Source organism: Astatotilapia calliptera, chromosome 22 (assembly GCF_900246225.1).
Source record: "Astatotilapia calliptera chromosome 22, fAstCal1.2, whole genome shotgun sequence".
In the NCBI taxonomy this organism is placed as follows: Eukaryota; Metazoa; Chordata; class Actinopteri; order Cichliformes; family Cichlidae; genus Astatotilapia; species Astatotilapia calliptera.
In genome coordinates, this window is record NC_039322.1 from 33,265,888 (window position 1) to 33,554,245 (window position 288,358).

Here is a 288,358-nt window from a genome sequence, read left to right on the forward strand (position 1 = left end):
GTTTGGCCTGATTTTTCTGTCATAATTGGTGGTGCAGATAAGAAAAGTTAACATGTTTATTTACAAAAAAGTCAAGGGAAAGGTTAAGGAAAAAGACCCAAAGCTCAAACACAGACACACAGAATCAGCTCTCTGCAGGAATCTCCCTCTTGATTGTTCATCCAGGTTCCTGCGTAGAGGCATTTTTCCTCCTGTGGAGGAAGGATAGTCTCTAATTAATGGCGTGAATCATCTTGAACATTTATTCTTAGTTCTGACTCTGAAACAAAAGCGGTAGTTTTTGAGGTAGTTTCACATTTTTTTCTTTAAACACAAGACTGTGGCTCAGGGGGTTGGGAAGCGTATCTGTAACCGGAAGGTCGCCGGTTCGATCCCCGGGCTCTCTGTCATGGTCATTGTGTCCTTGGGCAAGACACTTCACCTACCGCCTACTGGTGTTGGCCAGAGGGGGCGATGGCGCGATATGGCAGCCTCGCCTCTGTCAGTCTGCCCCAGGGCAGCTGTGGCTACAACTGTAGCTGCCTCCACCAGTGTGTGAATGTGAGAGGGAATGAATAGTGGTATTGTAAAGCGCTTTGGGTGCCTTGAAAAGCGCTATATAAATCCAATCCATTAAGAAAAAAACTTGCTCGAGCTCATTGAGGAGAGGTAGGTTAGTCCAGGCAAGGCTGCCAAAGGCAATTTCACAATGTAATGCAAACAAAGGGATCTTGTAGATGAATGTCTCAGTTTCCAGCTGTGGGACAGTCTAAGCCAGTGTACTCTGAACCTATTCCATCAGGTGGTTTAAATAGTACACGGACAGATTTGGAGGTCGCTGAATTCCACTAACACAACTCGTCTCTGGTTTATTTTTCGCATATCAAATGATTTGTCCTTAAGCTCGCGTTGGTCTCACCCGCTCAGCTATATTATCTTTTTTATCCACTGAGATTTCAGTGTGACTGTCTCCTCTCGGCTGCCAGGTGCTCATGTCCTGAATTATTTGTTGGAGGTATGCACAGTGTCGGTCTTTCTCCTCTCAAACTGTGCGCACAGGCATGCGTCACAGTGAGTAACCATGGCAACAAGGGATTGTTCTGTGCCTATCGCTCTGAAGACAATAAAAGCTCTCAGGTTAACACGTCCATGTGAAACCAAGAACGCACTACAATCCTAAAACCTGGTAACATGTACTGTATATGTAGACAGTGTTTATTTCTGTTGTAGCAACAATAATACTGACTTCTTCTTTTCAACAGTCACTGTAAAGGAAACTGTGGCTGTCTGTGATGCGAGTTCATCTTGTGTAATTTCCCCTATTTACATTTTATTGTTCATTTTAAAGATATGCACATCTGCTTATTCAAAATGTAACATAAAGATGATAGATAGACGTTAATGTAAAATATTATGTTCCATGTTCACCGAGGATAAACTAGAGGACATTTAAAGACAATACAGAGAATTGTTTGCATGAAATGACACAAATGGTGACAAATATAGTGCACAAAAAAAACTATGGAAGGAAAATCCATCCATCCATTCACATCTGCTTCTCCTTTTCAGGGTCACGGGTGTTGCTGGAGCCTATCCCAGCTGTCATAGGGCGAGAGGCGGGGTACACCCTGGACAGGTCGCCAGTCTGTCGCAGGGCCAACACACAGGGACAGACAACCATTCGCACTCAAAGTGCATGTGTTTGGACTGTGGGAGGAAGCTGGAAGGAAAATGATCATTAAAAAAATGTAAAACTAGAAAACTGCAAATAATAATAAAAGAGGAAGTGATGTAGCTGTGATGACAGAATGCAGGAGGACTAAACAGCAGTTTAATGCTGATTGATGTACTGCAGATGAATATTGGCCTGTAACACACATTCAGCTGTGACTATTTAGATCTCATAGCATGAAATCTCCATCCAGCCTCTTCTGTTAGAGGGCTTGAGCCTATACTAGCTACCACAGGCCAGGCACAGCATTAAATTGTCCAATAATAATATTAATAGTTAGCTTTTCTGCAATCGGATATTTTTGTAACTGTATAAAATAAGTCGATAGCAAGGTTTCTCTCAAAGTTACAAAGCTGCACAAAGTATTCAAATCCAAATGCAGCTAATGTTTTTCATAAAACATTAAAATGTCTCAGTTTCAACATTTCTGTGTTGCACTGTGAATAAAATATGGGTTTATGAGAAACCATTGCATCCCAGTATTTTAAGAACTGGGTTTGCATATGTAACTTAGTTATGTAGTGTAAGGACTGTGGGTTTGTGCTTCCTGCATTCTTAAAACATATGTGTTCATTTCCAGCACATCAATGTGTCAATATACAGGCATACAAATTGTGTTATTAATACAGTTAAGTTATATATCTAAACACAGTGACTGTATAAACTAATTCAGTAAGTGTGGTCCTCATATTGACACTCGGCCCCAGGATGCCTGGGTTCAGCAGGGCCTGCAGGCAGCAACTTGGGCAGGGTAGGACCAGACAAGAGTCTTCAGGTTGACCAGGACACTGGTCTGACAGAAAGGACCAATCACATCAGACGGGTAAGATTCGCAGGATACTCGGGCTGGGACTATGCATGGCTCACAGCCTCTGAGGATGACAGTGGGTTCTCATGGTTGCTCAACAGCTGACTCGGGTTGGGATGTAGGCACAGGCTGCAGTGAATCCCTGGCTGGTGGTGACTTGGGTGAATGGGGCGCAAGTGCAGAACTGTAGCGCTGAGGAGCTGGTGAATGAAAAGCAATTAGGCTGAAGTGGCGAGGATGACAAACTGGAGGAAACAGGCGAGACAGACTGCCTGCTGTTGTAAAACCACCGTGTAGCAGGCAGAGCGTGGACCCAACGTGGAAACAGGACTAAACTCAAAAACAGACTTTTTGCTGTAATTCTCTGGGAAAAAATTACAATACAAAAAAATCGAGGCAGAGCTGGAGACAAGACGCAAAAACTGAAATCAGTGACAAAGTAGATAGAAAACCAAACCCTGGAAACAAAAATATACAGAAACGTCAGGAGATACTGACAAGAGACCAAATTCAAAACACTGGATCTCAGACCAAGTGCAGTTGTACTGGTTTATCTGGACCAATGGGGACTTGGTGGTAAACACACGCTGAAAAAATACAACAAAGTCATTTGAAAGAAAGAATTTTTTCCACGTTTAGTTTGTTTCTGTCTGGAAAACCACAAAACAACCTGAGGTCTGATCGTTTCGCCAGCACTTTGTGCTTTATAGTGCAAATAGAGTCATGACAATAAAAGAATATGACTTTAAGGACTTAACATTACTTCAGTTACACCAACATCTCTGACACATTAGCACTAAGGGAACACTGAGTGACCTGCTGGTTTCTGTCCATAAAACTACTCATCTAAGATGACCACAGAGTAAAAGATCTCTCAGCAACATTATGCAACATTTTAGGCACTGTTGCCCCGATCAAGTCAGTGAGCTGAGATTTTTTATTCTCAACATGAGCTACTGTTACAGCAACAGATATGGACTACATGCCCCACACAACAACTCAATGTCCACTATGTGAAGCAGCCAAACACATGCCTGCTCCTCTAGCATAGCCTAACGTTATTGTGACGGACACATTTTATGAGTGAACTTGACTTTAAGTGACTTTAAGTGACACCTGCAGCTTTAAGTGGCTGCAGGTGCCAAATTCCACCATTCTCGCCTCCCTCCATTGTGCCAACCATCTCACACAGACCCCGAGAGCAGAGCGTTTTGCAGATGTGTTCTCTCCTCTGCCCAATCATACCACTCTCAAAGAGCTCTAGTTCAAAACATGCCCAGGTGTGATGGTGCACTCACGGCCCTATCGGTTACCTGAACACAAAGACAAATTATTTAATGGGAACTGATGGAAATGCTGAAGATGGGTGTAATAGAGTCACACAGTGCGTGGTGTAGCCCCGTAGTTCTTGTGGTGAAGAAGGATGGGTCTATACCATTCTGTGTTGACTACCGCAAGGTGAACAAGGACCCACAATTTGACACTTATCCCAGGCTGTCCTGGACCAGTTAGGCACTGCTTGTTTTTTCCCTATGCTGGATTTAACCAGGAGCTAATGGTAGATTCCATTGTCTCCAGAGTCTAAAAGAAAAGCTCTTCTCCATCCCAACCACTAAGAAGTGTGTGTGCTCGTCCAAAGGGCTTTCAGCCTCAGTATTTACACTCTGGGTGTGCACCTGTTTACAGCCTGACCACCTGTTAGGTAACGTGTGTCAGTCACTGGTCAGTGCATGTAGCCCCGCTCTTTGAAGATCATCTTAGCTTCCCAGCAGTACTAGCTAGCTACTGTTTTTAATATGCTAAAGTGCTCTTCAGAAATAAAGCTTGAAGCACCTCAGACTGTAAATGGGTCCTTTTACATTTACACACAGTGTTATAACAATGACTGCACCCTACACCCATGAAAATCAAGATTAAACTGCTGTCTGCAAACACACCAGTGCAAATGTTACCACATAACTTTCTGATACGTAGAACAGAATAACTAGTTTTTGTCATTCGGAAAAACAGAACGAAATTTTAGTGCATTTACTCATCATTGGACAATTAAATAAATGTAAATCTGAATAAAAAAAGGATGTGTACCCGTAAGATTATGAGGGAAATTTGTCCACAGAATTTTAGGAAATCTAAATATGCTGCACAGCAGAAATAGCAGCAGAAGAAAAGTGCACAATCACCAGTCCATGTATGAAACTTCACTGCCCTACATATACAGTCATAATGTGCCGTGTGCATATTTATGGAGTTGGGGGCTGCAGTTTGGAGAAGACGCTGTTTTATTAATATACAAGAGTCTAATTGGATGGGAAACTAAACTGTTGCAGAACCTGGCAATCCTGGACCTGGCAGCAGGAGAACAGCGCATGGTGGAGGTGGGTGGAGTCTGTGATGATGATGCTGGCTCTGCCGTGACAGCGTCTGTGAACAACGTCATGGAAGGATGGAAGAGAAGTCCCTGTGATCTTCTCTGCAGTCCTCACCACTCTGCAGCGATTTCTTCTCCGAGGCCCTGGAGCTGCCAAACCAGACGGAGATACAGCTGCTCAGCACGCTCTCACTGGTGCCTCGGTAGAAAGTGGTGAGGATGGGAGGGGTGAGGTGTGCTCTCCTCATCAGGTGCAGGAAATTTAGATGCTGCTGAGTCCATTTGAGTAAATGATGAGAACCGAGAATTGAAAAAAGAACTGAAACAGGACGATTACAGCGGTAGCTGTCACACCTAGTGTTGCTGCCCTGTCAAGGCAAAGAGTAGAGATGACACTATTGCTTTAAATTCATTTGTTTTAATTACACCAGTACACTCGACAAAATGTGAGCTTAGATTTTTGAATATAAACAAACATTTAACTGCACATCCTGTCATCTGGGAGAGATGTATATGAATAACTTTTACAAGCCTGGAAGCTGAGGCACGGCTTAATCCTGACAAGGAGACAAAGTTCAGCGCTTTGCACAGACGTCACAACCTCCGTGCAGCACTTCCAGAGAGATCAACGACCGCTCATTAAGATCAGCCAGACATCTGTCCCTTTCTATAGCTGTAGCTGAGCAAAGCAAGATATCAGGGTGCAGACAAAATAATAAATACCTCAATTTTCAGGTAGATGATGAGACGTGTGGCAGTGGAGTTCACATCTCTGAGCAGCAAAGAAGTGATAAATCCACAGAAAAAAAATCCACTAAAACTGCAAGAAACTCTGCTGTCTGCAGCCCTGTTTCCAAGCAGCCATTTTACTTTTCATTTCACAGGTTTTATGCTTTGATATTAGAGTGTATTGTTTGCTAGATCGAGCAGCATCAGTGACTATAAAAGATATAACCCCACTGCACAAAAACACACACCTGCTGGATGTGACCACGAACACTTGTTACATAGAAAAAAGTAATCAGTAACTAATTATTGATTACTTCCCCCCAAAAGTAATCCCATTACTTTACTGATTACTTATTTTCAAAAGTAATTAATTACTTAGTTACTTAGTTACTTTTTAAAAACACGATTTACAACCTGAATAGGTGATAGAGCGATAGATCTTTCAGCCCAATTCTACTTTTTCTGCATAATCCATCATACAAAATGTAATCAAATGGAAAAGTGTCTTTTTAAACTTGTTTTATTAGTTTTAATCTTTTAACTTTATGCATCAAGCAAAAATTTAATTATATGCAACATTCTCTGACTGGAAGAAATTAGTTTAACATTTAAACCTATTTTCTGCACATTCCAGCTCATAAAATAAAATATTTTTTGTGTTTACACTCAGTCTTTCAAATAGATGCAAGTAAAACACAGCAGAAAATAAATAAAGTCAAAGACTCAGCGGTCCTTTTGCTCTGTTTTCACCTGTAAAGCAGGAGTGGGGCAGGCGGAGGTTTACCCTGGTGCAGGTGTGCCGCGGTCAGTGGAAGAATCCGCGAGTTTCTCTGTGAGTTTCCCATTACGTCGTAGCTACTCGGTGCTTGTTTGGAAGTTTAGGGGTTTTTTCGCTGTAAAAAGAAGTTTTCTTCCCACGCACAGCGGACACTAATGTTTTTGTCACTTTTTATGGAATCAAACTCAAAGTAAGGTCAGTACTTCCACGCTTTAAACGCTGCACGCTCATACTCTCTCCCACAATCGATATTGTGGCATGCAGAGGAATCTTTACAAAGAAGCTCACAGAGAGAGATTGTTATTCAACCCCAAGCTGGTAGGGGGAGCTCTTTATTACAACACACACTGATGCTACACTGTGCTTCGAGGGTCATCAACAGCACAACAGAACTCACCCATGGTTGCATTCATTCTATAAACAACACTGTAAGTGCCTTTGAACCGCAGTACAAACACAACACTCAAGACAATAGCCAAAAGCAGTGTAACCATAAACAACAAAACAAGAACATTCAAACAGCAGTCCCAAGGCATGATGGGAGAGAACTAGCCGCTCCCCCAACACGCCACAATATATTATCCATTGTTGATCTGCACACAGCTGTTGTCACGAACGGCGCACTCGCTTACGTCACTGTCATGAGACATTCTCGCAAAAAAATCACGGTTTTAGTAACGCAGTAACGCAGCGTTCCTATGGGAAAGTAACGGTAATCTAATTACCGTTTTTGCAATAGTAATCCCTTACTTTACTCATTACTTGAAAAAAGTAATGAGATTACAGTAACGCGTTACAAGTAACGCGTTACTGCCCATCTATGCTGATGACTAAATTAAGCTAAATACAACCATGTCACTACAATTAAAATGACACATAGCTTAGCATCTTATAGTTCTGCACAGCGTCCAACATCACTCTGTAGCATTCTGTTAGTTTGTTAGCTAGATTAGCTGTTAGCATACACTAATTCTGTTACCCTATATTCACAGAGATGACATCAACTGTACGCTCCACAGAGGCCCACATTTACACTTCATATCAGAATTATCTGGAAATTAAATTTAAAGTTTCACAGAGCGCTCTACAGCCTGGTAACATGGAAACTTTAAATAAAATGTTAGACTAAAAAACACAACAGCAGGAAGTTTAATAAAAGTGTAATTAGTTATTTTATGTAATAACAGGATAGCCAGGAGTCCACATTATTTTCAACAGCTACATTCACAGTGGACGTTAGCGTCAAGCTAGGTTTCCTCTTGGAGAAATACCCTCCCATTCTTTCATTACAGCTGTGCTGTGTCAGATGTTCTGTTGACCCACTGAGAGAGGCATATATATAGTGTGTGTGTGTGTGTGTGTGTGTGTGTGTGTGTGTGTGTGTGTGTGTGTGTGTGTGTGTGTCTACATACATGCTAATCGCAGGAATCAAGCAGGACTCGCAGTCTTCAGCCCCTGAAGATGGACAAACCCAGCACTTCATGAACAGTGTGATCGTGACCTTTGTGCAGTGTTACAAGTACTCAGATCATCGTCTATAGAGGCTCTGGACTTTTACGTAAATAGGATCAATTCACTCCTTGTATCAACAACAACAACATGTTATGAGACTTATTTCTGACCGTTCCCTTTACCCACGCTGCTACAGCTGAGAAACACCAACCAAGTCCCACTCTAAGCCTCCATCCCGCCACCATCAAAACATTAACAGCAAACTCATTACTCAGTTATGGAGACCATGGGAAGAGTTGTTTAGTGAAGTCATTCAGTCAATTAATGAGTCTACATATTTGTGAGTACTTTGAGGACCATTTTTATGTCTATGCAGTGCAAATAAAAGATTAATACAATGGCTAAAACAATTTTAAGCCTTTGTGTTTTATTACAAGATTTGACACTAGTGAGCTGTATTTAAACCCGAGGTACAAACTTAGATGCTGAAATGTTTTCCTGTTTCCAAGCAGCTCACTATGGTGACAACTGATGCTTTTTTAAAATGACATTCATGTGTTGTCTGGACATGATTATGTTAGTATAAATATGGTAAATTGTAGAAATGATTGGGTTTTGCACATTTAAAGAATCCAGAGAGTCGTTAAGTTTGCCAGATATGAACTGAATTGAATCCCTCAAACAGAAATGGAGCTGATGCAGACACACACACACACACATGGACTGAAGGAACAAATTCCAAACGATGTTTTTCCATAAAAATCCAGGGCAGATTGTTGCAAACAGCCAACATCACTACTCTCAGTAAATGTGTCATGCCTGGATGGGATCTGGTCAATGAGGAGAACTTCCCAGTCGCTCCCAGTGTGTCCTCAGATGCTGCCGAGACACAGTGAGGCATTGGTGCCGCCGAAGCCGAATGAATTTGTGAGGGCTACCCGTCGACCCCGAGTCTGCCATTGCTGCGCTGTGCAGGGAACGTAATTCAAGTCGAACTCGGGCTCTGTTCGGTCCAGGTTAAGGGTTGGGGGCAGGACTTTGTGGTAACAGGCCAGAGCGGTGAAAGCTGCCTCCAGAGCCCCAGCAGCCCCGAGCAGATGTCCTGTGGCCCCCTTGGTAGAGGACACAGCCAGGATGCTAGCACTTTGCTGGAAAAGTCTCTTGATGGCTGCATTTTCTGCTGCGTCTCCCAAAGGTGTCGATGTGGCGTGAGCATTTATATATGTGACATCAGCCAGAGAGACATCTGCATCTTTTAAGGCTGCGGACATGCACCTGTGGAGAGGGTACGAAAGAGGAAGTTTAAGGATAACTTGTTTCTTGGTTGTGTTGTTTTTGCTACCCTACAGATTCTTATTGCTCCATTTAAACAAAGACATGAATGTTTACATGTCAGCACAGATTTCAAGTCATTTTTTTCAGGATGTTGTCATATAGACTTCTCTGTAAAAGGAAACACCCAACATACCCATAACAATTGACTGAAACTGTAACCGCTATAAAGAGGACTTGGTTCTCTTTATATTCAAATTGTGAAAGAAGCCTTAGTGTTGCTTTGCCCCCCCGTTGTATCCATATAAGGTGAAATCATGGTATAGGCCAGATTTCTAATGTTCAAGTTATAAAATGTGAGGTCCAAAACTAACAGATGTTGTTATGATGGCTACATCCATGTTTTATACTGTGTGGTTTACACCAGTATCTGCTACAATGAAAGGATTGAGACTTTTAAGAGATAAAAGCATGCCAGCGTATTGACCCTAGTTTGTCACAAATGCTTTATGTGAATACTTCCAGGAAATAAACAGCCTGGACATAATATCACTAAGACAGAGAAGCTGTGCTAAGGGGACAGAATCCCTCAACAACCCCAAACCTCTGATAGAAAACTCAATTAACATACAGAACAGAGAGACCAGTCCAGGCTTGTTGGTGTTTTTAAAGCATCACAGGCATTTTAAGATTTTTTTATAGGAAGACAAGTAAATCTTTACTCATCTTCAACATTTCAACCTGGTAAAACACTCTTACCACCAAGCACAAAGCAACAAGCTTCCTGTATAACTAATTAGGCCAGCAAAATAACATGCTTGCTGGCTCTCACTCAGGCGGTACCCTTCTCCTGCCCCTTCATCCATCCTTTACGATGCTGCTACCAGGTGGATGCAACAAAATGTCAGTAGTCTAAAAAATGGAAAATATAAATTGTAACTAATCTTACACTCGTGTGTTTGTGACTAACATAAAAAAAGCAGCACACACAATTTGAACATGAGAAATAACAGCACATTAGTGTTTGTGCCTTACACATATCAGCATACAACACAGCTGATCAATGATGTTGTAAACCCGAGGTTGTTTCCAGAATAATATTTTCATAATCAACTGAAAAATGATATTTCAAAACTCTTTCTAAAGCACAGGTACTTTAACTTGGTAACGGTAATACAAGGTATGGATACAATTACATAGCAGCCTATATTCATCTCGTTCTCTACCATAGCCTACCTACAATTAGTGGTCCAGTCCAAAGACATGTGTCCATGTAATTTGTGACTCTAACATGGCTGAGATGAGAGTGAGTTAGATAAAGTGTTAAATTGCATAGAATAGAATAGAGTGCTGTATGAATCTAAAATAACATGTCTGTTATCCTGTCTTCTCTCACTCCAACCGGTCGCAGCAGATGGCCCCGCCCATACATGCCAACCCTCACGATTTTTCTGGGAGAATCCCGAATTTCAGTGCCCCTCCCGAAAATCTCCCGGAGCCACCATTCTCCCGAATATCTCCTGATGATTTTCCACCTGAACAACAAAACTGAAAAACCATATCCCAGAATTCATAGCGCGGCCCAGCCAATTCAAATTTCCAACAATGGCGGCAGCTAATAAGTTTTAATATTACTCTTATTTCTCTTTCTGGGTCACAAAATAAACTTTTAACATATTTTAAGACAAGAATGTAGCTGTGTAAACTTCAAATATCTGAGCCGGCGAGAACAGCCAACTCCCGGCACATCGTTTTCAAACCCCCGCGGTCTTTCGCTACTCAGGTTAAACATGATATATGAGTCACTCAGATAACTTTTATTGTTTGGCTTTTTTCAGTGTTTTATTTGTTCGTGAGTAAATTGGTTTGGCTGAGGTTAAAGTTATTAGATTAGATTAAATACACCGAGAGAGCTCGTGACGTAATTCTGAAGGCTAGACCGTCCAATTTCACAGTCGCTCACTTCCAGCCTACCCGGCCTTCGGAGGACCCGGCCCACTTAGACCACGAAGGACAGGTCCTCAGGTGGATGCAGCCTCTGAATTTGGACACCACCGCTGTTTCCAGCCACCCCCACAACAGCCCTTTTGAATGTGTCCTTAATTCTGAGGTCTCAAGGTTGGCAAGTATGGTCCCGCCCCTCCCTGAGCCTGGTTGTGTTGGAGGTTTCTTCCTGTTAAAAGGGAGATTTTCCTTCCCACTGTTGCCAAAGTGCTTGCTCACGGGGGGTGATATGATTGTTGGGTTTTTCTCTGTATCTATTATTGTAGGGTCTACTGTACAATATAAAGTGTCTTGAGGCGACTGCTGTTGTGATTTGGTGCTATATAAATAAAACTGAATTGTATTTATTTTCGAAAAATGTGGCTTAAACTCTGACATATAGTCTAATGTGCACTCATTTTCTTCCACTTACCCAACCCACATAGGAACAGACAACCATTCACATTCACAGCATGGTGAATTTAGATTTACAAATTGACCTAACCCTATGTATGTCTTTAGACTGTGGGAGTAAGTTGGAGTACCTGGAGAGAACCCGTGCAGACACAGGGAGAACCTGCAAACTCCAAACAGAAATGTCCTAGGCAAAACTAGAAACTAGAAACAAGAGTACTAACCACCACATCATCTGCCACCCATCAGTAAGACTACAAACATTACATGGAACTGCATGGTTGATATGTACCTGTTGCATCCCATCCATTTTTTTGGTCCTTCTATCTGGGATCCAGTTTTATAAATTCACAGTTTCATAAACACCACTTATGAAATTTTGGGCATATATTTCTGCATGAAGTAACTATATTTGTTCTTACCCTACTTTACTGATTATCAGTATATTTGAAAAATATATAAATAAAAAAACCAAACAAATAAGAAACAGCATCATCAAGTGAGAAAACTTTGAAATGAGTCACCTGAATGCCCCATCACCATCCACAGTAGGAGCAGTTATGTGAGTAGCGTCCCCTGAGAGCCCATAACCCAGGACCTCTGCGTAAATCCGGGCTCCTCTACTCACTGCATGGTTCAGATCCTCCAGCAGCAGCACAGCTGCTCCTTCTCCCATTACAAAACCTTCTCTTTCTGGATGAAAAGGCCTTGAAGCAAGTGTAGGGTTGTTATTCCATTTGGTCGCGAGGGCACGGGCCCTAGCAAAGCCAGCTAATGAAAGTGGCCCCACACAGGATTCTGTGCCCCCTGCAACCATAGCAACTGCATCCCCGTGAACGATGAACCTGGCTGCATCACCTACGGCATGTGCACCTGTGGTGCAAGCGGTGGACACGGCATGATTGGGACCCTTTAGCTTGTGTTTGATGCTTATGTGTCCAGCAGCCATGTTGACAAGGATGCGTGGCACAAAGAATGGACTCACTTTGTTGTAGCCCTTCTCTTGGAAGAGGGAGGCGGTACGAGCGATTTCGTCCAGCGACACCATGCCCATCCCAACAGCCACCCCTGTGCTGAGCTGCTGCTCTGGGCTTTTGGGACACCAGCCTGCATCCTCCAGGGCCAGCTGAGTAGCTCCAAGGGCCATTACGGTTGCTGATGACATGCTACTGATCTCCTTACGAGAAGCAAATGTTTCCTCTTCAAACTGACCCTCCTTGGTTCCTCTGGGCACCAGAGCTGCCACTCTACAGGGGAGAGTCCTGTACTCTTCTGAGTCCAGGGAAACTACCCCACTCTGACCTTTGATCAGACGGTCCCAGGACAGAGCAGTGCCTGTGCCCAGAGGACAAACTAACCCTATTCCTGTGATAACAACCCTCCTTCTTTGTTGCCGCCCAGAGCTGTGGTGCCTAGACTCCTGATTCGGACAAACACCGGCATTCTTGTGCAGAAGCGTCCTTATGTTCTGTGGTCTCAACCGTAGTTTATTCCAACAAAACAGTGAAAAAACAGACATCCTGCTGTCTGTGTAAGCTTTGACAGCTTCAGGCTTAGTTGGATTGGAGTTTTTACTGTAAATATCAGAGGAAAAAGGAAATATAATTTAGAAAAAAATATATAAATTACGGACTTACATAAACTAATTACAGAACAGACCAGACTAGAGTTAGCGGTTATTTATGATGTCCGTGTCCATGCCTTCCTTGTGTTTGTCTTCAGCTGTATTTAGGTAGTATTAGTAAAGGCCAGATCCATTTAAATGGCCAACAAAAATCAACCAACTCAATACCACAGGAAGAAAACATATAAAAGTGTTTAATTGTGGATAATTATGGCAAAAATATTCAAACACATTTTTTTAAGTCCTTCAGACGAATCAAACATTTATTCAGGCTGTGATGGGGCAGCTTCCTTTAGGACCCTAAAGTAGCTACTTAGCGTTAGCGCATTGAAAACTTACAAGACTTTTCCATTTTTTTTACAAGAAATATCAACATGGCTGTTTCACCAGCGGTCACGACGTTGTGTGAGAATCCAAATGAAGTCTTCTTAGATGTCACAAAGTTGTTACTTACATACGCGGACAACATTATAAGGTAAGGCAACGAAACGCTAGGAAAGCTTACCCAGCTGCAGTCGAGCCTCGGTGTTTTGTACGCTTGTAGCCGTTAATGTAATGCCCTTTAGCTTTTATGTCACTCGCCGAATCCTAGAAAATCAGGGCATAACTATTGAAATGGGTTTAAATGACTTAACAGAAAACAGTTTTTGGTTATGTAAAATACATTTATATATTTACACGTTGATTAAGCGATTTATTGCTACAAGGACAGTAACGCTAAATATGTCAGTGCAGGTGTCAATAAAGGTGAATGCTAGTCTACTCTAAACGACCACAGAAGTATGTGTCATAACCATAGGTGTCTTTGGTTTGCACGTGGGTCGTTTCATCTGAAAATTATGTTTTGGGGGTTTGTTGTTTGTTTGTTTGTTCGTTTTATTTTTCTGCTTGACCATCTGCTTATGGCTAACCAACCAGAGATATAGTGGCGGTGGACAAGAAAAGGAAGTCAGCTGTAATGATAGATGTAGGGATACCAAGTGATAGCAACGTCAGGAAGAAGGTACACGAGAAACCCGCCCCCACACAAACTCTCTTACTGTAAACGTGAAATCAGGATCTGTAAATTGAGGCGGATCAAAAAATGTCTGAGTATTGGCTTCTCAAAATATGAACTGCCCCGTGTTTGAGCACACTGAAACCAACTTAACACTGCAGAAGACAACGAGCAGCAGTTTCTGAATGGTATATCTATATACCTATTACTATTTTGTTTTTGTTGTACAACACGTCACAACTGTCACTGTATCGTGAAATTTAAATGAATAAAAATAAAACTTTCTAGTTTTTGTGACTATGAATTTCACATTTTCTAATTAGCATTCTTCATGTTTTGTTTTGCGTAATTGTAAAATGCAACCTCGTAGCATTCTGAAATATCTGTAATAGTTTCTGAGATGTTCATGTTCAAACATTGCCTCAGATATCTGGAAAAGTACTTTATATATGAAGCTAACATTTTATAGTGATCAGTGTACATGTGTAAACTTTGAACCATGATTTTTTTGGGGGTAAATTGACAGTTAGTGAAGCAGAGGGCCCACGATAATTTGCAATAGAGTAATCCATATATGTTGTCTGCTTAGCTGTGATGATACTTGTGTAGAAAAACAGTGGATTCAAGGCACATTATATCTGCTGGCAGATACTGGACAACTTAAATGCCAACACTGAAAATGTGCGATTGGTTAGTATCAGTCAGTATTCCTGATGATTACTATTATGTCATCTCTAACAGGTATCCCAATGAAGAGAAATACAGATCAATACGCATTGGGAATCCAACTTTCTCCACAAAGCTGTTGCCTGTCAAAGGTGCTGTAGAATGTCTCTTTGAGATGGGATTTGAGGAGGTAATTTATTCATTTCTACTGTACCAGGTGGCTTCTATTTTAGAAGCAAGCTGGTGTTTTTGCTGTGTAGAACTTGCCTAGAAATCCATTGGACATTTCTCACTTGCTTGACTGTGAGCAAACTACCTCTTGCCAGGCTGAGACTCACTTAGTCTTCCCCAAGTCTGCATCAGTGGAAAAGCTGAAGCTCATCAGGGAATCTATTGCCACAGAAAGGGACCAGAGGCTGCGTGAGGGATGTCCTGTCCAACCAGCTCCTGTGCCTGCTGCAGCTTCAGCAGCAGCGAGCTCTACTGCTGCGGCTAACCTATCGGCAGCATCACCAGCACAGCAGCCACCGTCCGTGGTAAATAAAGACACTCACTGATGAATCAGAGAGTAGAGAAACCCTGATTAAATTTGGTCATGCCAACTCTATCCTCTTTTTACAGAGCATAGAGACCTCCTTGGACAGATTTGTGACAAATAAAGAATATAACACAGAAATTAGCCACTTTGAACATTAGTTTGTAACTGTGTTGTGGATTTTCATCCAAGGATATTGGACAGCTGACCAAACCACCTGGCATTCCAGGGCTGGGACATCTTACAATGATTTAGCTGAAGTCATGTGATACAGTTATTAATTATGGGTAACAAGACTCACTCTATAAGCCAAAAACACAAAGGATCTTCTTTTTGTTACTTTTATTTTGAAAGGATCTTCAGTTTCCTGATCTGTACAGAGGATATTTTCTCTACAACGTGGACAGAGAACTGAAAAAATAAAGCAGTGTGACTTTATATCAGTTATGCTTTCAAGTTATAGGACATCATAGTTTCAGTAGTTAGTGAGGAAATTATTAATAGCACTATTTTAAGCTTCCGCCAAATGCCTGTACAACGCCTGAACAACATTCACTTCCTTGAATGACACATTGGAGACCTGTCTGTTTATTTGCCTCTGTGTCAGGAGAGCAGCATGAGCTTCTTTGTGACTCTTCAAACAAACTTCCAACATGTGCTGCTTTATGAAAACCCTGAGCTGCAGCAGAAAGCCCGGAGTTTGATCCCTCACCAGGAGCTGTACTCTGCTGCTCAACAGAAGCTGAAGGAGGCTAATGAGTCTGACCCAAGTAAGAAAATTTCACCCACAGAAAACTTGGATATGTAACGTGTGTGTGTGTGTGGTGAAGTTTTTGACTTGCTGTCCTGTTTTCAGAATGTAAAATTGGAATAGAAGACTTCTTGGTGCTGGAATTGCTCAGGTGGTTCAAAAATGACTTCTTCACCTGGGTGGACCGTTTGCCCTGCCACCTCTGTGGAGGACAGACTCAGAACGCTCCCTCTCTCAGTCCTAGCACCGATGACCTCCACTGGGGAGCCCAGCGAGTGGAAAACCACTATTGTCAGAGCTGCCGGGTTTCCACCAGATTCCCTAGGTGAGTGTAGGTTATACGTTTGCATTTGGTTGCAAAACAAGTACGGCGAGTTAGGCAGGGATATGTTGCTTTCCACTGCTCGCTGAACAATTTTCTATGTAGAGAACAAAACGAAGACATCAGCAGAATGTAGCATATGAAGGTATGTAGTTAACAAAGATATGGGCAGCGAAACATAAAACAACAAAAAACAAAACATGTTTTAACTAAAAACTGTTAAGAGAAGCAGAATTCTGTTTCACATTGTTCTTGGATCACAAAAAGTTTACAAAATGCAAGAAAAAGAAAAGAAATATTCAGATGTTCACTGTAGAAATCAAAGACCTACAGAGGCAGAAAATAACTCTAAAACCTAAAAACAACAAATGTTGGAATGTGTGTAGAAAGAAATACTGAAAATTAATAAACACAAATTTCAGAGAATATGGGATATATTAAACAGCATTATTAAAAATAGTTGTGAACAGCACAAGGAGTTCAATATCTTACTGATAACTACATCATAAAGGATGATGGTGCTGACGTAGTTTTAACAGTTAGTTTGTAAACGCTGGATCAAATCTGTCCTGAGCTCCTGCCATCTGAAGACTGGGATCAAAGCCAGATAGAAACACGTGTAAATACAGTAAAGCCACTGATTGTAGTGATAGAGATACAACTGTAACGAGCGTCACAGAAGGATCTCAGAATCTGTAACATTCACATCAGTGAAGTTCATAACAAAATGAGGTGTGTGTGTGTGTGTGTGTGTGTGTGTGTGTGTGTGTGTGTGTGTGTGTGTGTGTGTGTGTGTGTGTGTGTGTGTGGCTGGCATATTTTGGATGCCTCGTCTGTTCTTGTTAACACCAGGTATAACAGTCCTGAGAAGCTGCTGGAAACCAGGAGAGGGCGCTGTGGGGAATGGGCCAACTGTTTCACCCTGTGCTGCAGGGCTGTTGGCCTTGAGGCCAGGTACATCTGGGACAGCACAGGTATATACGTCATTGGACACCTTTTCTGCTTCTCTGCTCAAAGAGGAAAGATGTCAGTTTACTCTGCTCTGTCGTGCTCTTACATTTCTCAGCGTCACTGGATCATACAGACTGTTTAACTTGAGTTTGTATCATTTTAAGTAACATAAAAGATGAGCTTCAGTGTATATGTTGACAGGACAGGCTCATACCTGCTTGTACATTAAGAAAACGTTATCACATCTCCTAAGATTCCTGCGTGATGTGCTGGTGCACACGTGTGTAAATGAGTCGTGTTCCCTGTGTGTTTCAGACCATGTGTGGACAGAGATTTACTCTGTCTCTCAGCGCCGCTGGCTACACTGTGATCCATGTGAGAATATCTGTGATAAGCCTCTTCTGTATGAGGTCGGTTGGGGGAAAAAATTGGCCTATGTTCTGGGCTTCTCCAAGGACCAGGTACAAGAAATGGACACATGCTAGTACTGTTGTAACTTGTACTACTATTGTATTATTATTTAATACGAATGCTGTTATCTGCACTGTACTTTCTCACTTTGTGTTGAGGTATAGATGTTTCTGTGTTTAGATATCGACTCCCCCTCAAAGTCAAAGTTGAGTTAAGTGTATATATGAGATTATATTGCTGTCTTTGACACGGCCTCTTTCATGTTTATATCTTTGGGGGGGGATAGCCCTCACTAGCTTAAGAACAGCTCAGATAATTACAGCTGGTTGTTTGAACAGTTGTGGGTGTGTGTGGATTTGTGCTGTAGGTGGTTGATGTGACATGGAGGTATTCCTGCAATCATCCAGAGGTTGTGTTGAGAAGGACCAGGGTTCAGGAGGCCTGGCTGCTGCACACCATTAATAGGCTCTCTGCAGTGGTAAGACTAACTCACTTAACAGACTAATTACTGTGGTGTCTCTGGTGTAAAGCACTCACCTGCTGCTCTGTCATTAAAGCGGCAGCAGTTCCTGAGTCCAGAGAGGAAGAAAGAACTGACAGAGAGGCTGCTTGTCGAGTTGGTGGAGTTCATCTCTCCGAAGAAACCTAAAGCAGGAGAGCTAGGCGGGCGCAACTCTGGCTCTCTGGCCTGGAGAACAGCTCGGGGAGAGACCAGAGCGAGCAATGAAGAAACCTCCACAGAGGTACGGTACAACAAAATATGGCCTCTGGCATCGGTTTGAGCAGACATTTAAACAGGCTTCTTGTTATCAGCAATATACTAAAAATATCCTTTTGATTCTGCTGTAGCTATGGCATCAACATGTACAGAAAATGACACAACAATGCAATAAACACACAGCTTTCTCAGTAACACATTTTGATGATGCGGCCTCTCTTCAGTTGTTGAGTAGATTCACCGTTTGGAAGTGTACATTTTACTGAAAAAGCATGCGTTTTCTTTCCAGGCTGTAGGTTTTGTGTTCACTCCGACTGACAAAGAGAAGAGTGACAGGATGCTCCATATACGCTACAGCGCCTCCAAAGACCAGTACTGCCGAGTGTCCAATGGCTCTGAACTGATCCAGAGCTGGTCTCAGTGCGCGTGGAGCACGGAGTCAATTTTCAGAAAGGTGGAACATGATTGGCAGATGGTATGTTTGTTTTTGTTTTATAGCAGTGTCGTTATCTTTTACCTTTATTCTCTGTATATGTATAATTGTCAAGCACTAAGTGAACAAATGCTGGTCTCCTGTTCTAGATGGACAGTGCCAAACCTCTGTTAGAGCTCATTCTACTGAGTTTGTTTTAAACAGCATAGAAAAATACAATTATTTTTTCTGAGCAGCAGTTTAAAACTAAAATACAATTATCAGGTTAGAAAATGTTTAATAACAGTAGGTGTGGAAATGTCTCTTAATGCAAAATAGAGAAAATTCATTGAGTGAACGTGGCAAGAAAATCTGGATTTCCACGGAGTGGATGTGATTGCATTTCTTTAGGTGTACCTGGCTCGGACAGAAGGCTCTCCTGCAGGAGGAATCAGCTGGAAGTTTGACTTTGCTCCAGCAGGAATGAAGATAAAGTCTGTCTCTATCATGGCCAGTAGCCAGACCTACCACTCTGGGAAAGCCTGCTGGCATTTGCGCTCGGGCCCGTTTACTGCAGAGTTCTCCGGAGGTATCGGCATTTACATATATTCAGCATCCTGTTTTGTGTTGCCATGAAACCACCTGACTTCCTCCCCCACCTTTGAACTCTTAGATGGCAGTGCGCAGTCCTTTTCCAGTCTGTGTGGCTCTTCAGAGTTCATCGTTGCAGCAGAAGTCAGCGGGGGCACGGGGGAAACGGCATGGCAGCATTCTCAGCTGTTCAGACAGAGCTTGAAGGAGACGGAGGAGTCTACGTTTGAAGTCATCGTTCATCTTCAAGATGCTTAACACTTAAAAATACTTGATCACTCTGACATGCAGAGCTGTTTGGGTTGTAGTTTCAGTGCAATATAGAATTCCTCAGGATGATTGGACATGCATGGCCTAATGATGGACTCATTAAGATATGACTTTCATTCCTGTCACACAATTTAATCTCTTACTTTGACTGAAGGCCATTTAACATGAGACTTGCACAGTTTTAACCATAAAGCCATATAGTTTTGCAATGTTTCCCTCCACTGTAAATGTGTTTGCAATTTGTAGTGCGTGGAGACGTTTCACACTCTGTTCTGTTAGGGTCCGAGTACTGCAGGTCTGTTGTTACTAATAAACTGTTTGATGTTAAATCTGCAAATTAAAAATGGGCTGTTTACCTACAATATTCAGTTATGTGTCAGATAGTACATTTAATAATGCTGTGTTGCTCTCGTGGTAAGATTTGAATTAACGAAAACACGTGAGGGCGCGTGGTAACCCTGGAGTAAAGGTAAAACAACGTATTCGTAGCACTAATAATATTACGCTGCCTGCTGTGACGAAGCTCGAACGGACTTTTACCGCCATCTTGTGTTGAAAAAAGGAGGAAGGGTTACTATAAATGGACCTGTCCTATTGGTTGAAACGCCGGTGCGTTTGAAAAGCTTACACCTGATTGGTCGGCATATCTACGAGACGGTTCGGCGTATATCTTGCAGATGGCGGAGCCGGACAGCGGTAGCTGCGGTTAGCTAATACAGGCTTTATGTGTAAATGCAAAGTGTTTAATTAAATCAATTTTCAGAGCGTTTCAGATAAACTGCGCTTTTATTATGTTTCATTTTCACGTGAAATTGTAAACCTATTTAATGCGTGACTTTTGTACAGTATTTATTTGAAAGCCTGTAGCCGGTTAGCATCTTTGTTGGAAGTTTAGGCCTACTGTGCCAGCGCTTGTCGATTTTAACAATAGCTGCGATACGCAATAATCGTCTGCCTGTTTCGTTGCATTTTTAAGAGTTATCTTTTAAACGACCCAAAAAAGACATGGGATATAGACTGGTCTGGGTGTGTTTTAGCAAGTAAGACATTTTGTTATGTAGACGGACTTTGACTTGGACGGGAACTAAGACCTTTTGCGAGCTAGAAAAAAAATAACAATCACAAAGGAAGATGTCCAACGGCGCTACAGGAAGCGGGGATCTGGCTTGGATGGTAAGTTTGTTTGGCACACGAGTAACGAACTTGGCTTAAAAAAATAAAAAAAATTTTTTTTTAAGTAATAGCGCTATCGCAATACTTTACAATGTTGTTTCAACCCAAGGGCAGCGCGAACCTCGACTATTGCCTCTCGATGGCATTTAAATTTCATCGCCAGCCGGCTATTCATACAGTTGTTAAGGATGAGGCATCTACAGTCTGTTTTTAAATTCTAACTCGGGTACAAAGCAGTGAACTGGGTTGAGTCTTGTAGACGTGAAGGGCTGGGAGGTCAAACGCGACATTCATCCTTTTCTTTTTGTGCCCTGATGGTTCCTTGTTTATGTCTTCAAGCGAAAGTTGGAAGAAGCGTCTCATCGAGACTGGTTTACATGACTGTTTGTACCACTACATGTACGGCTAATACGTGATGAAAAATGCAGTAGGAGATGTATTGAAAATGATCACAAGTGCGAGCCAGCACAGCACTTCACACTACAGTTGTACGGTGATTCAGACCGCTCTCTGCCCTCCCTCAGTCTGACCTGTTCACACCGACCGTCTGGTGTGCAGCTACATTTAAACTTCTCTGCAGCATTAACATTGTTTTAATATCCGACTTTTGCTGTATGAGTACTACTGTAAGTAATACTGTAGTAACAGATTTGAACTAAAGTATTTAAAAATGCAGATGTTTACATGCGCTTCAAAAATCTTGTAACATAGCAGTTACCTGCTGTTGATACGAATAATTAGTTACTTCAAGCACTGCATTGACGAGGTGACTGTAATTAATGCTTTTCAAATCCAGGTCTGTGTGACACACTGTTTACATTCCGTACCATTAGACTTACTGTATGAGTATATTTTACTAATAGGCTGAACTTGAATCTTAGCATTTATGAAAGTGATCGGTGGTTATTATCTGTTGTTTAAGCCTGTGTAATTTATTAATTTGTTAAAACAAGGTGAATATTTTTTTCTGAGACCAACCCCCACCCCCTTGTTGTTGGGATTTCCTGCTTGTTAGTGTATGAGAATATATTTATTAGAATATCATCAATTAATATGTATTAAAGCGTATATAACACTATGAGCATAGTTATATTTATCACTTCATGACCAAAACATATGATTATGAACTACAGACAGAAATTAAACTTTTGTCCTTTTGTTGTTTATTGTCATTAATTCACCACTACTATGAAAAAGTTGTAACAGACAACTTACAATTAAAACTTGGCTAATTGTTATTTTCATTTTATCTGTTACTAACAGTCTGTCACTAAAGCATCTGTTCTTAGTGTGCTTGCACCAACAAGGTGTTTAGCATCGAGATTTTAACAAAACATTTTGCATGTCTCGGTACATTGTGCAGGGTCAGCTTAAAAAGTTTAGCAAATTGGTGGAGAAAATAAATGTTTCTGGAAGCCTCGTCAGAAATGCTCTCAGTGCAATGGTGGTTGTTAAGTAGAGGTTAAGATTATATCATATTATTTCAAGAAAATTAGAAATAATATTGCTGATGCTATGGAAAAATATACTGAAGTTGTTTTATTGATGTTTGGAGTTTGCAAAAAGAAACACAAGTGTGTGGCGATGAGCGAAATTATAGAGCACTAGAACTGATGAAGCATAATTCAAATATAAGCACACATTAGGTAGTTTGAGTATCGTTTTCCCCAGAAATGTTTAAGTGAGAGTACAAAATAACAATTTAACACTTTGGTTTAACAGTAACTGAAATAACTTCAGAAATCATCAGGAATCTGCATAAATCGTCACATAATAAAAAGCACTTTACACAACTTGCCTCATTCACAAGAGCACTAGTTCTACTATAATTACTTTCTATCTAACTTACATTCTCCCATGGATGCATCAGAGAGCAACTTGGGTTAGTAACTTGCCCAAGGATATTTGGCGTGCATACTGGAGCAGCCAGGAATCAAACCACCAACCTTTCAATAAGCAGATGACCTGCTCTGCTTCGTGAGCTACAGCCACCCTGAAGCTAATGTCAAGGTTGGAGCTTTTTAACCAGCAGCTTAAAGCTGCTTTTTCCACTATATAACTGCATCAGTAATTTCCATCCACTATTTACTTATCTTGTCATACGCAGTGCAACTAGCGATTACACTCCAATACTAGGCAGAGTCATTTGTTTACATTGGAGTCACACATCACCAGCTGCTAATATCTCCTCTTTTATAGCCTGGTTGTAGTCAAAGATGTGTTTTTGGCTCCAGGGGTGGAACATGTCTGTTGGTTCCTCGATCACAGAGAACGATTTTCTTGCATATTTTGAAAAGTGTCATGCTTTGCTGGAGGCTGTTGAAGTCGCTCTCTTTTTACGTGCTGATGCTTTCATTGTGCCTGCTTGTGTTGGTATTTACCTACGAAGAGCGTATTGATCCCAAAGAAGAGGTTTGTAATGTCCTTCAAGAACCCTGGAGAATTCCTGAGGAATGCTTCAAGAAATTAAAAGAAAACTTAAGAGACTTAAGGCTGTGTTGAAGGATAAAGGAGATCATGCCAAATATTTCTAACTTGTTAGAATAAAAAAAAAAAGTAGAATTGCCTGATTACGCTGTGCTATCCCATCTATGTTTCCAGATGTTTCAGTACTTTTGCTGCACCTATTTTCCATCTGCCTAGTAAAACATAAAGAGATGAAATGTGACTCAAGACGTTTCGACAGTAATGTATGTTCAGTAAAACTTAAAGCTGGTATTTTTCACAACTTTCAAACTAAAAATAAAACATGTCGTTTGGAATAAAGATGGTGGATTAGACCCCTGCCCTCCAGTAACAATGAAATTAAGTTCTGTGTATATCCTGTGTGTCTCATACAGCAATAAATGAACTCACAACCAAAACCATTCTGTCTAACAGGAGGCTGCGAACGGCAGAGGGGATGCTGGAAAAATGGAAGGGGCCAAGAAAGGATCCAAGTTATCTGTGGAGCGAGTGTACCAGAAGAAGACCCAGCTAGAGCACATCCTCCTCCGTCCAGACACGTACATTGGTTCTGTTGAGCCAATCACCCAGGTGGGTCCCAGGAGACTGCCTTCTGCTGGTGGCTACAGAACTACTTGCAGTACAACTTCACTGGCATTTTACAAAGAGGGCTTCAAGCTTATTTTTGTGTCAGGAGTTTATAGAATAACGATCTTTATTTTAATTTTTTTCTGAAAATTATCTGCTAAAATGATTCTGTCTTCAGGTGAAAATCTGTTTGGCTAGAGTAGCACATTAATGGTTGCCTGTAAGTGTGTCGTAAGGATCTCTGCTCACAGTAAAAGTCCTTTGGTTTTGAACTGTCTCCCATCTTTGCTGTTGTGTGTAGTACAGAGCCCATTGTCCTTTGGCTGTGTCATTTAGGAAATGTGGGACAAATTATCTGTCTTTTGCAGATTATGTACCAAAATGTTTGCCCAGTTCAGAAGAGTTAATTGACAAGTTAACACAAGTCCCCTCTCAGGATCTTCCAAGACAGTCCTGGTGCCCAGTGAAATAATACATACAAACGTCTGTCCACCAGTATAGCTATAGTTTAAACCATTCACATTTTAATTAAAGGAATAATCAGTAACTGAATCTATAATTGAAAACCTGTTTTAATGGCCAAATTTAAATTCAGAATCCTATTCCTTCTGTTACTTCCTGAGACTGTTCTGATGAATATAACCTCAACATTCCTTAAAATTACTATTAGAATTTGATTATTGTCATTATTTTTAATGTGTTTTGTTTTTTGCAACTCTTCCAGCAAATGTGGGTTTTTGATGAAGAGATCGGGATGAACCAGAGAGAAATCACCTATGTTCCTGGACTGTACAAAATCTTTGATGAAATTCTTGGTGAGTGATTCCAAACTGTTCTCTAATAAGTGTGTGGAAAAATGTTTCTGCCCCTCGATTAAAGATTCAAATTGTTTAAGAAAACTTGTTAATGTGTGATTAGAAATTTGGATTATTTAGTTTAAAGATGTGTGTGCAGCTGGGCCGTCATCATCGGAGCACATAGAAGATCTGTTGTTCAGTTTAAGAAAACACGAGTAAATCCCGAATATGTGTATGAAACATTTCAACATTTGTCTTTTACACACTATATGAGGCATTATCATTATAATGTTGGTATTATTCACTGAGTCAGGCTGTTGTTAGCACTGTTCTGTTAGCACCGTTAGCACTGGACTTGATGTGTACAGTATTTCTATGTGAGCCTATTTATGACCTATTCAAAGTCAAATGTGTTTGAGGTAGCACGCAGTCATAGCTGCGGCCTTAACTTTTTGATGATGATGTTTGCTAGTTCACCTTACATGCATTAATGTAATAACGTGGTTAGCCTACTCAACGTAAATTACACACGAACAACATGAAGCTACTCACGCAGAGAAGAACGGCTGCTGCTGCATCATCATCCTCATCATTTCTGCTACACTGGCAGGGCTAGGGGCCAGGACTCTCCTCTTTGGGTTTTTGGGGGATGTTGCTAACTCCGGGTCCAATAACAGGCACCACACCCGCAGTAGATGTGCTCGGTGTGAGGTCTCGCAGCAAGCTATCAAATACGGTGCATTTCCCGGCTTTTAAAAAAAGCGCTATGCGTCACCAGGTGTTTCATCAGATTCGAGGTGTTACCTCCTTTGACAGTATCACAGTATCAGCTTAAAGCACTTGTTGCTGCTGAGTTTGCATCTTTTGCTGTGAAGTACAGCCAGACTTTTGACCGCTTCGCCTTGGGCATTGTTAAGGTTCACATAATTGAGGAAGGAGAGTACAAACAACCAGGTCCAGAAGATCTTGGTCAAACAATTGATTTTAATGAAATTTTAGCGCTGCTCTAAAAGAACGTACGTACCTGGGCCCGCCTACTATCCTTGGAAAGGTAAAATGATTGGCTAGAATCCAAAGTGTGTGACATCTCAGGAAAAAAAAGCACCGAAATGTGCACTGCTTTTCGGTCTGGTTACTACCGTTTATGTCAGAACCGATATCACTACCCATCCGTATTCACAGGTCAACGGACAGTGATAAAGACTTAATAATAAAATGTGCGACAATCACATCAGTTCAGGGAGGGGATACATTTAGGCTCACAGACTATGTAGAACAGTGCAAAGGCTTCCAAAATTCCAAGATAACCACTCCAGAGGTGTGCTTACACAGCGTGTTTTTCAGATTTTGTAAGGTCTGTAACTCTTGTATGAAATATTGTACTGCAAAAGAGATTAAACTGATTAAACTTGTGATATATCTCTTGAATTAAAAACTGCTAAATGAGAGAGGCTAAACCTGAACTCACCATACACCAAAGAAACAACTCGTGTGTTTCTTTGGTGTATTAAGAGTTTTTTCATGTGCTTTGTGCAGAGGTATTTTTTTCTGTTCTCAAACTGATCTCCCTGTTGGAGCTCAGTCTGGGAGGAGTTATTTTTTCTCCTTATCTTTCCTCGTATGGTGCATTTTTCCATTGTTATACCTCTCTGACCTGTCTTCCCCATGTGATGCTTTGTGTAATGTATGTATGGTCGGAGGGTAAGATGGCGCCGCCATTGCGTGCAATAGGTCGGCAGCCTTATGAAATTTCCCCTTGTGGGACTAATAAAGGTATATCAAATCAAATCAAATAATTTTCATAATGGAGGGTTTTGTTCATCCCAAACTGGGTGTGACAGTGGACAGAGGCTTCCACTACAAACAACTAAAAACAATGTGAAAATGTGCTCCACACAGAAACACTGTTCTGGGTTTGTAGTCTGTGCTGTGTCTAACTATACTGGATGTGAAAGCATCAGGTAGTTGGTGCTCTCCATTAAAAAATGTACAACATTGTCCAAGTGACATTTTTCTCTTCCTTTCAGCTCTATCTGAAATGTGTCTGCTAACCACAAACTTTGTGTCTGTGGTTAGCAGACAGTCTGAAGACTGTTACTGTAAGAGAGGGTGGTCTTAAAGATAAAGTGAAGATTAAACCATGCCCCTACGTAAGATAAATAATTATTGATGTGAACTGTGAGTCGGTGAGCACGGAGTCCAAGGAAATGACGGATGACGAACTGCAGATCTTGATTTCGCGGACGACATTGCGCTGCTCGGATCTACTCAACGCTTCATTCGCAATTTGACCGCCATACTGGAAAATGATCGGACTGCAGATCAGCACTGCCAAAAACAAAGTCATGCAGTTCGGTTATGCCAGAGCGAATACTCCGGTACTTGTTGGCCACCGCCCGCTTGATGAAGTCGATCAGTTCATGTATCTGGGCAGTGTGATAACACCGGACGGTGGCTCGGACAAGGACATTGCCTGTCGGCTCGGAAAAGCAGCATCGGCCATGCGTAACTTGAATCCGGTTTGGAGATCGACCACCAACTCAATATCATCCAAAGTCTGTTTGTTCAATACGATAGTCGTAACAGTGGCTATCTATGCGAGTGAAACATGGAAGTCGACGGCAACAATCACCCGACGATGAATGTTTTCCAACAGCGCGGCCTTCGACGGATTCTCAAGATTTCATATCAAGATCGTGTTACCAACAAGGAGGTCCTTCAGTGCACTGCCTCACGACTGCTAGAGGACGTGGTATTGGAGCAATGATTTCGTTTCGCCGGTCACGTTCTTCGCCAACATCGGGAAAGACTACCAAAGATAGCCATGTCATGGAGACCCGCCCGGGGGTCACGGAGCCGTGGACGACTAAAACAGACGTGGGGACGGTCATTCATTGAGGACCTGAAAGCGGTCGATCTTTCATGGGACGAGGCTGAAGATGTGGCTGCAAACCGAGCTCGCTGGCAATCCCTTGCCGCCCAATGCACCATCCGGTGTGGGGGGAACTAAGTCAAAGTAAAGTGAACTGTGATTTATGCAAAACTGCTGTAGTGGACTCCCAGGAATAAATGTGTGGAAATTGATATTTATAATGCCTCTGTCAAAGGTTTTGACCATGTCCGATTACTAAAAATATCCCAAAATAGGTTTTTGAGATAAATTCTGAACACAAGCGTAAATCTTGCCGAAATAAAGTAAACTACAGCTCATAAGCCGTGGTAATGGACGGCTGCTGGGATACTTTTGTTCTTTCAACTTTGTGTTTTGATGTTTTGCGCTTGTTGACAGTCAATGCAGCTGACAACAAACAAAGGGACAAGAACATGACTGCCATCAAGATCACCATTGACCCGTGAGTACATCATTTTATATTTACCTCATTACATTAAAAATAATGCAGCTGATCTTAGGAAGCATGTATTTTTCTTTGAGCCAGTTTAAACAAGCTGCCTCCTGTGTCCTCCTGAAATTTATATCTGAGGCAGAGGAACTGGTTATGGGTCACTTTGTCAAACGGGGGAAGCTGAAAATGTTTTTTTTTTGTATAAAACACTCTGGAAAGGTTACATATAAGTGTGGAATAATACATTTCACTTATAAAAGATAAAAGGATTCACACTCCTTTAGTGTCAATGTTGAAACAATATTTTTGCAGCCATTACAAGAAAGAAATACCACAGGGTTATGACGTACAGTGAAAAGTGTAATACATTTCCCTGATGATGAGGTCAACATTTATCCTGTATTTAAACTTTTTATACTGGTTTCAGTGAATCCAACACCATTTCCATTTGGAACAATGGTAAAGGAATACCTGTGGTGGAGCATAAAGACGAGAAGATGTACGTCCCAGCTCTCATTTTTGGCCACCTGCTCACCTCCAGCAACTATGACGACGAGGAAAAGAAGGTCACAGGTGAATGCAGACAGTCTGACATCACTCAGTTGTTATTGTGAATGCAGAAAAGTTACTGAAAGCAGCGTTGCTGACTGTTTGATTGGTTTCAGGTGGAAGGAATGGCTATGGTGCTAAACTCTGCAATATCTTTAGCACCAAGTTCACAGTGGAAACAGCATGTAAAGAGTACAGACACAGTTTCAAACAGGTGAGATAACTACAGCAGTACCTTTCATGCTTTATTACCACACATATATATATTACTAATGTATATCCGGTTTCTGGGGTTTCATAGTAACCCTGTTGCATGTTTCATTATATTATCATTTCTCATTCTTTTGGATGAGAAACTTCACAAGTTGGTTTTGCAGATTTCTGATTTATTTATTTTTTTAACACGTCAACTTTTCTGACGATCAAAAGAATTTGATAATTTAGCAACATATAGACTTTGACACCACATTTGTATCTGTTAGGAGGCTGAGAGGTAATATTGGCGGCCGTCAGTATTTTTCCATCAAAGCTGCAAGTGCTGAACACGGCCCCAATTTTATAAACCTGTATATTTCTGAAGGTACTATTCACAGTGGTTCAGAAGCACTGAGTCAGTTCTCTTTCCTGTTCACGTGCCAAAACTGGAACATAATTAACATATGCCAGGGGTGAAATATAAAAAGTTACATTCAAATAATTTAGAATTAGTACAAATAGTAATTGTTTTTATAGCCTTTTTATTAAGTGGTCCAATAATCAATTTTACGTAAGATAGAGTATCATTATAGTAGTGTTTAAAATGAGGCTAGTGTATTTGCATTTGTGGAAATAAAATTGAGCTAAGATAGATTAGAAATACACTAAAGGTGTAAAGATAAAAGCACATAATGTTTACAAACATCAGAAGCAAAGGGACAAAGAACTGTGAGGTGTTTAAAACAAGGACGTTTATTTATCAAAAGCATTAATCAATCTGACATAACACTATTCACTATTTCACAATGAAAGTTCAACTTTAGTTCAACTTGTTCTTCATGTTTTTGGCCACCAGATGCCACCAAAGAGGGCCGTATTAAAAAGCTTTGAATAGTGAACCCCGTCTTTAACACAAGCTTCAGAAAGTTTCAGTTGGCCTCGTCACTGGAAACGATTGTATCTGCTGACTCCCAAGTCTTCCTGTAGCTCTCCACAGGTGCTCCTCAGCTCTTGGACAACGCTTCTGATAATTCTTTATATTCCTCTGTCTGAAACCTTGTGGGGAGCACCTGGCTGTGGACAGTTTATGGTGAAATGAGGATCTTTCCACTTCCAGATTATGGCCCCAACAGTGCTCCCTGGAACTTTCAGTAGTTTAAAAACTCTTCTGTAACCAATGCCATGAACAGGTTTTGCAACAATAAGGTTGTGAAGGTCTTAATTTTACCCATCATGAGATGTTTCTTGTGTTACATGTTGGCAATGAGACGTGTTTTTATTGGCCATCAGTTGGGACTGAACCAGCTGATAGTAATTTGCAGGACTGCTGTCTAATTAGTGACAGATTTCTGCTGGTGCCATGACTGTCCATGCCTTTTTACACCTCCCTTTCTTCATGTGTTCAACACCGTTTTCTGTGTTTCATTTCTCATTATTACATACAACTTAATTTAAGGACATCTGTGGTCACATGTGTGGATTGGATGGGTCGTTACAGACGTCTAGTGAGAATTTTCATTTCAGTAGCACTAATATATATATATATATATATATATATATATTTATTTGCCGCAAGGTCACAGTCACAGTCTTCCTTGTTTATAGACTAATATCTGAAATCTTGCCCACTGAAATCAGAGCTGTTTTCATATGATCATCATATGAAGTGATTCGGGTGAGAGGTGAAACATCTTTACAAACATAAAGAAGTCCACTTGTCTGGGTTTTACAAGCACAGTTATTAAGACACCAAATGTTTTCACATTAAGATTTTCAGGTTCACTCAATACAGCAAAGGGGGTCCAAGTTTAAGACTCCTGCACATGACCATGTCTAAATACCAGGTATGTGTATGTTATCATTTGCTTCATCCTCCTCAGACGTGGCAGAACAACATGACCAAAACCTCCGAGCCCAAGATTAAATTTTTTGATGGAGATGACTTCACCTCTGTGACATTCCAGCCGGACCTGTCCAAGTTTAAGATGGAGAAACTGGACAAAGATATTGTAGCACTTCTTACCCGCAGAGCATATGATGTAGCTGGCTCCTGCAGGGGAGTTAAAGTGTCTCTGAACGGCAAAAAATTACCTGTAAGTCTCATTCTATGTCTTCCCTTATCGTGCCACACTAGCTAACCATAAAGTAGTCATTTGTTGTGTTCGTGTGTAAAGATTTGTCACTGTATATGTTTGCATAAATATAGCAAAAACTGTACCATTGAGTGTAAACATCAATGCTGAGCACTGAAGGTGAAATTAGTATGTGTTTTGAGTTAACGGGATGATAATGGGTGTGAATGTTTAATTTTAAAGAACATGGATGTATCAGACTCTGATCTTCACATCACGCCAGTTTGGATTGTTTAAATGAGAAGTGTAATTTTTGGAGTATAAGGACTTTATAGCCTCCTCAGTACGTGGTTCTTGTGTCGTGGCTACTTCTACCAAAGTTTGCTTGAAGCAAAATAAAGAGAACTTAATTGCCATGTTGAATATCACATTATATGTTCAATAACCCTTCTCTCTTTCACTGAAGGTTAACGGGTTCCGCAGCTATGTGGACCTGTATGTGAAGGACAAACTAGATGAGACAGGCGTGGCCCTGAAGGTGGTGCATGAAACGGTGAACGATCGCTGGGAGGTTTGCCTCACCATGAGCGAGAAAGGATTCCAACAAATCAGCTTTGTTAACAGCATTGCCACCACAAAGGTATCTGCATATGAGTAGTAAGCTGCAGAAGTGTAAATGGCTGTCAGAAGTAAAGAAAGTTCTTTTAACGCTGAGACATGTACGTTTTAGGGTGGCAGGCACATTGACTATGTGGTGGACCAGATTGTAGCCAAACTTATTGAGGTGGTGAAAAAGAAGAACAAGGCAGGAGTGTCAGTTAAACCCTTCCAGGTGACGTCACTGGGGTTCTTATTTATACATTGGTTTCAATTCACAGCTTCATGCTGAAAAACATTTAATCTTTCTGTCATTTGTACTTCAGGTGAAAAACCACATCTGGGTGTTTGTGAACGCACTGATTGAGAATCCATCGTTTGACTCCCAGACAAAGGAGAACATGACACTCCAGACCAAGAGCTTTGGGTCCAAGTGCCTTCTGTCAGACAAGTTTATCAGGGCTGTAAGGACATTTCTCACTTCTTTTCAAGCCGTCACCATTGTTTGTACTTAATCTTTTCTCATGTAAAGTAGCTGGACTTCAAAGAAAAAACGTTTGTCACCTACAGGCAACCAACTGTGGGATTGTGGAGAGTATACTCAACTGGGTAAAGTTCAAAGCTCAGACACAGCTGAATAAAAAGTGTTCATCTGTGAAGCACAGCAAGATCAAAGGCATCCCGAAGCTAGATGATGCCAATGATGCCGGTATGTAACTAGTTTCATTATTTATTCAAGTCTAAAATGAGGAATGTCCACAAGCAACTACCTCTTAATGAAATCTTACAGAAGAGAGTTGCATGGTGCACTGTTGGGTCTGATTGGGTCATAGCGATGTCATTTTCACAGTTTTCCTGAGACTCTACACTATGCAGTAAACCTGCTAAAAATATGCACTTCAGGTGGACTACAAGCAGAGAGAAAAACAATAATGCATGAAAATATATTTTAAAAATATTAGTCTATTATTAGACGAATTCTCAGTTAAAAAGAATTTGCCATGTCCGACTGTGCGGCGTGGAGGGTCATCGCTTGTGGCTCTGCTGATGTGTTATTCAGACCCAGTTTGCGTTCACGCAGTAACAACTAAATTAAAAAAAACAAATTGAATTGAAAACCATGTGATGGTAGCTGTGGAAAGGTGCCAAGTCCTGGAAAAAGAAATCAACACCTGTTTACAGCATCATAATCATCAAAATGAAAAGTGTGTCAGATGTGGAGTAAATATAAAATGTTAGCCTTCTGAATTACGTTTGTGTTTTTCTGAGTTTCCTCTTAGTCTGGGACCGGGTGCTTTTGCACATTATGCTGTGAAGCCACTCATTTGTTATAGCTGCAGGAAAAACTCAACACGAAGCTGCTCACTGCAGCTAACTTAGTAATCCTCTTCATATCTCCATCTTAGGTGGCAAACACTCCTCTGAATGCACACTTATCCTCACTGAGGGGGACTCGGCAAAGTCTCTGGCCGTCTCTGGACTGGGAGTCATTGGTCGGGATCGTTATGGAGTATTCCCGCTGAGAGGCAAGATCCTGAATGTGCGAGAGGCAACACACAAGCAGGTACGAGCCTGAGAAATAATGACATTTCACATGTAGGAAACAAAAGCAGGTGAAACAGACAAATGCCAGTTCACGTGATAACAGGACATTGACTCTGTTCTGTGTTTTCGTCCATTTGCTCATCGTTTCATCCATGTTGTCAACAGATCATGGAAAACGCCGAGATTAACAACATCATTAAGATCGTCGGGCTCCAATACAAGAAGAGTTACGACGACCCAGAGTCGCTGAGGTCCCTGCGCTACGGCAAGATCATGATCATGACAGATCAGGTGAGCGGCCTCACGGACACTCGCTCACAGTTCTGGTAGGACTCGCAGCTGCTCAGAAAATAGCAGTAACTCTTCTCCTTGTGCACCAGGATCAAGACGGCTCCCATATCAAAGGTCTGCTCATCAACTTCTTCCATCACAACTGGCCTTCCCTGCTGAAACACACCTTCTTGGAGGAGTTCATCACACCCATTGTCAAAGTAAGGGAGGCACACCATTACCATTTTATTAAACCGATCAAGCAGCCTGAAACTTGAAAAATATGCAGGGTGATATTTGTGTGTTGGACTCAGATCATTCAGTCAATCACGTGTCTTGTTTTGCGTGTCGTGACAGCGGCGAATAGAGCGACTTGCAACACATTGTGATAAAGATTCCTCCTCATCATTTATTTCCAGGCTACTAAGAACAAACAAGAGCTGGCCTTCTACAGCATTCCAGAGTTTGACGAGTGGAAGAAACACACGGAAAATTATAAAACCTGGCATATAAAGTACTACAAAGGTTTGGCGTTTGAATCATTTCAGAAACGATTTTAGAGCGACTTTTGAAATCGCACGTTTTTGTCTGAAAAATTGTTCATTATAAAAAGATCAATTTTTTGTTGCAGGTTTGGGAACAAGTACAAGCAAAGAAGCAAAGGAATACTTTGCTGACATGGAGAAACACCGGATCACATTCAGATACACTGGTGCTGAGGACGACGCTGCCATCACTCTGGTGAGCACGCCGTACTGCTGCTAGGACAAACAGACTATGAAAGCAGCCAGTAATTATAGCATACATTTGTGCTCAGGGTCTGTTCAATGTGCTACTTTGATTCAGGCCTTCAGTAAGAAGAAGACGGACGACAGGAAGGAGTGGCTCACTAACTTCATGGAGGACAGACGTCAGAGAAGGATGCACGGCCTGCCAGAGGTTTGTATGGAAGAAGCTTTCATTTGCGTGCTCCTCTCACAGAATCCTGCTAACTCAGCAATATTTGATTTGGGTGAAATGGAGAAAACATAGATGAGTTATTGCTCTTTTCTCCCCCTCCCCTCATCTTCCCCACCACCCAGCAATACCTGTATGGAACTCATGCCCGACACCTCTCCTACAATGACTTCATCAACAAAGAGCTGATTTTGTTCTCCAATTCTGACAATGAGAGATCGATCCCGTCTTTGGTTGATGGTTTGTACACTTCCTCCATCTTTTAACTGTTTGGGTTTTTTAGCCGAGTTTTCTTTTTCACAGTGAAAGCATCCCTAACATACCAACAAACACATAACGTCAGTATTTTATAAATGTATGCGAGGTATAATCAGCCCTGGATATTTCAGCTTTGTAAATGTTGGTGTTTGTGTTGCTTTTAGGTTTGAAGCCGGGTCAGAGAAAAGTGTTGTTTACCTGCTTGAAGAGGAATGACAAGAGGGAAGTGAAGGTCGCTCAGCTGGCTGGTTCAGTAGCAGAGATGTCTGCCTACCATCATGGAGAGGTGCAGTCAAATCATTAAGAACGTTATGAACCATCGTACGCAGCACAGCGTGACATTTCTGTCCACGCATCTCTGAGTTTCTAACTATAAACTGATACCCGGGAAAATACTCGCTGCTCCTTTTCAACACCACAGAGAGGATATTGACCCCATCCTAAAAAATGGCTGAGAAGAAAACGTGTTCATTTTCAACAAACTTCTCATTCTTAATAGAATTTTAATGGAAGATGGGTTTTTTTTTAGTCTTGATGTTTTATTTATTGTACAGATTACACAGATACAATATAGTAAAATATATTTTCAAACCTACAAACAAACAAAGGATACACGGGAATATCTGAAAGCATATTAATAACAACTGAAACTTTTTAACCTTTAGATATTTACCCTGAGACTTTAACACTGCGACTACCCAAATTCATGTCTTTTTCTTTCGTTCGTGCTTCTAGCAAGCTCTCATGATGACCATAGTGAACCTGGCACAGAACTTTGTGGGCAGCAACAACGTGAACATCCTGCAGCCGCTGGGTCAGTTTGGTACTCGCATCAATGGAGGAAAAGATGCAGCCAGTCCTCGTTACATCTTCACCATGCTCAGGTACAAATGAGTCCTGCATGTCTTTTAATTCAAATGTATTTTTCTAAAAGGTTTCTCATCTGACACCTTTAGACAGAGTAAACATTTTTGGCTTCCACTGCATAATTTTCATAAATGTTGTCCAATTTCCCACAGTCCTCTTGCCAAGCTGTTGTTTCCAGCAGTGGATTCCAACCTACTAAAGTTTCTGTATGATGATAACCAGAAGGTGGAGCCAGAATGGTACATTCCCATCATTCCAATGGTGCTAGTGAATGGTGCCGAGGGCATCGGGACAGGCTGGGCCTGCAAGATTCCCAACTATGACCCCCGAGAGATTGTCAACAATATAAACAGAATGCTCAAGCATCAGGACCCACTGCCAATGGTAAACATTGTGAACAAATAAAAGCACGCCAAGTACGGAGACAGATGAAAGTATATTTTAAAGATGAAACTGCTGGTTCAGATTAGCACATCAGCTATATATCAAGCATATTTCCATATGTGCAGAGTTTAAAATGTCTTGTGGAATCTGGAGATGGCTGGAGCTGATTTGTACCACACACTTACTTTATATCACAAATCTTAGTAAAAGAAATTGACAAGTAGATAAGTCATAGTGTAAACTGCTTGTTCGCTCTACCTCTTAGCTGTTTACCTATACAGTGAAACTTGCCATATCTTAACTGATTGTAGTGGTTGAAGGTAGGTCGAAAGCAGCTTGATGTTTCTATGGTTCTGTCAGCCTCCCAAACAGGATCACAGGAGTGTCCACAGGGCACGTGCAGGAAGTGCCACAGAGTCCACCCCCCAGCTTGTTCACGGTTGTCAGCGGGGCACACGCACATGCTCATTCTGTGTCTAGAGGGCGACCGTGGTTCAGGGGGTTGGGAAGCTCATCTGTAACAGGGAGGTTGCTGGTTCATTCCCCCAGCTCTCTGTCCTGGTCGTTGTGGGCCATGAGAGGGCATCAAATTATAGGATGGGTGCAGAGAGTCAGAGATGTGAACAAACAGTCCTCATCAGCGCGCTGTGCTTCTGATTTCCACAAACTGCTGTGGTTTGTTGCTTGAAGTGTAGATAAAGGCTTTAACCTCCCTGTCCTGATTTCCTTCTACCCACAGCTTCCTAGCTACAAAAACTTCAAAGGGATAATCCATGAACTGGGTCAGAACCAGTATCTGGTCAGTGGAGAGGTGTCAGTCATAGACAAGAACACCATTGAGATCACAGAGCTTCCTGTTCGGACTTGGACACAGGTACAGTCCAGGTTGTTTTCTCGAGAGTGTAAAGAGTCACAAATGATCTGGAATATATTTTTATGTCTGTCTGTATGTTTAACCGTTTTGTATGCAGGCGTACAAGGAGTCTGTGCTGGAGCCCATGTTGCAGGGCACTGACAAGACGCCAGCTCTCATCAACGATTACAAGGAATACCATACAGATGCTACAGTGAAGTTTGTGGTTCGCATGTCTGAGGAGAAGCTGGCCCAAGCAGAGGCAGCTGGCCTTCACAAAGTCTTTAAACTGCAGTCTAGTCTCACCTGTAACTCGATGGTAGATATTCCCCTGGTTTATCTTGCTCTGCTTTAACCACAGCTGTTGTCTTAGAACTGTTTCATTTTTTTAACTACACCATTCTCAGGTGTTGTTTGACCACATGGGCTGTCTGAAGAGGTACGATTCAGTCCAGGACATCCTGAAGGAGTTCTTTGAGCTCCGCCTGCACTATTACAAACTGAGGAAGGACTGGTTACTGGGCAACCTGGGCGCTGAAGCCGCCAAACTATCCAATCAAGCTCGCTTTGTACTCGAGAAAATCGAAGGGAAAATTGTAATCGGTAGGAACGCAGAAAATCCTCCAACACCCACGTGGCAAACAGTACAGATTCCTTTTTTCTATCTCACCGTTTGTTTTTAACCCAACCAGAAAACAAGTCCAAGCGTGAACTCATCCGCATGCTGGTGCAGAAAGGCTTTGAATCTGATCCAGTTGCTGCCTGGACCAAGGCTCAGGAAAAGGTATCGCAGAGCTTCTAGAAATATTCACACATGATTGGTACTGAACACAAACACTGAAGGGAGAATCTCTACAACACACTATTTATTTTTCATGCTTTTATCCGCCAGTCTCAAGAAGAGGATTACAAGGACGGGAACGAGAGTGACGGTTCAGTGGACTCAGGGTCCACATCAGGCCCAAACTTCAACTATATCCTCAACATGCCTCTGTGGTGCCTGACCAAAGAGAAGGTGGACGAACTGCTTAAGCAGAGGGACCAAAAGGTATTCTATAGATCTCTTCACAGACTGACATCTGTCATCCTCACATGTAAGAATATGTAGACTATAACGTGTTGATTAACAGAGTGAATGTGCGTGTTTGTGTGCAGAGAGGAGAGCTGAATGACCTGCAGAAAAAGTCTCCAGAGGATCTGTGGAAGGAGGACTTGACGGTGTTCATCGAGGAGCTGGATGTAAGTTTGTTGTTGCCATTTATTGTTTTCTAAAGACGCACATCGTACGGGCAGGTGCAGAGCCGAACAATACAGAGGAGAAAGCATTCACCTGAAATGTGTTTGTCTTGTGTTGTTTAGGTCAGTAGATCCATAGAGTTTGAACTCTTGCAGCAACTGTCCTTTGTTTTTTTTGTGCAGGCTACTTTTGTCCAGAGTTATTTTATCTGGTAATCTGCTACATTTAAACCATGACTCATCTTTTTGTTCTGCCTCTCAGAATGTGGAAGCCCAGGAACGAGAGGAGCAGAGCATAGGCAAGGCCATCAAACTGGTGAAGGGTAAAGTGGGCAAGCCCAAAGTGAAGAAGATGAACCTGGAGGAAACTATGCCTTCACCGTTTGGCCGAAGGGTGGAGCCTCCAACGCAAGCAATTAAATCTGACGCAGCCAAAAAACTGATCAAAAAGAAGAAGGTAACCTTTGTGTTTCGGCTTCAAAGTTGACGTAGATTTCATGACAGCATTACTAGAACACAGTTACACAGGTGTCGTTCTCTTATAAAACCTAAAATACTTCCTGAGAAAAACAAATATGAGACTAAAACACTTTCATGTCCAAATAAAGGGAATAAAGGTTTGTTGCATTCTCCTCTCAGGGTGACTCAGACCCAGCACTGAAACTGGAGTTTGATGAGGATGGTTTGGGTGGTGAAGGCGGAGGTGGAGAAAACATGGCAGCCAAACCGAAAGCGCCACGAGTGAAGAAGGAGAAGAAGGAGCCCGGTCAGTGCAGAAATCATTCAGTTACACAGCGGTTAAGTCAGTGTGCTGCAGTGAAAATGACAAATCATGCTGTGTGATCTGGCCATGCATGGATGCTGTTTAACACTACAGGTTTCATCCCTGGTTGATGATTTACTGCAGTTTAAAAAGCACATCGAGGAGCTTCACTGTATTATGTGAACACTCCAACAGACAGGCTGGTAATCTTGTTCACTCTTATACAGGAGCTCCTAAAGTGAGAAAACCTCCTGCACCTAAAGGTACAGGTGCTCCTGCTAAAAAGGTAAAGAAGAGGAACCCATGGTCTGACGACGAGTCCAAGTCAGAGAGCGACCTAGAGGACAGCGAGCCCATCATTCCCAGAGAGACCAAGTCCCAGAGAGCATCGGGTACGGTTACAGTCACTGTGAACATTCACTGTCATCCCTCCGATCATCGTGTTCATTTCGTGTTCAGTGCAGAGCATAAATGCATTGTTAATGATGTCATTTATTTGTCTTTCTGTCATTAGCGAAGGAAACGGTTTAGACACCAAGAAAGTCTAAAGCAGCCTCTGGGTGGTTGATGGGATTTGTTTGAGTCAGACACAGAAAGAAAGTATTTATTAAATGTGCATTTCACTGCACCAAATGTGCAAAATGAAAATTCTCACACTGTGCATCATGCATTTATTTCCTTTTGTTTCTCTTTTAAATCCACTCAGTCTTTGCTTTATTCCCCCGTCTGCATCAGGTGGTTGCTTAGTGTGACTGGTTAGCGTTTCATTTCAATCTGAAGCCAGCTCCTTGATTTCAAACCACCCGGGGCTAAAAATATCACTCAGCTTCTGACAGGAGTCTGATGTAACTCAGCTAATTATTGTACATCAGAGTGGCATCAGAATCCCCGGCAGTTAGAATGTGGTTTCACACAGACCCTGCTCTCATCTTTCAGCTTCCAAACCAAAATACACATTTGATTTCTCGGAGGAGGAGGATGAGGAAGAGGCAGATGAAGAGGAGAACGCAGACGACGAGCCTCCTTCTTCTCCAGCGAGGTCGTTCAAAGACGACTTTGCTTTCCCTGGCGCTAAGGACCGCTATAATGACCATAATGATGACAATGAAGACGATGACAACGATGAAGCATACACGTCACCCAAACAAAAAGCCGTGTAAGGTTTAGGAATAGTTCACTACGTTCAATGATACTTTCAGCACCTGGATTTCCACCATTCGTGTTCTTGCACCCACCACACACACACACATCTGTGATTCATATCTTGTGGGGAGATTTAATTGACGTGATGCTTTCCCTAGCCCCCTACCCTAAAGCTAACCCTGTCACTAAAACCACATTTTGAGTCTCAAAAATGCCTTCAAAGGGTTGTTGGTCCCCACGAAGATATGAACACACACACACAATCTCTCCCTTCTGACTTGGGCAGTATTTTACTGTTGAATATGTTTCTCCTCCCTCTCTGCAGTTCAGCGACTGCAGCTAAAAAGAAAGACGCAGCCAGCATCTTCTCATCCAAGGTAGCTGCGTCTGAAAAGAGCAATGAAAGCGGTGAGTATCACTTGGGAGTCTGTGTCTTTGAGAACACTCCAGACTGAAACAGATGGGGGGCTACAGCTTCAGATGATCACGCCTGTGCTATTGTTGTCAGTGAAGAACAGGAAACAGGCTTCAGTTAACACAAGCTCACCATAATTGGACAATAGAAGCTTGTAGGGGGGAACGAAACACTGCCAGGTCTGATGAGCCTCGATTTCTTCGACACAATTTGAACTGCAGGGTCAGAATTTGATGTAAACAACTCAAAACATCCTGCTAGCATCAGTGGTTCAGGGTGTTGGTGTTACGGTGTCACAATATGTTTTCTTTGGGTCTCTTACTATGATTTGAGGATCAACACAGACCAACTGAGCATGTTTCTGACCAGTTTATCCCATTATCTTCTGGTGGATGCTTTCAGCAGGATAGCATGCTGTTACAAAGCTGCAGTCATTTCAGGACGACGAGTTCACTGTACTCAAATGTCCTCTGTAGTCCCCCGATCTCTGTCTAGTAGAGCTCCTGTTGGGAGGTTTGACTAAAAGAAGTCTGGAGCAGATTTGGATGATATACAAACGGCCTGATCTCTCAGTGACCTGCAGACACAACAGCAGCTGAATGCTCATGTTTTTGTTGTAGACGAAGCAAAGTCTGACAGCGACAATGACAACAGCCCAGTGTTCACTTACTCCAGCAGCTCTGCATTTGACAAAGCATCTCCAGCAAAGAAAGGTCAGTATGTCCAGGAGAGAGCAGTGCACTCCTTACCACACAGTGACAGTCTGTTATGTTGTGTCAAGATGCTGCTGATGCGTCAAAGCAAAGGCTCAAATGTGCCACAGTTACTCACTCATGCACGTGCAGCATTTGAAAACCAGGTGTTTGTTTTCTGTAGCAGCTAAGAAGCCATCTGATGCAGCTCCTAAACCTAAGAAACCACCAGCACCAAAAGCAAAAAAACCCGATAAATCCATTTGGGACTCTGACTCTGATACTGGCTCTAAGAAACCAGCACCAGCTCTTAAAGGTAAGGCACAAAAAGAAGAAGAAGAAATGTAAAAAAGTCACAGTGCAGGTTGTGAGCTTTTGTTACCTTGTTGCAGGTAAAGGCCGGGGGAGGAAGAGGAAGGGCTCTGGCTCTGAGGACGAGTACAGCCCCATGAAGAAAATGTCAAAGCCTCCGGGGAGAGTAAGTGCATAGAGACGACATTTTACTGTGTGATTCTGGCAGGCGGGGCCAGGCTGAACTGGTGACCTGTCCAGGTCATGGTTGACTTTGACCTGGACAGGTCACCCCACTTGTGTTTTTTACACCATCAGCCAAAATGGACTACCAAGTTTGTGACTGTAGCAGTTCAAATTCATTACGTAAAATATCAGGCGAGTGTGAATCTGGGTGATCTCAACCTCAAGGTCAGAGATCATGTTTGCTGATAACTTGAAGAAGAGGTAGCATCGGAATTTCAGGCTCCGTCCACACGTACACGGGTATTTTTGAAAACGGAGATTTTCCGTTTTCGTTTTAAAAAATAATCCCGTCCACACATAAAGGCAGAAATGAAGGAAAACGCTGCTATGAACATGCCAAAGCAGCAGGTGGCGCTAGATTCCTAACCGTGCAGAAATGTTGGCCAATCAGAAGTCTAGAAGCCTCGGTGGGAAATAGTAAACAAGGATGGGGCATAGAAGCAGAACCGAGTCGTATGTGTGGAGGGACAGTAACTGTGTGTATATGTAAGCATGTAAACACTGCAGAGAGTAGAATTAACAGTATTGTAGAAATTCATTGCACCGAAACAATAACGTGGCGCACAGTGTGACGTCCAAAAAGGCGCACACCTTTGACGCTGCGTTTTCTGCATTTTTTTCCGTTTTTCTCGTCCACACTTAAATGCAAAAACGGAGTTTTAGAAAATATCCACCCTGCCCGGAGTTTTTAAAAATCTCCGTTTTCAGTGACCGAAAACGCCGTTTACGTGTGGACGAAAGGTGCAAACGCGTAGAAAAATCTGTGTTTTCAAAAATACCCAGGTACGTGTGGACGTAGCCTCAAACTGACACCACACGTGTTTCTACCAAAGAAATCAGACAAGTGATGTCAAGGTCAGAGGTCGTGGTTTCTCAGTCTCGTGAATTTGATTACTTGAGAAGAAGGTGATGTAAGATGTTGCTACCACAGGTGCATGAGAGGGACTGCTGGCCACCGCCAGTATTTATATAGAGAAAAACCCTAGAAGGGATTTTAGTATCCTCAGTGCTAAAGTCATCCAAGCACAGAGGCCTGAAGTGCTTCGCTGATATACTGTGGGAGGCTGTTTTATGTGCGTCCACCTTTGGACACATCTGTCTGAAGTTAACACACATAATGCAGCCAGGGTGGAATAAATGAGAACTGTCATTTGAGTGAATTTTATTATGTTTCCTCTCTTCATTCATAACAAGTATCATGTAGTCGTGTTACGGTTTTGCTTCTTTAATAAAGCGTCCGAGTCTCGTGGTGACGTGAACGATTAACACGAGGGTTTGATTCTGTGCAGAAGCCTCAGAAACCTCCGTCAGACGACGAGGACGACAGCAACAGCATGAGCGGCCTGAGCGCTCTGACCCGCGACCGGCCAGGCCGCGCCAAAAAGGAGGTGAAGTACTTCAACGAGTCGGAGAACGAGGAAGAAGACGACGACGACATGTTTGATTAAAGTAGCCCGCCGTCACACAAACGCCACCTGTATAGAAATCTGCCCTTCCTCCTCCTCTTCCAAACAGACTTTTGTACATTTCCTGTTACATTTTCTTTTCATTAATGGTGATGTTCAATGATTTTTAACGTGTAGATGTTTTACACTTGTTATTATTATACATATACAGGTTTCTTTTTTATGCTCATTGAAACGTTCTGTATTTGTCTGAAGCAGCTTTTAGAAGTTTAGAATGCAGTGCTTTAGCACATTTTAATTGTTAAAATAATATGTACCTTTTGGAACATGAAGTTGAAAGTAAATGCTGAAATGTCCCCGAGTCTGCTGGTTTCATTCTTTTATTACTGAGCCGCTGCGTAAGAAGACAAACTGCTGATGTCAGTTTACACTGACGCTAACACATCTCAGTGCCTGCTCATTTTAATGGATACTTTATTGATCCCCATGGGGAAATTACTTGTTTTTCTCTGCATTTGACCCATTCACTCAGTGAAGCAGTGGGCAACCCACTAAGCAGGCGCCCGGGGAGCAGTGTGTAGGGACGGTACCTTGCTCAGGGGTACCTCAGGGTAGCCGTTAAGTGGATTCAAACCGCCGACCTTCCGATCATGGGGCGACCACTTTACCTACTGAGCTATCCCTGCCTATCTGCCTTGTCTCCAGTGCACACAGTTCAGTGTGGACTGGTTTATACGACAATGAGAGGGACTCAGAACAGGAAAAGTATTAAATAATGTTTTAAATGAGTAATACGAGGCTTGCTTCATCTTCGTCCTTCAAGCATCTGCACACACCAGTGTTTAAAATAAATATATTTTATTACTTTGCCAGGACAGTTCATGGTAAAGTTAAACAGTATATGAACATAAAAAGTATATGTTAATGTACAAAGACAATATTTATGATGGGAAATGGAAACCAATCAAAGCTTAAATCTCAAAACTTTCCATGGTCGCCTTCAGCCTGCAGCACAGGCTGGATAAATGTACAACACATCCCACAGTAAACTGTGAGCATATCGTCTCATATTAACACAAATATACAAGACTGCATATCGTCTATTGTCTGATGGAAAAGGTGGTGAACTCGTCTGTCCTGGAGGGGTTCCTGGCAGACAAACACGACAGACCTACTGTTATATGGCTGATGGTGAAGTTCACAGTCATGATTTCTGGCTCCTGATTAGCTTCATCTTGGGTTAGACTGATACTCGGGCACTCGTGGAGTTTTTAGACTCCTGTCTGGGTTTTATTCACAACAAGAAAGTAAATCTGTAAATGTACTCTGTACATCTGTAAATCAGCTCCTCGTGACTAACCAATCGTGATCTATCAGATCACCAGTGGCCCTCTCATGGTCAGTGTACAGGTTGGATTGTATTCTAACCTCATGCAAACCAAGTACATTTTCAGAAACCTATCTTCCAAATAAAGTCAAAGAGGAAACAAAAAACAATAAGTTAAAATAAATAAATTAGATGAAATTAAGCACAGAGAGAGAGATCCCACCCCTAAGCCTCACTACGTCACGGTGACCTGGAGTATGTACAGGGTTAACTTCCTAGCAGGGGACAGATCATCGTTGAGTGTCTGTAAAGGTCCGTTTGAACTTGAACTGATTGTTGGTACAGAATACTGGCCAGTGCTGATTAGTCTTCCCATATCAGTCGAACTCAAGTTCGTACCTCACCTGTGAACCAAGTAGCTGTCAGATGATTGATTCGATTGATTGATGACAGCTAGCTGGCTCCCTGGCTGAGGAATGGCAGATGGAGCTCTGCTGTTTGACATGAACACAAACAGACATCAAACATTGAGAGTTGAGGTGACTCGGTTGGCATTTGTCCCATTTGTCCTAAATGACACGCGTGTTGCATTTTCCTCCTGTCTCAGTGGGAGTTTACATTTCCAAGCACAAACACAGAGCGTCGTTTCCACAGAGCTGCCGACTGGAATGCAAAGCACACAGCATTTATATAACATCTCTGCAGTGAGCTAGATAGTAGAGTACAGTTACATCGGTACGACATTCAGTGGAGACTAATAAGTAATTCAGCACGGTGAGGTTCTTTCCTAAAAGGAACAGAGAACAGTCCCTGCTGCATCCAGGAGCCCGAGGGCTCGTCGATGCTTCGGGACAGGATGTGGACATTCTTCAGCTGTGAGGACTTTTCATGTCAAAATAAAAAAAGTCTCTCACCAGGAGAGCACGTCAGAGAGAGAACCACAGGAGAACAAGTCCTATGTTACATTAAGATAAAATTCCCTAATACTGCACATCATTCTTCTGTCAGACGCCAACACGTCACTCACATCCAAGCACACAAACAAAAAGTTAAACAGCTCAGGTATGATATGTATTTGCAGTGATAGAATCTAGATTTTTAGAACCTGTCCCCTTAAGTGCTGCTTTTTCTGTTTCCGATCAAAGTCACACATTAAGAGTTCCAGATGTGCTGCCACATGTTCCACACGTGGAAACCTGTTCTGAACTTTGGAGCCTTTTTTTGGGACAAATGTCATCCATGTATGCTGAGCGAGAGTGTGGCGTCACAGTTCACCTAATCCAAATCAGTCCACTGAGAATTCATTATTTTAATCTGATGTGAGCCTTCAATAAACTGTGGGAGTGTAAAATGTACAATAGGGAGTGATTTTGAGTCCTTTTGTTGTGCAGTACCAAAAACACATGACAGCTGATGTTGAGTCGATCTTTTTAAATGTCATTGTCAGCTGACGCTTCAATAAGAGCAATGACAACGCATGCAACAGCTGTACTCGCCCACAGTGGACATCACTTTAGCCTTGTGTGAGTGTTTTTTGGGGACTTTGTTTTGTGTTTGCTCGCGTAGTAATCTGTCATCACACACACACACACACACACACACACACACACACACGCACACACCATTTTAAGCATGTTTCATGTGCTATGCATTTGAAATGTAATTTCACAGGATGCAGTGACATGAAAAAGGATTCATGCTTCAAACTGCACCTGGAATGAGTTGGCGTGTTGACAGCAGGGACACGAACTACCAAAGTTTGCACCTCCAAACACAAGAATGTTACAATCTGACAGTATTGATTATGAATACAAGATAAATGTTGCTCTGTGGACCAGCATAGCTGTCACACACTTTCACAGTGTAACCTGCTGTGCTACACTTTCATACCTTTGAGTCACTTTACCAAAGGAATCAAGAATTCAGTTGGTAATACAGAAAATGAAGAAGTATTATTTTCATTTTTGTCTCAATGTAATAGAAAACAGATCACAGAGAGCTGTCCACATATCGTCTGACAAATCATGTGACTGCAGGTCTTCTTCACCGGACTGCAGAATCGTATGAGACTTGAACAGACTGAGTAACCTGTACTGAACACATTTACCATCATTTTCACAGTGTAATCATTTTAACGTCTTATTTGTTATGACTGTTATACTTTTTATAGAATTCTTACACTTGTTGCTCGAATAATGTTTCCAACTGAAACAGGTGGCACTTAGTCCATGCTGTGTGAAAGGAGCCCGGCTATAATGAACTAACTGGTGTCTCTCAAGATTCAGTCTGTCTAAAGAAGGCAAATTTAATGTTATAATGAATGAGGTTTGTTGTAAGACACACTTCTGTCTTCATGGTAAACTCAGTTATTGTACTTAAGGCTCTAGTTTCATTAACGAAAAGACACAAGGATGGTATTGCTGCTCTCACTTTGCTATCAACAAGAAAGCAGAAACTGCTATTGCCCCAAACTGAAAAGTTAGCCCCAAAGGTTCCACGTTATCGAACCCATGTTAGATAAGATGCAGCGTGTGCAGCGTCTGTGCGCTGATCAGGAAAAACTTCATGTCGCGTGTCAAAGCAAGAACTGTGAAGCTCTGCGTGCTTTTATTCAGAATGTGACAAATTAACTGCTCAGCTCAATGCAAACTTAAAGCTTTATTTAAACCTGTTTGACTTGAAATAATTTATTATTAATAATAATAATAATATTTAATTACAGTCTAGATGTAAAATCTGGTTTCAAAATGATCAATGCAGAGTTGTTTAAATCAAACCTGAAACTTGATTTTCTGCATGAATTTTGCCTGCTAGCACAAAACTCTGCCTGTAAACTGTATTTACTGCTGAAACTAAAACAAAAATGTCTTTCCATCTTTACTGCATCCTCTTTGAAATGAAGAAACACATCTTTTTCTTTAAAAAATTGTTATATACTTTTTGTACTTAATTGTTTTAAAGTTGAACATTGTGCTGTGTTTGTGTTTGTGGGGCGATCGTGGCTCAAGAGTTGGGAGTTTGTCCTTGTAATCAGAAGGTTGCCGGTTCGAGCCCCGGCTCCGACAGTCTCGGTCGTTGTGTCCTTGGGCAAGACACCCGTTGCCTACTGGTGGTGGTCAGAGGGCCCGGTGGCGCCAGTGTCCGGCAGCCTCGCCTCTGTCAGTGCGCCCCAGGGTGGCTGTGGCTACAATGTAGCTTCATCACCAGTGTGTGAATGTGTAAAGCACTTTGGTGTCCTTAGGGACTAGTAAAGCGCTATACAAATACAAATACAGGCCATTTAATCGTCGTTTTGTTTAGTTATATAGTTACAGCTACTCATCAAAGCTTCACCATGTTTATGTTCACAGTCAGTGAGATTAATATTGGATCAATTGTCTTTACTCTGCTGACTTAAGAGGGATGAAAGTCTATCAATGTAAAGAGCTCGGTCAGTGTTTGGGGTCTTTCCACAATTCACCCCACTGTGTGCTTTTTACATTAGTGTACAGTTGTCGTGTGTATAGCATTACCCCCGTGTGTCACTGATTCAAGCAAGGGACAGAAAAAGAGGTTATGGAGCTCTTCTCATAAGGCCATAATAGATGCACGCACACTTGGCAGTGCATGTTGCTAGCACTGGAGTCACTGATTAGGCTGACATTCAATCATTCATCGCTGCTAAGCTAATGTAGGCTGGAATCAAACAGGAGGGTTAAGCACAAATGTTAGCACAGCTTGCTGACGGGGAAAACAGGGACTGGCAAGAGACATTGGAAGTCTTATTAGCTTGTTTTGCACTGTGGTTCTTATTAGCTTATTTTATGACAATAAAGTAGGTATTCTATCCTATTTCAATCACCAAGTTACCTGCTAACACCTGACTTAAAATAAGTGGTCAGACGCAGGAATTACATTAAAATTAGAAGTAACATTATCATCCACAACTAAAGTCCAGTTAAGCAAGTAGTTTGTGTAGCTTTCCTATGCAATGAAAGGTCACTGCCAACATTTCGACTGTGCTAACTTTCAGCTTTAGCTCCAAATAAAGTTAGCAACAAAGCTAGTTATTTAAAGCATAACTTAATGACAGTAATTCTTTGTATTCTCAGATTTCATCAGTGAGTACAAGTTAACACCAAAATAAAATAATCTGTGATAGATTCTGTCCGGACTGACTTTCTTCAAATGTTCCTGGTATCTTGTTGAAGTATCTGAGGTGGAACTGCAGCCATAGACTCAGTTAAAGCCAGGAACTACCTCTCTGTTCTACACAGAAGGCTAATCTGACACTGTGGAAACAGATGGCGAGAACACATGGAATCTTTTTCCACGTTTTCCAGTTATTCTCTCCCAGTTCCAAAGTGCAAACAATAAAAGAGAATCTTGGTAAACCTGAAGTATACTGTAACAGGGAAAAGGATCTTATGTGATCAAACCTCTGGTATCTGTCATCAGCCTAATTTCCCCAATCAGTTCTGACAAGAGCCACAAAATGAGTTGATTTCATAGACTGGTGCATTCTCAATCTAACCTTCTACATTAGGTCTCAGCAGTTTACCTGGAAGGTTGAAGCAGAAGAGACATGACCGATCTGATCAGCGTGTATCTCCAGGCTTCTGCTCTTGTGCTTTCCTCCTTCGAGGAAACAAACGAACAAACTCGACGTCTGGATGTACACTTATTCACGGAGAAATGTGAACCCAAAACGGTTATAAAAGATAAAACGTTTTAAATATAATAAGAAATATAAAATATTAGACTTCCATGATGTCTATATGCTGTAACCTTCTAGATAACCTTTTGAAGGACTTAAAATGAGCCCCGCTTTAATCCTCGATGTGTCACCTCAGAGACAATGAATAAAGCACCACAAAATTCATCTTAGAAACAGAGACCTAACCATTCAATGATATGTACAATGCATATGTGACAACGATACAAGAGAAGAAAACAGATGACAGAGAAAGACCGAGCGAACCAGAGAAAACACTTATCAAACTCCCGTCATGCAGATACGAATTTACACAGGAGACCTGAGGAGTATTATCTCTGCTGGTTTGTGAGAGCGATGCCCTTCCTGTCACAGTCCCAGAGGCATGTCAAATAAGAGCTCGATTCAGAAATGTACACAAAGCAGGGATCCTTTGAGACCTCTGTGTTATATTCTTTTCAATGAAAGAATTTTGGGGAAATTGGAGAGAAAAATAGGGACAAAATGGACGGAAAATGGAATATCAAGCTTAGGAGTCAGGTTAGGTAGATTTTAAGGGATGTACATCTTGCCCATGTTTTTGAGCAAAGTAATGCCAGAGAGTTTCCCGGGGTGCCTCCTAGGGCTCGATTCTGGGTGGTGTGGCAGCACCCTCCTCGTTGTCTGAGGAATTAGGGGATTCCACAGTAGCAGCATCCTTGCTGCGACTTCCCTTGCTGTTGAGTCTGGGCCCCACCTCAGCTGAAGTACTGCTGCTGCTCTGGCTATCTTGGCCCTCTGAGTTCTCCAGCATCTCCTGGATTAGCGGTGGCATGGAACCTGGGATCTCCATTTTTAGAGAGATGACTCGCTCTGCTCCTGCAAGACCACGGTAGGAGAAAAACAGTTTTGAAACTGGAATATAAATCCTTAACATCTATAGTCCTTTTCTCAATATAAACCATATAATACCTAAAATACTAGCAGTAGGGATGTGCACAAGTAGTCGACTGATTGTTGCTGTTATGTACGAGTCGTTTAATCTGATGGTTTTACATTGTAACTGATGCCGATGCTGGTAGATTGTTGTTTCATAAATGTTATGCAGCCATTTGCTACCAGATAGAGCATCTATGTTAGGAAACGCCATAAATCTATTAATCCAGGCCTGAACATCATGTTAACACTGCTATCGTTCTCTAAAGGTGAAAGAATGAGATCGCTGATATAAGCAGCTGAAATTAGCTTTCTCCAATGGGTGGATGGGCTCTCCCTTATTAATAGTGTGAGGAGTTCAGTCGTGTGGGGGGTTCAGAGTATAGCTGCTGAGCCTCCACATAGAAAGGAGCCAGCTGAGGTGGTTGCCTCCTGGCCTCTACTAGCCAGGCATGTCCTACAGGAAGTAGACCCCAGGTAAGACCCGCAGATCCCATCTGGGTCACGCTGCATAAAAGTTATAAATTGACTTGCATGTAATTGACTGATAAATAAATAATCCCATTGAAACCAAGACTGATTGATGCCCCAATCTTATGGCATCAATCAATCAATCAATCAATCAATCAATCAATCAATCAATCAATCAATCAATCAATCAATCAATCAATCAATCAATCAATCAATCAATCAATCAATCAATCAATCAATCAGGGACAAGGAAACCTGCACAAAGTTGGAATGGGCTACTAAACAATCACTAAGCTCAGTGAAAAGGTGAGTGTTAACTGTAAATGCTTGTGCACTAAACCTTACTTAGCCATGGTCACGTGACACAGTGTTTCGAAATATCAGCACTTCAGAAGCTCAACACATTAAAAATGTCAGTATTAAGTGACCCATTCCCACAATTCCTGATTAAAATAGAAATAGCAGAAATACAAAATGCTGTTGGTCTGGAGCTCCATGCAGGATCTCACTTCATGGGGCGAAAGGTGGTGGACTAGCCCAAAACTACACAGTTGGAGCTTGTTAATGATCTGAAGGCAGTTGGAACCACAGTCACCAACAACACCTGATGTATTTTGTAACGTATTTTGAATACTTTGGATTACTTAATATATTATCATGCTTTTTACAACTACATGAATGTGCTATTGCTGTGTGATTTATTACTGAAGGTTACTCTCCACACCAACACCAGCTAGATGTTTAAATCTTAATATATATGAGTAACAGTAGGTGGACATTAGGTAAGGCTGCACTTTTTGCAGTGATCTCGTATAGAAAACTATTCAGCGCGTATATAAAACAGGTCAGCGGCTCCGAACCGTAGTAAAGGGACCTCTGGCTAATACGTCGGGTTCGTGTCGGGCTCGTAGCCGAAAACTAGTTTTACTTTGTTGTCTGGGTCAACTTTGCTAGCGAGAGACAGAGAGAGGCGTTGAAAGGCTGCTGTTGGACATACAGAAACTGTAACGGAATACAGTTACTCATATTTTGTATTTTAAATACGTAACGCCGGTACATGTACTCTGTTACTCCCCAACACTGGACACAGTGAACATCTAAATGATTCAGAGAAGGCTTCCGGTCAGATGAAACCAAAGTCAAGCTCTCTGCCATCAACTTGACCCGCTGTACAAATACACAAAGAACACCATCCCCACAGTCAAGCACAGCGGTGGAAACGTGCTGTAGGACTACTTCACCTCACTGAGGGGTCAATACTGGCTTTTTGTCTTTTCCTTTTAAAGGCCTAAACATATCTATTAAAAACCTTGAAGATGCACTGGATGAATGGATAATTTGGTTGTTTGTGAACATTTTTCTTTTTTAGCATGAGTCAAAAATCCCTTGTGATGGCCAAAAAAAGAGTGGCTTTATTGTCATTTCAAGGATGTGCAGTAGTACAGCACAGAGTGAAAAGAGACAACGTTCCTCCGAGACCCTGGTGCTACATATGACATATAACGGACAAACACAGGACTACGTAGAGTGTGAAGTTCAAAAATTGCAAGAAAACAAGACAAGACAGTGCAACACTAAACAGAACAGAATGATACAGACACAAGCAATGGAAATGTGCAAAATACTGAGTATTGTGCATAAAGTAACTTGGTGTCTGAAGGTGTGTGTGTGTGTGTGTATGAGATACTGCAGGTAAGTGCTTGGTAGTGACGTGTATGAAGGTATGAGTGTGTCAGTCCAGTCACTGAGTGTTCAGGAGTCTGATGGCCTGGGGGAAGAAACTCTTCCACAGTCTGGCATTGAGGGCCCGGATGCTCCGGTAGTTCTTTCCAGAAGGCAGCAGGGTGAAGAGTGTGTTTGAGGGGTGTGTGTACAACGCTGGTGGCTTGTAGGGTATTGCAATCCAATACGGTGCAGTTACCATACCAGACAGTGATGCAGCTGCTCGGGATGCTCTCAATAGTCCCTCTGTAGAAGGTGGTAAGAATGGATGGTGGGAGATGGGCTTTTCTCAGCTTCCTCAGGAAGTAGAGATGCTGTTGGGCCTTCTTAGTTATGGAGCTGGTTTTGAGGGACCAGGAGAGGTTCTTTGCCAGGTGGACACCAAGGAATTTGGTGCACTTGACGACCTCCACAGAGGATCCATTGATGTTAAGTGGACAGTGATCTCTCCGTGCTCTCATGAAGTCAACAATCCTGTCTTTTGTTTTGTCCACGTTCAGAGACAGGTTGTTGACTCTACACCAGTCTGTTGTGCGTCCTCTCCGTATGCTGACTCGTCGGTTCTTGCTGTTGAGACCCAACACAGTCGTGTCATTGGCGAACTTGATGATGTGGATCAAACTGTGCATTGCTGCACAGTCGTGACTCAGCACAGTGAACAGCAGTGGGCTGAGCACACAGCCTTGAGAGGCTCCAGTGCTCAGTGTGGTTGGAGATGCTGTTGCCGATTCAGACTGTCTGAGGTCTCTCCGTCAGAAAGTCCAGGATCCAGTTGCAGAGGGAGGTGTTCAGGCTCAATAGGCTCAGTTTTCCAATCAGGTGCTGAGGAATGATTGTGTTGAATGCTGAACTGAAGTCTATGAATGGCATTCATACAAACGTGTCCTTATTGTCCAGGTGGGTGAGGGCGAGAAGTAAGGTGGTGGCGATGGTGTCGTCAGTTGATCGGTTGGGCCGATAAGCGAACTGCAGTGGGTCCAGTGTGGATGGCAGCAGGGTCTTAATGTGCCTCATGATGAGCGTCTTGACTTCATTATGATGGGCGTGAGTGTAACGGGGCAGGTAGTCATTGAAGCAGGACACTGGGGACTTTGGCACGGGAACGATGGTGGTGGCCTTGAGGCACGTTGGGACAACAGAAGATGTCTGTGAGGACAGCTGTCAGCTGGTCTGCACATTCTCTGAGCACTCTCCCAGGGATGTTATCTGGACCAGCAACTTTCCGTGGGTTAACTCTGCGAAGATTTTTCCTCACATCAGCAGAGGTCAGACACAGAACCTGGTTTTTGTGAGGGGGGTGGACTTCCTTACCAACACATCATTCTGAGGGTCAAAGCGTGCATAGAAGTTGTTCAACGCATCTGGTAGGGAGGCGTCACCATCACAGGCAGGTGTTGTCTTCCTGTAGTTGGTGATGGCCTGGATGCCCTGCCATATGCGCCACATGTCGCCGCTGTCCTGGAAGTGGCTGTGGATTCTTCTGCCATGCACGCACTCTGATAGCTCAAGACAGTTTGGCCCTTGCTGTTACAACTAAAATCCTCCAGGAGGCACAGCACCAGCTGCTCAATGAATGAGTGAAACAAACAAATTTTACCATCGATGTGCTAAAATCTAAAGAGGAGCAGATCCAACAGAGACTTGCTTCGGCTGCAGTGATCGGATGCTGTACGCCCGATCACTGTCTGTCTGTCGTGGTGAAGAGAGAGCTGAGTGTAAAAGCGAAGCTCTCAATTTAACAGTCGATCTACGTCCCTACCCTCACCAATGCTGTGCTGAGCTGTGGGTAGTGAGCGAAAGAACGAGATCGCGAATACAAGCGGCGGAAATGAGCTTCCTCCTAAGGGTGAGAAGTTCAGCCATCCGGGAGGGGCTCAGAGTAGAGCCGCTGCTCCTCCACATCGAAAGGAGCCAGCTGAGGTGGTTCGGGCATCTGACAAGGATGCCTCCTGGGCGCCTCCTGCGTGAGGTGTTCCGGGCATGTCCCACCGGGAGGAGGCCCCGGGGCAGACCCAGGACACGCTGGAGAGATTATATCTCTCGGCTGGCCTGGGAACACCTTGGTGTTCCCCCGGATAAGCTGGAGGAGGTGGTGGATGGGTGGATGGATGGAACATTGCAGACGTGGAAACAGAGCAACTACGGGTGAAATTTTCAGCCTGTTGCAGTAATGCAAAGCCCCCAGCATCCAACAGGTGCGGGGGGCATCTGTTGGATGAACGAAGGCACTGACATCACTTAGTAATAAAACAACATCATCATCCTTCTGGCAGACAAGGGTAGGTGCACAGTTCTGTGAAGCATGTGGAGGGGTGGGAGTGCATAAGTGTTACTTCTTCCCACTGCTTTTTGAGCACCTGTTGTAGTAGAAGATAGTATTTTCCTTCCTGTGTGTGTGCTCTGTTTTGTATATATGCTTGAAAAAGCTTGAAGATATAAAATTGGATGGTTAGCTGTTTCAATTTAGTCCTGTTCAGTTTTATTTTATTTATTCAGCGCCAAATGACAACAGCAGTTGCCTCAAGGCACTTTATATTGTACAATAAAGACACAACAATAGTAGAGAGAAACCCCCAATAAATGATTCCTTTGAGCAAGCACTTGGCAACAGTGGGAAGGAAAAACTCCCCTTTGGCCAAAATAAAACCTGAGCAGAAGCAGAGCAGCTATCTGTCGTGACTATTTGGGAGTGAGGGGAGGGAGAAATAACAAAAAAACACATAGTGAGTAAAAAGGGTGAGTGAAGAAGTACTCAGTGCATCATGGCAGGCCACTAGCAGCATAAGCATACTGCAGCATAACTAAGGGAGGACTCGTGGTCACCTGATCAGCCCTAACTACATGCTTTAGCACAAAAGAAAGTTTTAAATCTTAAAAATAGAGATAGTGTCTGTCTCCTGAATCCAAACTGGGAGCTGTTCCACAGAAGAGGGGCCTGATAGCTGAAGGATCAGTTTTTCCTTTTCCTTTAAAGACCCTATAGTCTACAAGTAAGCCAGCAGAAGAGAATAAAGTGCTCTATTGGGACGCTATGGTACTACGAGCATCATAAGATGGGGCCAGATTGTTGAGGAGGATTTTAAATTAGATCCTGGATTTAACAGGAAGAAAAGCCAATATAGAAGAAATCTGTTATTTTTGTCGTGTATATGCAAAATAAAAAGATGTTCACAAACATGTTTACAATTTCCTAAAATATAGTTATTTGCAGCATTTCATCATTATGTTTAATTCAGTTCAATTTTATTTTTAAATGGCAGCAATTCACAAAAGCTCATCTCAGTGCAGTTTATACTGAAAGATAAAGACATCACAATATTAGACAATCCTCTGCTTCCTCTTTGACGTCCAACGTGATCCTGGAGACAACTAGCCGATGCTTCACATGTGTGCACATTCCTCCACTCTTGCACAGTGGGTGGAATAATTATTTGGAGGTGTGGAGAGGCCTACCCAGTGTCCAGACCTCAGTCTTTTAGAAAAATCAGCATGGGATCAAATAATTATTTCCCCTACTGTAAGCTGTATATATCTTTATATCTTTCCACCAAAGGATTTCAAAACTTTCCAAAGAGCTACTATCAAAGCTGTGTCGTGTAACAGCACCTCAACCCAGCTTTAATCATCATTGTCTCCAAAACAACAACAAAGCCTGAACCACCTTAGTGATGAAGAGATGGAGAGTGAGCAATCAGTTAATAACCTACCTTTGGACCGTTAACCATTTCGGCTCAAGCCTTTTAATTAGGTTGAATTTGTTTTATTATTATTATATTTTAATATACATAAGATGTAGGCTGGACATGAAACAGCATATGCATTATTCAGCAAATACTTCATATTCAAATACATTTATATGAAAGTAAAGCAGCTCAACCTTAAACATGTGCAGCAGTAATATGGGGAATCTTCTATTCTTTTTACTTTTCAGAGTTTTATGTGTCCTGAAGTGTTTTCATGATGTTTTATTTAAAACCACTTTTATTTCCAGCTAATTTTCAGCTAATAATAAATGATCTTTGGGGATATAGCAGATATTTATTTAACTACAGTGGTACTAATAATGCCTTCCTGTAGCTGTCACCACACAGCACTTTAAAAACATCACTTTGCTGATTGTAAGCTCAATCATCACCACACGGTACGCTAATGTCCACCCTACCTTTAGCACTGATACTGCGCAGGTCGGTGATCTTCATCAGGGTTTTGGGGAACATGTGTGGTTTACTTGGCCGACGCTTTCTCACATAGATCTTGAGAGCTTCAAGCAGTGGCTCCTGCAGCTGGTCCACTTTAGAGGGCTCCTCGAGATCCTGACGATCTGATACGCAGACAGATGCACAAAACACGTCAGACTTGAGGCTCAATTAGGACAAATTCATATATTGGTTTTATATGATATAGACAAAACTGAGGCGATTATATGTGATGAAGTTTGGTTTGATTTAGAAGAAAAACATTGCAAACAGAGCTGTTCAGTCGGGTTCAGTGTTGTCTTTCAATAGCAGCAATGATCTCAGTGTACCTTAAATTGCAAAGTTAAAAAACCCTTTAATATAAAAGAGAACAACTCAGCATTTGCTCTCACTTGCGTCCTTTTCCGGACATCCAAAGTTATCCTGCAGACTACTGTTCGATGCTGACTCTTCATATCACCTTGCAGTCTCCTGTCTTTCAGATTACACCGTCTGCATATGATGTAGTCCATATGTGTGCACCTACCTCCACTATACAGCGGGGGAAATAATTATTTGCAGGTCTAGAGAGGCCCAACCAGTCTGTAGACCTCAGTCCTACAGAAAATCTGTGTTGGTCATTGAAGCTTCAAGTTGCCCAGTGGCAGCCAAGAAAGGATTTAGAGTTCACCGACTCCTCGCTCCTGAGATGAGTGCAAACCTGGTGAACAACTACAAGAAATGCCTCACCAAGTACTCAATCGTATTCTGTTTGAGGGTTCAAATACTTGTTTGACTCAACAATAATAATATTTTGTTGTTGTTGTTTGTTTGGTTGATACAGTGTATCTGGAAAGTATTCAGAGAGCTTCACCTGTTCCACCTCTTGTCATGTTACAGCCTTATTTCAAAATAGGTTAAATTCATTTCCACCTCAAAATCCCATAATAACAGTGGAACTGTTTGTTTGCTCACTGTGTTGCAATTCTTGCAAATTCATTAAAGAGAAAAAACTAAAGTATAACATGTGCAGTATTCTACTGACACTGTAAGTTAACGATACCGCTGTGCCTGCAGTGCAGCCAAGGAATCTTTAACCTTTAACCTTTAACCTTCTATAATAGGTTTGTTAGTTTGAACAAAAGTGATTTTAGTTGATATTTTGTTGCTGTTTGGTTCTGTGTGTTTGAGTAATGTGATGGAACTCATTTGAAATATTTACAGTTACCTGAAACATTAGCGAGCAAACAAGATGAGATTACGTGGTATGTAAATAAAAATGTGAACGGATGTTGATGACCTGATGGTGTAATGTGTACTTCACAAACCAGTCATAAGGTGGCAGTGTTTACACTCAGATCTAGACCTGGGGAAACTGTAGTCAAGATATGTGATTACAAATGCGATCAGAGGTGTCTTGTGCCTTTCATGGGTTATGCAAGAGCCTGTAATATGTAGCGAGACCTTGTGGGTTGAGTATATACGTATAGAGCTCTGAATGAAAACCCAGCAGTGATGAAATCTGAGTGCTGATGGCGGGTGGGAGTGATTAAGACAACTGAAGCATGATTTTTGGTGGACATACAGTAAATGAAACATTATTACTCTCTAATTTCCTTCATGTGTTTGACAGTCTGATCGTTGCTGCCTTACTCAAAGAAACCTGTGGCTGACTTTCAGACTACATTCAGCTGGAGTCAATACGGGCTAACTGTGCTGAACGAATACGAGTCAGGCAGAGTTTAAATGTGGACTGAATCATTTTCTTTACGTACTCCAACATTTCACCATAAACTGCTTAGTGTATGTCTTTAGACTATGATGCAATCAGGCTGCAAACAGCATGTTATGTGTGGTCCTGTTGGTCTGGCAGCCTGTAATGTTTCACTTCGCTTCATGTGCTCAGTTGTATTTGTATTTAGCAAATAAAGCTGTGATTTGAGTTCTAGTCTGTTTGAGTCCTGCATCTGGATCCACTCAATCACCACGTGGTTTTTGACTAAAACGATCTAAGTATAGTTGTGACTACAGCCAAGATCTGATTGCTTAGATAACATTTGTGGGTAATTCCTTCTTTTGAGCAAGCACAAGCAGGTGTAACCATACAATCCCTCTGAGGACCGACAGAAATGTGATGAGGTCTGCTCAAAATTTGTGTCCTCGTGTCCTTATTTTTTGAGGTACACGTTGTCAGTTTCTCGTCATTCTTTGGTACCAACACTAATCAACACCAACGGTTCCCATTCTCACTAAACGCCTGATGCTCTGTCCTTTATTCACCTCCAGAGATGAGACAGATAGCGCTGAGGAGGCCTGTTTCTGTGTCATCCATCTCAATGGGCAGGAGCTGGTTGGCAAAAGTGAACACCAAGTCAGTAAGCGGGCCGAAGCCAGCATTGTGCATCTGCGTCCGGTTGAGGGTCAGCCCATCTGAAAAGGTCATGGTGTCCTGGTCAGGGGTGTATCTTGTACAGATGCGCAGGATCTGACAGAGAAGCAAACAAGGCAGAAACTGTGAGAGATTCACAGCTGGCAGGTTTTTAATGAAATGCAAGTTTAAAGGGGACCTATTCTGCTCACTTTCAGACTGCATCTTTATTCTGAGACTCCACGTGATTAGCTTTATATCACAATTTGTCCAATAATATAAACTGTAGTGGAGTGCAGTGTAGTGTAGTTTACTACCAGAGAGAAGGATGTTTCTCCTTGCAGTTAGTATTTATTTATTTATTTATTTTTTGTTTCACACATGGTACAGCAGTAATGCATTCCCATACACAACCTTCCTTTCAATTAAAGTAGCACTGTTTCCATGCATGAAAAGGAGCAGGAAGAAGAATAAATTCTTACTGACACCTGCCCCCTATCTGTGATAATACAAGTAGGCAACCAAAATTACACTATGACAATTTTCTGCACATAACAAAACAAAGCAAACAGAACAATATACTCAACAATGAGCAATACCACTAAATATCAAACTAAAAGGATCATTTTTCTACAATTAAATTCTATTATTTTCAACTTCTTCATATTGGTTCATCATTTTATTCTTATAGCAGATTTTAAATTGAGAAACATTTGTACAACACTTAAGATGATCACTGAGAGAACTCCAGTTTCTTATGCCTGTGACTGTTGGACACATTTGCCTTTGTGTGGTTCGAGCTTAAAATAAAACTTCCTTCTGCCGTCCCCATTTTCTGAACACAATACAAATAAACTTTGTAACTTGAGAGGTAGTGTTTTATTTTTCGCCCTAAACATAATAGTTAAAGTCTGTAATTTCACTATGTCTTCTAGTTTTAATAATTTAGATTTTATAAACAAACTATTAGTGTGTTCTCTATATTTAACATTATGCATCATTCGAAGCGCTCTCTTCTGTAATAAATATAATGGTTTCATATTAGTCACGTATGTATTCCCCCATACTTCAACACAATAGCTCAGATAGGGTAGAAACAATAAAAAACATAATATTCTCATTGTCTTGTAATCTAATATATATCTAACATTACCCAGGATATAAATACTTTTAGCCATCTTTTTTTTAACATGTTCAGTATGAGGTTTCCATGGTAACTTGTCCACTATTACACCCAGAAAACTGAATTCTGTCACTCTTTCAATTATCACTCCCTCTATAGATAATACTATCTCTTCCTCCTTTACACGGTTTCCGAATATCATAAACTTTGTTTTTTCCAAATTCAGCGATAACTCATTTACATCAAACCATTTTTTTATTTTTTTCATTTCAATAACCATAATTTTAGCCAATTCTTTCACAATAAAAATTTGTATCATCTGCAAACAAAACAAAATGTAACATTTCTGACACATCACAAATGTCATTTATATATAAATTAGAGACCACAGAGAGGGCTAAATGCAGACGAGATCCTAAAGACACTTGAAATGTTATAGTTGTTCTGTGTATTGTTGCTGCTGAACGAGCCAGTGATTTGCTGACATGTTCAACCTAAAACAAGGAGTTAAATGCACATTCATCTACCTAACACCTGGCTGCTGTTCTTATTTACAGACCATTATTTACCTTGACATGTTGCTCTGTTTGATTTTAATAGAAGTCAGCTGACTCTATGAGGTCTAACACATTTTACATAAACCAGCAGACACAATACACCAGAAAAACAGTGACCTTCCAAAGACCCAAAAGACACACACACACACAAACATGCAGTGCAACAGGGAGATCCAAAGGTTACTACCTTTGGATCTCCCTGTTGCACTGCATGTTTGTGTGTGTGTGTGTGTGTGTGTGTTCACCTAATGAAGCAACTGATGGTGGATGTGAAGCTTACAGTAGCCTTTGAAGCTATTTGAGTGGGTTGACTCTGACAGTGAGTGGCAGGCATGTCTGCAACATGAAAAAGAATAAAACATGGCTACTGGCGGTGACTCGCACCGGCTGGCCAGGCCTGCGCTTAGATACACACATACACACATCTACCCACAAAGTGTTTGATCTTTCTACTGACACTCCCTCACCCAGTCCTTGTGCATAATATCTACGCCCTTCACCATAAAAACGTGCGGGTGAGCGGATGTTGATGGTTGAGTCAGAGCCAGAAACTCATCGTGGTCGGCCTTCAACTTCTCACCTCGCGTGTGTCCCTGTGAGTTCATTACACTGCTTTGTCACACCTGACAAGTACGACAGGCCAGTACAAAGTCTCAAACTCAACTACAGCAATAGCCCCAAAACTAACCTGTTAACAAATACATATAAAGAATAATAAATAATGTGGTAGCGACCAACAAGTCCTGAAATCCTGTGTGATTTAGCTCTGTTGCAACTACATCAATAGCCATCAATGGTGGATTTTACATTCTCAGTTTAATTTACCACGTTTATGTTTATACTATAATGTTAGTTGGGTTTATTAGTGGTTAATAAAGACTATAGCAGATGTATTTGTATCAGTTAAGATCATACATTCTTGCTCTCACTTGGCGGAGTCACATGACAGTGTGGCAGCTTGCTGCTCTCAGATTCCAGTGGCTGGTTTGTCTTTTACGTTTGTTTACACTTGTGACTACATGGAAACCTCTATAGAGAAAAATGAAGGCAGCGCTGAAGTGCAGTTTGTCCACTGGCCACCTGAGGCTAAAAGCAAATCAGTCACTGCAGACTCATGATGAAATTGCTAACTTTACATAATCGACAAGCATATTTATTTTACAAATAGAAATAAAAAAAGACACATTGATTGTTTCTCCCTTCGTAAGTCTCAGCTGGCGAATTTTCTGATAACTCATCCAAATAGATCCTGGTGGAAGATGTCTGACCTCTTTGATTGACAGCTTCCAGGCACAGCTGGAATTGATCATTGCTCCAAAAACACCTCCTATCTTTCCTAACCTCTTACCCAAATTCTGATGGGTAGGAAAATCGATAAGGGCTTAGGAAAGAGGAGAGCGGAGCACTGAGAATTGGAACTACCTTACACTTGTCTCCTTAACAATGTGATGCTGGATATCCGCCTTGTTGAAATTACAATGTGCAGAAGATGGACCACAAAACTCACATCTGACTTCGCCACATGTTTGAACCTTGTTGTTCTACAAAGGTCATATAAACACAGGCCGGCCTGTGAAAAAATAAGGTTGGAATTTTAAAGGAACAATTAGGTCAAGATTTACTGAGGCACCCAAAAACCTTCTTTAAGCAGTAAAAAGCTACCTCGCTTTAAAGAGGCTCAGTGTCACAACTAGTATTTTTGGAGTATTTTTGCTGCTGGCCTCATGGTACCTGTATTTGTAAGAGTTTCACTTTCAGGAGGAGACTATAAAAATGAGTCAATGAGAAATGCAATGTCTGTGGCACACAATTTACTGTGCTGTTTGCTTTTACATACATGCCGTATGCCTACTATGGTTGTGAAAGTTGCTACTAGAAGAGTTTATGAATGCATAATCAGCACTGGATGGTTCAAACTGTTATCACAGAGCCAAAACTGTATGACTTAGAGCCTGTGCCTAGAGGTGAGCCACAACTATCATTCTTCAATAACGCCGGTATTTTCATCAAACAGTAGCAACGAACTGAAACAAGCTGCCTTTTTCTCAGCAGGGAACACACCGTGAGTGACGTCCCTCTGCTGAATCTGTAACAAATAAAAGTGTTAAATGTTGCAATGTGCTATTTAAAAAGAGTGAAACGTGGATCTGCTCAGTAACACAGGAACTGGAACAGCTTGTGATCTCTTATAGGAAATAAATAATGCATTTGTCCAGATCAGCTGTCCTACACAGATTTCAGGTTTATAGTCTCTGGTTAAATCCTGAATCCTAATCCTTCGAACCCTTCACATAAAGAAATTACAGCACATTGTTATTGTATTATTCTGCGATTGTGACATCACAATCATTTGTATTCAATTCAATTCAATTTTATTTATACAGCGTTCGATACTGTCGACCATAATATCCTATTAGAGCGATTAGAACATGCTGTAGGTATTACAGGTACTGCACTGCAGTGGTTTGTATCATATCTATCTAATAGACTCCAGTTTGTGCATGTAAATGGAGAGTCCTCTTCACACACTGAGGTTAATTATGGAGTTCCACAGGGTTCAGTGCTAGGACCAATTCTGTTTACATTATACATGCTTCCCTTAGGCAGCATCATTAGAAGACATAGCATACATTTACACTGCTATGCAGATGACACCCAGCTCTATCTGTCCATGAAGCCAGATAACACACACCAATGAGTTAAACTGCAGGAATGTCTTAAAGACATAAAGACCTGGATGGTCGCTAACTTTCTGCTTCTTAATTCAGATCAAACTGAGGTTATTGTACTCGGCCCTGAAAACCTTAGAAATATGGTATCTAAGCAGATTCTTACTCTGGATGGCATTACCTTGGCCTCCAGTAACACTGTGAGGAACCTTGGAGTCATTTTTGACCAGGACATGTCCTTCAACGCACATATTAAACAAATATGTAAGACTGCTTTCTTCCATTTGCGCAACATCTCTAAAGTTAGAAATATCCTGTCTCAGAGTGACGCTGAAAAACTAGTTCATGCATTTATTACTTCCAGGCTGGACGACTGTAATTCATTATTATCAGGAAGTCCTCTATACTCCCTGAAAAGCCTTCAGCTAATCCAAAATGCTGCAGCAAGAGTCCTGACAGGGACTAGAAAGAGAGAGCAGATTTCTCCTGTTTTGGCTTCCTGTTAAATCCAGAATTCAAAATCCTGCTCCTCACATACAAGGTCTTAAATAATCAGGCCCCATCTTATCTTAATGACCTTGTAGTACCATATCACCCTATTAGAGCACTTCGCTCTCACTCTGCAGGCCTACTTGTTGTTCCTAGAGTATTTAAAAGTAGAATGGGAGGCAGAGCCTTCAGTTTTCAGGCCCCTCTTCTGTGGAACCAGCTTCCAGTTTGGATTCAGGAGACAGACACTATCTCTACTTTCAAGATTAGGCTTCAAACTTTCCTTTTTGCTAAAGCATATAGTTAGGGCTGGACCAGGTGACCCTGGATCCTCCCTTAGTTATGCTGCAATAGGTGTAGGCTGCCGGGGATTCCCATGTAAGAAAGAGTATTTCTTCTTCACTCACCTTTTTCACATTGTGTTTATACAGCTCTCTGCATGTAATCATTACATATTATTAATGTCTGTCTCTCCTATATAGTTTCTTCTTTTTCCTCCCTCTCCTCATGACTGCCCCATACCTAGGTCTGGTTCTGCCAAGGTTCCATTTAAAGGGAGTTTTTCCTTCCCATTGTTGCCAAGCGCTTGCTCAAAGGGGATGTTTGTTGGGGTTTCCTCTCTTTTATTGTAGGTTCTTTATCTTACAATATAAAGCACCTCGCTATGATTCAGGTTCACAAACCAGAACACAATTTGTCCTACATTAAAGGAAATGCCAGTGCTCTATGTTTAGTGCTTGCTTCAGCTGCCTCAGCCCTACAAAAGTATTCAGAAGAATTTTCCACATTAGGAAATGAGAAGTATCTCCTGGACAGGGACACAGTGCCTATATTCTGCATATGATTTAATACAGAAACTGCAGTATTGTGTATAGGGTATACTCATCCTAGCATGCATCATATTTTTATATATAGACTGCAATAATAATAGGGTTTAATACATTTTTATATTTCTTTATCAATATTCATATTTTTGAATTTGTATCCCATATTTTTATTCTCTTTTTTCCCCATTTATAATTTACATATTTGTTTTGCACATTGTGAGACAGGAGATGATATGGTAGTATTGACAATAAAGCTGATCTTGGCTATATATTGTTGGCATCGAACAATGCCTCGTATATTAAGAAAATTATGATTGGCTGAGATGTATCCAAGTCTTTTCCACCTTGACAAAAGACGCATCAATGTTAGGCCAGTACAAAAGAAAGCATTGTCCAATCACTAAATAATAACGTTGCTTCTTCAAAATAAAAGCACCCACCAGAATGTCGAGACAGGCAGCTTTCAGTAGTGTGATCTGGTCTGCAATGGTCAGCCCCGTGAAGCCAGGCACTCGTTTGGCAAACTCCACAATCTTGATAATGCACTTAGTGGCCAGCTCGCTGAACTTGTCCCACAGTCCTAGGTCCAACCTCACACGGTGGTCTGCACTCGAGTTCTGCATCACACATATATACGCATACACAGAGAGCAGTGTCAGGCCAAGAGACAGCTACTGTCGTCATTGCTGCTAATGATCTCTTCACTCTGCTCCACATGTCTCAGACGTGCATATAGAATATATTCACCATAAAACCCAAGCTCTCAAAAACACAAAGATTGTTGTTGTGAATATGCTGTACTGAGCCTGGTGGCTAGGCCCTGCGATAATGAGCCTAACAGTGTCAGAGGGATGCTTTGGCAATGACGGGATGCAGCAATGGAGCAGTGACAGATAGTGCAGAGCAGTTTGAAGCCAGGGTATCATTAATACAGCTATATGGTGCAGAATCTATCCAAAGATGACAGGGAGGCAAGGATGGTTGGAATCCATAGAGCAATAAAAACAGGAAAGAGTAAAAGTGATTCAGGGGAGGAAAGAAAGAAAAGTAATGGCAAATGAAGGGCTAAAGTCGGGAACTGTAAGAGGGAAAGGCAATCCTGAGATAATTTCTCATGGACCAGTGCGTTAAAGTGAGAATCATTACAACAGATTGTTGATTTGTGGAATTTAACTTCAAATCATAACATAGTCTGTGACTTTCACCTCTGCTGTGATTTGTTCTGATTATTTCTTGAGTTATTGGCCAAGATGAATCCTAGACTCATTGTTTTTCTATTTTTCTTTAATTATTTTATGATTTTATTTTTTCTTGTTCAGTAGCAGAACTCTGTTTAGGGCTTAAATGCAGTCAAGTCAGGTTTAATATTTGAGATGAAAATGTGAACGAGTGATTGTCTCTCAGAGATCATGTGTGTTTGTTAAATATCATGACAGAGAATGTTTATTCACATAACGTCCACTATCAGATTTTGATCCACTGTGTAATATACAAACCCACATAGCAGACAGGTCTGGCCTGGATCCGGCATCAAGCTGGCACTTCTGACTGACCGGTGTCATGGCAGGGTGTCTGTCAACCAGATGTGGGCCAGGTCTGGCAATGATGGCACTATTTATGTTCCTATTTTAGTTAGAAGACCCAAATGCCATGTTGCAGTACTATACTGCTATGGTGGCCAACGTTTCAAATGCAGGTTTTACAGGTTTGTGAGTGTACACGTTATCCAAAACCTAGTGACAGTTTATTCATGTTTACCACCAGGTGGCTGAAGCTCAGGAGGTAGAGCAGGTCACCTACTGATCGGAAGGTTAGTGGTTCGATCCCTGGCTCCTCCAGTCTGCATGTCAAGAGTGTCAATGTAGTTAGGAAGCACTCAGTTTAGAGAAAGTGTGTGAATGTGGTGTGCTGTATAGAGCACTTTTAGTAATCCGGGAGAGCAGAAAAACACTATATAAGAATCAGTCCATTCACTGTGTGAACAGAGATTTGTCATGTTACTTTTGTACTATTGTGTTCCAGCACATGTTGTTATTACATGGCTTGATTAAGGTACACATTAGGCTGACATCTGGGGCCAGAGCTGAAACTGTTCTGGGCCAGCACAGGGCCACCATTGTGTCTGCAACAGGCTTGTGCTGGCCCATGTATGGGCCACCTCTGGCAAACCAGGTCTGGGCCACCAAAGGGCCATTGTTCTTTGCGGTATGTGGGCCATGTGTAAGCACATTGTGTGGGCCAGATCCGGACCATACCAATTTGCTATGTTGGAAAATGTTATTCGCCAGTATGACAATCAACCCAAATACACTGCCAGTGCAGTAAAAGGACACCTGGATAGAAAACACACACAATGAAACACTATGAGGAGTTGTGCCCCAGACCTTAACATTACTGAAGCAGTGTGAGATTACTGTGACAGAGAAAGGACAAAAGACAGTGAGCATCGAAAGAAGAGCTCTGGATTGTCCTTTAAGAACGGTCCTTGAAGAACTATGCCTGAATAATAATGACTAAAGAAAGAGAGTTCAGTCTGTGTTAAAGAATGAGGGTTTTTTTTACAGACTGGTTACATAATTCCCATTTCAGCAAAATGGAAAAAGAAATGAAAGGCAACTAAAGACCTTTGCACAGATTGTACCTGAGCAGGTGGCATTGAATGGAAGATGATTGAATGTACACTCAACAAAAATATAAACGCAACACCTTTGTTACTGCTCCCATTCCCCATGGGATGGACGTAGAGACCTAAAATTCATTCCAGATACACAATATAACTATCCCTCCCAAAAAGTGGTCACAAATCAGTCCAAATGTGTGGTAGTGGGCACATCTGCTATATTGAGATAATCCATCCCACCTCACAGGTGTGCCACATCAGGATGCTGATCTGACATCATGACACAGGTGTACCTCAGACTGCCCACAACAAAAGGCCACCCTGGAATGTGCAGTTTTGTCTCACAGCAAAATGCCACAGATGCCACAAGCAATGAGGGAGCGTGCAATTGGCATGCTGACAGCAGGAATGTCAACCAGATCTGTCGCCCGTGCACTGAATGTTCATTTCTCAACCATAAGCCGTCTCCACAGGCGTTTCAGAGAATATGGCAGCACATCCAACCGGCCTCACAACCGCAGACCTCGTGTAACCACACCAGCCCAGGACCTCCACATCCAGCAGGTTCACCTCCAAGATCGTCTGAGACCAGCCACCCAGACAGCTGCTGGAACAATTGGTTTGCACAACCAAACAATTTCTGCACAAACTGTCAGAAACCGTCTCAGGGACGCTCAACTGCATGCCCGTCGTCCTCATCGGGGTCTTGACCTGACTCCAGCTCGTCGCCGTAACAGACTTGTGTGGGCAAATGCTCACATTCGATGGCGTCTGGCACGTTGGAGAGGTGTGCGCTTCACGGATGAATCATGGTTCACATTGTTCAGGGCAGATGGCAGCTGAGAATGTCCCAGTTCTTGCATGGCCAGCATACTCACCGGACATGTCACCCATTGAGCATGTTCGGGATGTGCTTGACCGGCGTATACGACAGCGTGTACCAGTTCCCACGAATATCCAACAACCTCGCACAGCCATTGAAGTGGAGTGGACCAACATTCCACAGGCCACAATTGACAATCTGATAGACTCCATGCGACGATGTGTTGCACTGCATGAGGCAAATGGTGGTCACACCAGATACTGACCGGTTCTGGGTCCCCAGACCCCCAATAGCGCAAAAAACTGCACATTCCAGGGTGGCCTTTTGTTGTGGGCAGTCTGAGGTACACCTGTGCACTACTCATGATGTCAGATCAGCATCCTGATGTGGCACACCTGTGAGGTTGGATGGTTTATCTCAATATAGCAGATGTGCCCACTACCACACATTTGGACTGATTTGTGACCACTGTTTGGGAGGGATGGTTATATTGTGTATCTGGAATGAATTTTAGGTCTCTACGTCCATCCCATGGGGAATGGGAGCAAAAACAAAAGTGTTGCGTTTATATTTTTGTTGAGTGTAAATCATGAATGGCTGTTGATTGGTTTCAGAATTTTTGGATCACAACTTTTACATGGATAGGCAAACTGTGTGGCAAACCAATCAGGCGAGGAGCAGACCAGAAAACAGAAGACATACAAATGGAAACGGCAGGATACCAGCAAAGTGTGAACTGGTTGGCAGACTGAAAGCAAAGTGATGCAACCTGGAGCAGTAATCGCAAATGACGGGCGCTGAAACAAAGAGCGAAAGCAAAAATAACAAGGAAAAACAACGTGCATGATTATAAAACAATCATGAAGCCAGGCACTCGTTCGTCAAACTCCACAATCTTGATAATGCACTTCGTGGCCACCTCGCTGAACTTGTCCCACAGACCGAGGTCCAGCCTCACAACAACATGCATATTAATCAAACAATCATACTATGAGGACTGGTGTAAATGGTATGGGATTGTGGCAATGTCACTGTTTGCCCGTGAAGGAACTAACGTGGTGATCATTAATGGGCCACAAGCCATTATACTTTCCACGTCTGCAAGTCCAGCAGGGTACCCACCATAAGACAGGCGTGCAGACATCCACATAGAGCCTCGTCTGTTTTCTTTGCATTCTGTTTGCTTGTTTTCTGTTGTAAATTCATCCATGGAGAATTTAAATCTCAACGCACCAATACGCATGCGCTCCAGCTGGTAGACTTCAAAGAAGTATAACAGTATCGACTAGTAGGCTGTACTAGGAAACACTAACTGACAGCAAAAATGGGACATGGGAGTTTGACAGTCAAGAAAGAATGAGTGGCTATCCATCTATCTGGATTTTTGCTTCACACAACAGCTCGCACAACTGTGTTAAAAATGACACGTTAAAGATGTCTGTGTAGTTGCCCTGGCCTACAGAAGCACTGTGATGTGGCAGGAGTGCACACAGTGTGACTCACAGACCTCAGGAGATATGGACACAAAGCCTTTGTGTTACTGTAATTGACTGTTGCTGTTCCAATCACAAATGCAACTGCTCAGAGATGCTGACAGAGGGCTTTGTCTCACCAAGCAAACTCCTTGGACAATTAGCTTGTTTATTCTCCATAAATAACTATTATAAAGTCAAGAGCAGAAAGCATCTGAGTTCACATTAGATTTACAGACTAACCAGAGAGACTCATTATTGTGTATTTTTCATGTCAGTGACAGAGGTGATATTTAAAATGTTTGTTTGAAAAATAAAACCTACTTTCAGGTTTTGTTGTGCTCGAAGAAGGAAAAATGAACATTATATTACGTATGATAATATATTTAACAACAGCAACCTACAGTACAATAGAAGAATACTATTGAACTAGACAGTCACCAGGTTAAACCATGCGATGAACTGCTCGGGGTGCACACCATAACTTCATGAATTCTAGGTACCTTCTTTATTACCAATCCAATGCACACATATACACGAAGCAACATTCAAATCAGTTCAGAGCTTTTATGTAACGTGCTGTTTCTGGGTTTTTGGTTGATACTCTGTCTCTCGCTGTTAAAATTAAACTACTGTAAAAATAGAGACTGCTCATTTCTTTGTAAGTGAGCAAACAAATTTATCAGGGATCGAATAATTATTTCTCCTTCTGTATCTACCAAGAATAGCAGGAAATGAACTAAACAGAGAAATGTGCAGTCACTTGCTTAACTTCCTCTTTTGGGGATGTCTATAAAGAGCCCACAGACGAGCTGGAGTGATACTCGACTGGTCTTTCACCTAATGAAGACCCACTTCAGTGGCGAAAGGTGAGCAGTTGCTGCTTCGTGCGGCGACTATGGCAGATGTAGTGCTTCCCACGGTTACGTCAGCTTGGGATCTCTCCATCCCTGCTACATCTGTTCCAGCTGAAAGATTTTACTTCTGCTGCTGGACTTATTTGAAATAAACTGAGATCTCATCATTCATGTTGACATTTTGACCTGAACAAAAATGTTACTTCAGCTGAGGGAGTACACACATAAAACAAACAAACATACAAAAACCCTCTTAATCTAAGCCTGATTGTTTTTAATGGGTTTTCTGTTGTTACTCATTTTGAGGGATGATGATTCATGGTTGTGTTGCTGTTAGATTTAGTGCACTGTGACACACTATTAGTCGCAGTTGATTTGTTTTTCAAGTTTTACGTGAACATCGTTTGCAGTACTGCATTTTCACAAAGCACATGAAAGTCAGCTTATTTTATTTTTCCGCCTTGTGTTCGTTGTCTTTTTGTGTAATGTTCATAATGTGCGAATTGATGTGGCCCACAGTTAAGCGGCTTTTAAAGTGTGACATTTTATTAAAGAAAGCGATTAATGGTTTGAAATGCTGTTGTTCAGGGCTTTTTGGAGATTGTCCATGACAGAAATAAGTCTACCTACCTGTTTGCCAACACCCCACCTTCATCTTTATTGACAGTTAACTATGTCACACACTGTTCAGTCTTTTAATTCAGTTGATTTTTTAACTAATATTTTTATGTGTTTTTAGCTGATTTAGTTTCAGTGTTACTTGGTCCTCGCTGTCACCGCACACACTCATGTAAGGAGTATTTTGCTGAACATTAAACAGAAATGAAGAAAGTATTTAAAGTGAGCTCCTGCAGTAATATTAATCCATTTGACGCTGTTGGAGGACATTTTTGTACAGAATAATAATTCTTAGTTTTGATGTTTTATGCACATTTCAAATAGTAGACTTTTATGTGTACTGTGGTCTTTTCATGATGTTTTCTTGCTTCTTTTCCTAAGGGAATATTTTTCAAAATGACTCCACCATTGGTCATACTCATGTAATAATAACAACAGATATGTATTTAACTACATTGGCATTTATATTTTACAATCTTAAGCCAGCAAGGAATGCAGAAACATGTCTGCATGCTACATGTCCATGTATTGTGCAGACAAAGATCAGATTGTATAAATTAATCTGATGTTGTTTATCTTGTTAAATTGTTAAATAGTGATAGTTTTTGTTTGTCTGTTTATGGGGGCCCACAGATTAACTGAAGAACAGTGGGTGGAAGGGTAAGGGTGGTTAAAACCGAGCTCGATCCCAGGATGCCATTTTTGGACAGGTCACAATAATTTACGCTGGCCTTGTAGTTGCAGAAGTTAATGGTTTTAATATTACCGCTTCTCTTATTCAAATGATTACTGTCATAATAAGAGAGAAACTGCCAAGAAGGTGTATCCTCTGGACAGGAGAAAGACAGCAGAATTCATGGTTCCATCGACCACAGCAAGTCTTTCAGGTCCTGAAGCAGCAAAACAGCCCCAGACCATCACACTACCACCAACATATTTTACTGTTGGTTCGATGTTCCCTTTGCTGTGTTAGCTTAATGCCAGATTTAATGGAACTCAAACCTTCCAAAGAGTTCGGCTTTTGTCTCTTCAGAATATTTTCCCAAATGTCTTCAGCATTGTCTCGATGTTTTGGGCAAATGTGAGACGAGCCTTTGTGTTCTTTACTTTTCCAGCAAGTGTTTTCTCGTTGAACATAGATGCCATTTTTGCCCAGCCTCTTTCTTGTGGTTGAATTATGAACTCCGACCTTAACTGAGACATGTGAAGCCTGTGGTTCCTTAATGTTGTTCTCAGTTCTTTTTTTGACCTCCTGGATGAGTCTCAGTTGCTCTTGGAGTCATTTTGGTAGGCCAGCTTCTCCTGGAAAATATTCACCACTGTTCCAAGGTTTCTGTGCATAATGGCTCTCACCATGATTCACTGGACTCCCAAAACCTTAGAAATGGCTTTGTAACCCTCTTCAGACTGATGATTGCCAGTGACTCATGTGTTTCCTTCGATCTTAGCAATATTTGTTGCTCTTGAGATCTTTTAGCTTGCATCAGGGAGGTTCTATTTAGGTGATTTCTTGACTCAACAGGTCTGCCAGTAATCGGGCCTGAGTGTGTTTAGTGAAACTGAACACAGCTTTCCAAAAAATGTGGTTAATCACAGTTAATTCATGATTTAACAAGAGGGGCAATGACTTTTCACACAGGATTAGGCAGGGTTGGATAACCTTTCTCCCTTAAATAATGAAATCATCATTTGAAAAACACATCTATTTACTCTGGTTATCTTTGTCTAATATTACAGTTTGTTTGATGATCTGAAACATGTAAGTTTGATATATAGTGATTAGGGGTGGGCTTTGATGATTGATTTATCGATTAAAATCGATTCTAGCTTGGATAATGTAAAGTTGATTCATTAAAATCCTGAATCGACTTTTAAATCGCCAGAGCCTCAGGTTAAACCTCACAACATTTCAACAACCACCAAACAGCTAAACAGTAAATGAGAGCAGGAACACAGATTCTGCACAGAGACACAAACACAAAGCTCGGACCGCCGACGGATCAGGATCAGTGAGATGTGACTTTCTCACCCGACAGCACGGACACGGTCGGGGCTGAAAGCCGACAGCTCGCTGATTCTGATGTTTCGGCGGGTCCGCGCTTTGTGTTTACGTCCTTTTTGCGCTGATTCGGCTGCAGGTTTGATCTCTCTCCAAACAATATTGACTGAACCAGCAGCAAAAGAAGATCCAAACTACGCTTCACATAAACATCGTCATGAATTCCCTCTGACTTTTCCTGTTTTGCTTCCACCACACTTCATGCACAGCTCTCTCTCTCTCTCTCTCTCTCTCTGTACTTCAAGAACAGTTTCCCGTCTAAAAATCTGTTTTCTGCATTATTCGCTTGCTTGCTATCACAAGTCTGCCGTTGTTTACAGCGCTGTCGGCCGCTGTTTTTTCCTTTTACTTACTTCCGAAAAAGAAAACCTCATTTCTGCTGTTCAATACTGAACAAATTTAAACTTTTTAATTATGCAAAATTGCAAAACACTCAGCTGTGTCTCTCATTAAACCTCTGTAACTTTGCTCTGCATTACTCCAGCAGCATCAGGTAATGTTCATAAGTTGATTAAAGGTTTTCTTTCGTTTTTGATCTACTGCAGAATATTTTTATAAATCCCAGGCCAGGAAAATCACCTCCATGTTTTTCTGTGTTTTATCCTCAGTTACTTTGACACAAAGGCTGTGATGCTCACACTTTTGATAAAAGCTCACAAGTGTCAGCTTTCTTTTTATAGATATAAAAATATGGGAATGTACTGATGCATGATCTGATTTATAATATTTCTGACTGAGGCAAAATTTCCCTGATTCGAATCGAATCTTGGATTGAATCGATTCGGGACCTTGTGAATTGGAATCAAATCGATTCTAGAAATCAGCGACGATACCCAGCCCTACTTGTGATATATAATTTATATATGTATAGTGAGTTGTATGTAAGGCAAGACACCAAGGAAGGAGCAAAGGACATGTAGGCAGAGAGATCAGGCTGGAAAGGATGTGCAGCAGGTTAGAGTGATTGAGGACAAATGAAAATGTGCTACCAATTAGAGAAAATCTACTGAGAAGATGATTCAATTCAATTTTATTCAATTTTATTTATACAGCGCCAAATCACAACAACAGTCGTCTCAAGGTGCTTTATATTGTAAGGTACACCCTACAATAATACATACAGAGAAAACCTGATGAAAGGCTGAAGATCTGATGAATGAGAGCAAGAGGAGGACAAATAGAAAACAGTTAGTGAATCAGGAACTGCAGGGGATTAGTGAGGAGGAAGTGAGAGCAGCTCTCATAAGGAAGAGTGGAGTTCGGTTTAAGACGGCACAGACAACCAGAGGAATCTGGCTTTACAGCACATTCATTCGTCTGAGGTTGTATGAGAGGCAGTTAGCACAGATGCTGGACACCATCACAAGCAAGAAATCTATTCACAAGCCAATAAAGAGAGAGAGAGTCAGATAAATGGAGAGAGAGACCATTAAATATGATCTGGGGTTAAGTGAGCAGCACATTAGGGCTGTGCTTAAATCACAGACAATGAGCTCTAGTCCACACAACAGCATTACAGACACATAAAACTGACTGACATCCAGATTCATAGGGACGGAGGATGTGACGGTGCAACACACACGTGTGTGCATTTGCTCAGTGCACGTTGGGCTGATGGCCGATATTAAAACAACTTATCTTGCTCTTCCTTCTGGGTGTAAAGGGAAAGGCTAGAATAAGGGGAACTTGAGAGGACGGGAGAATAACACCCCCACCACCACACACACACACACACACACACACACACACACACACACACACACACACACACACACACACACACACACACACACACACACACGCACAGTTAATTACACCAGTCCCATAATTCAATAGGACCAAACAAGACAGTTGCTGGGGAATTCTGATTTAATTTACCAACATTTATCCAAAGACAGTTGCAACATTACAAAATACACTAGTAGTGTGAAAAACTGTACATCAGAAAAACTCATGTGCAGATGCAGAGATGGAAAAGGCAGTAAAAGCAGCCACCACATGTGAAGGATTGTGATAGCACGCAAAACTCTAAGGTGGCAAATATCATCAAGCTGAGCACTGTATTGCAGTGGCATATACCACCACCATCAGTGCCTGGAGCCAGTGTGGCTCAGTGCTTTATTTTGTCTTTGAAACTGCCAGGCTCATTTTTCATTACCATCACTGTCAATGAAGCATTATTCATTGTTGAGCTAAGCCCTCTCAATTGCACAGCTATCTCAGCTAACCCAGCAATGAACTCCTAAATAACTGCAGACCAGGATTTGAATATTTCACCACATAATTGGTGCTTTAACATAATCTAGGGGAGCGGGAGCTGGTCTACTTTTCAGACAAGCACGAATCAAAAGGCGCATCAGGATCCAATCGATTGTAATAATGAGGGATTTCTCGCAATCTATAAACAAGTATAATTAGCACGAACCACACTAACCACTCCAACAAACAGCAAGCGCTGCTTACACTGAGACAACAGAATCAGTATACAACTGCATACATTGGAGCAAAATTGCTGTACTATAAGCTGGTTTGTTCCCCTTTAAGATCTCATATCCAACCCAGAGGTTTATTATCACTTCCCCAAAAAGAGAGGCATATTATAACTGCCAGTGGATTTAAAAAAAATACTCACTTATGAAATCTGATGTGATGACTAAAACTAGTACTACCACTAGTTCATTAAACATACACCCCAATCTCCTGCCACCAAACGCTCTCTGTTAGGTTAAAAACAAACACAATCAAGTCAATATTGTCTCAACATGCTATGAATGTATCAGCTGTAATGCAGCTCCTACTGTTTGCCTGTGAAAGCATCACAGAATTTAGCTGACGTCAAGTAGGAGATGGTACTTTGGAGAGTTTCTAAACATTTCTATCACCTCTTACTTTTTTGCCATGTCACACTGAGTGCAGAACCTTCCCTCAGTGGGAAAGCTCATCTGCTTTCAGACTGGACAAACCAGGTCCTGATGTTTCTGATTGACAAGGCCCTTTGTGGATTAGCAGTCTCCAACTATCTGGCATTTCATTGCTTTTTAGTTTGGCATTTAAATAACTTTAAATAACTCTCGGCCTTGATGTCTACTGGCAGATGACAGAAGGGGGAGAAAGGCCTTGCGAGCACCCAGCTTAACTCAGTGCACAAATCTGTGGTTTAATTTACCCGAGGATAAAAGGACACAAGTTGGGTTTACGACATTTATTCCACTTTTCAGACATGTCAAAAACTGGAGGTTGGAGTGAGCCCCAGCCAGACGGATGGGCAGCTGCTGGTCTGCAAAAATCTCCCTGATGAGGATTTGCTTTTGACAATGGCTAAGTCTTCCAGTATTTACAGCTTTTGTTTAGTTTCTCCAATCTGTTGCATTCTATAAAAACTGCTGTAAACAAACACTATTACCATCGAACTCTGAGGCTAAAATCACGATGTGGTTGCTGCACTTTTATTCTACTCGTCACAATTTATATCGAATATATGGCTGCTGAGAGGGGAACAACAATTGTCACTGAGGTTCTGTGAGGACTATCAGAGGCATACATCTGAGGTCTCAAGTTGCATTACAGGGAGATTTAGAGTACAGTACAAAAGTATGATAATGAGCTCCTTCTGTTTGTCCTTATCTTACCTCTTTTCACTCGCCATGTATTATTGTAGGGTATTTACAAAGTGCCCCGAGGCAACTGTTTTTTGTGATTTGGTGCTTTATAAATAAAATGCACTTAAATTTGAATTGTACTGGTGCAGTAGCTGGATCAAACCACAGAAACACATTGCCATACAGGGATATGGCCATACAGGGGCATAAAGTCAAAGTAACAATGTAACATTTACTGCATAAAAAAATAATACAACTAAATGCTCGTTGCAGAATGACGTTGTTCAGGCACCTTGTTAAATCATACTTACCGTCGTGTACTTGCCAAGCTGGCAGAGGGAGGGGAACGTTTCTTGATGAGCCCTACGGATCTTTTCAATGATTGTCTCCAGCTCAGTTGTCAGCTCGTAGCTCTCTGCCAGATCCGGCTTTGGGCTCTCCTTCTTCTTCTTGTTCCGGTCATTTCTAACAGCTGGAGGAACACAAAAATTTGGATTATCCTCTAAACAAATGTAGCTCTTAGTGAAGCAAACAACATATAAGGCACCCCAACCAATCACAGCAGATGGCCCCGCCCCTCCCTGAGCCTGTTTCTGCCGGAGGTTTCTTCCTGTTAGAAGGGAGTTTTTCCTTCCCACTGTCGCCAAAGTGCTTGTTCATAGGGGGTCATATGATTGTTGGGTTTTTCTCTGTATGTATTATTGTACGATCTACTAACAATATAAAGAGCCTTGAGGCGGCTGCTGTTGTGATTTGGCGCTGTGTAAATAAAATTGAATTGAACTGAATTGAATAGAGGTAGAAATGTGTTGCTAGTAAGCATTTCTTTGATTACAGTTTAGAAATGTAGCCAGTCGTCAAATCAAACAAATCAGACCTTATATAAGGACAAAACCTTTCAGACTGTAGGCGACAGACCAGAAATGAGGTGAAAAATAAAGTAATTGTGGAAGTAACAGAAACTTCAAGGCCTCTAAGGCCACTTTAGGTTGGTTCCAAAAATGAGTCGGTCACCGTAAACCATGGTAAAATACACAACTCTAGCATATTAAAAACCACATTAACAGCCTAATACAAAAACAAGGTTTTAGATTCTAAAGATAGTGTCCCGCTTTATGAAAACTCTCAGGAGGAATAAATGGGCAAATAACTATTTGATCACTTTGTGAATTTGTAAGTCAGAAATGAACAGTCTCTAATTTAATGATTGCTTAATTTTAAGGGTGAGAGACAGAACAAAGGAACAGTAAAAGAAAAACTAAAATCCAGAAAACCCACATTAAAGAAAGGTTATAAAAGATAAAACATCTTCAAAAAGGTGTTAGGATGCCTGGGTCGTTGACCCAGGGGTTTTGAGTTTATTATATTATATTGGTTACAAGATGGCGCTGGAGTGACGGCAGCCTTTCCAAGTAGCTCTGCAACACCGCACCTTTTTTGTTAACTTTAACTTTTTTAGACTAGGCTTTTCAAACTTTTTTTCACCTTCCTCTACTTATACCTCTTAGATATAGCGATACAAGATGGATAATGCACTTTTTAAAACTTCTGGAACCAGTTCCGTCATCTATTCGAGAGCGGAGCTGCTGGCACTAAAAACAAAGGGACAGACCGGCATGCGACACAACATCCCGGCCGAGCTAAAGAGGAGCTACAGAGGCTGCAAAGCTGGAGCGAGGAGAGCGGATCACCGGAGGCGATTCAAACCATCAATCCCGACAGTGATCATGGGCAACGTGAACTCGTTACAGAATAAGATTGATGAACTGTGCGCTCTGAACAACCACAGACTATACCGTGAGTGCAGCTTGTTTATCTTCACGGAGACGTGGCTAACCGAGCTAACGCCGCAGGCTAACGTAGACCTATGCGGTTTCACATCCGTGAGAGCCGATAGGGACACGCAGGCCAGCGGAAAAAGCAGAGGTGGGGGACTCATTGTCTACGTTAACAACAGATACTGTAACCCTGGACACGTCTCCGTTAAAGTTTCGGTATGCCGTCCGGACCTGGAGCTGCTAGCTGTTAGCTTGCGGCCATATTATCTACCTCGGGAGTTCAGTCATGTGATCTGTGTGTGTGTTTACATCCCTCCGAGGGCCGACACAACAGCTGCCTGTGAGAAAATACACACAGTCACAGCAAGACTTCAGACACAAAACCCCGAGGCTTTCATTATTATATCTGGAGACTTTAACCATGCCACACTGGACTCTACTCTGGCTGCTTTTCACCAGTTTGTGAATTGTCCCACAAGGAGCAACAGGACAATTGACCTACTGTATGCTAATGTGAGAGATGCATACAGAGCCACCCCCCTACCCCCCACTAGGGAAGTCAGACCACAACCTGGTTTACCTACAGCCACAATACACACCCCTCGTCCAAAGGCAGCCTGTCACAACGCGCTCCATCCGGAGATGGACCCCAGAAAAGGAGGATGCTCTGAGGGACTGCTATGACACCACAGACTGGGATGTGCTCCTGAGCCCACATGGTGAGGACATAGAGGGGGCGACACACTGTCTGACGGACTACCTCAACTTTTGTGTGGACACAGTCGCCCCTGCTAAGACGGTACGGTGTTATCCTAATAACAAACCGTGGGTAACACAGGAAGTCAAAGCTGTCCTCAACATGAAGAAGAAGGCTTTCAGGAGCAAAGTGAAGGAGGAGATGAAAGCAGCACAGCGGGAGGTGAAACGCTGCCTGAGGGAAGCAAAGGACACCTACAGGAGGAAGGTGGAGCAGAAGTTGGAGAGGAACAATATGAGGGAGGTCTGGAATGGTGTGAAAACCATCACAGGCCACAACACCAAGAAAAGCACAGTGGGGGGGACTGTGGAGAAGGCAAACGAACTCAACAACTTCTTCAACAGGTTTGACCAGCCCACAACCCCCCCACCCTCACCCTCACCTTCACTACAGAGTCCAATCCCCACTCTCCTACCTCCCTCGCTTCCCCCCCTTCCTGACACCATGACACCCCCCTCCTCCAATCCCTCTCTCAGCAGCAAGACATCTCCCCCCCTCCCCTCCTCCCAAACATCTCCCAGTGTCACAGTGGATCAGGTCAGGAGACAACTGAGGAAGCTTCGCCCCAGAAAGGCAGCAGGCCCAGACAAGGTGTGTCCTAGGATGCTAAAGGCGTGTGCTGCTGAACTTGGGGAGCCGCTACAACGAGTCTTCAACCTCAGTCTGCGACTGGGGAGAGTGCCCGCCCTATGGAAGACATTCTGCATCGTCCCGGTCCCTAAAAGGAACCGGCCCAATGAGCTGAATGACTTCCGACCGGTGGCACTGACGTCACATCTTATGAAGACTCTAGAGCGGCTCTTCCTCAACCTCCTCCGACCACAGGTACAACATGCCCAGGACCCACTACAGTTTGCATACAAGGCGGATGTCGGAGTGGAGGATGCCATCCTGTACCTCCTACACAGAGCCCACTCACACCTGGATGGGGGAAAAGGCACGGTCAGGATCCTGTTTCTTGACTTTTCCAGTGCCTTTAATACCATCCGGCCCTGTATGCTTCAGGAAAAACTGAACAGGATGGAGGTGGACCCCTGCCTGGTGGCTTGGATCTCCGACTACCTCACTGACAGACCACAGTACGTCAGGCTGAAGGACATCACGTCTGACACAGTGGTCAGCAGCACAGGAGCACCACAGGGAACTGTGCTGTCCCCTCTTCTCTTCACCCTGTACACCTCTGACTTCTGCTACAACTCTGAATTATGCCATATTCAGAAGTTTGCAGATGACACAGCCATCATGGGGTGTATCTGGGATGATCAGGAAGAGGAGTACAGAAGTCTGGTGAGGAACTTTGTCGCATGGAGTCACACAAACCACCTGCAACTCAACACCTCAAAGACTAAGGAACTGGTTGTGGACTTCGGGAGGTCCAGAGAAGGTCCACTGCCGGTTCAGATAGAGGGGGAGGAGGTAGAGGTAGTCAACAAGTACAAGTACCTCGGGCTGTGGGTGGACAATAAACTGGACTGGTCATGCAACACAGAGCACCTGTATAAAAAAGCCCAAAGCCGACTGTACTTCCTCAGGAGGCTGAGGTCTTTTAACATCTGCAGGAAGCTCCTGAGGATGTTTTACCAGTCGGTGGTTGCTGGAGTACTTTTCTATGCTGTGGTGTGCTGGGGGAGCAGCACAGCAAAGAAGGACTCATCCAGGCTGGAGAAACTGATCAGGAGGGCTAGCTCTGTGGTCGGCATGAAGCTGGACACTCTGGTGATAGTGGCAGAGAAAAGGACACTAAAGAAACTGCTGGACATTATGAACAATGCTGGGCATCCTCTGCACACGGCCATTAACAACCAGAAGAGTCTGTTCAGTGACAGGTTGCTTCTCCCCAAGACAAGAACTAACAGACTTAAAAACTCCTTTGTCCCACACGCCATCAAACTGTTTAACTCCTCTCTGGAGGGGAGAGGGAGGGGAGACAGGAGGACAAAGGAGGGGGGAACAACTAAGCTGTAGTGCCTCTGCACCTCACTGTGCAATACCTTTTGTAAATAGTCAACAGTGCAATAGACCTCAATACTCGAAATGTGCAATTCATTCACTTGTATTTTTATTTTTTATTCCTATCTATTCTATTTATCCCCTTCGTATATTTTATTTATATTGTCTCTGTATTTATATGTGTGTGTGTGTGTGTGTGTGTGTGTGTGTGTGTGTGTGTGTGTATATATATATATATATATATATATATATATATATATATATATATATATATATATAATATTCTGTAACTCTGAAACTTCCGTCGGTGCTGTGCTTTTTGGAAATCGAATTTCCCAGAGGAACCCACCCGAGGGATTAATAAAGTTCTATCTAATCTAATCTAATTATTTATACTTTCTAGTCTTTGGTTTGTTTGAGTTCTCTCTTATAGTTTATGTCTCTGTCTTCTCTAGCTGCTCTGTCTCCCCTGTCAGCTGTATCCCCTTGTCTAGTTCGCGTCTCTGTGTGTCCTTAGTGGCTATATCCCCGTGTCCAGTCAGTGTTTGTGTCTGCCCTGGTCCCACGTCTCTGTTCCCTCTGTTGCAGTGCATGCGAGTCTGTGTCTTTGTTCAGTCTGTGTTATGTGTTTCCTGTTTTACTTTGAAAGTCCATGTCTGATGTTAATGTGTCTGGTTTTGCTTCCCCTTGTCTCGTTAGGCCTGATTTGCCCCAGCTGTGTTTCCCTCCTGTTACTCATTCCCTGATTGCTCCCTCTGTGTATTTAAGCCCTGTGTTTCTCTGTGTCCGTGTCGTGATCTACCGTTTATTTTGCTGTGTGTTTTGTCAATCCGCCGGTGTTAGTTTATTTTTGACCTTTTTCCCCCCCAGTTATGTTATGTTTGAGTTCAGCATTAAAGCTGTTTTGGTTTAAGTTCTGTCTCCGGAGTCTGCACCTTGGGTCCTATTCCTGTCTGCACACAGCCACACCTAACAGAAGATCGCAACCAGTACATGGACCCAGCAGCACTCGCCCCGTCTGAAGAGCTCAGGGAGGATATAATTTATTCAGTGGATAAATTATGTGACCTGGGCCCTGTTTCAGGAAGCCGGTTTAGTGGAAAAACTGAGTAAGTATACCCTGAGTTAACGAAAACTCTGGGTTTTCGGTTTCACAAAGCGAGTTCAGCTGCAGCCTGAGTGAGTCACTATGACGACACACTCCGTGAAGCTAACCTGCCCCCTAGCAGGTTTACTACAACTAACCCTGACTGTCTCCGCCCCTTTGTCGGAAACCTGACAGTAGGAAGTGTCAGACATGGCGTGCTCCTTCCTTGAAGAGCCAGTAGATCGTGAAGCCCAAATTCTCCGCAGAGCTCTCCGCCGGGAGAGAGTGATCAGAGCGCGTTTGGACATTTTATCATTTCCTGATGATTTTCTGTGCGAACGTTACCGTTTCTCAGCACAATCTATAATTTATTTGGATAACATCCTCAGGCCATATATTACGCATGTGACACATCGCGGACATGCTCTCAGTTCTGTGCATATTATTTGTATTGCACTTCGGTTTCTTGCAAACGGGAGCTTTCTGTATAATATTGGTGACGCTGAGCACGTTTCCAAGGCTACCGTCTGTCGGGCAGTCAGGAATGTTACAGTTGCACTGAAACGTCTCCTGTACTCGTCTGTGGTGTTCCCCGGTCATAGACCCACAAGATTTATCAAAGAGGGATGCCACAAAATTGCAGGTATCAGGATGACCAAAACTTAATTTATGATGTGGTGATACTTGAACTACTACTTAAATTTTACATTTATTTTCAGGGTTCCCAGGCGTGATTGGCTGTACAGATGGCACTCACATTCCAATCATTGCTCCTTCAGTAAATGAAGGAGACTATGTGAACAGGAAGTCTTTCCACAGCATTAATGTACAGGTACATAGTTCCCTGTAGCATGTCAAACTAACAAATTATTTCATTATAGTAATGGATGCTAATTTGTGTTCTCTGCACTGTGAAGATCATATGTGATGCTGCCAACATTATCACAAATGTGGAAGCCAAGTGGCCAGGCTCTGTCCATGACTCACAAATATTCCGTGAATGTACACTGAGCACAAAATTTGGACATGGTGAGTTGAGAATACTTTAAAATATATAAAGACCAATTGCTTCAGGGACATTTGAACTGAAGTGTATCCTTCTGTCTTAGGAGAGTTCACTGGCTACTTGCTTGGTGATAGGGGGTATCCATGTTTACCCTATTTGCTTACCCCTTACCCTGACCCTGAACCGGGCCCACAGCAGCGATATAATCTGGCTAATTGCAGGACAAGAGCCAGAATTGAAATGACTATCGGAATGCTTAAGGCCCGGTTCCAGTGCCTGCAAAGACTCAGGGTCACCCCAGAAAGGGCATGTGACATTATTGTGGCATGTGTGATTCTTCACAACATTGCCACAATTAGAGGAGAACACTGTCCTTCTGAACCAAACATCAGCAGTGATCCAAACCATGAACATCCTGACCCTCCCACGGACATACAAGATGGAAGAGCAGTCAGAGACACCATATGTCACAATCATTTCCTTTGACCCATCACCTCAACATGTTGAAAGAAGAATAAACAGATTTTTTGTTCAACTGGCTTTATTGGTCGCCTGTATTTCCTGTACACAAAGTATTAAAAGATGTAAACCTCATAAAGTGTCTCTGTTGCTTCCTCCTCTGTAACAGCTGTCAATGTTTCTTCATTATTTTCCTGTAGTAAAGAAATAAACAACATTGCTGTTCTACTGTAAACTCATATAATCTGTGGAGTATTACTCACAACTGCATGTTGGTCTGGCTCAACAGGAGGCTGCACCAGATGCAGTACACCACCACCATCAACTGATAGAATATGAGGTTTATACAGGTCACTTATAACTTACAAGGGACCAAATGGCAATTAACAAACATACCAATCACCTTACACTTCATTGTCATTATGCTCTCAAAGACAACCAAGACTGAGGGAAGGCAAAATCAGTAGGAAAATAACTTCACTACAAAATAATCCATTATGGTAAAGAGTTTATCAAATGAATGAGTAGCACTGCAAAGGTGACTGTGAAGAAAGGATGTATGCACATCATGTATTATTTTGAATTTACCCCCTATGTAGGCACTTGTGTCTTGCGGGGTTATTGCCTCAGAGGATGTCCCCGCAGAGATGCCTTCGGCCACAGGGCGCCCACTGTTTTGGCTGAGGGCCAACTGCTCAGCCTCTGTGAGTGGTGGTGGTGGAGGACCCCCACCTGTTTTTCGGGCCTCCGCTTTTTTTCTGTTGGCTATAACGGGCCACATTTGAGCATACAGAGTAAGCAAATATGTACTTGTAATGTGCTCAGATAATTTCAATAAGTGCTTACAGAAAGAAAATTAATGTAGCCTCTAACTGCAATTGATTTACATGGGACAAACAGACCAAGCACTATGGCTCATAATACAATTACACCTTACCTGTTTGGACTATATTTTTATATTTCATTTTTACTTGCTGCCAGGAACGTTTGGGGCCTGTTGGGTTGCACCTGCGCTCACATCACATCACAAAATAAAATGTATAAAATAACAAATAAAATAACATATGATAAAATAACGTGTTAAATGGGTGGAAATCCCTCGATCAATGTTTAAATTAACACTCACGCATTGACTCTGTCGGCTATGTTTTGCCATGCATGCTTTTGCAGCTGTGGCTGTGTTACTTTTTTCCGCGGAATTTGCATGTTATCGGCATATGCTGCCATCAGAATTTCGGCCTCAAGCGCTGTAAGATACATTGACCGCGCCTTCTTTCCCTCCGTCTCCATGGTGACTCGCTTAATCTGTGCTCCGCTTATCAGGGCTTTATGTATCCTCGTCCGCGCGCTTCACTTGGGGTTAAAGCAACTCCGCGTTGACTGAACTAATTGTTATCAGCCTTTCTGAAACGGAATATTCCGAGTTGGACAGTTCGGGGTTACTCAACCGTGAGTGTCGTTTTTCACTCTGAGTTTTCCAAACCGGCTTCCTGAAACAGGGCCCTGTGGCTGAATCATTCTGGGGAGGAATTTCAGCGTGCTGTAGCGAACCGGCTACGGCGACTGGTTTCTGGTCTCCCCTGGCTTTTGGACTCACTTCACCCACTCATACAGGAGTTTTTCCTTAATGAGCTTGATCTGCATCCCCCTGTTGCTACCGCTCACCTACCCAACTCGGAGAAAGATGTGCTGCCCAGCCCGCCGGACTTGGAGTTTCCCGGCCCATTGGAGCCATCACCGAGGAGGAAGCGGCGGCCGCACCACCGGCGTGTCACCCCACAGCTGGACCCCGGGATGTCAAAACAACCGGCTGTGGTGAGCAATAAGGACACTTTTTCTTTTTCTTCGGGCCATGGGACTATTTATTCTGGGGCTATATTTTTTGCATCAGCTGCTCAGCCACGGGGTCACTTAGCTGCTCAGCCATCTGTTCCCGCTGGAGGGTCCGAGGGGCCCGTTCAGCCGTCTCTTCCTGCTTGGAGGGTCCGAGGGGCCCGTTCAGCCACCTGTCTCCGCTGGAGGGTCCGAGGGGCCCGTTCAGCCTCTTGCCTTGTCAGCTGGGGGTCCGGGAGGACCCAGCCGGCCTCCTGATCTGCTCGGTCGCCGTCGGTGCCTCCCGCCTGGCCGGCCTCCTGACCTGTTTTCTGGGCTATTGGACCATCAGCCTCCGGGCCGCCCCCCTGAACTTTTTTGAGACTATTGTCTGGGCCTCTGCGCCTTTCATGAGCTCTTTTGTTTGTTTGCTTTTGGACTATGCCTGGGCCTTGGTGCTGTTGTTTTGGACGTTGTTCCTGTGTTTTGTTCTGTTGCTTTCCAGGCTCCGTTGTTTGTTCTTTTTTTTGTTTCTGGCTCCTTGTTTGGTTTGTCTATAGGAACAGGTTTGTCATGAGTTATATGTGAATCAGGACAGAATCGAATAGTTAGAGAGATCGAGTTGGAAACAATGTGCAGCAAGCAGCGTTGGTCAAGTTACTTGAAAAAAGTAACTAATTACTGATTACTTCCCCCAAAAGTAATCCCGTTACTTTACTGATCACTTATTTTCAAAAGTAATTAATTGCTTAGTTACTTTTAAAAACACGATTTACAACCTGAGTAGGTGATAAAGCGATAGATCTTTCAGCCCAATTCTACTTTTTCTGCATAATCCATCATACAAAATGTAATCAAATGGAAAAGTCTCTTTTATTTAACTTTATCAGTTTTAATCTTTTAACTTTATGCATCAAGCAAACATTTAATTATATGCAACATTCTCTGACTTGAAGAAATTAGTTTAACATGTAAACGTATTTTCTGCACATTCCAGCACATAAAATAAAATAGTTTTTTGTGTTTACACTCAGTCTTTCAAATAGATGCAAGTAAAACACAGCAGAAAATAAATAAAGTCAAAGACTCAGCGGTCCTGTTGCTCTATTTTCACCTGTAAAGCAGGCGCAAGTTTACCCTGGTGCAGGTGTGCTGCAGCGGTCAGTTGAAGAAGCCGCGAGTTTCTCTGAGTTTCCCATTACGTGGTAGCTACTCGGTGCTTGCTTGGAAGTTGTTCAATGTTTTTTTTCGCTGTAAAAAGAAGTTTTCTTCCCACGCACAGCGGACACAAATGTTTTTATCACTTTTTATGGAATCAAACTCAAAGTAAGGTCAGTACTTCTAAGCTTTAAACGCTGCACGCTCATACTCTCTCCCGCACTCGATATATTATCCATTGTTGATCTGCGCACAGCTGTTGTCACACTTGCCTACGTCACTGTCATGAGACATTCTTGCAAAGAAATCACTGTTTTAGTAACGCAGTAACGCAGCGTTCCTACGGGAAAGTAACAGTAATCTAATTACCGTTTTTGCATCCCTCACTTTACTCGTTACTTGAAAAAAATAATCGGATTACATTAACGCGTTACTGCCCATCTCTGGCAGCAAGTTGATGAGATGGAAATGTGCTAACAAGTGAAGAAAGTGTGTTGAGAAGAGTCCTTTGAGTAAATGATGAATGTAGAGAATGATGGATGGAGGACAGCTAGCGAAATCAGGAAGACGATGAGTAAGGAGGAAGTGAAGGCAACTATGAAAATGATGAAGAGTCAAAGGCACTGAGTTTTCAACAAAAGAGGCAGAAGATACCTGTGGAATGGAAAAGTATACTGGTAATGATATTCAAGAGGTATAATAACTATAAAACTGATGAGCCCGCCCCTCCCTGAGCCTGGTTCTGCCGGAGGTTTCTTCCTGTTTAAAGGAAGTTTTTCCTTCCCACTGTCGCCAAATATGACAAACTGCTCAGAGGGGGTCATATGATTGTTGGGTTTTTCCTCTGTATCTATTATTGTACGATCTACTGTACTATATAAAGTGCCTTGCGATGACTGCTGTTGTGATTTGGCGCTGTATAAATTGAATTGAGCCATACCATGAAGCTTTGGAGAAGAGTTGTTAAGAAAAGAGGTGACGATCAGTGAGTAGCAGATACAATGTTTGTTTTTAGAAGTACAGAGACGGAGCTGCTCTGTGTCTTTGTGGATCCAACCAAAGCTTATGACAGAGTCCCAAAAGAGAAACTGTGCTACTGTATGAGGAAGGCAGGAGTGGCAGAGTAGTGAGGTTATTTGAGTATGTGAGGCTGGTGCAGGACACGTGTGAGGACAGTGAAACAGTGGTGAGGAGTGACCGATGGGTTCACATCATGGGATGGATTACATCAGGGACTGGCTCTGAGCCCCGTGTCATGTGCAGTGGTGATGAACAGGTTGACAGATAATGTCAGGAACGAATCTCCATGGACTGTTATGTTTGCAGACAACACTGTGATTTGTTTTGAGAGCCTGCAGAGGTGGAGGAACTCTATGGAGAGAAGAGGAATGAAAGTCAGTTGAAGCAAAATAGAATATATGTGTGTAAATGAGAGTGAGGAAGGTGAAAAGCTGAACATGCAAGAGTAGAGAGAATTTAAATACCTGGCACCAACCATGGCTTGGTGGAGTAGATGGAGTCCAGGCTGATTTGTATAAGAAGGATAGCAGCACGAGTTAATGTGAATGTTTACGAGATAGTAGTGAGACCTGATATAATCAGTAGTGCAGAGACAGTGGCACTAGTTGAAAAGACACAAGGCTCAGTTGAGGATGCTAATTTGGGGATGACAGGAAAATGAGCACATCAAGTTAAGTGGTTTGGAGACAAAGTTAGAGAAGTGAGGCTGAGGTGGTTCGGGCATGTGCAGAGGCGGGATAGTGAACGTATTGGCCAAAGAGTTTGGAAGATGCCAGACAGGAGGGAAAAAGGTGTTGTGGTGACCCCTAAGGGGGACAGTTCATAGACGAAACACAAAAAGTGCAAAGCTTTCATCAAGGCATAAAAGTATAAAAATATTTTGCTCTGTAAATCATCTTTAATGAGTATTTGTCCCAAGTCAGGATTGCTGTCCGATCTTTGGAAGTACTGTACATCCCTACAATATAGTAGCAGTGTGAGTAGGCGTTGATCTGGCTACCTTTAGAATAAGCAATGTCACATATATACAGGCTTTCTGTTGATGCACGTCTTCCAATGTTTTCATATTCTGTCACAATGAACAAACAACTGGAACGACGAATGAGGACTGCTATCTCAGAAACACTTGTATAGACCGTAGGACCCACAGAGGCTCATATATATTCACTTTTACTTAAATATTAATACAAAGAAGAACACCTCAAATATGAACTGCAAATTTCAGTCAAGCTTGGACGTGTCGATTTTGGAGCAGGAGCTTCTTTCTTGGTCACCAATGTACAATTGGTAAAGTCCAAAAACTACATTTGTCCGTAATAATGCGTGTGTTGCTTTCACACACCTGTCTGCAGATCATATTCAGCAGAAGGACCAGTTTCTTGAAAATACACCAAAATGACTCAGCATTTGGTTATTTACTATTGTTTTCTAATGAGGGCTCACACATGTTAGACAGCAGACTTCCACAATTCTACTTCTTGGTCTAGTTCAGTACATTCAACCACAATCCTGAGGAGGACGGCTGACTTGACAGTTGTCCTGATGACAATTATCAACATTGTCAACAAACGGGGTAAAAAACAAAAGGTCATTTGTGAGAATGTTGACTGTATATTAGTTAAAAGTGTAAGGGAAACGTGCACAACTAACAGGGACGAGCACAGTATACTACTACACAGTATACTGCTGCGGTATAACTCAAGGTCGTTGCCTACAACCACATCTGCTTTGCCTTTGCTTTCCATGCAGTCAGCCTCTAGACCTGCTCTGTCGCCGCCACCTTCCAAGCGGTCAGCCACCAGAACTGCTCTGTTGCAGCAGTCTTCCACGCGGTTGGCCCCTGAAATGGCCTGTTATGGACTGTTGTGCCGTCGGCATCTGGGTCGGCCCTTGTTCAGTCTCAGACTGTTTTTTCTGGGCACATGGCCAGTCCCTGGACTGTTTTTGGTTTGTCCTAGGACTCCTGCTCCTAGGATTTTGGGTTTTGAACTGTGTTCCTGGACTCCAGCAACTTTTGTTTTGAACTCCTTATTAAAAAAGAAGATTAATGCAGTGTATTACTTAATTACTTGCTTGAGAAAGTAATTGGGTATATTATTTATTACATTACTTTTTTATTAAAAAAGTATTATTCTGTCCCTCAGATTATTTCTGAAATATATTTTGTGATAAGTTTGTTATATGACACTTCATAGTCATGTTACTGAATCTATGTGTCAACAAATATGTTTACTCTTGGTCTGCTCATGTCTGCTCACATCCACGACTAACTGGTTGAATAACCAGCCAGGCATTTGCCAATCAAGGTCTGAATCTGTCGCTCTTTTTACAACAATGAAAGTATTACAAAAGATTAGAGGAAATGTCTGCCCAAAGGGCTCTTGATCTGTTACAAGTGTCTCAATATGCCGTGCCCTCCCTCAGTCACAAGTTCTCAATAGCCTAGAAAAAGTCCTATAAAACCACTTAGCAGAGTGGTTTTATAAGAGACTTACAGGATAACAAATTATTAATATTAAAATATTACCTTGGAGCAAATTTTTAATTCAATTTAATTTGATTCATTTCAGTTTTATTTATATTGCACCAAATCACAACATGAGTTGCTTCAAGGCACTTTATATTGTCATGTAATAATCCTACAATAATACAGAGAAACCAAATCACCTCAGCAGTCAAATACAACTCAAACACAACTTAAAAAATAAAAGATTGCTCTATGATGATCTCACTATTGGTTAACAGGCTTTGCTACTGATAAGACCAAGATCCATTTGACTCCAGCTGGTGAACCCAACCCCTGCCTACCCATCAGATAACTTCTGCTGCCCATCTCCCACATTAATGTCATAATTAATTATACCTTAATTATAATTACAACTTAACACACTGCTAATGTGGTTGTCAGATAAAAGTACCTTTCTCTGTGTCCTTACTTCAGTTCAATTCAAAGCCGGCTAACATCCTCAAAAAAGTGTTTTTTAGGGCTTCACATGTCGACTACTTCAGCTGCTGAAGGGAAGATCTGTGTGCTTGCCTATTTGCAAGCAAAGAGTGAATAAAATGTTATAGTGGCTTCTAGAAAGCCGAAATGCTTCAATTGCCCCCTGGTGCCTAGCTGCATCCCATCCAGTGGGGGTCAAACTATCCATCCTATTCTGCTTATTAATTCAGGGTCGCTGAAGGGCTCGAGCCTATTGCAGCTGCCATAGGGCGAGAGGCAAAGTGCACTCTGGAGAGGTCGCTAGTCTGTCGCAGGACTAACACTGTCTGTGCATGTCTTTGGACTGTGGGAGGAAGCCGGAGTACCCAAAAAAGAACCTATGCAAAGTTTAAGTAGTTCTTCACATACTGTTCTGGGTCCACTATGGGATGCGGTTCCCTGCATATTCATCATAATCATGTATCTCATTCTGCCAGTTCTGATTGGCTGGTGATTGCAATGAACATGTCGGACCAAGCCACCCACTGTTAAATATAAATATTGCATAGTCTTTATTCAAGATAAGCCCCTCCTCTTGCTTCATCCCAGCAAGAAGGGCCGTCTGGTGAGACATCTCACTCATGCTACTCTGAGAACCGGGGTTACAAAGTAACCTAAGGTTCTCATTCCTAGCATTTCTCACTATGGAAAAATGGAGGCTCCCGTATTGTTAGACAAGCTTATCTCAAGCAGTCATAGAAATAGCCAGTATCTCACCTATCCAAGTGCGGACCCAGAGCCCAGCACTGCTTGGGCTCTGGGTCCGCACTTGGATAGGTGAGGACTCTGCTTGAAGCTGAGACATCCAGCCTGTAAAACCGGACAAAGGTGAGAGGTGAAGACCAGCTTGCTGCTGCACAGATACCTGGATTCACATTCCTCTGAAAAGGGCCCAGGACACTGCCAGACCATGAGTGGAGTAAGCCTGCAGGCATTCTGGTCCCTGCTGCTGCAGGCTAGTATACCAAAGAGCAATCACCTCCACAATCCAAAGTCAGAGCCATTGCTTATGGCTCTTACGAGGGCCTGCCTTGTAAGGCCTAAAAAGCTGGTAATTACTCTGAAAGTCCTTAGTACAATCCAAATAAAGTCTTGCAGATAAGATCGCCTTACTGGAGGGTAACTGGTATGACAGCTGATCTATGGTTAAAATTTGGGTTCAGGAGAGATGAGCAAACCGTAGCTAGTAGTGACGGGAATTAGCTAACACTCCTGTCTGTGGACAATTAAGCAAGCTAGCACATCCAGCAGATGCCAGTCGTAACTTTTTGTAAGAATTCCCTGTAACAAGATCAACACTGGGAGTAATTTTATATATATTACTGTGATGATTCACACATACATAAGACTAATTGAAACCATCAACCAAGAAAGAACTCTCTTCCAGAGAGTGCAAACCTCTGTAAAGGCAGCTCTCACTCTGGGCAGTATTTAACTCTAAGAAAATCGTGTTGTGTATGTAGTCATTTTTTCCTTTCTTTAAAAAAACATACTTTAAGAAGTTTGTAAAGCAGTAAAACTCAGACAAAACTCAGACAGAAGGTTACTTTGATTACACAAACATTATGCAGCAGTAGGTAATGCATAATAGGTACTGACTTGTGAATAATGACATTAGAACCTTATTATAAAATATTATACTAACTAGGCAGCTCATTATCCTTGTCTTGATAATACCTTCTTTGAAGATATTATGCATATTGGAGTCACCTTGAAAGAAAGGCAGATGCAACATCAGAGCTCAAACGTGACATGATATTTGGATACATCTGTTATTTAGAATCCCCATATACCAGTATCATTTCCTAGTAGTTGGCAATACAAACCAAAGAACGTAGTTTTTGGTTTGTATTGGCAAACCAAGCTGAAAAAGACAGCTTTATTTGACAAACAGACAGTTAGGGTAGTTAGGGTAAGAGGCTGAGGATCACAACAGGAATATAGGAAATAGAGTAAGTTATTTTTAATCAGGGGCCCTGTGGGGGTGCTTAGCCTAAGGAAATCACGATATCATATTTTCCACTTCTACTAGAGTGTATAACAGAAGGGAATGGACCCCCTCCCCACTGAGACTAATGGAACGTAAAGTGGACCTAAACCATAAATTCTGATTCAGTCAAGGGACACCAGTAACCTATGAAATGCAAACTGTTCCTATGAATGTCTGTGATGCAGAGGATCTTGAGGGTCTTAACAACAGCAAGTGATAAAGTACAGATAGTTTGATTAAAGAAATTTCTTGCATTTGCACAATGTCTCTAAAATTAGAAATAAGTGATGCTGAAAAACTAGTTCATGCATTTATTACTTCCAGGCTGGACGACTGTGATTCATTATTATCAGGATGTCCTAAAAACTCCCTGAAAAGCCTTCAGTTAACCCAAAATGCTGCAGCAAGAGTCCTGACAGGGACTAGAAAGAGAGAGCAGGTTTCTCCTGTATTGGCTTCCCTTCATTGGCTTCCTGTTAAATCCAGAATTCAAAATCCTGCTCCGAGGCTGCTGGGGACTTCCCATAATGTGTTTCTTCTTCACTCACCTTTTCTTTCACTCATTATGTGTTTATACACCTCTCCGTATTTAATCATTATTCATCATTAACTTCTGGCTCTCCTCCACAGTGCGCCTATTTGTCTTCCTTCCCTCACCCCCAACTGGATGTAGCAGATGGCCCCGCCCCTCCCTGAGCCTGGTTCTGGCCGAGGTTTCTTCCTGGTAAAAGGGAGTTTTTCCTTCCCATGTCACCAAGTGTGGTCTCTTGATTGTTGGGGTGTTCTCTGTATTATTGTAGGGTCTTTATCTTACAATAAAAAGTGCCTGCTGTTCTGATGCTATATAAATAAAATTGAACTGAATTAATTTTAATTGAACTGAATTGAATTGGCTAAAATACAGGTCACTATGGAATTACTCTGTAAAGCCAGAGTAGCAATACTTGCCCTGCAGCAGCATCCCTTCATTTAAACAAACTGCACTGTCTGTGGTGGATTCTATCTTTTTTATAACAATACTTCTTTGCAAGAAACCTTATGCCATTGGAAAGCCTGTTAATATCCCTTTAAATGAAGCTGCATTTGTAAGGACAAAGCATTTGTGTGTTAAAGAGCAGAATTGAGTATTTGGGCTGTGCCCATAAAAAGCTTTCCAACTCTTCTCTGTCAACACCAATCAGCTCATTCTGCTGTTGACCCTTGTTTGGTCTTGTTCAGTAGATTGGAGGATTGAAGAAAGAAGATTATAAATTGCATTTCATTCAAAAAATGGTCAAACTGACAAAATATCACATTTGACCTCTGACCTCTCCTTCAATATCACTAGACTGCTCTGATGGGCAAAGTGATAAAAATGCTATTTAAAGCAATATTTCTTACTGCCATTGTTTGTACTAACACTGATTTTATATAAACTTAGAGAAAATAAGTTCCAGACAAGTAACATGACAAAACCTTTTGTAGAGATGGTCACACGTTCTGATGATAAATTAGCAGGACTTAGTTCTTACTTCTAGAAGCAGTAAGTATGTACTGGTTTTCACAGTCCTGTGAAAAACACAATTTTCACATGTCTGTAATTAAAACGTATTAGTTTATATCTTAGAAATCAAATAATAAATTATAGCTTTGTAGAATAAGTCTAATCGGGAGGTTGGTGGTTTGAGCCCCAGATGCTCTGATCTGTATGCCTAAGTATCCTTGGGCAATAATGTGTTCACTGGAGTTTGAATGTGTGTGAAGGTTAGATAGAGAGTGCTTAGGTGTTGAAAAAAGTGCTAGTGTGAATGGTTGTGTTATATAAAACAGTCTGAGTGCTCAGGTAGAGTAAAAAAGCACTAAGAACCAAGATGTGACTGCATTTGGTAACCAGAGTGAAACATAAGAGTGAAACTTCTGGTTGAGGGCTAATATCAAATTAAGGAATAATTTATTTTCACGAGGACCACCATCACACTGAGCAGAAGGAGTCAAATTAGCTCATTTCAACATAATATTTTGAGGTTTGTGAAAAAAATTGGAATGGGTGACTATTGGATCAAGATGTTTTATGAAGGTATGAAAAACTACTATATAGCCGGCTCCCAGTGATATTGCACTTCAGTTCTCAGATCCAGTGCTTACAGCCATCTTTTACAAACAATGCTTGATTACTCAGCACTAAATCTGTTAAGTTCAACCAACAAAACTACAATGACACTAAACGTCCTTTTGAAAATTTGTGTCTGATAGAATGTTTCCAATTCCATCTTTTCACTGTATTAAAAAAATCATATTTTCTCTTGTTTTGGACATTTTATATATTAATGCAAATGCAGACAGTTACTCCTCTACATAAGTTAATCAAATTAAATGTTGCAATTCTTATTTTTTGAAAAAATAAATACTGAATACCCCTGATTTTACTATTGCTTGGAATATATAGACCACAACAAATCCTTTATTTCAAACCAACAGCTGTATTTAATTTGCTCACATCAGTACTTTGTGTAAATTGTGTCAGAAACTCACACTCTTTGGACATTCCAACTGCAAAGCACTTCTGTAGGCGGCAATACTGACAACGGTTCCGCGTCACCTTGTTGATAATGCAGTTCTTGTCCCGGTGACACGTGTACACCATGTTTTTCTGGATGCTTCGGCGGAAAAAACCCTGCAGAGACAGATACATATAGGAAGGCAGGGGAGGGTGGGGATGCATTATAAAAGCAGCGTCTCACATAGTTATCCTCACTTCACTTCTAATCTTCTGCAACTGCATTTTTGCTAAAACATCCACACAGCTCCACTGAAATCCTCTGGTCACTGGATATCATAACGTCACAACAGTGTGTATAACAATGTGCTGGATGTTTTGTTTTTTTATTGCCATTAATACTGAGCAAAAAGAGAGTGTGTCCCAGCTGGGAGCTTCAAATGCTGCTTTGAGCTGGGAAATTGAATACAAGCAGGAACAGACACTAAAGAATTTAATGGTATCAAAAAGTGAGGCTGCTCGTACAGTATGAAAGACTTAACCAACAACTTGCCATATCTGTACTTAAAGTAATGTTACTTAAAGTAACATTAAATTTCTGCAGAAGACCAAATGAGTGTTCTAATAATTAATTACTAGAGGATTTCAAATGAACTCAATCTGTGAGTCTGTCCAAAAAGTTTTAGGCAACAAAGTGCCTAAAAACCTTGGGTTAGTGGAAAGATGTGTGTTGATGGAGACGATCATTTCTATTTCAGAGACTCTGCTTTGGGATCTACAGGAGCTGGATTAAAAGGAAGATGATTTACTTGCATAAATGGCACTAACAATTCCAAGTGAGTTCCTTCATAAAAGCTGCTCTTACAGCATCTTAAGTGAATAACAAAGAGACCTCCTAAACTGAATGAAGGGACAGAATGGACACTACTGCTCAAATGCTCAGTGAAATTACTGGTGTTGTGCTGTGTTTGAAATATAAGTTAACGAGCTAAAGGCCAAATTTGTTTTTAAGGAGCATTTTTGGTTTAAATTAAAAGTTTTCCCACAGAGTGGCTAACCACCATCTTCAGTGCTTTTGGACTGTTCTGACTTGCAGCTGAACAGACAGTCCTTCCCAGCTGGGTGCCATCAAAATAAGTTTGTGATAATATTATTCTACAGCATGCAGTTATTAACAAACATAAAAAAATGAAACATTATTATCTTGCTGTTCTAAAAGTTCCTTGTAAAGCCTTTAGTTATTTACACTTCTGATAGCCATCAATAAGCTTTGGGCATAATTTGGTTTGATATTTGAAAACGATGCTTGGTAGAGTTTATATAAAGTGGTTGGTTTCCTGGCCATGCTTAACCTGGCTGTTAAGCATGGTTCACAAATATTCAATAGGATTGAGGTCATGGCTTTTAGAAGGCAGTTCCAGAAGCTTCATGATTAGCCTGCTTTATTCATCCCAAACCAGTTTGATATGCATTTGACATCACTGTCCTGTTGGCACACCCAGTTGTGTCCCAATCGTAAAGATATTGATATGAGGTGAATTTAAAGAATCTGGAAGTACTCGCCCTTCTTCACTATTCCCTCAACTTTTTCCATTGTGCTTATACCACTAGCAGCAAAACAACCCCAAAGCACGATGCTTGACAGTGTTTATGGATTTCAAAGCCTCACCTTTGAAATCCATGAACACTTGCTGTAGCTCAGGTGGTAGAGCGGGTCATCTGCTGATCGGAAGGTTGGTGGTTCGATTCCTGGCTTCCCCTAGTCTGCATGCCAAATATCCTTGGGCAAGATACTAGCCAAGTTGCTCTCAGATGCATCCATTGGAGTATGAAAGTGTGTGTGAATGTTACTTAGAAAGCACTTAGAAAAATGTGCTTGTGTGATTGGGTGAATGTACAAGTTGTGTAAAGCCCTTTGAGTGCTCAGAAGAGTAGAAAAGCGCTATATAAGAACCAGTCCATTTACCTATATATCTCTTGTTAATATAATCAAATAGCTCAAGTCTTTGTCTTGGTTGACCATAAGTCTCAACAGGATCTTGAGCTTTATTGTGAAAGGTTTATGTGGAAAATAAACAAGCGGACATGCGATGGTTTTACCGTCGTTGTTGCTAACGACAACCCATAAAAACAGGCGCTTGTCCGTCCGTAGTGTGGTTATTTTAAATATAAGAGAAAGAGAGAACTTTAAGAAATGAATATAGCCACTACAGTGACCATCAAAACAATGAAAAAATATTGCTGTAAACTGTTTATTTTGCGACACCACGAAACAAACGGTAGCGTAAAATGAAACGATAGACGTTTTTATATCGTCATCCGATATATATCGTTATATCGAACAGCCCTACCATGTGGGCAGCTGTAAATCTCAGTAAAACTTGAAGCTGTCAATATTGGAGCCGGGGCTTCCTTCTTGGTCAGCACTCTCTCAGTCTATGTCAAGGTAAATTGCACTTCACTGTGGACAGTGACCCTGGTGTTTCAGCAGCTCTCAGTTCATTGCAGGTTTGAGTCTTGGTGATTCCTGGATTGTTCCTGAACATCCTAACCAATTTCTACTCATCTGATAGTGGAAACTGAGTCTTCTGACAGGTTATGGCAAAGTGTTGACATATGTGAATAGTACTTACGTACAACTGTTTGAACTGATGAAATGAATTATGAAATGGCTCCAAGAGGCCCCAGAGAGTAGATTCTGTTCATGTGGACATTGCATTTTCAGTGGGAGAAACTTTTCATCACTCATCCAAGTCTCTTTCTCAGTCTCCCTAACCTTATAAACTGTAGGTTTACATGACTGCAACTGGTACAACTGACTAACAATGGGTCGTGAGGTCAATTTCACCATCATTAATATGCAAACTCTTGTGACCATTGACCAAAGTACCATGGTGGTACATTATAAATTGATTTCCCCAATATATAAATCATGGTAATCCACCTGGAACTGAACCGGATACACTACATGACCCTTTTGTGCAAGGGGACCTAGTCCTTCCTGTGGACCAGAGAGGGGGGCGGGGGCGTTGAAAGCCACTGAAATGTTATGGCTTGAGAAAATGCGCCTCAGCTGTTCCTGGGATAACCACATTTACTCTGGGCCGTCTTGAAATGATGCTCTTCTGCTTTCCTGGCCACTGTGTCTGTGGGGATGTTTGTACTGTGTTGTAGCGTCCTGATGAAACCCAGTTTCTGCTCCAGTGGGTAATAAGACTCAGACCTTAAATCTGTATTGATTTACAGTGCACACTGACTTTTAAATTTCCCCAATAATGATGGAAATCTTGTCTGCAATGGTGGAGAGGTTGACAGATGAGATGAGGTCAGGCAGGAGTCTCCGTGGCCTATAATGTTTGCAGATGACATTGTGATCTGTGGTGAGATTGGGGAGCAGGTGGAAGACCTGGAGAGGTGGAGGCATGCCCTAGAGAGAAGAGGAATGAAAGTCAGAAGAAGCAAGACCGAATATGTATGTGAATGACAAGGAGGCAGGTGGAAAAGTGAACAACTAATAAACAGAGATGAGTTTAAACAGACGACAGAAGAGAGAAAATGCAGGGGAGAGAAGAGTGCCAAGGGTGATTTGAGACAGGACAGCTGTAAGAGTGAGAGCGAGCGTTTACAAGATGGTAGTGAGACCTGCTATGATGTATGGTTTGGAGATGTTGGGAGTGAAAAACGTCAGATGTTAATATTCTTTTTCACTGAGAATGACTGAGATAGACAAGACAAATAAGACAATTTGTCCTGTTTGTCTTATAAGACAAGACAAGTTAGAGAGGTAAAGCTTATTTGGATACGTGCAAAGCTACTGCATTAGACAAATGATGTTTAAGATGAAGCAGACAGGCAGGAGAAAAAGAGCAAGACGTCAGAGGAGGTTCATGGATGTAGTAAACAAGGACATGCAGAGGGTTGGTGTCTGAGAAGAGGTCCCTAGGGACAGGGTGAGATGGAAGCAGATGATCTAAGTAGTAATGCTTTTTGCTGAGAGATATGACAAACTACATACAGTGTTGGGAAGGTTACTTTTAAAATGTACTCCACTACAGATTACAGATTACATGCCCCAAAATGTATTTTGTAACGTATTCCGTTACGTTATTCAATGAGAGTAACGGATTCTGAACACTTTGGATTACTTTGGATCATGCTTTTTACAACTACATGAATGTACTATTGCTGTGTGATTTATTACTATTACTGAAGGTTACACTCCATACCAACACCAGCTAGATGTTTAAATCTTAATATATATGAGTAACAGTAGCTGGACATTAGGTAAGGCTGCACTTTTTGCAGCGATCTCGTATAGAAAACTGTTCCGCGCGTATATAAAACAGGTCCGCGGCTCCGAACCGTAGTAAAGGGACCTCTGGCTAATACGTCGGGTTCGTGTTGGGCTCGTAGCTGAAAACTAGCTTTACTTTGTTGTCTGGGTCAACTTTGCTAGCGAGAGACAGAGAGAGGCGTTGTAAGCTTACTTACAACTGGGCTATTATTATTAGGGATGCAACGATACCAATTTTTTCAAACCGATACGATACCGATACTTGGATCTGAGTACTTGCCGATACAGAGTACAAAAACCGATACTTCTACCACACACACACACACAAATGCAATGAATTGGAAGACAGGTTTTATTTTATTCTCTGACGATAATAAATAATATCTTAATAAAAATGACCACAAAAAAATTTCAAGTGAAAAATAAGCACTTCTGTTAAATTATTGCAGAGTCTCCACGTTGTAATTTAACAAAATATCACTGAACTATTGGCACTGTCTCGAGCTTTCGGAATAATAAATAAACACTTCTGTTTGGAATAAAATAAATACAAATTAGGTTTGAGAATAAAATAAACTTTTAAATGCAGAGTGCAGAGTGTCCATATTGTAAACAAACAAACAAAATAACGAAAGTATTTGGCATTGACGAACGAACTCCCCATCTGCCCGTGGATCATCAGTCCACTGTGCCGTTAAACCAAGGACTGACATCGCGCACACACTGCTTGTCTTTACCTCTTTAGGAAGTTTTGGCACCATTATCTCCCTGATGTGTGGGCGGCTGGGAATTTCATATCGCAGCTCGAGTGTGCTGAGAAGAATCCTATGTTTTCCACGACTGGCATTGGCTGGTCATCCAGAGCGATAAAATGAGTCAGAGCCTCTGTTGTTTTAACTGCCCGTGGATTTTCTCTTGACATTTTTCATCGCTTTTCCAAAACCTGAGTTAAAGTCGGCTGTTCCGGTCCACACTGCTGACATTTTGTTTAGCCTAGCTACAGCAGCCTCCAGTTTCTCTTTTTTTATCTGGAGCTGCCAGTCTGACTCGCCTAACCCTGTGCCTGTTTAGCACGGGATGTCCCCCTAGTGGCCAATCTAAAAAACTACAACAAAAATCACAAGCCTCCCTCTGATTAATGAAATAAGTTAGTATCGGTTCATGGTATTGGTTAACTTTTACGAGTATGAGTACACACACATTTTACAGTATCGGCCCCGATACCCGATACCAGTATCGGTATCGGTGAATCCCTAATTATTATATTTACATGCTTCCAGCTCCCATTTCTGGTTGGTGAATACTCGCACTTTTCTACTCTTCTTTTTCTCCCTCCCTCTCACAGACACATCACGGGTATGGCAGTCCATTCTCCCTGCAGCACGGACAACACTGCCCATGAGGCTACATTGTTTAGGGTGAAGCTTGTAACACTCTGATATTGCCTTCATATTAAATCATTTTTGTGAATAATAATTTTTAAAAATATTTCTTCACGTCATTTTGCGGGCCACAAGTAGAGATGAGACACAGGCATTAGAGCCTCTTAATGTGTGTTTTGTTTGGGTTTCCACCAGCGTGGAATTACCAAAAACAGAGAGGGCCTAGCCTAACATATGAAACAGGAAAAGACCGCCGTGTAAACCATTTATTTCAGCAAAGTAACTGTATTCTGAATACCACCTTTTCAAACGGTAACTGTAAGGGAATGCAGTTACTCATTTTTTGTTTTTTAAATACGTAACGCCGGTACATGTACTCTGTTACTCCCCAACACTGACTACAAATTAGTGACCTGTCAAAATCTAAACTGTTTTACAGTCTACATGATCCATTGCAAGGAACTCAAATTTTAAAAACATGTAGGATTTGGAAATTTTGAAAAACTTTGGTTTCTGAAGTTGTGTGTTTGAGAGCGTCTTCTACCTTGCATGGAGAAAAATAAATAAATACAATCTGTGGATAGTTTGAAAGTGGACCAACATCTGTGTCTTCATCAGTCAGAACACTTTAGTGCCAAATTTAACCAAGTGACCCATCCAAGCACAAAGAGAACATGCAACCTCCATACAGAAAATTTTAAAAGTGAGCGTTTGAACCCAATTGGAAGGCAACCAATTGGGTGTGAGGGGAAAAGAAAACAAGAGGCAGGAAGATGAGAGCAAAGGGAGATGGGACAAAACACAAACTAAAGGAGAGAGCACGATTTTTAATCATGTTGAATGATGCTGCATGCACACTGGACTGCCCCCTTAAAGGAAAGCAATAAGGAAGATGATTCATATCCTCAGAAAGATCTGGGACACAACAGCAGGTTTAGGAACACGTTTGTTTTGATGCAGAGTGGCAAAAAGCAGGGATGCAACTAAAGAAAGTAAGAGTCTTCAATATCCTAGTCTGCAGATATTAATTTAACTCTTAAAATGATTTTTATACATCATCCAAATCCTTTTGCACATGGTTGAAGGCATTTCTGCCTCAGGAACTTCCTTCACTATGGAGAGGTTCCATTTGCAATATCTCCCTGTGACAGATGGGAGCTTGCATTTCCTTTCATTAGGGAAGTGGGATGATGATGGGTTAGAAATTAGATCACAGGATTGAAACTGCAGTCTCTGTTGCCCATCTTGCTTCAGACTCAAGCATCTGTCAAGTACCAAGCAGCACACTTGGTAGCACGGATACAAGCTGAGCTCAGCCAATTGTGTCTGAGCCATGATAGCACGTGAGCAGACCGAGGTCACCTTTGCTCATTTGATATTATTCATTTCTCTAATAGAAGCCTTTATATTGGATGATGTAAGCTGAGTGAGCTGGTAAAAATTACTTGTGAGGTCTGATGGATAACAATGGGAGCAACACGCATACAGCTGATGCATAAGTGTGTTCAGGTTGGATTCTGAATCCAAGGCTACCCAGGTACTTAAGTCATTCAAAGTTAAGCGCATCCTGATCACTTTAACCTTGGAAGTCTATGCGTATGTGAGATAGTATGTGATAGTATATTGGAAGTTGGACCTGCATAAGGTGATGTTTTATGTACTGCCTATAAAATGTTTCTCAAGATTTTGGGGGATCCTCTACTTGGAAGAGGCTTGTTGACAGTTCAAGGCCTGGACTGCAATGTTCTTCACTTAACTTTTGTCATTTACATTATGCTTTTGAGCCACCACTCATTTTTTAATATTCTGCTTCCAAGGAACCAATTTATTAAAGTGGTAATAGTTATCAGGACTTTCTAAAAGTATTTCAATCGTTTTCTTTGGACATGGACTTTTTCACTCATTTACAGTCCAGTTCTTCAGTCCTTGGACTTCTCAGAGTCCTTTTTGTTTTTCTTTCTTTTCTTTTTTTTCTGTTAAGCAGCTTTAATCTTTCAAAGATAAAAAATGGCACCAAACATAAGGAATGAATCTGACAACCTAGCAAAGAACTATATCTTCAGTTACTTTGTTACTAGCAGGCTGTATCAAAAACACATAATTTTTTCTAATTTCTTTAGCTGAATCTGCAAAAAATGCTAAAGATAAATATGTCATTATAACAGGCATAACATTGTTTTTGCAACAAGGAGTACTCGCAAAGAGCCATTGGAAAAAGTTGGCATATGTCAGCATGGTATGTAGTGTATCCTTAAGTAGCATGGGGAAAAAATGCAGCAAAGAACTGAGAAATGCATCTAGCCCTTCAGTTGATCCATACAGTATTTACCAGAACCTCATTAGAAGTACATTTACTGGAATGGTGACTATCAAGAAGCCATTCTTAAAGAAAAAAACTAGGAGAAAAGGCTGCCAAGGTACATAAGAACTGTACTGAAAATCAGGGGTAGCACAGCTGATGGAGTGATGACTCAAATTTGACCTTTTTGGCTCATTGTGTACAGAGGAGGTGAGGAGACAGGTTCAGTCCTGAGTGTTTATCTGTAAAACAGGATGAAGGCTCTGTGATAGTTTGGGGATATGGGGAAACTTTATAAATAAAGTTTATAAGTTTATTATGTTTCCACCAGCGGAATTGGACGTCAGGTCAAAACTGATGGAATTATGAACAAAGAAAAGTCCTGTCAGTTTTTGATACACGATGCAATAATATCTGGAATGCGTTTGATTGGAAAAATCTAAATTTGTCAGCATGGCAATGATCCCAAACATTCTGTCATATGCCTCCCAAGAGCCCAGACCTCAGTTTTACTGAAACAGTGTGGTATCATCAACAGAGAACAGACAACATCCAAAGAAGAGCTTTGATCCCTGAAGGCTATTTAAATAAATGACCAAAAAGATTTTAGATTAGATTAGATGAAACTTTATTAATCCTTCGGGTGGGTTGCTCCAGGAAATTTAGTTTCCAGTAGCACAGCACCGACAGAAGTTGCATGTTAAAGATAAAACAAGGGGAATGAGAGCAAGGATATGAGCATAAATATACGATATATACACATATATAAATAAAAAATATATAATAGGGATAAATGGGAATACCAGTGGATTGCACATTTGAGTGAGTCTATTGTCCAGTGATTATTGCACAGTCGAATATAAGAAAAAATATTGCAAATATTGCACAGTGAAAAAAATCACTTCAGCTTAGTTGTTCCCCCCTCATTTGTCCTCCTGTTTCCCCTCCCTCTCTCCTCCAACGAGGAGATAAACAGTCTGATGGCGTGTGGGACAAAGGAGTTTTTAAGTCTGTTGGTTCTGGACTCTGGGAGAAGCAACCTGTCGCTGAATAGGCTCCTCAGATTGTTTACGACCATGTGCAGAGGATGCCCAGCATTGTCCATAATGTCCAGCAGTTTCTTTAATGTCCTTTTCTCTGCCACTGTCACCAGAGTGTCCGGCTTCATGCCGACCACAGAGCTAGCCCTCCTGATTCGTTTCTCCAGCCTGGATGAGTCCTTTGCTGTGCTGCTCCCCCAGCACACCACAGCATAGAACAGGACTCCTACAACCACCGACTGGTAAAACATCCTCAGGAGCTTCCTGCAGATGTTAAAAGACCTCAACCTCCTGAGGAAGTACAGTTGGCTTTGGCCTTTTTTATACAGGTGCTGCATGTTGCATGACCAGTCCAGTTTGTTGTCCACCCACAGCCAGAGGTACTTGTACATGTTGACTACCTCCACCTCCTCTCCCTCTATCTGAACTGGCAGTGGCCCTGCTCTAAACTTCCCGAAGTCCACAACCAGTTCCTTAGTCTTTGAGGTGTTGAGTTGCAGGTGGTTTGTGTGACTCCATGTGACAAAGTTCCTCACCAGTCTCCTGTACTCTTACTGATCATCCCAGATACACCCCATGATGGCCGTGTCGTCTGCAAACTACCACAGTGTCAAATGTGATGTCCTTCAGCCTGACGTACTGTGGTCTGTCAGTGAGGTAGTCGGAGATCCAAGCGACGAGCCAGGGGTCCACTTGCATCCTGTTCAGTTTTTCCTGAAGCAGACGGGGCCGGATTGTATTAAAGGCACTAGATAAGTCAAGAAACAGGATCCTGACCGTGCCTTTTCCCTTGTCCAGGTGTGAGTGGGATCTATGTAGGGGGTACAGGATGGCATCCTCCACTCCGACACCCGCCTTGTATGCAAACTGTAGTGGGTCCTGGGCATGTTGTACCTGTGGTCGGAGGAGGTTGAGGAAGAGCCGCTCTAGAGTCTTCATAAGATGTGACGTCAGTGCCATCAGTCGGAAGTGTTTCAGCTCATTGGGCCGGTTCCTTTTGGGGACCGGGACGATGCAGGATGTCTTCCATAGGGCGGGCACTCTCCCCAGTCGCAGACTGAGGTTGAAGACTCGTTGTAGCGGCTCCCCAAGTTCAGCAGCACACACCTTTAACATCCTAGGACAGACCTTGTCTGGGCCTGCTGCCTTTCTGGGGCGAAGCTTCCTCAGTTGTCTCCTGACCTGGTCCACTGTGACACTTTGGGGGGGGGGGGGGGCTGTCATGCTGTTGAGAGAGTGGTTGGAGGAGGGGGTGGCTGTGGCTCAGGAGGTAGAGCTGATCAGTTACTGATTGGAAGGTTGGTGGTTTGATCCCTGGCTCCTCCAGTCTGGGTGAATGTGGCATGTTGTATACAGCTTAGAGCTTTGAGTACTCCGGGAGAGTAGAAAAGCACTATATAAGAATCAGTCAATTTATTATTTACCATAGTGTCAGGGGGAGAATTGAGGGACATAGGAAAGTAGGGAGAGGGCTCTGTAAAGGGGGGGTCAAGCCGGTTGAAGAAGTTGTTGAGTTCGTTTGCCTTATCCACAGCCCCCCCACTGTGCTGTTCTTGATGTTGTGGCCTGTGTGATGGTTTTCACACCATTCCAGACCTCCTCTCCAACTTTTGCTCCACCTTCCTCTTGTAGGTGTCTTCTGCTTCCCTTAGGCAGCCTTTCACCTCTCGCTGTGCTGCTTTCATCTCCTCCTTCACTTTGCTTCTGAAGGCCTTCTTCTTCATGTTGAGGACAGCTTTGACTTCCTGTGTTACCCACAGTTTGTTATTAGGATAGCACCATGCCGTCTTAGCAGGGCGACCACATCCACACAAAAGTTGAGATAGACAGTGTGTTGCCCCCTCTATATCCTCGCTATGTGGGCTCAGAAGAACATCCCAGTCTGTGGTGTCATAGCAGTCTCTCAGAGCTTCCTCTTTTTCTGGGGTCCATCTCCTAATGGAACGCGTTGTCAAAGGCTGCCTTTGGACGAGGGGTGTGTACTGTGGCTGTAAGTAGACCAGGTTGTGTTCTGACTTCCCTAGTGGGGGGAGGGGGGTAGCTCTGCATGCATCTGTCACATTAGCATACATCAAGTCAATTGTCCTGTTGTGCCGTGTGGGACAGTGAACAGCAGCCAGAGTAGAATTCAGTATGACATGATTAAAGTCTCCAGATATAATAATGAAAGCCTTGGGGTGTTGTGTCTGCAGTCTTGCTGTAACTGTGTGTATTTCCTCACAGGCAGCTGTTGCGTCAGCCCTCGGAGGGATGTAAACACACACACAGATCACATGACTGAACTCCCGAGGTAGATAATATGGCCGCAAGCTAACAGCTAGCAGCTCCAGGTCCAGACGGCATACCGAAACTTTAACGGAGACGTGTCCAGGGTTACAGTATCTGTTGTTAATGTAGACAATGAGTCCCCCACCTCTGATTTTTCCCGCTGGCCTGTGCGTCTCACGGATGTAAATCCACATAGGTCTACGTTAGTCTGGGGCGTGAGCTCGGTTAGCCACGTCTCGGTGAAGATAAACAAACTGCACTCACGGCAGAGTTGGTGGTTGTTCAAAGGAGACAGTTCATCATGTCTACAGGTAGCCACCAAGGTTGTGCCAAGAAATAAAAGTCCTAAGAATGCCAATTTGAATTACAATCCTATATCTAAGCAGCATGAAACAAAAATAAGAAATTACTGTTGCATTTATAAATGCAGAGGTTTTTTTTTTAACTCACTGAGTAGAAATATATAGTATATAATAGCTTGCTGTCTGTTACTAATATCCAGTTTTAATTCCTCCTTTATCTTCTGTCACTCTTCTTGTTCAACCCCTTTTTTTCTCTGAGAAAGCAGTTCATTTCCTTTTAAATGGGTGAGTTTCCACATATTCTTGCATCTTTCCCATGTCCCTGAACCCTCTGAATCCCAAGGTTGAATGTGAAGGTTGATTACATTACAGTGAGGTGATGAAGGCTGTCTACATTTAAAGGCACCTTCAGTTGCGGCCCACAAATGCCTGTGCATTCACATTCATTTTTCTGGAAATCTATTTTAGCTGAGCAGCTGAAAAAGAAAGTAATTTTTATTTTGGAAAATGAATCCTTTTATTTTTCTAACAGAGCAGTGACTCCCTGGTGCTACTATACATACAAAGCCCTCCTGTCCATGTCCCTGTGCCTGCTGGGAAGCTCCAAGAGACTGTCAAGACCTCTCTGCTCAACCTGAATCACTAAGGTTTATCCTGCAGGACAGGATGTTTATAGAAAGACGAAATAATAAAGGGAACTGTGGACAGCTTCAATGAGGGTTTAATTTATATTATAGTAATAGTAATTTTAGCTCATATTACAATATTTTATTATCAAAGTGGGATTGTAGTGGTTTCAGCAGAATGAGTACTGAGGTCTTTCAAAGACAGCAAAAAGTTGTAAATTCAAAAACTTAAACTGTGCGGGTATTAGCACCAAAATGTACTTAAAATATAAATGTCAGGGAAAACAGTGTTGTCTTTCTCCAGTTAAGTGAAACATGGTGTTTTTTGGATGTATATTGCTGCTACTTGTATGTGGGTGTTGCATATTACTGCTGTAGATTGGTATATGCTTGATATATTTCTGGGTTAATATACAACATTGCATAATATTTTGTAAGAATGTCACGTGTCATGTATAACCTCTCTCCTGTTAGACCCGCCACATCGGTTTACCCTTCATTTTATCTGAAACATGATCCAATATTTGAGACAGCTGAGTTAAATTCAACCACTGACCTTTCTTATAAATAAATATAAAATATAGATATCATATATATTATAATTATAATTTAGAATTAACCTTTGTAGCTGCTGCTGTCACAGTTGCTAGGCTAGACCATCGAATTTAACAGCCGCTGAATTCAGACACAGCTTCTGTGAGAAAAATAACAAGCGTTCTCTGCTTCCACGTTGGCATACCTCCTCTTTGTTCCAAATAAATTCTGATTAAGTCAAAGACAGTATAAAAGACGGACATGAATTTCTGAAGTCAGCTTTTCATGCCTTCCTTGATGAGTGTGTGGTTTTTATACCACAATATCTCTATTTTGAAACTTGCTATAACAAAATTACAAAAGTAATTTGAGGCATGATGCTTAAATATACTCTTTGTTACCCAAAATTACAAAATGTTGGGCAACCAAAAATACTTTTTTGTAGTTTTATGTGATGTATGTTGTCTTTGTTGTTAAATAAAATTGAAAAATAGTTAAAATAGATAAATGTGGACTGATTTCAATAAAGATTTTATCATTTTTAAGTTAGCAACTATGTACTTGGCCTTCATAAAGTAGCAACAGAATCAGACACTTTCTGTGGAGAAAACTAATTTAGAACTAAAAAGAAAAAGAATAATTTTAACAAATAATACGTTGAATATTTTTGACTTAAGAAGCTTAAGTAAATCAAAAAGGATAAATATTTTTAAAAAGAGATGTATTTATTTTATTATTTTCTTTCAATTGGACAAATTATCCTAAAATGTCCAACTATAAGTTTCATTTACGTTTAAATAGACTTTACAGCATTGCTGTTGGGCAACAGAAAGTTTATTTAAGCCTCATGCCTATTACATGTCTATATTACATGTGAATGTATGATGCCAACCAATCAGTGTTTGAAAAAGTCCAATAGAAAAAATGTGGGAGTCACTATCAAGCATGATTTGAAGATGGGACACCTTTTTCTGACACATGGTTGGAGGAACATATGGTGTGAGACTGAAGTAAGAATATTTGCCCTAGTAATGATATTTAAAATGACATAACCTGTAAATAAAAAACAAGCGTGAGCATATGAAGCTGTAGAGATGTTTTCATGATTTTTTGTTTTTTTTATTTTGCGTGTTAAGCAATTCAGTTTTTCTCTTCATTGCCTCAGGGCCCTGCTGTGCAATATTGAAGGAGACGTTGATTTGTGCACATTTCGCATGCTGATACTGATGTGATACTTCTTGCACAGTGAGAGGGCATTAAAAATTTCTCCATTTCAGCAACAACAGTTGCTCAATCTCAATATGGGTGACTATGATGAGACTATTTCTCCTTCTATGCAAGAGAAATTGTGGATGAGCAAATTGTGCCATTTATGGACAAGAATAGCTACCCAGTACACCAAGAAAATGGGGTTTCAAGATATTAGTCCTTGCTGGACCAATCCAGCTTTATTTGTTTTGTGCCAAATCACAACAGGATCAAATTTTGAAGTTTACATTGGGAAAGCTGTCCAACCACCTGAGCTTCTAGGTGTAGGGGCAATTGGAAATGTGGGCCCAAATCCCAAATGGCCAACAATATGTGACAACCCCATCACCCCCATCAGATGTGACTCTCTGAGTCTGGTTCTGGCAGAGGTTTCTTCCTGCTAAAAGGGAGTTTTTCCATTCTTACTCTTGGCATGTGCTTGCTCATAGGCCATTGTCTGATTTTGATGTTTTCTCTGTATTACTGTAGAATCAATATGAGATGACACTGGAAAATAAGATCCTAAGCCTGTTTTAAGTGGTATACGTAAATATGTTTCAAGTGTTTTTCTACTCTTTATTTAATTTGTTGAAATTTCTTGAGAGATTTTCTGATGTGTTATTGCTCTCTATCTTTTGATAAATGAGATAATAATTTTCTCTGTTGTTTTTTACCATTAAATATCCACGCCCCTGTGGGCGGTCGATCCTTCAAGCTCAGGTCCTCTACCAGAGACCTGGGAGATTGAGGGTCCTGCACAGTATCTTAGCTGTTCCTAGAACTGTGCCAAGCACTTCGATTACCACTGGGACCCCTGTTACCTTCACACTCCACATCTTCTTGAGCTCTTCTCTGAGCCCTTGGTACTTCTCTGGCTTCCTTCTTCCTGATGTTGCTGTCACCGGGAACCGCTACATCTATAACTACGGCCGTCTTCTTCTGTTTGTCTACCACCACTATGTCCGGTTATTTAGCCATCACCATTTTGTCCATCTGTATCTGGAAGTCCCACAGGATCTTAGCTTGTCATTCTCCACCACCCTAGGGGGCGTCTTCCATTTTTTTTCCATATTCGGCACAGATGTTTCTGTATACTATGTTGGCCACTCAGTTATGGTGTTCCATGCCTGCCTGCCTGCTAGCATCTTGCACCCTGCTGTTATGTGCTGGATTGTCTGAAGGGCTTCTTTACACAGACTGCACCTGGGGTCTTGCCTGGTGTGATAGACCCCAGCCTCTATGGATCTTGTCCTCAGAGCTCATTCCTGTTATGCCATGATTAGTGCTTCTGTGTTGTCTATCCATCCAGCTTTGTCCAGCCACTGCTAGGACTTCCGGATGTCAGCCACCTCCGCTATCTGCTGGTGGAACATACCGTGCAGAGGCCTGTCCTTCCATGATGGTTCCCCCTCTTCCTCCTCTTTCTTGGGTTTCTGCTGCCTGAGGTATTCACTGAGCGCGCGGTCAGTTGTGGCCATCTTCCTGATGTATTTGTGGATGTTCGTTGTCTAATCCTAGACCGTGGTACTGACACTCACTAGTCCCCCGGCCTCCTTCTTTCCACTTAGTGTACAGCCTCAGGGTGCTGGACTAAAGGTGAAACCCCCAATGCATGCTCACCTTTCTCCTTCTTTGGCCAGCTTTTTATCCCAGCAGGGTACCTGATCACGGGCAGGCGTAGATGTTGATAGCCAGATCTTGTTCTTACCATTCAGCTGACTCTTCAGCACTTTCCTGACCCTCTGCAGGTACTTGGTGGTTGCAGCTTTGCTAGCAGCCTCTTCATGGTTTCTGTTTGCCTGCGGGATCCCCAGGTACTTGTAGCTGTCCTCAATGTCTGCTATGTTGCCTTGTAGTAGTTAGATTCCCTCTGTCCTTCCCTCTCCCTCTCCAATCCAAACAACATTCCGATGTTGTTGCTGTATATACTGGTGGTGTGGATCAGTGAATCAATCTTTCATGCACCCTTGGCATACATCTTGATGTCATCCGTGTACAGGAGGTGGCTGACAAATGCTCCATTCCGTAGGCAGTCTTCTCAATGATCTCACCGAGGGGGTTCAGGCTTATGCAGAACAGCAGTGGGGACAGAGCATCTCCTTGGTAGATCCCACACTTGATGGTGACTTGTGCTATGGGCTTGAAGTTGGCCTCTAGTGTTGACTGCCACATCCAACATCTCCGTTGAGTTCCTGATGAAGGCTCTTAGGGTGCTGTTGATCTTGTACAGTTCTAGGCATTCCAGGATCCTGGTGTGGGGCATTGAGTCATAAGCCTTCTTGTAGTACAATACAATACAATACAATTTATATAGCACATTTAAAAACCAGAGGTATGCCAAAGTGTTTCAAGGAAACAATTAAGAGCAATAGCAGATACAAATACTGATAAGCTGACAGGTGTGAGACATAACTAACCAATAATACACCAGGCATAGTAGGCACAATCCAAAAGGCTGAAGGTTAAATCATTATAAATATTAATCAGAGCAAAAAGATAAATTATAGTACACTTACTTTAGGAAGCCGGGAAGGCTAGGCTAAATAAATGAGTTTTTGATCAAATACTGAAAAATACTGTTGTTTAGACTAGAATAGGGTGCCCGGTAATAAAACTGTCAGGTGCCCGTCACCATTTTGAGATCTGCGGCAGTGTGTCTTGCAGGATACATCTCCCTTCTAGAAGTATTGTGAAAGTAAAATAAAGTGTTAAATGGTCTACTGAGCAGTGTTTTGTCTTCCATTGGATGCCTCTGAGGAATCAAAAGAACTCGGTGAATTGTTGACCTTAATAATTGGGGGCTCGTCCGGGATTCCAATAGGAGGCTAAGGAAGATGGATTGGGTGGTCTGAGGGTTCGACCAGCGAAGCGAACAGCGACCCGGGTCATCTTAAATAAAGGTAGTCACCGCCTGTAAGTGTGCATATTGGAGTTTATTTAAATTGTCTGTTCGCTAAGTTGATCGAATTCTCAGTGTCAATTTGCTACAGTAGACAAAGAGGGTGTGTGTGAGCATCATCCGTCTCAGTGCATTACAGCAACTAAATTGGGGTGTAATAAGCTGAGTAAATGAACTGGTTGTTGTGGATGACGGCTGAAAGTGATAGAGTAAGAGTAATTGCTCTGGGCTTGGCTGCCCCACTCGCTCGCGGATGCAAGGGCGAGACCCATGGGACGGGAGGACTAGGGTTGTAACCTGGACTTGAGGGCATCTTAAAGAACCAGTCAGGGTTGGGGATCCTGCCACAGCTGAAGTGTGTATGAGAATAGGCCCCCCCACGTACTCTGCTATGGACGTATGGGCCACGGAGGGGAGTGAGGCAGAGTCTCTGTAGCAGCGCTTCTAAGCTGTGTGTGTGAAGCGCGAGAGGTTGCATCTCGTGTCTTGATTGAAATCGAGTGGGTAAATTCAGTTTACAGCCTGTATGAGTGTGGGCCCAAGTTCTTTAGCTGGTTAGATTCCGAGTAAGGGATTGTGGAATCCTGCTACAGTGTCTTTAGATTGTGAGTGTGTATAAAAAGTTAAAATAATTTGTTGCAGTTGACAGTCTGCCTGACAGTGGGGCTGAGTTCTTTCGCTGGTTAGATTCCGTAGCTGGGTTCGTTGGCCGCTGTAGCGCCTATAGACTGTTTGGGTTAAAGTTGGGTTAGAAATTAGGCTTAAAGTGAATTTGCGTCTAAAAATGTGTGTTTGGGTTTTGCAGAGCTCGACACATGCTCTGTATGGTGTGTGAGAAGGAAGTGTCTCCCAGAGCGGGGTGAAGCAGACTGACAGAAGAAGGAGGAGCGAGCAGCCCAACTCAGAGGGGTGGAGTTGAGCGTGAGGGCGTAACAGAGGAGGAGCATTGAGGAGGACAGAAGAGAACAAGGGTGACATCTGGTGGACGGCGGTAAGTATTACATTTGTGAAATAAAAATGGCAGAATTAAAAGAAATGATTAGAGGAGAGCCTAGGGTTAAAACAGGAGATGGAAATGTAACCCAACCAGTGCAGGGCCTCCCTACACCCCGGACTCTGCGTTGTGTAAGTTTGTGTTGGATTGGGGTGCACAGTAGAGAGACCAGTCGGACACAGGCGTTCAATTTGTGGCTCGGACCGCGCTGTTTATTCAGATGCTGGGGCAAACACCACTCCAACTCTGCTGCTGGCCCTTCGCAAATCACAGTAAAAACTGCGTGATTATCAACACATAGTGAAAGCCAACAACAAATATATAAAAAAAACACACTAAACAAAAATAATCATGTCAAAATTCCTCGGGCTCAGGAATGCGCATGACACAAAACTAACATAGCAGGACTACCAGCAAACTGTAGCTGAAAAGCTAATGCTTCATCTTGCATTACAGTGCTCTGCTAACAAGCGGGAATGTAGCCCGAAATTGCGGCAGATATTACAAAATGGAACATGCACACAAACTGCTCATACTCTCATCAGACAGTACATGAACCTCTCAATAAACAAAATATATGCTTGGCTTAAATGACAAACCACTATTTTACACAGTGGAACACTTCATTTTCAACAAAACCAATGCAGTACACCACTGACAGTGCTTACCTTCGCAAATCACAGTAAACACTGAACCAAGATGGCGCCCGCGCGAACAAGAAATCTGAACTACTGTGTCCTGCAGAGGACAAATGGTGAAAATTGCTTAGATCTACCATACATATGGAGCTCAACAGCGACACCTTGTGACTTATTCCAGTCACTACCTTACATCCGCCCCTCCTTTAAGTGATGGCGTCCCAGTCATCAAACAAAACAAAATAAAACAAAACAAAACAGTCTCACTATGTATAAAAGAATAACGGTGTGGGAAGATGTGCAGTGTAATGCGAAAATGTCTATGTGTGTATCCTATTAGTATGGGTACATTGGCTGTGTCATCCTACGTGTGTCCTGCAGCCCTTCTTGCTTTGGCCCTCTGCCACAGCTTCCATCCCCTTTCTATTTTCTTCTGATCCTCCACTGGTTTGTTAACTCTCGACCCATGTCAGTCTCTTGGGGGATGCAGACTCCTCGGCAAGTTCCTCCTTGGTTCACTGGGTCTGGGAGGTGAGTGGGTGCCCCTGGCAATTTCATTTACCCTCCATTCTTCACTCTCTTGTCCTGCCCCTGTGTCCCTTTCCTCTGCTCCTGTGGGGGCAAGTGATCCATTTGCTGTTTCAGGTGAAACTCCCTCCACACCGCCTTCCAGGCTATCAGCCTCCCCGTCCTCGATTGTGTCCAACTCTTCCCCCTGTCTGATTACTTCACCAGCCTGCTCTCCACTGTCCTCTATGTCCTCAATCTCCCAGCTCTCCTCCATGTCGAGCTCCATTTCCTCCCTTGTCTCCTCTCCCACCTGCTCCACGGGAAGAAACATACACTGTGTGAGTAAGTTGCGGTGGACCACTCTTTCCGTATCACCATTTTCCGATTGCACCACATACACCGGCATGTCTGGCTGTTTCTTCACCACAATGTATGGACGTGACTCCCACTTATCTCCTAGTTTGCTTCGCCCCTCCACATGACACACTTTAACAAGGACTCTGTCACCCGGGCTGAAGCTTTGAATCTTTGCTTGTCGGTCATAGTATATTTTCTGGTGACCCTTAGCCTGGCGAGAGGCCTGATTAGCCTGTGCATAAGCCTGTGACAGGCAGTCATGCAGGGTCTGGACATACTCGCTATATCCACCCGACCCATTAGTGGTTGACAGCCCAAAAACCAAGTCGACAAGGAGCCGGGGATGCCTGCCAAACATTAAGTAGTATGGTGTGTACCCTGTCGAATCATGGCGGGTGCAGTTGTAGGCGTATGTCATTGCATCCACATATTATGCCACCGGGGCTTCAGGTGAGCTTCTAGCGTCCCCAGCATGTTCATGAGGGTGCGGTTAAACCATTCAGTTGTCCCGTTGCCCTGTGGGTGATAGGGCGTGGTGTGGGTCTTAGTGATTCCGGTGCATTTACCATGTGCCTTCACCACAGCACTTTCAAAATTGCGCCCTTGGTCTGCATGCAATTTTGCTGGGAAGCCAAATCGACAGAAAAAGTTTCTATACAGCACCTTAGCCACTGTGCTGGCTCTTTGGTCTTTAGTGGGGTGTGCTTGCGCATAGCATGAGAGATGGTCAGTGACAACGAGGACATTTTCGATACCACCTTTTGATTTCTCAACAGTTAAAAAAATCTACACAAACTAGCTCCAAGGGGGCACTGCTGTGGATACTGACCAGGGGGGCCCTGACCCCTGCGGTTGTAGATTTTCTAAGGCAGCACCTCTCACATTGCTCGCACCAAGCCTTGATTTCCTGAAACATCCGTGGCCAATAAAATCTCTCCCTTATCATGTGCAATGTCCTCTCAAAACCAAGGTGGCCTGAGTCATCGTGGAGAGCAGTCTTGACTGATATACGCAAATCCTCTGGTAGCACCAATTGCTCAACTACTCCCCTTTGGCTGTCTTGCATGCAGCGGTACAGGATGCCATCCCTTACCACTAACCTTCTCCACTCCTTTAAGAGAAGGCCCACGTGCCCTCCACCACTGATCCGCTCACTGCGGCTTGATTTCTGGTTCATACTCTTATAGTGCAAGACAGGGCCAATAACAAGGTCTTTTTTCTGCCCTGCACGGATGTCCTGTTTGGTCATGGTGGGCAGGGATTCCATCCCCACATCCCTCTAAGGCTCAGTGGATGTAGGGGGGCCGAATTCAACTTCCTCCCCTGCAGACGTGCCATGGTCAGCGAGGCTTTGAGTATCCTGAGTAGCCTGTCTCACACCATGCCCCTGTTCGTCGACACCCACCCACCCACTGAGGGCATGTCTGTAGGATGAACATGACCTCCTGGTTACACATGCGAGAGAGGGCGTAAGCGTTTGTGTTGCTCTGCGCCCTCCGATACTGGACATCAAAATCGAAAGCAGCCAGCCTAGACACCCACCGCTGGCCTGTAGCATCCAGCTTTGCTGAGGACAACCTGAGCTAGAACGGCGCCCAGACCTTCCCCTGAGGCGTCCGATTGCAGAACGAAAGGCAGGCTATAATCAGGATATCCCAGCACTGGAGTGCTTGTCAGCCTTTCTTTGAGGGTCTGAAATGGTTTCTCGCATTCATCTGTCCACACAAAAGGTGGCCAGACTTTTCTTTCCCCCTCTCTTTTTCTTTCTGGGGTCACCAGCAGTTAGGCAGTACAGGGGAGCAGCTAGGGTAGAGTACCCACTTACATACCGCCTATAGTATCCAGCAAATCTCAGGAATTGCAACACTTCTTTGCGGTTTGTGGGCCTCACCCAGTTTTTCACCCTGCTGATCTTCTCTGGGTCTGTCCGGATCCCCTCAGCAGACACCAAGTGACCCAAATACTCAAAGGAGCTTGCAAAGAAAAGCGTCTGGACTTCTTTAAGTTACTTGAAGACGTTTCACCTCTCATCCAAGAAGCTTCTTCAGTTCTAAGGTCAAATGGTGGAGAGTCCCAGGGGTGAGTTCATTGTGAAACCTGGCCCCACCTTATCATGCAAATTCCTGAGATCAGATGGCCCAGGATGTGAGTGGGCATTAAGGCGTCTGGGAAGGAATCTCAAAACTGGATTATAGATGGCAGAGAGTTGGTGTCGTAAACCACCGCCTCTGTTCAAAGATGGTCGCTCAAAGTGGTGGCTCTTCTATGTTGTGCCATGCGCTTGTGAAGTGGCTGTTTGGTCTTTCCTGTTGTTTGGAGAGACCAAACAGCCACTTCACAAGCGCATGGCACAACATAGAAGAGCCACCTCTACAGGACAAGACTCAGCTGTCCATCTGCATCTTAAGGATAAAGGACACTCTTTCGAGGATGCCAATGTTCACATTTTGGACATTTTGGTTTGAAAGAGGAGTGAAAGAAGCCATCTATGTCCACTGTGAGCGACCATCTTTGAACAGAGGCGGTGGTTTACGACACCAACTCTCTGCCATCTATAATCCAGTTTTGAGATCCCTTCCCAGACGCCTTAACGCCCACTCACATCCTGTGCCATCTGATCTCAGGAATTCGCATGATAAGGTGGGGCCAGGTTTCACAATGAACTCACCCGAAACTCTGGCTGATTGGGACCCACACCCAGTTTCACACCTTGGCTCAGGCGATTAGAGGATCATCAGGGGGTCCTTTTGTCCCTCTGTGGGGGGATACTCCCACTAGGTTTATATCTGGGACTCTCCACCATTTGACCTTAGAACTGAAGAAGCTTCTCGGATGAGAGGTGAAACGTCTTCAAGTAACTTAAAGAAGTCCAGACGCTTTTCTTTGCAAGCTCCTTTGACTACGATGACCTGGATGACTGAGAACCTTCACAGACATTCTGACCCAAATACTGAACCTCCTTTCTCACAAGCTGGCATTTAGAAGGCTTTAACTTCAAGCCATGCTCCCGAAGCCGATCAAACACCAGCTGCAGTCTTTCCAGATGCTCATCAAAGGTTTTAGAGAATACGATGAGGTCATCAAGATAGATTAGGAGGTGGGTGAAGTTCAGATCGCCAAAGCAGCAGGTCATGAGTCTCTGAAAGGTGGAGGGAGCATTCTGCAGTCCAAAGGGCATACGATTTGCTTCAAAAAGCCCCATAGAGGTGCTGAATGCCGTCTTGTGTTTGTCATGCTCCGCCACCTATACCTGCCAATAACCAGAACTGAGGTCAAGGGTGGAGAAGTATCTTGCCTGCCCTAGAGCCTCCAGGGCTTCCTCTATTCTGGGGAGGGGAAAAGCATCTCTCGTGCTACAGGAGTTCAGTTTGCTGTAGTCAATACACAGCCTTAGTGATCCATCTTTCTTGGTTACGATCACAACAGGTGAAGCATATGGACTTTTGCTGGGCCTGATAACTCCTGCTGCCTCCATTTCTGTCAGCAACCTTCTCACATCCTGCCACTGTGATGGGGGGATATTACGGTAAGGCAGTCGGAATGGCTAAGCGTCAACCAGAGGGATTTCATGTTGCACAGTCTTTATATGGCCATAATCCATGGGATGCTGTGAGAACACACCTACATTTCTTTCCACAAGCTCTTTAAGAAGGGAACGCTGGTGCTTGTTTTCGACATCTGCTCCACTTAAATCCACTTCCTGGCTTGCCACCATGTGGTCCATACCCAGGCATGCTTCTCTGCCTCCGCGAATGTGATGACTGCCCTGCATCCTGTCTGAAAAGTCCACAATACTTTCCACCAGAGATGCCTTGGCCAGATGCGTGTGAGGCTTGATAGTGATAGCATGCTGGGAAAGGTTCATCACATCCTTTCTTTACATCAGCAAGAACTCTGGCGACCAGGATGTCTTGGCTGAGCCGCAGGGAGGGGTGGCCTTCAATTAGGGCTGTATAAGTCTTTCTTTGTGGTCCAGCTTTTATTTTGCACATTAAATCCATCTCTTTCCCTGCTTGAATGTGTACCTTACGACCAGTATAAAAAACGGGGCACACTGTGTCATCCATATCACACTGTTCAGTGCTCCCAATCTCTAGCAGGGAGGTGTACCACTCTGGATGAGTCTCCTTGACCTGGAGAAGGAACTGCTGGCCGTAGGTTGCCTGGAGGTGACTTCTGGAGGCACGGAGGACATTAGTTCCCACAAGCAGAGGAACAGAGGAGCAGTACTCTGTGTTAGTGACAACAAAAGCAGGCACACCCTTAAACTCTCTCCCCAACAATTTCAGGTTGATGCGTAGCACACCATGGTAGGTGACACTCTGGCCCCCTGCACCTACTATGGGTATCGTAGAAGGCTGTCGCTTTTGTTTATGGAGGGTGGGGTGGCTGCGCCAGTACTGATGCGTAATACTGGTTATTTGGGAGCCAGAGTCGATGAGTGCCCTGCACTTCATTCCGTTGACTTCCACCTCCCCCTCATTCCTGGGACCAACTAGGGGAGTGCTCTCTCCTCCGTCACCTTTGTTCACCTGCAGTGTGGGGACTTGCTGCTCGCCCATGATTGCCCCGGCGACTGCCGGAGACCACCTCAGGAGGTGGTCGGACTCTCAGTGGAGTGGCAGAGGATGGAGCATCAATTCTCGATTAAAGGTGGGTCAACTTGGCCATCTGCTCCTCCTGGCTCAATGCTAATTTCTTGACCATCTCTGCTAGCTCTGACGACTCTGAGAAATGTTTAGCCTTTTCTGCCTTAACATTCACACTACACTCTGATGCCACTTGTACCTGGGCATAAGTTTTCTTTGACTTGTTTTGAGGCTGGAATCTCTTTGTTTCTTTTGCTAAATTTCGGAGCTGAGCCTGCAGCTCACGGAAACTCAAAAGCTGGGGCTTCATTGGCGAAATCCTCGCATACACATCCTCATCATTAATCCCCCGTATGAACTGCCGGGTGAGTTTACTGTCACGGTGAGGGAAAGACTTGCCTCCTCTTTGGTTTTCTTCCACAGCTTGCAGTGTTGCCTCCAGTGCTATAGCATATGAACAGGCAGACTCCCCAGACCTCTGAACACGCTCATAGAAGTCCGCTAGTAGATCTGAGGAGCTCTGTGTGTCGCTGTACTCTGCTCTCAGTTCTTCGAATGCCCTTTCAGGTGTTTGGTCATGGAGAGGTAGATTCAGCACCAGCTTTCGGGCTTCACCAGTTAGGTGACGCACCACCGTGGAAAAGCGGAGGTGAATGGGGAGCTCTATTGCCTCAAGAAGATACTGCATGTCACGAATCCAGTCCTCTACAAGCACCTTGCTGTCAGCACTGCCAGTGAAGGCTTGGACATTTTTCACTTGATGTCCACTAACTTGGGGGTCTAAAGCAGAGGTTGGTATGTGCATTGAGGCATGGGTGCCGGGTGGGGCTATAAAACCTGCATGGGTCATATTCACGATAGGGGGCATGACAGTGTTCGAGCTTATAGCAGATGAGTGGAGGGGAACTCGAGAGTCATGGACAGCAACTAGTGGCATGTGGGGCAAACGGGGGGTCAGCCCATGCTTTGAACTTTCAAGGGTCTGCTCGGCTGCAGAGGGATTAATCATTATGCCCACTCCCTGCAGTGTTAGGGGGCTTGGCATGGCGGCTTGGGGGGCAGGTGTGGAATACAGATAGCTGGTGTATGCTTGGGAGCTGAATGGAACGCTCATTGTTGGGTAAGGAGTGTTAAGTGATTGGTTCAGGGTGGGCTGCTGGGTACTTTGCACCACTGGGTAGTTGGGATATGAGGCAACATGGGGTGCCGGTGTAGCAGTGGGCCCATGGACACTGGCCTGAGGGGAAAAAGCAGGGGGCATAGTTATCTGTACATCTGGCTGAAACACTGGAGGGGCTGTAGTTAGAGGGCTGCGATTGGACTGGCTTGTCTGATTGGCTGGCACTGAACTTGGGCGAATTTCAGATAGGTGTGAGGGCACCTGCATTTGGCCTCCATAGGCTGGCAGTGGTGGGGCATGAGCTGGAGCCACACCAAGATCAGTCTGGGGTGAAAGCATGGTTGGTGGTGGGGTCTGTTGTGTGCTCAGCCCAGAGTCAGTGAGGTCCCTGATTGGGGTGTGGTACTGTAACCGCTGGCCAGTGAAGCTGGGGAACTGGGTGACCAGCTTCGACTTCACTGATGACTGTTGGTCCACTGTACTGGCGCTAGCTGTTGCCCTTTCATTCAAAAGGTGAGGCTGTGCCCTCTTTGGAGTGTCTGCATCATCTGTCTCATCATTTTCACTGTCCTGTATCTCTAATTTAGCTGCACCAGAAAATGTGTGTGGGTTACTTGTAGTATGCTTAACTGTGAGTAAGTACAATCTATTTCTAGTAAAATAGAACAACACAGATGTATGACAACTATCATCTCATAACGCAAAAAAGACTTCACAAAAAAACAGCATTAAACTCAGAGTGCAGTTAAACAACTATCTTCAGCACAGAGGTTGTGGATGACACAAATCAGCAGCAATTGCTTAACCGTATTCAGTGATTATCATTATAGACAGGGAACATCATTTAACATTCTCGCTACAATTCAAGTCTCTGAGTCTTTTTTTTTTTCAACGACAGAAAACCTTCAAATGAAACCACCCCAAGATTTCACTTTCAAAGGATATGCCTGGGGAGGTGAAAGTCCCAGTAATACAGCTGCACAGGCAGTTATAACTTAGTTCAGTACCCCATCAGACGGCAACACCTCTTACTGCAGCAGCATAGCTGGGGGGTGTCGGCATTGCTTTCTCTTCGGTCTTGAAGTGCCACAAATCCGGGTCGGGGCACCAAAGATGTAACCCAACCAGTGCAGGGCCCTCCCTACACCCCGGACTCTGCGTTGTGTAAGTTTGTGTTGACCAGTCGGACACAGGCGTTCAATTTGTGGCTCGGACTGCGCCGTTTATTCAGATGCTGGGGCAAACACCACTCCAACTCTGCTGCTGGCCCTTCGCAAATCACAGTAAAAACTGCGTGATTATCAACACATAGTGAAAGCCAACAACAAATATATAAAAAAACACACTAAACAAAAATAATCATGTCAAAATTCCTCTGTCTCAGGAATGTGCATGACACAAAACTAACATAGCAGGACTACCAGCAAACTGTAGCTGAAAAGCTAATGCTTCATCTTGCATTACTTTGCCCGAATGAGTGCTCTGCTAACAAGCGGGAATGTAGCCCGAAATTGCGGCAGATATTACAAAATGGAACATGCACACAAACTGCTCATACTCTCATCAGACAGTACATGAACCTCTCAATAAACAAAATATATGCTTGGCTTAAATGACAAACCGCTATTTTACACAGTGGAACACTTCATTTTCAACAAAACCAATGCAGTACACCACTGACAGTGCTTACCTTCACAAATCACAGTAAACACTGAACCAAGATGGCGCCTGTGCGAACGAGAAATCTGAACTACGGTGTCCTGCAGAGGACAAATGGTCAAAATTGCTTAGATCTACCATACATATGCAGCTCAACGGCGACACCTTGTGACTTATTCCAGTCACTGCCTTACAGAAACATATGGAAAACCATTGGAAAACAGAGAGAAGAACTGGGAAAATTTCTGAGGAGCATGATTTCTGGAAATAATACAGGTAAGGATGGGGAAATATTGGAAATACGAAGAGAAATTAAAGAAATATGTGATGAGCAAGAGGTGACAGATGATACGCGCCGCCCACTGGGCAAGGTACTGTTAGAAGCTGCAAAAGCTTCTGAAGAAAAGGGAAAGAATTTGACAAAGGAGATGAAAGGGGAAAATGTGTGGAAGAAAGGGGGTATTAAGAAACAACTTGAGGAGGAGGAGGAGAGAAGAGCTAAGCTAATGAAATGGGGAGTTTGGTGCCAGGGGGTGGAGCATTGGATGAGGGAGCCGGTGGAGGAAAAAGGTAAGCAGGGTTTCCCCTCTCCACCATTCCAGCCCACTGCGCCCCCTGTGGAGTGTGCTCTGCCACAGTGTCCAGGAAATTTCCCAACTTTCGTGGTTATTGACAGAAGTATGGAGAAAGAGGATGGCATAGTGGTGAGGCTCAACTCGGGGACCATCAACTGTGATTATGAGCCGACTAAGTGACCTAGGCCTTTGAACCAAACGTTATTTAAAATTTCACCCACGACTTTTCGCCCAGACAACACTACAGTGGGAATGGCCACAGGCGGGGGCCCGGAGGAGGCCTCCTCCTCCGGGCCCCCGCCTGTGGGAGAGGTAAGTGAAGAGGGAGAAGAGCCAGTTCCGTTTCCAGAACTACCCACTCCAGCTCAGACACAGAAGGAAGACAAAGGGCGCAGTCCAGCACAGGAGGAAGAAGAGAGCTTGGACATATTTAAGAGCCGGCTGCAGAATTTGAAAGGGAAAGGGAGTACCCCAGCTGTGCTCCTGGCCCCTAAGAAACTGGTAAAGAACTTAGAGGGAGGTCCGGAGCAGGGGAGTCGGGAGAAATGTCAGAAGTTTACTCCAGTGATGGAGCGAGAAATGAGAGTTGGATGACGATTCGTGGGGTGGTTGGGTAAAAGCTGCAGTGAAAGAGGATGAGAATCATGAGAATCCTACAAAACGACTGAATTTCAGTGAGACTGAAGAACCTGAAGAGTATGAAGGATTTTATAGGCGAGGACAGAGAGAACTACATGAGGAGGAAGAGCAAGGTTGTTATATTCGTCTGCGCAGCCAATCCAAAGGGGGAAAGGTCCATTGGGACACCGAGAGTAAGAGTCCTGGACAGTACCCCATTGTGGCTACGGGTGGCAGGGATAGAAGGTACAAGCCTTTTAATGTGGGGAATGTCACTGGGTTAGTACAGATGCTGCCTCCAATAACTGAGGGAGGAGCAGCGTGGCTGAGACAACTGGATAAAGTGACTTCAGGCACCCAACTGGCTCTGGGAGACTTCAGGGCCATAGCTGGAAGATGCATCACTATAACATCGTTAGAAGAGGTGCAGGTGATAGCAAGGGTGGTGGATCTTCCTGATGCCACACCTTACTGCTGTGTGCAGGAGAGAGTAGGGAATGCCGTTAGACAGATGTACCCAAACCCAAATGCTGCTGCAATTATTAAATTGGACTGGAAACCTGATCAGAACTCCAGAGACTATATAGAGAAGAGCAAGGAGAAGTGGCTGCAGCAAACTGGCCACAACCCAACTACAAGGGGTCTCCATCAAGAGTGATTCAGGAAAGCAGTGTTGGGAAGAGTTCCAGAGGAGGTGAGAGAGAAAATTTTGGATGACCCTGATTTAAAGGGGGCGGATTCACATCGCTGGGAGACACACTTGGTGCACCATCTTAATAAGTATAAATTGGAGAAAGAGAAAAAGAAAGATGATCTAGAGGAACTTGAAGAACAACTGTTGAGGTTTAACCTCCTGAGACACGAACTCTTCCACAGCATGCATTTTTAATTTCTCTTTGATATTTGGGCTGATTGGGACCTGATGAAAGTAAAAATAAAGAATTACCAGATTTTATTTTTTTTTTACCTAATTTTTGTTTCTAAGAAAAATGAGATTCACATATGAGGATATTCGTTTAAAATTTTGATAGAACAGTAGCAGTATAATGTCCTCGTAAGTGGATATCAGGCCCTTGTAGAGTAAAATTGAGTATTTTACTCTCCACATATGGACGCCAGGTCCTAGGAGGTTAAAGAGCGGGAGAAGGCCCTGCTGGAAGAGAAATCAGTATGGAGAGAAAGGGGGGCCAGAAAAGTGGAGGAAATATGGAGAGGACCCAACGGGAGACCGGTTCTAACTGCGGGTCTGGCAGAGAGGAAGATCAGAGAGGCTCATGGCCTAGGACATGTGGAGGTGACCCAGATGGAGAGGAATCTCTGTCATTGGTGGCACCCATATTTGAAGGAAATGGTGCGGGGGCATGTGAGGACTTGCCTGATCTGTGGACAGTACAACTCCAAAGTAACAGTGAAGCCAGAGATGGGTAAGTTTCCTCTGCTCCAAAGACCCGGGCAGGAGATTGTAATCGATTACACGGACATGATTATGTCCGCAAAGGGGTTCAGATCGCTGTGTAGATAGTCTGACGGGGTGGCCAGAAGCATGGCTGGCGAGGAGAGAAGACACTAAGACGGTGATTAAGTGTTTGGTGAACCATTATATTCCTTGGCATGGTTTCCTCGAAAGAATCAGATCAGATACTGGGACTCATTTTAAAAATAAACACCTTCAGGAGGTGGAATCTATGTTGGGACCCCAACATAAATTTGGGACGGTTTATCATCCACAATCTCAGGGCAGGGTGGAAAGAATGAACCAAAATTTGAAGAGCAAATTGGCAAAAATCTGTGCACAGACAAAAATGGATTGGGTTGATGCACTCCCCATAGCCCTGATGAGCATTAGATGCTCTGTCAATCAATCTACCAGGTTCATTCCTTATGAGTTGTTCAGAGGAAGACAATTTCCAGGGCCCACCGCAGGGGGTCCCAGCTTTGAGGGAGGAGGGACCTGGGTTAGAATATGTTAAGCAATTTAAAGCACACAAGGCTCTTGTCTCAAGTTTTGCATCACAGGTGACCGCAGATCAAGGACAGGAGCAGACGGTGCCCGGGGCGAAGTGGGCGTGGGAGATGTGCCTGGTCGGAGGTTGTGGGGTATACTGGAAACTGGAAACCACAGAGCCAGAATCAAGAGGGTTGGGGAGACAGGTTTTATTCACAGCGAGATTTTAGGATCCCACAGAATCTAGTGACTCTGTCATTGGGGAAATGGACGGCTCCACCCACGGGGATTGCCAATAGCGTGGTTTATTTTACCTTAGGAGTGGATGTGGTCGGCGAGGACCCATATGGAGTGGTCAAGGTGAACTTTAGAAATTCATTACAAGGTTTGTTCCCAACCCCGGCACCACTTTTTGAAAATTTTACAGGGATTATGGAAGTGGATTACACTAAATTGAAGCCCAGACAGTTGATCTCTATGGCAACTGGCTAGAGGGATAGTCATGTGTGGTTAGATTGGTTAATTCAAAACTCCCGAGAGCAAAATGTGTCTGATTGTGTGGCCTGTGCGGCGGCCAGACCAAATTTGTTCACTGAACCGGCACCCCTGTATCCAGTGGACCACTGGGGTTTAAGTGCATGCTTAGACTCACTAGGGAGGTGGTTTCGGAGGGCAACTGCACGTTGTTGGCCAGTCTGTTTCCCCCAATTGATAATAAAACTGTAGTGGGACCGTTCACACCGAGTAAAGCAAATTACACCTGTATTAACTTTACTGTTTCTGAACCTTCCAGCCACAAGCATGACGCCGGCGAGATTCCTGGTGACTGGTGTGTAGAAATCTTTCCAGCCAGCCAGGGGGAACGCCTCAAGGGAGAAGGACACATGGGCATGATCTGGTTTGTATTATTATTGTGGGGAATATCGTTTGTTTGTGAGAATTCCAAGGGGAACATCTGGCTTGTGCATCTTAGTGTGGTGGGGAGCCCCGTTAATACTGATGGATCTGTGACCAGAGCGTTGGGCCTGAAGACTTTGTCCAATACCATGCATGAGCATTTGGGGGTCAATAATCCGTTGGGAGAGTGGATGACCTCTGTCTTTGGGCAATGGAAGAGTTTTATTATGTCTATTTTGGTTTCTTTATCTACTTTAACAGCTATTCTGGTAATATGTGGCTGTTGTTGTGTGCCTTGCCTCAGAACATTATTGGTAAGAGTGATTAATCAGGCTGTTGGAGGGTCTGATGCCGAGGCAGACAAAGGCTACGTTCACACTGCAGGTCTTAATGCTCAATTCCGATTTTTTGATCAAATCCAATTTTTTTGTCTGCTTGTTCACACTACAAATAAAATACGACAGCAAACGCGCTCTAGTGTGAACGCTCAAAGTGGCCGCATGCACAAAAGAAGACGTCACACACAACGCGCTCTGTTTAGACCCAGACCAAACAGTATTGTTTGACTGATGGCCCTTAATATAAAGACTTCGGACTTTACGTTTCCCAATTTTTGCTTTAAGTTATTTTGTTATTTACATAATAAAGTAGACAACCTAATAATGATCCTTATTGCTGTTTTAGAGGAGCGGTGCTTCAAAGGTTAGTTGCAGATTTCTGTCAGAATCTGCAGATTATACAGTACAAATAAAATGTTCACGTTTCTCCAACGTTGTCTTCCCAACAGTTTCACTGACATCTACACTGGATGGCCAGGAAGCGTTGGCGATGTCTTCTCGGGCGCTTCTCCGGCGCTGATAATTGGCGTCTGTCTTGCGTCAGTGACGTAAAAGACGGATTTAATGCGACATGACTGTTCAAACAGCAGTCGCTTTCTAAAACATCGGATATGTATCGGATTCAGTACCGCATACGAAAGTGACCCAGATCGGATTTGAGCCGTTCACACTGTCAGACCATGATCGGATATGGGTCGCATAGGGTCAAAAAAATTGGATTTGATGCGCGTGTGAACATAGCCAAAATGATGAGGAGGGTCAATCTGCTGATCTTATGTTTGATGACTTGCAGTAAGAGGGGATGTTGGAATGATTGTACCTGAAGTGCTTTATTACTGTGCCTTATATTAATCTCATATTAATCAAAACTGCCATATAATCATATAGAAGTGGTGTTAAGTGGACACAGCCCTAAATAATAAAGGCAGTAGAATAGGTGTCCTTCAATCGTAGGCTCTCACCCATGTTTTCCTGTAGAGCAGTAGATAAGAGGGAACCATCTTGTTACTGAAAAATACTGTTGTTTAGACTAGACTAGGGTGCCTGGTAATAAAACTGTCAGGTGCCCGTCACCATTTTGAGATCCGCGGCAACGTGTCTTGCAGGACGCATCTCCCTTCTAGAAGTATTGTGAAAGTGAAATAAAGTGTTAAATGGTCTACTGAGCAGTGTTTTGTCTTCCATCGGATGCCTCTGAGGAATCAAAAGAACTCGGTGAAGTGTTGATATTAATAATTTTAAAAATTTAATTGAATCAGACGCGCCAATATCTTGAGGGAGATTATTCCAGAGGTAGGGTGCAACAGAGGCGAATGCGCGGTCACCTCTGGTCTTAAGCCGAAATCTAGGTTGGTGGGTAATCAATCCAGCCAGTGCACAGGTTGGTCAGCCTAGTCCTGCAGTCTCAGCTGACTGCTCTGTCTACCAGTAGCTAGTTTTTGTGCCTCTGGTATACTTGCCATTTCCTTTCTGTGTTATGGGTTGCATCCTTCTCCCATATGCTCTTCCAGTATTTCTCCGTCTCCAGCCTTCGTGGTGCTGTTCTCATATTGTTCCCCTGCCACTGAGAGTACACCTTGGCTGGTTCTGTGGAGAACAGATGGTTCATTCTCCTGCCTTCGATCTCTCTAGTGGCTGGCCAAGGCTGTGAGTCTTTGCTTGGCCGGGTAAAGACAGCTTGCTATACTTCTTAGTCATCTTCTTTGTCGCACTTTTCTGCAGCTCCAAAAGCTGGCTAATCTCCCTCTGTGCTACCTAGATGTTAGCCTCCAGTTTCCTTCTCCATCGAGTGTTCTGCTCCTTGTGTCTGTTCAACTTGAAGCCCAGGATCTCACTGATCATTGCTGCCGTGGAGTAGATCAGCTTGTTAGTCTCGGTAATGGTGGTGGTGGGTATTGTCCATAGTGCTACTTTCACATCATCAAGCTCCAAGTTTCAAGCTTCACCATGATCCTATCTTTTAGGTCATTTCCTCTCGCACTCAACAATCCTTCTTCCATCGCACTTGGGGCTTGGTACCCAATCTTGGGTGGGGGTGATGATATCTCCTCCCTGACCTGTTGTCCTGGCTCCCCCTTTCCGTAGAATGTGTCAATGTCTAGCTGTGAGAGCAGTCCCTTTTTCTGAATGTTGGAACACTGAGCTGTCAGTTTGGATGTTGGGTATCGAAGATATTCATGTAGCCCCTTTCGCTGGGGTTACTTGCGTAGTAGCTTTCCAATACCGCCCTATTTTCATCTCTCGCCTACCGATGCCGCCTTATTCCAGTAGCCCACTTCTCATCAGGGTGCCCTGGTTCCTCAACACCTGACGCAGACCTTAATTCTCCTGCTCCAAAGTCATGTAGTCTTACCACTATGCTATCCAGCATGTGTATATATGTATATATGTATATCTATATATATACAGATATATATATATATATATATATATATATACATATATATATATATATATATATATATCTGTATATCTATATATATATATATATATATATATACAGATATATATATATATATATATATATATATATATATATATGTATATATGTATATCTATATATATACAGATATATATATTATATATATAGTTAACACAGATCGTTGGGTAGACTTAAAGACAAAGTGCTATTTTAAGTACTTGAAGTACATTTTCAAAATGGTATTGTCTTTAAATAAAAATAATAATGAAAATTTCAACAGTGTTTCTTCTTTAAAAAAAACAAGGCAGAAACATAAAGGTTATTTGACCAGCTTAACCTTTAAAATAACCTTAGCCAAAATTATTTTGCACATTAGGCTAAAACAGTGTGATCATCGAACATTTTAGTGCAAAATATAACAAACCCATTGGACTCACAATACCTTCATGCTTATTTACTGTCCCTCTCTTTCAGCATGTATTTAGACAAACTAGCCTGCTCACATTTTCAGAGCTCAAGGCAGCTCTCTTTTTTGTTACTATGTGACATGCAAGTGAGAATAGTCTCTCACATTGGAAAGTGGCAGGACTAATCAGGTACTTGCAGGCCAGGACAGACAGCTGTGGGTGGGTCCCTGCTCGACTGGACCACCACTGCAGCGGGCAGTCTGTCTTGCTGATGGTGGATTCTGCTCTGTAGGGCTGTTACAGTAACAATAAGTTTAAAAAGTTAAAAAAAAAAAAAGTTTAATTTACCTGCATGGCTCAGGAACAGTTGCCAGCTTTTGAAGTTTTACCAGCTGTGATGGAGTTAAAATGACTAGTTTGTGCTTTTATTTGTCTAAAGCAGCAAAAACAGCCTCTTCATTCTTTAGTAGAGAGAAACCATATCCCGTGTTGAATTCCACTGTGTGGAAACATCCTGTATGAGTGGCTCTTTGCGTTGCCCCAGTCTTGTTTGCTCTAGGTGTAATTCCTCCATATTAGTAGGGTTGTCTGTAATGCATCTCATTTTGCTTTCTTTTCAGTGTCATAAAGCTGTTGAATTATATTTGAAATAGTTTTTCAGCACAGCAGTTGAAGAAAGTTGGATCACCTGACTCTAACTGTAGCACATTTTCTAACCCCCAATCTTCTACCAGTGATAGTGGTCTACAGTCCAGAGCAATCCATTTTGCAAGAGAATTTGTAAGTTTGTCTGACGTTGACTTAATAATTTTGGTCATCAAGGCAGTCATTTGATCAAGTTTGGGCAGCTCCCACAGTTTCTGTGCTCACGGTAACATCTAAATGCTTCGGTGGTATGCAAACCACGCTTCTATCAAGGCTTCTGTTGGGTAGTCTTTTGAAATGAAATTTGCCTCGATGAGTCCAAGCAACACGCTTTCTTATGATTCTTTGTAGCTCTGATGTGTGCATCAGTGTAATCAGTATACCAAAAAATCGTGCATTGACAAATGTTCCCCCTTGCTTGGAATGCAAAGTGCAATTAAATGCATTATTTTTTAAAACACGTTAATTTTTTCAAATTAATTAATCAATCGCAATTAACGTGTTAAATTCCCACGCCTACATATATTGTTCAGGCAATCGTCCAAAATGAGTCAGTAAATAATCTTAAATCTTTTTTTGCATGCACCACCGAAACGTGTGCAGCAGACTGTAAAGGACATTTACAATTCAAAAATTCCATGGCCATGTTCGCATCTATAGAAATTTTGTAAAAACATCAAAAACATACACCAAAGGAGCACTATAACATATGAAAACAACCGAAAAAAGGCATAAAACAACTTTAAAAGTGAAAAATTAACAGAAAGAGAGTCTTCCCCCCCCCCCCCCCCCACAATAACTGTATTATTACCACAAGGGGATACAAAGAAACCAGAACAAATAACATAAAATGAACACAAATAGCTGCAAAAGCACAAAGAAGTATCTCCACAAAATGCAAAGTTACCACAGAAAGATCCAAACTGACCCGAAGGAATCCACAGTGTCAGAAATAACCATAAATCAAAAAACTAACAGCGGCTTCTTCGCAACATAAAATTCTATTGTGTAAAAAACAGCTTAGCTCTAATGTCATAACTTGCACCTTAAGCTTGATTGAACAGATATAAATAACACTCACTCCAAAGGTAAATGTGTTTGCAATGCCAATAACGGCCCTCTTCACACCAGAGCTCTCTTTATTCGGTAGATAAGGCCATGCAGAGATGAATAATTTTGAGTACAAGGGACAGAGACCCAGCCACCTGGGAGACAAGGCCACTTCCCCCTGGACTGATATACTGCACCTTAACCAAGATCAGTATCGAGCATCTTGTTATTTTAATGGGCCAGGGATAGGGTGTCACAGCCATGGTCTCAACATCTCAGGCCTTCTCATTTACAGATTAAAAAACGAAAGTGCTGCCCATTAAATTATTTAGATAGAATCCAACCCTTGCTCACCTGGCCTACCCCTTCTCCCTTCTCTCACTCATGCGCAACCTCTCATTTACTCTTGCTTTATCTTTTACTCTCCCTTTTTTGTTCTTTATTTTACTGGTTCTACCTTCAGCTGGCTGTTTATCTCACTTGCCTCACTGGGCCATGGTGTTTTGTGTTGCTTGAGCATCCAGTACAGTCAAGAGGTAGGGATAAGTGGGGGTGGGTTGTTGGGATTAGAGGCACAGCAGTGTATTAGGATTCATGTTTAATCGTGTCAGCATCTTACAGCTATCAGAAAACGTGAGGGGATTGGAGACCCAGGGGGTTCCTGAAAAATGAGAAGGGAGGTTTGTGTGTGTGTAGGGGTGACACACATCACTGATTTTAGGGACGGACTGTGGCTGGCTCAAAGTAAGAAGACAAGAAATTATGTTGTGTTTTTCTGTGGCTGTCTAGAGAGTGCATTGCCACCTTTTTGTAGCTGTTTTCTTTTAAACACTTTGAGTTCTTTCTGTGGTTGTTTTTAACCTGGGGTCAATGTTTGGTCAAAAATGAAGAGCTTCAACTAAATTTGAGTCTGCAATTTGTTTTTATTCATGTCTTTAAAGCTATTATGCAAAACGTTGTTGCCTATCTAAGGCTTACGATCACATAAGGTCCATATTGAGACTCTACTGAACACACACCATCTGGGTTCACCAACCACTGGGTCCTTGAACTGTTGCAGCTTTGAGAATGTGTAGTTTAATTAATTCCCTTCCAAACTAATTGCCTAAAGTTATGGGCATATTATAATCATATTATAATCATATAATCATAACTCTGTAGAGCCTGTCCCAGCTACCACTGGGCAGAAGTCAAGGTAAACCTTGACTGGATTTCAAATCAGTTACATAGAACCATTCACGATCACATCAACACCTACCGCCACTGTAAAATTAACCTGACATTACAAGTACAGTGCATCAAAGTCATTGTCTTTGTTCATCAGCCATATCAACTGAAAATACAAAACAAGAGGACAGAAAAGGTACACGAGCACAAAGACCTGCATTGTTAGTGTGGAAAACACGAAACTTAAACAGATAAGGCACAGACAAATCACCAGTCACTAACTAACACAGAAAAAGGGCACAGCCTCTGCTCTTCTATTTATCTCCACACCACACCTGCCAACCCAATCAGAGCATATTTATCCACCTGAGCATCCAAGAACTGTAATTAGACCAGGAGATACAGTAGAGACAGGAAACCGAATAAGGGTCAAATCAAAGAAAGAGCAAGAAATACAACGGGAACAGGAGCAGGAAGGAAAAAGGAGAGAAAGTTAATTGGAGTCCTCGGCAGAGGACCCGTGTGACTCACCCAGCCTGCTTTGAATAGCTGCAACAGAGAACCAGAGACTAAGCGTGAGCCATCAAAAGACAACAGAGAGAATAAAGAGGTTTCAGATCACCCGGTCCCACAGACATCCCACTGTGGCCCTACTGTTCTGGTCATTCTGGGCTTGTCTTTCGGCCTGGACCTGCCGAGGGCCCTAATAGTGATCAGAAGCCATCTTTAGGCTACCTCACTCTCAGCTGTGCTCAGTTACACATAAACACACTCTGCATAGACTCAAACTAGATTAGATTATTTGTGTTCAAAGCTATTGCCGACCTGTCCAACGTACTTCTTTACAATAACAGGCCAAATCTTTTTGGTACTTTTGTTGTGGTGACAGATTAAAATTTTTCTTACTAGGTAATTCTAACTGATAATAATTTAGATTATGCCTTTACACACCTACCACTTTGATAAAACATCTTAAAGACTTTCAGATTCATCTAACCAACTAATCTATGTATTTCCAAAAAATATGTTTTTTATTTTATTTCTTAGCTTTGTCTGCCATTCGCTTCTAGTTAGGTAAAGAACAGGATAGTTTTTATTTTATTTTGTTCTTTTAGTTATTAATTTATATAAAAAAATATCTCTCCTAATGAGAATCTACCCACAAAGTGTACACTAACCAAAGCAACCAAAGATCTAATTCCTGTCTGAGCTCAATAGACTTATTTGAGACATTTTAGTATTTTAGTATGAAAATTATTGACTATCGTAGGTTTAACATTCTGCCACATTAGTATTGATATGAACGCAAAATAATGACCAAACTCAATTATGTGACACCAGGACACATGTAACTTTAGCAAATATAGACATTATGGTAACACTTTCTATTACTGCTCAGTAATAAAGGGGTAATAGTACAGTAACAAGGGGAAAACAGGAGCGTAATAATGTGGTAAAGTTATCACTATGCAATTACCAAAGTAATAACCACCATATCCAAGTAATATCAAAGATGCTGTGAAAGCTACAGTCCTATACATATGAATCTAATGTATTCATATGTATTACTGTAGGTCTGTGGGTTTAATCACCGTTAAAACCTTTACTTGGACAAAGTTAGCAGGAATCATCTTTGAAACTTTGTAGCAGCTCCAGCATTGTTTGTTTTACACAGAGAAACACAAAGAAACGAAGTGTACTAGACCATACCATTTCAAGGCTATTATAATATTTTTCATATTTAAAATGAAATTATATAAAATACTGTATTAATTCATTAATAAAAAAATGTTTACCTTGAAAATATATTTGAATATGGAATGAAAGTACAATCAAATGGTTTAGGTTCTTTTCTTGACAGATGTTGTTTGCAAACCAAAACGCAGTTAATTTTGAAAGACTTGTGTTTTTTGGTCAGTTCCACTAAACGCTGTAAATTTGATTTAATTTTCTGATAAGGATGCAATTACACCTTGAAATCAGTTAGCTTCTGTATTAATAGTAACAAGTATTTATTATAAGAGAATGGATGGATGGATGGATGATGGATGGATGGATGGATGCATTATTATTGTGCTGCCCATTAAAAGGAATTAGAAACGGACCTGCATTTTATATATTTTTCATTCTTACTGGTCACTGAGAGAAGGACCCATATTCACACATAAATACACACAGAATATTCTACATACTATCTATAACCACTTTATCCAGCTCACATACCCACCAATGGCCATAATCACCAATTAACCGAACTATGTACTATGTACTATGGGAGAAAGTTGGAAGACCTAAAAAAAACTTCACTTCAGGATATGTCCATGCATACTTCATTATTTTACTGATATATCCTGTTATAAATATGTTAACCAGCAGCAGTTCATTTCTTTCACAGTGTGTTTGCTGTTGTAGACTGGTCACATATAAGGAGGATTGCTGTTTCTTTCTTTGTTTTATAGAACTTGTTAGCTTGAAGCTGACCTGATGTCATTATGTTGTTACCAGAATAAATGTCTCAGCCTGTGTGTGTACTCACACAGTGCCAGAGATCGAGCAGACAAGAAGTGAGCTGCACTAAGGAGAGGAGAGATAAATCATGCGGTCTTGTAAAAATGTAAATGTTTATTACACTTAAATGTTTGAGGTCAGGTTTGGGTTTTTCCCCCCTTAACAATAAACACCTTCTTTTATAAACTGCATTTTGTGTCTACTTGTGTTTGTCTAATATTTACATTTGTTTGATGATCTAAAATATTTAAGTGTGACAAAAAAAGGGACAAACATTTTTTCACACCACTGCATCTATTTCCTGTCACAGCTCTGACATTTTGACCTTCTCCATTTTATTTCTTCCTCTCTATTACTGCCTGGGCTTATTGTATGTTATACAACGTTGACAAATCACATTATGGAGTGTGTGTTAGCGCAGAGTGAGAGAGACTGTAAGAGAGAGATTATGGTGACAGGCAGAGAAAGGCCCGAGCAGATTCATGTCCTCTTTTGGCTCTGCAGTAAACTATTGACACAACTGACCTCTTCATCTCCATTCTGCTACAGAAGCTGACTGCAGGGAGTAAATAATGATATAAAGAGGAAATTGGAAGAAGAGGCTGCAGTGCAGAGCAGTCATAATAAGAAAGGAGTACTTCAGAACACATGGGATCCCAAGTGTCTGATGAATTCAAAGACACCTCACCAATCAAAGTGAAAAAGTGATGCAGCAGGCTAGTCTGTTTTGCAATATCAGGACGTGATCCTGATGAGATGACAGATGTTATCGTGGGACACACCCACATCTGGCCCAGGATATCACTGAGCTCCTGGCAGCGTCAGTTGGACTAAAACATGATGTCCCAGAGATGTTCTATTGGATTTAGGTCAGGCAAGTGTGGGTCAAATATCCTTCATCCTCCGGGAAGTGCCTGCATACTCTAGCCCAGGGGTCGGCAACCCTGGGCACGCGTGCCACAGTTGGCACGCGAAGGGTTAACTGATGGCACGACCATAGCTGGACTGGCCATCGATGGTGATCTTTCATTTTTATGGGCCGATGATGATTTTTTTTTTTTAGTAACGATTTAATAAACAATGAAAGATGTTGGACTGGCCAGATGCTGGCAGATGTGTAAGAATAACTCAGTTGTTTGGTGTCGGATATGGCGGAGCTGGGGTGGTCCAAGTGTCAGGTGAACTGAACTTCAGGTAAGAAGTTATGACCTGCAGTCTATCTGGGTCAGATATACTACTGATATTAGATATTAGATATTACTAGCTAGCATGATGGAGTTTATATACAGCTGGGTGGGTGCTATGATTTTACTGATAGTGAACTTTATTTAATTCATAAGGTTAGTTAGTAGAGTTTCCAACCGTCCCGTAAAAAATGGAGTCGTCCCGTATTCAGAGAAAATGTCACGCGATTCCTATTGAGCTGAAAAGGAACACAGTTTGTCCCGAACTTCAGCTACGATGAAAAAAGATACAAAGCTGGATTTATTCTGCGCCTTTACGCTGTCAGCTGCCTCTTCATCTCTAATTCAGTCATGAAAACTGATCAGTGATCAGCTGATTGGCTCTCTTGTTTGTTTATCACTCACTTTGCGCCGAAAGAGGAAACCAGCGGATGTCGCGCTAAACAACAGCAGCACGTTTAAGCTTGATCAGCTGTTGTTAGAATTTATTTAATATTAATTTCTAGTATCAGCGGATGTTTGCTGGAGCCACAGCTGGAAAGCTGCTGGTCATGATGTCGGTTTGAATATGTGGTGAGAGGGAAACATGAAGATGAAACCAGGAGATGTCCTTACTGAATCATCAGAGCTGTGATGGAGAAACAGGTTTACCTTTTAGGTGACATGAATGAGTTGAAGTTATGAACTGTTTCTGAGAGACAAATAACACCAGGATCCTTTTCTAAGTAGCTGACAGCTGGTAACTGTGCAGGGGCGGGTCTAGCAAAGTGCTGCCAGGGGGGCAGGTAGGGCATTAACAGGGAGAGGGGGGCACAAAGAAATACTTTTCTTTCTGATTCTCATTTAAAATTTCTCGCTTTTATTAAATAATTATCTGAATCTTACAACCAAAGTTTTTATCTGATGTAAAATGTATAGAAATCATACATATACCAACAAGACTGTACATCACTGTCACAGCAGCGTTTGTTTTCATTCAAAGGCTTTATGGCTTTTCCTATAAATACCGGGTGGGCCGGTCTCTAGTCAAAATGCCCATTTATGTCTCAGTCCAGCCCTGGACACGACACGCAGTGAATTAATCTGAGCAGGTGCATTAAAAAGCAAATGGCCGGGCCAGCGGAGCACATCGCAAATTAGCTCGCATAGACACATTAGTTGTACCACTTCTTAATGATGGGATCTTAGCTAACAACCCCAAACTACCAGATTCAACTTGTAATTGGCTAAAAATCACTTAGCCTACCGGTGAGAGGGACGTTGCTAGCTGTCAGTTTTTTCAAACGATGTTGAAATTTCCACAGTCCGACCCTTCAAATGTTTCAGCAGCTGTCCACTCAGCACAGCAGCTGTTAATATAGATCGTAATTAAATTTATTGCTAATGCAATTATATGGCACATTGACTTCTGAGGAAATTTTAGATGGCACTCGTCATCAAAAAGGTTGCCTACCCCTGCTCTAGCCACATAAGGAACCCGCCGGTCTAAGGTCTGACAGTGGGTCAAAGATTATAATAATAATAATAATGTATATTTTATTGATCCCTGTGGGGAAATTACTCTCTCTGCATTTGACCCATTCACTCAGTGAAGCAGTGGGTAGTCAGGGTCCTGTTGCCTAGCCTGTAGAGGTCTTTGTTTCCATCCATGGATATGCCTCCCCAGACCATCACTAACCCGCCACCAAACCAATCACTGCGAACGATGTTACAGGTAACATAACCCTTTCACGTCTGCCATGTGTACTCAGCCGGTGTTGGACCTGGTGCTTTATTGGGCACTACGGTCCCAGATAATAAGCACAGGACCCACTAGAGGATGTCAGGCCCTCAGCCACGCTCATGGAGTATATTTCTGATTGCTTGGTCAGAGACATTTACACAAGTGGCTTACTGGTGGTTATTCTATCACCTCAAGCTACTAGTAGTAACCCTGACCTTGACCAAATGCAAAGCTAGTGAAAAAAACAGACAGAAAAGGAAAGTGTGTCAGTGGTCTCCAGCTGTAAAGCCATTCCTGTTTGTCTCATTGTTGTTCCCCTAGTGCACCTGTTATTTTCATTAACCCCAAAGCAAACACAACTGATTAGCAGTGTACAGTTAACTAATAAGCAGATTTAAGAGTGTTGATTCGAAATCGGTAAAGAAATACACGGATGCAGTATTGTTACCACATTTATATACATGTATCCATCCATCCATCACTCCTGTTTATGTGTTTGTTAGTCAGCAGGATATCTAAAACCACAAATATGGATTGGTTATTCTGAAGCATTTTTCTCCTCAAAGCACTTACACAACATGCTTCATTCACCCATTGACACAAACACTTTTTTGCACCTAGGTGTTGCCTATCTGACATTTAAACTCCAGTGAACAAATCGGAGAGCAGCCTGGGATTCAGTATCTTGGCCAAGGATACTCTGAGCATGGAGCAGCCAGGGTTCAAAGCACCAGTCTTAGATAAACTACTGCACTTCCTGAGCTACAGCCACCCCAATATGCAAAACACCCTCTGAAAAGAGCAGGGTTTTGTGTCACTCACAGTACCTCAGATATACGTTTACAACACAAATAAATGTTTCATAGTACTGTGCAACAGTGGTCGCGGGCAATAATTCTACATTTTTCTTTGAACTTCTTTTTCATTTATTTTCAGTCCAGTGTTTACCTGACCATTTGTTGAACCACTGAACACTGACATATGAATTATTTAATGGATGGATGGATGGATAAAAGAACACACTTGACTTAATGGCAGAAAAAAACAATTTGTTGTTGCAAAAACATATATTTTGTTCCCATTTCTTTAGCTGAATGTATGAAAATCCCAAAGATAAGACAGTTTAATGGGAATACAATTGTATTTTTGCAATAACAAGATATGTCCCAAAAGAGATATTAGCCAAAAACTTGCCATATATTAGCACGGCATGAAGTGTGTCTTAAAGAAAATTGAGGAAACTGGAAAAGGGGAAGACAACAGAATGCCTAGAAAAAACTCTAATGCAGATAAGTAGCATTTGAAAATCATGTCTTCAAGAAGCAGGAAAAAATGCAGCATCGACCCATCACAAGACCTGGGAAATGCATCTCTCATTGTTTGCCATGGCATCAGCAGCAGTGTTTTCAGTGGAAAGCTGGCTGTCAAGAAGCCATTTGAGGGAAAATAGGAGAAAAAGGCTGAGGTATGCCAAAATAGATTCAAACTGTAGCATCCAAAGACGACCTCTGGAGTGTCCTCCATAAAGACTGAAGAAATATTCTTCAAGACCACGTAAAGAAATTAAAAGACAGATTGATTTTGATCATCCCAGCTCATACCTGACGCCCTGATAAGGATAAGTGGAAGAGTATGGATGGATGGATGAATGTGAACACCTGTTATACTTACGAAAGAATACGATTTTAGGCGTCAGCCTGGAGGGTTTCCTGGGTTTTGCCACGCTGGCATGTCAGTCAGCATACATCCAGTAAAATCGATAGTAAGCTGAGTCCTAACTTTGAACCTAAAAATCTAAAATAGCTGTGGGTGAGGTTCTTCCCTTCTGTGGATTTGAAGGTGAAACACAGAGCAGAGAGAGTTCATAAAGAGATGAGGTTAAGGTCTCTCGCTTGTCAAACCAGTTCCATCAAACATCCTATTGTGTCGACGCTCCAGAACCCAACAAACAGAAGGGACGGGGTGAGCAGTGTAACGACTCAAAGTTTTGTCTTCATTCACGGTCCAGTCATTGATGACTTTGTTCAGTGGTGTGAGGAGTCTTATCTCCAGCTGAACATATCTAAAACAAAAGACATGGTTGTTGATTTTAGGAAACAACACAATGGGCACGGAGTCACTTTAATTAACGGTCAGAAAATAGAGCAAGTACAATCATATAAATATCTTGGGACCATAATCAATGAAAAACTGAACTTTGATCAAAATTGCAAATCAGTTTGTACAAAGGGTCACCAGCACCTTTATTGCCTTAGGAAACTTGTTCTTTTCCACAATGACCAAAAAATTTTAACTTTGTTTTATCGTTCTTTTATTGAGTCTGTTTTATCCTTTTGTTTGGTGGCATGGTTCGGTCAGACCTCTGTCACAGAGAAAAACTCTCTAAATCAGATAGTGAGATGGTCCAGTCGTCCGATAGGTGAGCCACAGTCTTGTTTAGCCTCCCTGTACTCTGAGCAGGTACAGAGGATGGCTTTATCAATCCTTAAAAATGGTTCCCATCCTCTAAGGGGTGAATTTCAGCTTCTTCCCTCAGGACGGAGGTTTCTATTTCCGAGATGCAGGACAAAGCGTTATAAAAACAGCTTTGTCCCTGTTGCTGTCACTGAATTAAATAAGAACTGTTTTTGATTCGAAATATTAAAATTACTATATATGTGCCACAGTGAGCTTTATATATTTACTAGGTATGTGTGTTTTTAAAGGGATGCCAAATGCTGTCATTTTTCTGTAAAGCAAATTTACCTTGCCTTTGGGTATAAATAAAGTTACCTTGACCTTGACCTTCATCCCCAAACACCTGTCAGCACTCATGACGCATTTACAAGTTCAACCCATCTTTCTTTATGGCGAACTGAGAATACATCCGGTCTGATTTAACTGTTGTGTTCACTGGTCATATTTGTGTCTTAGGATTTATTTATCTAGGCTTTGATTCTTACAATTAATACAATGAAAGTCAAGATAACATTTCATGAAAAATACATATTTGACATTTGAACTAATATTAATAACTATATATTATTAATATTAATACAATTTGAACTAATATCCACAATGAAGACTATGTTAAATCATGAGACTCTCCATAAATGCATGTGCCACCAGGACACCCAGGTCCACAACTGTGTAATTGTTTCATCTGATCTGCAGCCGTATGTTCTGGACACTCAGGTGAAGAGACGAGCCGAGCTATCACCTGATCACCACCTGGTGATAAGTTGGATCAGGTGGCAGCGGAGGATGCTGGACAGACCTGGCAAACCTTCAGTAAATGTATTGTGAAGGTGAGCTGAGGGCGCCTGACAGAGGCCCCAGTTCGTGAGATCTTTAACTCCCACCTCAGGCAGAACTTCAAGAGCATTCCAAGGAACGTTAGGGAAAACTGAGTAGGAAAGGGTGGAAGAACTGTTTTACTACACTGAGTGTGCAAAGAACAACATTTTGCTAGCTCAACACTGTATGAAAATATAAAAAAGGTAAACATATTAAATAGAGACAGAATAAAAGCACCCACCACTAAGGGATGGTTCAGGATCACCTGAAGGTTTAATGCCTCTAAAGTAGAGAGGGTGTCTTTCTCCCAAATCTAAACTAGGAGATTGCTCTACAGCAGAGGGGGCTGATAGCTTAAAGCTCTGCCTCCCATTCTACTTTTGAAAACTCTAAATATTCTCTTCATATGTAAATAGTTCTTTAACTACTTCAACAGAAACTGTTGTTTTCCTATGTGACACGGTAATTACAACATGTGTTGCACCTATTTCCTTTTCTGTGACCATCCTTTAAAGATTCTTGTTCCATGAAAAGGACGTGGTACTTGATTATAAATAAAAGGGCTCACATTTCTAAACATAAGGGTTTGCATGTAAAGGAAAACTGACAGTCGGCACTTTAACACTCTTGGAAAGTTGTAGATATTTCACCTTCAGTTTCAGAAGGACATGTCCCTTCTCAGCAGGGAGTGTAAGGAGTGACTGAATGTGACTTTGGGTCAATACAGAAGACATTGTCATCTTTTGCATATGCATGTGCTTCTGGAAGCCCATATGCCTGCACCCGATTTTAACAATTCAAATCAGCTCTGCTAACACAGTAGCCCTGCCATGACAGAGCAACACACTGACTCAGTTATAACACAATCACACACTGCAAGAAGGACAACCACCATCTATTAACGTTGTTTTCCCACACATGTTCATTGGTCTGGTGTTAAAATGTAGTGTAAAAGTTTTAACAACGAATTAACTGACACCTGTTATTAGAAATATTCTCAAACTATAACTTGCAGTTACGTAAACTACGAAATAATCAGTATGATTAAAAATCTAGACATCAGAAGTTCTAACATATAACATGAAGATCGTTCCTGCCCTGTTCTTCCTGTTCTCCTTGTGTAGTTGCCTCCTACTGTTTCTACCACACTGTGCTTAGAGACACAGCAAACCTTGCAACTGTAGCTATGGACTTCCTGATTGAACTGGACTACATGCGTGACTTTAATGGACTGCTTGTACCATCTCATGTTACCAATATCACCAAGGACATTTGCAACCATTTGTTTTAATAAACAGTGCATTCCCCTCTGACCTCTGGCATGCACAAGTCATTTCCGCCCAGAAAACTGCTACTCACTGCATATTTTTCTTTTTTCTGACCAATCTCTATAAACCTTAGAGATGGGTGTGCAGCCTATCCTGCACCAACAACCTTTTCTGTCCACTGAACATTAGTCTGAGAGTAACACTGAAACATGTGCACATACATGACATCAACAGTGAACAGGTGTCAAATGAAGATATTGTCTTAGCTGAGGACCTAAGCTGCTTCAGGTTTTAATACTGGATCTTTTTCCTGCATGGCTGAGATGGTTTGGACATGTGTGGAGAAGGGACGGTGGATGTGTTAGAAAATGATGTTGAATATGGAGCTGCCAGGTAAGAGGAAAAGAGGAAGATCACAGACAACATTAAGAAATGTGGTGTCTGATCTGGTGGGACAAGCACCCCAATGCAGCAAGTCTGGATCGGCTCTTGTTTTGAACTAACCCTGATCTGACCCTATGAGTATTACCCAGCAGGTAATGCAGAGTTAATAGAGCCAATGGATGGGTGAGGGGACTCGCCCAGTTCTAATTATCTCTCTCTCCCAGGTGTCTACCCAGCCTGCTCTAATAAAAGCTGGGAACCTGAGTAGCCTTGCAAGCCCAGTATCTATCACCCACACCTGTTTCCGTAGCTCCCCCCTAGATCGGGGCACCTGGTAATAACTGGACCAGCTATTCACACTAAAATGGATTAATACTCTGTTGTTACCTTTAATGTTTCACAAAGGGTTAAAAAGTAAATGTCCACAATTTAGACTTTAACTGTAAGAAATTTAGTAGGAGCAAAGCAAAAACAGAATGCAATAAAATTCTGTTTTTGTACTATTACTACAACTAATAATAATAATAATTCTAACAAAAATCAATTCACCTAAAATATACTTTGTAATCTTTGGAAGGAGAAAGGAGAAGGAGAGCATGTACAGGGCTGTTGTGACAATTTCAACACAATTCAACTTTATTTACATAGCACCAAAATCAAAAGGAAAGTTGCCTCAATGGGTTTTATATTGTAAAGTAAAGACCCTACAGCAACAGAGAGAAACCCCAACAGTCAAAAGACTCCCTTTGTGTAAGCACCTGGTGACAATGGGAAGGAAAAACTCTCTTTTAACAGGAAAAAATTTCCAGGAGAACCAGCCTCAGGGATGGGTGGCCATCTGGCCCAACCAATTTTCAAGTGAGGGTAGGAAGACAAGGCCAAACACACACTGTGGAAGAGGGTCAGCGATTAATAAGATCAAGTAAATAAATTCAGAATGGTGTATACTAGCGGTGCAACGGATCAAAAATCTCACGGTTCGGATCGGATCACGGTTTTAAGTCACGGATCGGATCAATTTTCAGATCCTTAAAAATAGAAAAAAAAGACAAAATTTCAACTCGCCATTTACTTATTTAAGTATTTTTTTGCCTATTAAAAACCATTCAACTGAAGACTCATTCCACACACTTATATAAAAACAAATTAAGGTGCAATATGGACATTATGGACCATGTTGGGCAGCCTCTGCATCCTCTGCACACGGCCATAAACAAGAGGAGTCTGTTCAGTGACAGGTTGCTTCGCCCAAAGTCAAGGACCAGCAGACTTAAAAAGTCCCACACGCCATCAAACTGTTTAACTCCTCTCTGGAGGGGAGAGGGAGGGGAAACAGGGACAAAGGAGGGGGAACAAGTAGCTGTAGTGCCTCTTCACTGTGCAATAGTTTTTGTTAATATCCAAAGGTGTAATAGACTCACAATACTTGAAATGTGCCGTTCCCTTGTATTCTTATTCCTATTTATTCTATTTATCCCTTTTGTATTCTCTGTATTTATAAATGCATATGTGGTATATTTCTGCTCACATTCTGTAACTTCTGTCGGTGCTGTGCTACTGGAAACTGAATTTCCTGGAGGAACCCACGCGAGGGATAAATAAAGTTTCATCTAATCTAATGTAATCTATAGGGCAGTGCAGGGCTTTGTATCTACCACTCCGCTGTGATATAACGAGCGGTCACGGTCACGTGGCTTTCCGTTGCCCTGGAGGTCGTAGTTGGGCAACAGAAGATGCCTGGGACAGTTCAGCCATAACTTTAAACTTCTCCTGCTCATACATGCTTGGAACGATCTTGTCACTGAAGCGGACGCGCAACGAGATATCATAGCGTGGCTCAAGCACGTTCATCATAGTTTAAACCCCTTGTTTTTCACAACAGAATACGGCCTCCCATCTGCAGCTAAACACCCAGTAGCTTCTGTAATAGCTTTAGCCCGGTCGGACTGGGCACCAAAGGGCTGCTTAAATGCCGCAAACTCCTCTGCTCCTCCACTTGGACCTCTAGCGCTGACCATAGCTATCGCTTGACAGACCCACCACGCCACCATACAGATACTTTTTTTCTTTTTCTTCGGATCACGTGCGTGCCGAACCGTGGAGTTGATCCGATATCGGTTCGGATATCGGATCAACCATGATCCGTTGCACCACTAGTGTATACACAATACATGGTGAATGAAAAAGGTGTGCGAAGAAATACTCAGTGGATTATGGGAAGTGCCCAGCAGCCTAAGTCTATTGCAGCATAGCTAAGGGAGGATTCAGGGTCACCTGATCCAGCACTAACTATATGCTTTATCAAAAAGAAAAGTTTGAAGCCCAATCTTAAAAGTAGAGATAGTGTCTGTTTCCCAGATTTCATAGAAGACTTTTAAAAGTTTACTCAAACATTTCTCCACCGGGCCTACACACAGAATCTCCCACTGTCTGCTTTTGACTGTATCTGTGGCTCTAACTGGCACATTCACTGAGCAGTAAAACATCTTCTTTGTTGGCCTGAAGCCTGCAGCTGTACTGCATGCTTGTTGCACCAGCCTATAAGAGGGGGCTTGCCCCATGCACTGCAGGGAAAAAAGCTTTTGTCACTGAGACAGAAAGATTCATTGTAACAAATAGAATACAAAAACCCCCCAAAACATGCGGCCATGATTTTAACATCTTTAACATCAGAGTTAGTAACACTGTGAAAAAGGATATGCTCCATTCCTGATTTTCTTTTCTTTTGTTTCTTCTTGTTTTCCATACTTCTTGTGTGATGCTGCACTTAATGTGAGCTTTCCTTAAATCAAGGTCACAGCAAGAAGGTCAGAGGTCATGACAGATCTTTATGATGAGACATAGATGTAATAGGAGCCTACACAGCACTTAGTTTGACCCAGAGAGTTATCATTCCCAGCGCGTAACCGACGATTTCTCACTGTCGTCGGTATGTTACACATTGGGATGAGGACATGTTGGATCACCGCCTCTCTAAGTCCAAAAATCCTTCTCATACCACTGCTTCAGTTACAAAGAGAGGAGGGGGAGAGGTCATCACGTAGTTGGACTGCATGGAAAGGAAAACTGCAGAACTTGACAAGAAATAGTACAGCCCACCTTCAACAAATACATGTGGATTCCTCAGAAAATATTATTATATTACTCTGTTACTGCTCCTACTAACAGTACTGTACACCAATCCATTAAAAACGTTAAAGAAGCACACCAAACTCCACACAGGCCTACTGAATATTGTTTGTATACGTGTCTATCTGCATGCAGGTGTGAGCAGTTGCCTAGCAACAGATATGAAACTGCTGCCAGAGCCAATGTTGGGAGGAGTTTCTAAAAGTAGAACAGTGGCAGACAGAGACGGGGCACGAATACACTTGTGTAACAAAGGAGTGGTAGACTCAAATTAGGAAAACAATCAGATTTTCTCACTTAACATCTTTTTATTCATGCAGATATATAAAAAAATTACTTCATGGCGTTTAAGGCTTTGAAAACCAACATAAACAAAACTAAAAATCTATACACTACAGAAATTATTTTTTTCACACATTTGTTAAATCACAAATTAACTTTGATTAACCACATAGGTCCTGTCCAAATTCACGGGCTGCATCCTCCTGAGGAACCGGCCTTCGCGGTCTACGTGGGCCGGATCCTCAGAAGGTCGGGTCACCGCTGTCTCGGTGGAGTTTAATAAACTCGGCCGTCTGCTCCGTGCTATCTAAAATATAACAGGACACTGGAGTAAATTCTCGAGCATCTCACACTTCTGTTTAATCAGTAGTCTATTTGAAGTTTAGTCAGCTGTGTGAAAACCAAGGAGGAACCCACCCAATGTATTAATAAAGTTTTATTTTATCTAATCTAATCTAATAACTTTAATCTCAGCCAAACCAATTTACTCACGAACAAATAAAACACTGAAAAATCAAATCAAATCAAATCAAATCAAATCACTTTTATTGTCACATCACATGTGCAGGTACATTGGTACAGCACATGTGAGTGAAATTCTTGTGTGCGAGCTTCACAAGCAACAGAGTTGTGCAAAATACAATAATGTAAACAAGCAAAATACAAGAATGGCTACATCTGAAACTAATAAATATATGTACAATATATAATAGTATATGCATTTCTGGATGTGTATACTAAATATTTTTCTACGTGTGTGTGTGTGTGTGTACACATATTTTACAAATTAAATAGAGTAAACAATAAATAAAATATATAAAATAAAATATACAGAGTGAGACATGTGCAAAACAGTGGCGTTACTGTACAGTATGGAGTGCATAAAAAGCCCAACAATAACATTTTTAGGTTGTCTAAGTGACTTATATATTACGTTTAACCTGAGTAGCAAAAGTCTGCGGTGATCTGAAAATGATGTGCTGGGAGTTGTGCCGTTCTCGGCGGCTTCAGTGACCCTCGAGCTCTTGGCTAGCTATCGAGCTGGTGGGTAGCAGACGTCTCCGAAAACGTCGGCACACTTTTGCAAATATGCGATATCTTGATAAACCGAGCAGATATTTGATGTTTACACAGCTACTTTCTCACCTGAAAATATGTTAAAAGTTTATTTTGTGACCCAGAAAGATTAGTAAGAGTAATTTTAAAACTTAGTAGCGGCCGCCATTGCCGGAAACTTTTTTTTGTCTGGGCCGCGCTATGAATTCTGGGATATGGTGGGCCACAAAGGACACACCCGACCCATCCTTCAAATTCGGGGAAATGAAGGATGCATTTGTCGGCTGCATTCGGAGGAGTCTACGACTTTGGACAGCCTTCGGCGCGTCGCTGTGACGTAATCGGTCTACAAATGCGGCCTCAGGAGGAAGCAGCCCATGAATTTGGACGCGACCATAATTTGGAAACACCGAGGCCTGACCTGTTGAATCAAGGAATACATTCAGACAAAGTCAGGTGGTTCCCTCAAAAAGCACAAAAAGCAAAACACATCCCGCTATGATCTAAAGAAACGAAAGAACAGAGGAGAAACAAAGTCACTGACATCTGGAATGCCATTTAGAAGGTTTGGGGATTCGAGCGAACCAGCACGATAGTTATTATCTGACAATGGAGAAAATGTGGAATAGTGTTGAATCTTCCCAGGAGTCGTTGTCCTAAAAACAAAGAGCTCAAATAGCAAATCAACAGCTCCTCCAGGAGCTCACAAAAGAACCAAAACAACATCCAAGGGCCTCAGTCTCAGTTAAGCAGTCACAGTCATCGTTCACGATTCAGCAAGAAGAAAGAGACTGGGATATTGACAGAATTCCAAGGTGAAAACCATTGCTGTCGCACATTTGAATCAAGAAAAAAATCTTGATAATCTCTAAGACGTTTGGGAAAATTGTCTGTGGACTGAAAAGACAACAGCAGCTTTTTGGAAGTTTGAATCCCATTCTATCAGGAATAAAATGACCATAGCATACCATAAAAGAACATTACACTAAGAGTCAAACATGGTGGTGGTAGCATGATGATTTGGGACAGGGCCTAAACAACTAGCCATAAGTGATGGAACCATGAATTCTGCTCTCTACCAGAAACTCCTCAAAGACTTACGCGTGCTTGGGTTGGTTATACAGCAGGAGCATGAACACATCACACCAGCGAATCCACCTCTTAAAGGCTTTGGAGTTGCCTAGACATGACCTTAAACAAGTTGTATTGAAAACCCTCAAATGTGGCAGAAATAAAACAATGTCCAGTTACTGCAAATGCTTGACTGCAGTTCGTGCTGCCAAGAGTGGCACAATCACTTAAGGGACCATTGCTTTTTCACATAGGGCCAGGTAGTCCTGGGTAGTTTTTTTCACTTAACAAAAAAATCATTGCATTTTTTATTTACTCAGGTTATCTTTGTCTATCATGAAACTTTGTTTGATGATCTGAAACAAATGTGCACAAAGAAAAGAGAAAATAAATATTTTAATAAAAAAAAATAGGAAGGGGGCAAATACTTTCTTTTCATAGCACTGTATCATTGTCTCTCAGTCTTGCTGTTACTTACGAGGCAACATGGCACCCACAATGGAAAAAATAGGTTTAAAAGTTAACAATTAAGAAACAAAAATTCCATCACAAGGTTCTCAAAAGGCAAAAACAAAGGCAATTGTGTGTAATCCTCTTCAGCAAAAACAACCCTGGTCTCAGCATGGCAGAGAAACAAAAAAGCTCATTACTTTGTGTGACAAAGTACAAGAGTCCTACCTTGCAGCCCTCGCAGGCACTGACACCATAGTGGTATCCAGAGGATTTGTCCTGGCAGACGAAGCAGGGCTTGTACACCCTAGGAGGGGGTGGTGGGGATGGTGGGCTGGGGACAAGTTCCTCAGAACTGGTGCTCTGTGTTTCGATGGCTGCAGGGATTGCAAACAAAAAGAAGGAGATGAAGAAGGTTGTTCTGCTAAAATAACTAAAATAATTGAACAATTTGGAACTAGAAAAGAACTTTAAATTTTAACCTACAGGAAACTAAACTGGTCTCACTACAATTAGGTTCTTTGGGTACAGAGAGAAAACATTAGCTACAAATTCCACATATAAACTTTTATACATCACATTCTGCTTTCGAGTATTTCTCATGATTAGTTTGTGTGTGTTGCTTGGTCAAAATGCTTAATGCATTTCCAGGGATGGTTCATTTTCATTTAAATTACCTTCTCAGCCAAGTCTTTGATCTAGAAAATATAACCATTTATCAAATTGCTTGATGAAGTATAACCAAATGAAGATATTTGAAATGATTTTGGTGATACAACTGAGTAAAAGTCACTATTGTTTTAGAATAAAAAACTAATTGTCTACTACAATAAGAAATAGGCACTGCTCGTATTTGTACTTAATTTCTTATAAGTTACTGAAGCTCATATTCATGAATATCTTTCCAACCAACGTGCGTATGTGAACAGAAACCTCCTAACTGATACATGATGTTCACTGTGTACTGAAAACCAGGACTAAAACGGGTTACAAGGATTTACAACCAGAATAGTGAAAAAATAGGAAGTTCTTTTGGTTCAATCCAAGTTAAATTTCCCATTTTATTTTAGTCAAACTTGAATCCACCAAACAGACACTTGTTAACAAATTCCTCTTATTACAATTAACAAACAGCATAGGCCTTTCTTGGAAACATCCATCTAATTTACTCCAAAATATTATTTCATTTTCAGATAATTATGAAGGAGGGTCCAGTAAATTAGCTGAGCACACACAGAAAAGAGATGGCTATAAAATAAATGTTAAGCATTAATCATTAAACAGCAGTGTTTATGGGAGATGTGCATGTAACATGCAGATAAAATACCACTAACAATGCTACAAGAGAGAATTTAGCACCATCAATAAAAATGCACCAAAACCATGATGATTGTAGAGACCAAGCAGCTGTCCACACACATACACAACCTTTCTACATAGAAATGGGAAGCATTCCATCCAGCAGATAAGATTACATTCTTCTGTAGTTCATCAGGGTAAACCCAATTACCAATCTTGAGAGACCAGCTCTTATAATTACTGGACCCTTGTCCCTGTATGGAATTCCCTGGTGATTTAATCTGATCTTCCATCACACTCACCGTTTACTTACAAATTACAAGGTTATTCAAAATTATACAATTTGGGGTATTTATATTTAGCTGTACTCTTGACTATTTATATTTGGGCATTTTACTATTACTTTATTCAATTCAATTGCATTTTTATAGTGCCAATGTACAATGCACTTCCAACTTGGTAAGGACAGAGAGACAAGCACTGATTTTCATTTCATTGCTTCCAATGCTCCAGATGGTTTCCCTGTGAAGCTGGCAGAGAGCAGGTTAAAACATTTGCACATAAAGCAGATGTTCGTTGAGACAATCTGCTGGAGATGAGCCAGTGGTCTGACACACAAAGCCACTTGATAAAGGAGGATCAAGAAAACAGACACTTGTGCATGCTCTTATATATTTACAGTATGAGTTAAAGACCAGCCTGGGTTGGAAATTATTTAAGGAAGAATTTTGAACTTTCTATCTCCATTTTTTTGCAAAATTCGCTCATATAACCAAACCACAGATAATACATATAGATACTTGGAATAATGCATTAATGCAGTTGTCTTACATACATCATTCTACTGTGTGGCAGCATGTCTATACAAGTTATAACTAGTCATACTACGCTGAACAATTTTTTTGCTGATTTTCAGGTGGTCTATTTTGTCCAAATCTCTAGATACTTGTACTTACATGATATGAGAATATCAGACAGAATAAATTGTAATAATGTTGTCTGTTCAGCACAATGTGTGTGTCTTGTGTAACAAATCACCAGCCCATAACAGGTGCTATTGACATTATTACCAGATTTCGGTAACAAAAAATCCAAATCGCACATGCACAGAAATCTAACCATAGATGTCCATAAGTTTTGTGTATTAATAAGAAATAAAACAGGGGAAAACTATTGAACACATGAAGAAGGCAAGGTGCAAAAAGGCATGGACAGTCATGACACCAGCAGAAATCTATCAGTAATTAGAAAGCAGTCATGCAAATTAATATCAGCTGGTTCAGTCCCAACTGATGGCCAATAAAAACGTGTCATTACCAACATGTCACACAAGAAACATCTCATGATGGGTAAAAACAATGAGCTCTCTCAAGACCTTCATAACCTTATTGTTGCAAAAACTACTGATGCCACTGGCTCCTGTGAGCACTGTTGGGGCCATAATCTGGAAGTGGAAAGATCATCATTTCACCATAAACCACAATTAGATGCCCCCCGCAAGATTTTAGACAGAGGAGTATAAAGAATTATCAGAACAGTTGAAAATTGGGCCACAACCACACCTGATGCATGCAAAGTTTCTTCACGTATCTTGAAGCTGTCCCCACCAACACAAAGTATTAAATATATTTCAGTAAGCATGTTAAAGACTATTTCCCTATGTCATTTCTCATAACTTAACCCATGGACATCCATGTTTTGATTTCATTGCATCTGTGGATTGGATAGATTGTTACCAACAGCTGAGAATTTCATTTCATTTGTAACTTATAAGACTCATATGTTCAATTCGACTGCATTTTTATAGTGTAATTGAATTGAGTTGCACCCGTGGGGTTGCAGAGGGTGTCTGCCGTTTGAGACCTTGGATGAGTAGCGATAGCTGAGGCGATGAAATGGTCAAGCAAGGCGAACCTGTGAGTGTTTTGGCAAAGAAATTGATGCCGCCCAGAAATCGAAATGCAAAAGATACAAACCTAGACGTGATTGCAATGTCAAATAACGGGAAGGGAAGATTGAAGTGATTGTGGAAGAAACGGAACATGTTCCAAGTTGCTTGCGGCAAGACTATTGATTATAGCTTCTTGGGAGAGGTCGATGAGCTCTGCGATGCTAGGGTTTAGATCACGCATTTTGTGGCTGAAAATGGAGAACTAGTGTCAGAGCTGACAGCCATGCATGAGCAGATGCATGAGGGGCATGATGGAAGGGGAATTGCTTTGGCCTTTGTTGATTATGTGAGCTACAGTGAGGTTGTCTGAGTGAATGAGGATGGATCTTTTTGACCATTTGTGGCCCCACAGTAAGGCCGAGATGACCACTGGGTAGATTTCGAAAACAGCTGAGGAAGGCAGGAACCATTCCTGGATATAGTGGCAGAACTCAGGAGGCCATGCTGAAGTGAACCATCTTCTGCCATAATAACCCCCAAAGCTGGCAGAAGGGGCAGCATCTGTGTAAAGCTGAATGTCATAAAAGAAAGAAATGCCAGTCCAGTTAGCAAGGAGAAGTTGCCAGAGTCGCAGTTTGGCTTTGGAAGAGTTTTCTAGCGTGATAGTGCTGCGGAGTGATGGTTTAGATGCTGCAAGTGAAAGCAAGTGAGAGATAAAAGAGCGGTCTTGAGGAATTATCCATAGTGCAAAGTTTAAGTAAGGGAGGCTAGCTGTCGTTTGGAACATGTGGCAACGAGGAGAAAGTTTTGAAGGACAAAAGTGATTTTCAAGAGTTTTCAAGAGTTTTTCAATAGGCCCTCTTTTTTTCTGAAATTGGAACGCCAAGTTCGGAGAAGACTCATGAGCTGGCGGTGACATGGAAGGGGATATGACTAGGAAATTGTCAAGAAGATGAACTAAAAATGGCAGCTTATGGTTGTAGAAAAGGAACTAACATAGAGCTTCAGAGAGTGAGTCAAACAGCTTGGGGCTGCTTTTGCAACCAAAGGTTAGCCTGACGGCGAAATAATAGACATCCCTCCACTTGACTCCGAACAGGCACCTGAAGTCAGGGTGAATTGGCAGGCATTTTAAAAGCCATGCACCTCTGCCAGCGATCTTAACAAGGGAAATGGCATGGTTCACTGTAGAGTATTTAAGAGAATAATCATCGCTGGGAACAAGGCTATTTATGCACGCAATATGACTACCATGAAGCACAGATAACTCAACGATTTTGCGCTTTTTGCCTGAATAATTTCTGTTGTGATGTCAAGTGGGCTGATGCAAAAGAGGGGAAAAGGCGGTTTAGAAAAGGGTCCAATCATGAAACCCTCCCTAACTTCTTTGGCTGTCAACTGGAGGTTTCTACAGGTACAAGAAACTGATGGCTGGGTGACAATGCCTGGGTGGAAACCTTCTGAAAAACCTTTGAATAAAAAGTTGACAAAGTCTGGGTTAGGGTGATTTTTTAAGGCTTCTTTTGATCTTGGATTCTGAATGCGTGTCGAAACGGGTAAAGCTAGTCATTGCTTGGGGGGCATGCTGAGCGGGAATTGCCGCCGTTGTAACAGGAGCAGGAGTGGAGATAGCGGCACTAACACCTGAGGCAACCAGAATCGTTGAAATTATTGCAAATGGTGCGGCCTCCTGGATGCATGACGGGTCTGCCCTTCCTATCTGTACCTTGTGGCAAAGGCATGCTAGGAATGGATTCTGTGTGTTTTGAAATTTCTGGTGTACATGTTGGGGCCAAGCAGTTAAGAGCGGATGTGCGGCTTATGGGCTGTGAATTATTTTGGGCTCAAACGATACAGGATGATACAGGAGCACCGCATATCTTGCAGGAAAGACAAAAACGGGCAGCGAAGATGCGACCAGAGTTCCTGGTTGAGACTGCCCCTGAATGTGTCCTGATCAAACTGTTGTAAGCAAACTGCTGCATGAGAAGCGAACTGGATGTGGTACTAGTTAAAGCCGGTGCCGCCGAATCATAGGGTGAGATCAAGTATTATAGTCAAGTACGTATCGAGCTCTTGTGTTTGGAAGGGGAAAGCGGTGCAGAGAACACCTCTGTATAGTGAAAAGGCGAAAGCAAACTCAAGCGCAGTGAGCTCCTTTGCCCGAGATGGGGCCGCACATGATGATGGGACCGTCGTGGCTGTCGATCAACCTGGGTGGAGTGGGCTGGTTGAGTGGTAGTAGAATGAGGTCAGCTAGATCTATATATTTACCAGCAACGATTTGTTGGCGAAGGTGAGCAGATACTGGGGAAGGTTTTGGAGCTGGTGGGCTGGGAAGAGGAATTGCAGAGGGAGGTGAAGAGGCCAGCGAAAACTGAGCAATATTAGTTTGAAAAGAGGGGTCCTGGGCTAAAAAACTTGGCCATGTGCTGCTTGGAGCTGCTCTGACGGAAGGAGGAAAAAGAACTGGGTTAGGAGGAGATATAGTTGGATACCTGGTAGTAGGAATGTAGGCTGAAATATTGTAAAGAGAAGCCGAGGTGAGAAGAACTTGCAACCCGGTGCCAGGAGGGTTTGCTGCAGTGATTAATAATAATAATAATGATAATGATAATAATAATAATAACAATAATAATACATTTTATTTAAGAAAGCGCCTTTCAAAACACTCAAGGACACTGTACACAAGCGATCACAACAACAAACATAACAATTTACAAAAAAAAGGATAAAACATTGAGCAAATAAATAAAATAAATTAAAGTAGCAGGATGGAAAAGTTTCCGTGAAATAGGCTATTGTGAATAGGTGAGTTTTGAGTCTTAAAAAGAGGGAAGGAAGTGATGTTTCTTATCTCAGGAGGAAGGGAGTTCCAAAGACGGGAGTGTTAGGATGCCTGGGTCGTTGACCCAGGGTTTTTGAGTTTATGATATTATTTATACTTTCTAGTTTTTGGTTTTTTTGAGTTCTGTCTTATAGTTTATGTCTCTGTCTTCTTTAGTTGCTCTGTCTCCCCTATCACCTGTATCCCCTTGTCTAGTTCGCGTCTATGTGTATCCTTAGTTCCTATATCCCCGTGTGCAGTCAGTGTTTGTGTCTGCCCTGGTCCCACGTCTCTGTTCCCTCTGTAGTGCCTACATGTGAGGCTGTGTCTTTGTTCAGTCTGTGTTATGTGTTTCCTGTTTTACTTTGAAGGTCTCTGTCTTTTCTCAGTGTGTTCAGTTTACGCTTCTTTGGTCTCGTCAGTTCTGATTTGTCCCAGCTGTGTTTCCCTCCTGTTACTCATTCCCTGATTGCTCCCTCTGTGTATTTAAGCCCTGTGTTTCTCTGTGTCCGTGTCGCGATCTACCATTTACGTTGCTGTGTGTTTTGCTCATCCACCGGTGTAAGTTTATTTTGAGTTTTTTCTAGTTATATGATGTTTGCGTTCAGCATTAAAGCTGTTTTGGTTTAAGTTCTGTCTCCGGAGTCTGCACCTTGGGTCCTATTCCTGCCTGCACACAGCCACACCTAACAGGGAGGCAGAGCAACAGAAAGCCCTGAGAGAAAAAATTCAAACGTACAGCTCTGTTATCACTTCCAACATAAATGAAGACAGAAAACTAAACAGCAGTGACGTTTGTAGGGTTACTGAAGTTGGACTAGCTGGTATATAATGATGTGCTACTTGATCGCTAGCTACACAGCTAAGTTAGCATAACATAAGGCGGTCGTGGCTCAAAGAGTTGGCAGTTCGCCTTGTAACCGGAAGGTTGCTGGTTCGAGCCCCGGCTCGGACTCTCTTGTGTCCTTGGGCAAGACACTTCACCTACCGCCTACTTAGATAGATTATGTATGTTATACATACATCAAGTAATAAATGTTTAAGTAATTTTACTTTTTCAGCACATTGTATTGAATTATAACGTTTTACTCTTACATAGTTCAGTCTGTTGTTGTGACTTAAAATATGGAAGCAGCATTCTACACAAGAACAGTTCCCTATATAATAACCACAGTGTAATATTCTGTATCAAACACTTAATAACTGAAACAAGGTGTTCGCATCAGGTGAGGGCTACTGAAGCACAGAATTAATGTGCCTTAGCCTTCACCAGGCGGTACAGCACACTTCAACATACATCTAGAGGAAAAATACTTTGGTGCATTTGTGATGGCTGGGCGGTTACACACTGAAGAGAGGCAGCCACAACAATTTAGCCCTGCTACCTATTTGAAACTCATGGCTGCTTCTAAGAGGCAGTGTGACCACCTGCAGACAGATGGGACGTATAAACATAGATGCATTACACCCCTCATTACATGTATGTGTGGAGGTGTGGTCATCAGTTAGCTACATGGGCATCAGTTGCGGGGGAGCCTTTTTCCATTTTCTGCGTGATTAAACTTTGAGTCGGCTTCTCTGCATGTTAACATATACAGAAAGCTCAGAGAAATAAAGGCCATTGACAGACAAGTGGGCACAGCTAGTGTGGCTTACGAACAGGGAGAGAAAAATGAGCGACTCCTCAACCCTTACCCTCTGGCTGAACCTGCCGGTTGGGTAAAAAAGCACAGGCTCCCTGCTGGAGTCTGCGAGATGAATAAGGGGAGGGACTGTGATTGGCTATCTATGAGAACTGTGGTTAGTGACACCAGAGAATGCTGATATGAACACACACTGCCTTTTACAACCAGCCAGTAAGAGAACATGCTGACTGAGAAGTTCTTCTCTCTTGGAATGGAGAACTGACACCATATACCTCCCCCTTAAAGAAATTAAAATAATTCAGAATAGGGCTGCAACCATTCACCAAGTAATTTGAAAAAGAATTATAAAAAATCTTCACATTTTTTTGCTTCAATGCTTTTTTTTTATCGCACAGTGCCATAGTGCACCGTCGTCACCATGTAAGCGGGAGCGTTTAACCCACATTCGTGACTAAAAATAGACCTGCACCACAACAGTGTGTGAATAATAAGTTTGACAACATTAAACCCAGCAGCCCCCAGTTTTTCAACAAAAAGACTGATAACACAATAGCTCCACTGGAGCTGACGCTGCCACAGTTTAAGGCAGGGTTGTCAAACTCATTTTACACGGCGGGCCACATGCAGCACACTTTGATATTAGTGGGCCGGAGCAGTGACACTCCCCTTTGTGTCACTGTAAAGGATATTTACATACATTTATACATAATATATAATTATATAATATTAATATTAATATATTAAACTATTTTTCTACATGATGAAGAAAAAGCTGCTGTGACAAAGAAAGAAAAACTGAAAAGAAAAAACTAAAATTTCTATAGCAGAAGGTGAAAAAAGAAACTTTTCTGTCATATATTTATTGTTTAATGAACGGCCATAAGGGAGGTTTTTATCAGTAGGAAAAGCTGTAAAGTTTATGAAAATACAGTTAAAAGTCTACAAATTCTGCTTGTGTTTGTTTGTTGTGAGCAGCAGATCAAACAAGTTAAGAATTATAAATGGCTTCACTGTGAGACGTTGAGCCATGGCTCTGTGCTACATCTCTGCCATTCAAAGAATCTTTGCACATCCTTTATTTTATGAAAGATTTCACCCTTAATGCTACATTTTATTTTTTTAGGAAACCATTTTTTTCTCCAGTGTTTTCATTTTCACAGCACACTACAGCCAGTTTAGAATGACCACACCTAACCATGATTATCTTTGGACTGTGGACGGAAACCTATTTACAGGGAGAGCATGTCAATTCCATACACAAAGGTTTTTAGGTTTTAATCTGGAGATTCGTTCTGTGCTCTCTGCATCCTTATATCCAATTCTCTAGGATGGAAAACAAGTAGCCTGTGAAACTCTGTCCACACGGTCCACAAAACAGACACATAGCAAAGAATATGAAGCAAAGCCTGTCGCTACAAACAGCAATGAAGCTTTGGAGGACAAAGCTGCTTTTATGCTGCAGAAGGGAAGGTGCGCTAAAAATGTATGTCCTAAGTAAAAATCAATTGAGTGGTACTATCATAAATCACAGGATTTAATTAAACCTGACAAAGAGATGTTTCTGTATTTGGTTTGTGTTAAGCTGTGGTGATCTTGATGTGGAGACGTAGGCATAACCTGAGTGGCTGTGGAAAGGAAGCTCACTCTTAATACTGACACTCCTCTGTATGGGAGTGTGTTTTTGTTCAGGTTTTCACAAAGTGTGCACCACATTAGAAGCAGCTTTGCATGGCCTTACAATGTGTGCCAGAGGGAGCAAGGTTAAGAAGAGCTTAAAATACTCAAAGCATTTAAGCTAATTTTGTTGTGAGCAGCAGATCAAACAAGTGTCAGTACTGGTTGACCTGTCCAGGGTGTACCCTGCATCTCGCCCTATGATAGCTGGGATTGGCTCCAGCCCTCCTGCAACCCTGACAACGTTAAGTGGAAGAGGATGGATGGATGTCAGTTCTGGTCAGTACTGGTAGCATGAGGGAATATATTGCATATTTTACTCACACATATATGTGTGTGTGTGGGGGGGGGGTTAAAACATCAGATCTCAATGGGAAAAGATTATGCTGGATGTCTGTGCTAATATGAGCATGGTATCGATACCATTACATAGTAATGTGTTAGGAACAAAAGAATGCCACATCTTTTGATGGAAGTAAAAATCAACCTCGAGTGCTGAATTCAAAAGACCAAAAGTCAAAGGCAAAAACTGATGTGAGAGACTAGTCCATTCTGCACTCTTCTGTCCACTCTTACTTAGTAGTTTGTATGGCCTCCACATGCTTGTATGTCTGCCCAACAACATGGGCTCCTAATGAGATGATGGATAATGGGGATCTCTTCCCAGATCTGGACCAGGGCATTTCTGAGCTCCTGGACAATCTGAGGTGTAACCTGGCAGCATCAAATGGACGGAAAAATAATGTTCCGATCTGTTCTATCAGATTTAGGTCAGGTCAGTGTGGGGGCAGGTCAGTGGTATCAGTTCCTTCATCCTCCAGGAACTGCCTGCATACTCTCCCCACATGAGGCATCGTCTTGAATCAGGAAGACTTCAGGACCCATTTTGGAAGCGTAGGATATGACCGCAGAGCCAAGGATTTCACCCCAGTACCTAAAGGCAGTCAGGGTGCCATTGTGCAGCCCAGGGGTGCCCAATCCCAGTCCTCAAGAGTCCTGCAGCTTTTAGATGCATCCCTACTCCAACACAGCTGAATCAAACGATTGGATTACCTCTTCAGCGTGCCATCAAGTTTGGCAAAGGCCTGATAACAAGCCATTCATTTGATTCAGGTGTGACGGAACAAGGATGCATCTAAGCTGCAGGATGGTAGCTCTCGAGAACTGGGATTGGGCATCCCTGGTCTAGCCTGTACAGGTCTGTGTCTCACACCTCCCAGTTTTGGTATCCTATGGCAAATTCCAATTGGGCTATGGTGCCAGGCAGTGAGCACAAAGCCCACTACAGGAGTTAGGACCACCAGACCACCCTCATAGAGTCTGTTTCTGATTGTTTAGTTAAAGACACATACACAGGTGGCCTTAATGTGCCATCCTGGACACGTTGGACTACCTGTGGAACCTCTGCAGGGTTCATTAATTGCCTCGCGCTGCTCGTAGGGTCACTGACCCTAGCCAAATGCAAAATAATGAAAAAACAGAAAAGATAAAGAGTGAAAATGTTTGTTCTGTTCTTAATTTCATTCAAGCTTCAACTGATTTATATCCGCTACTATATCTCAGAAGTGAGTGTGTGTGTGTGTGTGTGTGTGTGTGTGTGTGTGTGTGTGTGTGTGTGTGTGTGTGTGTGTGTGTGTGTGTGTGTGTGTGCGCGTGTGTGTGCGTGTGTGTGTGTGTGTGTGTGTGTGTTATTGTTATTCAGCAATCATTCTGATAAAAGAATAATTGTTTTACTTTACAACCAAACATTTCACTGTTTGCCCGTCAGCTTCAGAAAACTGTATGATTATATTAGAAAATCAACGTTTATTTTTTTGGAAATCAAAAATCATGAAAAATCACATAAACACACAACTGTGAAAAATTATGAAACTATCACTGGGACCCTAATAAGAAGGTCTGTGACGGTGTGTTAAGAGCAGACTGAAAAACTTTCAGTATATTTTCAATAATGTATTTTAATGTATTTTTCAGGTTTGTACATTCAAATTCTGTCGTACACAGTACAACATGTAGTGAAACGTTATTGCTGTACAATATCCGACCATTAAACTACAGTAAAGAAATTTACAAAATTTACATTTTAAAAGTTTACAGTAAAAAAAAAGGTCTAACAGATTTGAAGAATAAATTAGGAATTTAACCTAAGAACTAAGCTAAATTATAAGATAAAAAATAGAATATGCAAATAAAATATTTAAGAAAGAAATTATAAGAAGTGTGCAAATAAACAGTGTGTGTGCAGTGACATGATGCATGACAGTTCAGAGTATCCCTGGGTCAAGACCCGAATAGCCTGAGGGAAGAAGCTCGTCCTCATTCTCTCTGTTTTGGCCTTAAGAGAGTGGAAGCATTTGCCAGACCTCAACATTGAGAAGAGGCCATTGTTGGGATGGGAGAGGTCCATATATAGTGTTTTGTAGTAGCCTAAAACATGTATATTTTCCACTTCTGCAAATATACTTTCAGAAGGAGAAATTCTAATGTATAGTCAAGTAATTAATGACAAATCAGGGAAAACTCCTCTAAAACTCTAATAAGACTGCAAAAGACACAACAAAAAATTCCTCATATTTTTTAACATAGTCGATAAAATTATTATCTATTGGTTTGTACTGAGGTTTCCCGTTGTTCGCTCTGTTGTTTTATCCTATTTCTTTATTTTTTATTGCAGTTTTAAACAAAACTGTCCATTTTATACATTTAAAGATGACATGAAGCTCAGGGCAGGCTATTTTAAAAAAAAATTCTGTGAAAAAAATCTAATTTTCAACATCATAAACCTTTTTTAAAAGTAATAACATCTAGGATTTTTTAATTACCACTACAACATCAGCTATAGAAAGTGTGAAAATGAGTCATTCTTTATAATATGAAATCTAAAAGTTGCATGTATCAGCAGCTATGATCATTTATGAGCTCGCTAATATATGATATTTATTTAAAGGCAGGTATTTTCATCAACACACAGTGTCAGCAGAGCCCAGGGCAGCCTTAATGCCACCCTAATCATTTCACTGTTGTACACAGCGTTTTATTTCCCCCCGTTCACCTGTCATTTCACACAGTCAATTAGTTTGGTGGCAAGTCGTGGCCTTTCATGTCCATATCAGAGATGCTAAGGCTTAAAGACAAAAGACTCATTATTTCATAGCATGTGTCAGATCTACAATCCATACCAGGCTGTCTCTTTGGCTTTGTCTTTTCATGATAACATTTCAGCTGCTTGTTTCCAGATTATTGACATCATGTGTAGCCATTCGATAGTCCATTTCATCAGTGTAAGAGTTTCTTTCACTCTTAATTAACATCTGAACTGAACGAGGAAATGCATTAATGGTTGCTTTGTTGTCATTGCAGCTAATTAATACTCAGGAGGTTTGCATTTTCCTGGAAAAACAAACTATAAAACCGATGTTTCAGTGAACACAAGACATGCTTCTTCAAATCAAGGTCTTATTTAAACAGTAGCTTACTGGGATGTGTTAGTTAGAAGGCCTCCTGTCACCTGCACACTGGGCTTCACAGGCCAAAGTGTTACTCATGAGTTCCTCATTTTTAGCATTGCGGCTATTTCAAGTTCACTGAGATCTGACATTGAGAGATTGCACAAAAATAATGGCATATTTAAAAAAATGGGGGCAGGGGAGGCTTTCCCAGTCATTTCCTTATTTCTACCTTACTTTAAAAATTAATCTGCAAACTTTTATCAAGAATAGAATTATTGATAAAAGAAACATTGCCCAGTCACCAACAGCAGTTTTACATGCCCTACAGATATTAAAATATTCACAAGCTACACTATTTTCATCAATCGATTCTTAATTTAATTTACTTAATTAACTTATTAATTAAAGTACTGAGTTCATTTTGAAGGTTCATATAAAAGATTAAGGACATTTTGCATCGTCAATGAGGAACATAAGAGTGAATTCACTCAATCACGGAACCATAAAAAATTATGAAATGCAAAATATAACAAACAAAAAACATTCACTTTTCTATTTGAAGTAAATCAAGTGCAAAAACTGTTGTTTCAAACAAAAAGGGAACAACTGAATAGGAAATAGTAGATACATGAAATAAAGAAATAAATATGCACTGGAACAGGCCTCTGCTCTGATGACAGAGAAAATCCTCCCTGCAAGCCAGTGAGACAAAGTAAATTTACGCAATCTGTTAATTAGTAGGCTCACTGCAAATTAAGAGATCATGTAAAACTGCATCAATATAGACCAATGCTTAAAAAGTCATTTGGACTTAGTGGAAGAAAAAACACTTGGACACGGCAGAAGTCTGAATAAAATCCAGTCCATGTTGGCCTTTTGTTCAAAGCTGACAGGACGAGTTTACATGGACATATCCAAGAACTCGTGGGACTAATGCTCCTTGCTACACACACTAAGATTTACCTTTTAAAAAAAATATTATTTTTCCAAGTAATGAAATGTCTTTACATTTACATTCTTAATGCGGACACTTTACCCGCTGGAGTAAACCTTTCACAGCACCATGCTATCATCGCTTTCTGGTTTTGCTCGTGTCTTAAATAAATAAATGGACAAAAATTAAAAAGCATATAATTGAAAAACTATACAGAATACCTGTAAATAAAAAACAATAATTCATTTAATCTTAAATACATATTTAAAACGTTTACATAGTTCTGACTGAGCACATAATGTAATAGAAAACATTTTTAAATGGGAAAATATTTAACAGGTTTAACGGCCTGATCGCTGTTTTTTTATTATTGTTATTTTATTTAGAGCAATAATTTGTAGATAACCACAAATTTATGTCAACTGGATATAAATTTTAGGAGAAAAAGCATAGCTCTTAAAGACAATCGAGTTTTGGCATGCTGATCATTTAAAGAGCCCTGACCACCAGGAACAGGTTTCTGACAGGTTAGCAGAAAATACAGTCATTACGAAAATAAGAACTAGATGTAAATTTGAGGTAAATGACACGCAGCACAGCGCTGTGGGAGTCGGCTGCTGGTTAAAGGCTTCAGCCGAAACTTTTCTGCTCACTGGGTTTTGCCTTTGAGCAGTGACACATGAGGAGGTCGTTAACAAATTAAGATGAATCAGAGAGCAGCAACAGGGCGTCAGCCATAAACAAACACTGACAACTGCCTCATGACAACAGGCTCAGTTGTGAGTGTGATATTATATCGGCTGTTTCGAATGTCGTGCAGTAACATGCAGGCTAGTTTTGTAACAAAAATCTAAACAGATCCACAAATAACGAGTCATAATTCATATAATAATAATAATTAACACAGTGCTCATTCTCGATATAGTCCTGACTGTGGACTGTTAAATCTTACATTTATTCTTTATGTCAACAGTACACGCAACACTCTGTGCCCTTAAAGCGTCCACTTGGTCTCCTGGATAAAAACTAGCACAAAATCATTCATTAGCTTTGGTCAGTTCGTGTTCCAGCAGCGAGCTGCCGCTAAAGTCAATGAAGTCCGCGCGCTCGTTTATCTGCATTAGTGTCAGAGAACGTAAGTCGCGGTTTGCCAGGCCGCCCCCTCCTGTCATGTGCAGCCCGGGGAGGGAGGTGTGGAAACACCGCCCGTGTTTACGGTCTACATTCCTCCAGCTAGGGTGCTGCTCTCTGAACTGAACTGCTGGAAGCCATCAGCATTCATTCAGTAGATCGGCTCTGCTGGGAAGCACGTGAGGCGCTCGGAGACTTTTTCTTTGTTTTTAATAATCTAAACATTTGATTTTGCTCCAAAGATGCTCCACAAATGGTCTCCCTTTGAATCTTTAATACCTTTTTTTTTGGAAGATTTAATTATGCGGCAGCGTAAAACTCTCAAATAATTACCCAGCAGTTTCCATCGTGTTTACCACTGTCACTCTTGCCACCTGCAGGCCCTTTCATTAGAACTTGTTGTGAACAGATGCCGGACTCCGCCTGTATGATTATTTCAAGCTCACCTCTGCGACTCAAAGCGAAACAATAAGCACAAGAACGACAGCATGAATACGACAGAATGTGGAGAAGTTGGACCTACAGTGTGCGCTCCGGCGGTGCTGCCACTCTCTATGCGCCAGTCCGCTGATGCATGCTTTCAGAGCCTTCTCTTGCAACATGCAGGAGGACGGGCTGGAGGTGTAGAAATCCAGCATCTGTCCGGGACTTACGGTGAGCATGTCCATGCAGTCAAACATGATAAGAGGCTCTTCGTTCAACTACTCTTGTGTGTGATGGATAAAAATCGCCGACATAAGCGCAAGCAACTCCGTCGAACTCCTCTCCCCCTCCCTCCCCCTCTCCTTGGCACGGCGGATTTCGTTCCTCTTCTTCTCCTTCGTCCCGCACTGGAATCACTAATTATTTCAGTCCGAAACGCTCCGCCGCTTTTTCTAAATCCTCATTTCTTGCACCGAGTCTACTCTCCGCCCTGCCGCGAACCTCCGAAGACTCCATAATAATAACAATAATCCGACCTGTTTTTTGGAAATCGCCCCGTCTCGCATTGGGAGCGGTGGTAAAACACGCGCGAACAGGAGAATTTGTCTCTTGTAATAATAATAATAATAAAAAAGAACCACGGACGGCGTTTAAAAGCTCACGTTTCTTCAGCGATGACGAATGGGTTATCCACCCCCCCCGCGCAACTCATTTCCAACTAGTTTTGCCACAGAGAGTGAAAGATTGAAATGCTTAATATATGCCGGTGAACTCTGTATGAACCCTTCCGAGGCGGCTGACCTTCAAATCACCCAGGCAGGCTGACATCACTGCAGCTCCGCAGCGCGGAACAAGGCGAAGTGAAGAAACGCAGGGAAAATAATACTTTCTTCAGTTGGGAAAGAAGACCCACGCAGCTAAAATTTGAAACGAGGTTTTTTTTATTGTCGTTATTATTATCAATTGTATTATTGTTATTGTTATTATTGTTATTAGTCATTATACAGTATCAGCACTCACATCTCTCTGGCTGTGATGGGCATATTGCTTTTTACGCACGACGCTCACTGTTGGTGAATGTTGGACCATGAGATCAGTCGTGAGGTCATATTATTTATTTGATTAGTGATAAGAACTTTATCGTCATTTTATTTATCTTTTATTTTTGAATTAAAAAACAATACTCTATTTTGTTAATAGTAAGCGTTCTTGTTTTACATGAAAACCATGTTTTTCACTGACAACGATAAGCATATTCACAGTTGTGCGCATTAGTAAAAGATATAAAGGGCTTATAAACTAAACTGTGACCTGTGATTTGCAACATTTTAGAAAACTGCTGACTTTGTTGTTATATTGATATACTGAACATATATACACAATGTTGGTAGCATTTAATATCTGAATAATTAAATGGCTGCATTCTAAAACATGAGTTTCAGTAAGACCCAGAATACAGATTTAAGTTGCTTTGACTTAATTTTAAAATAGCAGATTAAAGCAAAAAAAAAAAATTAAGAAACTTTAGCATAATAATTTGAACCACTTTACTGAGAGTTCTTCTAAATACTCTTATTTATTTTGGCTACAGTGCAGCTGCCATTCCAAGAAATGAATTAAGTAGAACACATTTAAGCCTACAGGCTTACATGCTGAGGGAACAAATGTATTATTTCGAGAATCTTCCTTATTTAAAGTGTTCTTTGTATAGCATTTTCACACAGCATTAGTTTCTTATGATCTGTTATTGACAACAACATGATTCATCTGACTGTTGATCTTCCAGGCAGATGAATCTTTATCTGTTTTCAAACATGAAATCATATGAATAAGAGAATCAATCAACATAAATTATTTGCCCTCTCGCACATTTAGGAATATGCATGAGGGGGAAATCTTATATACAAATCCTCAAAACAACATTAAGGGAACAGCTGCTGATCACAAACACAAAGAGAGATAAACTTCAGTTAGGAAACAAAAACCATCGTGACCACTTACTGGTAGCTTGAGATGGTACCTGAAGGTCGTTCAGGTTTGCAGGTAGGTCTTCTAAAAAGGAACAGAAGTACTTCTTTGGGCTTCATGAGGGGCATTTCATAGGTTTTTTTTTTTTTTTTTTTGAGTTGGCTGCCTTTTGTTCCAATCTTTGTTAAGATGCACTACGTCAATAATGTCTAGGTACAGGCTTTCACGAGGCCAATCCATGACTGATCGTGTTCCCATGTGTATGTTTTTCTATGCAGGTATGCTTTTACTGCACTTGCAGTGTTGGGATCACTGTAATTTGGAAAAATGAAGCTGTTCCAATACCTTTAACTTTACAAGGTCCCCAAAAAACCATGACGACACCTAAGGTGTATTTTACAGATGGCTAAAACCGCTCACTGATGTACTTCTTCCCTAACCTAGACCGTACATATAAACAATAATTTGAACCCAAAATGTCCACTTTGGATTAATGAATGATTAAAACAAGTTGCAGTCCAGTACGTGTGTGGTTAGAAATAGCTCAGCCTTTTCTCCTCATTTCAATTCTCTCTTCCATTGAGACTCTTTGCTGGGATTTTACCCCCATTTCCTAAGGACATGACTTTTAGATACTGTTTATAGACATATATATGCTATAGACACTTCTTTTACTTACGCAGTTTTCTTACATTTCTTTAAGGACAAATCCCATACCACATTGAGGTTTGACAAATGTTTCAGCTGATAGCTCTGTGGGAATCACCTCGTTGGTTCAAAGATACAATTGTATGTCTCTCAAACCTTGACATTTTTGGAAATTTGTAAATTCAACTAAAGAAATGAGAACAGATTTTGTGTTTTTGCGACCAGACTAAAGATAGACTTGGTTTTGTGTAGGTGTGTAGGTGTAGGTACAACACTAGTTTATTCACCTAGTGAGGTGCCTTTTGATGTTTTAATGATTTATAGATCAAAGTTAAGTGGCTCAAGACTTTTACACAGTCCTGTAAATATTTTATTTTAAATAGCATCATGTGCTAATTAGACAAGAAGTGCTGCTTTCTGAACTAAGCTCAGTATATTCTATCTAATAATTACTCTCCCTGTGCCTGTGTTTGGTTTCAAATTAAGACTAAATTACTGTGATATTCTTTGCTGGCCACCAGGCTCTACATGTTCTACTGACAGACCAGGCAAACACCGAAACAATCACCTAAAACCAGAATTGTATTTTCTTGTAAATGTCTCTAATTCTTATCATCTCTGTTTTGTGGTTTGAACTCTTGGTTTACATTAGTGAATGTCAGTTTCTACAGTTGCTCTAGTAAAAAAAAGTTCTTTGATTTTTTTGTGTATAAGTTTTGTCAATATCATTCTTGTTATTGATTCCTGTGATTGTATTATTCCTGCCTTGTAGCTGTTCCACACCAGCACATTGTGATATTGTGTTATGTTTTCTTGAGTTGTGTCAGAGGAAATCTTTCATGCTGGTGCTGTGGTTGGTTCTACTGCATCATAGTAATGTCTCATGTCTAAATCTCCTGGTTGGGTTAGTTCTGGTTCTGTGTGAAAGTTTGAATGTTCTCTCAACGCCTGCTTGGGTTTCATCCAAGTTCTCTGGCTTCCTCCAAAAACACATGTAAGGTAATTGGTGATGTGAAATTTGTCATGGATGTAAAGTAGATAAAAGTGCTGTGTGAATGTACGTTTGAAAATGTGCCTTGTAGTCTGAAGCACTTTGGGTGTCAGGGCCCCCAGTGCTAAATATTCCTGTCTTCTGAGGCCTCTTTGCTCCCTGTTTCAGATTCTCTCCCAGTGGACCTAAGCAATCTCTGCCTTTGTATTCCTTCATCTGTTTTGTTGAGCTGGTTCTCCATTAAAAATCGCCCCTGGAAAACCCTCCGCTCCACCAGCTGCTTGCCCTCCTGCCTATGATCTCCTGTGAGTAAACCAGTCCACCCCTCCTGGACCACTATTCACAAGTACACCTGAACATTAATCTTAACAACACTTGGAACTGTTATTTTACCCATGTACATTTTCGGGATTTAACACCCATCACCTCTCTCCCAGTGGACCGCCATCCCAGGCTCAGGTTCTGCCTTCTGAAGCTCACCCATCTATGCTCTCCCCTTTGTGCCCGTATTCTCTGGCACATAGTTTCCCAGTGCAAACCATTCAGTGTTTCAAGTTCTCTACTTCTTGTGCAAAGTAAATACATTTGCACTACTCTCTAGTCTCAACTTAGTCATGCTTTAGAGTCCACTTACCTTTGGTGCTTGCACCTTAACATAAAGGTCCAAACAGCAAGAAATTATTTTTTGAGTTGCTGGTTTCCACTGGTTTAAATAAACCAGCCAAACTGGTTTATTCCCGAATTGTCCCATTTCTAAATCTTTGTCCAGCAGAAATATTACATACATATTTGGATGCTTAAGCCTTATTAAAATCAAGTGTCAAAAGAAGATACTCATTCATCTAAACTAACACCATTAATTTGCTACCCGACACCATACTATACCAGAGAAAACCATGAAGAGCAGAAAACGAGTCTCAAGGTTTCAACTAGATCTGACACAAGGACATTCTATCTATTCATATCACATATCTTCATCATTACAGTCATTATGAAAGGCACCATGCAGCCTGTGAAGCCTGTATAAACAAGCAAAGTTATCTGTGGCTCTGCAGGGCATGGCCGTATCTGTAACAAACAGTCACCAGTGGTGCTTATAAAGAAATACTTTTGAGTCATATTATGGGAAATGTTCTAGTGTTTTTGGAACCACAATAAATACAAAAACCTACAATTCTAAACATTGTTTTTATCTACAGCAAATCTCTAAACTTTATAGTTTTATAAGTCAAGATTGTTGAAAAAAAGGCGTTTGTTGTAAATGCTGATAAAATCAATTTTTCCACTTCTCTGGTATAGTTTTACTTGATTTACAAGGAAAACAGATAGATAGATAGATAGATAGATAGATAGATAGATAGATAGATAGATAGATCACAGAGTAAGTGAGGCAGTTTCAGAGGCAGAACCAGTTTGAGTGGTACACAGCACACAGCACACTGATCCCCACATAACTCATGAATATTGCACAGAGCCTACAGCAAAGCTGAAACAAAACCCCCTGGAACCCAGTCCCACCCCAAGCCCCTCCCCAACACACACGAGTTGACCCCTTGGAGTTCAGCAGGTGTAACACTAACTCCTGGACACACATTCACACAACCCCGGTCAGCACAGGTAATGAATACATTTGACAATCCACCTGTAATTAGAAGGTGATAATGAACCCATCCATCAAGATAAGCCACTTTTTGGCATCACTGCTCCGCAGTTCATGGCTGTTGCCAAAACTCACTCTACTGTGACTATAAGCAGTGTAGCTGATCATTTAATAAGGAAGAGTAAAGTCTGACAGCCTCAAGGGAACATGCATACAGCAGCTGATGTTTTTAGCTACTTTCAAATCCTATTTTTTCTCCACAAGAAATCCTTATTTTATAAAGTACTTATGAGAACTAGTCAGTTTGGTAGTCACAATTCATTCATGGGTCAAAACCCGTTCACACAGCTATATTTAGTTACATTTGCACTTAATCTATTGTTAATTTAATTGAACCTGCATGAAGCAGGAAAGTAATTTTCCACTCATGAATCGTGCCTGAGCACGATTTCAGTACATGAAATTATACCTTTGAGCTTCAAACTGATACAGAGTGAAAGTAAACCAATTTGGGATTCAGCATCTTGCCCCAGGATACTTTTGCCTGTGGACTGGACAGTCGGGTCTCAATGTAATGACCTTCCAATCGATAGACTGTTGGTATGCCTGTCTGCGTGCAGATTCTGTCAAGACTGCAGTGTGGTGACTAAGTAAGACAGAGTCAGGGTAGTCTTTTCAGGTCTGCAGTTGGGATCAAAATAAACATTTGAAGATGGTTGTGGTTGGATCCACAGATGGGGAAAGGGCTGGAAATTCAATTTTTTAGAATTGTTTTGATGAAATCTCACACAGTATAGTGTTATCTGCTGCATATAGATTTTATATAATTTGTCCACGCTGGAGAAATTATATCTCTCGGCTGGCCTGGGAACCTCTTGGTGTTCAAGCTGGAGGAGGTGGCCGGGGAGGGGGAGGTCAGGGCTTCTCTGTTTAGGCCGCTGCCCCCGCGACCTGGGCCCAGTCCCAGATAAATGGAATAAGACGGATGGATGGATGATTTGTGCGGTCCAAGAAGAGCGGTGTTGTGGCAAATGTGCCAACAAAATGACTTCTAGTTACATGACTATTAGAAGTAATCAAGAGTTGGAATACTTTATATTTCCTTTTACATGGTTTGAGTTTACTTCATGTATCATGTGCTATGAAGTTCAGGACGTCTGTGTTCTGATGACTGATTGTGTTTATTTTGTTCATCTGATAAAAACAGAGAAGCTCGGGTCCAGTCCCGAAACATTTCTTGATGCACACATCAGAAACTTTTTTATGAAAGAGAGCAAAAATGAACTAATGTCAAACTGCCACAGAAAAATGTATCAATGCAGCCTCACAGAGGTTACAGCAGAAACTTGGCCAATAACAGGAAGTATACGCTGCTCCAAAAATTTAAGCAACACTTGAAAACACACCAGATGCCAAAGCTGGCTGTGTGGCTGACAGAGTTGGAACAAAATGCAAGACTTGGAAACAGAAGAGATAAACTAAAAGATGGCTTTATTAAACTAAAACAAAGTACAAAATTATGAGTCAAAAACAAGGAAACCAAATTTTTCTGGGCTCCTCTGGCAGCACTGTCCTATGTATGCAATAATTCTAACATGACTGTTTATTACGGATTTAAAAATCTTATTTGGTTTTCATATGTACCTATTTTCAGTGATATCAACTTTAATAGCAGGAAATTAACTAGACAATTCTTTTCCTTCTCTCTTTTTTGCCACATTTTTCAAGTAACCCTTTATTTGACAACAGTATAATAAAACTGGAGATTCTTTTTAGTGACCACTGTATGGAAACATTCTGGACGGGCCACTGAAGACACCCCGAAAAAAGTGATGCAGCATTTTGCTGAAATATGTTTCAAGCAACTCACAATGGTAGTTTGTGTGGCTCCCACATGCTTGTATGCATGCCTGACGATGTCGGGGCATGCTCATAATGAGACAATCGAGTCTCAGTTTCTTCCATGTGTCACGGCGGGGTGCGCCGCTGTGTTTTTTGAAACAGGACCCAAAAGCAGATGTGGACGAGGAGTTGCAGGTTTAAACAGAAAGCGATCCTTTATTTGGATGATAGCAGGAGTTAAACATGGAACCCTAAGCAAACTAAAAAACACTAAGAAACAAACACTATGACGTTCTATGACTAAGACTATAACAATGACAATGGTGGGATAACAGACGACCTGACAATGACATTCAGAAAACAGAGGACTTAAATACACACATGAGGCGATCAGGGGAAGTGGAGACACATGAGGAAACAGCTGACTTGGATATACATAATGATGCACAGAAAAGAGTAAACTAAATGCAGTGAACAAAGAACAGACTCTTTCAAAATAAAACAGGAAACACGGAGACATAGACATGAAACGAACTAGACAACAAGAGCCACACAGACATGACACATAACGGGTAAGCGCACGAACCAGGGAGACCGAGTACAGGGGAAGATGACAGAAACGACAACATGAACTTGACAACATAAGACACACAGACATAAACACATGAAGGGCAAGGGAGACTTAACACAAGGGTAATATAATAACAAATGAGCTAGAATAACTTAATGAACCTAAACAAACAATAAACATCAAAATAGACTAAAACTCAAAACACTGGGTCCATGACACCATAGTAGTAGTAGTATTATTTTATTGTCATTGTCAAGAACAATGAAATTGCGTTTGGGGCTTCCATACAACCCAAAAAAAGAAGAAAATAATAAATACCCCTTAAAACCCAAGTGTACATATTTAACCCAGTGTGACTCCAATGCAATAAGACAATCCTTAGCAATAATGTTCGTAGAAATTCAGACCATGTTCATTTTTACAGGTTCTTGTGTCTAGTCCTAGTTCACCCAGTTTAGGTTATAGTTTAGTTTTCACCTTTCCCATTTCCTTTTGTATTTTTGCTCGATCCAGGTGTTTTTCTTTCCCTCCCTCTACTTCTTTCGCCCGTTCCTTTCCCCCAGTCATGTCTGTCCCGTATGTAAGAACTGAAAATAAAATAAATAAACAATAAAAACAAAGGTCAATCAAATGGACCAATACGGCAAGGCCGGGATGGTGCACTCGGTAAAGTAAATCGGCTGGGCATCTTTCTTGGCCTTTAGACAATAATTCTGATGGCAAAAGAACCAAACGGGACAGGCGGCAAAAAAAAAAAAGAATCTAAGAAACTCCCACCCAACTCTGTTATCCAACTCAGAACATAAGTATGTTTTTCATGTCTCCCGCTTTGAGCTGTTTCTAATTTTGTAATTTTAAGATTTTTAGGAATGTTTTTCTTCACAATTGCACAGTATTTATTGATTATGTGCACTATCCTTGTCAAGAATGGCTCCAAGATTACGCACATTTTTACTGTAATGCCTTCCAGAGTAGTTATCTGGTTAAACACTACGTTTCTAAGACTTTTAGGCCAGGAGATTAGAGCCTATCCAGGTCCTTGTGTCTTTCAGAGATTCCTGCAGTTTAACTAAGTAGTATGTGTCACCTGGCTTCATAGACAGATACAGCCTGGAATCATTGACATAGCAAGGAAAATGTATACTATCCCATCTAATAATACTGTCTTGGAGAACGCTGTATAATATCAACAGAAATGATCCTAGCATGGAACTCCACCACCTTAAAGGCCCACGGTATTTAGCCCACTAATAGAAACAGATGGATCACATTTAATATCGAAACATTAATTAATGGCAGGACTTTTTTTGAGTAGTCTTCCAGGGATGGGGTTTAATAGAGATGGTGATGATTTAGAGGAAGTTATTGAACTTTACTCAGAAAGATCAACTGGAGACTGAAAGATTGATTACTTTGTAGATGGTACGTCATTACTTTGATGATCAAATGTCGTCTAAAAAATGCTTCAGTGTTTTCCAGAACAATTTCTTAACCTGTTGGTAGCACTAAGAGACTCAGGAAATAGCACTACCAATAGGATCTCTCCTCTGGGAAAAATTACTTCTTGCAATATTTTATGGCATTCTCCACCATATTTGTCAACCAAACACAGTTCAACCTTCACACTGGACTTAAAGTAAGCACAAGGCTCCCCTGACAGGGTATTTCAAGTTAAATGCACATTACTGTTTGCTCTGTACAAGACAATAGGTTATAAACAATGACTGTGAGGGCTGATTGTGAGTGGTTAAAGATGTGTACCGCTGGCCAGAGGTGCAGAAGAGAGACCCATTAGAAACGAGACTGCAATAAAGAGAGCTCATTTACTCCTAACAACCTAAGTACATTCAGCAATGGGTCCCCTGCTGGAAATCTGGGTCGATGGAGGAGCAGTAATTACACTTCTAAGTGTCTTAATGTGACTGCCTAAATTGTTTACTTTTCTGTCTCCCAAACACTGGCTGATGGATCATTTTCATTTCCAATTTGTGAGGGCATGTGTGTATCTGCTTGTCACCATATGCATGTGTATGAGCGTATTTTCTGTGTCACAATGCAATCGAATCCATCTAAGACAATTTTCTCATTTAGCCCTACAGCAAAGGCTTTCTTACAAAATTGTTAATGTTTTAATCTGTTTTTAGTTTACTTTAGTGTATTTTAATGGTGAGCAAAACACTATTAATTTTTCATTTGCTACATCCACTGTCCTATAAGAAAAGGTTTTAGATGTTGTTTTGACAGGTCCATATTTACTTGGCTCATGTCTCATGATAGCTGTGGTTTTAGCTATCATGGCAGCAACATTTCAAACTGTGATAGAACCAAACCTTTCTGTGGAAATTGATCTATTACGGTCAACAATTGGTTCTTTAACAGTTTTATAAAGTTATCTTTGTAAAATAAAGGGATATAGTGCTATAGTATAGAAATAAACTCTATTCATTCTCTTGGCATTGATCACCTTTGCATGTGATTTAAAAACATTTAAAAGATGTTCAAAAAGAAGAAGCTCTCATTTCAGAAAAACAATCAATAAATGTACTAATTTGTCCATAAAACCCATAGCCCTGATATTGTGTTTTCAGCTCTGCCAAGGGGATTCCAAGATATTCACAGAAAAAAGTTCTGTTTCCAGTATATATATTACATATTATCAGTGTTGGGGAGTAACGGAATACATGTACCGCCGTTACGTATTTAAAATACAAAATATGAGTAACTGTATTCCGTTACAGTTACCGTTTAAAAAGGTGGTATTCAGAATACAGTTACTTTGTTGAAATAAATGGATTACACTGCGGTACTTTCCTGTTTCATATTGTCGCGGGTCAGGACTGTTTGGGTTTTGTTTGACAGCTACGTTCTGTTGTTCCAGGCGGCAGCTGTCATGGTCCCTGTGCCCTGCTGGTCAATCCTCTATTGGGCAATATGTTTGTGGTTTGTTTGCTCTCTCGCCCTCTCTCTCTCACTCTCTCTCTCTCGCCACGGCGATGCTCACTGCGGGCTCCCGCTGCTGGCCCACACACCTGCTCATCACCACACCGGCTGCTGATCCCAGCTGATTACTGCACTACTTAGATGGCGAGTCTGCACTAGTCTTCGCTGGATCGTTGAACTATCAGCGTCAGTCAAACTTGTGTATCTGCCAACCTGTATCTTGAAAGCCCTTTGTTATTATCCCGCTAACCCGACCTTTTGTGTTTAGATCGTTTTTGGAACCGGATTCTGAGAGGAGTGACTGAGGAGGAGCTTTTTGTACAGAAAGTGTGGAGCACCTTTTCCCCTAACCCTGTTTCCCACGGACCCTGGCGACCCGGACCCGTTTCCCCTGCACATTGTACATAGCCACTTGGTGATTGTGTTCACTGTGAATAAACGCACTGTTCTTCGCTTAAAAGGAAACCCTGGCCTGCGCCTGAGTCTCTTTCGGAACCCCTAACAGAACGATCCAGCCATTATGGACTCAGCAGGACAGGACCCCGTGGGCCGGGCTCTGGCCGCCCAGGAAGCCGCGCTGGCCCGTCATGAACAAATGCTCGGGCAGCTACGGCAGGATGTCGCCGCATTGACCCTGGCAGTGGCGCAGTTAATACCGCTGGAGGGAAATGCGCAACCAGGGAATCCCCAGCCACCCAGCCCGGCTCCCCAGGCGGCACCGCCCGCCGTAGCGTCAGGTAGCTCACCGCGGGTCGGTACGCCGTCTGACGGACCTTTACCCACACCGGAACCATTCTCGGGTGAGTCTGACAAATGCGCCGGATTTTTGGCTCAGGTGTCTCTGACGTTTCGCGAGCTGCAGCGTTTTCATGGCAACGATGGGGCGAAGATCACTTATTTCGTTCAACTTCTGAGGGGCCGTGCACTAAAGTGGGCCCAGGTTGTGTTAAACTCTGATCCTGTCATCACCTACGCTGACTTTCTCTCCAAGTTTAAGAATGTGTTTAACCCAGGCACCGGGGCAGAGGCCGCTGCTCTCCGTCTCCTCAACTTCAAACAAGGTAGGAGGAGCATGTCTGATTACGCTATCGACTTCTGGATTCTGGCAGAAGAGGCAGGGTGGAATCAGGAGGCGCTACGGAGCACGTTGCTGAACAATGTCAGAGAAGAATTAAGGGACGAGCTAATCATGCGTGATCTCCCTGCCTCCTTTAATGAGCTAATGTCCCTGTGCATTAAGGTGGATGAGCGGTTACGGGCTCGCCGGTCGCAGCGGAACTACAACTTCCATGAGGCTGCGGGAATCTCTGGCACCGGCGCCATGGCGGATGCCGGCCCCTCCCGGACTCACGAGAGCGGGGACGGAGAGGAACCCATGCAGCTGGGCGGCTCCCATCTCACCGCGGCGGAGCGTCAGCGCCGGATTACCGCCGGTGAGTGCCTCTATTGTGGTCACAGGGGACATGTTGTGGCTACCTGCCCTTCGCGGGCAAAAGGGCGCGCCCGCCAGTGATGGTAGGAGTACTGGTGGGCGAGCTGAGCCAGGAAGAAGCTCCTCCCCGTTTAACACTACCGGCCACGCTTTCCATTCACTCTAAGAGCCGCTCCCTATCGGTGTTAATCGACTCTGGGGCGGAACAAAACTTTATTGACTGTCAGTTAGCCCGGCAACTTGGGTTACTATTGGAGCCCCTGCCTCATGCATTACGTGTTACGGCATTGTCAGGTCAACGCCTTCCAGACATCACTCTGGTGACGGAGCCTGTCGAGCTCACCCTCTCTGGCAATCATTCTGAAGAAATCTGTTTTTTGGTGTTTAAAGCAACTCGCACTCCACTAGTTCTCGGCCATCCTTGGCTACAACAGCACAACCCTCACATAGATTGGCTGAAGGGGCGTGTCACTGGGTGGGGGGAGGACTGCCACATGACCTGCCTTAAAGCAGCCTCGCCTCCAAGCGTTGAAACGCCCTCTTCTGGGGTATTGGAATCAGCTGATTTAACTAATGTGCCCTCTGTTTATCACGACCTAGCTGAGGTGTTTCAAAAGGCCCGCGCCCAGTCACTCCCTCCGCATAGACCCTATGACTGTGCTATCGAACTGCTCCCGGGAGCTCCTTTACCCACCAGTCGGCTATATAGCATCTCACTTCCAGAACGAGACGCTATGGACAAGTACATCACGGAATCCCTGGCTGCCGGCCTCATTCGGGCCTCCACCTCTCCAGTCGCGGCAGGCTTCTTCTTTGTCGAAAAGAAGGATAAAACCCTCCGGCCATGCATTGACTATCGCGGATTAAACAACATCACAGTAAAAAATAAATACCCTCTGCCGCTCCTCAGTTCTGCCTTCGAGCTCCTCCAGGGGGTTACTGTTTTCACCAAACTGGATTTGCGAAACGCATACCATCTGGTTCGCATCCGTGAGGGCGATGAGTGGAAGACCGCCTTCAACACCCACCTCGGCCACTTCGAGTACCTTGTCATGCCCTTTGGTCTCACTAACGCCCCTGCGGTGTTCCAAGCCCTGGTGAACGACGTGCTCAGAGACTTCATTAACCGTTTTGTTTTTGTCTATCTAGATGACATCCTGATCTTTTCCAGAAACCAATCCGAGCACGAGACCCATGTCAGACAGGTCCTGCAACGACTCCTCGAAAACCGATTGTTCGTCAAAGGAGAAAAGTGTGAGTTCCACGTCTCCACCGTTGCATTCCTGGGGTACATAATCGACCAAGGAAACCTCCGCCCGGACCCTGTGAAGGTAAAAGCCGTTGTTGAGTGGCCGGAACCTCCTAATAGGCACCAACTGCAACGTTTCCTTGGATTTGCCAACTTTTACCGGCGGTTCATTCGGGACTTCAGCCGAGTTGCCTTGCCGCTGACCCAGCTAACCTCTCCCAAGCTTCCTTTTCAGTTGAACAAAGAAGCTCAGGCAGCTTTCCAAGAACTGAAGAAACGATTCGCCTCAGCCCCCATCCTGATCCAACCCGACCTCACGCAGCCATTTGTGGTCGAGGTCGACGCGTCCGACTCAGGGGTTGGAGCGGTTCTGTCGCAACGGAAGGACGGTAAGCTCCACCCTTGTGCCTTCTTCTCCCGCCGTCTGTCCCCTGCAGAGAGAAACTATGACATCGGGGATCGGGAACTGCTGGCGATAAAACTAGCCCTGGAGGAGTGGCGGCACTGGTTGGAGGGCACGGCTCAGCCTTTCCTCGTCTGGACAGACCACAAGAACCTGGCATACCTACAATCAGCTAAGAGGCTCAACGCTCGACAGGCCAGGTGGGCACTGTTTTTCACCCGTTTCCACTTCTCCATCTCTTACAGACCCGGTTCCCGGAATGTCAAACCCGATGCCCTGTCCCGTCAGTTCTCAGTCTCGGAGGACACCACTGAGCCCGCTCCCGTTCTCCCCGCCACCTGTGTCGTGGGCGCCATCTCCTGGGTAGGGATGGGTATCGAAAACCGGTTCTTGTTGAGAACCGGTTCCCACTGTTTCAATTCCTTGGAATCGTTTGCCATTTTTGCAAACGATTCCCTTATCGATTCCAGTCGCCCCGAATGACGTCACCACGTTGCGGAGCGTCATTTACCTGGCAGGAAACACGGCGCCTAAGCGGCTCAAACGCTCAAAAGTTTGATTATACTTTATGAGAACCGATGACAACAGGGCAACTTGCAAAGTAGATATTTCATTTAAGGGAGGAAACACTACGAATATGCAAAAGCATTTGCTCACAAAACACGCGATGACACGCGTTTTTAATTCCGCTCCGGACTCGTGACTCTCAACCCAGCAGCAGCGCTAACGTTTGCACGTCCTCTCCCGTTAATGCGGCAGGTAAATAATCAACTAACAGTGCATATTATGTTAGCGCAATCTGCCTTATTACAAGACCTGCCATTACTGTACATGTAGGTGACCATGATGAGAGAGACAGACAGAGTCTGGCTGGCGCTCGCTGGTAGTTCTCGCTGCAGTCTACCGGTAGCGTCTCCTTTCAGGCCAGGATAGACTAATGTCACCGAGCAGTGTCTAAGTTTGTGGTCAAAGGCTTGCACCCATTTGCCACAGCAGATGCCCCCGATTTTTGGTAAGTGAATGTGTTTAATTGTGGGCAGGGACATTACTGGATATTCTTGTGTAATTGCCACAGAACAATTTATGTTATACTTTGTTATTGCTACAGAAGAATGTTGCAGCTTTAAGGCAGGGATGACTCCTGGAGTTGCTTTCTCACTGCATATGCTTTATTTCACAATCAGATCGATTCGATAACAAAAACATACAGCAGCTCCTCTCCTACTCCTAGCCCTTCGCTGCGGTGGAAAAAAGAACGACTTCAATCCCCTTCAAGGAACATACGTACAAAATAGTTTTCCTGATACACCAATGGGGCGTTCAATGCCATCTTGTAAATATGAGTACTCTGGCAGAGTAACAGTTCAAATGAAAAATACAACAGAACAAACAAGCAAACAAAAAAAGAAGTGTGGGGTACCTTTGAACCAATGAACAAAGTATAACAATTTATACTTTTTAACATAACCCGACCCCGTCAATATGTGATATGTCTCACAAGAATATTTATTTTATTATTTTTACATTTACAATTTTTTTTCCTGGGGACCCTGTGACACCCCATTGAAGAGCCGTAGGCTGGATCTCTCAAGATCTCACTGTTGGGTTTGTAAGGCCATGTTACTCCTAAATTTCTATCTTGTTCAAAGAGAAGATATAAAACAAAGCTCTGAGCTAATCGACCTTAGTGTTCTCCTTTTTTTAAAAAAAAAAAAAGAATCGATAAGAGAATCGATAAAGAATCGAATCGTTAAACAGAATCGAAAATGGAATCGGAATCGTTAAAATCTTATCAATACCCATCCCTACTCCTGGGGGATCGAAGCAGCCATTCGGGAGGCTCAGGTGTTGGAACCGGATCCAGGAGGTGGGCCAGTCCAACGGCTCTACGTCCCTCAATCAGTACGTTCTCAAGTGCTTCAATGGGCCCACACTGCCCGCTTTACGTGCCACCCAGGGGTCCACCGCACTATCAACTTCCTCCAGCGCTACTTCTGGTGGCCCTCTCTGACTAAAGACGCTCGGGAGTACGTCTCCGCCTGCGCGACCTGTGCCCGGAATAAACCATCTCATCAGCCGCCCGCTGGACAGCTCAATCCCCTGCCGACTCCGTCCAGGCCGTGGTCCCATATAGCTTTGGACTTTGTAACCGGACTGCCGCAATCAGCAGGCAACACTGTCATACTTACCGTCGTGGACCGTTTTTCTAAAGCTGCCCACTTCATAGCTCTACCCAAGCTTCCCACGGCCATGGAGACCGCACGACTGCTTACCCGTCATGTGTTTCGTTTGCATGGGATCCCGGAAGACATTGTGTCTGACAGAGGCCCCCAGTTCACGTCTGGCGTCTGGAAGGAATTCTGCTCCTCATTAGGAGCAAAGGTCAGTCTGACCTCCGGTTACCATCCCCAAAGCAACGGTCAGTGTGAGCGAGCTAACCAGGAGCTCGAGGCAATGTTGCGGTGCACAGCGTCCTCCAACCAGTCCATCTGGAGTGATGAACTACCCTGGATTGAGTACGCCCACAACAGTCTGACTTCCTCCGCTACTGGTCTGTCTCCCTTCGAGGTCTCACTGGGTTTCCAGCCGCCTCTCTTCCCCTCTGTCGAGGGTGAGCATTCTGTGCCATCTGTCCAGGCCCATCTACGGAGGTGCCGACGAGCTTGGCGGGCCGCACGGACGGCGTTGCTGCGCACAAAGGACCGAACCAAACAGACCGCAGATCGCCGCCGCACACCAGCTCCAGCATACAGCGTGGGACAAAAGGTATGGCTGTCCACGCGCTTTGTTCCTCTCAGGACTGAGTCCAAGAAGCTCAACCCAAACTTCATTGGTCCCTTTGAGGTTTCGGCACTGATCAACCCCGTCTCTCTGAAACTCCGGCTGCCCCGCAACATGAGGATTCACAATGTGTTCCACGTCTCCCAAATCAAACCTGTACAGAATAGCCCCCTGTGCCCTCCTTCCGGGCCCCCTCCGCCCGCCCGGCTTGTGGACGGCTTGCCCGCCTATTCCATCACGCGGATTATGGACTCTCGCCGCCGCGGGCGTGGCTTCCAGTACCTTGTGGACTGGGAGGGCTATGGCATTGAGGAGCGGTCCTGGGTTCCGCGGGCCGCTGTCCTGGACAAGCGTATGCTGCGGGCCTTCCATCTGTCTCATCCTGGTAAGCCTGGTGGGTCGCCGGGGGGCTCCCGTTGAGGGGGGGGTACTGTCATGGTCCCTGTGCCCTGCTGGTCAATCCTCTATTGGGCAATATGTTTGTGGTTTGTTTGCTCTCTCGCCCTCTCTCTCTCACTCTCTCTCTCTCGCCACGGCGATGCTCACTGCGGGCTCCCGCTGCTGGCCCACACACCTGCTCATCACCACACCGGCTGCTGATCCCAGCTGATTACTGCACTACTTAGATGGCGAGTCTGCACTAGTCTTCGCTGGATCGTTGAACTATCAGCGTCAGTCAAACTTGTGTATCTGCCAACCTGTATCTTGAAAGCCCTTTGTTATTATCCCGCTAACCCGACCTTTTGTGTTTAGATCGTTTTTGGAACCGGATTCTGAGAGGAGTGACTGAGGAGGAGCTTTTTGTACAGAAAGTGTGGAGCACCTTTTCCCCTAACCCTGTTTCCCACGGACCCTGGCGACCCGGACCCGTTTCCCCTGCACATTGTACATAGCCACTTGGTGATTGTGTTCACTGTAAATAAACGCACTGTTCTTCGCTTAAAAGGAAACCCTGGCCTGCGCCTGAGTCTCTTTCGGAACCCCTAACAGCAGCGTTACGGTTTCCATGGTTACAGGGTGATGCTCTCTCTCTGCTTCCTGGGTGAGAGAGCGCCTTTTTGTTGTTGTGCTAAGCTAATAGGCAGAATGCTACAGGTATAGGGCTTTGGAGCGTGATGTCACGGGGGTGGGCGTGGAAAGGATTTTGCCGCCATTTTGAGGGTCTAAACAAAGCGCAAGCAAAAAAGGAGCAAAGGCACACACAACAGCCATGGTTCGTATTTGCTGTGTGGTCAGCTGCAATGTTCGATCGCACGACCAGCAAGAGAATAAGCTTGAAAGAATGTAGCCTCATAGGCAGTGTAGTCCGTGCTGCAGGGAGAATGGATGCCATACCCGTTATGTCTCTTATGAGCGCGAGTTGGGAGAAAAAGGGGAGTGGAAAAGTACGAGTTGTCATCAAGGAAAAACGGGAGCTGGAAGCATGTAAATATAATAATAACCACTGCAGCCAAGAAGAGAGCCTGACGAGCCCAGTTGTAAGTAAGCTATTAAGACTCGACTGTACACCGTGTTCGTGTTTTCCTCTGAAACAATAAGTTCTGTTGGAGCCTTTCAACGCCTCTCTCTGTCTCTCACTAGAAAAGTTGACCCACACAACAAAGTAAAGCTATTTTTAGGCTACGAGCCGACACGAACCCGACGTATTAGTCAGAGGTCCCTTTACTACAGTTCGGAGTCGCGGACCTTCAGTAACAGTAATAAATCACACAGCAATAGTACATTCATGTTGTTGTAAACAGCATGATAATATATTAAGTAATCCAAAGTATTCAGAATACGTTACTGTCATTGAGTAACGTAACAGAATACGTTACAGAATACATTTTGGGGCATGTAATCTGTAATCTGTAATGGAATACATTTAAAAGTAACCTTCCCAAAACTGTATATTATGTTACTGCAGTTTACTTAAAGTTGTAAAAAAATTTATTTGCTGTGTGCATACACATGAAAATGTCAAACCTGAATTCTTTTTAATGGCCAGTAAATAAATCATTAGATTTTATTATTTTAATAGACATTTTGACTCTCTCTCTTAGTCTCATTCTTTGAGCCAGTTTGTTACAAGATAGTGATAGAAAGAACACTCAAGATTCACTGAATAGTGGGTAAAAATCAATTAACACTTGCTTTTTCCGTTTTTTAATGCATCTTTTTTTTAACACCAACTATAACCTTATGTGACTTAGACACCGACTACTGTGAGCAAGAGCTGTATAGTGTTGTCACACACTGGTGAGTTTGAACTTTTAATTGACTGTTTGTGATGCTAGCAGCTGATGCTAATTGGCTGCTGCCAGTCCAAACAATTTGAAGGATTGTTGTCTATTTGTTGGATAACAAATGTTTTGAAGCTATACAATCTGTATATAGCAGTTGAACTGTTTTAGTTAAATCCTTATTGATTAAATATACTTTAAATATACTGTTTATTTATTTATTTATTTATTTATGTATTTATAAATTGTGTACACAGGAACAAGAATAACTTAATGTATTTAGCTCAACTGGCTGACATTTTCATATTCTTGTGATTTGTTATTGGCTCTGTTTATTTAATGCAGGCCAGGTGACCCTTTTTGGGTATAAAAAAGGATGGCGAGCCAACGAACGGCTAGGAACAGGAATCGTTCTGCATTGAAGCTTCCACTTCCACTGGTCTGGTAGGAAGTTATCAAAGACGATGCTCTGTGCTCTTCTCTGAAACCATTTTTCAATTACACTGATTTCTACAATCATACACACCATTCCCCCGTTTATGGACAATAGCGCTTGGACATCTCTCATGGACACTCAGATAAAATTCATGGACTTTTCCCTCTTCTGTGTGGACAAGTGCTTTTGATGTTGATGTGTGTTACTTATGGGGAACATTTTTTTTAAATTTGAGAATCTATATTGCTTGATATAAGCTACAGGATTATTTAGTTATCTTTGTGCACCCCAACTGGGTTTTTGATTAATCGAACCGCTGCAGCAGGAATGATTATTTAAGTTTTCCCTTTTCTTTGTTAGTTTCCTTTGGTTTTGTTGAAATACATGGTACCTGCAAAAGCATTTTGTGTTATGTGTATTTATTAATTACTGACAATCAGCTCCAGTGGCCGTTCTTAAATCTTCTGATTAACAATAGCCCAATATTCTGCTTAATACCTGACATGTATTAATTCAATAGAGCTTCATTAGTGTTACGTATGGACGATACCCACCGTCACCATTACCAAGACGAACAAGCTGATCTACACAACGGCAGCAGTGATCAGTGAGATGTTTGGCTACTAGCCAACTATTGGAGCTGCAGAAAGGTGCAATGAAGAAGGTGCCTAAGAAATACAGCAAGCTTTCCATACCTGAAACTGCCAGGTGAGACTCACAGTCTTGGCGTGCCACTTTAAGAGGTACACCAGAGGGATTGAAGGCAGGAGAATAAGCTGTTCTCCACAGAACCAGCCAAGGTGTACTCTCAGTGGCAAGGGAACAATATGAGAACAGCACCACCAAGGCTGGAGACAGAGCAATACTGGAAGAGCATATGGGAGAAGGACGCAACCCAAAACGGCAATGCTCAGTGGCTAGTAGATCTAGGAGCAGACCACAGCGACCTCCCTGAACAGGGTCCAGTAAACATCACAGTGGCAGATATCCAAGAAAGGGTCCCCTGGTGCTGTCCAGTTGGACAGGCCCTGACATGGTTCATGCCTACTGGCTAAAGAAGCTGACTGCACTCCACGAGTTCCTGGTAGCACACATGAACCAGCCGCTAGTTGACAAGAGACACCCAGAATAGCTAACCGAGGACCCCCAGAAGGAACCGGTCTCATCCAACTACCGACCAATAACCTGCCTCAGTACTACATGGAAGCTCCTGTCAGGCATCATAGCGGGTGAGATGAACAGGTACAGGGGTCAATACATGAGCGGGACACAGAAAGGGATGGGCAAGAATACCAAAGGCACAAAACACCAGCTACTGGCAGACCGAGCAGTCAGCCGAGACTGCAAGACCAGACTGACCAACCTGTGCACTGCCTGGATTGATTACAAGAAGGCCTATGACTCAACGCCCCACACCTGTATCCTGGAATTCCTAGATCTATGCAAGAGCACCAGGACCCTAAGAGCCTTCATCAGGAAGTCAATGGGAATGTGGCGGACAACACTAGAGGCCGTAGTGATCGATGTAGCGGTTCCCAACGACAGCAACATCAGAAAGAAGGAACACGAGAAGCTCGAGAAATACCAAGGGCTCAGAGAAGAGCGCGAGAAAATGTGGAGGGTGAAGGTAACAGTGGTCCCAGTCGGAGCACTCGGTGCAGTGACTCCCAAGCTAGGCGAGTGGCTCCAGCAGATACCGGGAACAACATCGGAGATCTCTGTCCAGAAGAGCGCAGTCCTGCGAACAGCTAAGATACTGCAGGACCCTCAAGCTCCCAGACCTCTTGTAGAGGACCCGAGCTTGGACAATGTAGCTTGTGAATAGCTAATCGAATAACAACAAATAAAGTGGACATCTGGCATTGCTAACATAATATTCCTGTTTCTACTTTTAAAAATACAGCTTTGGAGAATTGTTTCTGTTGCATCTTAATGTTAAGTTATAAATTATCTGAGGTCCCGGCATGGCTGCATGCTAACCTAAGTTAAATTAAGTTAAGCTAATAATAAAAAGGTAATAACATACCAAGGTTGCTATTTTTTATAGTATGTTTAAAAATGTACTATTATTCTTTTTTGACATTTTGTTCTTACAAATCTTACAAAATAGAACATTAAAATACTTTTAGTGGCTAAAGCTGTCAAACAACAAGTTGAATTTCAAATTGCAGCTTGCTATCTTTTATGAATACCCTGGCATTGGAGAATTTAACAAATGACCAGTTTTTGATGTGAATGAAATTTATTCCAACAGTTACCTCAACATCCAAGACCAGGTTTCCTGTTTCAGGCCTTCTCTGACTGCTGTTGGCAGGTACTCACCACTGCTGACCAGGAATACTCCAGCTCACCTGGAGATTTTCTAACCAAGAAGTCTAATAATGATTTCATCAACACTGGTTTTAAATTTGCCCTTTTAGACCCACAGACATGCAGACTACAATCAACATTATTTGCCTCATGTATGCATGGTCATAATATCTCCAAACCGTTGTACGAAACCAACAAAACCATATTTTTGATATCCCTGGTTATTTCACAGCCAAATCAAATTTCTCCTTAATGCGTCACCTCAGCCCTCACCTCCCTAACTCCGCTGTAGTCTTCACAGTCCTGGCTGTAATGAACAGTTTTAGAGGCAGAAGTCTGGTTTTGCAGACAGGGAAGCTGCCTATCATTCAGGCAGTCTTCTCTGTGGCTTGGGGAGAGATTACTGAGGATACAGACAGCTTCACACAGTGAGCCACAGCCTCTCTGATCAGTGGAGCACTCTCCTATCTCCCCACCTTATATCCCTGGGGCAATGATTTCACAGGGATTAGCACACAAAGTCGCCTAATCTCTCCCTCCTCTTTCTCTTTCTACTGATAGCTATCTCAGATATGAATGCATACATATACTGGCAATCACATTCCTTTATGTACAAACACGAGAACGTAATAACCAACAACTTGCAAAAAAGTAACTCCAGAAGACAACTTACCAGCAAATATCTTTAAATAAAACAGATCTCAAAAGTCTTAAAGGAATAGTATACACAAATCTGGAAAGTACTAATCCCAGATTCATAAAAATCTGTTGTACATTTGTTTTTGACAGACATTTGGTGTAAATGATATGATGAAAGTTTTCCATGCACCTTCCTTTGTTTGGGGGTCTAGTTATTGTGCATAAAAATTACCATAACTTAACATAAAGACATCTCAATGGAAAAGAACCATCATCAATGCTACCGTGGGTTTTTTCTGCAGGGATATGCTGTGGATAACCATGTCATTTGTTTGGTTGGCTTTGGCTCAGTTGACTTTTAAACTGTATCCAACTACTGGGCAGTGAAAACACTGGTTACTGCATCTCAGTGAGTACTATAAATTAGTACATTTTGGTTCAAGGGGTGTCTCTCCCATCTCAGTGTTGGGGATTCTTCAGACTAGTACCAAATGGCAGAACACAGACGGCTAATTCAATCAGAAACCCTGAGGGCCACCCAGCATTGCTAACTACATCATGGTTAAGCATCTTGAGCTTGTCAGAATTATCGAAAATGACAAGTGAACTTGACATGAACCAGAGAGTCGGAGTGGAATACTTGTATTGGCATTTCTTAATCTACGAACGGCACAGGGCAGTGCAGGAAAAATCAATACTTTTCAGTCACTGGTAGTTTTTTCTATGTGCCTGAATAAAAGAACTCACAAGCATCAAGGTACAGTAAGAAAATAGCACAGGCTCATTCAAGTCATGAGACACAAAGGAAAGATGTTCAATGTTGTACAAATAATTTATTATATTTAAACCTGAATCCCTATTATTTATCCCACATTTTAGGAGCCCATGAAGTTGTTCAGACAAAGAAAGGAACTTGTGTTTATAAAACTCTCCAGAATCATATGAGTTTGTTTTTTTTCCACATATATTTCACGCGTTGTGATTTGGGACCCCCAAAACAAAAGTCAAAACTAAATCCACTAAACACAGGGGCAGGAATAGACAGGGGATGATAAGAGATACTCAGACAAAGAACAAAGACAAAGGCAAGGTAGAGGTGAATCCAATCAATGACACAGAAGGAGGAAGTAAAACTAAACACAACAGACAAGAGAGAAACGACTACGTAAAAGCAAACTTCAATAAAATAACTCAAATAAGAATACAATAGAATAGAAGATGGGATAGAATGCTGACAGGTACTAAACAAATATCAGCAAAAACAAGAAAGAAGTAAACTAATTGATAAAGAAACAAATGGTAATTTCTATGACTAATAAAGCAAGAACTTACTACGAATATAGTATGAACTGGTCTAAAGGAAAACCTAAAACACAAGACTCCAATAATGGAACAATAATACGACACAGGGGAGGAATAATAACAAATGGAGATAAATTATAAAAGACATAAAAATAACAAGAACAATACAACAGAAAAGGCAGTAGAAACTCTACAAAACTCAAAAACCACAGCAGAGAAGAGGGGCCTGAAAACTGAAGGCTCTCCCTCCCATTCTACTTTTAAATACTCTAGGAACAACAAGTAGGCCTGCAGAGCGAGAGCGAAGTGCTCTAATAGGGTGATATGGTACTACAAGGTCATTAAGATAAGATGGGGCCTGATTATTTAAGACCTTGTATGTGAGGAGCAGGATTTTGAATTCTGGATTTAACAGGAAGCCAAAACAGGAGAAATATGCTCTCTCTTTCTAGTCCCTGTCAGGACTCTTGCTGCAGCATTTTGGATCAGCTGAAGGCTTTTCAGGGAGTTTTTTGGACATCCTGATAATAATGAATTACAGTCGTCCAGCCTGGAAGTAATAAATGCATGAACTAGTTTTTCAGCGTCACTCTGAGACAGGATATTTCTAACTTTAGAGATGTTGCGGAAATGGAAGAAAGCAGTCTTACATATTTGTTTAATATGTGCGTTGAAGGACATGTCCTGGTCAAAAATGACTCCAAGGTTCCTCACAGCGTTACTGGAGGCCAAGGTAATGCCATCCAGAGTAAGAATCTGGTTAGATACCATATTTATTATATGTGTATATATGTATATATGTGTGTATATATATATATGTGAGCGTGTATGTGGAAATATGTGTGTGTACATATGTACGCATGCATATATGTATATATACATATATGCATGCATGGGTGTATGTATAACTTGTACATATCTTTATTGTGTAAATGTAACTTTGTCTGTATTATTGTAAATACTTATGCTATTGTGTACTTCACAAACATGGAGAGATGCCAAACTGCCAAACTGCCTTTTATTGTTTTTGTAACAATGAAAATAAAGAGCTATTCTATTCTATTCTATTTCTAAGATTTTCAGGGCCGAGTACAATAACCTCAGTTTGATCTGAATTAAGAAGCAGAAAGTTAGCGGCCATCCAGGTCTTTATGTCTTTAAGACATTCTTGCAGTTTAACTCATTGGTGTGTGTTATCTGGCTTCATGGACAGGGTGTCATCTGCATAGCAGTGTAAATGTATGCTATGTCTTCTAATGATGCTGCCTAAGGGAAGCATGTATAATGTAAACAGAATTGGTCCTAGCACTGAACCCTGTGGAACTCCATAATTAACCTCAGTGTGTGAAGAGGACTCTCCATTTACATGCACAAACTGGAGTCTATTAGACAGACTATAGAGATGCCTGAACCACCTCATGCTCATTTTTTCAAAAAGGATCTCACCTTCTTGAAATGGCATCAGCTACATGTGTTACATCTTCCAAACACACAATCTTCGTATACACCTTTTTACACAGTTTTATACATCTAAAAACTGTTATTCAGATGGACTCCTTTAAATACAAGCAAACTTACATCTCATCAGCTGCTATCACACATCTCATTCGCATTTATTGGAGTTCATACATCATAATGAAGGTGCTGCAAGGGGCAGATTACTCCAATAAGTCTTGCACAGCAGGGATCGCCCCAAGGACAACAATTAAAAAGGGCCTTCCTGGTCAATGGACTAGAAGCTTGCCGAAATGGTGCCTGACATCCAGTCACCGCCGCTTTAACATTGAAACTTTCCTCTGCTGTGCTCATTTTTTTCCTCACTAGTTTGCTGCTTTGTAAAAATTCTTCTTCCTTACAGTTTTTTCACCTGTCTTTACTTTGGCTCACCATGACATTGTGATTTTAATTGTTTTAAAGTTTCTATGCATTTAAATGCAGAGTACAGATACAAATGTAAAGATTTTTAATAAGAACAGGAAATTAAAATGCCTTAAAACAATAAAACATCTGAATATCAGAGGGAAGTTTAGAGCTTGTAAAAAAAAAAAGGGAATATGAAGGAAAGTCCTGATTTTAAGAGTTCACATGTAGAACTCTTTTTTTTTCATATTTTTATTGAGAGACAAATGTACATTAGTTTACAATGACAATCCGGTTGTTCAGTCTGACGTCACTAGCCATGTCTGGGTCTAAACTCCGCTGCAGGTCCATATATCAAACGATCACTGTGGCATTACTGAGAGTTGAAAAACTGTCTAAAGTCTTTCATCTTTAATAAAATGATCAGCGTTCTGCTCTACCGGGTGTAACAATTGAGTTTAACATCCAGGCATCCATGAAAACGGAATTTATGACATTTAACGGAGTTAGAAGTTAGCAGGGAGTTAGCTCGCTAGCTTCTATCTAAATACAATATAGCATGTCCTGGCTGCGGGGTTTTGGAAACAAATTCAAACGTACAGCTCTGTTATCACTTCCAACATAAATGAAGACAGAAAACTAAACAGCAGTGACGTTTGTACGGTTACTGAAGTTGGGCTAGCTGGTATATAATGATGTGCTACGTGACCGCTAGCGGCACAGCTATGTTAGCATAATATAAACAAGCTAACTTTTTTCCCACTCGATAAAAGTTAACGTGAGTGTTCTCAGTGGTCAGGAACAAATGTAATCGCATGGCAGGATGCTGTAAAAGGACCAAACTTCAGCCAGGAGAACAACTGAGATAATCCATCCACAATACGAGGTTAGTCATTCATATACTGCTGCATGGGCTGGGCTGTAGTTACATCCTAAGGTTTTAAAAACTGAGCTTAAATAAATGATTAGTGGTAATAAAAGCCGAGGGAGGTCAACAGTGATCACTGACTGTTTTAGGAGCTTTTTGAGATCAAATAGAAGAAAATACATAACATTAAACATGTTAACAACACAAAAGCCATATTAAACGCAGACTACTTTAGGCCCGGAAGTAGGATTCGTCGCGTCATCACTGAACAACCGGATACAATCTGTTCCCCTCACATATTTTTTAGTTTTTCTTACATGAACAGATACGATAATACACACACACACACACACACACACACACACACACACACACACACACAGGCACACCCCCACACACGCTTAAATAAAATTGAAAAAACAAACAAACGAACAAAAGAAAACCTAATAAGAGACCCAAAACAAACACAAACAACAAACCCCAAAACACACACACAAAAAAGGGGGGGGGGGGGGGGGAATATGATATTAATCAGCTGGTAGAGCATTTAATGGCTTGCAATAGTCTATGAAGGGGCCCTAGATACGATAAAATTATCTGTATTTGCCCTTCGCCACAAGGCCTATCTTTTGCAATTTAAGAAATGACATCACATCTCTAAACCAAAAAGAAACTGAAGGTGACTTTGAAGATTTCCAAAGGAGTAAGATGCAACGTCTAGCCAAAAGTGATGTAAAGGCTAATATTTTGAAGTGTGTTGGGTCGGTTAGACCAGTGTTGACTGGAAGCCCAAAAACAGCTAGAAAAGGGTCCATGCAGATCTGGGTCCCAAGAGCCTTGCAAAAGAATAACTGAATACTGACTCCAGAAGCCATGGAGTCTTGGGCACAGAAAGAACATATGGCCTAGGTCACATGGGGTGGCATGACATCTCTCACACTGATCCATCACTTGTGGGTAAATCTCAGACAGACGAGACTTTGAATAGTAAACCCTGTACAACACCTTGAACTGGATAAGTTGTAACCTGGCACAGGACGTACTATAACGGACATTGGATACTGCTTTCTCCCATTGCTGATCTGAAAAAATTACTCCTAACTCCCGCTCCCAAGCCCCCCCTAATTTTAGCAACTGAATGGACATTTAAATCCATAAGTTGTTTATATATTAAAGATATAATTGACTTCTTATTGGGTTTAAGGGATAAGACGAGAAGAAAGGAAAGAAAAAACGCTACCACAGTCTGCTTATTTTTAAGAGTCAGTAAGTGTAACAGTTTGGAAACAGCTGTTATGACCACTATTTAATACACAGCACAGAGCAGCGTTCTTTCATATTATGCATTTGGACTTGATTGTATCATATGTATCAAATGACAGGATCTTTGCAACACAGCAGGTGGCTTTAGCTTGTGCCAAAAAGCAATCTCCAGGGTGGGCCATTTATATGGATACACCGTAATAAAACAGGAATGGTTGGTGATATTAAAGTCCTGTTTGTGGCACATTAGTACATGTGAGGGGGCAAACTCCTTCAAGATGGGTGGTGACCATGGTGGCCATTTAGAAGTCGGCCATCTTGGATACAACCTTTGTTTTTTCAATAGGAAGAGGGCCATGTGACACATCAAACTTATTGGTAATGTCACAAGAAAAACAATGATGGTATTGGTTTCAACGTAACTTTATTCTTTCATGAGTTATTTACAAGTTTCTCTTTGTTCACAGCCATTGACATGTCGAAGAGGTTAACACGTGAGGAGCGGATCGAAATTGTGTTGATATCTGGTGAACGCAGTAACCGGGTCATTGCAGCAGATTTCAATGCAAGACACCCTACGAGACCACCCATCTCCCATGCTACAGTTAGCAAACTGCTTGCTAAGTTTCGTGAAACTGGTTCAGTGTTGGATTTGCCAAAATGTGGACGCAAGAAAACTGTCACTAATGAAGAAACATCAGTGGCTGTCCTAGCTTCATTCAGCAAGAGCCCACAGCGTAGCACTCGCCGCATGTCACTGGAGAGTGGCATTAGTCAAACATCCCTTCGGCGGATATTAGCTACTCACAAATGGCACCCTTACAAACTCCAGCTACTGCAGCATCTCAACGAGCATGACCCAGGTCGGCGCACAGAATTTGCAGAATGGGCAAAACAAAAATTGGAACAGGACCCTCAGTTCACGCAGAAGATTTTGTTCAGTGATGAGGCAAACTTTTATGTGAATGGTGAAGTTAACAAACAAAACCCCCACCGCTATTGGTCTGACACTAACCCACATTGGATGGATCCCTCCAAGACTGTTGGAACAACAAAAGTGATAGTTTGGTGTGGTATATGGGGTAGAACGACAGTGGGTCCATTCTTCATCAATGGAAACTTCAAGGCCACTGGATATTTGAAATTGCTACATGATGACGTGTTTCCCTCTTTATGCACTGAAGCTGGCACGTTCCCTGAGTTTTTCCAGCAAGATGGTGCCCCACCACATTATGGGTGCCAGGTCCGAGCATTCCTAGATGAACAGTTTCCTGGAAAGTGGATTGGTCGTCGTGGGCCAGTTGAATGGCCCCCAAGGTCTCCCGATCTGACCCCCTTAGACTTTTATCTTTGGGGTCATCTGAAGGCAATTGACTATGGTGTGAAGATACGAGATGTGCAGCACCTGAAACTACGGATACTGAATGCCTGTGCTGGCATTTCTCCTGCGGTGTTGCTATCAGTGTGTGAAGAGTGGGAGAAGAGGGTTGCATTGACAATCCAACACAATGGGCAGCACATTGAACACATTTTATAAGTGGTCAGAAACTTGTAAATAACTCATGACAGAATAAAGTTACGTTGAAACCAAGCACACCATTGTTTTGTGACATTACCAATAAGTTTGAAAGTTGTATCCAAGATGGCTGACTTCTAAATGGCCACCATGGTCACCACCCATCTTGAGGAGTTTGCCCCCTCACATATATTAATGTGCCACAAACAGGACTTTAATATCACCAACCATTCCCATGTTATTACGGTGTATCCATATAAATGGCCCACCCTGTAGATTCTCTGTTAGGGATTTCACGTTCATGAGTGTACAAAGAGCAATGGGTCAGAGCTGTCATCTAACTTTATTAATGGGAAAAATACATAACCAAAGGGACTTAATACCTCTGCTATAGAAAATTGCTTGATGACAAAAACTATTTCTGCACAATTGTCTGACATTCTTTATAAAAGTTGCATTTGTAAAAATCAATCAATATTCTTTCTTTGCATTCATTTCCTTAACTTCATTTGGTATAATCTCATCATTATAATCAGTCTATAAGTTTGTCTTGTTACCTCAACGCCAAATATCCAGCGTTTGATAATCAATTGTTAGAGCTCTGCAGTTTTGCCAGTGTTCTGCAGAACCCAGGAGGGTGTGGCTTAGCGGCTTTCAAAGCCTGCACAACAAACAGAAACAGAGAACCCATCTTACTCTATTAATGAACCACCCCCTCCCTGTCTGTCTATGGGTTGCATTTGCTGGAGGAGGCCAAGACCAGCAGCCAAGTAGAAAATGAAAAGTTGCGTATATGTGTCATGTTTCTGGGTCATTTTGACCCAGCATTTTGAGTTTCTTATGTTTTGGTTTATTTTTGTATTGTGGAGTATTTTCTGATTCTCTGGTGTTTTGTCGATTATTATTATAAATCTATGTTTCAGTTATTGTTGGTGACAGCTTAGTCCTTAGGTTTTGTGTCTCATGTTTAATGTAGGCTTAGTTCAGTGTCTAGTCTGTGTCTTGTGAATTGTCTCGTTTCCTGTTTTACTTTGAAGGGTCACGTCTGATGTCAGTGTATTCTGTTTTTCTTCCCCTGTCTCGTCTTGTCTATTACTCCCAGCTGTGTTCCCCACCTGTTTGTAATCTCCCTGTGTTCTCCTGTGTGTATTTAAGTCGTGTCTAACTGTGTGCTAGTTGCTGGTCTGTCTGTAAATCTACCGTGTTTCATTCCATGTGTTCTCCCTGCTGTGTACGGTCATATGCCTCAGCTCACCCTCCTTCGTGTTCTTGTTCATGTTTAGTAGTTTAGTTTACCCAGTTTAGATTATCTTCAGTTCCGTTTGCCGTTTTCAACTTGTGTTTTATTTTTACAGTAAACCTCTTTTGCACCTCCACGAGTGCCTGCCTCCTTTATTTTCTCCACATGGCTCATCCCACTCGCCGTGACAATATGCTTGCTGTCTACAGAACACCTGAGCCTTTTCCTCCTTTCACATAATCGTATGATCCCAGTCTTTCTTTGCATGTGATTGGCCGCCCGGTTTGTCCATCAAAATAAAGTTCCCACCCTGCATGGATTCTCAGCAGGGCTGAAGATTCAGTTCCTACATACCGACACAAGAAATTGTCTCACGGGCCGGATAAATTTGACACCCCTGTTCTAATGTAACTGAGGAGTTTGGCTCTAGGTTGTGACCAGAGGCTACAGAAAGGGTCCAACAGAGGCGGGTACACTGTAAAGACAGCGACTGAGTGTTTAGGCCACAGCATGTCAGATAACTGTAGAGACATTTGAGCGAATGTGTCATTGTGCCGAGGAGCTTTGTATGGTAACATTCACAAAGTTTATATTCTCAAACAGATTCTCAGACTCGATAAGTCTGATGATCTCATGGGAATAGTGAACAAAACTCTCACAATTATACACAGCTTGGGCTTGCAGTGTGGCTGGAGCCCGTCCTACTTAAAATAGAGGGCGGGTAGGATAACACCTGAGATAGGCAACATATCTATTACTGTGAAAACTCAGAGATACTTACATTCCACCACCAGTAAACCATAATATCTGGAATCAATATGTATCTCTGTGGATAACCTACGCCTGCCATCCAAACTCCGCACAAAAAGGCCTCAGCTGATCAGAAAACTCTAGCCCAGAACTCTTCTGCTGTGTGGCAACTGTACCCAAATGTGACACTCTAAGCGTGTTACACAGCAACGCTATCCAGATCTTACCTGCAAATTAAAAATAGTTTTCCATCATCCCTGTGTGTATTTCAGAGTCAAGCCTCATCTTGTGATGTATCCCTAGCCCATTTAGCAGAAAAAGCACATTGGCTCTCTGTGAATGACAGTGTACATTCATCCAACTTATCTCTGAGTGCAGACCTGGGCTCTGTGCCTCAACTCGCTACCTATTAGAGAAGTTGCTTGTAGATGTGAGCAAGGTTCTATTCAATTCAATTCAATTTTATTTATATAGCGCCAAATCACAACAAAAGTCGCCTCAAGGCGCTTCATAGATACAGAGAAAAACCCAACAATCATATGACCCCCTATGAGCAAGCACTTTGGCGACAGTGGGAAGGAAAAACTCCCTTTTAACAGGAAGAAACCTCCAGCAGAACCACGGTCAGGGAGGGGCGGGGCCATCTGCTGCGACCGGTTGGGGTGAGAGAAGGAAGACTGGATAAAAGACATGCTGTGGAAGAGAGACAGAGGTTAATAACAGGTATGATTCAATGCAGAGAGGTCTGTTAATACATAGTGAGTGAGAAAGGTGACTGGAAAGGAAAAACTCAATGCATCATGGGAATCCCCCGGCAGCCTACGTCTATTGCAGCATAACTAAGGGAGGATTCAGGGTCACCTGGTCCAGCTCTAACTATATGCTTTAGCAAAAAGAAAAGTTTGAAGCCTAATCTTAAAAGTAGAGATAGTGTCTGTCTCCTGAATCCAAACTGGAAGCTGGTTCCACAGAAGAGGGGCCTGAAAACTGAAGGCTCTCCCTCCCATTCTACTTTTAAATACTCTAGGAACAACAAGTAGGCCTGCAGAGCGAGAGCGAAGTGCTCTAATAGGGTGATATGGTACTACAAGGTCATTAAGATAAGATGGGGCCTGATTATTTAAGACCTTGTATGTGAGGAGCAGGATTTTGAATTCAATTCTGGATTTAACAGGAAGCCAATGAAGGGAAGCCAAAACAGGAGAAATATGCTCTCTCTTTCTAGTCCCTGTCAGGACTCTTGCTGCAGCATTTTGGATTAGCTGAAGGCTTTTCAGGGAGTTTTTTGGACTTCCTGATAATAATGAATTACAGTGCGTCACTCTGAGACAGGATATTTCTAATTTTAGAGATGTTGCGCAAATGGAAGAACGCAGTCTTACATATTTGTTTAATATGTGCGTTGAAGGACATATCCTGGTCAAAAATGACTCCAAGGTTCCTCACAGTGTTACTGGAGGCCAAGGTAATGCCATCCAGAGTAAGAATCTGGTTAGATACCATATTTCTAAGCTTTTCAGGGCCGAGTACAATAACCTCAGTTTGATCTGAATTAAGAAGCAGAAAGTTAGCGGCCATCCAGGTCTTTATGTCTTTAAGACATTCCTGCAGTTTAACTCATTGGTGTGTGTTATCTGGCTTCATGGACAGATAGAGCTGGGTGTCATCTGCATAGCAGTGTAAATGTATGCTATGTCTTCTAATGATGCTGCCTAAGGGAAGCATGTATAATGTAAACAGAATTGGTCCTAGCACTGAACCCTGTGGAACTCCATAATTAACCTCAGTGTGTGAAGAGGACTCTCCATTTACATGCACAAATTGGAGTCTATTAGATAGATATGATACAAACCACTGCAGTGCAGTACCTGTAATACCTACAGCATGTTCTAATCGCTCTAATAGGATATTATGGTCGACAGTATCGAATGCTGCACTGAGGTCTAGCAGGACAAGCACAGAGATGAGTCCACTGTCAGAGGCCATAAGAAGATCATTTGTAACCTTCACTAAAGCTGTTTCTGTGCTGTGATGAGCTCTGAAACCTGACTGAAACTCTTCAAATAAACCTCTGCAGATGATCTGTTAGCTGTTTGACAACTACTCTTTCAAGAATGTTTGATATGAAAGGAAGGTTGGAGATTGGCCTATAATTAGCTAAGACTGCTGGGTCTAGAGATGGCTTTTTGAGTAAAGGTTTAATTACAGCTAGCTTGAAGGCCTGTGGTACATAGCTGATTATTAGAGATAGGTTGATCATATTTAAGATCGAAGCATTAATTAATGGCAGGACTTCTTTGAGCAGTTTTGTAGGAATGGGGTCTAAAAGACACGTTGATGGTTTGGAGGAAGTAATTATTGAAGTTAACTCAGAAAGATCAATTGGAGAAAAAGAGTCTAACTTAACATCAATGGTACTAAGAGTAGCTGTAGATAATATTAGATCTGTGGGATGATTATTGGTAATTTTTTCTCTAATGATAAAAATTTTATTTGTGAAGAAGTTCATGAAGTCATTACTAGTTAACGTTAAAGGGATGGTTGGCTCAAAAGAGCTCTGACTCTTTGTCAGCCTGGCTACAGTGCTGAAGAGAAACCTGGGGTTGTTCTTATTTTCTTCAATCAGTGATGAATAGTAAGATGTTCTGGCTTTGTGGAGGGCTTTCTTATAAAGCAGCAAACTATTTCTCCAGGCTAAATGATGATCCTCTAAATTTGTGACACGCCATTTCCTCTCCAGATTACGAGTCATCTGCTTTAGGGTACGTGTTTGAGAATTATACCATGGAGTCAGGTACTTCTGATTAGAGACCTTAGTTTTCACTGGAGCTACAGTATCCAGAGTCGTACGTAGTGAGGAGGTGAAATTATTAACAAGATAATCGACCTCTGTTGGGGTAGCGTTCAGATAGCTGCTCTGCTCTATGTTGGTACTGTCACGGTTTGCCGGGGCAAGCCGTGTGGAGGTGGAGAAAGGACCCAAAAGGCGGCAGCTCTGGTGCAGGTGAGTGCTTATTTACAGCAGTGGGTACAAACAGCAACGGGGTGTGAACATGAAACCGAAAACCTAAACTGGGTAAACTAACAACACAAACCAGGAATGACGGTGCAGGGAGATCCAGGGAAATACACATGAAGAGACGCAGGGAGACCGAGGGGAAACAACACAGACGAACCAGCAACTACTATGACAGAAGACACAACTTAAATACACTCAGAGAACACAGGGAGATTACACACAGGTGGGAACACAGCTGGGAGTGATTAACATGACGAGACTAGGGAGGCAAACTGAAAACACTCACATAAGACGCAGACCTTCACAATAAAACAGGAACTTACACATGAAAGGACACAAACTAAGAAACGCGGACTAGATACAGGAACACACGGGCAGAACAGAGTAAACGCTAACCAGAGGAAGAACAGAACCAAAATCACAAAGAGAAAACACAAAACGTGGGTCAAAAGGACCCAGGATCATGACAGGTACAGGGCATTGAAGATGATAACAGTGGGTGGATTATATTCTTAAACTTAGTTACAACGCTTTCAGAAAGACATCTACTTTGATAAAGTCTACTCTCCACCGCTGTGTAATCAATTATTGTAAATGTAAATGTTATTAGGAAATGATCAGACAGCAGAGGGTTTTCAGGAAACACTGTTAAATGTTCAGTTTCTATGCCATATGTTAAAACAAGATCTAGAGTGTGATTAAAGTGGTGGGTGGGTTCTTTTACATTTTGAGAGAAACCAATTGAGTCTAATAACAGATTAAATGCCATGTTGAGGCTGTCATTTTTAGCATCTACATGGATGTTAAAATCACCCACAATAATTATTTTATCTGAGCTCAGAACTAAATTAGATATAAAGTCTGAGAAATCAGACAGAAACTCTGTGTAAGGCCCAGGTGGACGATAGATGATAACAAGTAAGACTGGTTTCTGTGTTTCACAGCTGGGGTGGACGAGGCTAAGCATCAGGCTTTCAAATGAATTAAAAGTCTGTCTTGGTCTTTCATTAATTAATAGGCTGGTGTGAAAAATTGCTGCCACACCTCCCCCTCGGCCTGTGCTTCGAGATTTCTGGTAGTTAGAATGACTCGGGGGTGTAAATCAATTTGTTAATCAATTATTAAGTCATGTACTAACAGAGACTTGGAGGAGAGAGACCTAATATTTAATAATCCACATTTCACTGTTTTTGTCACCGACCCGGCTCTGGGGACTCGGGGTCCGTGGGCAGTGGGGACTATGACTGTTGTTGTTGTTGTTATTATTATTATTATTATTATTATTATTATTATTATTAGGTGTGTTGTCTGCACTGCCCCTGTGCACATCTGTATGTAGGCAGGTATATGTGTGTGTATTGCCTTTCTGCTGGGCCAAGTTACAGGCACCTTCAGCCCTGGGGGCGTGGCCTAACTTGAGGGCTGGCCACACCCGAAGTCCTGGCCGCACACCTGCTCCTCATCTGGGCTCGTCGGGGGAGCTATTTAGATGAGCGATGGAGCTTCCACCGACGCGGGATTATTGCGGTTGACTACACGTTAGTCTTCTAGCACAGTCAAGTGTTAGTGTATGCCTGCTGGGACAAGTGTGTAACGGCTGCCTCTATTGTTTTCCCCTCAGGAGGAGTGTGGGACGAGAAGGAGCAGTGAGCACAAGGAGCGCAGGGACACTGGGGCAGAGAGCACTACATGGGGACTTTTGGAAGAAGACACTACACGGGAGTCTGGGAAACGGGGGGTTTATTGTTGTTTACTTCACCACCTTGTAAATAAACACTGTTGCACTGAAGAGTCCGGCGTTTGGGTCCTATTTCCCCATCTCCCCACGGTCCGCCAGCCAGACCATGACAGTTTTACTCTTTGGTTCAGATGTGGATACTGTATTGTTCTTTCTTTGTGATTGTTTATGTTTAAGTTGTTTGTTGCTGGTTTTTAGTTTGTTTTTTGTCTTTTTGGAAGCTGACACAGTCTCTATGTAGATGGGTTTTTGGGGGGGGTAGCAGGAGGAGAGAAGCTGCAGAGAGGCGTGTAAGACTGCAACTCTGCTTCCTGGTCCCAACTCTGGATAGTCATATTTTGGGGGGTTTAATAAATTTGTCCATATTTCTAGAAATGAGAGCTGCTCCATCCAAAGTGGGATGGATGCCGTCTCTCCTAACAAGACCAGGTTTCCTCCAGAAGGTTTGCCAATTATCTATGAAGCCCACATCGTTTCTGGGACACCACTCAGACAGCCAGCAATTTAAGGAGAACATGCGGCTAAACATGTCACTCCTGGTCTGATTGGGGAGGGGACCAGAGAAAACTACAGAGTCCGACATTGTTTTGGCAAAGTTGCACACCGATTCAATATTGATTTTAGTGACCTCCGATTGGCGTAACCGGGTGTCATTACTGCCGACGTGAATTATGATTTTACTGAATTTACGTTTACCCTTAGCCAGCAGTTTTAAATTTTCTTCAATGTCGCCTGCTCTGGCCCCTGGAAGACAATTGACTATGGTTGCCGGTGTCTCTAGCTTCACATGTCTGAGAACAGAATCACCAATTACCAGAGTTTGACCCCCGGCGGGTGTGTCGCCGAGTGGGGAAAAACGGTTAGACACATGAACAGGTTGGTGGTGTACCTGGGGCTTCTGTTTAGGACTATGCTTCCTCCTCACCATCACCCAGCCGCCCTCTTTCCCCAGCTGCTTGGGGTCTGCCGGGGAACAGCTAGCGGGGCCTACGCTATCTTCGGCTGCACCAGCTACAGGGGCCTGGCTAGCTACGGGTGTTCTACTCAACATCTCCACTTACTGTTTCTCTGAAATCAATGAGCTCAGATGTGCACTCCTGGAAACATTTGGGAAGAAAGATCAAGAATGATTACAGACTTAACTGAGGCTGTAGAAATTGCGAAACAAGGCCTCTCAGCTCTGATTACTAAGGTGAAGAGATACACCAGTGAAGCTGAGCCCAAGAGAATAAACAGCCTGTTCTCCAAAGATCCATCCAGGGTGTTCCCCTAAGTTACAAGGGGACAATAATACGAGGGCAGACCCACTCAGAGCTAAGACTCAACAATACCCCTATCTCAACGAGAGGTCTGGGCTTGGGTGAGCCTGAGTGCTGAAGATATCTACCTATTCTGAACCATGGTAACAGGGTTCTGGCGGATCGGAGCTGGCTTGGCCCTGACTTATCGAAGAACTAAGAAAGCGTAACCAGTTGTTCAAACCCCCACAAAGCTGCCCGCTGGGATTTGAATGATGGGAGAGACGTGAGTTTCTCAAAATGGGCTCATTGAGTCAGCACGGATAAGATCTTGGAGAGGCTACGGCTGCTGTGAATACTCAGAATAAGATCTCTGACTGCAGACTGGATACATCTCGGAAGGGCTAGCCTGGAATAACATCTCTGGGCGCAAATTGGATGACATCTTGGGGAGGCACACTGCCGTGAGTTCTCAGAAATCGGCTCCTTGAGCACAAGAAATGACAACATCACAGAACACAAGTATGGAGAAGCTCGCGGCTCTCCAACGGGAGATTGAGAGAACAGTGTTGGACTTTAGAACTGCTTTGAAATTCATATGAGCTGTTTGCACTAAAGTAAAAAGCACCATCACTTCATGCGGATACCCCTTTGGCGGCAGCGGCGGTCTCGAGGCTGGAGCCGAAAAACAACATCCTGATAACAACTGTGTTTAGTCTGTTCCTTCCCATTCCATGCAAGACCACCTGGGTTGGCTGGAAGACTGTTTACTTAGCCTGGCAGGGCGAAGGACACTGTCTCAGCTGAACTATGGACACGCACACACATACACTTACACTGATAAGCACACACTCATCCCCCTCCCTTTCCAAACACCTTCGATGCTTGTTTCCTGCAGGGGAACACGGCGGGTCTGTGTGCCACGCTGGAATGGTAGCGCTGTGCAGGGCGGCTGCTGTGTTCGCTTCGTATAACCCCTCACCCCCCAACCAATCCTGTGGCTTGTCATGTCTTTCACAAAGTTGTACTGTGGACATTTATGTGCTTTTTGTGCAGAGGAGTTTTTTTGTTTCCTGTTCTCGTGCTGTCCTACCATGGAAGCACAGCATGAGTAGAGGTCTCTTTTTTTCCTCTTGTACTTTCCCGATGTTGTGTACATTTCAGTGTTTTTTTCTGTAACGCTACTGATCTCCGACTTGTATCCCCATGTAATGTCTGTGTTGTGTGTGTAAGGTCGGGGGGGGTCCTATTTCACTGCAGGGCAACCTGCATGTGGCGAATAAAGCTTTGATTGATTGATTGATTGATTGATTGATTGATTGATTGATTGACAGGGCAGAACAAGGCTGACCACCAGCCAATGACCTGCCCCTAAACAAATTTAAAGCGCTTCTCAGGTATCATGGCAACAAAGATGAGTAGGGACATTAATCAAAACATGATTGCAGCTGAGATGGGCATTGGAAATAATGCCAGAGATGAAATAACTGGTGGCCAACTTTAAGACTGTTGCACAAGTCACCATAAAGTGCAGCATATACAAAGGTGATTCATGTTCCCCACTGCTGTTCTAAACAGGACTCAACCCACTAAACCAGATCATTGCAAAGCACATTTATGAAAACTGGTAGATGAGTGGAATGATCATCTACCACCTCCTGTACATGGATGACATCAAACTGCATGCCAGGAGTGAGCTGGCACTCATTTACCTCACTGGGATCTACATTGAGGACATTAAAATGTCAGTCAAACTGGATAAGTGTGGCTTAATGGTTGCAGAAAGGGAAAGCATTTTCATTTGTAGGTGCCCTACAAGCAACAGAAAGAGGAAGCATGATCATTAAAGAGTGTGAGAGCTATAATCCAAGAGGAACCATCACAAGATGAGTGTGTTGGGCACCTGAAAACAGATACTGATGAGGAACAGGACCTATCCATGAGTCTACCACACCTGATAGACCTAAGTGGCAGTTGGTGCAAAGGTGTTGTCCTGCACATAGTTGCAGGATGTAAGAAGCTGGAACTGTATACGCCGAGAAATGGTATGGACAGTGTACAGGAGTATTTGTGTTGTATATGGACTACAAGTCCACAAGTCTCAATAGGATACACCACCAAAGGTTGTTGAGAATGACACGGCTAAGATCCTGTGGGACTTTAGTTTAAGTCAGAGACATAGTAGTGACTGACAAGGAGCAAAAGAGCGTTGTGATAATGTGGGAAACCCAGCAGCCCACAGCTGCAGCCTGATAAAACAGAGAAGTACCAGAGTGAAGAAAGAGCTAAAGTCAAAAGTGGTCCCAATGGTCACAGGAGCATTAGAAGTAATAACCCTGAAACTGGAAGAGTGGCTCCAGCAGATTTCAGTCACAAATGGTAAATGGCCTGTATTTGTACAGCGCCTTTCTAGTCCCTAAGGACCCCAAAGCGCTTTACACAACCAGTCATCCACACATTCAGACACTGGTGATGGCAGCTACATTGTAGCCACAGCCACCCTGGGGCGCACTGACAGAGGCGAGGCTGCCGGACACTGGCCCCACCGGGCCCTCTGACCACCACCAGTAGGCAACAGGTAAAGTGTCTTGCCCAAGGACACAACGACCGAGACTGTTGCTCGAACCGGCAACCTTCCGATTACAAGGCGAACACCCAACTCTTGAGCCACGATCGCCCCCAACATCAGAGGTCTCCGTCCAGAACATTTTCTTAATCTTAACAACATTACTTTTTGGCTTTAGTTCACATCTAATATGTGTATGGAAGTATTTAAATAAATGAATACATATAAGACCTATCTTTGACTGAGCATTTGGGATATGTTCACATTTTAATGTGTATGTTATTCAAAATATGTATTAATTTGTAATCTTTTTTTTAAGTGTCATATAAAGTCACTGTTATTTCTCTCTGCCATGAACTTAAAATGATTTAAATGTATTCATACTGAAAATAGTAGTTCTGTAGTATTGTGATGTTGTTATGTTATATTAACTCTGAACTGAACTTGTCATCCCACATAGCAGACCGCACTGCTGGCTGACTTCTGGCATGGTAAGCTGTATGTCATCCAGTTTTGGGCCAGGCCTGGTGTAGATGACACTATTTATGTGATGGCATGCCACATCTGGCCCGATAATGGTTTGGTATGTGGCCAAGGCTCATAGAAAACAGGTCTGGCCCGGATTCGGCATCAAGCTGGCACTTCTGACTGACCGGTGTCATGGCAGGGTGTCTGTCAACCAGATGTGGGCCAGGTCTGGCAATGATGGCACTATTTATGTTCCTATTTTCCTATTTTAGTTAGAAGACCCAAATGCTATGTTGCAATACTATACTGCTATGGTAGCCAACGTTTCAAATGCAGGTTTGACAGGTTTGTGAGTGTACACTTTATCCAAAACCTAGTGAGGTTTTGGATTTTCCTCATGTTTACCACTGTCAAGAGTATGAATATGTATGGATGTAGTTAGGAAACACTCAGTTTAGAAAAATTGTGTGACTGGGTGAATGCAGCATGTTGCCTAGACCACTTTGATTAATCTGGGAGAGTGGAAAAACACTATATAAAAATCAGTCCATTCACTATCTGAACAGAGTTTCGTCATGTTACTTTTGCACTATTATGTTCCAGCACATGTTGTTATTACATGGCTTGATTAAGGTACACATTAGGCTGACATCTGGGTCCAGAGCTGAAACTGCCTGGGCCAGCACAGGACCAGTGTGTCTGCAACAGGCCCGTGGCTGCACACAACTTACACATGGCCCACATACCACAAAGAATGATGGCCCTTTGGTGGCCCTGATCAGTTTTGCCAGAGGTAATCCACACATGGGCCAGCACAGGACCACCAGTGTGTCTGCAACTGGCCTTGTGCTGGCCCATGTGTGGGCCACCTCTGGCAAACCAGATCTGGGCCACCAAATGGCTGTCATTCTTTGCAGTATGTGGGCCATGTGTAAGCACATTGTGTGGGCCAGGTCCGGGCCATACCAATTTTGCTATGTGGGATATTGATAATATCTGATAATATAAAGATACCTTCAGATCTTTAATGCTGTAATGTTTTTTTCCTTTTATTATATTGGTTACCATACATATTAACTATTTCTAACATCTGGAATATTCTAATGCTTCACAAAAACCAACATTCACTACATAGTCATCTGCCAAAATGACACTATCAAGTCTGAAAATGAGGCAGTACTTCTTTTTCTATGTACCACAGTCTATGGTACCAAAACTACACTGGACAAACCAGATAACAAAAGACAGAATGCAGGTGTTTTAAATCTTATGGAACACAACAACTGACTAAAAACGTAGCCTATGAATTGGCAATTTAGGGGGCATCCCTTCAAAAGAACCACAGAAAACCAGGTTAAAATGTTACTGTGTATTTCTGTGATAAGATGTTAACACAGTTGTCAGCGCTGGCTTTCAGACAATCCAATCTGTATAACTCTTTTGATTTAGTTAAATATCTGTGTGACTATAAACTTCAGTTAATTGCATTATTTTTCTTTTGTTGTTATTTCTTCTTTTTGTCTCTCTAATGGATAAACATGGACACACACACACACACACACATACATACAACTCAGGTGTTTACTTGGCCATTGGAATTCCCAGAAGGTGTATGATTTATGCAGTAGCACTAAATTTCCTTTGTGAATCCTACGGTGGAAGTGCAAGCAGACAGGGCCAACCAGATGGCTGACTCACAACAGTTTGTGTTTGAGTGTGTCCTCTGGGGATGCTGTGACAGCAATCAATTGTGTGGATCTACAAATGACACTCAACAGCAGTGGCCATTATCTTAATGTTTGTTCCTTCTGTTTTGATTTTTTAAAACAGAAGGAATTCAGATGTGTTCAGACACAAAGTATCAGCATCAGATAGGCTTACATGTAGTCTTTTTTTCTTTGTCGTGAGTCTTCACTCTCACATTCACACACTGGTGGAGGCAAACCACAGTTGTAGCCACAGCTGTCCTGGGGCAGACTGACAGAAGCGAGGCTGCCATATCACATCATCGCCCCCTCTGACCAACACCAGTAGGTGGTAGGGTAAAGTGTCTTGCCCAAGGACACAATGACCAGGACAGAGAGAGCTGGGGGATCAAACTGGCAACCTTCCGGTTACAGATCAGCTTCCCAACCCCCTGAAACACGGTCGACCAAGTGTGTGTGAGAGTGAATGAATAGTGGAATTGTAAAGCGCTTTGGGTGCCTAGAAAAGTGCTATATAAATGCAATCCATTATTATTATTATTAGTCTGTTTCACAAACTAAAGGAAGATCAATGAAGAGACACAATTTGTTGTCTTTTTAATAACATTTTTTAAGGTAAGCGACCCATGTTGGAGGTGACGTCAGACGCTGGAGATTTGGCGGAGAAAAAAAAAGCGAATGGTAGCATAGAATTTAACAAAGTTTCTTTAAACTTCAGTATTGCCAAATAAACTAACCAACTGTCACATAACTAACAACATCTGTCCTATCATCTCTAACACCCTGGAGGACAATGAGGAGAGTTTAGACGCTCTCCAAGAATACATCGACTGGTGCTTCGAAGATTTAGTAATGAAGAAGGCCCAGAACGCTTCTTCCCCGGCCAAAGCTGAGACGCCGTCATCTAAAAGATATCGCCCGGCAGACTCCCCCAGCACAACATCGCCTGCCGGCAAAGATATCGTCGACATCCTGGAGTCAATCGATAAGCGATTGTCCAGTTTTGATGCAAGGCTGTCCCTGGTGGAGATTTTACACCGGGAATTTAAATCTCTAAAAGAATCCCTGGAGTTCAGCCAGCAGCAGGTGGAAACACTTGCTGCGGAAAACGCCACGCTACGGGACTCGGTCAAATCTCTAACCGAAAATGTGACCCAATTAAACATAGAAAATAAAAAAATAAAATAGACCATTATAGATTTACAAGCCCGTAGCATGAGAGATAATCTGGCGTTTTCTGGTATTCCAGAGTCTGCCGGAGAGGACCCGGAAACGACCGTGAGAAGCTTCATTAAAATCCACCTGAAGCTGCCGGAGGACACGGTGAAAAACATAGGGTTCGATAGAGTGCATCGCATAGGGGCTCCGAAGACAGGAAGCGGGAGACCACGTCCTATTGTAGCCAAATTCAGCCACTTCAAGCAGAAGGAGCAGGTGAAGAGTCGCGGCAGAGAGCTGAAAGGAACGGATTTCAGCGAGAACGATCAGTTCCCCAGAGAGATCCTGGAACTACGCAAGGTCCTCTTCCCAGTCCGACGTAGTTTTATCCAGAAAGGCTCCCAGGCTGTCATCGCCGTGGACCGGCTCTACGTGGACGGACAGCTCTACCGCGACCCTGGCACCACTCCTTGGCTGTATTGACCGCACACCAGATAAGAGTCCGCTACACTATTCTCTTCACTCACACTCTCTTGTATTAACTTTTGCTTAAATATGTAATTTCAGTTTGCTAATTTAGTATAACGTCACCGCTTTAATTGGAATGTTTCCGTTTTTATTTCTTTTTCCCTCTCTCTCTCTTGTCACTCACCTTGCTCTTTGGTTTATTTGCTTCTCTTTTCTATCACTATGTCGATCACCTGTTTCCCTATCCATCCACAAGCGACACTGTCTATTTCTACATGCTTACTCTGCACGTTCACGCACACACATGCGTTTAAAGGCAACACATTTACAACAGCCACACAGCGCACACAGATATAGGACACACGCACACATTTGCTCATATTAGTTATTATGCACACACATAGTAAGACCTATGGAGCTTCTTGCCGCGCATTTTCTTCTCTTTACTTAAAAAAAAAAAAAAAAAAAAAAAATGACGTGTTTCCATTTTCCTCACCTGTCTAAGCGAGACACACAGCGTACATCATTAGCCACAAACACACAACTATGGGCATGCTAAGATTTGTCACATGTAATGTGCATGGAGCTGGCTCCAGAGAAAAAAGGTTAAAAAATACTTAACCAACTTAAAAAATTACAGGCAGACGTTGTTTTATTACAAGAGACTCACAGGCCTGTCACAGGCTTGAATGAACTTAAAACACCTGAGTTTCCTAATGTGTTCTCAGCCTGTTATAATTCTAGACAAAGTGGAGTAGCAATTTTAATACATAAAAATATTAAATTCATAGTACTCGATACAGTTATAGATCCAGAGGGCAGATTCCTAATTGTCAAACTATCTATACTTAACCAAAAGCTAGGTATTGTAAGTATATATGGTCCAAATGTTGATGACCCCTCATTCTTCCACGGTTTTTTTAGTACACTCTCCGAACACCTAGACTGCACAATTGTTCTTGGGGGAGACCTTAACCTGGGACTAAATGAAGAAATGGATAGGCTCAATACAGCAGGAACTCAGCGTAATTGGCAATCCACAAATATAATCAAACAGTATATGAGCGACTTTGGTCTTTGCGATGCATGGCGCTCCCTTCACCCCAACAGTAAGGAATATTCTTTCTTCTCACATGTCCATCACTCCTTCTCTCGTCTGGATTATTTTCTGGTCAGCAGCTCACTGCTGAATGACATTTCAGACACTGAGATTCACCCTATAGCTGTCAGCGATCATGCTCCTGTATCTTTAACACTAATACAGATGAATAATACTACACCAAGAAAAAACTGGAGATTTAATACATCGCTGCTCAAAGACGAAGAGTTTATCAAATACTTCAAAAAAGAATGGACTCTATATTTAGGCTTTAATGACATTCCTGGAAGATCAGCATCTGTCCTCTGGGAAGCAGGGAAAGCTGTGATGAGAGGTAAAATAATCTCTTTCTCATCACATAAGAAGAAAGAAGAAAACAAAAAAATTCAGGAACTAGAGAAAAACATCAAATCCTTAGAAAAAGCCTATGTGTCCCACCAAGATCAAGAAATATTAAACAAAATACGCAAGACAAAACTAGAATTAAATGAAATTATTAATAAAAAGACTCAATTCTTAGTACAAAGACTTCGCCTGCAAAATTATGAACACGGTAACAAATCCGGACAATTTCTTGCTAACCAGTTAAAAATCAATAAAGAACAAACAACTATATGTGCTGTTAAAGATTTATCTGGGAATACAATATATGATCCTAAAAAAATAAACAAATTATTTAGGGATTTCTATGAAACTTTATATACACCACAAATAAACCCATCTAAAAACGAAATTGATCAATTTCTCGACAACATAACTCTTCCAAAATTATTAGACACCCAAGCAATGGCACTGGAGTCGCCACTGACACCAGGTGAACTCCAGGAAGCTCTGATAAGTATGCCCAATAATAAGGCTCCAGGTCCAGACGGTTTTCCAACAGATTTTTACAAAGAATTCTGGACGATTCTGGCACTAATTTTCACAGAATGTTGCAGGAAATAAAAGAAAATGGTAGACTACCACTAAATATGAACTCTGCAAATATCAGTCTCTTACAAAAACCAGGCAAAGACCCTGTATTTCCTTCAAGCTATCGTCCAATGTCCCTTATTAATGTAGACCTTAAAATAATCTGCAAAGCTCTCTCAAAAAGATTAGAGAAAATAACCCCCCTCTTAATTCATCCTGACCAAACTGGTTTCATAAAAGGTAGGCACTCATCAACAAATACACGTAGATTACTTAATTTAATAGAGTACTCATGCAGTAAAAACATTGAAACCATAATATTTTCTTTAGATGCAGAAAAAGCATTTGACAGAGTTAACTGGAAATTTCTATTTGCAACTTTACATAAATTTGGTTTTGGAAACGCTTTCATAAGCTGGTTAAAAATATTATATAACTCCCCAACAGCTTGTGTCAGAACAAATGACCAAACATCGTCCACCTTCTCTCTTCTGAGGGGCACCAGGCAGGGATGCCCACTCTCCCCTTCACTGTTTGCAATTTTTATTGAGCCACTAGCAGCAGCAATTAGACAGGCTACAACAATTAAGGGCATAAAATGTATAAGAATATAGAACATAAAATCAGCCTTTATGCAGATGATGTGTTACTTTTTCTCCAAAACTCACAAACCAATATCTCTGGGGTAATCGCATTGATAAATTCTTTCTCAAGTGTCTCAGATTATTCAATTAACTGGTCGAAATCAACAGTTCTTCCGATTAATTGCTCCTTCCATAATTCTTCTCCTTCCCCACTGCAATGTGGAAATATAAAATATTTAGGTATTAATGTCTCTCCTAAACTTTCAGAATTAACCAAATTAAACCACATCCCGCTTTTAAAGACAGTAGAAGGTGACCTGGCTAGATGGAAATCTTTACCCATATCACTCATGGGAAGGGTCGCCGCTATAAAAATGATGGTCTTGCCAAAAATAAACTATTTATTTTCAATGATCCCAAATAAGCCATCACAAGATTGGTTCAGATCTCTAGACTCATATATTTCTAAATTCCTTTGGAAAGATAAACCCCCGCGTATCAGCTTAAAAACACTACAAAAGACCAAGGATAAAGGAGGATTAGATCTGCCTAACTTTAATCACTATTTTTTTAGCCAACAGGCTTAAGTTCATCTCTAGATGGTTCAAACACACCCTCTTAGATGAACCTTGGATAGATGTAGAACAGGCACTATGTAATAACCTAGAAATTTCAGACCTACCATTTATCAGCTCAAACATCCAACGACATGAATGCTTTAAAAGCATCAACAGCAGCTCTTCTCTGACAGCATGGTGGGAGTTTCTAAAAATGACAGAGTCTTCATTAATCCCATGCAAACATACACCTATCTGGAGCAATTCGGACATATTACAAAACAATAATATGATAAACTTTCCAGACTGGAGTTGCAAAGGAATTACATACTTGGAACATATATTGGCAGGAACAGACTTTATTTCGTTTGACAGACTAGTTACACAATATAGGATCAACAAGAAACGATTTTTGGAATATCAATAAATTAAATCCATAGTAAAAAAGAAATTTAATCCCAGTGAAGCTGAATTACAAACACCACCAAGTGTGGTACAATTTTTTAGTCTAAAACCCCCCTAATTATTGTCTAAAATACAGGGAGTGCGGAATTATTAGGCAAGTTGTATTTTTGAGGAATCATTTTATTATTGAACAACAACCATGTTCTCAATGAACCCAAAAAACTCATTAATATCAAAGCTGAATGTTTTTGGAAGTAGTTTTTAGTTTGTTTTTAGTTTTAGCTATTTTAGGGGGATATCTGTGTGCAGGTGACTATTACTGTGCAGAATTATTAGGCAACTTAACAAAAAACAAATATATACCCATTTCAATTATTTATTTTTACCAGTGAAACCAATATAACATCTCCACATTCACAAATATACATTTCTGACATTCAAAAACAAAACAAAAACAAATCAGCGACCAATATAGCCACCTTTCTTTGCAAGGACACTCAAAAGCCTGCCATCCATGGATTCTGTCAGTGTTTTGATCTGTTCACCATCAACATTGCGTGCAGCAGCAACCACAGCCTCCCAGACACTGTTCAGAGAGGTGTACTGTTTTCCCTCCTTGTAAATGTCACATTTGATGATGGACCACAGGTTCTCAATGGGGTTCAGATCAGGTGAACAAGGAGGCCATGTCATTAGTTTTTCTTCTTTTATACCCTTTCTTGCCAGCCACGCTGTGGAGTACTTGGACGCGTGTGATGGAGCATTGTCCTGCATGAAAATCACGTTTTTCTTGAAGGATGCAGACTTCTTCCTGTACCACTGCTTGAAGAAGGTGTCTTCCAGAAACTGGCAGTAGGACTGGGAGTTGAGCTTGACTCCATCCTCAACCCGAAAAGGCCCCACAAGCTCATTTTTGATGACACCAGCCCAAACCAGTACTCCACCTCCACCTTGCTGGCGTCTGAGTCGGACTGGAGCTCTCTGCCCTTTACCAATCCAGCCACGGGCCCATCCATCTGGCCCATCAAGACTCACTCTCATTTCATCAGTCCATAAAACCTTAGAAAAACCAGTCTTGAGATATTTCTTGGCCCAGTCTTGACGTTTCAGCTTGTGTGTCTTGTTCAGTGGTGGTCGTCTTTCAGCCTTTCTTACCTTGGCCATGTCTCTGAGTATTGCACACCTTGTGCTTTTGGGCACTCCAGTGATGTTGCAGCTCTGAAATATGGCCAAACTGGTGGCAAGTGGCATCTTGGCAGCTGCACGCTTGACTTTTCTCAGTTCATGGGCAGTTATTTTGCGCCTTGGTTTTTCCACACGCTTCTTGCGACCCTGTTGACTATTTTGAATGAAACGCTTGATTGTTCAATGATCACGCTTCAGAAGCTTTGCAATTTTGAGACTGCTGCATCCCTCTGTAAGATATCTCACTATTTTTGACTTTTCTGAGCCTGTCAAGTCCTTCTTTTGACCCATTTTGCCAAAGATAAGGAAGTTGCCTAATAATTATGCACACCTGATATAGGGTGTTGATGTCATTAGACCACACCCCTTCTCATTACAGAGATGCACATCACCTAATATGCTTAATTGGTAGTAGGCTTTCGAGCCTATACAGCTTGGAGTAAGACAACATGCATGAAGAGGATGATGTGGACAAAATACTCATTTGCCTAATAATTCTGCACTCCCTGTATACAGAACACTTTCTACAATAGATGAATCAATATCCCTTCCTATTGCAAAATGGGAAGCAGATTTATCGATCAGCTTAGACCCAAACCTTTGGTCTCAGATATGCTTAAAAACCTTTCAATGGATCAGAAATCCCAGTTTGCAATTAATACAATACAAAATATTACACAGAGTGCACTATACTGGTCATAGGATGTTCAAGATGGGCTATACGCCTTCCAACAACTGCTCACACTGCACAGCAAATACACCGGACAATTACATCCACGCTCTTTGGTTCTGTCCACCAGTTCAGAAATTTTGGCGTGAGATATGTGAAGACTTATCAAAGTGTCTGAAATGTAACATTCCAGCCTCCCCTTTAGTGTGCTTGCTGGGCAACTTGGATGAGGTCACTGCAGAAATAAACACAGCCCACATTGTTTTTACGGTCCTATGCATTGCCAAGAAAATGGTCCTCATTAACTGGAAAAATATAAATAATCTTAATTCTAACCAATATAAAAACCATCTAATAGATCACATTAGTCTTGATACAGCCCCTGCCATCACATTTGATCAATCCCTTTGGGCTCCTTTGATCGGCTTCATCACCTAGTGGGGGTGGGGGTTCATGGTTTGGTCCTGCCTTCGCTATTGTGGTTGATATGGGGATAGGGACGGCCTTAGGGCGTCTGGGGAGTCCCTAGAGGGCCTAACCTGCAGGATGTGGCCATGACCTGGTTAGGAGCTCTGGGGGCTCTTAGATGGTGTTTTCCTTGTGGCTGCGTACAGCGGAGATGGGGGAGGGTCTGTGCAGGGTCTGTGCAGGGTCTGTGCTGGCGGACGTTGGTTACTGGCCTGGTAGCCTGGCTGCCCCTGGGAGGGTCCGGGACGGGCGTGGAGGCTAGGGGGTCTGGCTGTTGTGTCGCCGGAGCAGTGGGCGGGTGGGTGCATGGGGGCTCAGCCCCAGTGCAGGGGACCTCTGGTGCATCGGCCCAACTGGAGGGTTCTCTAACTGGTGGGGAGGTTTTTATATCTTTGCAGGTGGTCTCCTCACTACAGGAGCTCACTCTGTAGGTGGGGGGAGAGATATAGGAGAGGTGGAGAATGAACTGGGCGTCTATTGTCTTGTGTAGTTTGGGAGATGATTGGATGATGGGGTGGGTGCAGTTTTCTCTGGGGTGGAGTCGGGTGGGCTGCCCCGGACTCTGTGGTGCTGGGCGGTGCTGCTGCAGCGGGCCCCGGTTCGGATGGGCCTGGGCCCCCTTGCCCTGGTGGGTTCCAGAGTGTGGGGGTGCCTACTGGGGTCAGCGGGGGAGCTGGCCCCAGGGAGGGGCCGCTTGCCCCTCCCTTTCTTCCCTCCCCATCCTCAGCTGCCTCCCTATTCCCGCTCTACCACACCCACCCACACACGCAGGGCTTGGGGTGCAGGTATGTCACCAGGGTGCAGGGGAGGCACTCCCCCTCTGTCCCCTTCTGGCCACCTGTGCCTCAATTCTATTCTGCAACCTAGACATCCACATTACTCACACTCTCACATAACACATACATATAGGGCCTTGGGGGTGGGCACGTTTTACAGCATCCAGAGGATGGTCGGTGTACTCCAACCCACCTCTGGCGCTGGTGCCCTACCCTCAATTTTAAATGCATTTAGACACTAAGGGTTTTCGGGAGGAGCCGTGCTGCTCTCTGAGAGGAAGCAGGAACCATGCTCTCCTGAGTTTTAAATGCACTTTAGAACAGCACGCAGCAACACTACATATGAGCGGGCGTAGGGAGGTTTGAGGTCTTCACTCACCCCGGTTCTGTTAGCCGTCCGGGCTGGGGGGCTGGGAGGAGGTGCTGGCCGTCAGACTGGGGTCTGGGATGCGGGGCCTCCCTGCTACTGCAGATAAGGAGGTGGTCCGCTTGCCTCCACCCCAGGGAGAAGGGTTACATCTCCTGGGTCTAGGTGCGGCTTGCCCCTCTGAGGGCGGGGATACCTGGACCTGGGATATAGAGTATGTTTGGGGAGTGCGACTGTCTGTGCAGTGTCTATTTGTGTCTGTCTACACGTTGGGTGAGTGCCGAGTATTTGGTTGTGCATATGGGGTGGGAATGCACGTCTGTGTCCGCGTGTGCCTGTTCGTCTGTGTCTATATGTCAGGTTAGGTCTTAAGTTAAGTCTGTTAAGCTGGTCACGTTCCCGGTACCGGCGTTTGGCATCTCTCACCGCACGCCGTATGAGGCCGCTTTGTAGGCGCTAATATCGCCAGTGGCGAGTCCCGTGTTGTAGGAGGCGGTCCTGGCGTTTACTGCAGTGCGGATCGATCTGTCCATCCACGGTTTCTGGTTTGGGAATGTGGTGACTCTCGCAGTGGGGATAATCTCCTCCGCTAGCATATTGACGAAGCATACTGCTACTTCCGTAAACTCGTTGATGTCGACTGCGCATGCTCTGAACATGTCCCAGTCGACGTCGTTGAGTGCGTCCTGTAGCGTAGCTTCTGATTGGCAGTCCACCGTTTTACCTCCCTCGTGGTCACGTCCTCCCTCCGTATGCTTTGTTTATACTGGGGGATGAGGAAGATGGCGTTGTGGTCAGACTTCCCAAAAGCCGGGTGTGAGACAGCTTTGTAGCCCTGCTTGTATGGCGTGTAGCAGTGATCCAAAATTCGATCCCCTCTCGTTGGACACGAGACATGCTGGTAAAAGTTTTGTGCACATGGCTACAATGTTCTACATGTGTTTGTTAAATTTATGGGAAGAATTTAATTGCACAAGTGACAATGAATACCTGCACACATGAAATGAAATTGTTTGCTAGGATTATGTTTTTTCTCATGCCTGACTATTGACAGCAAAATAATTCTATACAGACATCCTGGAACCCATGGATTCAGGACTCTCTGTCTCAGGTGCAGAGAGAGGGGAACCCAGGGACACAAAACCTGGGGCTACTCAACTGACCAGGGGGAGATTTGGAGATGGGGACTGCAGCGGCTCCAGGTTGGAGACCCACAGGATTGTTGTAACCCCTTTGATTGCAAGGACCCTCAGCCTTCAGTGGATGAAGCTGCACATGGTACTTAGCTATACTGACCCTGGGGACAGCGTAAGGGGCAGGGGCAGGCTAGACACTGGCTACCCTGACTCCAGTCCCTTGGGTGCAGGGTTAAATTGGGCACTATCCACCCTCACGCTGTGAACAGGCTCAGAAGAAAGAGGGTTGAACTTTGAATGTCCTTGTTTCCTCATGTAAGTCTAGACCTGACATAGAGTGAGCAGAACTTGCAGTCAGCCTTTTACCGATGGGCCAGAGAGGTTGACCTATGACAATCTGGGAAATGGCAGCACTGAGCCTGGGGAACTGATTGGCAACTGCATCGAGGATAAGAGGCTGGACAGCAAGGTATACTTCTGTGTCCAAGATCTAATAGGGTGGATGAATGCTAAGGTGATGCATGTCTCAGGCATATTATTCTAGCATCCACCACTGAGGCCCACACTTCCTCAAACAGGAAGCAGGTTGCTGTGATGGCAAAGAGATGGACAGGGAGTCACTGGCAAACAGGGCTTGAGTGCAGGGGAACAGAGGCTGAATATTGACTGGAGAGGGGCTTCCGGGTGAACGGCAGGAGACAACAGGCAAAGTGAGATGCAGCGATGCAAAATCCAAGACAGTATCTGACGGAGGACTGAGGGTAGAAATGACTTTTAGGCAGATTGGAAAAAAGCCTACAAGCCTGGGGTTTTCAAAGACTACCCATCTGATCCTCCATCTGCTGTTCGATGCGCTCCAACTGCTCCTCCAAGAAGTCTGGGAGTCTGTGTGTGGTCGTGTCATTCTGTCATATTTCAGGAAGAGCTAGGACCTCAATGCAGGCTCATAGGCAGACTTCAAACCTAAAACAGCCTTTTATCCAATAATAATCCACGAAAGAAAGCAATAATTCTAGGGAAGACGTGTAACTAAGCAATACTAAACAAGGACCACCAAACAGAAACTATAATAACAGGGACCATAGAAACAGAATGACGTGACAAAGGCTATGGGAGACACAGCAGGTAATTAGGGAGAATAGACACTCCTGGAACACAGCTGTATGAGACCGGGGAGAGTAAAACTAAACACACACGGGGCAAGCATTACCAATAAATCCACTGCTTTATCATTCAGCAACAGTGTGGATTTCACAACTCTTTTGCACCTAGACCTCTCAATCTAAACGTGTCTTAAGTGTATCAATCCACAGCCAAAAGCTGTTTTAAAAATTGAAGCATATTTTATTAACATATGTAAGTAACAAAATTCTCCATATTAGGTCACCATGATCCATCAATCATAGAATTTTATATACTAATGATTCTACCAGCCAAGTGACACAAGTTAAGGTAGGTACTTGTGCTATATGGTTCAAGGCAGGAATGACAGGAAGAACCAAACAAGCTGTGTAATCTTATTTCATACTAGCTGGTTACTCGTTTCACATAGAAAACCTTTAAATCCTTATAACATGTATAAGTGGCGAATCAGGAGAACTCACCAACAGGCAATGGTGTGCTGCCACTGCTGGATAGGTGCTGAATCTGAAGTCTCTGAGTTAATTGTGGTGGCACCTGAGGCAGGGGGCTGATGACTGATGGGATAAGAAAAGAGTAGATCCCAGGTGTGTAGTGCTTCATCTGGGTCAGTGGGGAACTGCTGCGAGCCGGGGCACGGCTGGCCGTCTTCATCACAGTGATGATCAAATGACGTGCTGAGCACTGAATGGTCAGAGGTTTGGAGAAAATGGGAGACCATCGTATGAGCCCCTGGTTGCAGTTAATGTAACTGGAGCAGGTGTGGTACCACCTCTGCACTCCGAAGATGCATGGTGGTGGAGTTTAGTGTCATCCAGGTTGACTCAGAGACTAACCCTGTAACACAGACACATATGAACAAGGTGTGGAGCGGTCCAGTCTGCATTTCTCTGTTAATCATTTCCTGTGTCCTTGCTGAATGTTTCCTATAGGTATAAATGAATCAAGATCTTACTGCTTACATAGTTATCTTGAGGGGTTTTAGTCTTTAATTCTGGTTAGTTTTCTATTCTTTGTTTTTGTTATCTTGAGAATTGCTTTTGGTTTGTGTTTACTTCTCTGTGTTTCAGTTTAGCATAGTGTTTCCCCAGTGTTTCTTGTTAAGTCTTCGTCTCTGTCCCATGTTTGTTACTTCCTGTTTTATTTTGACACTCCTTTCTCACTTGTACTTTGTTTTAAATTATATTGCCTTCTTGTCTTGTTTCCTAGATTCTACTCACCTGAGTCTCATTTACCCCAGCTGTTTACATCCCCTAAGTGCCCTCTTATGTGTATTTAGTGGTGTCTTTCCCTCAGTCCTTGTCACAATGTTTGTTTTCACTTCTTGTGCCTTCCCTGCCTGAATTTCTGCATTTTTATGGGCTATGTTATATGGATTATTAATTTTTCCATCAGTTTAAAAAAAGTGAGTTTTCAGTAGTGAGGGGCAAAGCAAGGTTTTGTGAAACGCTGAAATATTCACCCCATCGGGGTGACTGTGGCTCAAGAGTTGGGAGTTCGCCTTGTAATCAGAAGGTTGCCGGTTCGAGCCCCGGCTTGGACAGTCTCTGTTGTTGTGTCCTTGGGCGAGACACTTCACCCATTGGTGGTGGTCAGAGGGCCCGGTGGTGCCAGTGTCCGGCAGCCTCGCCTCTGTCAGGGCAGCTGTGGCTACAATGTAGCTGCCATCACCAGTGTGTGTGAATGACTGGATGTGTAAAGCGCTTTGGGGTTAGGGACTAGTAAAAGCACTATACAGATACAGGCCATTTACCATTTTACCCATCTCCACAAATACACCAGTTAGCTAATTTGGTTATTCCCTCATTTTGACAATACTAATCTGAAACAAAGTCAGAGACACGACCTGCATAATTCCAAACAGAGGTATACATTTTCTTATAAAGGCATAAAGCTTAAACTGTACACCTTTTTTTGTGGTAATATTACACACATTTGGAAATTCAGGTTGGGGGTTTGACTCCCAACCAGGGCGTATGTATCCAGTAAGGGTCCCTAGGCTTGACTACAAGAACTCAACACATGGATCCTGGAATGCCTTGAAGAACTGTAGAAGATCAACAGGGCCCAAAGAGCCTTCATCAGGAACTCACTGGGGATGTGGTGAACAACACTAGAGGCAAACGTCAAGGCAATAGCACAAGTCACCATCAAGTATATAAGTGGGCAAGAGATGATGATGTTGCATATAGTTAGGGATGGATCAGGTGACCCTGAATCCTTCCTTAGTTATGCAGTGTAGGCTGCTGGCTCTCTTCCACAGCATGTCCTGTCTTCCTTCTCGCACCCCAAACGGTTGCAGCAGATGGCCCCGCCCCTCCCTGGGCCTGGTTATGCCGGAGGTTTCTTCCTGTTAAAAGGGAGTTTAGGGACTTCCGGTAATGGTGTTTACTGAGTAGACGTGTTTTAGGTCTGCTCCGCTACACGGTTCAGGATTTACCTTACCATTGTCGACTACCCAAGATCCAAATAATGTCAAAGTCAAAAGGCAAACAAGACCGAGACCGAGAAACTTTGATACCTACGGCACCTGTAACTGCAGCCGAGATTAGCTTAATGCTCGAGGAGCATAGAGCTGCATTGCTAGTGAACTTTAAGTCATCCTTTGAGGACTTGTCCTCTAAGTTAGACAATGTGCAGTCTGCAGTGCAGGACCACGGTCAACGCATTAACTCTTTCGAGTCAACATCGAATTTGACCAACGTCCGGATCAATTAGAGTCGGAATGCTTTACGCTTCGCAAAAACAACAACTGGCTAAAATCCAAGGTGGCAGACTTGGAAGGTCGCAGGAGAAGGCAGAATATACGACTTGTGGGATTACCTGAGGACATTGAAGGTCCACGCCGCACAGCTTTCTTCTCTTAGCTCCTGTTTTCGGAGCGCAGGTGCTTCCCTCACCGCCCGGGCTGGACAGGGCGTGTCATGGTTCTGGGTCCGTTGGACCCAGTATTTTGAGTTTATTATGTTTTGGTTTTAGTTTGCATCAGGGATTGTTTTCTTGTTCTCTTGTGGTGTTTATGATGATGATTATGATTATTATTTGAGTTTCATGTTTAAGGATTTGTTCTCTGTTGTATCTCACGTTTAGTTTAGTTCAGGTTCCATGTGCCATTCTGTCTGTCTCTCAGTGTCAGGTCTGCGTCTTGGTGTGGTGTTCTCATTTCCTGTTTTATTGTGAAGGTCTGGGTCTCATGTGAGTGTGTTCAGTTTTACCTCTGTCTCGTCTTGTTGATCATTCCCAGCTGTGTCCACCACCTGTGTGTAATTCCCCTGTGTTTCTCTGGGTGTATTTAAGTCATGTCCTCCGTTATTGTAGTTGCTGGTCCGTCTGTGTATCTACCATGTCTCACCCGTGTGTTCTCCCTGCTGTCCATCATCATTCTCCTCTGCTCATTCTCATTCAGGTTTGTGCTTTGTAGTTTTAGTTGTTTCCCAGTATAGTTTAGTTCTCCGTGTTGCCGTTTGCCTCTCCTTTTGTGTCCAATAAATCACCTTTTACACCTTCACGACTGTCTGCGTGTGGATCCTCCTTTTCCTTTTCTACACGGCTCTTCTCACTCGCCGTGACAGGGCGCACAGGAGTCCAGTTCCGAAATCGGCGAAACCATGGCCGGTTATTTTGCAATTTCACCGGTACCAAATAAAAGACCTGGTAATCCGTGAAGCTCGTAGCTGAGCTTGCGGCGAGCTCAGCTACAATGGCCATAGGATCCGGCTATATGAAGATTACAGCCCCAAGGTGGTGAAAAACTGAGCTGAGTTTAAAGACGCACTTTGATGTCTGAACTTTATAAGCGGGGATTTAAACCTGCGCTCCTCTTCCCGGCTAAACTGTCCCACTCTCACCTTTACTTTTCACTTTAGTAATGACGCCTCTCTCTGTGACTTTCAGAACTGTCATGGTCCGTGGACTCAGTGATTTTGTGTTTGGTGTATTTATTGTTGTTATTATTATTATCATTATTATTTGTGGACTGTTTTGGGATGGTTTGTGTTTTGGTGTTTTTGGATACTGGGTTTCTGGGTTGGTGCTCCCTCTGTTGGTTCCCCTGTCTCGTCAGGTTAATCAGGTCCAGCTGTGTCTCCCACCTGTGTGTGATTTCCCAGTGTCCCTCAGTGTATTTATAGTGTGTGTCTGCCTGTGTTCCTCGTCGCGTCGTCTGTGTTCATTCACTGTGTTCCTCCGCATCTCTCTGCCCAGCCTTCCTCATCTGCCATCTCTGTACATCTCCCGCTGTCCTTATGTTTCAGGTTTGTTTGTTAGTTTTTCCTAGTTTAGGTTTATGTTCAATTCTGCCCTCACCTTTGTTATTTTCACTGTAAATAAATCTCCACTCGGATCTCCACTGCTGTCTGCGTCTTGGGTCCTCATTCTTTCCACCACACGACTGCTGCCCCAGCCGTGACAAGAACCCCTCCTCTGTTTCAAGGGGTTATTTGTGGTGGAACATAGGGTTACTCTATATGCAGATGACTTATGAAAATACTTCTAAATTTTGGCTCTTTCTCTGGGTACAAGATTAATATACAAAAAAGTGAATGTTTTCCTATAAACCCAGCTGCACAAGAGCTTAGACAAACCGATTTTGATTTCCACTTAGCTTCTTCAGGCTTTAAATATCTAGGAGTGCATATTGCCAGTTCATTTAAAGCTTTGCGAACTGCAAATTTTAACCCTTTACTCACCTATGTAAGGTTGGCTTTTCAAAGGTGGGCAAACCTTCCTGTATCACTTCTTGGCAGGATAAATATTATAAAAATGAATATTCTACCCAAATTTCTCTATCTTTTTCAGTGTGTCCAACTGTTTTTACCTAAATCCTTCTTCAAATCTGTGAATCAAATGATTTCATCATTTATATAGGCAAATAAGACCCCCGGCATTAGTATGACCTCACTACAACAGGGTAAGCTTAGTGTGGGGCTTGTTCTGCCCAAGTTGATGTTTTACTATTGGGCAGCCAACATAAAGTATACCTATTGGTTGAATAATCCTCAGGCTACTTGGTGTGGCCTTGAGGCTCAATCATGTTTCTCTTCCTCACTTTCAGCACTATTATTTTCATGCCTTCCTGTTTCCCTGTTACAATTTACAGACAACCCTGTTGTAATTGCCTCTCTAAAAATATTTTAAAGATAACACTTTTCTCAGCTTTAGTGACCTTTCTTCTTTGTATGATTTGACCTCGTATCATTTGTTCCGCTACTTTCAAGTAAGACACTGTGCATCTTCTATCTTGCCAGAGTTTCCAAGTCAGCCTCTCAAGCCTTGGTGGGAAGACTTATTCCAGTTGAAGCTTCACAGTAAGGCTCTAATATCACAAATATAGGGCTAGCATTAGGAACAGACTGAGACAGCAGGCGCATCGCGCACCACTGCCCAGTATCCTACTGGCCAACGTACAATCCATGGAGAACAAGCTCGATGACCTAAGAGCAAGAGTCACCTTCCAACGTGACATGAGGGACTGCAACATTCTGTGCTTCACGGAGACATAGCTGACCCCCACCGTGCCGGACCAGGCCGTAACTCCGTCGGATTCATTCTTTGTGCTCCGCGCGGACAGAACGGCAGAGTCGAACAAAACCAAAGGTGGGGGAGTGTGTTTCATGATAAACAGAAAGTGGTGTGATGCCAGGAGCATTTCTACTCTCTCTAGCGGCTGCTCGCCACATCTGGAATTCCTGAGCATTAAGTGCCGCCCTTTCTATCTGCCCCGTGAGTTCACCTCGGTCATCGCCACGGCGGTCTACATCCCACCCCAAGCGGACACAGGTATGGCTTTGTCCAAATTACATGATGTGCTGAGTTCGCTTCAAAACAAGGACCCGGGCGCAGCCCTCATTGTAGCAGGAGACTTTAACAAAGCGAACCTCAGACAAGTCATGCCAAACTTTTACCAGCATGTCTCGTGTCCAACGAGAGGGGATCGGATTTTGGATCACTGCTACACGCCATACAAGCAGGGCTACAAAGCTGTCTCACACCCGGCTTTTGGGAAGTCTGACCACAACGCCATCTTCCCCATTCCCCAGTATAAACAAAACATACGGAGGGAGGAGTTAACCATGAGGGAGGTGAAACGGTGGTCTGCCCAATCAGAAGCTACGCTACAGGACGCACTCAACAACGTCGACTGGGACATGTTCAGAGCATGCGCAGGCGACATCAACGAGTTTACGGAAGTAGCAGTATACTTTGTCAATATGCTAGTGGAGGAGATTATCCCCACTGCGAGAGTCACCACATTCCCAAACCAGAAATCGTGGATGGACAGATCGATCCGCACTGCAGTAAACGCCAGGACCGCCTCCTACAACGCGGGTCTCGCCACTGGCGATATGAGCGCCTACAAAGTGGCGGTGAGAGATGCCAAACGCCGGTACCGGGAGCGTATGGAGTCCCGCTTCCACCAGGGCGACACACGGAGTATGTGGCCCGGACTACGCACCATTACGGACTACAAAGCCAGGGACACTGTGCCGATCAACGCCGACTCTGCATTCACCAACGAGCTGAATCAGTTCTACGCCCGTTTCGAGGTTAGCCAGGCGGCTAATGCTATCTACCGCCTGACTACCGAGGACAGTGACATCATCAGCAAGAGACCAGTGACCACCATCACGGAGCATGACGTCCGCGCAGAATTGAGGAGAGTGAACACAAGGAAAGCGGCAGGGCCAGATGGCATCACCGGCTGTCTGCTGCGCTGCTGTGCTGACCAGCTAGCAGGTGTGTTCACTTCCATCTTCAACGAGTCCCTGGCGAAGTCTGTGGTCCCCACATGCTTCAAAAGATCCACCATCATCCCTGTGCCCAAGAACAGCAAACCCTCATCCCTGAACGATTACCGGCCAGTTGCACTGACCTCGGTAATAATGAAGGTGTTTGAGAGGCTGCTGAAGAACATCATCTCCTCCTCCATCCCAGACACCACAGATCCGCTGCAGTTCGCCTACAGATCCAACAGATCCACAGAGGATGCCATCGCCCACGTCCTACACACCACTCTCAGCCACGTGGCCAAGAAACAGGGTAACTATGTGCGAATGCTGTTTTTTGATTACAGTTCAGCGTTTAACACAATAGTGCCCTGCAGACTGTTCACAAAGCTGAGGGATCTGGGACTTAACAGCCATCTGTGTGCATGGGTGTTGGACTTCCTCACTGGCAGAACTCAGGTGGTGAGGGTGGGAAGGTGCTTCTCCAACAGCATCACCATCAACACAGGAGCACCTCAGGGATGTGTCCTCTCGCCACTGCTCTACTCCCTCTACACTTCAGACTGTGTGGCCACCCATGGCTCCAACACCATTGTGAAGTTTGCTGACGACACAGTGGTGTTGGGTGCCATCTCCAACAACAATGAGGTGGACTACATAGACGAAGTGAAGAATCTGGCATCATGGTGCCAGGACAACCACCTCCAGCTGAACGTCGGCAAGACCAAGGAGCTGGTGGTGGACTTCAGAAGGAGTCAGCACAGAGACTACAAGCCCATTATCATCAATGGAGCTCCAGTGGAGAGGGTGCAGTCCTTCAAGTATCTTGGTGTCCAAATCTCCTCAGACCTGACATGGTCTGCCCACATTCAGGTCCAGACCAAAAAGGCTAGGCAGCGCCTGTATCACCTACGACAACTGAGGAAGTTCAGGGTCTCTCCAAAGATCCTCAGGATTTTCTATACAGGCGCTGTGGAGAGCATCCTCACACAGAACATGACATCATGGTTTGGGAACAGCTGTGTGAAGGACCAAAAAGCTCTCCAGAGAGTGATCCGTACAGCAGAACGCTGCTGCAGGATTGCTCTCCCTCCGCTTCAGGACACCTACACCAGGAGATGCCGGACTAGAGCAGCGCAGATACTGAAGGACCCGTCCCATCCTGGCAACAAACTGTTCCAACTTCTGCAATCTGGTAGAAGGTTCAGCATCTTCCGGGCAAGGACAGAGAGACTCAAGAGGAGCTTCTATCCCCAAGCCATCCGTGCCCTAAACACACACACCCGCCCTCTCACATCATCTATAATTGACTGAGTCAGGACTCTTCCAGACACTAAACCAAGGCACAATGTACATTTCAATACCTTTAATTTTAAATATGTTTATATTGTCTATCCTGTAAAATAGTCAGATTGTCTATTCATATTAATGTACAGAATTCACCTGCTTGCTGCTACTACTGCACATTCACCCAATGTATATACTATATATACAGTGTTGGGAAGGTTACTTTTAAAATGTATTCCATTACAGAATACAGAATACATGCCCCAAAATGTATTTTGTAACCTATTCCGTTACGTTACTCAATGACAGTAACGTATTCTGAATACTTTGGATTACTTAATATATTGTGGCGAGTTCAGACAAGGAGGAGACGGAGGTATCGTTTGGTCTTGCTTCCCGTGAGCTAGCCAGGGAGCACAGCCGTTTATTACATTTGCAGAAGAACACACTGCCACTAGCTAACTGCTCAGCGCGGCAACCACAACACACATAGGGCGCCCTCTGACCCCGGAAGGACACACCGTCGCAGCGAGAGGGCGCCACCCGTCACCATGGCAACATACACAAAACATAACTGTACAAGCAGAACCCCGAACAGCCCTGACCCGCTACAATATTATCATGCTTTTTACAACAACGTGAATGTACTATTGCTGTGTGATTTATTACTATTACTGAAGGTCCGCGACTCTGAACTGTAGTAAAGGGACCTCTGACTAATGCTGGGCTCACACTGTGCGATTTTTGGCCCATTTTGAGCCGATTTTTGAGTCGTGCGATCGTTTTGGCGATCGGCCCGATTTTGGCCTTCATCGTGCGTCGTGCATCATGTAGTATACGTGGGGTAACGAGAAGCGATTGACACCTCACGACCAGCTCCCGATCATCAATCGCTTGGTCGTGAGGGTGTCCCCGCAGTTTGCCACACTGCGCACGCGCAAACACAAATGTCAGCGAAAAAGACGGCGTAGCACGGCAGTGCAGCGTGTGATCTGGACACAAGCGATGGAGGCACAACCTGTAGAACCATCCGAGCCCTTTCGATGTGGCCTCACAAAATTATCACGACCACAACAACCGTGAAAATAGTTGGATCGACACTGCTGCTCAATCACAGCTGCCTGACCAATGTTTTTCATTAGCAATTTAGCAAAGTTGATGGTGGTGGTGTGTGTGTGTGAGTGAAAGACGGAGAGGGAGAGCGAGCGACAGAATTTCTGTTATAACCTTCATCATCACTCAGGTCGCATCAGAGCATCGGGCCCTATAGTGTGAGACCCTGCATCGTGACCTATGAACTTCTAACCCCTGCGAGTCAATCGTACAGTTTGAGCAGGAGCTGAATCGCGCGACTGAAAAAATTGCACAGTGTAAGCCCAGCATAATACGGTGGGGTCCCTGTTGGCTGGTAGCCGAAAAATAGCTCTACTTTGTTGTGTGGGTCAACTTTTCTTGCGACAGACAGAGAGAGGCGTTGAAAGGCTGCTCCAACGGAACATGTTGTTTTCGGAGGAAAACACGAACACAGTGTACAGTCGAGTCTTAATAGCTTACTTACAACTGGGCTCGTCAGGCACTCTTCTTGGCTGAAGTGGTTATTATTATATTTACATGCTTCCAGCTCCCGTTTTTGCTCGATGACTGCTCATACCTTTCCACTCCCCTTTTTCTCCCTCCTAGCGCTCACAGACACATAACGTGTATGGCAGTCCATTCTCCCAGCAGCACGGACTACACTGAACATGATGCTACATTCTTTAGAGCTATGCTTGTAGCATTCTGCCTGTTAGCTTAGCACAACAACAACAACAACAACAACGAAAAGGCGCTCTCTCACCCAGGAAACACACAGTCGCAGAGAGAGAGAGCGTCGCCCTGTAACCATGGCAACCGTAACGCTGCCGCCTGGAACAAAAGAACGTAGCTGTCAAACAAAACCCAAACAGTCCTGACCCGCGACAATATGAAACGGGAAAGTACCGCAGTGTAATCCATTTATTTCAACAAAGTAACTGTATTCTGAATACCACCTTTTTAAACGGTAACTGTAACGGAATACAGTTACTCATATTTTGTATTCTAAATACGTAACGGCGGTACATGTATTCCGTTACTCCCCAACACTGTATATATATAATGTTCTTCCTCTACCCCCCCCCATTTTTGTACATGTCGAGGAGCGTGTCAGGTTACATTTCACTGTGTGTTATACTTGTATAACTATGCATGTGACAAATAAAGAACCTTGAACGTTGAACTTTGAATATATATTTTAATTATGGTATCAGGCAATTACTCAAACTTAATAGTCTTAAGTTTGGGGAAGGTTACTGGGACAAAGTAATTGAAAAAATTCATACCTCAGCCTCATGCCTCATGTGTAAGACTCTCCCTTATTCAGTTTAAGACGGTATACGGATTACACTTCTCTTATCTAGACTACCTAAAATATACCCCGGCAAACCTGACCTGTGCAACAGATGCAGTACCTCCCCCTGTGATTTAACTCAGATGTTATGTTCTTTTTAAAAATTGAGAAAATAACATTCAGACTCAGAGGAAATGTTAATAAGATCTCACAGATGTGGCAGCCTTTTATTATTTACTTCAATTCATTGAAAACACGTACAACTTACAAGTTGTTTTTTGTTTTTGTTTGGGGGGGTTTTGTTTGGGGGGGGGGTTCTGTGTGTGTGTCACGGCTGCCGAGGCGAGCCGTGTGGATTTAGAAGGAGGACCCAAGATGCAGGCAGTGGATGAGATACCGGTGGTTTTATTTACAGAGGTGTAGTGGCAAACAAACAGTGGGGCATAACAAACAACTAAAGACACCTAAACTGGGAGAACTAAAATAACAGACCTGGGAGCATATGACAACGGATGATGAATAGCAGAGAGACGCAGACGAGGAACAGGACACCGTGGAACACAGGGTAACAGACTGACACAGAGGAACACAGACGAACCGGCAACAGGCAGGAGAACACACAGGGCTTAAATACACACACCAGTAATCAGGGGATGAGAGACAGGAAGGCAACACAGCTGGGAGGAATCTGGGCTGACGGGACAGGGGAAACGTAAACTGATCACACTCACATATGACACGGACCTTCACAATAAAACAGGAAACTCAGACACATGGAACCAGACAAGACATTGAACTAAACAGACAGATTCACAAACAGATGGGGTGACACCATAGACAGACAGATACAGACGCAGACTCAGAGGCAGACCGAATATAACACAGAACCTAAACAATCATCTAGAAAATGATAACAAACTAAAAGCGCTGGGTCACCGACCCAGGACCATGACAGTACCCCCCCCTCAAGGGCTGGCTCCAGACAGCCCAGCAGAAACGAAAAAACGGACCAAAATTAAACAGAAAACAACCCGACCAGGGCGGGCGGAGGGGGCCCAGGACGGAGGGACAGAGTCCAAAAAGGCCCAGATGGTCAAGTTCAGGAGGCCGACCATGCGAATGGCAACGGGGCAGGTCCGGATGCCGGCCACGCAGTAGGCAGTGGCGTGGAAACAGTTCTGGGGGCCGACCGTGCGGACGGCAACGGCGGCGTGGAAACAGTTCTGGGGGCCGACCGTGCGGACGGCAACGGCGGTGTGGAAACAGTTCTGGGGGCCGACCGTGCGGACGGCAACGGCGGCGTGGAAACAAGTCCGGAGGCCGGCCACGCGGAAGGCAGTGGCGGCGTTCAGGAGGGCGTCCACGGTGGCGGAGATGCCCAACAAGCGGCCTGGCAGATGACCGACGATGTGGAGGTGGTAGTAGGGGACCTGAAGGCTGCGTGGCCCCTGCAGCCCCAGGCGAGGCGCAAGCTGAGGCTGGACCAGACGAGGCGGAAGCTGAGGCTGGACCAGACGAGGCTGATGAGGATGATGAGGATGCTGAGGCCGGACCAGACGAGGCCGATGAGGATGCGGAGGCCGGACCAGGCGAGGCCGATGAGGATGCGGAGGCCGGACCAGGCGAGGCCGATGAGGACGCTGAAGCTGGACCAGGCAAAGCAGCTGAAGCTGAAGAGGAGGCCACTGCAGGTGATGCGGGAGCTGGACCAGACGAGGATGAAGACACGGAGGCTGGACCAGGCGAGGATGAAGACACGGAGGCTGGACCAGGCGAGGATGAAGACACGGTGGCTGGACCAGGCGAGGATGAAGACACGGTGGCTGGACCAGGTGAAGCGGATGAAGCCGAAGCATGCGCTGGACCAGGCGACGCTGAGGATGCTGAATCCGGACCAGGCGACGGCGTGAATGATGCAGCAGAGGCCGGGCCAGGCAACGGCGTGGAGGATGCAGACGGAGGCGCTGCAGCAGGTGGCGGCATGGATGTAACTGCTGCTGCAAGCGTGGATGAGGCTGCTGGTGGAGCAGCTGGTGGCTGGATGGGCTCCTCGGGCCCCCCAGCTGACGAGAAAGGAGGCTGGACGGGCTCCTCGGGCCCCCCAGCTGACGAGAAAGGAGGCTGGACGGGCTCCTCGGGCCCCCCAGCTGGCAAGAAAGGAGGCTGGACGGGCTCCTCGGGCCCCCCAGCTGACGAGAAAGGAGGCTGGACGGGCTCCTCGGGCCCCCCAGCTGGCGAGAAATGAGGCTGGACGGGCTCCTCGGGCCCCCCAGCTGACGAGGCAGATGGCTGGACGGGCTCCTTGGGCCCCCCAGCAAAAACAGTCTCAGAACCAGTGGGCACTGGAGCCCCTGGCACACACAGAACAGAACCAGCAGGTGCGGAGACCTCTGGCAGGAACGCAACAGAACCAGCAGGCACACGGGCCTCTGGCAGGAATGCAACAGAACCAGCAGGCACACGGGCCTCTGGCAGGGACAGAACAGGACCAGCAGGCACACGGGCCTCTGGCAGGGACAGAACAGGACCAGCAGGCACACGGGCCTCTGGCAAACACATAGCGGCCTGCAGCTGCGCAGAGCATTGACCCTGCTCAGGCAGCGACAGCTCTGTGCAGTCCTCAGCTGGCTTCTTAAACTCCAGGGGTCCAGAGTCTGATGGGGGCTGAAACCCAGCCTCTGGGGAGGCCCTGGAGTGCATCTCAGTCTCAGAACTGGCCAGCCTTTGAGGAATGTTGACATTGTTCTTGGGTTTGTCTCTCTGCTTAGAGTACGGAGTTGTTGAACTGTCCGTTATGGGTTGGACTGACATGGCTTGCTGTACAGGAGGAGTAGGTGAAGGTGATGGCTGAACAGGTGGTGGAGCAACTGACACAGGATGCAGGGCTGGTGACTGCTGAACAGGAGGCTGAACTGAGGATAAAGCTAATGATTCTTCTGCTAACCGGGCTACTGACTGGGCCATGGATTGTAACAGGGTTTGTAATAAGTCTGGCTGTGACTGTAATTGAGCTATGGATTGTGAGGCTGAATGTGGCGGAGGTGGCGACTGGGCTTCTGGCCGGGCGGCTAACTGAGCTTCTGGCCGGGCGGCTAACTGAGCTTCTGGCCGGGCGGCTAACTGGCGATAAACGCCGTACAGAACATCACCCCTGAGTAAACGGTCCCACAGTTCAGACCAATAATACTGTCCTGTCCACTCACCACAGCTGGCTGCTTGGAAATCCCCAGGTCCGACTGTGGCGAGGAGCGTCGGCAGCGTGAGCGCCGTTTCCCCCTCGAAGGCTGGGTTGACGGGCCGGGCAGAACATCCTCTGTCGGACTGGGCAGTGAAGCATGAGTTGCAGGGTGGGCGGTAGCAGCCGGGGGGTGAAGACGGAGTCCATTCAGAATGAAATTCTGTGCGAGCGGGTGAAGTGAGCTGAGCAGCCAGGGGAGACCAGAAACCAAGCGCTGTAGCCGATTAGCCACGGCTTGGCGAAATTCTCTCCCCTCGTGCTCCAGCCACGCATTGATTAATTTGTCCACGGAGTAAACAATGTCCTCCCGGAGCTCCTTGGGCGGGTTGAATGCTGCTGGGTCCATAGTGGCCGGTTCGTACTGTCACGGCTGCCGAGGCGAGCCGTGTGGATTTAGAAGGAGGACCCAAGATGCAGGCAGTGGATGAGATACCGGTGGTTTTATTTACAGAGGTGTAGTGGCAAACAAACAGTGGGGCATAACAAACAACTAAAGACACCTAAACTGGGAGAACTAAAATAACAGACCTGGGAGCATATGACAACGGATGATGAATAGCAGAGAGACGCAGACGAGGAACAGGACACCGTGGAACACAGGGTAACAGACTGACACAGAGGAACACAGACAAACCGGCAACAGGCAGGAGAACACACAGGGCTTAAATACACACACCAGTAATCAGGGGATGAGAGACAGGAGGGCAACACAGCTGGGAGGAATCTGGGCTGACGGGACAGGGGAAACGTTAACTGGTCACACTCACATATGACACGGACCTTCACAATAAAACAGGAAACTCAGACACATGGAACCAGACAAGACATTGAACTAAACAGACAGATTCACAAACAGATGGGGTGACACCATAGACAGACAGATACAGACGCAGACTCAGAGGCAGACCGAATATAACACAGAACCTAAACAATCATCTAGAAAATGATAACAAACTAAAAGCGCTGGGTCACCGACCCAGGACCATGACAGTGTGGGGTTTTTTCCTTTTATTTTTATTTTTATTTTATTTTTTATTGGTATCATCCAAATTTTAATGGCCTAATCTGTATTGAGATATGTCTTTGTATCAGTTGGTGCTTTATTGGGCCTGATATGTCAAATTACATGTAAAAACTCTATAAATAAAGGGGGGGAGGGGGTTTCTTTCCCACTGTTGCCAAAGTGTTTGCTCATAGGGGGTCATATGATTGTTGGGTTTTTCTCTGTATGTATTATTGTAAGGTCTCTCTAAAATAAATAAATAAAATTGAATTGAATTGAAGAGATGCTCTGTCTGCTGTTCTGCATAGACCTGAACCCCATCTGAGAGATTATTTACTAGATTACTAGGCTACAGATACTGAATACAGAATGGAGCAACTGTCAGCCACCTCGTGTACATGTATGACATCAAGATGTATGCCAGGAGTAAATGAAACATCAGTTCACTGATCCACGCCACCAGGATATATAGCAATGACACTCTAATGCCATTGGTGTATAGGAGAAGTGTAGTCAGATGGTAACCAAAGAGAAGGTAGTCAGAACTGAGGGGATCGAGCTACCGGAAGGCAACATTGCAGACATAGAGGACAGCTAAGTACCTGCGCATCCCACAGGCAAATGGAAACCATGAAGAGGCCGCTAGGAAAGCTGCAACAACCAAGTACCTGCAGATGGTCAGGCAAGTCCTGAGGAGTCAGCTGGATGGTAAAAACAAGATCTGGGCTATCAACACCTACGCCCATGATCAAGCCGTCAGACTCCAACACTCAGTGACTGGACTGACACACACACACACACCTTCATACACGTCACCACCTCAAAAGCACTTATCTGCACAGTCTGTTAAGTAGTCGTCCGTTTTATTTTGATACTCCTTTTAAGTCTCATGTCCTTTTGAAACTAAAAGAGTGCAGCTAGTTTGAGAACCCAAAAATTATAAAACAAATGGAAATCTGTTGAGTATGTTGTGTGCTCACAATCAGCTGTCTTAGGGTGTGATGAGTTCATTGAACCACTTCTGCACATAGAGAACATGCCGCTCTTGCTTGTCTGCTTCTTTGCCTTTACAATCAAAAACAGATATTTTTGCACTTTTATAACTGTGGCTATTGTTCTCTTAGTGTACTGTATGTGTATAATTATAAGTATGCATTGCATGTTTTTTTGTTTGTTTGTTTGAAATGGCAAATCCATCCCTAGTTTTCACTTTATTCTGTTGCCTTAACAGGCTTCATTTGTGTCTTCTTCCTGCAACCAACTGTAACCAAAACATAGACACAGCAGGCTTAAACCTCTCTGAAGAGGAGGAAGAGTATTTTTATATTCTATATTCTACATGTGAGAGAGATTGCTTGAGCAAAAGGAGGCAGTTAACACAGGCCTCTGTATCCTTGGGAAGAGCTCACTTTGTTTAAATGAGGAAGAATGGTCACCCGTCTCTCCATAAATGTACTCTGTCCATTTGAGGAAGCAACCAGAGAGATGTCTCCTGAAAAATATGTTTCTGTGTCCAAGGTGATTCCCCTGGTCTCACTGCTTCTCAGAACCACTAAAGCTTCAGAGTCTCAAGGTAGCAAGCAAGCTGCTCAGCTGTCAGGGCATTGTCACCGTCGTTTCAACTCTACTGAAACATTTTATGATTTTGCTGTCTGCACCTTCCTGGACAACAGATTTAAAAACCTGGGATTCTGTGACAAACGTTGACTGTGTAAAAGCTCGACTTCTAACTGAAATGCAGTCAGATGTCAGGACATTCATCATCCGCCACCAGCTCTTTCCCAACTCTAGAAACTACCTCAAGCTCTTCTGGAGGGGTTGCTTCATCCCCACCTGCAGCAAAAGGTTTCCATTTCCATCATATGTGGAGCCTGTTTATGTTTTTGCGGTGGCTGACCAGCATTCTGATCCATAGAGGGTGACTGGGCAGATAATGGTCTTGTAGATCTTTGCCTCGAGATGGTCTACAATCTGACACTCGTTACTTGATACCAATTCGTCCAAGCGGCTTTGGCCCTTGCCTGCATGTCAGGGAGGATATCCACATCACTACTGACCATCAGTCCCAGGTACTTACATTCATTGGTCTTCTTTAGGTCTTCTTAATCTTCATCAACATCTTGTTGGGTGTCCATGTAATCGGTCTTCCTGGTGTTGAGTCTCCTGCCATAGTCAGCCAGGCATGTCTTCCATTGCTGCATATGGTGCCGCAGGTCTGTTCTGGTTGGATTTACCAGGAAGACGTTGTCGGCGTAGAGGAGTGACCATGGGTGAGGTGTTTGGAGATCGGTAATCTTAGTGTCCATGCAAAAGATGAACAGGAGGGGCGAAAGGGCCGAACCCGGGGGTACACCCACGTTGATGGTGAGACTCCCGGGATGGGTGTCCAGGATCCGTACAAATATCTTCATGGTATGGCATAGAAAATGGATTAGGCGGTAGTTGGCCCAGTTGATGGCATCGCCACTGGCTTTCCAAATTGTTACCGTGATGCTGTTGGTCCAGGCTTCTGGCACTTTGCCACCCATGATAATACAATTGTGATACTTTGCTGGCCAAGGAGTTTCCAGGCTCCTGCCGGGATATCTTTGGGACAAGGTACTTTTCCATTTTTCACCTTCTTCATGGCGTCTTTGACGTCTACTGTCATGATTGGCAGGACTGGGCCATGAATAGGGGTGGCACTGTGGATTGGCGGGTGGGGGGAAAAGCAAAAATAAGATTGCCAAAAATATTGCACCTACATACTACACTTCTTGGAGAAACAAAAAAGTCACAAAATACCATCACTGTATATAGAAGAATCTGCAGCACATGTAAATTATGTCACCGCTGGTGCTTTTCAGATGGGAGCACCTCATTAGCTGTATCTGTATGTGTATAAATATTATTTTGTTTTCAGCACTTTTTATTTTCAGCACTTTTCTAAGCTTACTGCAGTAAGCTTAGAAAACACCGGTGTCGCACATAAGGATGCTGTCATAGCCTGTCAACCACGTTGATTAGCTGCGTATATACGAATGTGAATCGCATCATTGGCTGGACTTTGTGATAAGGTGGCATCGCTCTAATCCCATACGGGAGCAGCCAGTCACTCACTGACTAACACTGCAAAACAGAATTGTTAAGGTATTTATTTTAATTTCAATTCAGGTTAGATTATTTTTTTGTGTGTGCGCAACACAGATTTTCTGTGCACAGAGACCGTGCCAGCAGTGCACAATTGCGCAAGCGCGCAGCTTAGAGGGAACATTAGTTATAATTCTGTTTCCATGTTTTCCTGTCACCGTGTCACTCTCTGTGTCCTATCCAAGTCTGTCGTGTCCTCTGTGTTTGATTCTTAGATGTGTTCATATCTTTTCTCCCTTTTTGTTCTAAAGGGACTTTTTTGGTCCCAGTGTGAAGTCCGTGTGCCTTAGTCTGCGTGTTTTCTGTTTTATTTTGATAGTCTTGCGTCCTGGGTTCAGTGTCTTTAGTTTTGCATCCTCCTGTGTCGTGTTTATTCGCCCCAGCTGTGTTCTCCGTGTGTTTCCTCTTACCTCGTCACCCTCTTCTGTATTTATGGTGTGAGTCGTCATTCATGCTTTGTCGGGTCGTCTGTTAACCTTCCCTGTACCTCCATGTCTCAGCACATCCAGGTATTTCCAGTTATTTTAGGTTTCATGCATTTAGTTCTTCCCAGTTCAGGTTTTACACTCGTTCCCTTCTAGTTGTTTCCCTCATTTGGTTTATGTTTGTGATCAGCCATAATAAAGGCTTCGTGCCTTTTTTGCCTTTTTTTGCAGTGGTTTGTATCACATCTAACTAATAGACTCCAGTTTGTGCATGTAAATGGAGAGTGCTCTTCACACACTGAGGTTAATTATGGAGTTCCACAGGGTTCAGTGCTAGGACCAATTCTGTTTACATTATACATGCTTCCCTTAGGCAGCATCATTAGAAGACATAGCATACATTTACACTGCTATGCTGATGACACCCAGCTCTATCTGTCCATGAAGCCAGATAACACACACCAATGAGTTAAACTGCAGGAATGTCTTAAAGACATAAAGACCTGGATGGCCGCTAACTTTCTGCTTCTTAATTCAGATCAAACTGAGGTTATTGTACTCGGCCCTGAAAAGCTTAGAAATATGGTATCTAACCAGATTCTTACTCTGGATGGCATTACCTTGGCCTCCAGTAACACTGTGAGGAACCTTGGAGTCATTTTTGACCAGGACATGTCCTTCAACGCACATATTAAACAAATATGTAAGACTGCGTTCTTCCATTTGTGCAACATCTCTAAAATTAGAAATATCCTGTCTCAGAGTGACACTGAAAAACTAGTTCATGCATTTATTACTTCCAGGCTGGACGACTGTCATTTATTATTATCAGGAAGTCCTAAAAACTCCCTGAAAAGCCTTCAGCTGATCCAAAATGCTGCAGCAAGAGTCCTGACAGGGACTAGAAAGAGAGAGCATATTTCTCCTGTTTTGGCTTCCCTTCATTGGCTTCCTGTTAAATCCAGAATTGAATTCAAAATCCTGCTCCTCACATACAAGGTCTTAAATAATCAGGCCCCATCTTATCTTAATGACCTTGTAGTACCATATCACCCTATTAGAGCACTTCGCTTTCGCTCTGCAGGCCTACTTGTTGTTCCTAGAGTATTTAAAAGTAGAATGGGAGGCAGAGCCTTCAGTTTTCAGGCCCCTCTTCTGTGGAACCAGCTTCCAGTTTGGATTCAGGAGACAGACACTATCTCTACTTTCAAGATTAGGCTTCAAACTTTCCTTTTTGCTAAAGCATATAGTTAGGGCTGGACCAGGTGACCCTGAATCCTCCCGTAGTTATGCTGCAATAGGTGTAGGCTGCTGGGGGATTCCCATGATGCACTGGGTGTTTCTACCTCACTCACTATGTGTTAACAGACCTCTCTGCATTGAATCATACTTGTTATTAATCTCTGTCTGTCTTCCACAGCATGTCTTTATCCTGTCTTCCTTCTCTCATCCCAACCAATCACAGCAGATGGCCCCGCCCCTCCCTGAGCCTGGTTCTGCTGGAGGTTTCTTCCTGTTAAAAGGGAGTTTTTCCTCCAAGTCCGGGCCCATAGAGGGGTGTCCCCGTCATGGGACTCGCCACACCGGAACGCAATCACACCTGCAGCTGATCAGTCTCATATCGAGAGCAGTCTTAGCAGAGCAGCTGAGCATCCATCAGCGCTGGATCATTGTTTGAGAAACTGTCAGTTTCCCAGTTGATTTAGATATCAGGAAGTGTGTGATTCTCGGCTAACATGCAGTTTTCTAACAACAGCTTTTGTGGTGTTTCCTGCAGGATCTCGGAAACAGGTGGGTCGAGCTGACACACAGGTTTTGGGAACAGAGGAAACGCAGACACGGGCCATCGTCACCAGAAGAAAATATTCTGCACTTTGTCACTCACCTCACTGTAAGCAAACAGTCTTCATTCAAAGAGTCCTGCGTGTGGGTTCTGACAGATCTGACAGATCTAGAGTAAGCATCTGGTTACCACTGAAGTATATTACCTTCCATTTGTATGGCATGCTGTATCGAACACTGCACTGAGCTCTAGCAGGACAAGCACAGAGATGAGTCCACTGTCACTAACACTGTGATGAGTTCTGAAACCTGACTGAAACTCTTCAGAGCACAACTACTCTTTCAAGAATTTCAGCTAGAAAATGAAGGTTGAAGATTGGTCTATAATTAGCTAAAATAGCTTAAGTGATATCTTTTTAAGTAATGGTTTAATTACTGCCAGCTTGAAGGCCTGTGGTATGCAGCCATTAATAGAACTACACTGATCATATTTAAGATTGGAGCCTTAATTAATGGTAAGACGTGTCTGAGCAGGCTTGAAGAAATGGGATCTTATAGACACATTGATGATTTGGAGGAAATGATTATTATCGGCTTATATCTCTGATGTGGTTATGAGTATTTATTTTTAATGTTAAATTTTTATTCAAAGAAATTAATGAAGGCGACTGTTTTGATGTAGCACTATGTAAATAAAATTGAACTAAATGCAGTTATTACTAGATCAGGTTAAAGGAAGGCTCTAACAGAGCTCTGACTCCTGGCTCGTCAGGCTTTTTCTTTTTTTACCTGATTTTTGTTTCTAAGAAAATGAGAGCCACATATATTCATTTAAAATTTCAGTAGAACAGTAGCTGTATAATGTCCTTGTAAGTGGATATCAGGCCCTTGTAGAGCAAAATCAAGTTTTTTTTTCCAAATAACCCAAACTGTGATGTCCACATATGTGAACCCAGGTCCTAGGCGGTTAATATTTTCTGCACTTGATAGTGACTTGTGCCATTGCCTTCAAGTTGGCCTCCTTTGTTGCCTTCCATGGACCCATTTAGTTGCTGCCATTAGTATCTTTAGAGAGAAGCCTTGAATGACGTTTGTTTCTGACACTGTCTTCCTCTCTGTGCCAGATTGGATGTCTGGTCAGACTCTAACCCTTCAGGGTGTTTTTTTTCCTGTGGTCTGCTCTTATGTCCACCAGTTACTTTGTGTTGTCATGGAACTCCTTTCTCCCAGATGGTTTTCATGAACAATACATGTATTTCATGTATTGTTCAAGCTCTATGTTTCCTGTGCACCCTGTGTGGATACTTGGAGAGCAGGCCATTAGTTCTCCTTGGTTCTGCTTGTCTGGTGTGTCTCTTCAGCCTAGTAACCAGTTCTGTGACCATTTGTTTTTAAATGATGATTTCATTCTTTTTTCTTTTTTTTTGATACTCGATACTCAAAACGTTTGAGTATCGAGTTTTTTGTTAATTTGTTAAGTGATTCTGTTCATTGTTTCCTTCTTAAAATGTATTATAACTGTCTTCGTTTTGCTTATTATTGTTTATCAAGAGATCTCCATTTTTATTTTTACAGTCCTACAAAATTTAGGTTATATTTTAGGACTGAGTGTCTGTGTACCTCTGTCTGTTTGTCAGTGTTTTGTTTGGATGTGCTGAGTTGTTCTTCTGTTCTTAGCTTTGTTACTCTCTTTAGTTAATTCCCTTTGTGGCTCCATTCTGTTTCTCCTTCTGTACCACCTTTTTCTCTATGTCTGCCTGTTTTCTCCTCGTGTCAACTTCATCATATCCCCCTGTTCTGTTCTGTGCCACTTCCTCATTTTCTCAATTTTTCCAAGTGTACAGCTCACCTGTTAGAATCCCAGTTTAGCCAAATCACCAGGTTAGAATCACTAGTTAGCCTAACCCCACAAACTTGATCAACATTGAAAACATTATTTTTCTGTTAAGCTTCTGCCTTCCTGCATTGTATTCCATGTTTATTAAAATTTTACATGGCATCCAAACGTTTTTGGAATTGGGTTCTACTTATCCTGTGTCGACATGGCATTTCCTTGCAGCTTTTAATAGGAAAACATACCATAGGTAAACATTGTGGTGAAAATGTTTCTAAGCACTATATGCAGTGTTTTTTTTTAGAAAAGGTAAGCTGAGTCATCTGTTCTTTGGGGTTTTATCAGTTTTTCTTGTATGAATTGGTTTATATTATTAGTATTATTTACCTAATTATCCAAATAACATTCACTCATCAATATGTTAAAGTCTTGTTGATGTTTTTGAGAAGTCATCAAGATACTTGGTTTTTCATTTAGACTCAAAAGCTAAAAATGGTGTGTCAAACCAGGACATGAGGCAGGGTAAACTGGATTACACATGTTCACAGACAGTCTCCTGAACTTCGAGGGAAGGATTCTAACATTGTTGGCAATGTTACTCTTTACAGGTTAGTGTTATTCACACAGCAGTCACTGGCTATTGCAGAGGCATCCTGCAACTTCTTAACAGTCTCCTTCAAGACAACTTTCTTCCTTCATTGTGGGAAGAAAGAAGGGGTAAAGCACTGCAAGAATAATTCATGAGGTTTAATTTTAGAAGTATAACCCATACGCTGTGGATAGAAACCACACAGCCACCGAGCACAAGCTGAATAAAAATAGCATTAAAAACAGCGAGATGGTGCATAGAGAATTGACAGTTTGATAGAACCGCTCTGCACCCTGCAGTACATTCAGTAAGGAGTGCTCATTCTTTTGTTTACTTTCCTATAAAAACTAACAGTGTTAGTCTAGATATATAAGGAGAGTAGTAAGAATTTATTTCATTTTGATTATGCAGAAAATTAAAATTAAATTAAATGTTCAAATCTGAACATTTAATTTAGTATATTCACAAAAACCGGAGCTTCTAGTTTATTGCAGATACCACTGCACCCCATTAAATGTTGTATCCTTGTGAGATGCACACCATGCAGTACAGATCATTTTAATTTAAGTGAGATTAGTTTTAGTTTTAATTAATAGGTTTTTTTTATATTACCAGATTTATTTTTCTGCTCTTGCTCTTGACGAAGGCGGTCGCACTTTTCTCCTCCTCCTCCTCTCCCTTAGCTTCCCTGCTTAGCCTCTTATGTCCTTGTCTAGTCTCGTGTTTTTTGTATTACTTTTCCCTGGAACACTCTCTCACAGTCTGTTCTCTAAAACCTAAAAGAGGAATTATGGATTTGATCAACTGGTCCCTAAATGCAATTGACACCCCTTTCTCAACTAGAAGTCTGGGCTTGGGTGAGCCTGAGTGCTGAAGATATCTACCTATTCGGAACCATGATAACAGGGTTCTGGCTGATCGGAGCTGGCTTGGTTCTGACTTATCGAAGAATTAAGAAAGCGGAACCGGCTGTTCAAACCCCCACAAGGCTGCCCGCTGGGATTGAAATGATGGGAAGAGGCGTGAGTTTCTCAAAATGGGCTCATTGAGTGCAGCACGGATAAGATCTTGGAAAGGCTACGGCTGCTGTGAATACTCAGAATAAGATCTCTGACTGCAGACTGGATACATCTTGGAGGGGCTCGCTCGGAATAACATCTCTGAGCGCAAATTGGATGACATCTTGGGGAGGCTCACTGTGGTCGTGAGTTCTCAGAATCTGCTCTTTGAGCACAAGAATGACAACATCACCAAGCGCAAGGTTGATACATCATGGCGAAGCTCGCAGCTCTCCAACAGGAGATTGAGAGACCAGTGTTGGACTGTAGAACTGCTTTGAAATTCATATGAGCTGTTCGCACTAAAGTAAAAAGCACCATCACTTCATGCGGATACCCCTTTGGCGCCAGCTGCGGTCTCAAGGCTGGAGCTGAACAACAACACCCTGATAACGACTGTGTTTAGTCTGTTCCTTCCTGTTCCATCCAAGACCACCTGGGTTGGCTGGAAGACTGTTTACTGAGCCTGGCAGGGCGAAGGACACTGTCTCAGCTGAACTATGGACACGCACACACATACATATACACTGATATGCACACACTCATCCCCCTCCCTTTCCAAACGCCTTCGATGCTTGTTCCCTCCTGGGGAACACGGCGGGTCTGAGCGCACGCTGGAATGGTAGCGCTGGGCAGGATGGCTGCTGTGTTTGCTTCGGATTACTCCTCACCCCCCACCCGACCCTGTGGCTTGTCACGTGTTCCATAATGTTGTGATGTGGACATTTATGTGCTTTCTGTGCAGAGGAGTTTTTTTGTTTCCTGCTCTCATGTTGTCCTCCCAGGAGCCCAGCATGAGTAGAGGTCTCTTTTTTCCTCTTGTACTTTCCCATTGTAGTGTATATTTCAGTGTTTTTCTGTAACGCTACCGATCTCCGACCTGTATCCCCATGTGATGTCTGTGTTGTGTGTTTAAGGTTGGGGGGGGGGGGGGGGGGGGTCCTATTTCACTGCAGGGCAACCTGCACGTGGCGAATAAAGCCTTGATTGATTGATTGATTGATTGATTGATTGATTGATTGATTATCTTCTCTATTTGAATGTAAATTTACAAAATGTACTTACTTGTAATGTCTCCTACAGGGACAGCTCCATTCATGAATTTCCTCTGTGGTCTTCCTCACTCCTGCCTGGCAGCTCCATATTCAACATCCTGTGTCATCAGAAAAGAGGAGAATACTTGTTCACAGCACTGTAACTCTACATTTTTGTTTCTTTATCTGACAACCACAAAATGTAAAGGGCAGAAATCTTGATAACCTTACATAGCAACACACTCCAGCTGTGGCCAAGTGTTTGCTCAAAAGGGGTTGTTTGATTGTTTTCTCCGTATTTACCATCAATAAAGTTCATCCTGTATGTAATTACTAATAGGTTACATTCTATAGGAATCTTTTTTTCTTTCTTTGCCTCTGACACATTCATTCACCCACCAAAATCACTGAATTTAGGTGTTCCAGTCACTTCCACAGCCACAGGAATCATAATTCAAGCACACAGGCATGCAGACTGCTTCTATAAACATTTGCTGTCAGGAGCTCAGCGAATTCCAGTGGTACAGTGAGAGGAATAGTGATAGTCCCGTGAATATGCCTTGCTACTAAATACTTCACAGTTAACTGTCAGTGGTATCAAAAGAAAGTAGTGATTGGGAACAAAACCAACTCAGCCACAAAGTGTTAGGCCACTTGAACTCACAGAGCAGGGTCAGCTGGTGCGTAGGGCACAGTTTGCTAACTTTCTACAGACAGGATCACTACAGACCTCCAAATGTTATGTGGCCTTTAGATTAGCTCAAGAAGAGTGGATAGAAGGCCACCACAGGACTCTAGAGCAGTGAACATGTGTTCTCTGGAGTGAAACTTCACTGACAATCCAATGGACAAGTCTGGGTGTGGACAGCAGTACTACTCTGACTTACACTGTACCAAGTGTAAAGTTTGATGGAGGGGGTGGGAGGGTTATGGTGCGGGGCTATATGACTGAACTCATGAACAACAATTCTTTTTTTTATAGATATGTGGTCCTCAGAGGACAACCACCACAAACATGTGCTTTATACATGATGCTGAATATTAAACAGAAATTGTGTAAAATGGGATCAACATTTTACATTTTTGAGGGTCCCCATGCCTCCAAGACCACCCTTCAGATACCAATTTTCAGGTATCTGAAAATTGTAATTAAGTTCAATTTAAGTACAATATCTGTACTTTCTATTCCTTACATTTTTAAAACAGGCTCACTGCATTTTGGTTTGACACATTTTGGGAGAGTTAATATGTCATCGCTGCCAGCCTTCAAACGTGAAGCCGATTTGAGCCTAAACAGTAACACATGAAAGGTTTGTGTAATAATCACCAGTGGGTGTCACATGAAAAGAGATGACGTGTGCCAAACTCAGGGGTTAAAAGTGGTTTTGTTGTTTCTTTTTTTTTTTTTCTTTTTCTTTTTTTTGTGTCCCGTTTGGATCTTTAGCATCAGAATCGTTGTCTTAAGGCCAAGAAAGATGCCAAGCAGATTTACTTTACCAAGTGGATCATCATGGCCTTGCCATATTGGTCCATTTGATTGACCTTTATTATAATTATGAATTTATTTTATTTTCAGTTGCTACAAACGGGACAGACATGACTGGGGGATAGGACGGGGAGAAAGAATGAAAGAAAGAGAGGGAGAGAAAGAAAACCAAAGGGGAGAAGAGACGGCGAGAAGGGGGGGAAGAAAGAAAAAAAACAAACAAACAAAAAAACAAAACACCTGGGTCACCTGTATGGAGAAAAAAAACAGAAGAGAAAGCAAACAACAAAGAGCAACATAATAAGAAAAACAGCACCATCACAATAAACTAGCTAGCAGTAGATATCAGTAGATACTAAATAATAAACGATATTGTGCAGCACGCAAGATAGACAGCGCACAATGTGCTTTGAGGCAGCAGCCAAGAAAGCTGTAGTCCATTTGATCGACCTTTGTTGTTATTATTTATTTTATTTTATTTTCAGTTGTTACAGACGGGACAGACATGAGTGAGGGATAGGAAAGGGTGAAAGAAAGATGAAGGACAAGAAAAACAGAAGGGAAGAGGGACAGTGAGAAAGGAAACTTAAAAAGAGAAAGAAGAGAAAAAAAATCTCCTGGATCAGCTGTTGAGAGAAAAAGAAGAGAGCAACATACTAAACACAACACCATCCCGTTAATCTAGCTAAGTGTAAACAGCAGTAAATACTAAATACTGAATGTTGTTGTGTAGCACGCAGGACAGACAGCGCACAATGTGCTTGGAAGTAGCAGCCAATAAAGGTGTAGTTTATGTCTATGAACAGTGAACACCCGTGTGCACACCTGTGTGGATCAGCGCACTCGTATTCAAAAGGTTTCCCCATGTAATGGTCTGCTAGAGGATGTAGAGAGCCATAGCCCCGTCCCCCAGGGCATGAAGCAGGCATGGAGGACATCCAGAGGCCCCAGAGTGCGAGAGCCCAAGGAGGACCACTGGAGGGGCATCCGTGCCACCCTCCTGGGAAGAGCTGAGGAGAGCCCCAGATGAGGGGTCACCCAGTAGCTACGGAGCAGAAGCCAGAGGGGGCCGGACAGGCGTGCCCGCCGGCTCTGCTGGCAGCCAGCTGTGCCAGAGTGAACCGAGCCGCAGGCCCAGAGGCCCGAGGGCCCCCTTTGCCCCGGAAGAGGCCTGACCGAGCATCAGGCGCCAGGCCCCGCCAAGTGAGCTGGTACATACCTGAGCGCCCATCCCCGGACACCAAGAACCACCAACGCACCGACCCCTGAGGGCATCAGTCACCGGCAGGGAGTGTGGTGAGGGGAGATAGGCCTCCATACTTTGGAGGGCCTGAGAGTTGCCAGAGAGGTGGAGTGCTATTGAACTTAATAATTCTCAAGCCCTGCAATTCTGCATCTGCTGAGCTGATAATGAAGACTGTGGTCAAACTCATGGAGACCAGCTAAGACAGGACAGAACAACCTCAAGTATGCCACAAGGGTACGACACCAAGAAACTATCAGCCGACTACCCTGCCTCAATACAACATGTAGGGTCCTTTAGGGCATCACAGCAACCAACACAAGCATCCACACAAGGACAGGTCAGAAAGGCTTTGAAAATAAAACCAAAGGGTCAAAGCACCAGGTCCTGGTTGATAGAACAGTACACCAGCACTATAAGACCAGACAGACCAACCTTAGCACCACCTGGATTGGCTACAAGAAAGCCGATGACTCACACATGGATACTGGAGTGCTTGGCACTGTACAAGACTAACAGTATGCTGATAACATTAAACAGGAACCCTGTAGGACTGTGGAAGACAACAATGGAGACAACTGGAAGACAATGGCAGAAGTCACTATCAGCTGCTTATTATACCAAAGCAATGCATTGTGCCCACTGGTGTTCTGCATAGCCTCAATCCTCTAAGCCAGCTCATAAAAACAGCTATGAATGTAGCTTCAGGAGCAGAGTGATCATGAGCCACCTGCTGTAGATGGATGAGGTCAAGCTGTATATCAGGAGTGAGTGAGACACACTCCCACTGATCTAACTTCATCAGTAAGATGCTAGAATGGCCCAGCCAATTATCTGACCTGACTCAAACTGAAAATCTATAGGAAGAGCTAAAGATCAGAGTTCATAGAAGTGGCCCACAGAACCTTCAGGGTTTGAAGACTGTGTGGAAGAATGAGCAATGCATGCAACTAGTTTCTCCACTTGAAGCTTTCATCACCAACAAAGGCTTTTGAATGAAGGATTAAATGAATTTATTGTCTGTTCAGCACTTCAATAGTGTTCAATACTCAGCTGTAAAACAGCCTGTTTCAGTTGTTTTCAATAAATTGCATTCTCAAAAAAATTTTTTGTCTCACACCCATTTCTTCTGGTTTCATGCTGAAGCTCTACTTGGAACCTTGTTAAGATCCAACCATGCAAAATATGATTTTGTTGACATTTTTTAAATGGTCTTAAACCTTTGATCAGGACTGTGAAAATAAAGCTGAAGTGGCACAGGATGAACTCAACGGTGCAATGGATCATCATTCTCAATTTTGTCCAAGCAGTGAGCGCATGCAGTTCTGCCGCTTGAACCCAGTTAGTCATAATCCATGCAGTCTTTCATTTAGCGGGACGAGCGGTTGGTGTATTGTCATATGGAAATAAGAGGAGCTGATCAAAGCTCCCCTTCCTTGGATGAGCTCCTCATTTGTCTCTCCAAGGACTTCCAGCTTGCCAGCCAGTACAGCTCCTAATACAGATGTCTCAGTGCTCATGGCCAACCACCCACCATCATTAAAATTTCATACTGACACACAGACAGATTCCTGCGAGCACTACAGACTCCACTGTATCCACCCGCGTGACTCCTTCTCACCTGCCCTGCTGTAACTGGCTTAATGGACTTGTGTGAGGAGAGCTCCATGTGTGTTCAATGTTTTCAATGTGATCATTAAAGATCAGCAAGTTATATTACATTACAATCATTTCCTCTAGCTCTTCAGCCATCCATATTTGCCAGGAAAATGGGAAATAAGTTTAGCATTTCTTTTAGAAAAATAGTTTTTTATCCAAACGAGCTTGAAAGTCACCTTTATTCTTCAACAAATCCTGAACTCTCTAAGGCAAATGTTTTTTTTTAATTTATTCTAGTAGTCTTCAGGAATAGTTCTCCAGGCTTTTCAGAGGACAATGCAAAGCTTTTCTGATCCATTGAGTTTGATGCATTTTGTTCTGTTCTCTGTCAAATTGACCCCTGTTTCAATGACCTTGAGGTGTGGGGTATGGTGAGGCCAATCCATGACTGACTGTTCTATTGTGTTGATATGCTTTTATCATCTTGTTGGTACAAAAATGTAATTTTAAGCATGACGTTTTTATATATTTAACTAAAGAAATGCAAACAAATGATCGGTTCTTCGAGAGGCTTTTGCTAAGAAAGTGCATATGGACATAATCTATACAATGTATTCTTTGCCACCTTTTCTGTTATGTAGAGACACGATAGCTGAACAAGTTAGATGCAATGTTTGAGTGATTTGTAGGTCAGTGTCAAATGGCTTAACAAGCAAACAAAAAAGGTTTGTCTGAAAATGGTCAGATACAAGGAAAGGATTGAAAATGAATGGAAGTGCAGCCAATATTCAAAGAAACCCTTTGAAAGGCCTTTAGAGAACCAATGAAACTATTACTCAACATAACAAAACAAAAACAAGAACATCTGGATCCTTATAAGTGAAACACTGAGGAAAACCTTTGCAGGAGACCAGACGCTTTTCATTCCATGCTCCTTAGAGTACGATGACCTGGATGACTGAGAACCTACAGTACATGGACATGTTCCTGTATCTCCTGTACTTCCCAACCTCTTTCAGCAGTACTTTACTGCACTTCCTCGTTTCATCTCAATACACACACACACAATACAAACTAGGGCAACGGTCAATCATTACATTACACAGGTTATTTTTCCTTATTCAATATATTGATTAGATTTATCCATAATTAACTACTAGCAGAATCACACATAGATATATTCTATTATAGCACTCTATTACTTGAACCATAAAAGGGCTGATATGAAGTATTTTATTCCACTTCTGAGTAGAATCGGGGGATCTCGTTCTCCTTGACAATTAGATAAGGTCTTCTTTATTTTATTAATTTAGAATGTTTGTAAATTCTTTATAAACGTGCTACACACTTTAGCTTTAAATAAACTGTCAAATAATGAAAATCATAGTTGTTTATTAGTAACATAGTAGCAGCTTAAAAGTCAGTAATAAATATAAGAGGATCTCTGCAGTAGGGCTGGGCCATTTTATACCGTTCACAGTAATACCGGTATAATGTTGGGCAACGATAAGAAAATGAAATATGGCGATAGAATATGGGTAAAACACGCATGTGCAGAGCCTTTGTTTTTTTCATACACACATGGCGGCGAAAGCAGATCGTTGAATGAAACAGATGAACCTGAACTGGTTTGTAAAAATGCTGCAGCTTCACTGGTGTGGAACTGGTTTGGCTTTCGTCCGTCAGATACACAACAAAGCACTATTTTTGGTAGCGCATGCTAGCGGGCCGTCGTTATTACCGTATTGTTTGGAAAATACGGCACACTTAAAATCAATATTTTGATTTTTCTGAAAGTCGACAGAGCCCCTTATCATCCCGTGTGCCTTATGTATGAACTCTGGTTGTGTTTACTGACCTGGAAACGATTTTATGTGCACGGCGCTCGAAAATCAGTGCGACTTTGCTAAGCTACAAAGCTGCACTGCTTGATGGATTGTGGGAGCGTTACAGCTGTCGTAGGCGGAGCCTCGCGGAGTGATACGTACTGTGCTTCAACATAATATTACCGTATTGTGTGTGTATAACCTCTTTTTAAGTTGTGTGGATATTATACATGGTTATGCTGAGGATGTGTCGGCCAGTTTCCACTGGAAATGCCTTTTGGTTAAACTGTCAGCAAAGAATTTGCATTTGCACTGTTAAAGTTTATATAACTTTAATGCAAAAAACAGCTGCTTGTTTAAGTGAAAATACATTGATGGGTTTTTGCACTAATAAAGTTGTGGAGTTGTAAAGTATTTTGTCTAGTGTTAGTTATGTCGTCGGTTATATCGTTATCGCAAATTTATCGTTATCATGATAGTGTGCATTTTCAGATGCTGCTCATAAACCAGCAGCATCTGAAAAGGCTGCTCCTCCTCAGCCTTGATGCCCCCCCCCCCCCCCCCCCTTCAAAAGCCAAATCAAAACCAAAAAAAACCTCCTGCTTTGATTAACAGTTAATGGAGAAGTTAAGACGCATGACAACTCACTGCTCCACGCAGTGATACCAGGATGAAAATCCATCAAGACATTTATTCCATCTTCTTCCCTATTGTTGTTCAGTCATAGCAGGAATGAGCAGGTGGTGCCTTCTGTCCTTTTGTCATTCAGCTGCAGTGCCAGGATCAAGGGGAAAGGAAGTGTCAAAGCTAAATTGGTGACATCTTCTGAAATGATACGCCCTGTCAAACCGACAGCTGGAAACAACAGATATTTTGTAAAGCGGGAAGGTTGACACATTTGAATGTTGTAGCTGTTAAACTGCTAATTTATTTCTTCTCTGGTTTATATAGAGAGGGAGTTCGGGGTAGCACTTTTGTTTTGTTTGGGTTTTTTTTCAGGGTTTAGGCAGCATGTGGTTGGAATAGATTGCCTTGGCTCACCCTAGAGTTTATGCTTTTAGTTTTTGGTGTTACTGGAGCAGCAGTAAACCTCACCTTAGGTTCTGAATTTGCGACTGGTCTTCTTGTTTTGGGGACAGCGAGGAGTCTCTTTTTAACCCTTATGTTGTGCTCCCATACCCTTAGACCCCGGTATAACAGCTAGCTTAAGCTTACAAATATAAAGAATATTAAATACAGTTTTGAAATTTATTAATAACAATAAAAATAGTTAATTAAATCATGAATTTGCTTTAAATCACTTTCTTTGGAAATTCAGTTTAGTAGCCACGCGCAGGCCTGACTACTGCCACTACGCCGTTACATATTTAAAATACAAAATATGAGTAACTGTATTCCGTTACAGTTACCCTTTTAAAAGGTTAAGAGGGAGAAAAAGGAAAAGTACGAGCTGTCACCGAGCAGAAACGGGAGCTGGAAGCATGTAAATATAATAATAACCACTGCAGCCAAAAAGAGAGCCTGACGAGCCCGGTTGTAAGTAAGCTATTAAGACTCGACTGTACACTGTGTTCGTGTTTTCCTCCGAAAACAATAAGTTCTGTTGGAGCAGCCTTTCAACGCCTCTCTCTGTCTCTCGCTAGCAAAGTTGACCCAGACAACAAAGCAAAGCTAGTTTTCAGCTGCGAGCCCGACAAGAACCCGACGTATCAGCCAGAGGTCCCTTTACTACGGTTCGGAGCCGCGGACCTGTTTTATATACGCGCGAAATAGTTTTCTATACGAGATCGCTGCAAAAAGTGCAGCCTTACCTAATGTCCACCTACTGTTACTCATTTATATTAAGATTTAAACATGTAGCTGGTATTGGTGTGGAGAGTAACCTTCAGTAATAGTAATAAATCACACAGCAATAGTACATTCATGTAGTTGTAAAAAGCATGATAATATATTAGGTAATCCAAAGTATTCAGAATACGTTACTGTCACTGAGTAACGTATTCGGAATATGTTGCAAAATACATTTTGGGGCATGTAATAATAATAATAATAATAATAATAATAATAATAATAATAATAATGGATTGGATTTATATAGCGCTTTTCAAGGCACCCAAAGCGCTTTACAATGCCACTATTCATCCACTCTCGCATTCACACACTGGTGGAGGCAGCTACAGTTGTAATCTGTAATCTGTAATGGAATACATTTTAAAAGTAACCTTCCCAACACTGCAGAGACATGACCCAGCCAATCAACTGACCCGAATCCAACTGAAAAATAAAAGGAAAGGACTAATGCTCAGAGTTCACAGAAGGGGTCAAAATAACACCTGAACAATGCAACTAGGTACTCTATACGGGATGTATCTTGAAGCTGTCATCATCAACAAAGGTGGTGTGTTAAATAAATTTCAGTAAGCCTGATCAATACCTGTATCATCTGAACTATGGAACATTCAGTTTGACTGCATTTAGCTGGATGTGAGCAGACAGGCTGTCTCTGAACACCTCAGAGTTCACGCTGCTGCCTCTGTCCTGTGTCACATCGTTAATAGACACCAGTGTCCCAGTGCCACTGGCAGCCATGCACACCCGAGCCATCACTGTGTTTTACAGATGATGTGATATGTTTCCGATCACGAGCCGTTCCACACCTTCGTCATACTGTTTTCTTGCCATCGTTCTGGTTCTTGGTTTCATCTGTCCAAAGGATGTTTTTCCACAACTGTGCTGGCTTTTTCAGTTCTTTTTGTTTAATCAAAGTCCAGTCTAGCCTTTCTATTCTTGAGGCTTATGGTCGGCCTGCACCTTGCAGTGAACCCTCTGCATTTAGACTTGGACATCGATACAGCTACCTCTCCTGGAGAGTGTTGTTCACCTGGTTGTGATGGGGTTTCTCTTCACCGTGGAAATGATTCTGTGATCATCCACCACTGCTGTCTTCTGTGGACGTCCAGGTCTTTTTGTGTTGCTGAGTTCACCAGTGCTTTCTTTCTTTCTCAGGATGTACAATCTGAAGATTTTGCCACTCCTAATATTGCAGCAATTTCTCAGATGAGTTTTTCTGTTTCCACAGTTTAAGTACGGCCTGTTTCACCTGCATGTAGAGCTCCTTTGACCACATACAACATGTGTTCACAGCAGAATCTTCCAAACGTAAGCACCACACCTCAAATCAACTGCAGGCCTTTTATCTGCTTAGTTATAACACAGATTGAAATGAAGGGATTGTGTTAAAAATGCATTAGTTCATTTTTATGCAATCCTTTTGTTCAACCTTCACTACAGCTACATCTGAGTTGTTTCACACGTTGTTTTCCAGTGTGTGCCTGTCTACTGTTTTGTATTTGTCCCACAAGACTGCATCTACAGTATATATCGCTTCTGTTTGCTATTTATTCCTGTTAAATAGCACTACTGGCATGGAGCACCTACAAAGGGCTATTCTATTCTGTTCATTTAAAATTTATTGTCATAAAGCAAAGAACCAAAATTAGAAAAACGTTTTCTAAATATTTATGGACCTAACTCAATATCCCGCCCACCAACAGGCATCATGATGAAGAGATAATTAATGTTATTCACTTCACCTGTCAGTGTTCAAAATGCCTCACTGGTGTATATAATGGAACCTAACAGTAGCTGTTAAAATGTTGCTGATAATACTGTAAACCAGTGGGAAACTGTGAGAAGTCACATAATTAAGGTTCCAGCCAGAGTATAGTGTCAGAAATACTACTTCCTACTACTTTCCTAACAAAGGTAATAATGCACGGTTAGGCACAGAGAATGTTGTGCTGATAGACGCTGCAAAGTACTCAACTGAAATCAAAGGAAGATCCAGCACTTGAGAACAAGATAATCAGCCTCCAATCCCTCTCCTCTTTGATTGCAACCCCAGGGCCTTGAGTCGGTACAGGAGCACTCATTAAAAGCCTAACAGAGAGTCCAGAATGATCCTGGCATATTGCATCCTTTCTAACCTCATCCACAGTACATATACAGAGGTCTGTACGGTGGCTGGGAAGTGCAAATCACATTTACAACATCAACAACAAACATGTTGTCAATTTTTTTAGTTTTTTAATGTAAGTTTTCGGAAATGTTATTTTGTTGTTGATGTTGTAAATGTGATTTGCACTTCCCAGCCACCGTAGGTCTGAGAGGTAGACTAGCAGGGATTAAAACTCATGAAGCAAGTTTGTAGTGTTGAATAAGCTTAAGGTTAGAGAGAACAGCTAACAGTGCCCTGCTGTTTATATTTTGAACTTCCATATATGTTTCCCAAACAGCATTAAAACATGTTTAAAATTTCAGTATTCTGGGAACCTAAGTGAGTTATATTTGTATCTTCTAATAATCAGAATACTTTATGAATCCCAAAGGAAATTATCTATTATTATTTATTATTATAAATATGTTCAGTATTTTGTGCTTTGTCTGTTTTTTCCCGCTGAGAAGACTTGTTTGAGTTTCAAAGTATTTTTTACATGCTTTGTATGACTAATAACTGCCTGCTTTACTGCCTGGTTTCAGTTATTGTGTAAATGTCCTGTTTATAAGGTTGGAGAAACCTGCAGTCAGCTGAGACTGAAGAAGTCACCTGATGATGATGAAACGTTTCTCCCACTGAAAACGTCCAGATGAACAGCATCAACCTTTTTGGGTGTTGCTGATTTACCCATGAAACAATATGAATGTAGCCTCTATTTATAATTCATTAAATCATTATTATTATAAAACTTCTATTAACTCACCAGCAAACAAATAATAATAATGGATTGGATTTATATAGCGCTTTTCAAGGCACCCAAAGCGCTTTACAATGCCACTATTCATTCACACACTGGTGGAGGCAGCTACAGTTGTAGCCACAGCTGCCCTGGGGCAGACTGACAGAGGCGAGGCTGCCATATCGCACCATCGGCCCCTCTGGCCAACACCAGTAGGGTAAAGCGTCTTGCCCAAGGACACAACGACCAGGACAAAGAGTACGGGGATCGAACCGGCGACCTTCCAGTTACAGATGCGCTTCCCAACCCCCTGAGCCACAGTCGCCCGCTACAAACAGCTAATTTGATAAACTGTATATGTTTAGCAAGTGACTGCTTGTAAGTATCACTTTTAGTTTGTCTTTAACAATCCAACGTGTTGCACGTCTATTTCATCCCATGTCTACTTGAAATGTGAATAACCAAAGTATATAATGACTGTGAAACTGTATTACTCTTCAGCACTATTGGAAAGCAATACAGTCCTGATAGATGTTTGAGTCTTATCACAGAATTATCATTATTTTTATGGTCAAATTAGAACAAATGTAATTAAATTGGCCTGCTATATAAAACAGCTTTAACTGTACTTGTAAATTGTAACTACCTGTGGGAAATTCACAACAAACCAAAGTGACTGGGCACATATATAGTGGAAGTCTACACGCTTTCATTGACAGCAGTGGAGTTTCTTCAGGTCTATCGATGGCTGTTTCCAAGCTCCCTTTAGTGCAGCAGCTGCAGAGCTTAGATCCCACTAGAATATTATGAAACTGACCTAATTTTCAAGGCTTGCTGCAGGCAGTGAAATTGTGCCTTTTGTAGTTTTCATTTTAGCCTAAATAATTGATTCAACCCTCCTTTGCCTGTAATCTTTCATTTAGAATACCAGCCAGTGACAGACTCAAGGTTTGTGCCATTATAAATTAAAATGGATAAATGTGTAATAACTGCTGTTTCAATCAAATTTTAAACTCATGTGACATGATTTAAACTTCCTGGCAAAAAATTTAAAAGCCACATCTTAGTCATATGTATGCACTCATTATTTCTAGAAATGCGGGGGTTTAAAGTTAAACTTTAAATGCAACAAAGATAATAAGACTACTAACCTTTAGCCAAATGTGTCACTGGATATCTGACACATATTTGGTTCACTGTAAATCATGTACAACATGAAGCATGCCTGCCCAAAAAGAGGCCTGCTGGCTCTCTTCCCCATATGGTGGATATACACAACACCCAAAGTTTGTTCAGTAACTCCAGTCATGTGCTCACCCAGTGACCAGGGTCTGATGAAAGATTCAGAGTAAGATTATGGAAACTACCATTGCTGCTCATGCTTCTACTGTGTGTGCTCGTCTGATATCGCTTTCTGTAAATACAGCTCATGCTTCAGCTGTCTGCAGCAAGAAACCCACAGACACAGCTAACAGGTGGATGTGAGTGTTCTGCTGACAGCCCCTCAGCTTCCATCTCATTGAAACAACTTATCAGTGGAGAGAGGCCCGAGTGCCTCAAATGGATTTGACCAGTCGGAATTGAAACAACCATTTTAATATTACTCTGTAGGAGCTTCTAACTGTGAAGTAGACTTTCTGTTTTCCTCACTGTCTTCCTGTGAGACATGTATCAAATCGTATTCAAAAATCTAAATGATCCACTTGTCAGCTCGACCCTCTTCCCACTGTGCTAGTAAAGCTTGTGTTCCCTCATTGGCTCCTCTCATAACTAGTATTATCCACTCTTCCCTTAACACTGGGATTTTTCCTCCATCCTTTAAAACTGCTTCTGTCACTCCGATTCTCAAAAAGCCTGATGCAGATCCCAATAATTTTAATAATCTCCACCCTATATCAAACCTCCCCTTTATTTTAAAGATCCTTGAGAAAGTTGTTGCCTCCCAGCTTCACTCACATCTCAAAGACCATAATCTCTACGAACAATTTGCATCTGGTTTCCGCCCTGATCATAGTACAGAAACTGCTTTGTTAAGGATTACTAATGACCTTCTGATGGCAGCTGATTCTCATCCTTCTGGATCTTCGTGCGGCATTTGGCACAATTTCTCATAATGTCCTCCTGAGCAGATTAGCATCCATTGGCATTAGTCACACCTGGTTCACCTCATATCTCTCAGACCGCACTCAGTTTATCCAACTTCAATCACACTCTTCAAGTCTCTATCCTGTTTCTGCTGGTGTGCCCCAGGGTTCAGTATCAGGGCCTCTTTTATTCGTTATCTACATGCTCCCCCTTGGCTGAATATTCCAAAAATATATATAATATAATATATTATCAGTTTTCATTGTTATGCTGATGACACCCAGCTCTACATTTCCTCCAAACCTAATTCATCCCTCCCACCTACCTCCCTCTCGAACTGTCTTATGGAGATCAGATCCTGGTTCTCCTCCAATTTTCTCAAACCTAACAGTAATAAAACAGAAGTCTTACTCGTTGGCACGGCCTCTACCTTAACAAAATCTCACAGTTTTTCCATTAAGATTAAAAATTCCCCCATCCTTCCCTCCCCGCAGGTTAAGAGTTTGGGTGTCATATTTGACAGTACTCTCTCATTCCAGTCTCACATCAATTACATAACCCTTTCTGCATACTATCACTTACGTAACATTAACCGACTTCGTCCCTTCCTTACTCCCCATGCTGCTGCCATCCTCATCCATAGTCTTATTACTTCCCAGATCGATTATTGCAACTCCCTCTTATTTGGTCTCCCCAATAAGTCCCTCCATAAAATTCAACTTCTTCAGAATTCTGCAGCTCGGGTCATAACTCATACTCCCTTAAGAGACCATATTATCCCATTTCTTCAACAGCTTCACTGGTTGCCCATAGAAGCCAGGATAAACTTTAAAATCTTACATCTCATATGTAAGTGCATCCATAACCTTACCCCTCATCTCTGTGATCTGCTTCATATCACCACTGTTTCCTGCTCTCTCAGATCTTCGTCTGCCACTCATCTTGTTGTTCCTTCTGCTCGTGTCATCACTGTGGGGAACAGAGCTTTCTGTCACTCTGCTCCTCGGCTCTGAACCTCACTTCCTTCAGCCTTAAGAAATATAGATTCCTCAAAACCTACTTGTTTTAACTGGCTTACTCGATTTAATACAGATTTTACTTGCTGTCAAATCGTTTTTTGTTTTTTAATTTGTTGTTTGTGGTTGCAATTTGCTGGTTTCTGTATTTTAATCTATTTTATTTGACTGTTTTATTGATGTATTTTTCTCTTTGTAAGGTGACCTTGGGTTTTAGAAAGGCACCCTCAAATAAAATGTATTATTATTATTATTATTTGAGAAGTCTCCTAGATGTTGTTGATCTTAACAATGCAGACTGTCCAAGTATTAGAGAATAAGAATACATCGATTTAATATTATTCTTGATATAAATAAATATTAATTTAAGGCTGAAACCGAGAGTGAAATAGCTGGTCCAATGCTTCCTTTGCTTTAACTTTATTTTCTCTCACGTATTTACTTTATTGTTGGTGACTCCTTTTACACTGTGCCATGTCTAAATTTGCTGATTGAAAGAGCTCTCTCTGTTCTTGCCATGTTGCCTTTTTCATGTTAAACTCTAAGAACACCGAACGTGACACCTGAAACACAAAGGGAGAAGAACTGATAACCTGACAAGAGACAAAGGGGAACTGTCACAATATAAACACAGCAGGGTGATTAGGAAAAATAGAGATACATGGGAACACAGCTGGAACGAATAGACATAACGAGACGGGGGAAGTGAACTGAGCACACTGAACACGGGACTGTCAAAATAACACAGGAAGCACACCGAGACGTAAACTAAAACACACGGCTTGACACTGAGAAACACATGGGAACAAGAAAAAGAGAGAAACATGGGAACAGTTTAGGGATATGAGACACGGAGAGAGAGAGACAAAGATGGAAACAAGAGATGCTGTAGGAAACTAAACAATCAGAAACATATAGACATAAGAAAAGCAAACTAATTCTTCAAGGTCAAAACAATAAAACAACAAGTCCCAAAACACAAACACTGGCTCACAGAACCAGAACCGTGATATGGGCAATGTGAGACTGCAGGACAGTAAGACAGACGAGCTAATGACAGTCAGTAAGGAATCAAGGGGAGTTGTGTAGTTGTGTTTCACAGAGACACCACTAAGGGAAAACACTACAAATCCCATTATTACCATCAATGCAATGGTTCAGGCAAAGAGGAATAAATGAAACAGATTCAGCAGTGTAAAAACAGTCATGCAATTAAAACCCTAAATGTAAAAAAGTGTTTAAATTAAAAGTACACAATGTGTCTCATTTCAGAATCATATATTATAATTATTGCTTCAACACAAGCAGGAGCTAATCTTGTATAAAAACAATCATTTGTATGTTGAAAATAGTTATAAAGTGTCATTATTGCTGCATCTCTGATTCACATGTATGTTTTTATAGTTTCAGCATGAACTCTTTTATTTTCTTCTTTTTTTAATAATGTTGTGAGTTTTCACGTGGCATCCTGGTTGTTGTCCCCTTTTCCTTCCTCCACTAACCAAAGAAGTCCACTGTGGCATGATCCACTCTTCGACAGTGTTCTCTTCTACTCTTGTTTATGTTTACAATGTCTACAAGCTTGAGTAATTGCTGTAATATTTCCATACAAAGATTCATATATTTTTGTAAATTTCATATTATTTCACCGTGCAAGAACGCTTCTTTTGGTACACACAGCTTGAGCCAACAGAGCTAAAATATAAGCTCATCACTCTCAGGAATTAGATGCATTCATTTACCAAAGATACCAGCTTACTGCTGGAGATTGGCTTCATGGTCATCAAGTTTAAATACAATGCTGTGCTTTAAGAGGAATAATCAAATAATTAAAAATTTATTCTAAATTTGAATAGTAAAGTCAAAACAGCAATGATTTGAGTGGAAATGGAAATCATCCATACCCATACTGGGGTATGGATCAACTGGATTAGACCCAGAGATTCAAGATTGAGTCTTTTTGCTCTGGATTTTGTAGCAGTTAGACCATCTTGAAGGAAAGATTATTGTAATGTGGTTTAAGTTATGTTCTTTGATTAGTTGTTTTTCATGGTTTTGTGTTTATAGTTCCTAGTCTTTAGTTTTCTGTCAGATTGAGTGTATTTCTTTTGTCATGAGTTGGATCAATAAGAGTGAGAAAGTCTTTTATTACACTCACAGCAAACATGGATGTTAAACTCACCAACTATTAAAACACAGTTATATCCTAAGACTCCCCAGCAAGTTGGCAAAATCAAGATTAAAATCCTTGACACATTTTGGTGGTACTTTGAATCTAGTTTAGAAGACAGGTGACAGCTGCCAACAACAACATACTGAAGCAGCCACCTTAACCAGTGATCCAGGGAGAGCTAATAAATGAACAAGCGCAGGGAAAGTGTTCCAAGAAAGACAGAGTGTTATGTCCACCACTAGTCGAGGAAGACTTCCTGGCTTATTTGTCAGATCAAACTTTTGCAGTTTAACTGGACAAAGACTCAGAAGTGTTTGGTGTTCAAAAATGAGTAAAACAGAGCCATCAGGGCAACATAGGAACAAACAGCAGACAGAGGAACCTAGAGAGACGGCTCACCATGCACACTGCCATGGTCTTCAATAGAAAAACAGGCCGCTGGACAGACCACTGACCTCTATCATTTAGCAGTTAAATTGTCATTCTTAAGTTAATTGCTTTATTATTGCAAACAGATGGCAAATAACTGCCAACCTGATTGCACTCAATCACAGACTGAGAGCACACTGATTCCATCGTCTTCACACAGATCTCCTCCCGGTCTTCAAAGCAAACAATTCAAAAGCAGCACGACTTCAAATTCAGTGATATTGGCTGTCCCCGAATCACCAACCAGTTTCCTCAGACAGCTTTACTGTTGCAGTGCAGATTGTTGTTTTTTCTAAGTAAACTTTCCCAGTAAAGCCCAAAACATGGGTGAGTTATGCCCAGATGTAGCGTTACTAAACATTGCTTTCATACATTTATTATAAAGATGAAACATTTGAATATTGAATAACACATTTAGTAAAGTTCAGAATATTTTACTTTTCCACATACGGGCCAATTGACATATAAAAGTCGTTCCAAACAGACTTACAAAAAACTCCCAAATAAATACAGCAACATATAACAACTGGGCTGACCATTGCTGCCAAGTAAGATACAACATCATAAACACACAGTAAGTTCACAGTTTACATATCAATGTCTGGTAACCCAGTGTTTGTGTTCTTTGTTTAAGTTATACTCTTTGAATTATGTTTTTCTGTTTGTATTGTATTTATGATTCCTGGTTTCTGTTCTTGGTGAAGGTTTAATTCTGGCTCTTCCAGAACTCTCCATGTTTTGGATTTTAGCCAGTCCTACATGGAAGGCAATCCTCCCCCAAAATGCGTGACAATGAGTAACAATGTTCTAATCTTTTGCACCCGATGTGAAACGCCTCTGTGTGAATTTAGGTATTTTAAGTGGGAATGTCCTAATTTACTGTTTACCAGAAAATACACGTTTTAAAGAATTACATTTTACGGAAAAGTCTTTTCTTCACTTTTGATTTATGTAAGTACTGGAGTCCCCTAATATTGTGACAATTATATTAAAGATATATATCTACATGTCCAAATATGCTAAACAACATGTTTTCATAGGTTGCGCTAATTTCGTCACATGACTGTACGTGGTTAAGAGCCATGCTTACAGTTAAAGCTTTGTGCATGTCATCAAGCACCTTTGGAATCATGGGGCCTTAAAAAAGCAGTGAGCATCAGTCAGCGTTAAATAAAAAAACCCACCTGTTAAGCACAATTACAGACGACAGAGACTCACAGTGAGCGAATGGTGAAACTCCCGCAGTCTGAAATGAGTCTTCATTTGATCAAACTAGACAAATGAACTGTGAAAGTTATTGACACACAATGAACAACTCTTCATTTCATGAGGGAGGGAGAGCGATGGTAGCCATAATGCCAGACCCATTTTTCACAACTGTTCCTTTTTCAGAGTAACCATGCCATTAATAATACATTAGCTTTTTATGAAATGAGAACCGGGGCAGCTAAGTTTCCCCACGATGCATGTTGATACACATAATGTACAACTCAGCCCATTTATAAAATTGTGGCCTAATCTACACTTCTGATGACTGAAGTCATCAATAGAGTTGCTGATAACAGCATTAGTCATTAGTGTGAGAGTCGAGGTGGCAACCAGTCAAAGCATTAGCAGTGTGATGTAGGTGAGGAAGACATCCTCTCAACATACCTTACTGGCTTGCAAATCTAATCCAATGTAACTTTACTTAGAGAGCACTTTAAAAACAACATAGTTGAAAGACAGCAATAAAATACAAAAACACATAGTTTCATATTTCATATCAATGAAATATGAAAAGTAAACATAAAAACTGAAAATGATATTTACAATAAATAATACTAAAAAACCAAAAAATGATTAAAACCGACTAGATGCTAACTCTGGTACCAGTCTTGAAATGCAGAGAAGAAAAGGTGCATTTTTAAATCTGGACCATTTATAAGTGTGACTGTGAGGCCTTAACAGTAACAACATAAAGTCCATTGCAGTACTGAAGACAAGTGGTCACAAATGCTTGGAACGGCCTCTCTCCAAGCCACTAAAAGAAACAAACGAAACAGCTAAAAAAGCTTTGGCAGTTTGTATTTATGTGTTTCTTTATTTTTGTTTTTAAATGTTCACCCCAAAGTTGATGACAACTGATCTGACATGCAAGAGCACCAAGTGGGGAGGTGTTACACCTGGACCAATAGAGATAAGAGATAACTCTTTATTGTCATTGCAGTCATACCTAGTACAACGAAATTGGAAACTGTCCCACGTCGGCACTACGCACAAAACTACACAACACAAAATAGTAACTTAACTTAACAAATAAAAATGAGTGTATGTTTTTATTGCACAATAGTATCATTATTATTGTTATTAGACCCCCCAAAACTCCAGGGAGGTAGCCAATCAGGTCAGCTGTTAGCATGGATTAGGGCTATTGCGCTGTTGTAAAAGCTGTCCAAGGCCTAAATATAATAACCTCGGTGCTATTCTCTTTACAATGTAACAAGGTTAAAGCCAGCCACTCTGCTGTCTTTCAGGGATTCTAACACAGGCCTGAGAGCGCCAGGGTCACTGTGTTTCGTAAACCTTACTGTCATTCGCACAAAAATGAAATCAGACATTGTGTTTTTTAAATAAGTGATCCCAATGGGAAGGAAGTAAATACTAAGAAGTGGCCCAAGGATGGAACCTTGAACCACTCAACTTAGGAGGGAGCATGATGAACAGAAATGACCAAGAGAGACAGAAACCCCTTTGTCAGTCATGTACCAATTGAACATGGCAGTGCCTGTAATGCCAGCTTGGTGGAAATATCTTTCAAACTTTCAAAAGTGCAGACTGTGCTCTGGAAAGCTTTAAAAATTAACTGAAACACCCAAAAATGCTGTGAGTGTTTAAAAATACAGCACCTGAGAGGCCACTACTAGTCTAAGACTGAAGAGCCAACAAAGGCATTTCAGCAGAGCTGTACCCCTGCATGTTTACAACTTCCAGGTACCCTGCCTGAGGTCAGGTTGATGTTTGTGAGCTTTTGAATATAAGGTCCAATAGTGACCCAGACTTGTTTATAACTGAGCAGAGAGGAGAGCCAGGTTAGAGTAACAATTTTCCCCAGAGATAGAGGCACAAATTCAAACCTGTGGTTCAAAACTGCAGAAGGAATGGTAATAATAGAAATGTCTTAAGAAGGTCTAATAGTTCAAATCTTGTCAATAAGGACTTTTTTTTAAATCCACATGTTCCCACAGCAGCTTGTATACAGATGAATTTGGGAGAGTTTAGTTTCAAATACTAAATGAGACATTTAATTTACACACAGACTTGCGATGCAATTATTTCCAGACTACTACTTCTTATTAGTCATCTGGTCAACCATGTGTCCTTTTTGTTTTCAGTTGTTTGTTTTGCTCTCACACATATCTCCTGAGTAGTCCTAGCCTGTTCTCTGGCAAATCTCTCCAGCTCCTCCAGATTTGATGGTCTTCTCACAAAAACCTTTGTCTTCAGTTTGTCCCAAAGATTTTCCCAGCAGGATTCAAATCAGGGCTTTGTGCAAGCCAGTCAGTAATGTTCACTTTGGCCTTCAGGAGGTAGCTCTTCACCAGGAGCTCTTTGGGTCACTGACATGTTTGAAGACAAAGTGATGACCCAGACCCAGTGCCAGTTTTGCAGCTGACTGCTTGAGGTTTTCTTCCAGATTCTTCACAGATTCTTCTTTCTTCATGACCAGAGATGGGCAGTAACGCGTTACTTGTAACGCGTTACTGTAATCTGATTACTTTTTTCAAGTAACGAGTAAAGTAAGGGATTACTATTGCAAAATCAGTAATTAGATTACCGTTACTTTCCCGTAGGAACGCTGCGTTACTGCGTTACTAAAACCGTGATTTTTTTTGCGAGAATGTCTCATGACAGTGACGTAAGCAAGTGCGACGTTGGTGACAACAGCTGTGTGCAGATCAACAATGGATAATATATCGAGTGCAGAGAGAGTATGAGCGTGCAGCGTTTAAAGCGTGGAAGTATTGACCTTACTTTGAGTTTGATTCCATAAAAAGTGACAAAAACATTAGCGTCCATCGTGCGTGGGAAGAAAACTTCTTTTTACAGCGAAAAAAACCCCTAAACTTCCAACAAGCACCGAGTAGCTACGACGTAATGGGAAACTAACAGAGAAACTCGCGCGGATTCTTCAACTGACCGCAGCACACCTGCACCAGGGTAAACCTCCGCCTACCCTGCTCCTGCTTTACAGGTGAAAATAGAGCAAAAGGACCGCTGAGTCTTTGACTTTATTTATTTTCTGCTGTGTTTTACTTGCATCTGTTTGAAAGACTGAGTGAAAACACAAAAAATATTTTATTTTATGTGCTGGAATGTGCAGAAAATAGGTTTAAATGTTAAACAAATTTATTCAAGTCAGAGAATGTTGCATATAATTAAATGTTTTGCTTGATGCATAAAGTTAAAAGATTAAAACTGATAAAACAAGTTAAAAAAAGAGACTTTTCCATTTGATTACATTTTGTATGATGGATTATGCATTCAGTGTGGGGATGGTATGCCTCTCCTTTCTTTCACCAAACATAAGCAGCATCTCTCCAAAGAGCTCTATTTTCATCTCATCTGACCAAATGACAAACTTCCAGTATTTATAATCTTTCTGCAGGTCATCCTTCAGTCTAGTTTGTGTATCTTCTGCATTAGTGGAGTTTGCCCTTTATTGTGCAGAGTTGTAGGTAGGGCTGCCACGATTAGTCGACTAGTCACGATTACGTCGACTATCAAAATCGTCGACGACTGATTTAATAGTCGACGCGTCGTTTGAAGCTTTGTAAGATCCTGAAAGACGCAGGAATAAGTAGCAGGATTTAAGAGTGTAATAACGGACTGAAACAGAAGATGGCAGCACTGCATGTACAAGGATGCCAGCTGCCGTTAAACCCCGAAGAAGAAGAAGCTGTGTCCCAGAATTCATAGCGCAGCCCAGCTCAGTTTCCAACAATGGCGGCAGCTAGTTAGTTTTAATGTTACTCTTATTATTCTTTCTGGGTCACAAAATAAACGTTTAACATATTTTCAGGCGAGAATGTAGCTGTGTAAACCTCAAATATCTGCTCAGTTTATCAAGACACCACATATTTTCAAAAGCGCTCCGACGTTTTCTGAGACGTCTGTTACCCACTAGCTCGATAGCTAGCCGGGGGCTAGGCTAACTAGAGCCGTGAGAACACGGACTCCCGGCAAATCGTTTTCAAACCCACCGCCGTCTTTCGCTACTCAGGTTAAACATGATATATGAGTCACTTAGATAACTTAAAATGTTGTTGTTTGGCTTTTTTCAGTGTTTTATTTGTTCCTGAGTAAATCGGTTTGGCTGAGATTAAAGTTATAGTTTTTACACAGCTGAATAAACGTCAAGCAGACAGCTGATTATCAGAAGTGTGAGATGCTCCAGAATTTACTCCAGTGTCCTGTTATATTTTAGATAGAAGGAGTTTATTAAACTTCACCGAAACAATCTGCAAATTTCATTAAACTTTAATAAACTATCATCTTGTCTTTATTGTTAGTTAGCACCTGAAACACTTAAAGCTGTAAGCTAATGATAGTTATATAAGAGCAGATGCTGCTGGTGCAATAAGCTGTACGTTTTACGTCCAATGGATGATGATCTGATTAGTCGACTAATCGCAAAAATAATCGGTGACTAGTCGACTATCGAAATAATCATTTGTGGCAGCCCTAGTTGTAGTGATTGTCTTCTTTGAAACTACAAATCCCAACTTGACTAAGTCATTCACTTGACAATTGTTTTTTTTTTCTGGAATACTTCTGTTATTGTGTGCAAATAGAAATAATTTATGCTTTCTCAAGAAAACTAGTATATTTAGAAATTTTCTGTTGAAAATATTTTGTTCTGTTCAAAAAGCACTTTGGAAACTTCATCAAAAAAGCGCATTTTAAGCTAATGTTAAAAGTAGAAAGGGTTACTGTCTCCCAAATTTAAAGTGGGAGCTGATTCTATAAGAGAGGGGCCTGAAAACTGAAGGCTCTACTTTTAAAACAATACAGTGACGATACTGTGAGATCCTTAAGATAAACTATGTTGCCAAAAGTATCCACCACATTACTTTCATAAGCACACGTCTACAAAATCAAGCATGCTCCTTCAGCAAACATTTATGAAAGAATGGGTTGCTCTCACTGCATTCCTGCATGATACCATGACAGGACGCCACCTGTGCATCGAGTCGAGTTGTGAAATTTTCTCACAACTAAATATTCCACAGCCCTGTCCTTTTTCTGTCCTGCTGCAAATAAAAGGAGAAAAACTGTCACATGGTGATTTCCATTATTTTCACAAGAAACATCCAACATTTTAAGAGTGAAGAGCAAAAGTAGCAGCTGTTAGCTAACTACTCCTGTTTGCTCAGTACTGGTTTGTACAAATTAACAAACTGTGGTATTTGAACCTTGGTAAAAAAAAAAAAAAACTTTTTTACAAAAGATATTAGAACAGCAGTCATACTGCTTCAAGGTATTTCCCGATGTTTATGCCTTTTGTCACTTGCATTTCAACTCTCCACCATCTGTAGGACAATTAAGCGGCGTGACCAAAGTGAATTTTTTCTCAGAGCGTTGTGAGATTTGACAATCACACAGTTGCATCAACCCTTCGGTCTGGATTTGACTCTTTTTAAACCATTTTGTCCTCGATGTGTCAAGCGAGAAAATGTTCTCAGGCACAGATGCTCATTAATACAAAGTGTGAATATCTAAGGACACCTCAGAGGGATCGCAGAAAAGAAATCCTAGTTGTGGAACAGCAGAATATTTATGTGAACTGTACTTTACCTCATATTGAACTTCATTTCACTCATTCACTCTCATATTCTGTTTCATATTTCTAATACAAGCAGCCATTCATCTCTTTGTAAGACCAGAATTACATTCTTTCATTTTTTTCAGCTAAGCACAGCGTTTCGATTTACATTTTGGCATGGTGGGTTTTATTTAGCCATAAATAGTGCAGAGCTTTATCTCTGTAACACACATTTACACAATTTGTTCTCACTTTTTCCTCCATCTCCCAGGAATCTCTGTTTCCCTGGATCTCTTTCTTTGTTTCTATGTACACGTTTATTAAACTGCAGTAGAGCTGAAATGTCTGACATTGCATCCGTGTTTTGAAAAAAGAGAAGTTGGTTTCTCTCACCTGCCAAAAAATGCTTTATAGCATTGTAAAATATTTGTGATGTGTGGTTTAGTCTAGGGATTTAGTAGGTTATATTCATTTAGCTTAACAAATGCCTAAAACATTTAATCGAATAACAAACAGATCGAAACAGAAAGCAACACAGAAATGCAGTATTTTTTATCATACTGCCCACTGCTATTTAATGTTAAGGACTGCACAAATTTGCACACAGTCGCACTAAACTATATCAAGATTTATGTTTGACAAGCAGCTCCAGGTGAACATTTATCCACAATAATGAACGTGTATTTCAGCAGATATATGTTCAACCTCCAAAGACCTGTTAGCAAATCTTAAGCTCTCTTTCTACATGACTTACATAAATATTCCCCTGAACATAATAATAATAAATAATATTAATATGTTTTATTTATAGGCATCTGTCAAAATAGACGCAAATAAATAACAAAATCACAGTATGGATAAAATCACATCATAAAATGAAAATCAAACAGAATAGGCAAGCTTTACAAAATGTGTTTTAAGGCTGGCTTTAAAGATGAGTGAGCATCCAGTGTTTTTCCACCATTTTCCTATTTTATCTCCGGTACCTGCCCAGTAGGCGGAGCCTTGATACTGCTCAGAAAATACTGCACAGAACAAGGAAAGAACAAAATATTGCACTGGCAATAGCAGCGACAGTGTGATTGTATGAGAGAGGTCTGCTCACACTCTTAGTTTGCATTAAAAGTTCTGACAGCTGTTTTTCAGTCTGTTGGTTTTTCAACTGACGGATCTGAATCTTTTTCCAGAGGGCAGGATGTTGAAGAGGTGGTGGTTATGATGGAGGTGGTCTTTTATAATTGCCCTGGCTCTGGAGAGACATCTCGAACTAGCAATGGAGTCCAGGGAGGAGCGTGTACAGCCGATCACCTTCTCTGCAATTCTGATGACCCTCTGGAGTCTCTTCTTATTGGCTGTTGTGCAACCAGCGTGCCACACAGAGATGGTGTGCACCACCACACTCTCAGTTGTGGCTCAATAGAAGGACACTAGTAGGTCAGTCTGCAGCCTGTTCCATCTCAGAACCCTCAAGAAATGGAGGCGGTGCTGGGATTTATTCATTAGGGCTGGTGTGTTTGTGGTACAAGATCGGTCCTCGGATACGTGGGTACCGAGGAACTTAAAGGAGGGCACACTTCCCACATTCCACCTTTTATGGAGAGGGGAGGGGGATCAGTTCTTGTTTTGCGGAAGCCCATGACCACATCCTTGGTTTTCCTGGTGTTGAGGGTGAGGTTATTGTAGTCACACCATTCTGTCAGATGAACTGTCTGGACCTCATCTCTGTAGGCGGTGTCATCATCGTTGGTGATGAGCCCCATCAGAGAGGTGTTGTCTGCAAATTTGATGATGATATTGCAGGGTGCGTGGGGATGCAGTCACTGGTGTAGATGGTGTATAGGAGAGGACTCAGCACACATCCCTGTGGTGAGCCAGTGCTGAGTGACAGGGTGGATGATCTCCTTGACTGATTGTGTTCGGTCAGTAAGAACATTTCTGATCCATGCACATGTAGGGTCCAGTTTTACCAGGTGGGATGATGGTGTTAAAAGCCCAGCTGAAATCAATGAAGAGCATCCTTACTGAAGTCCCAGGATTCTCCAGGTGATGCAGAGCAGAGTGAAGGGCAGTGGAAATTACCTTATAGGCAAACTGGTGGGGGTCGAAGCTAGGTGGGAGGCAGTCCTTTATGTGCTTTAGGACCAGCTTCTCAAAGCACTTTATAACTACTGGAGCAGGGGTGGCAAACTCTAGGCCTCAAGAGCTGGTGTCCTGCAGGTTTTAGATGTGTCCTTGATCCATCACAGCTGATTTAAATGGCTAAATTACCTCCCAAACATTTCTTGAAGTTCTCCAGAAGCCTGGTAATGAACTAATCATTTGATTCAGGTGTGTTGACCCAGGGTGAGATCTAAAACCTGCAGGACATCGGCTCTCGAGGCCTGGAGTTTGTCACCCCTGCTGTCACGGTCTGACTGGCAGACCGTGGGGGGTGTGGGGAAGGGGGACCCAGGTGCGGTGCTCTATGTACAAGCAGTGCGTTTATTTACAGTGATGGAACTGATACACAACAATAATACATCCCCGTGTGCTCCCGACTTCCACTCCGTGTCTTCTCCCAGTGTTTGTGCCCATGTGTCTGCTCCCTCGTGCCAGTGCACTCTGTGTCTGCTGCCCTCTCATCCAGCAATCCTTCCTGGGAAAATAGAGGCAGTAGTTAGTACCCTCAGTTCACTTGGTAAGCTCACACTCACAAACAGACCAGCTGGAGAACTGACGGGAAGTCTCACGAAATGATCCCGTGTCGGTGGGAGCTCCAAGACTCTCTTAAGTAGCTCCCCCAACGAGGCCTGATCAGCAGCAGGTGTGTGGCTTCGGGTGTGGCCAGTCCGCCAGCAGGGCCACACCCACCAGGCCTGAAGGCGCCCGCAGAAACACATACACACACAAGCAGGGATAACGAGGGACAGCAATACAAAATATATATTATAATATTAGTCCATAAGTGCTCAGGGAGCGACCCAGGACCCTGACACCTGCACTGGAGTCATGGGTCTGTAGTCACTGAGGCCACTGATGGTGGTGGACTTGGGGACTGGGACTATTGTTCCTGACTTTAGGCAGTGAGGGACAGTGACATGTAACAGGGAGAGGTTGAATAGTCTGGTGAACACAGGAGCCAGCTGGTCAGCACACTCCCAGGTATTCTGTCAGGGCCAGCAGCTTTCTCTGATTTACTTCTCTGAACACACTGCAAACCTGGTGTTCTTGGAGGCTAAATGTGTGGGGCTGTGCTCAGAGGAGGCTGTGGGCAGGGCGGTGTGCATAGTAGAGGTGTCTGCACTTCTCTCGAAACGAACAAAGAAGTGGTTAGGTTCCTCTGCTAATGAGATGTCCATGTTATCTGTATTTGTCCCATTGCCTTTGTAATTGGTCATTTGTTTCAGACCCTCCCATACCTATCTGGAGTTGCTATCTGAGAGGTGATCTGATAGCATATTTGAAAAGTCAGTTTTGCTGCTCTGATGCCTTTTTCTGCTCTTGCTCTGCTGTACATATCCTGGTCCCCAGATTTGTATGCAGAGTTGCGTGCCTTTAACAATGCCTGAACCTTGCTTGTCATCCAGGGTTTATGGTTGGGGTAGAACCGGACCCGCTTTTCCGTGGTGGCAGTGTCCATGCAGTGTTTGATGTAACCCAGCACTGCAACTGTGTGAGTCTCGAGGTCATCATGTTCAAAGGCACTCCACTCTGTAAGGGCAAAACACTTCTGCAACTGAGCCAGAGCTTCCTCAGAAAAGGTGTTAATGGTTCTGATGGTGGGCTTTGTCCTTTTCCTGAGTGGTGTGTATGCCGGGACAACGAGCAGAGAGAGGTGGTCGGACAGCCTCAGGGTGAGGGTGAGGGGAACAGATCTGTAGGCTTGCCTGATATTTAAGTGAACATGGTCCAAGGTGTTTTTCCTTCTCATACAGCATTTCACATGTTGAACAAATTTAGGTAGCACAGTTCACAAGCATGCTTTGTTGAAATCCCCTGCAATGTACTCCCTCTGGATATGGCCATTGCTGTTCAGATATTGAGTCGTGCAGGTAGGCTAGGCAGTTCTCTAGGCAAGTAGAAAGGTCTGCACATGACAGACATTGCCTCTATGTCCGGGGAGCAGACTGTGGTGATGATCTTAGTGTTTGTGCACCAGTTGTTTTGTGTGTAAATGCACAAACCTCCTCCTCTGCTTTTCCCCGCTGTAGTCTTTCTCTCGCTGCGGTGCATTGTGCGCCCTGCTAGCTGCAGTGTCAGGAATGTCCTCTTGTAGCCATGTCTTCGTGACACAACAGTCGTGGACAAGTGGCTGTGCGGCGACAAGTAGGATCAGTTCATCTATTTTGTTAACGACCGACTGTGCGTTGCTCAGGAAGATGCTGGGGAGCGGTGGTTTAAAAGGCTGCTTCTTTAGCCTGTCCTCCTGCCTCCTGCCTGTAACGGTTCCTGTTCAGGCGCCACTCTGTAACGTGGTCTGGCGAGGAAGGAGCAGCTAGCAGGTCCAGCGGGTGTGTGGTGTGGAGGTTAGCCGGACAACTTGGAGGCCAGTCAGTTAAATAGAACAAAAGACCTTTTTTTGAAATTAACAGAACAAGACCATACAAGCCAGATCTCCACGGCTCTACCCTATTTGTACATACATGTGCCAGGGTTAGGTAGACACCGGCGCCAGGCGCCAGGCTATTACAATGGTACAGCCTCTCAGGGTTCATACGCCTTTTTCAGGGTCAAATTCAAGCACTTTGTAAGCACTTTCAAGGTCCACTTTCAAGCAGTAAGACTGTGAAAATTGGAACAAATCATCCTAGGTGAACTTAAACACCTTTGTTCCCGTTTTGTTAAGACATAGAAAAACGCACCACACAAAAATACTGCTTTTTAAGTTAATTCCCAATAAAACTGTTCTATTGCTAACTACATTGCTGTCTGTATTATTGCTGAAGTCCTAAATGATCACCTTTAAAGTGTTTGTGCTAATAACATCATGTACAGTCAGACAGGCATGGAGAACAGCACTGACTGGGAGGCTTTGAACAGATCACATAGTTCAATTCAACATATACGACTTTAAGAATGCACAAGCATCTACTTAAAATCTATTTATTTAATCTATCATCTGTGATATTATTATGTACAATTCTAATGTACTTTGCACATCTCTCTTAAATAAACAGGCAGCCTTAAAAGTATGAAATATTCATATACAAATACACATATAAATGTGTGTACTGTCTGAGTGTGAGCTTGAAGACATTTATACTGTTTAAGTAGTTTAATGTGTCGGTGCTGACGATAAACACATTTTGAATGAAAGCCGGGGAACTTTGGTAGCACAGAAACAAGAGGCTATTCTTTGTGACCATATGGATCACTCATATTACCATTACTTGGGCGACCGTGGCTCAGGGGGTTGGGAAGCGTATCTGTAAGCGGAAGGTCGCCGGTTCGATCCCTGGGCTCTCTGTCCTGGTCGTTGTGTCCTTGGGCAAGACACTTTACCCTGCCACCTACTGGTGTTGGCCAGAGGGGCCGATGGTGCGATATGGCAGCCTCGCTTCTGTCAGTCTGCCCCAGGGCAGCTGTAGCTACACCTGTAGCCTCCACCAGTGTGTGAGAGTGACTGAATAGTGGCATTGTAAAGCGCTTTGGGTGCCTTGAAAAGCGCTATATAAATCCAATCCATTATTATTACTTCACCCAAAGGCACCAAGTTAATACTCAAAAAAGCTGCAGCAATACACACAAATATAAACAGTACTTGGTGACAGCTTTGCTTTTAGCCTCTAACCCTCTGGTGTTCAGGGAATAATTGGCTGTTTTTGTTCTCTATATTTCACCTTTAAAAACGGTTTATCTTGCCAATCTGTTACTTTCTCATTTTGACAAACTGTATCGGCACAATTTATCTACATTCAGACAAAATTTAAAACATGAGTAGAAAAAAGTGATATTTCTGACTGTAAAAACCACAAACATGTTTAAAGAATCAAATAGAAATTGTACATTTTGTACATTTTTAAAAATATGCACAAGTTTTGCAAACAACAAAGCTTTATGGTACTGTTTACTTGTTTTCCATGTGGAGGCAGCGTTTACACTGCAATCTGCCTTTGGTGGCTTTTTTACAGCAACTGTGACGTTCACTTGTAGAACTGACACACAAAACAAAACAACGACCACACTACACACTAACTACACAAGACAACACACTAACTTGACTCCAAACACAAATCTATCATGTTTCAAAACTCGCTCTCCATTTCTTTCACTCGCTGTCTCTCGCCCGTGTCACTCCTAAAGATCCCCCTCTTCCTAAACAACCACATGCCACATGTTGCGTCCGTCGACCCCAGAGGGTTCATCAGAAAGCCTGAAGTTGGCTAGTTGTGTAACGGGCTAATGTTTAAAGCTTTCACGTGAGTAACTCATATTACTGCTACTGCTAAGTAATGTTAGCTAAGTTCACAGCATATTCCATAACTTAACATAGTCCAGGCCATAACTAACTGTATAACAGCGCTGCCGCATTGCATCACACTCAGTGCACTTCAATCATTTCTCCAGCAGGTTTGACAGCAAAATAATCATCATAATGTTAAAAATGAGCATGTGTAACGTACACGTACTGGGAAATTATTTACTAGGACTCACCTATCATGTGACTGCAGAGCGCAAACTCCGCCATTGTTGTTTTCCATCAAACACTCATTAAAACAGCAGCTGCAGGTATGTTAGCGCACTCATCCCCACAGTTAGGGGAGGGGCGGGGTCACATATTGAAACAGAGCCACAGAGGTGCAAGGCAGCCCAGGCAGAGACATTTTGCTTTTACGTTTTTTTCTCTACCTATTAAAAAAGTGATACAGTTATTTGTGGAGAATGAAATGCAGTTACACTTTCAAGCACTTTTAAGCACCACATCTGAAATTCAAGCACTTTTCAAACCTTAAAAAGACAATATTAAAATTCAAGCATTTTCAAGGATTTCAAGCACCCGTACGAACCCTGTAAACAGATGCACAGAGAGCAGCATCCTCAGCTGTAATGGCTGCCGCTGCACTCACACCAGGAGACTCTCCAACTACTACAATAATTGGACGACACCCCCTAGCAGTGCTGTACCATAATAAGGGTTGTTAGATACCGTCTCCTCTGTATCGCTCACCGTTCAGGATGCTCATCTGGCAATATCCCCTCCAGAGTCTCATGCTCTCTACCTGCAAAGTAAGCCACAAATTTGGTAATCTTCACCTCACCAGTCCCAGCTTCCCTGGCTCAGTTCATAACCTCACTCTCCCTTTGTTTACAGTATCGTCAGAGAGCATTCCCTTCGTGTCATTGCCTACCTTTGTGTTTGACAATAAACTTGTGAAAGACCTTATCACGTTTGAATCTGCATTTGAGTCCACTCCCACATACTGGCCTTCTGGCCCCCATGACACAAATAGATCATTGTTAGTAAGGGAAAAGACTAGATCTGAACAGCCAGAGATTAGGGAAGAATAATTAATGTCAGTAAAGTGAGAGAGAGGATTTAGCCACCTGAGCAGGAAGTGGATAGAGGCGACAGGTAGAAGGTTTAGATTTCCTAATAAATCCAGATATTTCCTCAAAAGTCAGGAGAGTGAAAGTAGAGACGAAAGAGGAAGGGGGGTCATACAGTGTGCTATATGTGGAATTATCTAGAGCCAAATGCTGATCTATGTATTACTAATCTTGGTATTGAAAAAGGCCATAGAAATATTGCACTGCTAAGTGCAGTAAAACTGAGATGGAAAATTGTCAGGTGGCTGAAGAAGAAGAGAAAAGACGCCTAATATTCACTTCACCCAACTTGATTAATGTTCTTAATTCTCCCACTGAAAACGTCCAGATCAACAGAATCAACTTTTTGGGATTTATTTCTAAAGGTGCTATTGACATTGAGGCATGACATGAATTCTCACCAGATGTTGGTAACACCGCCTCCAATCCACACATGCAAAGACATCCAACCATACATGCCTATAAATTAAGTTATGTATAATAATGAGAAATGACACCATTAAAATTTATTTAGTACTTCATATAGAAGCCTTTATTGGTGATGCGTCCCTCAAGGTGCCTCCTGTAAAGAGAAACTAGTTGCACTGGATTTAGGTCAGGCGATTGGCTGGGCCAGTCTAACAGTTTTCTTGGTTGTATGGTTTGGAATCATCGCCTTGCTTAAACATCCATCCTCATTTCATCCTCATCATACTGGCGGATAACAGCAAATTTGTATCAAGAATTTCTCAGTACATTTTTACATGTCTCAGTACATGTACAGTACAGTCTACAGTATATGTAGAAATGCTGTTGAAGTTGCATCCTGTTCTAACTGCAAAAAAATTGATTATGCAGTATATGTTGCAACATATTTGTACCATCATGTGAATCTTTGGAAAACATTTTTAAATGTGAAATAAAAGTATACCTGGCTTGCCAGTGTGCTCACTGATCTCTTCAAACCTGCTCTAAATGTGTCGAATCAAAGTGTATAGAGCAAAGCATGCTGGGTAAAGAGCCCCAAGCAAATATCAGCTATGACAAATGTGGCTTTGATGGATACAAATTGAATTATTCAGACTCTGAGGCTTTGGGATGGATGGGGAAAAATCATTGGTTTGCTTTCTCATGCCCATCCTTCATGCTATGGAACAATGACAATAGCAGAGGCAAAACAGAGGTCATCATATATCATCTACTGCATCACACAATTAATCAATACTTTTGTTTGCTTGTTGGTGCATGTGTGTGAGTATGAGAGAAAGCAATGGGGATACACAGGTGGAAGGAGAGTTCTATTTCAGTCCTGACGTGATCAATTCACCACACTAAATTTGTTCAAGTCAGTGTGAGCAATGGCAATCTAAGAGACAACAGCAAAAGTCAAAAGAGCTTATTCACAAGTAGATACTGCTATATACAGTGAAACACACACACTTTACTGAGGTGTCGCTTTAAAAATGCATTATACCATTAAATACACAGAATATGTCAGGATGTTGGTCAATGTGTTTGTTGGACTTCCTTTCAGATACTAGATAATCCAGCTGTTATGTAGCTACTCATTTGGCAAATTAGGCTGTCAATCTCCCTCCCATCACCCCAACCAGCTGCAGCAGCTGTCTCCCTCTCCCTGAGCCTGGTTCTGCTGATGGTTTCTTCCTGTTAATGGGGAGTTTTTCCTTCCTAATATTGACAAGTGCTAGCTCAAAGGAGGTCATTCGTATTATTGTAAGGTCTTTACCGTATGATATAAAGCATCTTGAGGAGACTGATATTGTGCTATATAAATAGAATTTAATGGAATTGTCCAATTAGTCACTAACATGTTTAGTTTGCAAATTAGTAACAGTTGAGTTTTGTCTGTTTTTGTGAGATACAGTAAAGTCACTATAGTTTGTTGTTTTTTAGGATCTATCCAAAGAGGCAGTGTATATCCTGGATGCCAAATGCATGTCTTTGGACTGTGGGAGGAAGCTGGAGCAATGGGCGAGAACCAACGCAAACACAGGGAGAACATTCAAACTGCACACAGAAAGGCCATGGCCAGATGGGGGATTCAAATCCAGGACCTTTTTGCCAAAAGGCAATAGTGCTAACCATTGTGCTACCGTGCTACCCTGCGCTAAATTTTACTTCACAGTAAATGACAAAAAATCATGAAGTTCTTTGTTATTTTATGACATTTTTATGTTCACATTAGTAAAGAATGAGCAAATCATTCTAGTTTGTTCTGAGATTTAGTATTTAGTATTTAGTATTTATTTATTTATTGTCATTGTCAAGAACAATGAAATTGCGTTTGGGGCTTCCATACAACCCAAAAAAAAGAAGAAAATAATAAATACCCCTTAAAACCCAAGTGTACATATTTAACCCAGTGTGACTCCAATGCAATAAGACAATCCTTAGCAATAATGTTCGTAGAAATTCAGACAAAGACCTGAGAAACATGACAAAATACAACAATGCAACCCATTCAATATTATTGTACTGTGAGATATGATATCAGATATGATAGTTATCTATTTAAGAAAGAGGGGGGGGGGGGCAGGAGGGGGAAGAGAATAAAGATATGATGCACCAATGCAGACCAGTTCATTGCTATTAAGAAGTTGGATATGGTTATTGTCCGTGAGAGGGGGGCAGAGAGTTCAGGAGCCTCACAGCCTGTGGATACAGGCTGTTGGCCAGTCTGGATGTTCTGGCCTGTATAGACCTGTACCTTCTCCCTGAGGGCAGCAGATGGAAAAGGTGGCGCGCAGGGTGATGTTGGTCCCGCAGGATACTGTGCACCCTCCTCAGACAGCGAGTGGGGAAGATATTACTGATCTCTGGCAGACTTGTTCCAATAATTCTGCCAGCTTCTTTCACCACCCGCTGGAGTGCTTGCTGATCGGCCTTGGTGCAGCTGGGGAACCACACTAGAAATCCATACGTCAGAACGCTGCTGATGGCACAGTTGTAGAAGTTCAACATCAGAGGTCTGGGAATGTGTGCGCTCCGCAGTCTCCTCAGGTAGTAGAGGCGCTGTTGGGCCTTCCGTACAACTGAGGTGATATGGTTGCCCCAGGACAGGTCCTCGGTCACAGTTACCCCCAAGAATTTAAAACTGCTCACCCTCTCCACCGCCTCACTGCCGATGAAGAGAGGCAGATGGTTGTTATGACCCCTCTTCCAGAAATCTACAATGATCTCCTTGGTCTTTTTGGTGTTTAAGACCAAGTTATTGTCGTGGCACCATGACTCTAGTTGTTGCACCTCTGTCCTATAGTTTGTCTCATCATTGTTGGATATAAGTCCGAGCACTGTAGTGTCATCTGCAAACTTAACAATGAGATTGGACGCGCAGGAGGAAATACAGTCATGGGTGAAAAGAGTGTATAGCAGAGGGCTCAGAACACACCCCTGAGGGGCACCGGTGTTGACCACAAGGGTGGAAGAGGTGTTCTTACCCACTCTGACACTCTGTCTACGGTTAGTGAGGAAGTCCACAATCCAGTTGCACAGAGAGGAGTTAAGTCCCAGTTGGTGGAGTTTGGGACGGAGTTTGTATGGCCGGATGGTATTAAAAGCCGAGCTGTAGTCTACAAAGAGGAGCCGTGCATAGGTGTTCCTGTGTTCCAAGTGCTTCAGTAATGTGTGCAGCACTGTGGCGATCGCATCCTCGGTTGACCGGTTCTCCCTGTATGCAAACTGGTGCGAGTCCAGGGATGGTGGAAAAGCAGCTCTGATGTGTTTAATGACCAGTCTCTCCAGGCATTTGGCGGGAATGGGGGTGAGTGCCACAGGTCTGAAATCGTTCAGACATGTGACATTTGACTGTTTTGGGATGGGAACGATGGTTGCTGCTTTGAAACAGGATGGTACCAGTGAACAGGACAACGAGGTGTTATATATAGAGGTGAAGACGTCCGCCAGGTCCGCAGCACAGTCTTTTAGCACCCGGCCCAGCACTCCATCCGGCCCGGCCGCCTTCCTGGTGTTAATGCTCCGGAACACACGCCTCAGCTCATGAGTGCTCAGGACCGGAGCAGGGTCGGTTGAGGGGAGAGGGGACAGGACAGGGTCGGTGTTCTCCCTGTCAAAACGGGCATAAAAGAGATTTAGATCCTCAGCCAGAGTAGAACTGTCGGCTGAGGGTGATGGTGTTCTTCTTTTGTAGTCCGTGATAGCCCTGATGCCCTCCCAGACCTGCCTTGGGTTTGTGTTGTTCTCAAACCGGGCCTCGATACGCCTCCTGTGCTGCTGCTTGGCAGTCTTGATGCCTCTTCTCAGGTTGGCCCTGGCAGCACTGTATGCCTCCTGGTCCCCGGATTTGAAAGCGTTGTTCCTTGTTCGAATAAGTTGTTGAACTCCGTGTGTCATCCAGGGTGGATTATTAGGGAACACACGGAATCGTTTCCAAGTTGTTACATTGTCCACACAGAAACAGATGTAGTCCAAGATGATACAATTTAAACTTTCCTACATCTGTTTTCTATGTTTTCGTCAGCAATATCATTCTTTGTGGGAGGAAAACTTTAACAGGAAGAAACCTCCAGCAGAGCCAGGCTCAGGGAAAGACCGATCTGCTGTAACCGTATGGAGGTTCTCCAGAAGAAGATTATAGATATCCATATTAAACATACGACCATTTCCAAGCAGTTTCATGTTTCTGTGACCACGACTGCCAATATTATTAAAAACTATATGGTTCATGAGACTGTAGCCAGCCTCCCAGGATGTGGTTACCAACCCCAGGTTGATACTGCAAATGTTAGAAAAACAACCAAGGAAACCATCGGAAAAGATTCAGTGCTAAACTCCAGACTCAAGGTACGTCACTTTTTGATCCTACCATCCATCGCATTTTGAACAGTAATGGGCTCCATGAAGACCCAGGAGAGCTCAGCTACTAACAGAAAAGCACAAAAAAGCCAAACTGGAATGAACCAAAATGCATGTTAATAATAACGGATACTTTATTGATCCCCGTGGGGAAATTCCTCTCTGCATTCACTTAGTGAAGCAGTGGGCAGCCATTGGGCACCAGGTGAACAGTGTGTAGGGACGGTACCTTGCTCAGAATTACCTCGGGGTAGCTGTTCAGGGTAATTGAACACCTGACCTTCCGATGATGAGGCCTACTCTCACTACTGAGCTATCCCTGCTTGTTGACATGTTCAAAACTTTCTGGGAGAACGTCCAGAGTTTTCCAGACACTTACATCAGCTGTAGGTTTGCAAAAGGAAAAATTAAGCTTTAAAAGAACAAAACACCTACTGTGAAACATGGAGGGGCTAGGCTGGCACGGGAACCTTGAATCTGTGAACAGTACAATGAAGTCTCAAGACTATTAAGGCATCTTGGAGCAAAACATACTCCTCAGTGTCAGAAAGCTCAGCCTCAACAAGGTAATTACCTAAAGCACACAGCCAAACGCAGTCAACAATGGCTGAGAAACAAGCCACTGTACTCTTCTTAAATGGCCGTGAGCCCGGATTTTGATCCCGTTGAAAATCTATGGAAATATCTGAAAATTGGAAATTCCACCTGTTAGTACTGACTGCTGCAAAACGTCGTAGGACCAAATATTAAAGTAAGGCAGCATATTTTTTGTTCGCGCAGTTTACATATATTATACAAAATATTCAACCAAAGCAGTGATCAGGAGCAAAGTCAGAGTTTATTGTGAAAAAAAAATGAGGCATGTTAATTAAAATGATTTAAGAGATTATTTTTTGTTTGTTTGCTATTATTGTATAAGGGTACCAACAAATGTATACGTCTGTATCTGTGAAATACTATTTAGATCTGTATGTTTTTATTATAAATATTTTGATTCTTTTTAATAAATTAGGTGGTCAGTTTACTTACATAAGTAGTATGTCACACAGATTGCTTCACTATACCTGTCTATTAATCTGTTCCCCAGGACACAAAATAAATCCTGCTGGATAAAAATTAAAATGTAAACCTCGTCTCTGAAGCCAGAACCTCCTCTCTGCAGTGCAGTGCACATCACTGTGCCTTTGGTGTACAAGTAGCATACTGGGTGAAATATAAAAGTGGTCATTAGTATTCTGTTAGCTGCACAGTCAGCAATATTATTTGTTCTGTTTTGTTTTTTTCTTTCCTTCTTGCTTTTTTGGATGTCTCTGTGGAGTCCGTCTCAATAGGTGGAAATCAATCTATTATTTAGGAAAAACCCATATCCCAGTATCATTTGCTCGATGGCTTAGGCACCATAGAGTCCAAAAGCTTTAGTATGGATTGTGCCTCTGAGAAGTCAGTGCTGTCTTTGTGAGATCAAAGCAACTGAGAATAAAATGATCTGTGCGGTGTTTAAGACAGCTCTGAGGGCCTGCAGACGTGAGTGGACTGCCTGGACTAGGTCAGAGCGCTCAGAAGAGGTGATGGATTCCATCAGGCCCAAGGTGAGATGGATAAAATGTCAAGAACAGAAGCCTGCTGCAGTGTACATCCAAGAAAAAGTGTTGCACGTATGTGGCAGTATAAGGTAATGTCTACAGTTTTTGCATGCTCGGCCACAATTTATTTAATTTAATGTTCAGCATCGATACAGCTCATACATTCAGCAAGCGTGTAAGTAAAACATGAAGAGAACTGGACAGCACTTAAGGATTTCTACATATACTGTAAAAAATAAAAAATTATGGGGACACTGTGATGTTTGGATTAAGTGATTACTAAAGTTAACATAGAGAGATCAATCGGTGAGAAAAATGTTTAAATAAATATGAATAGTATTAAAAGTATTGGTAGCAATGATACATCTGAGTATTTTTTTTCTCTGTAAGTTTTTGATGCGTAAGAAATTAATGAATTCATTACTAGTTAAGGTTAATGAAAACTTGGCTCAACAGAGCTCTGACTCAGAGAAACTTGGATTTGTTCTTAATTTCTTCGAACAGTGATGAATAGTAAGATGCCCTAGCTTCAGTGGAGCTCAGTGAAGCTAGGCCATACCTTGCAAAGGATATGCTAAGCATCACTGGGCGTATCCATTAGACGACCACTTGTAGTGGCTGAACCCATATGGAAAAGATATATATAAATCTTATAAAGTTTGTATCTGTCTTGTGTGAAACTTGTATGAAAAGCATATACAGTAAGAGTGAAAACAGATATAAGGTCCCTTGAAAAATTATATAATGAAACTTGCATGTTTTGGATACTTACTAAAACAATGTATGAAAGTAATGAGAAAGTGGCCACTTTCATGAGTAAATCATGTAAGCCTTATATGATTTACTCATGAAAGTGGCCACTTTCATGAGTAATCACATATAAGTTTTTACGATTTCTTTTCCATATGGGAAAGCATGGAAAGCCTGGCTAGCACACTATGGTCAGCAGTCCGTCCCCTGGATATCCTAGCAGAGCAATGTTGCTGTTGATGTTGTAGCTCCGTCTGGCTCCACAGTGGATACTTTGGACATGAAGACCAAGTGCATCAGTAAAGTCGGTGTAGGAAAGCCAGATTGAATAATTCTAAGGGAGTGTACCGTATAGTAGATAAGACAGACACGAGTATGGAAAGCTGAATAAATAGAGCAGGTAGAGGCAAACAGGACCTGAATCCACATGATGTTGTTGTGTCAGAAAACAACCTGCAGCTGATGCTGACAGATGACAGCAAGTATGGCCCAGAACACACCAGCCAAACAGGTAGGGCAACAGAACACAACAGGCAGCAAAGGCAAGCTTGTCTGACTATATTATACTATACTACACCTTTATCCACTAAACTGAGAAAAGATCAAGTCTTTGTAAGATCAGTCAATATCAAGAGAGCGGCAGCAGCAGCCAAATGTGCCAAATCCGCAGTCGTGTTGAGGGAGAAGAGGCAAGCATACGAAGGAAGTGAAGAGGTATTCCTACTAGGATGTTAATTCCTTCACTTCCATTGCATCGCTTCACTCATCATGTTGAAAGACAGCACACTCTCTGCCATATGAGCACTTTTGTTAATGAAGTGACACTGAAAGAAGACCAAGTTCTCCAAGGAATATTTAGTTACCGAGTCTCAAATTACTGTTGAACTCTTGCCATTTGGAACTATTCTTTGCAAATGTACTTAAAACCAAGACTTGACACTCTGTTTACTGCAAACTCTTTTTTTTGTTGTTGTTGTTTTTTAATCCACTCACAGAGCTGCGCGCGTGTGCAATTGTGCACTGCTGGCACGTCTCTGCACACAGAAAAAATCTAACCTGAATTGAAATTAAAATTAAAACTTTAACAAATCTGTTTTGCAGTGTTAGTCAGTGACTGGCTGCTCCCGTATGGGATTACAATGACGCCACCTTATCCCACAGTCCAGCCAATGATGGGATTCACATTCGTATATACGCAGCTAATCAACATCGCTGACAGGCTATGACAGCGTCCTTATGTGCGACACCGGTGTTTTAGCAAAGCGGCTGATGTGGAGTGAAGCCACGTTAATGACTAGTAATGGGATTTCCGGCTCTTTTTAGAGAGCCGGCTCTTTCGGCTCCGAACCGGCTCTTCAGGTTGTTTTGTTGCTTTAATTTATTTATTATTAACAACAATATAAAATTATGCACAAAAGGAATTACTAATGTAAAAAAAAAGTGGTTATATGTATAAATGTTTATATATAAATATATGCGGTGGCCCCTAGAGACAAAGCACGTACAAACTCCAAAACACATTTCTAGCATGAACTGAACTTCCAAAACAGAGCTACCTAGATCACTTAAATTAAACAATCGAAAGCATATGTGTATTGTTTGTGTATTTTTACACAAGCACTCAAATATATTCAAATAATTTTTTAAAAAAAGTACATTTACCTGTTACTACCACACACCAAATCCGGTCGTTGGTACTTCCTGGCTTGTGTAGCCACCAGGTAACAAAAGCTCAACACTGCCCCCTAGTGTCCTGGAGCACTTCTGTTGTTTTTTGTACGTGTTTTGGAGTTTAGGCCACCGTAAATATACTTTTATTCATTCACTCCACATAAAATGTAATAAATAAATCATATAATACAAAAGCCAACTAGTCACAGTTCAACTTTTAACTATTTAAATTTTCAGCTTTTTCCTTTTGAACAAATTTAAAGTGAAACAACACAAAACACTGCAAACCACAACACAATTAAATATAAATTGAAATATGAAAACAAAAAGAAGATGCACATTCTCTGTCATATGGGCCCACATGAATAAACTTTCTGAATCCTTTATCATCTGCAACTGAAAATAGTTGTGGATGATTACTATACCTTTCTAATGTGACGTTGTTGTCCCTGGCTCTCTCTCTCTCTCTCTCTCCCTCCCGCTCTGTTCCTGTGCTACTGAGTGTAACTACCGCCCCTCCCCCCTCTGCCCAGTGCAACGCACAAGGCTGGCATGCAGAGTGAAGCAGAAAAAAGTGCGAGAGAGAGGGTGAGAGAAAGAAAAAAAAAGATAAGGCGTTGGCTCGCGTCGTTCATGTCATCACTATTAATGACAACGTGTACAACCATTGGAGATGTGAGCAGGACAGACGGAACAACTGACAGGAAAAGTGTGGACTTTATACCAGTTTTTAAATCGTGTTGATCGGCCACGTAAAACCAGAGTTATGATAAAATATCTGCAATGTTTGGTTTTCTTCCTGAATACTGTCGTTGTTTATATTTACTGCAGGAAGAAACGGTAAAAACGGCGTTTTATAAGGAAAACGCTCGAAAGCCTGCGAGCAAAAACAAACCCCCTCCCTCAGCCTTTCCTATTGGTGGAAAAATGTACCATGTGGACCAATCAAAGAATGATATGGCAACATGGCCTTTAGTTGTTTAGGGAGGGGGAAGTTTTAGGAGTGACGGCGTGTTTGAGATGTGAGAGATTTGAGACGTTTAGCACAAATCTTGTGTAGTTAGTGTGTAGTCAGTGTGTAGTCAGTGTGTAGTTAGTGTGTAGTGTAGTCCAGCGGTCCCCAACCTCCGGGCCTTGGACCGGTGCCGGTCCGTGAGTCGTTTGGTACCGGGCCACGATTGTTGAGGCTCAGGTGTGAAATGTATGGTTTTCAGGGTTTTTATCGGTTTTCAGTTATTTTGTTATCGTTTTTATCGTTAACTCGGTTTTCCTGGGTCTTTTCACGTGTGTTATGAATAAATCTTCTTTTTTCGGTACTAGTTTTATTTTGTTGTTTTTATCCGCGACACCTTAAAGGCCGGTCCGTGAAAATATTGTCAGGCATAAACCGGTCCATGGCGCAAAAAAGGTTGGAGACCGCTGGTGTAGTCAATAGTTTTGTTGTGTGTCAGAACAATGAGGCGCCTGCTGAGTGTTACAGGTGTTACAGCAGTGACACATCTGCTGCTGTCAGGCCTGCAGGTATCAGGCTGTTGTTCTCCTTCATCTCATAGTGGACAGAAATTATTTTTTGGAGCGGCACAAATAATTTGTGTGGCATCAGATTTGATGCAGAACAGCTGATTGTTCTGTAAATAGTTTGAAATGTTTATTAAAAAGCGCCTTGGCTGCATTTTTAGGTAAACAGCTGCAAAACACTTTGTTGTTTGCAAAACTCAGTTACTTTTTTGTGAAGAAGTAACTATATAATTAGTTAGAGTTACAGACTTTCTCCCAGACCACAGACTCAGAATACAAGTCAGAGCTTTATAAAAAAAAGAAAGAAAGAAAGTTGTGTTTTCAAAATTGGAGTTGAAGTTATTTTTCCTTCCAATAGTGTTAACATGCTGCACAGGACAGGAACACGATTTTTATAATTTTCATTGTAAGTGGGCTGAAGCAGTTAATTAAAAGTCGTCTAACATAAATGCTGTAATTAGATTACTTTAATAAACACGTAACTTGGATGGATCGGATGCTGGCATGATCACAGTGCACACGTCTGCTGTTGCTCACAGTGGTCCAAGGGGACGCTCAGGGAGTTAGTGTGTTCGCTCAGACACGTGAAACATTAGAGGGAACATTATTTCCAGTTCATCATCAGAATTATTGGACACTGTTTTTTAATCACTCATTAATGTAGTATTAAAAAGGAATCAACACAGTTTTGCATTTTGCTGCCGTAATTCCTTTTCAGGTAATCATCACACTTCTTGAAGCATGCTTTAACAGGTTATTAATTTTGCATTAAATATAAACGGGCAGTTTTGCATTTTGCTGCCGTAATTCTGGCTTCAGGAACTACCACAGATATTTCTACGTAATCATCATGCATCTTAAAGTTTGCTTTCATCAGTTATTAACATGATACTAAATAGAAACATCCGAATTAATTAACTAACTAACTAACATTATATCTCCCTATTAGTGATCACACATTCCTCTACTAATATGCATAATAATTAGCAAACTTAAGTCAGATAAGATGCTAATGTCAGAGCTGAAGCTAGTAACCTGTGAGTTAAAGGACAAATTAAAAATTCCCATTTATTTGATTAGCAACATGACTGGATATTCACTCTAGGTATTAAGAAGCTCCCTTTGAGAGAAAATACAGCATAGGAAGAACGATGTTAGTGCACAGGGGGTCATCTGATTGTTGGGGTTTCATTCTGATAATGTAGGGTCTTTAGGCTGCAATGAAAAGCACTTTGTTGTGAATTTGTGCTATATAAATAAAGATTAATTGAATGATAAAATTATAAACATCCTAAATATTTTGGTAATTAACTAAGTTTTTAAAGTCTTATGGAGGAGATTATGTTTTAGAATGACTTCTTGGCAAACCGTCACACATATGGACAGCTTCATGGATCCTTGTTTTCAAGGTGAGGTTGCCAAGTTTGATGGGAATGTGGTGCAAGGAGGGTATGCATTACTGAAATAGACACTCATTCATGATTCCACCCCCTGGTTTTGACCATGCTAACAAAACCAGACCTGCTTCCACTGGTCCTGTTGCTTGGTTTGTGCACAAAGTTCAAATATGTGAGGATACATTGCAGGTACAACAAAACTCTGATGTCTTCTTTTTACAAGACGTGAAGCAGTGTCAGATGAACTGGAACTGCTTCTGAGGGAGGGCATTATTGAATGTCTCTCCCTGGACTTCACCTATTTTAGTCACAACAAGAAGAGACAGCAGACCAAGACTGTGTTGATTTAAGTGAACCTAATAAAGCTTTTGTTGCCCACAGCCACCCCTTGACCCACAGGGATGAGCTTTTGAGTGAGCTCAGGGCTGCTTCTGTGTTTTCCACCTGTTTTCCATCTGTCCCCTGCGTACCACCAGCTTGTACTGCACGAGGACAGTCATGACCTCACTGCTTTTATCACAAACAAACGACTTTTCCACTACTGCCGTGTTCCTTACAGTTTGGCCTCTGCTTCATCGGCGCTCCAAAAAGTTATTGAAACTGTGCTTAAAGTTCTACCCAGTGTGCATAATTATTTCGATGATGTAACTGTTGCAGGATCTTCTGTGCAGGACACGATGAATGCCTGCGTGATGTTCTCAACATGCAAAAATGTTCATTTAGACAGTCCAGCCTCAGATTCCTAGCTCTCCAAGGATGATATTCTTCCTGACACAGATCATAGCGCAGCCATCCGTGATGCCCCACCACCAGTGTTGGAGAGTAACGGAATACATGTACCAGTGTTGCGTATTTAATATACAAAATATAAGTAACTGTATTCCGTTACAGTTACCGTTTAAATAGGTAACAATAAGAATACAGTTACTTTGTTGAAATAAATAGAATACACGGGGGTCACTTCCTGTTTCATATGTTAGGCTATCCCTTCTTCATTGCTTCTCCAATTTTTGTGATTAAATCCAATTAGGCGCAGGTTTAGCTCAGTTGGATGAGCATGCAATAACATGGCTCATAGCTGAGAGTGACCGGCAGCCCTTTTTTTAAAAGAAATTTAAAAACATAATAATTTTTACTCATTTTCCATCTGGGATCAATACAGTTTCTCTGATACTGATTAACGAAAATCCAAACAAAACACGCAATAACAGGCTCTAAATTACGTGTCATGTTAATGTTGGTGGTGTCAGTTACACAATGGACCCAGAGCCAGCACAACAGAGCAGCAGTGCACGGGCAGGAATGCATTTGTTACCTGGAAATTCTGACACCACTTCGTAAGAAGAATGGGACGGTGAAACTTCAGTATCTTCAGTGTACTATTGCTGATATTTGATATGTGATATTTATTAGTATAAATGAAGGCTACTCGCCACTGAGCTAACATTGTTAGCTGGGGTTAGTTCATAGACTGCAGACTGTTAGGCCGTTTCTAAATACTCAAGTACAAGAGTCCGTACTCGCATTCTCGCTAGCCCGGACTTCAGAAGTTCACACAGGAGTCCAGACTTCCCGAGAAGGGTTATTCTACAATTGGAACGGCAGTGTATTTGATGACATCACAGCTCCATCCCCTCCGAATTTAACTGTGAATAATATTTGCAATGAAAATTACACATGATGTATTAGATTTCTTTAAGAAAAAAAAAGATCATTTAAAAAAGTATCTTAAGCACTTTGGCAGAATTCGCTTTTACTTATCATCTGTTTCATAATGTCTAATAAGCTTCATCGCTCTTAATAAACATGGTACACATGTATGCCTGAATAAAAACAAACAAGTGAGATGTTAGAACACTTTTATTAGTATTGTAGTAATTACTCAAAACTTACAATAGACAGTCGCTGGAGTTTGGAAGAGAACTGAACAAATATTTAAAATATAATCTGATCGTTTTTGGAGCAGCCTTCAGGATCTCCACGCATTAACATGCTGTTATAGACTTGATGGATAGCATGAACAACCTGCTAGCTGCAAATAGTCATGTGCAGTTCCACATGATTATTAACAGACAAAAGAAAACATACGAGATCGCTGCAAAAAGTGCAGCCTTACCTAATGTCCACCTACGGTTACTCGTTTATATTAAGATTTAAATCTAGTTGGTGTTGGTATGGAGAGTAACCTTCAGTAACAGTAATAAATCACACAGCAATAGCACATTCATGTAGTTGTAAAAAGCATGATAAGATATTAAGTAATCCAAAGTATTCAGAATACGTTACTCTCATTGAGTTACTTAACGGAATACGTTACAAAATACATTTTGGGGCATGTATTCTGTAATCTGTAGTGGAATACATTTTAAAAGTAACCTTCCCAACACTGTCCACCACCATGTGATCTTGCATCTGTGCGTTCTGGGGTTAATCTCTTCGACTCGCTTTGCTACAGTAGTGGAACCAATGCGAGCTGTACTGGGAGATGCTGCTGACTCTGGGTCCACACAGACTGAAGGGGCTGTTCGCAGCTCTTAAGGGTGAAGGTTTGTGTAGAAACAACTAGTTTTGTACTTTGCAATGTCATTGATATGTGATAATTTTGTTATACAGTAAATTCAACTGTGAGAGTTATAAAATACCCATTTACTTTGTTGGTTTTGAGTACTTAAATAACCACTTAACTTGAAGTGATAACAGTTATGACATCATATACATCAGGTAACTAAGGTTGATGTTCATCGATGTGTTTTAATGGATACATGCAGTTTTTCAAGTAAGGGGGGATGTTGTGTTCACCATTAGGTGGCCTTTTAGGATGAGGCTGAGCTCTGAGGGACCGGCGCATAAGAGCAAATGTGTGGGAAAATGCATCCCTTATGCTGCTGTACTGGAACCAATCAAGTGGCTATTAAAGCCGTTCAGAGGAATTCTTGTCTAATTGCTGTTTCTCCTTCACGCTGACTTCCAAACCTAACACTATGGATAACTAAAAGAAATAAAGAATTTCACATCTATTTAGTTCTCCTGTGATTGGCTGTTCTGGCAACTCGTCGTTATAGGGCATGATTTTCAGGAACAAAGTAAATGGCTCTCGCCCCGCAAGAGAGTATGAAGAGGATTTTTACAACACACACCCCTCCACCCCCAAAACTAGCCCTCTTATCACTGTCAAAGGGGAGACTGGGGGTGGCTACATGCCAGGGACAGTTCCCTTGCCAGACACAGTGGATGGGTACAAACGCTTGGCACAGTGTGGAAACAGATTTGCCAACAGCTACTCTGGCAACCATCGACTCTGAAGGTTCAGTGAGAGGTGAATCATCTATCACCAGAAGCAAACACAGAAATGCAATGACATACCATACAATACACACTGCCACGAGCTGCAGCTGCAAATATCAGCAGCCGGAAACTGCAAACCAAAAAAATGACAATTATATTAAGAACCAGCCAATGACAAGTCACCTATGTGTTTCCGTCCACAGACTGCTAAGTGGATACAAACATGTAAATATGAAACGCTTTGTTTTGTTTTAAAGTAACGTCATTAGATGCAACAAATTAGAAGGCCCATGTTAAATCTCCTTACTTTTACTAAATGAGTGAATCACCAACATCACCAGTACCACAGCTGCAGCAGTTAATTCTCTTAAACACTTCACTAATGCAGCAGTATTGAAGCTAATTTCTAATTTCACAAAAACACAAATTTTGTCTCAGTTTCAGAGATCCCTTTTATAAAGCCAGTTACTAATTTATGATATATAATACAATCATATTTGACATGTCAACTTTACATGGTGAAATATTAACACTGAAATTAAAATCAGTAAGCATGATAATCATGTTTTTTTCACAAGCACAGATCGCTGAAGTGGTTTAAACCTCCGTTTTTTGGAGTCATGACCCTCAGGAGTGTTTCTGCTTCAAATGTTATCTGCCAGTTTGTCCTCTTCACTTACACAAACTGTAGGTGCAGAGCATCTTACACTTTACAGTTCACTAACAAACTAAAACAGACATGCAGTCCTGTTGTGATAGCGTGGAACAGGTAGGATACTATGTCAGTATCAGATTATTGGGGTTAAAGAAATAAATCATTCGTTATTAATGATAAAGAATTAAAACAAAGTAAACTAAAAACTAAAACCAAAGTCACACAATCTAATTTTTGAAAGGCACAAATGTTTGAGAAATACATGCAGAGCTAAAATTAGACAAATGTTTTATTGTTTCAACCTCACAGGAGAATAACTTTAGTGAGGCTTGGTTCAAAGATTGGAAAACCACCTACACCAATGAAAAATCTAATATGATAGAAATTGATGTCAAAGGATGATTTGAACCTCATTCAAGAAATGCAACAGTTCCTTAGCCCACAGTCCACTTCCACCCAAGTATCGTCAAAGTCTACATACCAGTTCAACCAGATCATTACAATATTATATTTACTATAAACTGAGAGAAGCCAACCAGACAAGCAGCTATTTCGGTGCTCTATTTACTGCATGTATATGTGGTACTACTACTGCGCGTCTGCACATACAATTTATTCTGTATATATGCTGTTTATTTATTTATTGTGCAATGACAATAAAGAGTTAAAATACAATAAGAGCAATTTCATTCTTATATCAGTCAAAATTATATAAACTACGTACAGAGAGAAATACAGGTTCAAGATACAGATGTAAACTACATCTACTTTAAATCTCCGCACACACACTTTATTACTTTTAATCAGTATCTGAATCATTTTTGTGAGCATGTAGGAGCTTGGTGCTTTCACAAAAGAGCTGAAGACTAAACATCTAAATTCACAGCTTAGCCAGGCTTTTCTGCAGATGACTGAAATTCAATATTAAACTGAAAGATAACAGTCGCCTGAAGGAACAACATTAACACCTCAGACATTTAAGCATCTTCTGATATAACACTAAGGAGTTTCAAAAATAATGCTTGATTGCAAACCCTAAGACAATGATAAGATCTTAGAAGGTAGTACTGTTTTTTAGTAAATCAGATTTACTAGACATGCATCAAACTTATAAATGCTCCTCCCACCTCTCAGCAGGGAAAAGAAGAAACAGTGTGGGCGTAAGTCTGTTAACTTCACTTTACTTGTATAGTTCATTATAGCTATAACTTTATGCATCTTAAAATTCAGCTATGTTCTGCTATTTAGTAATATGTGTGGTTGCCTTAATTACCTTCAGAAAAGCCTCAAACAGGAATAAAATCCTGGGTGATGCAGAGGCAGCAGGAAGTTCAATGAAGGTGAGAAGAGAGGGAAGCGGCAGTCCTCACCAGAGGAACTACAGCACTGTAGCAATTATGTCAAATATAAATTCACATTTTTAGAAAGTTTGACAGATTTGCTGTGGAAGGAGAACCTCCACAGCTGAGCTGCAAAACTAACATCAACTTTGCAAGAGTCTGATAAAGTTGAACTTTGCAACACTGCCCATTCGCTCTTTGACTAAATGAGTGGCAGCAAACTGTAAGCAACACATTCTCAATTAGAATGTTTTGCCTTTATGATTAACCCTCTGGGCTCCAGGGTATAATTGACTACTTTTGATTTGACCTCTACATTTCA

General features: G+C 42.5%; 4 protein-coding genes and 1 long non-coding RNA gene across 12 annotated transcripts; 3 read left to right on the plus strand and 2 right to left on the minus strand.

Annotated features, from left to right (window-relative positions):
- Positions 1-8,191: 8,191 nt before the first annotated feature.
- Positions 8,192-14,359, minus strand: oxsm (3-oxoacyl-ACP synthase, mitochondrial). Of its 2 annotated transcripts, none has more exons than XM_026155576.1 (3): positions 13,645-14,359; positions 12,040-13,089; positions 8,192-9,121 (listed from the first exon to the last, which is right to left on the minus strand). In XM_026155576.1, exons 2-3 carry the CDS (start codon positions 13,032-13,034, stop codon positions 8,719-8,721), a joined length of 1,398 nt encoding a protein of 465 aa, XP_026011361.1. In that variant the 5' UTR covers positions 13,035-13,089; positions 13,645-14,359; the 3' UTR covers positions 8,192-8,718. The 2 variants fall into 2 exon arrangements, with proteins under 2 accessions (XP_026011361.1, XP_026011362.1); XM_026155577.1 differs by lacking the exon at positions 13,645-14,359 and adding an exon at positions 13,175-13,323.
- Positions 13,426-20,131, plus strand: ngly1 (N-glycanase 1). Its single transcript, XM_026155575.1, has 12 exons — positions 13,426-13,614; positions 14,878-14,992; positions 15,129-15,338; positions 15,945-16,107; positions 16,194-16,413; positions 17,263-17,384; positions 17,677-17,822; positions 18,140-18,250; positions 18,330-18,515; positions 18,780-18,965; positions 19,314-19,491; positions 19,576-20,131. The coding sequence occupies exons 1-12, from the start codon at positions 13,514-13,516 to the stop codon at positions 19,749-19,751; spliced, it is 1,914 nt and encodes a 637-aa protein (XP_026011360.1). The 5' UTR covers positions 13,426-13,513; the 3' UTR covers positions 19,752-20,131.
- Positions 20,132-20,390: 259 nt separating this feature from the next.
- On the plus strand, positions 20,391-43,210 carry top2b (DNA topoisomerase II beta). Of its 4 annotated transcripts, none has more exons than XM_026155571.1 (36): positions 20,391-20,936; positions 23,817-23,972; positions 24,694-24,784; positions 28,056-28,119; positions 28,538-28,683; positions 28,776-28,873; positions 30,735-30,947; positions 31,393-31,566; positions 31,657-31,758; positions 31,850-31,987; positions 32,094-32,232; positions 32,930-33,087; positions 33,234-33,359; positions 33,449-33,559; positions 33,758-33,863; positions 33,970-34,079; positions 34,185-34,277; positions 34,421-34,535; positions 34,718-34,839; positions 35,289-35,437; positions 35,573-35,804; positions 36,544-36,678; positions 36,776-36,976; positions 37,065-37,260; positions 37,350-37,441; positions 37,550-37,705; positions 37,813-37,896; positions 38,156-38,350; positions 38,533-38,659; positions 38,884-39,048; positions 39,593-39,812; positions 40,125-40,207; positions 40,835-40,927; positions 41,091-41,222; positions 41,299-41,384; positions 42,733-43,210. In XM_026155571.1, the coding sequence occupies exons 1-36, from the start codon at positions 20,895-20,897 to the stop codon at positions 42,889-42,891; spliced, it is 4,809 nt and encodes a 1,602-aa protein (XP_026011356.1). In that variant the 5' UTR covers positions 20,391-20,894; the 3' UTR covers positions 42,892-43,210. The 4 variants fall into 4 exon arrangements, with proteins under 4 accessions (XP_026011356.1, XP_026011357.1, XP_026011358.1 ...); XM_026155572.1 differs by having other exon boundaries at positions 41,094-41,222; XM_026155573.1 differs by lacking the exons at positions 20,391-20,936; positions 23,817-23,972; positions 24,694-24,784; ... (1 more) ...; positions 28,538-28,683; positions 28,776-28,873 and adding an exon at positions 30,174-30,359.
- A 4,216-nt stretch (positions 43,211-47,426) lies between these two features.
- Positions 47,427-240,207, minus strand: LOC113014142 (retinoic acid receptor beta). Of its 4 annotated transcripts, XM_026155466.1 has the most exons (9): positions 240,132-240,187; positions 216,093-216,465; positions 148,092-148,240; positions 94,745-94,886; positions 76,545-76,705; positions 64,626-64,802; positions 58,433-58,637; positions 56,140-56,298; positions 47,427-49,727 (listed from the first exon to the last, which is right to left on the minus strand). In XM_026155466.1, exons 2-9 carry the CDS (start codon positions 216,280-216,282, stop codon positions 49,489-49,491), a joined length of 1,422 nt encoding a protein of 473 aa, XP_026011251.1. In that variant the 5' UTR covers positions 216,283-216,465; positions 240,132-240,187; the 3' UTR covers positions 47,427-49,488. The 4 variants fall into 4 exon arrangements, with proteins under 4 accessions (XP_026011251.1, XP_026011253.1, XP_026011254.1 ...); XM_026155468.1 differs by lacking the exon at positions 216,093-216,465 and having other exon boundaries at positions 240,132-240,207; XM_026155469.1 differs by lacking the exon at positions 64,626-64,802.
- On the plus strand, positions 180,204-180,512 carry LOC113014143 (uncharacterized). Its single transcript, XR_003270931.1, has 2 exons — positions 180,204-180,233; positions 180,316-180,512. It is a non-coding gene; the product is annotated as an uncharacterized LOC113014143 (long non-coding RNA).
- Positions 240,208-288,358: the final 48,151 nt, after the last annotated feature.

Excerpts from the sequence above, each read along its gene's own strand:
- ngly1 (XM_026155575.1), top strand. The coding sequence starts at position 13,514 with ATGGCTGTTTCACCAGCGGTCACGACGTTGTGTGAGAATCCAAATGAA. Across the intron at positions 15,339-15,944 it reads CACAGCAGCCACCGTCCGTG|GAGAGCAGCATGAGCTTCTT; the intron begins GTAAATAAAGAC and ends CCTCTGTGTCAG. Across the intron at positions 17,385-17,676 it reads GTACATCTGGGACAGCACAG|ACCATGTGTGGACAGAGATT; the intron begins GTATATACGTCA and ends TGTGTGTTTCAG.
- oxsm (XM_026155576.1), bottom strand. The coding sequence starts at position 13,034 with ATGTCTGTTTTTTCACTGTTTTGTTGGAATAAACTACGGTTGAGACCA. Across the intron at positions 9,122-12,039 it reads GATGGTGATGGGGCATTCAG|GTGCATGTCCGCAGCCTTAA; the intron begins GTGACTCATTTC and ends CCCTCTCCACAG.
- top2b (XM_026155571.1), top strand. The coding sequence starts at position 20,895 with ATGTCCAACGGCGCTACAGGAAGCGGGGATCTGGCTTGGATG. Across the intron at positions 38,351-38,532 it reads AACTGATCAAAAAGAAGAAG|GGTGACTCAGACCCAGCACT; the intron begins GTAACCTTTGTG and ends TTCTCCTCTCAG. Across the intron at positions 39,813-40,124 it reads TCACCCAAACAAAAAGCCGT|TTCAGCGACTGCAGCTAAAA; the intron begins GTAAGGTTTAGG and ends CCCTCTCTGCAG.
- LOC113014142 (XM_026155466.1), bottom strand. The coding sequence starts at position 216,282 with ATGAAGACGGCCAGCCGTGCCCCGGCTCGCAGCAGTTCCCCACTGACC. Across the intron at positions 94,887-148,091 it reads GTGCCTGCGAGGGCTGCAAG|GGTTTTTTCCGCCGAAGCAT; the intron begins GTAGGACTCTTG and ends CTGTCTCTGCAG. Across the intron at positions 64,803-76,544 it reads AGCTTGGCAAGTACACGACG|AACTCGAGTGCAGACCACCG; the intron begins GTAAGTATGATT and ends TGTGTGATGCAG.